General features: G+C 46.1%; 9 protein-coding genes and 1 long non-coding RNA gene across 20 annotated transcripts in view; 5 read left to right on the top strand and 5 right to left on the bottom strand.

The window, feature by feature from the left end:
* The window catches only part of LOC117656352 (uncharacterized), a 13397-nt gene extending 10788 nt beyond the window's left edge, over nt 1-2609 (bottom strand). Inside the window, exons 1-3 of the mRNA XM_087893693.1 lie at nt 2390-2609; nt 1350-1457; nt 173-256 (exon numbers count right to left, since the gene is read on the bottom strand). Of these exons, the coding sequence (XP_087749819.1) occupies nt 173-256; nt 1350-1457; nt 2390-2560 (363 nt within the window). The 5' untranslated portion in view covers nt 2561-2609. The remainder of the gene's footprint in view (nt 1-172; nt 257-1349; nt 1458-2389) is intronic.
* Nucleotides 2610-13533: 10924 nt separating this feature from the next.
* LOC132709807 (cathelicidin-related peptide Oh-Cath-like) lies at nt 13534-18224 on the top strand. The gene is made up of 4 exons (XM_060684664.2): nt 13534-13794; nt 14875-14982; nt 16100-16183; nt 17999-18224. Exons 1-4 carry the CDS (start codon nt 13624-13626, stop codon nt 18077-18079), a joined length of 444 nt encoding a protein of 147 aa, XP_060540647.2. The 5' UTR covers nt 13534-13623; the 3' UTR covers nt 18080-18224.
* A 3744-nt stretch (nt 18225-21968) lies between these two features.
* LOC117656350 (cathelicidin antimicrobial peptide-like) lies at nt 21969-31156 on the top strand. Its single transcript, XM_087893209.1, has 4 exons — nt 21969-22200; nt 22743-22850; nt 29764-29847; nt 30860-31156. Exons 1-4 carry the CDS (start codon nt 22015-22017, stop codon nt 30974-30976), a joined length of 495 nt encoding a protein of 164 aa, XP_087749335.1. The 5' UTR covers nt 21969-22014; the 3' UTR covers nt 30977-31156.
* An 8035-nt stretch (nt 31157-39191) lies between these two features.
* KLHL18 (kelch like family member 18) lies at nt 39192-62950 on the bottom strand. 3 transcript variants are annotated; one of them, XM_060684657.2, is made up of 10 exons: nt 62681-62950; nt 50862-50992; nt 49415-49555; nt 48273-48471; nt 45994-46154; nt 42839-42975; nt 42031-42271; nt 40733-40837; nt 40541-40652; nt 39192-39606 (listed from the first exon to the last, which is right to left on the bottom strand). In XM_060684657.2, exons 1-10 carry the CDS (start codon nt 62819-62821, stop codon nt 39220-39222), a joined length of 1755 nt encoding a protein of 584 aa, XP_060540640.1. In that variant the 5' UTR covers nt 62822-62950; the 3' UTR covers nt 39192-39219. The 3 variants fall into 3 exon arrangements, with proteins under 3 accessions (XP_060540640.1, XP_060540641.1, XP_060540642.1); XM_060684658.2 differs by having other exon boundaries at nt 42031-42268; XM_060684659.2 differs by having other exon boundaries at nt 42031-42253; nt 62681-62948.
* Nucleotides 62951-63001: 51 nt separating this feature from the next.
* Nucleotides 63002-98757, top strand: KIF9 (kinesin family member 9). 2 transcript variants are annotated; one of them, XM_034404498.2, is made up of 21 exons: nt 63002-63237; nt 66567-66673; nt 66771-66936; nt 68142-68248; nt 68756-68980; nt 69676-69759; nt 69898-69990; nt 70479-70626; nt 72670-72734; nt 75468-75545; nt 76326-76394; nt 77436-77540; nt 83036-83091; nt 88425-88515; nt 88698-88828; nt 90195-90395; nt 93049-93257; nt 95744-95923; nt 96075-96190; nt 97963-98067; nt 98508-98757. In XM_034404498.2, exons 2-21 carry the CDS (start codon nt 66578-66580, stop codon nt 98613-98615), a joined length of 2433 nt encoding a protein of 810 aa, XP_034260389.1. In that variant the 5' UTR covers nt 63002-63237; nt 66567-66577; the 3' UTR covers nt 98616-98757. The 2 variants fall into 2 exon arrangements, with proteins under 2 accessions (XP_034260389.1, XP_034260388.2); XM_034404497.3 differs by having other exon boundaries at nt 63018-63232.
* A 13579-nt stretch (nt 98758-112336) lies between these two features.
* SETD2 (SET domain containing 2, histone lysine methyltransferase) lies at nt 112337-181686 on the top strand. Its single transcript, XM_060684656.2, is given in 24 exon segments — nt 112337-112484; nt 115744-115807; nt 115809-115839; nt 115842-115887; nt 126765-126780; nt 127650-132061; nt 133705-133836; nt 135462-135590; nt 138853-138976; nt 139990-140067; nt 141259-141356; nt 144814-144940; nt 148821-148955; nt 158626-158754; nt 161261-161911; nt 172602-172650; nt 173436-173595; nt 174506-175184; nt 175732-175866; nt 177039-177178; nt 177335-177446; nt 179207-179287; nt 179775-179876; nt 180794-181686. Coding segments are annotated over 24 exon segments (7830 nt in total). The 5' UTR covers nt 112337-112446; the 3' UTR covers nt 180956-181686.
* A 4228-nt stretch (nt 181687-185914) lies between these two features.
* On the bottom strand, nt 185915-207949 carry LOC117657341 (tumor necrosis factor receptor superfamily member 16-like). Of its 2 annotated transcripts, none has more exons than XM_087893167.1 (6): nt 207365-207949; nt 199028-199160; nt 196434-196820; nt 190401-190620; nt 189178-189323; nt 185915-188493 (listed from the first exon to the last, which is right to left on the bottom strand). In XM_087893167.1, exons 1-6 carry the CDS (start codon nt 207413-207415, stop codon nt 188186-188188), a joined length of 1245 nt encoding a protein of 414 aa, XP_087749293.1. In that variant the 5' UTR covers nt 207416-207949; the 3' UTR covers nt 185915-188185. The 2 variants fall into 2 exon arrangements, with proteins under 2 accessions (XP_087749293.1, XP_060540451.2); XM_060684468.2 differs by having other exon boundaries at nt 185915-188496; nt 207365-207810.
* Nucleotides 207950-216148: 8199 nt separating this feature from the next.
* LOC117659775 (D-serine dehydratase-like) lies at nt 216149-231157 on the bottom strand. 2 transcript variants are annotated; one of them, XM_087893165.1, is made up of 9 exons: nt 231041-231157; nt 229889-229937; nt 228230-228381; nt 227569-227849; nt 225592-225769; nt 223164-223285; nt 219168-219357; nt 217283-217388; nt 216149-216900 (listed from the first exon to the last, which is right to left on the bottom strand). In XM_087893165.1, exons 3-9 carry the CDS (start codon nt 228376-228378, stop codon nt 216811-216813), a joined length of 1116 nt encoding a protein of 371 aa, XP_087749291.1. In that variant the 5' UTR covers nt 228379-228381; nt 229889-229937; nt 231041-231157; the 3' UTR covers nt 216149-216810. The 2 variants fall into 2 exon arrangements, with proteins under 2 accessions (XP_087749291.1, XP_087749292.1); XM_087893166.1 differs by having other exon boundaries at nt 229885-229937; nt 231041-231129.
* Nucleotides 231063-250081, top strand: LOC148114398 (uncharacterized). Its single transcript, XR_015734146.1, has 3 exons — nt 231063-231136; nt 249736-249846; nt 249952-250081. It is a non-coding gene; the product is annotated as an uncharacterized LOC148114398 (long non-coding RNA).
* NBEAL2 (neurobeachin like 2) overlaps nt 234992-282398 on the bottom strand; it is a 143075-nt gene continuing 95668 nt past the window's right edge. For all 6 annotated transcript variants that reach the window (XM_060684485.2, XM_087893163.1, XM_087893161.1 and 3 more), the window contains 31 exons: nt 280833-280992; nt 278821-278906; nt 277046-277762; nt 275911-276089; nt 273550-273709; nt 271104-271235; nt 268370-268675; nt 266263-266412; nt 264586-264743; nt 263062-263186; nt 262314-262434; nt 260742-260899; nt 259470-259603; nt 258720-258827; nt 256246-256341; nt 255871-255995; nt 255416-255556; nt 255029-255159; nt 254171-254280; nt 253203-253320; nt 252138-252235; nt 250430-250546; nt 249483-249572; nt 248380-248489; nt 248110-248282; nt 246583-246677; nt 246155-246271; nt 245263-245424; nt 243690-243838; nt 241100-241235; nt 234992-238946 (listed from right to left, as the gene is read on the bottom strand). In XM_060684485.2, the coding sequence (XP_060540468.2) occupies nt 238845-238946; nt 241100-241235; nt 243690-243838; nt 245263-245424; nt 246155-246271; nt 246583-246677; nt 248110-248282; nt 248380-248489; nt 249483-249572; nt 250430-250546; nt 252138-252235; nt 253203-253320; nt 254171-254280; nt 255029-255159; nt 255416-255556; nt 255871-255995; nt 256246-256341; nt 258720-258827; nt 259470-259603; nt 260742-260899; nt 262314-262434; nt 263062-263186; nt 264586-264743; nt 266263-266412; nt 268370-268675; nt 271104-271235; nt 273550-273709; nt 275911-276089; nt 277046-277762; nt 278821-278906; nt 280833-280992 (4764 nt within the window). In that variant the 3' untranslated portion in view covers nt 234992-238844. The remainder of the gene's footprint in view (nt 238947-241099; nt 241236-243689; nt 243839-245262; nt 245425-246154; nt 246272-246582; nt 246678-248109; nt 248283-248379; nt 248490-249482; nt 249573-250429; nt 250547-252137; nt 252236-253202; nt 253321-254170; nt 254281-255028; nt 255160-255415; nt 255557-255870; nt 255996-256245; nt 256342-258719; nt 258828-259469; nt 259604-260741; nt 260900-262313; nt 262435-263061; nt 263187-264585; nt 264744-266262; nt 266413-268369; nt 268676-271103; nt 271236-273549; nt 273710-275910; nt 276090-277045; nt 277763-278820; nt 278907-280832; nt 280993-282398) is intronic.

The following is a 282398-nucleotide window of genomic DNA, read 5'->3' as shown; positions in this document are numbered from 1 at the left end:
GATCATACGGCCGTGGGGATGCTGCCACGGTCGTTAAGTGTGAAAAGCGGTCCTAAGTCACTTTTTCAGGGCTGTTGTAACTTTGAATGGTCACTAAGTGAAACGTCCTAAGTCGAGGACTGCCTGGGATGCCTTCCTAATTTAAGGAAAAGGAATTAGAAACAAAAATTACCTGCTGACTAATGTCCTCACACCGGACGTTAGAAATCGGGGGCTGTTGTTGTGCCGAATAGATTCCGGAACAATCTTTATCCAGCTGTCCAAAGAAATAGGAGAAGGGTCAGCCATGGAGAACAGGCAAAGGTTGCACTTCACAGAGAGAGAGAGGAGGGGTCTCTATGGGGGAGCCGCACCCAGAGGGCAGGAAAAGAGGCAAGATGGCCACTGTGGGGATTCCCAGCCCCTAAGAGAAGGCCCTCTTCCTGGTCAGGGGCCACCACACCCCACAAGCAGCAAGGGACCCTACTTGGCAGAGACCCCACCCCACTCACCCAGGGAAGTCAATACAAGAGGGCCTCAGCTGGACCCCCTGCTCCTCCACTCCTGAGGACCTTCAGAAGAGAAGGAGGGAGTTGGGAGGGACCTTGGAGGTCCTCTAGTCCAACCCCCTGCTCAAGCAGGAGACCCTCTACTATGAGATGTCTAATCACTTCCTGAAAGCCTCCACTGATGGAGCAGGAACTCAAGCAGGAGACCCTAGGCCAGGGTTTCTCAACCTTGGTAGCTTGAAGATGGGTGGACTTCAACTCCCAGGGCTGGGGGATTCTGGGAGTTGAAGTCCACCCATCTTCAAGCTTCCACGGTTGAGAAACACTGCCCTCTGCCATTTCAGACGAATGGCTGTCCAGTGTCTTCTTGAAGGCCTCCAATGATGGAGAACCCACAACTTCTGGTGCCAAGTCGTTCCACCGATTAATTGTCCTCCCTGTCAGGGAATTTCTCCTTGGTTCTAGATTAGTTCACATCCACTACTTGTCCTGCCCTTCTGGTGCTTTGGAGAATAGTTGAGGCCCCCTCCTCTTTGTAGGAGGCCCTCAAATATCAGAAGATGCTCTCATGTCACCCCTAGTCCTTCTTTTCACTAAACTAACCATCCCCAATTCCTTCTTCAATGTGTTTTAGCCCCCTAGTCCTCTTTGTTGCTCTTCTCTGCACTCTTTCCAGAGTCTCCGCGTCTTTTTTATACTTTGACAATCACAACTAGATGGACAAGTGCAGACAGGGACCAGGGGTGGTCCAGCTTTGAGACCCCCACGATGTGCTTCGAACTTTGAAGTGGGCAAGACGTCCACCAACCCCGAGGAAAGCAGCCAATGAAAAAAAGCCGAGGATGCCCTAGAGAAGCTCACCCCATCTTCTTTGAAATTGCATTGGGACAGGTTCTGCCCTTGCGAGGAGGGACACACCGTCTCCTTGACGGAGAACTTCAGCACCTGGGCAGTTTTGCTGTTGGGGTCCTGCACGAAGGAAAAGGGAGGCAGAAAAAGGAGACAGAATTAAACCCCAGGGGATTTCCCCAAGCCCCCATTCTTGCTCCACAAAAGCCTCAGCCTTGGGAAATCCCAGCAGCAACTTTAAATCTTCACTCCTTCCTCCCAACAAGCAGCTTTCTCAGCAGAAAGTGGATTTGCCCGGGAAATAAGGCAAATTGTTCCACGCAATGAAAAAAAAGAGTCTTTGCAGCAATTCTGTGATTGCCATTTTTTAATTAAAAGAGCCTGTAGTACAGTGGACTAAAGCACTGTTATTAACATCTGCTGCTTGCAATTACTGCAAGTTCAAATCTCACCAGGCTCAAGGTTGACTCAGCCTTCCATCCTTTCTAAGGTAGGTAAATTGAGGACCCAGATTGTGGGGGCAATAAGCTGACTTTGTATAAAATATACAAAAGGATGAAGGCTATTGCTTAACGCATTGTAAGCCGCCCTGAGTCTCCGGAGAAGGGCGGCATATAAATTAAAAAAGCAAAAGCAAATTGCAATCTCCGGTGTGAATTTGTCCACAATTTTGCATTATAAAAGTCCTTCTATATTGTTTTATATTATTTCTAAACAACATAAATCAATACATTGGTGGCCTTTTGGGTCATTTGGGAGGAAAGGAAAGGGAAGGGAAGGGAAGGGAAGGGAAGGGAAGGAAAGAAGGAAAGGAAAGGAAAGGAAAGGAAAGGAAAGAAGGAAAGGAAAGGAAAGAAGGAAAGGAAAGGAAAGGAAAAGGAAAGGAAAGGAAAGAAGGAAAGGAAAGGAAAAGGAAATTCTGCCCCACTGATGCAAAGACCCCCAGGGCAGGGGAAACCCAATGGCTGGTGGGGAGCAGTAGAAGCCTTGGGATCCCACCACCCCTCCTTCCCATGGGGCCAGGAGCCCCCCCCCAATCCCCCAAGACTTACCCAGTTTGGCTGGGGTTCAGCCTCCAGCAGGCGGAAGACAAACTGCGAGGGTTTCTGCTGGTTGTAGAGGTCAACGGCCAAGGCGATGGCCTGCTCGTAGGTCAGGACCTGTGTTTGGGGGGCTGCGGCAGCCAAGCCCAGGAGCAGCAGGACAGCCCAAGCAGTGGTCATGTTGCTCAGATGTCTTCTCCACGGGGGAAACTGAGTCTTGCTGGAGATGCCACTCGGGGCTGCCCTATTTATAGCCCGTCTCTTCCTCTCCAACAGGTGGCTTCCACCCATCACCACCACCTGCCCCCCCTTACTTCAGGAAATGTGGGTTTGGGGTCCAACCGACCAGGGAGGGGGGAGAAGACGGTTGGAGGGCTGGAGGAGCCCTGTCGAAATCCCTCTTGTGCAACAGAGCATTCGGGGAAGCTCCCGGGGGTCTTTGGGTTAGGAGGGACCGGAGGGATGAGGGGGGTCTCTGTTTTAGGGGGGACCCCACCGGAATGGGGCAGCCAAGCAGCCCATCAGTTGGAAGAAGCTGAGTTGGAGGGTTTAGATCAGGCTTATGGTTTCTGTTGTGCTTGTTTGAAGTTTATTTTCTTTGAATTAACATCTCTCATTCTCTCTCTCTCTCTCTCTCACCTATATCTATCTATCTATCCATTCATCCATCCATCTATTCATCTATCCATCTTTTCTTTATTTGTATCCCATACTTCAACTTCAATAATCCCCCAGCCAGCTATGCTTTTAAGAGGGGGGGACTTCCACTCCCATAATGGCAAACCCCAATAAAGGTGTACAGATAGTCCTTGGCTTATGATCACAATTCAGCGCAAAATTTCTGTTGCTAAGTGAGACATTTGTTAAGTGCGTTTTGCCCCATTTTACAACTTTTCTGGCCACTGTTGTTAAGTGAATCCCTGCAGTTATTAAGTTAGTCAGATGGTTGTTAAGTGAATCCGGCTTCCCCATAGACAAGTTACAAAAGGGGTTCATGTCCGCCCAGGACTTTGCAACCGTCATAACATTGAGTCAGTTGCCATGCGTCTGAATTTTGATCACAAATACCACGGGGATGCTGCAATGGTCGGAAGTGTGAAGAAGGGTCATAAGAACTATTTTTCAATATAAACTTGGATGAATGGAAGACGATATGGAATAGAAACTATAAATTAACAAAAGCGGCAACATACAAAGAAAATCAATATAAGATGCTATATAGATGGCACTTAGCGCCCATGAGATTAGCAAAAATCTATCCAAATGTAAGCCCCAAATATTGGAAGTGTGGATGTCACCAAGGTACCTTCTTTCATATGTGGTGGTCCTGTCCCAAAGCGATGAAGTATTGAAGAAAAATTCAAAATTGGCTACAAGAATCAACTAATGAAAAAATTGAATTGATACCTGAAACATTTCTCCTGGGAGTACTAAAGACGAAATACAGGGGGGAAAAAACGATATTTAATCATACATATTCTCACCGCAGCAAGAATAGCCTATGCCCAATATTGGAAAGGAAAGGACACACCACCAGAGGAATATATTATTCAGAAGGTTCTAGAATGTGCCGAAATGAACAAATTTACGTTAGAATTAAATGAGAAAGAAGACTCAGAATATTATACGGTATGGGATGATTGTACAGGTGGATTGACAATCGAATAAAGAATAGATTAAAGTTAATATAAATTTTAAGAATCATATGTAAATTACATTATATTACGATGAAATGTAAAAGAAGAATCAATCCAACCTGTGTAGAAAAACAACACTGTCTGACTGATTGTATTATATTGTATTATAATAAATTTCAATTAAATTTTTTTTTTTAAAAAAAGAACTATTTTTCAGTGCCCTTGTAACTTTGAACATTCACTAAAGAACTTCTGTTTAGTTTAGTTTATTGTCAACTCACCTCGTACAAGGAAATTAAATGCCATCTTCAGTGTACATTAAACTATAAAAATAAAACACAAACACACATCCTTCGTATTCTATACAATGGAATCGAAAAACCCTGATTTGCATTTAATATTGCACTATATAGTAGAATTCAATATAGTTTTACTGCCCTGGGGTAGAAGCTGTTTTTTCAGCCTATTTGTCCTTGTTTCTATTGTCCTGTACCGACTGCCAGATGGTAATAGTTCAAAAAAAAAAAGGGTGAGATCCAAGATGAGATGGATCTTTAAGGACGTTTTTAACTTTCTTAAGGCAGCGGGAGTTATAAAGCTCTTCCAAAGAGGGGAGGGGGCAATCAATGATCCTCTGGGCAATGGAGTTGACCCTCTGGAGATGTCTTGGAAGGGACCTTGGAGGTCATCTAATCCAACCCTCTGCTCTAATAGGAAGCCCTACGCTATTTCAGTCCAATCTCTTCTTCAAAAGTGGGGTGCCCCAAGGCTCTGTCTTAGGCCCCCTATTCTTCAACACCTTCGTGAAGGATTTACAGGAGGGGGGGAGGCTAGAAGGGGAACTCATCAAACTGGCAGGCCAAACCCACTCACATTGCACGAATGCCGGTGTTGGGTGTGTAAAGAGAATGACCAGGCTGGTCTACACCCGAGCGGTGAATGACACAAGTCTAACAACCTCCACAGCACCTGGAGAGGAAACGGTTTGAGGGTAGGTGGGTTTTTCGGGTGGTGGGATCTGGAGGTCTTTCTCTTTCAGGAAAGAAATTGGGTAAGGCTTCACCACAGGCTCACTCCCCACCGTTGTCTGACTTGACACTTATTTGAGGAACCTCTTCAGATGCCTCCTGGCCGATGTTAGGTCCAACAGTTAGGAAGTGGTTCCTCCAGAAGCTTCAAACTATTGTGGGGGTTGAGAGATGGATGTTTTCAACATTCCAGGGAGATCTCAAGATGCCCCCCTCAAAATTTGGGGGGGTTGAGTAGAGCATGATTGTCCCTAAGGGTCCCTTCCCAAAATATTGTCTAATCCAACCACAGATTCTGCCTGGAGCTGATTAAATCGATGGTTTCGTTATTCTTACCATTCTTCAGGGGTCTGCGAGTGAAAAGGATAAACTGGATTTTCACTTGTGGTCCTCTGAAGAGATCTTATTTCAAGAAAGTCCAGAAGTTACACCCTGAAATTTAAGGGGTGACCTGCCCTTCTTGGAGTTAAATACACTTAAATTTTATTTTATTCGTTATTCTGGAAAGATTTAGAGGTCTCTTCAAATGAAGCTAACTTATACTGGTGTCCAGTCCGATCCCGGTCAATTTGATGTTAAAAATGAATATTGATAATAATGACAAATGAGCTATCTAGCAAATTGGATGAATTCTCCATGCCAGCTGGGGGATTCTGGGAGCCAAAGTCCATCTTAAAATTGCTAAAGCAGAGAAACACTGCCTTGCTGCAAAAGATTAAGGAGTTTTTTTACCAGGTGCAACCAGGCAGGTAAGTCACAAGAGAAATATGAAGAATAAATTAATAAATCTTGAAAAACTGGAAAGGATCGTCGGAATTTTCCTGCAGGGCAGCGAATAGGTTGGAAAACTGATGAAAATCAGGGCTCAGCTTTTTAACTAGTCAACCAATTATTTTTACCTTGCCTGCTTTAAACCATTTAACTCTGTCCAAGGCCCACATTCCTAAATAAGATCAGGAAATAATATTATATGCCTTTGACTTTTTAAATAAGCTTTACTACTCTCAAGCCAAAGGAAAGCAAAGAATTTCAGTCAATAAATGGCTGATTTCTGATGCATTAATAAAAAACAAAAAAGTGAATTTCCCCTTCCCAGATCAGCAAACCTCTTTTTCCGTCCCATTGATTGACGGATACATTCATTGGTTAGGTTTATACAGGCAGTCCTCGACTTATGACCATAATGGTGTCCAATATTTCTGCTGCTGAGTGAGTTTTGTCCCATTGTGCAACCCTTCTGGCCATAACATAGTTGTTAAGTGAATCTTTGCAGTTGTTCGTTAACACGGTTGTTAAGCGAATCTCGCTTCCTCCTTGACTTGGCTTGTCAGAAGGTCGCAAAAGGGGATTGTGTGACCTCCTGGGACATTGCCGTCATAAATGCAAGTCAGTTGCCAAGAGTCTGAATTCTGATCACGTGACTGTAGGGAACATGCAACGGTCGTAAATGTGAAAATCGGTCATAAGTCGCTTCATTCGAATGTCATTGTAACTTCAAACCGTCACTAAATGAACTGTTGTACCTATAACCACCATAGGCAGCTTACAAGAAAACAAATCAAAAAACCATTTCAAGCATATTTATATGTTTCTTTATTTATTGGTTCGATTTATATGCGTCCCTTTTCTGGAGACTTAGGCACAAGGCATTAAGCAATAGCCTTCATACTTTTGTATATACCTGCTTAGTAGGGCTTTCGGGCCCCCCCAAGCGGTGTTCTTTTTTATACAAAATAATCTTATTGCCCCCACAAACCGGGTCCTCATTTTACCTGCCTCGGAAGGATGGAAGGCTGAGTCAACCTTGAGCCTGGTGAGATTTGAACTTGCAGTAATTGCAGGCAGCTGGTGCTACTTAACAGCACTTTAGTCTGCTGCACCACCAAGGCTCTTTTTGTTTCCTAAATATATATGCTCCCAATTGTCTGCTAAGCGACTTTGAATGGCTCACAAGTTAAAATAATCTTCAAACATTAAAACATTCAACATAAAAAGTAAAAAATATTAAAATTAAACAAAGACTAGATAAAATAGGTGGAGATGCCTCCAGGATGAAAACAAGAGGCGGTGAATTCTGGGAGACTTTTGGCCAGGAGACGGTGAGTTCTAGTTCCACGTTAGGCACAAAAGCATGTTGGGGTACTTTGGGCCAATCATCAGGCAATGGTGAGTTCTAGTCCCGCCTGAGGCATGAGAGCTGTTTGGGTAACTTTAGGCCAATCACCAGGAGATAGAGTAGAATAGAGCTGGAAGCAGGGATGAAATCCAGCAGGTTCTGGCGAACCGGTAGCGGAAATTTTGAGCAGTTCGGAGAACCAGCAAATACCACCTCTGGCTGGCCCCAGAGTTGGGTGGGAATGGAAATTTTGCAATATCCTTCCCCCAAGAGTGGGGAGGGAATGGGGATTTTGCAGTATCCTTCCCCTGCCACACCCACCAAGCCACACCCACAGAATTGGTAGTAAAAAAATTTGGATTTCACCACTGGCTGGAAGGGACCTCAGAGGTCTTCTAGTCCAACCCCCTGTTCAAGAAGGAGACTGTATACCATTTCAGTTAAGTGACTGTCCAATCTCTTCGTAAAAACCTGCAGTGTTGGAGCGCCCATGATTTCTGGTGGCAAGCTGTTCCACTGACTAATTGTCCTCACTGTTAGGAAGTTTCTCCTTAATTCCAGGTTGCTTCTCTCTTTGATGAGTTTCCACCTGTTGTTTCTTGTCCTGCCTTCAGGTGCTTTGGAGAATAGCTTGACTCCCTCTTCTTTGGGGCAGCCCCTGAGATACTGGAAGACTGCTATCATGTCACCCCTGGTCCTTCTCTTCATCAAACTAGACAGTTCCTGCAACCGTTCTTCATATGTTTCAGCCTCCAGTCCCCTCATCATCTTGGTTGCTCTTCTCTGAACTTTTTCCAGTCTCAACATCTTTTTTTTTTTTGTATGGTGACCAAAATTAGTTGCAGTACTCCAGTTCAGTGCGATGGCAGGACTTAAAATAAACAAGGAAAAGACCAAGATATTGACAAAGAACCTTACAAATAAACAGAAAAATCAAACTGACGGAAAAGATGGACGTGCAGATAACCAAAGAAGTTAAATACCTGGGAATTTGGCTAACAGCTATTAAAGAAGACAATTATACTGAATTAATACAGCAAATAAAGACTGATCTGGACAAATGGAAAAATTTACTGCTGTCGGAAGGATACCCGCAACAAAAATGAGCATTCTACCGAAAATTCTATTTCTATAAGTAATTCCGATAAAATTAGGAAAAAAGTTTTTTGAGGATTTAAAATAGACTGATATTAAAGTTCATCTGGCAAAAACCAAAAATCAAATTGAAAATGCTACAAGACACCAAAAAAAGAAAAAGAAAAGAAAAGAAAAGAAAAGAAAAGAAAAGAAAAAGGGGGGTGTTTGGGCTACAGGACTGGGAGCTGTATTACCAGGCTTCAGTGCTCAAATAGCTAAAAGAGTGGATAAATTTGAAGAATAAAAAAATACTGACGATAGAAGGGCATGATTTACAATTGGGAGGGCATGCATTCATATGGTACAGGAAAAGCAAACGACATAGATACTTCCAAAGGCACTATATTAGAAATGCTCTGTTGTCAGTATGGGGAAAAATCAAACAGAATAACTATATGAAAATACCCCCTCTGGCTATTCATGATGGAAGCACTAATATACCCTAATGCTTTAGTTCTGGATAAAATAGTAAGGTACAAAGATATACTAAAAGATCAAGGCAGTGGTGCCTTTGGTTCAGATCGGTTCGCAAGAACCGGTAGTAAAACCGGTGGGAGGCCCCGCCCACCACCCCAGATGTCATCATTGGCGATCTGCACATCGGCAGAAGCGAGGTGCGCACACGAGCGTAAAGAGCGAGCGCATGCGATCCTGTTGCAAACTGGTAGTAAAGGTAAGTAGAACCTTTGGAACACGGGGACTTAAAAACTAAACAGGAACTAAAAAAATCAGGGAATTGACTTGGACTGTTAGCCACCTATCCAAATACAAATGAGACATAAGAAAGATATGGAATTATATGGATTTTTATAGAGATCCCCAGGAATTGGACAAGATGCTATTAGGGACAGATGAAAAATTAATAAAGAAATTTTATAAATACCTATTGAATTTTAAAATGGAAGAAGAATCTGTAAAGGAAACCATGATAGTATGGGCCAAAAATTTTGGGTACACTATAGATTTAGATAATTGGCAAAAATTGTGGGAAAGAAATTACAAATTAACAATGTCAACAGCATATAAAGGAAACCTGTACAAAATGTTCTATAGAAGGCACTTGCCATCAGCAAGAATGGCAAAAATGTTCCCAAATATGTCACCAGAGTGCTGGAAATGTAAACAGGCACAGGGAACTTACTATCATATGTGGTGGACCTGTTCATCGGCAAAAAAATATTGGTCAAAGATAAAACGGTGGCTAGAAGAGATGACAGCACAACAAATAGATCTAAAACCAGAATTATTCTTATTAGGTATACTACCAAGGAAATACAATAAAAGAACCATATACTTAATGTTACATGTAATAACAGCAGCTAGAATTACATAAGCACAAAAACGGAAAAACGGAAGTACACCTACAGATGAAATGATAATAAATAAAATATTTGAATGTTAAGGTGACCAATTGTCCTCCTTTAGGGAGGACAGTCCTTCCTTTGTAAGTTCTGTCCTCTCTCGAAAAGTGTCCTCCTACATGTCCTCCCTTTTTGATATTTAAAAACTAATCTGTAAATCTCCATATTTGATCAATGCCGATCCAATCCGTTGCATGTGATGTGACGTATTTGTATTTGACATGACGATTCGGCAAGGCTCGATACAGTGCAGCGAGACGCGATTATGAGACGCATGCGCTCCGCACAGGAGAATTGTTTTGAGAGAGTGCGCCATGCGCACTCTCTTACTTCTTACCGAAACACAACACGGCACACATGCATCTGTTAGACTCACTTCTTTCTCAGTGAATATTCAATCTTACACAGGTGAGCAACATAACTCACGTTTTATTAATTCATTTATTAATTCTGTATTATTGTTGCAATGAATAAAATGTTTCTTTTATTTATAATTTTTTTTCCTTCAATTTATTTGTGTCCTCCTTCTCATTGTAAAAAAGTTGGTCACCTTATGAATGTGCCATTCTGGACAGGTTAATGTTGCAACTCAAAGATAAAGGGGAAACAGAGTATTACTCAACATGGGACTTATTGTACAAATAGTTAGGTAATAGGTGCAGAGATTAGAAACTTAATAACGAAAGAAGATTAACAAATTAGAAATAAATACAGGTATATAGATTTTATAAGAATATATACTTAAGCAATACTATTATCGGACTGTACGTGACTATCAGTGGTGGGTTGCTCCTGGTTCACACCGGTTCGCAAGAACCGGTAGTAAAAATTTGTAGTAGTTCGGAGAACCGGTAATAACATGGGCTGGCCACGCCCCCGAACCGGTCCCCGGCCCGGTCGCCACTCGCTTACCCCGCCCACTTCATCAGAGGCTTTTTTTTTTTTTAACTTTTCAAAGCATTTTTTCTACAACCTCTTTGGCTGAAAAAATGCTTTTAAAAGTAAAAAAAAAAGCCTCTGATGATCGTGCAGCTCAGCTGGGATCGTCATAGGCTTCTAAAAGCATTTTTTCTACAACCTCTTAAGGTTGTAGGGAAAAAAATGCCTTTAAAAGCCTCTGGCGATCCCAGCTGAGTTGCCTGATCGTCAGAGGCTTCTAAAAGCATTTTTTTTCTGCAACCTCTTAAGGTTGTAGAAAAAATGCTTTTAAAAGTTAAAAAAAAAAAAGGTTGGCCACGCCCACACATTCACATTACCCCCCCACCAAGCCACGCCCACAAAATAAGCCACGCCCACAGAACCGGTAGTAAAAAAATTTAGAACCCACCCCTGGTGACTATAGATTAAAACATATAGAGTGATAAATGTATACAGTTCCTGGAATGCTGAGAGTTATGGTACAACTATGAAAATGATGGATATAACTATGAAGTACCTGGTGGCGCAGCAGACTAATAACCTGTTATTATCATTCAGCTGCCTGCAATTACTGCAAGTTCGAATCTCGCCAGGCTCAAGGTCGACTCAGCCTTCCATCCTTTCTAAGGTGGGTGAAATGAGGACCCAGATTGTGGGGGCAATAAGCTGACTTTGTATAAAATATACAAAAGTATGAAGGCTGTTGCTTAACGCATTGTAAACCGCCCTGAGTCTCCGGAGAAGGGCGGCATATAAATAATTTTTTTTTTAAAAAAAAAAGTACAATATCATGTATTTAAAAGGGAGTATATACTATATGACTAAGAGAATAATGGTTACGATCAGGGCGTATAATACTACGTATATTTAAAAAGGACTTGATACAGCCAGAACAGTGTTGTTGCAAAACTGAAATAAAAGAAAATGTATAATAAAAACATTTTTTTAAAAAAATTGGTTGCAGTACTCCAGTATGTATGGTCTTGCTAGGGTTTTATAAAGCAGTACTAATATTTCACGTGATTTTGATTCTATGCCTCTGTTTAGGCAACCCAGGATCGTATTAGCTTTTTTGCTGCTGCAGCACATTGCCTGGCTCACATACAGGTAGCCCTCCACAGGGGTGAAATGTAAAATTTGTTACTACCAGTTCTGTGGGCGTGGCTTGGGGGGGTTAATGTGATTGGGTGGGCGCGGCCAACTTTTTTTTTTTAAAAAAAAACTTTTCAAAGCATTTTTTCTACAACCTCTTCGGCTGAAGAGGTTGCAGAAAAAAATGCTTTGAAAAGCCTCTGACGATCCCAGCTGAGCTGCGCGATCATCAGAGGCTTTTTTTTTTTTTACTGTTTATGTTGTTAAGTGTTTATGTTGTTAACATTTGTTAAGTTACTTTTGACCCCTTTTACGACCTTCCTTGCCAAAGTTGTTAAGCAAATCGCTGCAGTGGATAAATTAGTAACGCGGTTGTTAAACGAATCTGGCTTTCCCATTGACTTTGCTTGTCAGAAGGTCGTAAAATGCAATCACATGACCTTGGGACTCTGCAATGGTCATAAGTTGCCAAGCACTTGAATTTTGATCCCATGTTCATGGGTACCTTTGGTTTTTCCTGCCTAAATGTAAAACTTTGCTTTTCTCCACATTAAACTTCATGTTGTTGGATAAGGCCCATTGTCCAAGTCTGTGAAGATCTTTTTGGATCCTGAGATTATCTTCTGGGGTGTTGGCGATTCCTCCCAGCTTTGTGTCATCTGCAGATTTGATGAGTTCCCCTTCTATTCGCCCATCCAAGTCATTTATGAAGATATTGAAGAGTACTGGACGTAAGACTGAACCTTGTGGTATCCCACTGTTTATTTCCCCCTGTGTCAGGGGTCTCCAACCTTGGCAACTTTAAGCCTGGCAGACTTCAACTCCCAGGTTGGAGACCCCTGCCCTATACAGATGTAGTAGCATTAAGGACAACTCCTTGAGTACAGTTTGTCAGCCAGCTACAAATCTATCAGGCGGTGATGCTGTCTATCCTCCATTTCTTAGCTTACCCAGAAATCGGTTGTGGTCTACTGTGTCAAATGCCTTACTGAAGTCTAAGTAGACGATGTCATAGAATGTCATAGTATACGACACTTTGTCATAGAATGAAATAAGATTGGTTTGGCGTGATCTGTTTTTAACAAACCCATGAAAGCTACTGGTTATAACGTCATTTGATGAGTTCTAGTCCTGCCTTCAGCATGAAGGGCATTTGGGTGACTTTGGGCCGGTCACTAGGAGACTGGGAGTTCTAGTGCCAGCTTAGGCAGGAAAGCCAGCTGGGTGACTTTGGGCCTGTCCCTCTCTGAGAACCTCACAGGGATGTGGAGAAAAATAGGAGGAGGAAAATGAGTTGGATATGTTCACTGTCTTGAGATATTTGTAAAAAATAATAGAGGTCAGATGTGTATAAGAGATAGAGATAGATAGACAGACAGACTGACTGACGGACAGATGGATGATGGATCATAGATGGATGGAGGGATGGATGGAGGGATGATAGATAGATAGATAGATAGATAGATAGATAGATAGATAGATAGATAGATATAGATGAGAGAGAGAGAGAGAGAATGAGAGATGTTAATCCAAAGAAAATAAACTTCAAACAAGCACAACAGAAACCATAAGCCTGATCTAAACCCCCCAACTCAGCTTCTTCCAATTGATGGGCTGCTTGGCTGCCCCATTCTGGTGGGGTCTCCCCCCTAAAACAGAGACCCCCCCTCATCCCTCCGGTCCCTCCTAACCCAGAGACCCCCGGGAGCTTCCCCGAATGCTCTGTTGCACAAGAGGGATTTCGACAGGGCTCCTCCAGCCCTCCAACCGTCTTCTCCCCCCTCCCTGGTCGGTTGGACCCCAAACCCACATTTCCTGAAGTAAGGGGGGGCAGGTGGTGGTGATGGGTGGAAGCCACCTGTTGGAGAGGAAGAGACGGGCTATAAATAGGGCAGCCCCGAGTGGCATCTCCAGCACGACTCAGTTTCCCCCTTGGAGAAGACATCTGAGCAACATGACCACTGCTTGGGCTGTCCTGCTGCTCCTGGGCTTGGCTGCCGCAGCCCCCCAAACACAAGTCCTGACCTACGAGCAGGCCATCGCCTTGGCCGTTGACCTCTACAACCAGCAGAAACCCTCGCAGTTTGTCTTCCGCCTGCTGGAGGCTGAACCCCAGCCAAACTGGGTAAGTCTTGGGGGATTGGGGGGGCTCCTGGCCCCATGGGAGGGAGGGGTGGTGGGATCCCAAGGCTTCTACTGCTCCCCACCAGCCATTGGGTTTCCCCTGCCCTGGGGGTCTTTGCATCCTTTTAATATCAGTGGGGCAGAATTTCCTTTTCCTTTCCTTCTTTCCTTTCCTTTCCTTTCCTTTCCTTTCCTTTCCTTTCCTTTCCTTTCCTTTCCTTTCCTTTCCTTTCCTTTCCTTTCCTTCTTTCCTTTCCTTTCCTTTCCTTTCCTTCATTCCTTCTTTCCTTTCCTTTCCTTTCCTTTCCTTCATTCCTTTCCTTTCCTTTCCTTCCTCTTTCCTTCATTCCTTCTTTCCTTTCCTTTCCTTTCCTTCCCTTCCCTTCCCTTTCCTCCCTCCACCTTTCCTTTCCTCTCTCCATCTTTCCTTCCCTTCCCTTTCCTTTCCTCCCAAATGACCCAAAAGGCCACCACTGTATTGATTTATGTCATTTAGCAATAATATAAAACAATACAGAACGACTTTTATAATGCTACTGTTAAAGGTAGTATTTAGCTTCCAGCTGCCTGCAATTACTGCGAGTTCAATTCTCACCAGGGTCAAGGTCGACTCAGCCTTCCATCCTTTCTAAGGTGGGTAAAATGAGGACCCAGTTTGTGGGGGCAATAAGATGACTTTGTATAAATATACAAAAGGATGAAGGCTATTGCTTAACGCATTGTAAGCCGCCCTGAGTCTCCGGAGAAGGGCGGCATATAAATAAAAAATTAAATTAAATTTTTTTAAAAAATGCAAAATTGTGGAGAAATTCACACCGGAGATTGCAATTTAAAAAAATGGCAGTCACAGAATTGCTGCAAAGACTCTTTTTTTTCATTGCGTGGAACAATTTGCCTTATTTCCCGGGCAAATCCACTTTCTGCTGAGAAAGCTGCTTGTTTGGAGGAAGGAGTGAAGATTTAAAGTTGCTGCTGGGATTTCCCAAGGCTGAGGCTTTTGTGGAGCAAGGATGGGGGCTTGGGGAAATCCCCTGGGGTTTAATTCGGTCTCCTTTTTCTGTCTCTTTTTTCCTTCGTGCAGGACCCCAACAGCAAAACTGCCCAGGTGCTGAAGTTCTCCGTCAAGGAGACGGTGTGTCCCTCCGCGCAAGGGCAGAATCTGTCCCAATGCAATTTCAAAGAAGATGGGGTGAGCTTCTCTAGGGCATCCTCGGCTTGTTTTCATTGGCTGCTTTCCTCGGGGTTGGTTGGTGGACGTCCTGCCCACTTCAAAGTTCGAAGCAGAAAGTTAGAAGTGGGGGTCTCCAGCTGAACCACTCCGGGGTCCCTGTTTGTGATCAGTCTGGACTTGTCCATCTAGTTGTGATTGTCAAAGTATAAAAAAAAAATGCGGAGACTCTGGAAAGAGTGCAGAGAAGAGCAACCAAGAGGATTAGGGGGCTAAAACACATTGAAGAAGGAATTGGGGATGGCTAATTTAGTGAAAAGAAGGACTAGGGGTGACATGAGAGCATCTTCCGATATTTGAGGGCCTCCTACAAAGAGGAGGGGGCCTCAACTATTCTCCAAAGCACCAGGAGGGCAGGACAAGTAGTGGATGTGAACTAATCTAGAACCAAGGAGAAATTCCCTGACAGGGAGGACAATTAATCGGTGGAACGACTTGCCACCAGAAGTTGTGGGTGCTCCATCACTGGAGGCCTTCAAGAAGACACTGGACAGCCATTCGTCTGAAATGGCAGAGGGCAGTGTTTCTCAACCTTGGAAGCTTGAAGATGGGTGGACTTCAACTCCCAGAATCCCCCAGCCCTGGGAGTTGAAGTCCACCCATCTTCAAGCTACCAAGGTTGAGAAACCCTGGCCTAGGGTCTCCTGCTTGAGTTCCTGCTCCATCAGTGGAGGCTTTCAGGAAGTGATTAGACATCTCATAGTAGAGGGTCTCCTTCTTGAGCAGGGGGTTGGACTAGAGGACCTCCAAGGTCCCTCCCAACTCCCTCCTTCTGTTCTGAAGGTCCTCAGGAGTGGAGGAGCTGGGGGTCCAGCTGAGGCCCTCTTGAATTGACTTCCCTGGGTGGGGGTGGGGGGGTCTCTGCCAAGTAGGGTCCCTTGCTGCTTGTGAGGTGTGGTGGCCCCTGACCAGGAAAAGGGCCTTCTCTTGGGGGCTGGGAATCCCCACAGTGGCCATCTTGCCTCTTTTCCTGCCCTCTGGGTGTGGCTCCCCCATAGAGACCCCTCCTCTCTCTCTCTGTGAAGTGCAACCTTTGCCTGTTCTCCATGGCTGACCCTCCTCCTATTTCCTTGGACAGCTGGATAAAGATTGTTCCGGAATCTATTCGGCACAACAACAGCCCCCGATTTTTAGCATCCGGTGTGAGGACATTAATCAAGAGGTAATTTTTGTTTCTAATTCCTTTTCCTTAAATTAGGAAGGCGTCCTCGACTTAGGACGTTTCATTTAGTGACCATTCAAAGTTACGACAGTGCTGAAAAAGTGACTTAGGCCCGCTTTTCACACTTACGACCGTTAGCAGAATCCCCATAGCCATGTGATCAAAATTCAGATACTTGGCAACTGACTCATACTTATGACAGTGTCCCAGGGTCATGCGATCCCCTTTTGCAACCTATTGTCCAGCGAAGTCAATGAGAAAGCCAGATTCAGTTAGCAACCAGGTTATTAATTAATCAGCTTCAGGGATTCACTTAACAACTGTGGCAAGAAAGATAGTAAAATGGAGCAAAACTCACTTAACAATTGTCTCACTTAACAAACAGAAATTTTGGGCTCAATTGTGGTCAAGTTTTACTGGTATATTGCTATATAATTATAATATAATAATGTAATGTAATGTAATAAACATGATATAATGGGAGAATATAATTGTATTGCATTCACCTAAAATCTACTCAAAATCCTTTGTGTGGCAATTAATCAACATTTTTTAACATCTTTACCGCTGAATGCACTAAGTCATCATGTCTTTGTGAAACAATGGTGCGTTCAGGACACTGTCAATCCAGCTCCTGTGCTTTGCAAACCATGATTGATGGCTAGATCAAAGCTTCCCATCAGTGATCAGTCATGGTCTATAACAAACCAACACGTGACCAGAATACAGGCAACTCAGCCCTTCCACCCCAGTTTCCGATTCTATCAAAGCTCTGTTTGAGTCAGGTGTAAATATTATTTATCTTCCAACGATCTTTTTCTCTAAAATTGTTGTTATCCTACATAACCAATCTGGTGTTCTTGGATTAGATTAAATTAAATATGCATTTACCTTGTTTCCCCTAAAATAAGACATCCCCTGATAATAAGCCCAATTGGGCTTTTGAGCGCATGCACTAAAATAAATCTGTCTGGGCCAAATGATTTAATTCGATTTTAGTTCTGTTTTTTAAATTTTGTATGTATTTTATTGTTGGCTGTTCACCGCCCTGAGTCCTTCGGGAGAAGGGCGGTATACAAATTAAATAAAAATAAAAAATAAATAAAAAATAACCCACCCCCCCGAAAATAAGCCCTCCCCAAAAATATTTAAATGCATGCACAGCTGGTCCCCGCCATTTCCTCTGATTTCGTCTACACACCCCAAAATAATAAGACCTCCCCGAAAATAAGGCCAAGCGCTTTTTTCGGGGTTCAAAAAAATATAAGACAGGGTCTTATTTTTGGGGAAACATGGTAATATGTGCCTATATTCAGTCTGGGGGTGTTTAGATCAGTGTTTTTCAAAGCCAAAACACTTGAAGACGGCTGGACTTCCACTCCCAGAATTCCTTAGTCAGCATCCATCTTATGTCCACCCATCTTAAAGTAGCCAAGTTTCCTTTTTTAAAAAAATAATAATTAAAAATTGGTTTAGATAACAAAATCTGTGGTTACTTATCTTAAAGAGAAATGGACTTCAACTCCCAGAATTCCCTAGCCAGCATGAATTCTGGGAGTTGAATTCCACCCGTCTTAAAGTGATGAAGTTTTTTAAAAAATGGCTGTATACTGTACAGCAGGATCTTCAAATCTTGGCCACTTTAAGACAGGTGGACTTCAATTCCCAGAATCCCCCAGCCAGCATGAATTCTGGGAATTGAAGTCCACCTGTCTTAAAGTGGCCGACTTAGGGAAACTCTGCTCTATAGGTATTTTAAGAGAGGGCCTGAATGGAAATTCCCCCAGTTGATTTCATGAAATCTTCTTGATTCAGCTGAACCGGATCACCAGAATTCGCTGGAGGAGAGTCGCAAAGATTGCAGGTCGTGTGGCCCTCGCCCTGATTGGCAGATAGGGGGGTGTTGAGAGGGGATATCCCTTCCATTCCTGAGATCTCTGACAGCTTCAAGACTTTGCTTGCATCTTACTAATTCCATGTGATTTTTTTTTTACCTCTTGTTTTGATACGTTCCGAATTGCATAATAAAATCTCATTTGGACCACAGTCTTTTCATTTTTATTTTTACTTTGGAAGGAAACGCTTTTGATGGTAAAGATGAGAAAGAAAGAGAAAAGGAAGAAAGAAAAGGAGAAGGGGAAAGGGGAAAGGGAGGGAGGAAGGGAGGGAGAGATAGGGGAGAGAGAAAGAAAGGAGAGAAAGAGAGAGAGAGAGAGAGAAAGAAAAAAGAAAGAAAGAAGGAGGAGGGAGGGAGGAAGGAAGGAAAGGTGACTTATAAGCAATAATCATATTATGACTATACTGTAAGAAAATCTCCACGTTCGTGTGATCCAAATTTGGACACTTGGCAAACGGTATGTATTTACGGTCCATATTTGTGATCTTCTCAACTGGCTTCTGACAATTGCAGTCAATAGGGGAAGCTAAATTCACTTAACAATCACCTGATTCCCTTCAAGTAGGTCATAAAATGGAGTACAGTCTTGTGATGACTCACTTAACAACTGCCACACTTAGGGATGGACCTCTCAGTCCAATTGTGGTCATCAGTGGAGGTCTACCTGTATCTCCCTGAACAGTCTCAACATTGGATGGATTCCAGGAGACCAACTGAAACTTCTCTAGAACTTCTTCAGTGGCAGTGTAGACAGATTGACCTACTGTTGCATGGTGTCCAGACATAGGAGGTGAAGAGTTTGCAGGGACCTCTTTCTGATTTGATCCTCAGTGGGAGGGGGGGATCATGGCTTCACCTTGGGTTAGGAACATGGTTTCTTCTAAGCTTATGGAATTTGAGAAGATGGAGAGAAGGTTTCTTGAAGTACCTGGGCCTGTGGGCCAGAGCTTTACCTTCCTGCCTCTTTGACCATCCAGTCATCAGTCATATCAGCCAGTTGGGATGAGTTGATGGTGGCCTGACCCAGGACAAGGTCTTAGGTCTTCTCCTCTGAAGAAAATGTTCTGTTGAAGATCTCCTTTCCATCATATTTGGCCAACTTTTGAACTTCCTTCTTGAGGGGCGCTGTTTGCAAAAGGGATGTGTTGGGCAACCCAGAGTTGGGTTCAGAGATCTGAAGTAGGAAATGATCGGTTTCTCCATCCAGGGTGTGAGGACGTCCCAGGAACTCTGTTTTGGCTGCTCCTGGTGTTGCGTTCTTCACCACTGAGATCTGTTAAGGTCACCTTGGTCTGTTCCAGTTATGAAGCACTGTTGTGGCTCCGTTACCTGAGCCTGTGTCATCGGCAGGAGAGGACTCCGAGAGAGAAGGAGAGCAGTTGGCAAGGCCTCCCTCTCCAGGACCCTCCTCTCTGGCAATGCCTTCGGTGTCCGCTGAAGGGCAAGAGATAGGGCCGGGACCAAGCACGTCCACGCAATCACAGGTGGACAGTGATGAGGGTAATGAGTCTTGGCTGGATCCTCGGCAGCGTCGCAGAGATAAGCGCGCGCAACAGAAGAAAAGGCGTGCCAGAGATTAGGCTGAGTCACTGGACCTCACCCCACAGGGTATAAAAGAGGGTGAGGTGGCCATTCAGACTCTGTGACGGACAAAACTAACTACTATCGAGTCACACTGCATCTTTGGAAACAACATTATCGGCCTTGGATTTATTTTACGAACTGGACAATCCCTGACTGTGTGTATTTTGTTTATTGAGTAAAAGTTCTTGGCAAGCAGCTACTGGGTTGCTGCCAAGCGTCTTATCGGAAGAATTGGTTGTCTGCCAGTTTATTTAACCCCCGGCTGTCTGTTTGTGTGCATGTGTGAGACGGGGACAGAACAAGCACCTTCTGTTCACCCAGCCCAGTTTTTGCCAAGGACATGATTTAAGGAGCTGCACCAGGAATGGAGAAGTTGACCTGACCGAGGATTGGGTCATTCTTGGCCTTGGGGGCTGACCATCAATCACCCTGCCTTGGCCATCAAGAGATGGAGGTGGTGGCAAGAACAGACACCCTGAGCTTCAGTGGACAGTGGGGTCCGGCCAGACTTTAGGGAGCCTTTGACAGTTCTGATATGAGATCCTTACATAAGTCCTCATCTTACGACCACAACTGAGCCCAAGATTTTGGTTGTTAAGTGAGACATTCGTTAACTGTGTTTTGCCCCATTTGATGACATTTGTTGCCAAAGCTGTTAAGCGAATCAAAGCTGTAGTTGTTAAGTGAGTTACAGGGCCGTTAAATGGTTCTGGCTTCCCCCTTGCCTTTGCTTGTCAGATGGTCGCAACAGGGGATCATGTGATGCTGCGACCGTCATAAATATGAGTCAGTGGCTGAGCATCCGGATTCTGATCACGTGACCATGGGAGGCTGCGATGGTCGTAAGTGTGGGAAAACAGTCAGGTCCCCTTTTTTTCAGGGCTGCGGTAGCTTCAGAAATGAACTGTTGTAAGTGGAGGACCCCGTGTGTCTTCAAGGGTGCCGGATCTGTGTTGTGAAATCGTGTTTTGCTGCTAAGATGATTTTCATGTTCTAGTTACATCACAATTAATTTTGCAACAGGGAAGGGAAAGAGAAAGCGAGAGAGGGAGGGAGGGAGGAAGTGAAAAGAAGATAGGAAGGAAGGAAGTGGAAGGAAAGACGGGAGAGAGGGAGGGAGGGAGGGAGGGAGGGAGGGAGGGAGGAAGGAAGGAAGGAAGGAAGGAAGGAAGGAAGGAAGGAAGGAAGGAAGGAGAGAAGAATATAGATGCGTAGGATAGAAGGGACCTTAGAGGTCTTCTAGTCCAACCCCTGGCTCAAGGCAGAGACCTTATAGCATCCTTGTCCTGTCTATTTTTGAAAGGAGGGAGGGAGGGAAAGAAAGAGTGAATGAGAAAGAAACAGAAAGAGAGAGAGAGAGAGGAAAGGAAGAAAAAAGAGAAAGACAATAAGAAAGAAAGAGGGAGGGAGGAAAGGAAGAAAAAGAGAAAGAGAAAGAAGGAGAAAGGGAAGAAGAGAGGAAAGAAGGAAGAAAAAGAAATACAATAAGAAAAAAGTAAGAAAGAGAGAGAGAGGGAGAAAGAGAGGAAAGAAGGAAGAAAAAGAAAGACAATAAGAAAAAAAGAAAGCGAGAGGGAGGGAGGGAGGAAAAAAGGAAGAAAAAGAGAGAAAGGAAGGAAGAAAGAAAAAGAGAAAGAAAGAAAGAAAGAGGGAGAGAGGAAGGGAGAGAGAGAGGGAGAAAGGGAGGAAAGAAGGAAAGAAAAGAGAGCGGAAGGAAGAAAAAGAAAGAAAGAATGAAAAAGAGAAAGAAAATAAGAAAGGAAGGAAGGAAGGAAGGAAGGAAGACAGAGAGAGGAAGGGAGGGAGAGAGGGAGAAAGGAAGGAAGGGAGGAAAGAAAAGAGAAAAAGGAAAGAAAGAAGGAAAGACAGAAAGAAAGAAAGAAAGAAAGAAAGAAAGAAGGAAAGACAGAAAGAAAGAAAGAAAGAAAGAAAGAAAGAAAGAAAGAAAGAAAGAAAGAAAGAAAGAAAGAAAGAATCAGATCTATGACATGGGAACTATATACCTAACCATCCCAGATTCGTCCCCAATGCTGCTTCCTATCCTGCTTATTGCGAGACTTTCTCAGCCTACCCCCACCCAAAAAGCAGAAGTCCGTAACCCCCTTCTCTCCCCCCTCCCCCCCCGCTTCCTTCTCCGGTCCGTGCCCCCTCCTCTGAGCAAACACCCCTTTCTGGAAATCCACCCACCCTGTGGTGTGGGGGTTTTTGTGTGTGTTTTAGCTGAATCAGCCAATGAGAAATCACGAGAGGGTCCAGGGAAGGGCTGGGGAGGGGGGAGGGTATTTATAAAAAGGCAGGGGGAAAGTGGCTGGAGGTCACTTGTGCCACGGCACCCCAAGATCTCCACAGCATGCAGACCAGCTCGGCCAGGCTCCTGCTGATGCTCGGCCTTGCACTGAGCATCACCAGTCGGACTGCGGAGGGAGAGACCCCCAGCGACCAGGATGCCCTTTCCACAGCGGTCGAGCTGTATAATCGGAACTCGGGACTGGATTCTGCCTTCCGGCTGTTGCAAGTCAAATCTCCGCCAGCTGGGGTAAGTTTGAAACCCCCATCCCCATCCCCCTAAATTTGGGACCCCCGTTTTCTAACCCAGATGTTCAGCTAGCCCAAACCAGCCCAGTCCCAAACATCTGCATCGCGGAATGGCTGGAATTTACAGGCAGTCCTCAATTTACGACCATAATGATTTTCAGGGGTGGGAAAGGTCATTAAGTGAGTCGGTTGAGCTGCATTTGTGGGGAAGGTGATTAAGCGGGTTGAGGGCCCCATTTTGCCGGGGGGGGGTGCAGCGGCCGTTAAGCGAATGCCATGGTCCTTAAGTGAATCCAATTTTCCCAGAAACGGGCAGAAAACATCAAAAATTAACAGTCCGGCAATGGTAACCGTCGTAAATGTGAATCAGTTGCCAAGCACCCCCCAGTCTGCAGGGTGTGAGATTTGACAGTCAGAGCTTAGGAGATGCGTTATAAGTAGCTCTGGGGAGATCGGACGTAATTCAGAATGGTCACTAAGCAAGCGGTCGCTAAACAAGGACTACTTGCTTTTTTCCCCTCTGCTGGGGTTGTTTGGCTCCAGGAACCTTCGAATCCAGATCTTCAGGAGCTGGAACTGATCCTGAAGGAGACCACGTGTCCAAATTCCGGGGATTTGAACCTGGACAATTGTGACTTTAAGGAAGGCGGGGTAAGTTTTCTTGTCTTGTTTCTCTCCAAACGGCCAACCGGAAAAAAAATAAACAATTCAACACAAAATTGTCTTGCACAATTCTGTAAGTGACGCTTCCTCTTTCATTGCTGCCCTCTTCGTTTTGGGGGGGAGAACCTCAAGAAAATCACTCTAGGGGTGGAGAAACCCCCCCTCCCTCTCTACAGGCAGTCCTCGACTTACAACCACAGGGTGAGTTTTTCCCCGTTTTTTTCAACCTTTCTAGCCACAGTTGTTAAGTGAACCACTGCAGTTATGAAGTTAGTAACGTCGTTCTTAGTAAATGAATCCCTGCAGTTGTTAAGTTAGTAACGTGGTCGCTAAGTGAATCTGGCTTCCCCCGTTGACTTTGCTGGTCAGAAGGTCGCAAAAGGGGATTGTATGAACCCCCCCCCAGGACACTGCGACTGTCGTAAATATGAGTTGGTTGCCGAGTTCCTGAACTCTGATCACGTGACCCTGGGGATGCTGCGGTGGTCGTAAGTGTGAAAAACGGTCATAAGTCCCTTTTTTCAGCGACGTTGTAACTTTGAACGGTCACTAAATGAACGGTTGTAAGCCGAGGACTGTCTGTACTTCTTTAATTTTTATTTATTATATTTAAGATCTGATACTTTGGACTTGGGAATGGACAGAGAATTAAGTTCCTAAGTTTGGAGCAGATACAGGGAGCCCTTGATTTATGACCATTCGTTTAGTGACCATTCAAACAGCCCTGAAAAAAGTGACTTATTCCTGGTCCTCACACTTATGACCATTACAGCATCCCCACGGTTGACTTGATCAACATTTGCTTGCTTTGCAACTAGCGTGTAAGGTAATCTTTGCCTTATAACCATTCATTTAGTGACCATTCTAAGTTACAACACCACAGAAAAAGAGACTTATTTTTCACAGTTATGACCATTGCAGCATCCCCATGTTCATGTGATCAAAAGTCAGATGCTTGGCAGCTGACTCACATTTATGACCGTCACAGTATGCCGGGGTCATGTGAGCCCCTTTTGCGACCTGACAACTCCATGGGGAAAGCTGGATTCATTTAACAACTAAAAGTTGCAGAGATTCACAACTTGTGGCTAGAAAGGCTGTAAAACAGGGCGAAGCTCCACTTAACAACTGCCTTGCTTAGCAACATGAATTCTTGCTTGAATTATCGTCGTAAGTTGAGGACTGCCTGTATTTACCATGGTGGCAGCGTCCCAGGGTCACGAGATCACCAAACTTCGGGCAAAGTCAATGGCGAGAGCTGGACTCGCTTCATGGCCGTGTGAGTCACTTAATAAATGTGGTGATTCACTTAACAACGGTGGCCCAAAAGATCTTCGTGAAACTGGATTCTACTCACCTTTAGCAACTGCTTTGCTTAGCAATTCTGGCCCCCGTCGTAAGGCAAGGACTACCTGTAATGGCGATCCAAAGTGGATCAACTGACTCCCAAATAAGTAAGTTCTTGTGTGCTGTGATTGTGTGGTGTTGTGGTGAAAAGGAATTGGACGGAGAGTCCCAGAGTCAGGGGTGAAATGCTCCCGGTTCCGACCGGCTCGGGCGAGTAGGTAGTGATGGCGGAGAACAGGTAGCAAAAATCCCTGCCCCCGCCCCCCATGCTCAGCTGAGCCGCGCAATCATCAGAGCCTTTTTTTCCTTTTATTTATTTATTTATTTATTTATTTTATTCGATTTCTATACCGCCCTACTCCCGAAGGACTCAGGGCAGTGCACAGCCAAACAATAAAACACATCCATACAAAATTTAAAAGTAGAATAATTAAATAATTTTGGCCCCGACAAATTTAAAACCCCGAACTATTTAAAACCAATTTTAAAATTGAATGTATAAAATACTAAAAGATATTTAAAAATTAAAAATCTTTTATAAAAGAGGGAGAAAATTAGGCCAGGCCCACTTGGTGAAATAATAAGGTCTTTAAAGCGCGGCGGAAGGTGCGCAGATCCGGGATCCTCCGTATCTCCGGGGGGAGCTCGTTCCAGATAGTAGGTGCCCCCACAGAGAAGGCTCTCCCCCTGGGGGCCGCCAGTCGGCATTGTTTGGCCGACGGCACCCAGAGGAGTCCCTCTCTATGGGAGCGTACCGGCCGGTGGGAGGCTATTGGTGGTAGTAGGCGGTCCCGCAAGTACCCAGGTCCTAAGCCATGGAGCGCTTTAAAGGTGGTAACCAAAACCTGGAAGCGCACCCGGAAGACCACCAGGAGCCAGTGCAGCTCGCGCAGGAGAGGCGTTACATGGGAATGCCACGTCGCTCCCATTACCACCCGCGCAGCCTCACTCTGCGCCAGTTGGAGCCTCCGGGGAGCCCCATGTAGAGAGCGTTGCAATAGTCCAGGCGGGAGGTGACGAGGGCATGAGTGACCGTGCGTAAGGAGTCCCGATCCAGAAAGGGACGCAACTGGCGGATCAGGCGAACCTGATGAAAAATCCTCCCGGTCACGGCCGTCAAGTGCTCTTCTAAAGACAGCTGTGAATCCAGGAGGACGCCCAAGTTACGAGCCCTCTCCGTGGGGGCCAATGATTCGCCCCCAATAGTCAGTGATGGCACCAACTGACTATATCGGGACGTCGGAAACCACAGCCACTCTGTCTTGGATGGGTTGAGCCTGAGCCTGTTTCTCCCCATCCAGATCTGCATGGCCTCCAGACACTGGGACATCACTTCAAGGACCTCGTTGGGGTGGTCCGGGGTGGAGATCTACAGCTGGGTGTCGTCAGCGTACTGGTGGTACTTCACCCCAAAACCACGGATGATCTCGCCCAGCGGCTTCACATAAATGTTGAACAGGAGGGGCGAGAGGACCGACCCTTGCAGCACCCCACATAAGAGGGGCCTCGGGGTTGACCTCTGCCCCCCTGTCAAAACAGACTGCGACCGGTCAGAGAGAAAGGAGGAGAACCACCACAACACAGTGCCTCCCACCCCCAACTCTTCCAACCGGTGCAGCATGATACCATGGTCGATGGTATCAAAAGCCGCTGAGAGATCTAACAGGACCAGGACAGAGGAGCAACCCCTGTCCCGAGCCCTCCAGAGATCATCAACCAACGCGACCAATGCCGTTTCCGTGCTGTACCCAGGCCTGAAGCCCAACTGGAACGGATCCAGATACGTCGTTTCATCCAGGTGCTGGGGGAGCTGTTGCGCGACCACACTCTCAACAACCTTCGCAACAAAGCGAAGGTTGGAGACTGGACGATAATTTGCCAACACTGCCGGGTCCAGGGAAGGCTTCTTGAGGAGAGGCCTCACCACCGCCTCTTTCAAGGCGGCGGGAAAGTCACCCTCACTCAGCGAAGCGTTTATAATCCCCTGGAGCCAGCCTCGTGTCACCTCCCGAGAAGCCAGCACTAACCAGAAGGGACACGGGTCCAATAAACAAGTGGTCACGTTCAGTCTGCCCAGAATCCTGTCCACGTCCTCAGGGGTCACAGGCTCAAACTCATCCCAGATAACATTCTCAAGACCTGCCCCTGTCTCTCCCCCTGAGACTACCCAGTCAGAGTCCAAATCTTCCCGAATCTGAGTGATTTTGTCATACAGATACTGAACAAAATCCTCGGTTCTACCCTCCAAGGGGTCCTCCCGCGCTTCCTGATGGAGCAGGGAGCGGGTCACCCTAAAGAGGGCAGCTGGGCAGTTATCTGATGACGCAATAAGAGCAGCAAAATAGCTACATTTCACTGCTTTTATCGCCACTAGGTAAGTCCTAATGTGGGAACTTACTAGTGTCCGGTCAGATTCAGAAAGACTGGCCCTCCAACTACTCTCTAGGCATCTTTTCCGGCGCTTCAACTCCCTCAGCTCCTCGGTAAACCAAGGAGCCAATTGAGATCAGCGCCAGGTCAGAGGCCGCAAAGGCACGACCCGATCCCAGCCGCCCTATCCCAGGCAGCCATCAGGTCTCCAGTCGAGGCGTGTGCCGGAACCTCAGGAAATGGCCCAAGCTCCATCTGGAATCTGTCAGGTTCCATCAGGCGCCTGGGGCGGAACCATCTTACCGGCTCCACCTCCCTGCGGTGGGGTGCAGCGGTTCGAAAGTCAAGACGAAGGAGAGAGTGATCTGACGATGACTATATCCCCTATCTCAAGATCCCTCAACCACTGTCCAGAGACAAAAACCAGATCCAGCATGTTTCCCCCTGTGTGGGTAGGGCCATGAATTAACTGGGTCAGGTCCATAGCTGTCATGGAAGCCATGAACTCCCGAGCCATCTCAGATGTCGCACCCACAGACGGCAGGTTGAAATCCCCCATGACCATAAGCCGAGGAGTATCAACCGCCACCGCAGCGATGACGTTGAGTAGCTCGGGCAGGGCTGTTGCCATGTGGCAGGGAGCCAGGTACGTGATCAGCAAACCCATCTGAACCCCATGACCCCATTTCACAAAAAGGGATTCACAGCCGGCCGTCTGAGGAACAGTGGCCTCCCTCGGTCTCAGACCTTCTTTAATGATAACCGCTACCCCCCCGCCCCTGCCCTGTGACCTCTGCTGATGGAATGCTTGGAAACCTGGCGGGCACATTTCAACGAGGGGAACCCCTCCCTCCTGGCCCAACCAGGTCTCCGTAATACCTGCCAGGTCCGCACCCCTCTCCTGAACAAGATCACAAATGAGGGGGGCTTTATTTACTACGGACCTGGCATTGCACAGCATCAGCTGAAGGCCTGGGTCCTGAGGGTCTATGCAACCTGAGGAGCGAGTAGAGCCTTGGGGGCCAGAGCACACCACCACTCGTAGACAGCGAGTGCACACTCCCCTAACACGATATGGCCCCCTGCTCCCGCCATAACTACCCCTCTCACCTACAGTACTGATGTTCAAAAAACCATCCGGACAAGCTCTAACCCCCCCCCTCGATCCCGGGTCCCCCACCCCCCACACCGCGCTTCACTGCAAGACCCGACTCTCCCCCTTGTGGGTTATCCCCCATACCCACAGCCCGAATTCCAATCTGACCCTCCCCCTCCCTGGGACCCCTTAAAAATTTGACTAAAAATTTCGATAGAAAACCCCTCAATCCCCTCGTTTTCACATGCCACCTCTCTGGGACCCAAAACCTGTCCTTGAGGTGGGCCCTCGATAGTGAGGAGGGCCACATCTGCAAGAAGGGGGAATCTCGCAGCGCAAGAAGATCTGCAGTCGTATACATCTCCAAAATGCAGCGATGGAGGCCCGAAGCTCAGACAGGGGACTTCACAAAAGATGTAACACAGCCATTTGTTCACCGATGTGCTGTTGGTATCTCTACTGTCCTCCCACAACAACAGGAGGGTCCTAAATTATCTCCTCCAATGGGGGCGACCTCCGGCCCGCCCTCTCATGGCGGAACCCCACGGGGCCGTAGATTGAAAAAGTTCTCCCACAGACAAGAGTCATGATGTAATAGAGGACCCCTCAACAGTTGCATCAGTTTGGCTGACCATGGTCGGAGGAAAGATTTATCAGTCTATCAGTCAGTCTATGAGTCACGCCAGGGGCGAAGATGGAAAATCCTTGGCAAAGTCTTGTACTCAAGGTCACATTCGAGTAAGTCCCGATGAAAAAGGGAAAGAAGGGAAGGGGAAGAAGGAAGAGGGGAAGAAAAGGGAGGGGAGAGAGAAAATTCCCTCAATCAGGGCAAATGATAAGCCCATTTAGGTGGACACAGTACCCGGGAGGGGGAGGAGAAAAAGGGCTGGTATCTATGCGACGGAAAACTCCTCCGTCGCCCCCCAGCCCTACTTTCCTCAGATAGTTCAGTTCTTTCGGGATAACAAATCCGAACCCCAGCCTCCATTGAATGTCACAGGGGGCCTCCAGGTCCTCTACAGCCGCCAAGATATTCCGGGAGGGGGTCTCTCTTCTCCAGTCCTAGACCCGTTTATGCTCCTCTCAGTTTTCACCGTTTTCAAATGGCGATCCAAGCTCTGACGATCCCAGCTGAGTTGCCTGCTAATCAGGCAACTCAGCTTGGATTGTCAGACCCCCCCTGCCCCCACCCCCTCCAGCCTCCAGCTTGCTTACCTTAGCTGCTGGTCCCAACGCCTCCTTGTTTCGCTTGCTGTAATACCTGCAATCCATTGCATCAGCAAGCAACTGAATCTCCCTGCCTGCAATCAAGCTCATCGGTGAGCAGCTCTACCTGCCTGCCTGCCTTGTACCTTCTATTGCAGGGGTCTCCAACCTTGGCAACTTTAAGACTTGTGGACTTCAACTCCCAGCAAAGCTGGCTGAGGAATTCTGGGAGTTGAAGTCCACAAGTCTTAAAGTTGCCAAGATTGGAGACCCCTGTTCTATTGGGTAAGTTTTTTTCCCCCTTTGGGAGCTTTTAAAAAAAATAGTTAATTGGGGTTTTTTTTAGTTGTTCTTTTTTTAGTCCTAGCTATTTAATGTTTAGGAAGTTTTAAATTGAGCTGCTTTTATATAAAAATAAAAATAAAATAAAATAAAATAATATTTGTGCAGCTTTCTGAGATTTAGTGTGTTTCTGTAGTGTTTCACTCTAACTACACAAACACACAAAATCTCACAAAGCTGTATGTGGCATTTTGTGTGTGTAAAGTGTGAAAGCTGTTTTTTTGGGCTTTTTGTGGCTGTGTGAGGTTCCTGCTTGTTGCAGGGGCCATTTTGGGTCTAGCACAGCTGCTTTTACATTGTGGGCGAGCCAGTTGTGTTGTGTTGTGTTGTGTGTGTGTAAAGTGTGAAAGCTCTGCTGGCTGGGGAATTCTGGGAGTTGAAGTCCACACATCGTCCAGTGGCCAAGGTTGAGAAACACTGCTTTAGATGCTAAAAATTACTGCCTGATTTTGAACCCGTCACTGTCGCTGAGCCCAGCCTACCTCACAAGGTTGTGGTTGACCCAAACCCAAATCTTTGTCTTCTATTTCTTGGATACAGGTGGTGAAAGAATGTTCTGGAACTTCCTCAGCCCAGCCCGGATCCCCCATCCTCCAGATCAAGTGTGACACCATCACTCAAGGAGTAAGTTTCTTGGAAAAAGCTTCCTTTTTCAGGCTCACGAATCCCTTCCGTGGCATTAAGGGTAGTCCTTGACTTACAACCATTCGCTTAGTGACTGATCAAAGTTACAACGGCAGAGAGAAAAAAAATGGGGAGGGGTTTGCTTTAGCGCCTATGAAGTCTGGATGCTCGTTGTGGGTGGGTTGCCGTTTTGTAATTGGCGTCTTGATGTAATTGTCAGGAGTCGTGAGCTTTTCCATTGCTGGAGGTTCTCCACCAAAGATTGGACAGCCAGTTGTCTGAAATAGTGAAGGGTCTCTGTTTTGGGCAGGGGATTGGACTAGAAGACCTCTAGGGTCCCTTCCAGTCGTAGGATTCTATGTCCCATCAGCTAAACAATGGAAGGGCCAAGGGGCAGCCGTATTAGGTTGGGCTTTAGAGCATCTGTTGAGGAATATCTGAGTGCGGAGATAGCAGGAAGTCCCCTGTAGAAGATCTGGAGAAGGTTTGCTTGAAGGTCTCAGTTCTTCTCGTGTGGCCTCATCCTCCTTTCCTGCACGTATCCCATCAATAGCCCCCCTAGAGGCAGGGAGTTCTAGTCCCACCTTTGACATAAAACCCAGATGGGTGACTTTGGGCCAATCCCTGGAAGACAGGTGAGTTCTAGAACAGTGAGCTCTAGTCCCTGTGATCCTGTCCATCTCTGGCATCCTTCCTTCCTCCCTTCCCTTCCCTTCCCTTCCCTTCCCTTCCCTTCTCCTCCTCCTCCTCCTCCTCCTCCCTCTTCTTCTTCTTCTTCTTCTTCTTCTTCTTCTTCTTCTTCTTCTTCTTCTTCTTCTTCTTCTTCTTCTTCTTCTTCTCCTCCTCCTCCTCCTCCTCCTCCTCCTCCTCCTCCTCCTCCTCCTCCTCCTCCTCCTCCTCCTCCTCCTCCTCCTCTTGTCAAAACCATCTGAAGGACTCTTAATGAACTTCTGGTCTCTCGGGATTCTTCCAAGGAAGACTCACCCCCCCCCCTCTCTCATCTCCCTTCCAGAACCGTCGGGTCAAACGGAAAGTCCGCAAGTTCTTCAGGAAGCTGAGAAAATTACTCCCCGGAGGCGGGTCGACCATCGCTCACATTAACCCAATCAGAAGATTCCGCATTGCGTGAGAAGTTGCTCCTTCTCGCGTGGCCTGATCTGTCCCAGAGGTTCCCACGCATGCCTGGAAGAAGCCCCCCAGTGAAGATGGTCAGGTGGCCTTCAAAACTGCACCTTCTCCCTGGTCTTTGAGAGGCCCCCTCCATTCCTCCGTCTTCTTCATTCATAATAAAACTCCTAAGTTGTGTTCATCCCTGCGTCATGTTTACTACAGGTAGCCCTCGACGTACGACCCCAATTGAGCCCAAAATTTCTCTTGCTAAGTGAGACATTTCTTAAGTGAGTTTTGCCCCGTTTTACGACCTTTCTAGCCACAGTTGTTAAGTGAATCACTGCAATTGTTCAGCAAGTCACACGGTCGTTAAATGAATCCGGCTTTCCCTGTTGACTTTGTTCGTCACAAAAGTGGATCACGTGGCCCCGGGTACAGCCTCAATTTTGATCACGTGACTGTGGGGATGCTGCAGTGGTCGTAAGTATGAAAAACAGTCATAAACAATGGTCCTATATACATCTCGGAGGTCCCTGAAATTAAGGCGACCAGCTACCCAGTTAGAAGCAAATACAGGAAGTCCTTGATTTATAACCCCAATCAGTCCAAACACTTATGTTGCTAAGAGAGAAGTTTTGTTAACTTGAGTTTTGCCCCCATTTTACAAACTTTTTTGCCGCTGTGGTTTTAAGTGAATCCCCGCCATTGTTCAGTTAGTGACACGGTTGTTAAGTGAACTGTGGGAATGGTGTGATCTTAGTTGTCGGCAAACCGCACTGGGTAAACAATTTTAACACAAAGTCCTAATCTCCTCAGGAATGTAAAAACAGGATGTCTGGCAGAGACCCTATCTCAGATATACAAGGCATGGGGGCCCAGCACGTAGGCAATTGTTTGTCATAGGAAAGAACATGAGGAGAACACGAGGAATTCACGAGCTTTCTTTAGCCAATCAGTATCAGTAAAATGTTAATGTTTTGCCATGATAGTTGTAAAATGACAATAAAAGGAAGCCGTTTGAATGGGGTCAGGGTGCCTTAACCAAGGTGCCTTCACACCAAGGGGCGAACCATCTTCCTGCCTACGCGTCTTTCTTCATCGAAACAACATGAACTTGGCTTCTCCCTTGCTTTTCTTTGTCAGAAGGTCGCAAAAAGAGGACCGCATGAGCCGGGGACATTGCAACCCATCGTAAATTTGAGCCAGTTGCCAAATCTTTGAATTTTGTGTGAGTATGCAGAGTCTCCCAAGGTCATTCGCACATACCCTGAATGCTTTAACAACTACCGTGTTTCTCCAAAAAGACGACCCACCTTGAAAAGAAGCCCTATCACCTTTTTGAGCGCATGCAACCAAATTAAGCCCCACCCACAAAATTAGCCCTAATTAAGACCCCGCCCACCCCGTGGTGCAGGGGGTGGAGTGAGGCACACAGGTAAAAAATAAGCTAAGGGTAGGGATGGAGGGTGGAGCTGCCCTACTTACCAGGCCTCGCGCACCCCGACACCTGCCTCGCCTTCTTCTGCGGCTGCTTGCCGCCACTCGCACGCATCGCCCCGGCCTCCATTTTGTCTTCAGATGCCTGCCGGAAGGCTCTGTTATCGGCTGCAGCTGTCTTCCGGCAGGCATCTGAAGGCGGAACGGAGGCCGGGGCGATGCGTACGAGTGGCAGCAACGGCCGCAGAAGAAGTGGCCAGCAGTGGGCTCCTGCTGGGCGGGGCTGTCGGTGCCCCCGCCGTGAGTCAAGTCAATAATTAGAACCCTCCAAAAAGAAGGCCTAGCCGTATTTTCAGGGGTCAAAAGAAAATAAGACCCGGTAGTCCTGGGATTTATGGCCGCCACAATCGACCGCCAAATTTTAGTTGCTAAGGGAGACAGCATGAATTTTGCTCCATTTTACGATCTTTCTTGCCCGTTAAGGGAATCACTGCAGCTATGTTAGCAATACGGTTGCGGAGTAAGACGATTAGCTCGAAATCCTCGTTGGCGTTGGCGGTCCGAAGATCGCAAAAGGGGATCACATGACTCCGGGACACTGAGACCGTCGTAAATATGAAACAGTTGCCAAATGCCTGAGTTTTGTGTAGGCACGAACACAAATGTATATACATTGGGGATGGGGAGGAACCAAGACGACTTCAAAATAAAAGCCATCCACATGGGCCTGAAGGGATATCGATGATTATCTATGATTATGATTTATCCCTTGTTACAGTACTTGTATGTTGAGAGCTTATGCACCAGAGACAAATTCCTCCAATCACACAGCAGTGGTGTGTCTTATCCGGTACTACAATGAAGAAGAGCACGCGCGGCCCCGTTGCAAACCAGTAGTAAAGTAGAACCCACCCGATACAGATGTAAGAGTGGCTAACAGTATTAAGTATCTAGGGGTGCAGATAACTAACACTCTGAACTGGTCACTCCACATGTCGTCCTTAGTGAAGCGTGCAAACCTGCATCTGCATTTCCTGCGTTGGATGAAGAGAGCATGTCTTTCTCCTTCTGTCCTGGCCAATGTTTAGAGGCACGATGGAGCACGTTTTAACAAATGGCATCACTGTTTGCTTTGGTGGCAGCAGTGCCTCAGATAGAAAGTCCCTACAGAGAGTGGTGAGGACAGTGGAGAAAATTATAGGAAGCTCGTTTCCCGTTGTTCGTGATGCTGCTTACAAGCACTATGTGCTCGAAGTATTGTTAGAGACTCCAACATCCACTTTGTGGTCTGTTTCTGTTGCTCCCCTCTGGGAGGAGGTTTCGAAGTATTTCTAGGACTACCCGATTCTGGAACAACTTTGTTCCTTATGCCATCTGTCTGGTAAACTCTCAAGATTCGTTTCTCTCGCCATGTACATGAATACATCCGAACTAGAGTGTGTTGTTTCTCTGTGTCATATATGTGGGTATATGCATACATTTGTATTTATTTATTTTTTTGTCATGTTTTATGTAGTGTATATTGGAGGTGGGGACCCTTTGACAGCTGCATGCAACGAAATTTCATTTTAATTAAATTTTAATGAATTTAATAATTCATTATGCTGATTAGTGTACATTCAGAGTGACAATAAAGTTATTCTAATTTTTACTGATAAAGAATTTTTTTTTTTTTTAAAGAGGGCCATAAAATGGCCAGGTCCGATCTTAATTTTAAGCATACATTAACTGAATCTTGTGATTTTGATCTTCCTTCCGTCTCCCAAGCTCACTCGCACATACCCTTATGTACAGTGGTCCTCGACTTACAACCACAACCGAGCCCCAGATTTTGTTACTAAATGTGAATTTTCCCCCTTTTTTACCAACTTTCTTACCCCGGTTGTTAACTGAATAGCTCTGCAGTGGTTTTAAGAATACAGTTGTCCAGTGAATCTGTCTTTCCCGTTGACGTCGCTGGTCCGAAGATCGCAAAAGGGGATCACGTGACTCCAGGACGCTACATCCGTCATAAATATGAATCAATGGCCAAGCGTCTGCATTTTGATCGTGTGACCGTGGGAATGCTGTGAAAAAGACTTAAGTCCCTTTTTTTCCCCAGTGCCGTTGTAACTTGGAACGGTCACTAAGTGAATTGTCATAAGTCGAGGACTACTTGTGCAAGTCCTCTGGTTTCTAAAGCGACGTGGCACGTCCGCCTTCAGCCAAATTTAGCGGCCACCGAGAACGCGCTGGAAATAAAGAGACTCACCAGGCTCTTGGGTTTCAAGTTAAATATATTTGCAAGAGGGAGAACAGAGAACAAAGATATGGTCAGCTCCCCCCTTCTCTACACAGAGGCTTGGCCTGCCCCACCCCCACCCCCCCAAGGATCATGGGATGGTTTACATACATGATTTCACATTAACACGTGTCTACGGTTTTACATTCACAGGGAGACACCCGCCGAGGTAGCCTGAGCGGCCTCAGCAATCTGGAACACAGCTCACAATGTTTTAAATGTGTTCGGAGCCAAGATTTTATTCGCGTCTACTTCGGTACGAGGAGCATTTTTTTACAGGGGTGTTCACGTAGGACGGAGACACAGAACACACAGGCGGGAAACGCAGGAGTCCTTCTAGATGCCCTCTAGGAACCCCCTTCCTGGTTTCAACGTTGGCTGGCCTTCGCAAGGAAAAAAAAAAACAAACAAACCCTTCGGGCCGCACGATCTGCCAGTTTTATCCTCCGTTCGCTGGATTTTCACGTCCTCCCCGGAATGGGTCACGAAAGAGCCACATGGGCGGCGACTACAGGAACCATGGTGCTGGGAAAAGGCCTACGAGCTTGGTAGGGCACGACTGTTTCGGGAGCTTCCCATTTGGTAAAAACAAGGATTTCCAAGGCTGTTAACACGGACGTTTTATTGCAAACTAGGTAACATCATCAGTGCTAGAAGGAAGTGGGGTTTGCAGGGAGGACGGTGGGGTCCTTGGCGCACTCTGAGTTGGGTGGTTTTTCTTGCAGGCGTTTCATGACCCAAATAGGCTATATCATCAGTGTAAGGGAGTGTGGGGTTTTATCCTCATCGTCTTGCTCTTTCAGTGTTGGTGGGAGGGTTCTTGGCGTTCCCTTAATTGAGCTGCTGTTTATGGTGTGATGTTAACCTCTTGTTTATCGGGGGAGCTGACTGGTCTTTTGGTCTTATTTCCTTTTTAGGGTTTTAATTAATTTAATTTAATTTAAAATTGTTTAATTTAATTCTCTTTTGAACGGCGTGTAAACGTGGTTCGCCTCTATGTGTCTGTTGATGGCTGGTTTTTCTGAGGGTCAGGCCTCCAGAAATTCCCTGTCCTTTTACAAAGCTAGGAAGGTGGGTGGAAGCTAAACAGATAATACTGTTATAAAACACTGAGCATGTTACCTAGTTGGGTCATGAAACGTCTGCAAGGTCAGAGGGCACTAAGGACCTCACAGTCCTCCTTTCCTCCCTCCCAGCACTGATGATGTTACCAAGTGGGATCGTGAAATGTCTGCAAAAAATACCACCAAGCTCAGAGAGCACCCAGGACCTCCTCCCACAGGCCTTGCTCCTCCTCCCTGCAACCTCCCTCCCCTCTAGCACTGATGATGTTACCTAGTTGGGTCACGAGACGTCTGCAAGGCAAACCCCAAGCTCAGAGAGCACAATTCACCCGGGCTTCGGACCCCTGCCTAAAATGGCCTCTTCGTACATCAACATTTTCAGTGCTTCTAACCAGCCGTAGATTGGAACTGAAAAACCATGCAGGGACACCCCACCCCACTCCAAGGAACAAAAATTGTGATGTTGGTTTCAGCCATGAGGGTATTTAATTGCAAAGAACAAACCAGCATAGAAAAAGAAATTTGGCCTGCTTTTTTTTTTTTTTAAACAGAAACTACAACACCTGGATGGCTCCCCCCCCCGTCCACTCTTTCTTACGCAACCTATTAAACATCAGGGGAAGGATGGTATTTGTGTATGTGAAGATTTGTACATTTCCTCCACCCCCCGCGCCCCCCAACCGGGAAATCTTGTTTATTTTACCCAATTGTTTTGACTTCCCTAGCTCGATTCCTGGCTTCGTTCAAGGACAGCCGTTAACAATTGTGCAGCAAATTGTTAAGTTTGCCTTGTTAGCAGCAAAACTGAAAGGAAAACCCAACGAATGCAAAACATAAAATTTAGAGTTTCAGGAGTTTTTTTTTTTCTCTCCCCCCGTCCCACCCCCCCCACTTCCATCTGCAGTGGATCGAATCAGAAACCAGATACTTGGGTTGAGATAAGTCAACCAGAATTAAATCAGAATTACAGGGACAGGGAATTCATTTCTGTGCCAATCAAACATAGAAGTTTCTGGTTGCAAGTTGTGCGGTTTTGTTAAGAGAACCAGATCCAATGAATTCCTGAGCCTACCACAAAATGATTTCTGATAATATATATATATATATATATATATTATATATATATTTCTTCTAGCCAGGTTTTCCCTACGTAACCAAGGTTTTTATACATATACATATACATATACATATACATATTATATATGTATATGTATATATATATATATAGATATATATATAGATATACATATATATATATATTTTCCCCCTTTCCAAATTCAGGATGGATACTTTAGCTGGCAGACCTGCGTCTGAATGAGACACAGCAAGGCTGAGTAAAATATAGGCAGTCCTTGACTTACAACAGTCTGCTTAGTGACTGTTTGAAGTTACAACGGGGACTGAAAAACTGACTTTCGACCAATATTCACACTTCAGCCTCCCCACAATCACGAAATCAAAATTCAGACTTTGGACAACTGACTCGTATTTATGATGGTTGCAGTGTCCCAGGGTCACCCTTTTGTGATCTTCTGACAAGCAAAGTGAACGGGGAAGCCAGATTCACTTAATGACCATTTCAGTTAATGACCAGATTCACTTAACAACTGCAGCAATCCGCTTAACAAATGTGGCAAGAAAATAGGGCACACTTCAATCAATTCCTCACTTAGCCACATAAAATTCTGGACTCAATGGTAAGTCGAGGACTACCCGTATTGAGTTCGTTCCCAAAATTGCACTGAGATTGCTAACTCTCGGGAAACGAAGCAGTTGCTTTAAAGAGCCACAGTGCTACATTCAGCTTCTGAAGCAGATTAGAGTTAAATTTCAAACCACAACCTTGGTTTTGCAAGATGTTCGGGGAATCGTGATCTTCAGAAGGCTTACTTTTTTGGGATGCAAGCTTCATCTCGGCTTGTTGTTACGCCCGAGCTGAACGCTACCTCCGAAGGTGAACGATGGGGAACCTATCCTGAATTTTGACTGTAAGCAAGGAAGTTGCAAATCAAAACCAATTTTCCAAACTCGGGGTGTTCGTGATAAACCCAGATGGTCCCTACACAGGCCATATCGTTAGGTACTTATGGGAGGTGTGGTCCATCCCGAAGGTTGGGGACCATGTTAGAGAAGGCTGTTTGTCGAACCGTGCCAACTTCCTTGGGAGGTCCTGCCACAAGTGGGTGAGGAAACGGCGGAATGTGCTAGAAATCCATACGTTTATCCCAAACTATGGTATGATATGCTGGTCAGGGTGGCGGGGTACCAGATGCACTTAAACAAAAGTTATTTTGCTTGCCACTGTAGTGTTTTTCACATTCAGAGGGGGAGGAAGGTCCCTCAGCCTTCTCAGGGGGAGGAGGAGGAGGAAAAGAGAAAAAGGAAGGAGAAGGAGGAGGAGGAAGAGAGAAGGGGAAGAAAGAAAAAGGAGAAGGGGAACGAGGGAGGAAGAGGAGGAAAAGAAGGAAGAAGGAGAAAGAGAAGAAAGAGAAGGAGGAGGAAGGAAGAGGAGGAAGAGAGAAGGGGAAGATAGAAAAAAGGGAAGGGGAAGAAGAGGAAGAGGAAAAGTAGAAGGAAGAAGGAAGGAGGAGAAGAAAGCGAAGGAGAAAGAGAATGAGGAGGAGGGAGAGAAGGGGAAGATAGAAAAAGGGGAAGGGGAAGAATAGGAGGAGGAAAAGTAGAAGGAAGGAGAAAGAGAAGAAAGAGAAAGAGGAGGAGGAGGAAGAAAGAAGGAGGGAGGAGGAAGAAGGAAGAAAAGGAGAAGGGGAAGAGGAGGAGGAGGAAGGAAGGAAGAGGAGGAGGAGGAGGAAGAGAGAAGGTGAAGGAAGGAGAAGAAAACGAAGGAGAAAGAGAAGGAGGAGGAGGAGGAGGAAGAAAGAAGGAGGCAGGAAGAAGGAGAAGGAAGAAAAGGAGAAGGGGAAGAGGAGGAGGAGGAAGGAAGGAAGAGGAGGAGGAGGAGGAAGAGAGAAGCTGAAGGAAGGAGAAGAAAGCGAAGGAGAAAGAGAATGAGGAGGAGAAGGGAGAAGAAGGAGGGAAAAGGAGAAGGAGGAGAAAAGACTGAATTGATCAGTACTAACATACTGATTTTTCTTTTGATTTTCTAACTTTTGATTTTTCTCCTCCTCCTCTTCCTCCTCCCCATCTTTTCTCACCCGCCACCCCTCCCTCCTACATAACCACAAAGCCTGAGGCAACAACCACAACATTTGGCCGAGGGGCAGCAGCTTTCCTTTATCACACGCCCCCCCCCCAACTCTTTGTACTGACCCAATTCCGTGGGATCTCAAGAATCCCCACCCCCGTTGACAGCCCATGGAGGGGTGTGTGTGTGTGTGTGTGTGTGTGTGTGTGTGTGTGTGTGTAGGGGGGGTGGGGAAAGGGGGCCACACCTCAAGCACACCTTGAAACAATGTTCCCCCTCAGCTCGGCCCCTCCCACGGTTTTTGCATGCAATGCACGTGGCACCCCCGGCCTGTCCCCTCAAATGGCCATCAGTGGGACGCAGCCCACCCCCACCCCTCCCTCGTGGCACACCATGGGCGCCACGAACGTCCAGCGATTGCTTTCCGGGTCGTACATTTCTACCGAGCTGAGGTTGGACTGTCCGTCGTAGCCGCCCACGGCGTACAAGCGGCCGCCGGTGGTGACCAGGGAGACACGGCTACGCCGGGTGTTCATGGGCACCAGAAGGTACCACTGATCGGAGGCCGAATTGTAGACCTCGGCGACACTGAGGAAGGCTGAGCCGTCGTAGCCGCCACAGACGAAGAGTTTGCTGCCCAGGGAGGCCGCCCCGTGCCGACAACGCTTGTTCGACATGCTGGCCACGCTGTGCCACGAGGCGGTGTGGGGGTTGTAGTATTCCACCTGGAGGCAGGGACAAAACCACGCGTCAGCAGATGGGCAGATGGACGGGGCAGAGGTCAGGGAAGGGGATCGACTTCCAGAAAGGACACGCGGCTATTTGGAGAGGCAACAAGGCCTCAGAGGCAGATTTGAAAGAGAAAGAGAGAGAGAGAGAGAGAGAGAGATCGAATTCTTCAGGCATTTATACCCTGACTTTGTTATTAATAAATAATTGGGAATGGCGAGCATCTTATAATTTATGGAGCCTTTTGTCTCCTATTTTCCCTAAAACAACAACCCTGCGAGTTGACTGGCTGTCTCAGCCCAACCCAGCTAGCTTACGTGTCAAAGGTGGGACTAGAATTCCCAGTCGCCAGGTGATTGGCCCAACTGGATTTCGTGGCTAACGTAGGACTAGAATTCACTTTCTCCTGGGGATTGGCCTGAAGTCACCCAGTGGCTTTTATGCCTAAAGTGGGATTAGAACTCACCGTCTCCCGGTGACTGGCCCAAAGTCACCCAGCCGGCTTTCATACCTAAAACAGGACTAGAACTCACCGTCTCCTGCTGATTGGCCCAAAGTCACTCAGCGGCTTTCGCGCCTAAGGCGAGACTAGAAATCCCCCGTTTATAACTAACCCCTAAATAAACAGTAAATAACAAAATAATAAGTTACACTGCTTGAAAAAAAATAATAATAAGTTAACAGCTTCAGAGTTCTGCTCCAGTTCTTCCTTTGGAGAAATGCTGGTTTTTAACCGAATAACTGAATCGGAAGGGACCTTGGAGGACATCTAGTCCAACCCCCTGCTCAGGCAGGAGACCCTGTCCCATGTCAGACGAACGGTTGTCAAATCTCTTCCTAAAAATCTCCAATGTTGGAGCATCCACAACTTCTGGAGGTTATTAGGGACGGGCCAGAAATAAACTACAGTCCAAAAAAGAACAGACTTACGCTATTGAAGATTTGCAAGCCATCGTGTCCGCCGGAGACGAAGATGCGGCCTTCGAAGACCGTGACGCCGGCCGCGCTGCGATTGGAGCTCATAGGTGTCACCGACGTCCACCTTCACAAGGTCAGCAAAGGAGAGGGGGAAGTTGCGGTAGTGGCACACACATCTCTCAAATGGCATTCAGGGATACTCACTTGTCTGTCTCGGGCGAGTAGGCCTCCACCGAATTCAGGGAGGAGGTTCCGTCGTAACCCCCACAAACATAGATCTGTCCATCCAGGACTACAGTTCCCATCGCACTGAAACGGGGCAGAAACCGGAGATTTCAGAATGACCAACTTTAATAGCACACTTTAAAGAACTGTGGCTCAACCATCGTGTCTTCGAGAGGGGAGCACTACAACTCCCAGAATCCCCCAGCCAGCATGCTTTAAGAGGGGAGCACTACAACTCCCAGAATCCCCCAGCCAGCATGCTTTAAGAGGGGAGCACTACAACTCCCAGAATCCCCCAGCCAGGATGCTTTAAGAGGGGAGCACTACAACTCCCAGAATCCCCCAGCCAGCATGCTTTAAGAGGGGAGCACTACAACTCCCAGAATCCCCCAGCCAGGATGCTTTAAGAGGGGAGCACTACAACTCCCAGAATCCCCCAGCCAGCATGCTTTAAGAGGAGAGCACAACTCCCAGAATCCCCTAGCCAGCATGCTTTAAGAGGGGAGCACTACAACTCCCAGAATCCCCCAGCCAGCATGCTTTAAGAGGAGAGCACAACTCCCAGAATCCCCTAGCCAGCATGCTTTAAGAGGGGAGCACTACAACTCCCAGAATCCCCCAGCCAGCATGCTTCAAGAGGAGAGCACAACTCCCAGAATCCCCTAGCCAGCATGCTTTAAGAGGGGAGCACTACAACTCCCAGAATCCCCCAGCCAGCATGCTTTAAGAGGAGAAAACTACAACTCCCAGAATCCCCTAGCCAGCATGCTTTAAGAGGGGAGCACTACAACTCCCAGAATCCCCCAGCCAGCATGCTTTAAGAGGGGAGCACTACAACTCCCAGAATCCCCCAGCCAGGATGCTTTAAGAGGGGAGCACTACAACTCCCAGAATCCCCCAGCCAGCATGCTTTAAGAGGAGAGCACAACTCCCAGAATCCCCTAGCCAGCATGCTTTAAGAGGGGAGCACTACAACTCCCAGAATCCCCCAGCCAGCATGCTTTAAGAGGAGAGCACAACTCCCAGAATCCCCTAGCCAGCATGCTTTAAGAGGGGAGCACTACAACTCCCAGAATCCCCCAGCCAGCATGCTTTAAGAGGAGAAAACTACAACTCCCAGAATCCCCTAGCCAGCATGCTTTCAGAGGGGAGCACTACAACTCCCAGAATCCCCCAGCCAGCATGCTTTAAGAGGGGAGCACTACAACTCCCAGAATCCCCCAGCCAGCGTGGTTGGGGACCCTTCCTGACCAGTGGGAAGCCCACCCCACACGCACCTCCGTTTGCTGTTCATGCTGCCCGCTCTGGACCACGAATCGGTCTCGGGGTTGTACACCTCCACGGTGCTCAGCCGCCACTGCCCGTCGTATCCGCCAATGGCGTACAAGAGCCCATTCACCACGGCCACGCCCACCCGGCTGCGGGCCGTGGTCATTGGCTGGCACTTCTCCCAGTGGTTGGCTACGGGGTCGAAGACTTCCACCACGTTCAGAGAGTCGCCTGCGTAGAAATTTGCTGCTGACATTTTAAAAAGCGATCGGCAAAACTGACCGTTTGCGTGCGGCCACTCTTAACGCTCTAAACTAAGAATGCGTTACAGGTAGTCCTCGACTTACGACCATAACCGATTCCAAAGATTTTCACTGTTGAGCAAGACAGCTAAGTGAGTTGTCTCATTTTACGAATTTTCTTGCCTTAGTTGTTAAGTGAATCACTGCGGTTGTTAATTTAGTACAGGCATGAAAGCCGGCTGGGTGACTTGGGGCCAATCACCAGGAGACGGTGAGTTCTAGTCCTAAGTTTTTGCCCAAAACCCAACATTTAATTCCAGGTCTTGTCAAAAACACAAAAACGATCCATTAAAGTTTCTTTGATTACTGCAGCATTCACTTCATTACAGCAGATTCACTCAACAGTCATGGTGACTCACTTAGTGACCGCTGCATTTAAAAAAAAAAAAATTATAACAACTCGGATCGATTCAGGGAGGAGCTGCTTTAGGGACGTCATGATAAAAGTTTTTTAATGGTCGTAAATTGAGGATCACCTGTCTGGACCTCGAGTGGTGACGGAATTGAAATTTACCTGCTGAATTGAGCCCTCCCACGGCGTAAATCAAACCCGCGATGGACGTACAGCAACGGGGCCGCGTCTTGAAAGCGAGGAGAGGTCGCCGACGCTCGGGCATGAGGTGGTAGTCTTTGGCTTCATCCACGAGGTCCCTAAAGCAGAATAACAGTTGGAAGGGACCTCGGAGGTCATCTAGTCCAGCCCCCTGCCCAAGCAAAAAGACCCTTACAGAATCATAGAATGTTAGAGATGGAAGGGACCTCAGAGGTCATCTAGTCCAACCCCGCTGCTCGAGCAAGAGACCCTACCCCATTTCAGACAACTGGCTGTCCAATGTTTTTCTTGACAACCTTCAGTGACGGAGCCACTGAAAAAAGCTGAGCCAAACTGAGGAATACAATTCTTGTGCTGCCTTTCACAAAACCTTATACTCAGGGGGAACCCTTGAGATCATCAAGGCCAGCCTTCATTCCGTGCAGAAATAGGATTAAAACACCCACGATTACGGGTGCCTCCTGATTTAAAATCAAGAGATGCCAATTTAGAAAGACCAGCCTTTAATTCGATACGAAATGATTGTCTTTTTTATATTTGCATTTCTGTGTGCGAATATACCATAGACTACGTAGTAAACCTACATACTATGTAGTATATACTATACTGTATAACATATACAAAATGTTTCCGTCTTCCGTATTCTTCGCCTTGAAATAATTTCTTAAAAGCATCCAGATCGTGCTCTGTTTTGCATTTTTAAAGACTGTTGGCTTTATTACGGAGGGATTTTATTTATTTATGGATTTTATTTATTTTGTTGTCAGAAGGAAGCGCGGTGGTGAATAATAATAAGAACCAGATTGCCATAAGGAGCACAGCAGGAGCGAGTGCTGAATACATTAGCTTTTTAAATCAAAGCGACTGAATTATTTATCCCCTGTTAATAATTGCGAGATTTCCAGCAGAGCGCTACAGGGAATTTTCACCGAGAGACCGAAAGGGAAACTGAGGCGCCCGATTCCTGCTGGATGAACCACAGAACCCTCAAAGCAAATGAAAGGCCAAGAGGTTGCAAAACGGAAAGAAATCCGTTCGCGCTCCCATCAGTTTCGTTTTCAGAATTGCACCCGGTTGTAAAAAGCCTAATACTAAATAGATGCAAACCTGGAGTTATTTGTAAAAAATACAGGTTAGTCCTGGACTTACGACCACCATGGAGCCCAAAATTTCCATTGCTAAGCCAGACGGCTGTGAAATGAGTTTTGCCCCCAATATGCAACCTTCCTCGCCACAGTTGTTAAGCGAATTACAACAACCATTAAGTTAGTGACACGGTTGTTAAGTGAATCTGGGTTCCCCTTTGATTTTGCTTGTCAGGTGGTCGCAAAAGGGGATCATGTGACACCCCCGGGACACGGCGACCGTTTGAAGTTACAACAGCCCTAAAAAAAAAGTGATTTATGAACGTTTTGCAGATTTACGACTGTCGCAGCATCCCCGTGGCCACCTGATCAAAACTCAAGACGCTTGGCCACTGACTCGTATTTATGACGGTCGCAGTGTCCCCGGGGGGGGTCACACGATCCCCTTTTGTGACCTTCTGATGAGCAAAGTCATGGGGGGAAACCCAGATTCACTTAACAACCATGTGACTAACTCAACCAACTGCAGGGATTCACTTCACAAGAGTTATGGCCAGAAAGGTCATAAAATGAGGCAAAACTCAAATAGCAACTTTCTCCCTCAGTGACGGAAATTTGTGGTCATAAGTCAAGGACTACTTGTATGCTGTACTTGGCAGAATAGTAGCACAACCATAAGATCTTTCCTTCCCTCCCTCCCCCCCTTTTCTACTTTCTCCTCTCCCTCCCTCCCTTCATCTTCCTGCTCTCCCTCCCTTTAACCCTCCTGCTTTCCTTTCCTTCTTCCCTCTTCTTTTTCCTCCCTCCCTTCCCTCCCTCCGTCATCCCTCTTCCTTCCTATCTTCCTTTCTCCTCTCCCTCCCTCCCTTTTCTTCACCCTCATGCTCTACCTCCCTCTTTCTTTTAACTCTCCTGCTTTCCTTTCCTTCTTCCTCATTTTTGCTCCCTTCCTTCCTTCCCTCCCTCCATTATCCCTTCCTTCCTATCTTCCTTTCTCCTCTCCCTCCCTCCCTCTCTTTCATCACCCTCCTGCTTTCCTCTCCTTCTTCCCTTTTTTCTCCCTTGCTCCCTTCCTTCCCTCCCTCTTCCTTCCTATCTTCCTTTCTCCTCTCCCTCCCTCCCTCTCTTTCATCACCCTCCTGCTTTCCTCTCCTTCTTCCCTTTTTTCTCCCTTGCTCCCTTCCTTCCCTCCCTCTTCCTTCCTATCTTCCTTTCTCCTCTCCCTCCCTCCCTCTCTTTCATCACCCTCCTGCTTTCCTCTCCTTCTTCCCTTTTTTCTCCCTTGCTCCCTTCCTTCCCTCCCTCTTCCTTCCTATCTTCCTTTCTCCTCTCCCTCCCTCCCTCTCTTTCATCACCCTCCTGCTTTCCTCTCCTTCTTCCCTTTTTTCTCCCTTGCTCCCTTCCTTCCCTCCCTCTTCCTTCCTATCTTCCTTTCTCCTCTCCCTCCCTCCCTCTCTTTCATCACCCTCCTGCTTTCCTCTCCTTCTTCCCTTTTTTCTCCCTTGCTCCCTTCCTTCCCTCCCTCTTCCTTCCTATCTTCCTTTCTCCTCTCCCTCCCTCCCTCTCTTTCATCACCCTCCTGCTTTCCTCTCCTTCTTCCCTTTTTTCTCCCTTGCTCCCTTCCTTCCCTCCCTCTTCCTTCCTATCTTCCTTTCTCCTCTCCCTCCCTCCCTCTCTTTCATCACCCTCCTGCTTTCCTCTCCTTCTTCCCTTTTTTCTCCCTTGCTCCCTTCCTTCCCTCCCTCTTCCTTCCTATCTTCCTTTCTCCTCTCCCTCCCTCTTCTTTGCCCTCCTGCTCTCCCTCCCTCCTTTCCTCTCCTCCTTCCCTTTTTCCAGCCTTCCTTCCCTGCCTCCTTTCCTCCCTCCCTCCCTTCACGTAACTGCCCATCTCACATTGTGACCAGTGTACCACAAAACTCGAGGCAAACTCCTGTTTGTGTGAGTGAGTGTGTTGTGTGTTTGTGTGTTCTGAGGCCCTCCAACCAGATCTTTCCTTCTCCTCCTTCCCCCACCTTCTCCCTCTCAGCTCACCTGCACTTGTGGCAGCTGCGGACGAGGTCATCTTGCTGCACGCGGTCAGTCAGGAACTGTGGCCGGCAGAGGGGCAGCCGGATTCTGGACAGGAGCTCCGGCAGGCAGGCCTCCCGCTGTTCACGGTCGTACCTGACCCAGGCCAGGGCGGCTTCATAGACCTGGCAGGAGAGAGAGAGAGAGAGAGAGAGAGAGCAGGGAGATCATCATACAGGTGAGCAGCTTCCCGGACAGGGAATGCTCTGCGCGGGACACTCCGGCCGCCCCCACAGCTTTGATCTCAGCACAGGTAAGTCCTCGTCTTACGACCATGATTCAGACCAAAATTTATGTCGTTCAGGGAAACATGTGTTACGTGAGGTTTTTTTGCCAACTTTCTTGCTGCAGTTGTTAAGTGGATCACGGGGGTTGTTAAGTGAACAGCCTGGTTGTTAAGTGAATCTGGCTTCCCCGTTGACATTGCTTGTCAGGAGGTCGCGAAGGGGGAATCACGTGACCCCAGCACACTGCGGCCGCCGTAAATATGAGCCGGTTGCCGAGTGTCTGAATTTTGGTCACCTGACCATAGCGATGCTGTAATGGTCATAAGTGTGAAAAATGGTCGTAACTTTTTTCAGCGCCGGTGTAACTTTGAATGGCCACTAAATGAACTGTTGTAAATCGAGGACTACCTGTACAGTATGTATGCCTGTCTTGGCACCTCCGTGGTCCCGTCGTAAAACACAGGTAGTCCTCGACTTACAACAGTTCGTTTAGTGGCCATTCAAAGTTACAACAGCACTGAAAAAATTTACAACGGTCGTTTTTTTCACACTTACGATGAGTTTTACCTTTCCTTTCCTGGTGCATATAATTAATTATCGCACAACACCTTGGGTCCTCCTTCTGTTTTCCCACCATCTGGACTTAATCCAAGGTTTATAAAAGCAATTAGGAATCAGTTCCTCTTTGATTTCCTGCTGGCTTTGTTTCTTCTCCTTTCCCTTCTTCTTCTCCAAAATCCAGGTAGTCCTTGACTTACAACCTCAACGCAGCCCGAAATTTCTGTTGCTGAGCAACACACCTGTTCAGTGAGTTTTGCCTCAGTTTACGACCTTTCAGGTCACAGCTGTTAAGGGAATCGCTGTGGTTGTTGAGTTAGTCATGTGGTCACTAAGTGAATTGGGACTCCTGCTTTTCATAAATATGAGTCAGTTCCAAGCGCCTGAATTTTGAGAACGTGACCACGGGGGGTGCAACAACGGTCATAAGTGTGAGAAAGGGTCCTAAGTTACATTTTTTCAGTGCTGCCGCTGTTGTAACTTCGGTCACTAAATGAGGGGTTGTAAGTTGAGGACTAAATGCAAATCTTGTGCCAGGGGCATTCTGATGTCCTCAGGAATCCTGACTTTTCCAGAACCTCTGAAAATGGACTTCAACAGATCCTCCAGATCTGTGTTTGTCAACCGAGGTCCCTTTAAGAAATCAGGACTTCAACTCCCAGGATTCCCCAGCTGGCATCCTTTATACTGAATGTGGAATTCTGGGAGTTGAAGTCCTGACTTCTTAAAGGGACCACGGTCGACAAACACTCATCTAGATCTTTTGTGATCCTGTTGATTCCCAAGATGAGAAGTGAGTTACACTTCTGTCCGGTGCCTATTAGCTTCTGAGGCTTCTTTAACCGACAGGAAGTCCTCGACTTACGACCACAATCGATCCCAGCGCTTCCGTTACAAAGAGAAGACAGTGGTTAAGTGCCTTATTTGACCACCTTTCTCGTCACAGTCGTTGAGTGAATCGCTGCAGTCGTTAAAAGTTAAGTCACACGGTGGTTAAGTGAATCCGGCTCCCTCACTGACTTTGCTTGGTCAAGACGATCGCATGATTCCCTGGGACGCTGCGACGGTCATAAATACGTGTCAGTTTGCCAAGCGTCTGAATTTTAATCACGTGACATCGGGAAATGCCGCATCGGTCATAAGCGTGAAAAAACTGGTCCTAAGTCCCTTTTTCCAGTGCTGTTGTAACTTTGACTGGCCGCTCGAGGAATGGTTGTAAATCAAGGACTGCCTGTAGTTATAGTTAGTTGTGTAGTCCAGGGGTCTCCAACCTTGGCAACTTTAAGCCTGGAGGACTTAAAGGGCTTTGCTGGCTGAGGGATTCTGGGAGTTGAAGTCCTCCAGGCTTAAAGTTGCCAAGGTTGGAGACCCCTGGTGTAGTTGGCTTTAAAAAAAAAAAACAAGTGGTGGGGAGGAACGAAAACCCGAAGCGTATTTCAGGGTCTGGGAGGGTCTCACCTGCTCCTCCAACTTCACGTGGAGTTCATCCCTGGAGGTCAGCTCCAGGACATCGTCGTAAGGCAGAGCCAAGAATTCCTCCGACATGGAGACCTCCACGAAGTGCTGGTGGACGAAGCTGTTGGCCGCGTCGTACAGGACGGCGCACATCATAGTCTCCGCAAACTGGCGCACGCCCAAGCAGTTCTTGGGGTGAAGCCTTCGGACAGCACAGCGAGAAAGAAAGAGAGAGAAAGAGAGAGGGGGGGGGGAGGGAGGGAGAGAAGTGAGCAGGAAACATCTGGCCCAGTCGTGTTTTTGTGTGTATGTGACTGCCAAATCGTCTTGCGCAGTGGGTATCGGCAGATTAATTCTCCTCTAAGCCCTATCTGGGGATTGGCCTATCGTTTATTCCTAAAGGGGCACCGACATTAGTGGGGTCCCGGGTGGAAACGTCACAGCAGCAAAAATATCCTTTTGGTGGGGTGAGATCTCCTCTTGGCCTCCTTTCCCAAAGGAGCTGTCCCTGGGATGAGCTGTTTCCCAGAGGACCAAAGGCTGCCATCTGCTGGGATAATGCAGTGTGACGTGCGAATGGCATTGGGGGAAGGAGGGGAAAAGGATGAGGAAACGATTAGATAAGGGAGGCAGGAGCCCCCCAGTCGCTTAACAGTCAGAAGAAGCAGCTAAATTAGGACAGATCTTAATGGATCAACTAGATAACGGGGGCAGCGGCTCCCAACTCCTGGGAATCTCAAATTCCTCGTTTGATCTCTTCCTGGGCAGAGCAGAGTGGCTGGCACAAATCCCTTCGTCCTAAAGTTGCGTTTGGGGAACACAATTGTGGCAACACTGTTTCGCCAAAAACCATCATTTCCATCCAGTTTTCGGCAAACCGATGATCTGTTTAATAACCACTATGAAAAGGTCGCAAAATCTAACAGGCCTGCTTTACGACCGCCACAACCGTAGACTCTATGAGCGTCGTAACTCGAGGGCCGCCAGCAATGTAAATTCCCTTGATATTTCTGGTCCCAGGAGGTTGGAAATTCAAAAATAAGACTGGACCAAGGTGGTACATATAAATTCTTCTACCTGGACCTCCAAGGTGCCTTACAGCCCTAGAATTCTACCTCCAGATTTTTTTTTCCATCTGCACTCACCTCTCTTTGAGGAAGGAGCAACAGGCGTCCTTAATGTTCTGCAGCTGCAGGAAACTGGCTCCCATCAAGAGGGACTGGACATTTTGCTGGTCTATGGCCAAATGCCCGTTATAGGCAAAGTTGATCAGAGCTTCCAGTGCGCTAAAATGGGGCAAAGAAGAGCCGATAGTTATGTCTACTGATTAATCAGATTCGTTTAAATGACCGCTTCATGGAAAGTGACTCGGAGCAGTGCGCAAATACCCGGTTTTAGTAACCCAAGCCATCTACAATACATCGCTACGTAATTCAGAATTCTTGATTCAAATGGGAGGCCCTTGCAGATTCTAGATCTTCGTCACATCATGCTTCTGGTCCTCAAGAAGGTAAATATAAATTAGAAAACCATCATTTCTCCTATGAAACTGATACCCCAAAAAGGTGGCAGTCAAACATCTTTTCTAATTGCCAGTTGCCTCTTACATAAGAAATTCAGAGAGGAGGAGGAGGAGGAGGAGGAGGAGGAGGAGGAGGAGGAGGAGGAGGAGGAGGAGGAGGAGGAGGAGAGCTTGGGTGTTCTCTTGCGAATAGAATAGAATAGAATAGAATAGGATAGGATAGGATAGGATAGGATAGGATAGGATAGGATAGGATAGGATAGGATAGGATAGGATAGGAATAGGAATAGAATAGTACACTAATCAGCATGCATTAAAATGAAATTTCATTTCATACAGTTCTCAAAGGTCACCACCTTCAATATACACTAAATAAACATGACTAAATAAATAAACAAATACAAAATTTGTTGGCGCAGCGGACTAAAAACTGCTGTTAAAGTAGCACTTAGCTGCCAGCTGTCTGCAATTACTGCAAGTTCAAATCTCACCAGGCTCAAGGTTGACTCAGCCTTCCATCCTTCCGAGGTAGGTAAAATGAGGACCCGGTTTGTGGGGGCAATAAGCTGACTTTGTATAAAAAAAGAACACTGTTTGGGGGGGGGGCGAAAAGCCCTACTAAGCAGGTATATACAAAAGTATGAAGGCTGTTGCTTAACGCATTGTAAGCCGCCCTGAGTCTCCGGAGAAGGGCGGCATCTAAATCGAACTAATAAATAAATTAAATAAATAAATAAAATTATGTACATACCCACTTATATGACACAGAGAAACAACACAGTCTAATTCAGATGTGTACATGGCGAGAAAAACGAATCTTACCAGATGGATGGCGTAGAGAACAAAGACGTTTCATGACCAAATTAGGCAACATCATCCGTGATAGAAGCAAACCATGCTCCCTTCTAGCACTGATGATGTTCCCTAGGTAGGTCATGAAACGTCTGCAAGAAAACCACCCAGCTCGGAGAGCACCAAGCACCCCACAATAAAATAGATTTGGCTCATCCCAAGGGGGTGAGGGGGGGAGAATGGGGGAAATGTCCTCAGCCCCCAACCCACCACTTTACCTTGGATCCATGCCCTGCATGACGATTTCATCCTGCTTGCATTCCATCATGTCATTCGTGAACATGGCGTGGAAGTAAGGGATGGAGGCCGCCAGGACGATGCGGTGGGCGCTGAATTTGTGGTCTCCCACCTAAACAGGAACAGAAGGAGACAGGAATCAATTCTTCGACTCGCAGCTAGGAAGGGGTCTCGTTTCGTCTGCAAGCTCTTCCAGTTTTTCCGTTTCTCTTTAATTATAAAATGAAAGACACTCTCGAATCCAAATCAATTCATGGTGAATGAAAAAACGTTGGCAGGTCCATGTCGTTTTCTCTCTCTTTTTTTGGAAAAAATAAAAGATTGGTTTGCAATTTTGCTTTTTCTTTGTGCCTTCCCCCCCCCCACTTAATTTCTGTCTGGGTTTTTGGGCTGGGCTCTCTTCCAACTGCCGACCACGCCTGACCCAGTTTAGCTTGGGATGATCATCCAAAATGTTGTGGCTCCGTTGCCTGAGCCTGGGCTATCGACAGATGCAGACTCTGAGAGTGAGGGGGAGGAGTTGGCAAGGCCTCCCTCTCCAGGACCCTCCTCTCTGGCAATGCCTCCGGAGGACACCGAAGGCCAAACGATAGGCTCAGAGCCAAGTACGTCCCCGCAGCCACAGGTGGACAGCGACGAAGGAGATAAGTGCTGGCTGGACCCTTGGCAGAGGCGCAGGGAGAAGCGTGCGCAGCAGAGGGGAAGGCGTGCCAGAGATTAGCTGAGTCACTGGACCACACCCCACAGGGTAGAAATGTGGGTGTGGTGGCCGGTTCAGTTTGTGACGAGCAAAAACTGGAAATAATCCATGATCTCTGCGTTACTGGACTTTGCCTGCTTTATCGGACTGCATTTGGATTAATCCTTGTATTGTTGACACTCTGCCTGTTTTATTGGAATGCTTGCAGTCTAATCTTTGTTTTGTGTGAGTAAAGTCTGAATTGGCAGCTAGTCACTGGGTTGCTGCCAGCTTTATCTTCAAAGAGTTTTGTCGTGTGGCTTATTAACTCCGGGCCGTCTGTGGGGGTGCGTGTGGGGTATGGGGACAGAACACAGAATGCCAAGCATCTTCACTTTTGCTGGAGAAAGATCGCTAGCCAGATTAAATCGCTTTCTCTAACCTGCCAGCCTGTATTTGAGCTACATTTGGCTTATTTAACTCCAGTTTATAGGAAGGTAAATACATTAAAAAAAAAAAAAAAAAGCAATAACATTCGAAATGCAAAGGTTTGTAGCCGAGTTTACAATCTGGCTCAGTCACAGATACAAAAACCCTGACATATGTATACAGGTAGTCCCTGAATTGCAACTGTTTCATTTAATGACCATTCGAAGTTACAGAAGCACTGAAAAAAAAATTATCTTATGACCGTTTTGCACACTGACGACCGTTGCAGCCTCCCCGTGGTCACATGATCACAATTTGGACGCTTGGCAACTGGCTCGTATTTATGACGGTCGCAGCGTGCCCAGGGTCACCCGAACCCCCTTTACGACCTTCTGACAAGCGAAGTCAATGCGGAAAGCCAGATTCACTTAACAACCGGGTGACTGGCTTAACGACCGCAGCGATTCACTGAACAACGGAGGCGAGAAAAGGGTGTAAAATGGGTGCGAAAGAAATGTCTCACTTAACAGGATTTTTTGAGCTCAGTTATGGTCGTAACTCGAGGACTATGGATAACTTGCCTTTTTTTTTTTCCCTCCCCTTCCCCAGTCAGTCTGATTGGCTGTACGTGGCTGAAACAATAATTTATTCTGTAATAATTCTGATTTTTGCCTTGCAGGGGATATGTCTGGTTTTATACGCCCGAGAATTGGCTTGTTTGTCACCTCTAGTATACTTTAATTATATTTTATTAAATCTACCCCTGGATTTTTGGCAGAAGCTGCTGCCATTCGTCGCTGCTCCTTCTCTCTTCTCGAGGCTTTTATTATCTCAAGGGCAACACTTTGTACCAACACAAAATCACTTTTTCTAAGAAGGACCCCTTAGAGCTCATCTCAAGCTTTGGGGTTGTTATATTAACGAAAGCAAAATTACATTGCCTGTTATGAGACAGTCACAGGCATCACTGTAGCTGCAGTCGTGGCCATCCCTCTCGGGGGTCCTATGCCCCTGAGTTGCCCTGCACACCTCGTGGTGCAAACCAACACGGAGAAACTGCGATACCGGCTTGCCATGTCCTCTCTCCTTTGGAAGGAGAAAAGGAAGCGAGGCCAAGGGCCCCAGCGAGGCTCAGGCTGCGACACATCGCTTTAGGTTTTTCAACCGTGGGAAAGGGGGCGGGGGGCTCACAGAAAAGACTCGGCAGTATCAACAGAAGAGAATATTTGCAGCTCAGGGTTGAACTGTGGGGTCCTTGGTGCTCTCTGAGCTGGGTGATTTCTTTGCAAACGTCTCACGACCCAACTAGGTAAGATTATCAGTGCTAGAAGTGTGTGGGGGGGGGTTTGCAGAGAGAAGGGCGACTGTGGGTTCTTTGTGCTGTCTGAGCTTGGTGGTTTTCTTGCAGATGTTTCATGACTCAACTAGGTAACATTATCAGTGCTGAGAGGGAGAGGAGGAGGACTGCAGGGACCTTGTTGCTCTCTGAGCTGGATGATTTTCTCGCAGTTTTATGACCCAACTAGGTAACATCATCAGTGTCAGAAAGGAGGAGGAGGAGGAGGAAGAGTTCTTGGGGCTCTCTGATCTTGGTGGTTTTCTTGCAGCCTAATCAAGGAACCACTAAGAACATTGACAGAGCAAGCCACTTGTTCATAAACAGAGAGCAATCCCCACACTCCTTCTAGCACTGATGACGTTCCCTAGTTGGGTCCTGAAACGTCTCCAGCTCCGAGAGCACCCAAGGACTGTCCAATTCAACGCTGACCTACAAACATTCTCCTAATCACGATCAGTCACGTTTCCAGAGCAGCTGGCCTCTTCAGTTTCCTGAACCTAAAATGGGCTTCCGAAATCAGACGAATCTCTCCTGATTTTTATTCCCCCACCCACCCCCACCCCCCGGGATCTACTGTGCCAAGCAGGCAATGCTCACCCAGGTAAAGAGCAAACGGGAATCCACCAGGAGCTATTTATTCCCGGAAAAACAAAAAAAAACAAAAGATGTCTAAAATTGCCTGCTGAATCAGAATTACAGAATGTCCTCTCTCTCTCAAGGAGAAGTGGCCCCATTTAGTTCGGCCGGTCGTGATCTAAATAACAACAAAATGACATGCTGAGTGCACAACACAACCAAGAGCTGGTGTATGTGTGTGGCAGGGGCCTTATTAATGGGCGGGTGTGTGTGTGTGTGTAGGGAAATCTCTTTGGAGCATTGGCTGAAGCATCTGCGAAATGAGGTTGTTCTTCCCAGAAGACTGGATGAGCCTGGATAGCTCAGCAGACTAATGCATTGTAATTTAACTCCAGCTGCCTGCAATTACTGCAGGTTCGAATCTCGCCAGGCTCAAGGTTGACTCAGCCTTCCATCCTTTCTAAGGTAGGTAAATTGAGGACCCAGATTGTGTGGGCAATAAGCTGACTTTGTATAAATATACAAAAGGATGAAGGCTATTGCTTAACGCACTGTAAGCCGCCCTGAGTCTCCGGAGAAGGGTGGCATATAAAAATAAATAAATAATTTTTTTTTAAAAAAGGTGCTCTTTCTTCCAGCTCTACAAAAACGTCCCTTGCTCAGAGGCTGCAGTTCTTGGAGCAATCAGCCAGCCTGGCTGAGTCTTTGGCGAGAGGAGAGATCGTCACAATCTGGAACACTGGACACGGCCCAGCAAGGTTATTTTGTCAAGGCAAAGTATCTGGGCCAGAGGAATCCGTGGGAACGGATGTCCGAAAAGGGGACCACACAAGGAGAGGCAGTTTGGCCTGAGGGGTGCTTGGCCCAGATACTCCCTGAACTCAGCCCATCTCACAGGCCTGTTGTTGTGGGGAAAAGAGAAGAAGGAAGCGTTAGGTATGTTCTCCGCCTTGAGCAGACCAAAATATATAAAAACAGGTGGGATAAACTCGTCAGAGGCAGGAGCAGCAAGGCACCTGAAAAAGAACTGGATGACTCACGAGGAACCAAAAACATTGTGCAACTGCCAAAAAAACTAAGTAGCATCCCTGTTAGCATGAGAAATATAACTCCTCTTCACACCCTGAACATCAGCACCAGTTCTTGGAAATGCGTCTTAGAAAAAAGAGGACATTGAACAAAGAGGTGTCTAGTCAGAAATTAGGTATTTTTAGCCTGGAGAAAAGGGCCGACAGACATGATAATTGAACAGCTGAGACACAGAAGACAGCACCACCTGTCCTGGGTCGTGGCTGAACACAACATACACACACACACACACACAAAAGCCAAGCAACTAGAGGTAGTCCTCAACTTAAGACAACAATTGAGCCCAAACTTTGTCACTAAGCAGTGCTGTGAATTTTTTCCTCATTCTACGAGGACTACCTGTGTGCATTTTTGAAACCAACACAATTGTAAAATTACCTTGGGGTAATACAGGGGGAATATAAATTTTATCAATAGATAAAAGAAAAAAAATCCCTCTGATGTTGTGCTGTTAGAGCAGTGTTTCTCAACCTTGGCCGCTGGACGATGTGTGGACTTTAATTCCCAGAATTCCCCAGCCAGCTCTGCTGGCTGGGGAATTCTGGGAGTTGAAGTCCACACATCGTCCAGCGGCCAAGGTTGAGAAACACTGTGTTAGAGGAATTCGACCTTTACAGGTAGCCATAGCCACAGTTGGGCCCAAATTTTTGGTCGCTAAGTGAAACATTTGTTAAGTGAGTTTTGCCCCACACAAATTGTTTTTAAGTTTATCATCACTGGAGATGGTAAGTCAGTAACCTGGTTGTTAAGTGAATCTGGCTTCCCCCACAGACTCCGCAAAAGGGGATCACGTGATCCCCAGGATAACTGCGACTGTCGTAAAAATGAGTCAGTTGCCAAACGTCTGAATTTTGAGCATGGGGAGGCTGCAACAGACGCTAAGGGTAAGAAACATCGTATTTTTCAGTGCTGCCGCAACTTTGGGTGGTCATTACTTGAGGTGTTATAAGTTGAGGAGTACCTGTAATAAGGTTTAAAATGCAAGGAAGGAGATTTATTTATTTTATTTATTTTATTATATTTTTATACCGCCCTTCTCGGACTCAGGGCGGTGAACAGCCATAATAAAACAATATACAAGACAAATTTAAAAAACATATTAAAATAATTCAATTTTTGGCCGAATTTAAAATTCCCATTCTACAACCCTTATAAAACCATGTTAAAAACCCGTATTTAAAACCCGATTAAAATTATTGTCCCATCAGACCGGCTTGCTGGAATAACAGGATCTTCAGCGCACGACGGAAGGCACGAAGCTGGATATTTCAGCCGGACAACAGGTGAATGACCAGGAAAAGCGGTAAACCACTTGGTATGAGGAATGCTGACAGGAATTGGGGATGCCTAATTTAATGAAGAGAAGGACTAGGGGGGACATGATAGCAGCTTTCCAGTATTTGAGAGGCTGCCCCAAAGAGGAGGGGGTCAAGCTATTCTCCAAAGCACCTGAAGGCAGGTCAAGAAGCAATGGATGGAAACTAATTAAGGAGAGAAACAACCTGGAATTAAGGAGAAACTTCCTGACAGTAAGAATAATAAATCAGTGGAACTCCTTGCCACCAGAAGTTGTGGGTGCTTCGTCACTGTTTTTAAGAAAAGACTGCCTGAAATGGTATAGAGTCTGCTGCCGGAGCAGGGGGTTGGACTAGAAGACCTCCGGAGGTCCCTTCCAGCTCTGGTGGAATCTGTTGCTGGAGGGTTCTAAGCAGAGGCTGGAGGGCTTCGTGGTGGGAATGGGGCTGGCCTAGATGAGCTCTAAGCTCCATTCCAACCCTTTTATTTTCTGATTTTAGGAAAGGGTTTATACCTCCCCTTTTTGGATAGATTGAGGTGGCGGGGGGGAGGCCCATCGGAAACAAAATAATAGTGTAATAGCACCAAAAACATAAAATGCCTCCCCGACCAAGGATAGAAGATTTTTTGGTTCTTACAGACCATAGCGCATTAAGAAGCGGTGATGAGCTACTTATATAAACAATAAATGGATTCCGGAGGCTGAACATAAGAATTGTGGGAAATGATCTCCTCGGAGGCTTCCTAGAAACATTTAGCTGCTAGGAAGAAAATTGTTGGACTTATCCTAAGGCTAATGGGTAATGTCCCCTGGACTTGTGAACAAACTCCCTCCTAGCACTGATGATGTTACCTAGTTGGGTCGTGAAACGTCTGTAGAGAAATAATCAAGCTCATACAACCCCATGGAATACTCCTATTCCTCCTCAAACTGATGATGTTACCAAGTTTGGTCATGAAATGTCTGCAAGAAAACCACCAAGCTCAGAGAGCACCAAGGATCCCCACAGTTCAAGCCTGATCTCCAAATATTCTCTTCTGTCGGAAAAATAATTTTCTACATTTGGAGGATTTTAAAAAACACAATGAAAACCTTTGATAAGCATCCCAAGAGGTGCTTCCCCCCTCCCCAGCCCCTCAAGAGGCAACTGGACTTCCTGGCTTTTCTTTGAAGACGTTTCCCTTCTCCTCCAAGAAGCTTCTTCAGCTCTTCGGTTCTTGGGTGAAAAGCGAAATGTGTCCATAGAAAAACCAGGAAGTCCAGTTTCCTCTTAAAAAAATTAATTAAAAGCACCTTTGGGACAACCATAAGGTGAGCCTGGTGGCGCAGTGGACTAAACTGCTGTTAAAAGTAGCACTTAGCTATCAGCTGCCTGCAATTACTGCGAGTTCAATTCTCACCAGGCTCAAGGTTGACTCAGCCTTCCATCCTTCCGAGGTAGGTAAAATGAGGACCCGGATTGTGGGGGCAATAAGCTGACTTTGTATAAAATATACAAAAGGATGAAGACTATTGCTTAACGCATTGTAAGCCGCCCTGAGTCTCCGGAGAAGGGCGGCATATAAATCAAACTAATAAATAAATAAATAAATAAATAAATAAATAAACAAACAAACAAACAAACAAACCATGACCTGGATGACGGAGGAACTCCACAGGTCTTTGATAGACAATATTGAAAAATCTGAGAATCGGTGCCCACTCTGTCGAACCACCCCTGTTACTCTGGTGCAGTTAATAACCTGACTAACGAAAAGCATTCCTCCTTTCGTGAGTCATTCAATTCTTGGAAGAATATCTTGTGTGCAAAGTTAACATATGCGACTGGAGACAGGGTACCAGAAACTGGGCTGCAATTAAAATCTAATTTTCACAGACTTCTCCCCAAGAATATATAAAAACCAGGCGTAATTATCAGCTGGTGTTTTTTTTTGTGTTTTGTTTTTTTTACAGTCAAGCCTCCGTAAAGTAGCCTGCGACACATTCTTAAGAGATTGTGTGATGCACAATGCACAACGCTATGCCAGAGGGGCTACACCCGATATTTGGGACATTAATCATCTCGAAGGTGACGTCATGCCCAGAATGACATAGGGAAAGAAGATTCTGTCGGAAACAGAATTTTAATTGGCAAAGGCCGAAAAAAGGAAAACTCTTCGAATACGGCTGGTCCTGGATTTACAACGGTTCGTTTAGTAACCGAAGTTACAACGGCACTGAAAGAAATGACATGGTCGTTTTTCACTCTTGTGACCGTTGTAGCATCCCTAGGATCATGTGATCAAAATTCAGACATTCGGCAAATGACTCGTTTTTATGACGGTCGCAGCGTCCTGGGGTTACGTGATCCCTTTTTGCGACCTTCTGACAAGTAAAGTCAATGGGGAAGCCAGATTCACTTAACAACCATGTTACTCACTTAACAACTGCAGTGATTCACTTAACAAGGTGTGGCAAGAAAGGTCGTAAAATGGGGCAAAACCCTCTCAACAAATATCTCACCTAGCAACAGATACTTTGGGCTCAATTGTGGTTGTAAGCCGAAGACTACTTGCACAGGTATTTCTTTTATAATTTTGAGATTTTTACATGTAGTAGCATCCTAGTCACTGTAGGTAGGACGATGTATATATATTTGTTTTCTGAGGTTTTCGCGGGTATTTGTATGTAGGTCTTTGGTTATTCGGTTTTCTCCCGCGTAAAATTGGAAGTGTCTTGGCGACGTTTTGACGAAGTCTCATTCGTCATCTTCAGGCTGGTGTTTTCGGCTTTGTGCTTCTAGGAGCAATGTGAGATCGAAGCAGTTAAAGGAAGAAACAGCTGCGATCTCACATTGCTCCTAGAAGCACGAAGCCGAAAACACCAGCCTGAAGATGACGAATGAGACTTCGTCAAAACGTCGCCAAGACACTTCCAATTTTACGCGGGAGAAAACCTGAATAACCAAAGACCTACACACACACACACACACACACACACACACACACACACACACACATATATATATATATATATATATATATATATATATATATATATATATATAATTTGATTTATATGCCGCCCTTCTCTGGAGACTCAGGGCGGCTTGCAATGCATTAAGCAATAGCCTTCATACTTTTCTATATTTATACAAAGTCAGCTTATTGCCCCCACAAACTGGGTCCTCAATTTACCTATCTTAGAAAGGATGGAAGGCTGAGTCGACCTTGAGCCTGGTGAGATTCGAACTTACAGTAATTGCAGACAGCTGGTGTTAATAACAGTGCTTTAGTCTGCTGCTCCTATTAGTAGGCAATTGTTTAATGACCTACCGGTAATTTGTTTAATGATTGTCTCTGCACTAGAAAGAGTGCAGAAAAGAGCAATAAAGATGATTACGGGACTGGAGGCTAAAACATATAAAGAACGGTTGCAGGAACTGGGAATGGCTAGTTTAATAAAAAGGACTAGGGGGAACATAATAGCAGTCTTCCAGTATTTGAGGGGCTGCTACAGAGAGGAGGGGTCAAGCAGAGCACCAGAAGGCAGGACAAGAAACAACAGATGGAAATTAATCAAGGAGAGAAGCAACCTGGAACTAAGGAGAAATTTCCTAACAGTGAGGACAATTAACCAGTGGAACAGCTTGCCACCAGAAATTGTAAATCCTCCAACGCTGGAAGTTTTTATGAAGAGACTGGATAATCATTTGTTTGAAATGGTGTAGGATTTCCTGCCTAAGCAGGGGGTTGGACTAGAAGACCTCCAAGGTCCCTTCCAACTCTGTTATGCTATGCTATGCTATTCTTTGTGCTATTCTATTCTCTGTTTTGTTCTATTCTTTCTCTATTCCTATTCTATCCTATTCCATTCTCTTTCTCCATTCCATTCCACTCCTATTTTATTCTTTTGTTACTGCCAGATGTTTTCTACTTAAGCTCCTAACGTCATGGTGTAAAAATGATCTTGTTCATCAAGAAATTTTAAGATTTGAAGTTCAATAAATTTAAAAAGCAGCAGGTTTAAGAAATGGGGGGTTCATGTTTTCAGCCCAAAGCCAATTATCCTCTTTATTTTCTATCTGCAATTATGACCTATGACATTTATACTACAGGGAGTCCTCGACTTAAAAACCATAACTGAGGCACAATTTTCCACTGCTAAGCCAGACAGCTTGTAAGTGAGCTGAGGCTCATTTTATGACCTATCTTGCCATGGTTGGTAAATGAATCATGCAGTGGTTAAAGGAATCCAGCTTCCCCACTGACTCTGCTCGTCAGGTGGCAAAAGGGAATCACCTGATCCTAGGACATGCAACGATCCTAAATAGGAGTCAGTTGCTAAGCCTCTGAATTTTGGTCATGTGACCACGGGGCAAGGGTCGTTAAGTGTGAAAAATGGTTCACGAGTCACTTTTTTTCAGTGCCGTCGTAACTTTGGTCACTAAGCAGATGGTTGTAAGTCAAGGACCACCTGTACTCTTCTATTCCTCTGCCTTTACAGACAAAACCTAGCAAGACCTAGGAGCCTTGGTAGTACAGTGGTTTAATGCACCCTGTTATTAACCCAGCTGCCTGCAATTTCTGCAGGTTCGAATCTCGCCAGGCTCAAGGTTGACTCAGCCTTCCATCCTTTCTAAGGTAGGTGAAATGAGGACCCAGTTTGTGGGGGAAATAAGCTGACTTTGTATAAAATATACAAAAGGATGAAGGCTATTGCTTAACGCATTGTAAGCCGCCCTGAGTCTCCGGAGAAGGGCGGCATATAAATCAAAATTAAAAGAAAAAAAAAGAAAAAAAGAAAAGATTGATTGATTTGGTCAATTTGTACTGCTCTCTGTTTCTTCTACGAGAGTCTGAGAGGCAGGACCTGCTGAACACTCAGCCACCATACAAACAACCTGACCCAAAATGTAATCACCAAGACCACACAAAGCCACACAGACCCCCCCCCCCCCACACACACAAAAGCAAGGGGGGGTACCTAATCTGCAATAGAAGGCAATTTTGGCAATCCTCAGCGGCAACAGTACTAAAATGAGGGGGTAGTCCTGCAAGGAATCAGGAAGGCTGCTGGGGGCACGAGCCCTTCCACAGCCTTCTCCGGAGGCTAAAAGGTAACCCAGCGTCTCTCCAGTCACCCTCCATCCCTGGGGGTCTCCTCCACGTCCTCCTCTTCCTCTCCGTAAACCCCCCTCCCTTCTAGCACTGACGATTGTCACCTAGTTGGGTCATGAAACGTCTGCAAGAAAGCAGCTGAGATCAGAAACCACCAAGGACCCCCATAGTCCTCCTCCTCTCCTTCCCCTCCCCCTCTCTTCCCCCTTCCCTTTCTCTTCCTCCCCTTCCATTTCTCCTCCTCCTCTTTTTCCTCTCCTTCTCCCCCTGCCCTCCTTTCCTCTTCTGATCCCCCTCCCCATTTCTCCTCCTTTCCTTCCCCTCTCCTTCTTTTCCTGTCCCCCTCAGTTCTTTTCCTTCCCCTCTGCTCCTTTTCATTTCCTTCCCCTCCCCCTCCATTTCTCTTCCTCCTTCTTTTCCTCTCTTTTTCCTCTCCTTCTCCCCCTGCCCTTCTTTCCTTCCCTCTGCTCCCCTTCCTCTCCCCATTTCTTCTCCTTTCCTTCCCCTCTCCCCCTCCGCTCCTTTTCCTTTCCTTCCCCCTTTTCCTCTCCTTCTCCCCCTGCCCTCCTTTCCTCCCCTTCCTCTCCTTTCCCTCCCCCTCCTGTATTTCTCCTCCTTTCCTTTCCTCTCCCCCTCCCCACTTTTCCTTTCCCTCTGTTCCTCCTTTCCTCCCCCTCCATTTCTGCTCCTCCTCCTCCTCTCCTCCTCCCCCTGCCCTCCTTTCCTCCCCGTTCCCCTTCCTCTCCTTTCCCTCCCCCTCCTCCTCCATTTCTCCTCCCACTCCTTTTCCTCTCCTTCTCCCCCTGCCCTCTTTTCCTCCCCCTCCCCATTTCCCCTCTTTTCCTCCCCCCTCTCCTTCTTTTCCTCTCCCCCCTCCCCTTCACCTCCTTTCCTTCCCTTCCGCTCCTTTCCTTCCTTTCCTTCCTTTCCTTTCCTTTCCCACCCGCCCCCACATTTCTCCCCCTCCCCCTCTCCATAATCCCCCACCCAGCACTGCTGATGTTTCCTGGTTGGGTCATGGAAGCTGAGGGAGCACCCAACGACCCCAAGGGAGGCTCTACTCCCAGATATTGTAAATTGGTCAGGTTCTTGAGCGGGGATGGTGGGTGGGGGGAGCCTAGGAGCGCCCCAAAGGTCATCCAAACGGTCCCCCCTCCCCACTTCTCCCCCCCCTCTTGCTCTCCCCTGATCCCTCCCTACTCAGCCCCTCCTTCTTGCTCTCCTCCCTCCCTCCCTCCCCTCCTCAGGGTCCCCCCGCCTCCTGTCAATCACGCCCCCCCCCCAGGGCCCACCTTGAGGGTCACGTCGCACAGCTTCCCCTGCCTCCTGATCTCTCCCATCACCCCGTAGCCGCGGCTGGGCAGGTCGCCCACCGAGAAGTGCACCAGGTCCTCCGGGTCCAACTCCGGGTCCGGCCCGGCCGCCTCCAGCATCTCGTCGCCTTCCACGCCAAACCCGGCTGTGCCGGGACCAGCCGTCCTTCTCGCTCGCTCGTTCGCCCGACGCGGTTTGGCTCCGCCCGGCCACCGTCGCCTCGCCGCCGGGAGATCGCCAGACCGGAAGCCAGGCAGGCCCCGCCCCCCTCGTTCCGCCCTCCCTCAGCGGAAGCGCCCGTCGCCTCGGCAACAGAGCCTTACGGAAGAAGCCGTCGCCAGGGCGACGGCGTGCTCCGCGCATGCGCCGTTGCCCCTCGCTCCCTTTAGAACCGGTCCTGAGGCGGCGGGCCTCCCTGCGCCGCTGCTGCCGCCACCGCCGCCTGGGAGCGGGTCCTACTAGGTCGCGACGGCGGATGGCGGCTCTCGACGGGAAGGCCCCGAGCCAGGATAGGGTGCAGAGCCGCAGAGGCAAGGTGGACCCTCCGCTCCCTCCCCCCCCTCCCTCCGGGTCCCCCCAAATGAGTCTGGGGGCGCTTCGGGGGGAGAAGAAAGGGCCTCTGAGGGAATCTCTGTTCTGCCTGGTCTTCCCGCTCTTTTTCCTTCTCTCTGAGAGCCTCTGAAAGCCCCTGAGGAGATTTTTTTCCTTTTTCTTTTTTCTTTTGGCAGCCCTTCCCTTTATCTTTATCTTTTAATTTGGGGGGGAGGGGCTTTTAATTGTAAGCAGCCCAGAGTGCGTCTGTCTATCATCTATCTTTATTTATAATTATCTATTTATAATCTATCATCTCTATTTATAATCTATCATCTATCTATCATTTCTATCTATTTATAATCTATCATTTATCATCTATTCTATCATTTCTATTTATAATCTATCATCTATTCTATCCTATCTGTCATCTCTATATAATCTATCTATCTATCATCTATCATCTATTCTATCTATTCTATCATTTCTATCTATTTATAATTATCATCTATTATCTATATAATCTATAATCTATCTATCTAGTCTATTCTATCTATCATTTCTATCTATTTATAATCTATATATTTATAATCTATCATCTATTTATTCTATCTCTATTCTATCATCTCTATAATCTATTTCTATCATCTCTATGATCTATCATCTATCTATATCATCTATCTCTACCTATCTATCATCTTTATTGTATCATCTATCTATCTATCATCTATCGATTATATCCATTATCTAATCTATCCCTTTCTATAATTTCTGTCTGTCTTTATCTCTCTCTCTCTCTCTCCATCCATCCATCCATGCATCATACATACATATTATTTCCATCCATCCATCCACTATATATGTCTATTCTATCTAATAACTATCCATCCATCCCTCACACATATCTATCCTATCTATCCATCATGCCTATTATCTCCATCCATCCATCCACCATATATATCTATTCCATGCGTCTACGGTAATATCCATGTATCTAATATCCATGTATGTAACATATTTTCATCCATTTTACATGCCTATTATCTCATCCATCCATTCCATCCAACCATACGTTTTTTCTTTTATCTTCTATCTATCCTGTACCTACCTACCTACCCATCTACCAATCATTTATCTATCTTTATTAATTATCTATATTCTGTTGTATTGATCTGTCATCTACCCATATTTATTTATGTTGCATCTATTTTCTCTATCACTCCACCTATTGCATCTATCTATCTGTTAGCTATCGAATCTGTCTTTTGCATCTATCATTACTTCTAAATGAGATTGGCGACACATAAATCAAATAAATAAATAAAATTTATTAATTATCAATATTCTGTCATTGGTTGATCTATCATTAACATCTATCCCTACATTGCATCTATCTTTCGCATCTCTATTAATGATTTATATTCTGACTTAATGACCTATCAACTAACATAGCATCTTTTGCCTCTCAATTGCATTCTGTTTTACTGATCTAATCTGTTTATTGCATGGTTTACCTTTTGCATCTGTCATCATCTACCTATCTCTATTATTTATATTTGTCTTACTGATCTATCATCTTTTGCATCTATTATCAGTTTTCTAACCATTCTGGTTAATTATCTATATTCTTGATCTATCATCTATCACATCTTTCTGATTGCATCATTCATATCTATCTGTCATTAGGATCTATCCGTTATTCATCTATATCTATCACATTTAGAAACTGCCCAACTCTCACAGGAGAACTTTGGGCAGTATACAGTTAAAATGTTAAAAACATAAAAGCTGAATATAAAAGTTAAAAGAGAGGCGAGACTAGATAAATTCAACCTTACAAGGCCAAGGAAGGACTTATAGGGCACTCATTGGGAGTTGACTAGCCTATAACTTACATTACTGAATAAATAAAAATATTAAATTTCCCTCCTAATTACTGTATTTTTTGGACTATACGATGCACTGGTGTATAAGACGCACCAAGATTTTGAAGAGGTAAGCAAGAAAAAAAAAGTTTTTGCCCTTCCTGGCTCCCAGAAGCACTCTGTAGGCCTCCCAAACCCTTTGCGTGTCCCGCTTTTCGCAAGAACGGGGTGTGCAAAGGGGTTGGGAGGCCTGCAGAGTGCTCCTGAAGGCTGGGGAGGGCAAAAACGCGAAGCATGGGGGGTTTGGGAGGCTAAAAATGGGGGGGGGGTTTTCCCACCCCAGCCCACAGGAGCACTCTGCAGGCCTCCCAAACCCTCTGCGCACCCCGTTCTTGTGAAAAACAGGCCTGTTTTTTGCCCAATTTTCACACAAACGGTATTTTTGCCCTCCCCAGCCCACAGGAGCACTCTGCAGGCCTCCCAAAGCCTCTGCACACCCTGTTTTTATGAAAAGCAGGCCCGGGTAGGGCTTCGGGAGGCCAAAAATGGCTGTATTCAGTGTATAAGAAGCAGCAACATTTCCACCCTCTTTTGCGGGGGGGGGGGGGGGGAAGTGCCTCTTATACTCCAAAAAGTACAGTAATACAGATGGTCCTCAACTTACCATTTACCCCAAAATTTCCATTGTTAATTGCTGCAGCAATTCACTTAACAACTGCGGCAAGAAAGATCCTAAAATGAGACGAAACTCCTAGTAACAACCATCGTTGCTTAGCAATGGAAATTTGGGGCTCAGTTGCGATCATACGTCAAGGACTACCTGTGTGCATTTTTCAAACCAATATAATTGTAATCCGCCTAGAATTACTTTGAGATAAGATAGGTGACGTATACATTTTATAAATAAAGGAATAAACCCTCCGATACTGTGCAGTTAGAGGAATCCAGGCTTCACAGATAGTCCTTGACTCACAGCCGCAATTGAGCCCAAATTTTTGTTGCTAAGTGAAACATTTGTTAAATCAATTTTGTCCCATGAATGTAATGAAATCCCTGCAGTTGTTAAGTCAATAACACAGTTGTTCAGTGAATCTGGCTTCCCCATTGACTTTGCTTCTCAGGAGATCACAAAAAGGAATCCACATGGCCCTGGGACATTGTGATCATCATTTTGTCTGTCTGTCTGTCTGTCTGTCTGTTTGTCTCTCCTACCCATTATCTGATCTTTCTGTCTGTCTTATCATTTATCTCTGTATGTCTGTCCATCCCTCCATCCATCCGTTTTATGGCCATCATATATATGAACCCATTGCCGAGGATCTGAATTTTGATCACCTGACCGCAGGGATGCTGCAATGGTCGTAAGAGTGAAAAATGGTCATAAGTCACTTAGTCAGTGCCGTCGTCACTTCAAATGGTGACCAAACAAACTCGCAAGTCAAGGACCACCTGTATTTCTTTCCCCCAGACCTCACGACCATGGACATCAATTCGAAGAAAGTGAAGGCCTTCACGCGGGTGAAGCCCACGGCCGACTTTCCTCAAGACGTCATCAAATTCGGAGCCGACAACAAGGTAAAAAAGAGGATCAAAAGTTTCTCCTCTCGGTCCTTTTTTCACTGGTGAAATGGATGCGCCTTAAAAGAGGAACTCACCTGACTTCCCGTTCCAGACGATCGAGGTTCACGTTGAGAGGGATCTTTCCAAAGGCATCGTCAACAACAAGCTGACCGACTGGTCATTTAAGATGGACGGCGTTCTCCACAACGCATCGCAGGACGTGGTTTACGATGCAGTCGCCAAAGAGCTCGTCTCGCAGGCCCTGAATGGCTATAACGGTAAACCATTAATGATCGCCGTTAACAGAATAACAGAGTGGGAAGGGACCTTGGAGGTCTTCTAATCCAACCCCCTGCCATTTCAAACAATTGACTGTCCAGTCTCTTCTTGAAAACCTCCAGTGACGGAGTGCCCACAGCTTCTGGTGGCAAGCTGTTCCACTGGTTAATTGTCTTCACTGTAAGGAAATTTCTCCTTAGTTCTAGGTTGCTTCTCTCCTTGATGAGTTTCCATCCGTTGCTTCTTGTCCTGCCCTCAGGTGCTTTGGAGAACAGCTTGACTCCCTCTTCTTTGTGGCAGCCCCTCAAATATTGGAAGACTGCTCTCATGTCACCCCAGGGGTGGGTTTCAAAACTACCAGTTTGCTTGTAGGCGTCCCATCACCATTATAGGTCATGGTGGGAGTACAGCGGGGCCCCTTATTGTGCACAGAAGTGTCCGTGCGGAGCCTCCCGCTGCCGCCACTAGTAGTTTGCCGATCCGGGGCAAATCTGTAGCAACCCACCACTGTGTCATCCTTAATCCTTCTTTCCACTAAACTAGACATACCCAGTTCCTGCAGCCGTTCTTCACCCTAGGATGGCATTTTTTGGCAGCTATTCCATGTATCAGCATTGATACGGATTCATTGCAAGCTAGAATTAAGGAGAAAATTTCAGGACAGTGGGAACAATTAATCAGTGGAACAGCTTCCCTCCAGAAGTGGCGGGTGCTCCGTTCCTGGAGGTTTTCTTGAAAACTGGACTGGGCAACCATTTTGTTTGAAAAGGGATAGGGGTCTCCTCTTTGACCAGGGGGGTTGGACTAGAGCAGGGGTGTTAAGCTCAAGGCCCGGGGGCTGGATCCGGCCCACGGGGCCACCCTGGAAACAACAAAGAACCAGTCCCCGGTGCCTCTGCCAGTGAAAACGGAGCTTGGGAGGGCTTCCCAAGCTCCGTTTTTGCTGGCAGAGGGTTGCAGGAGGCCATCGCAGCCAAAACGGAGCTCGGGAGCCCGTTTTCACTGGCAGAATGCTCAGGCCACCACTGGCGCCCCCTCAAGGTCAAACACAGCCCTGATGCGGCCCTCAATGAAATCGAGTTTGACACCCCCAGACTAGAGGACCTCCAAGGTCCCTCCCAGCTCTGTTATTATTCGGAACGGAGGTTGCCACCTCTAGGAAAGAGCCAGAACCGTTCTCTGTTGACCCCAAACCATTCCCTAGGGACCGTCATGTGCTACGGGCAAACTGGAGCCGGCAAGACCTTCACCATGACGGGAACCACCGGAAACTTCAAGCACAGGGGGATCATCCCTCGGGCTATCCAGCAGGTGGTTGATAATTATTTATTTATTTGTATATTTGTGAATGAATGCATGAATGAATGAATGAATGAATGAATGAATGAAAATTTGCATGCCCCCCCCCAACTCAGGGACTCCAGGCAACTTGTAACTGTGAATAGAAGTTAAATTAAAAAATCAATAAACTCCCACTCCCTCTCACATCCACCCCACCCCCCCAATGACAACAGTCAAACCCACCATTTGATAGACTCTGTATCACCGTGGGGTCCCACTTAGGCACAAGAGCAACCTGGGAGACTTTGGGCCAATCACCAGGAGACGGTGAATTCTAGTCCTGCCTTAGGCACAAAAACCAGACTTTCCCCCTCTCTCAACCCAGCCCACCTCACAAGGTTGTTGTTGTGGGGAAAATGGGAGGAGGAAGGAGTATTAGGCGTGTTCCCTACCATGAGCTAATCAAAGAACAAAGGCCGGATAGGTACGTAGGTAAGTAGATAGATAAGATTCGAATGAGCTCCCTTTTCCCTCTAGGTGTTCAAGTCCATGGAAAAGCACAGCAGCCAGTTTATCACCGCCCGGATTTCTTACCTGGAGATTCACAACGAGGTCATCTCGGACCTCCTCCCCTCCCTCCCTCTCGGCTCAGAGAGCGACCTCCCGTTGTCCATAGTGGAGAACCCCCAGGGGGTTTCCGTCAAAGGCCTCTCCATCCATCCTGCTCCCAACGAAGAAATTGCCTTAAATTTCTTGTTTGAGGTAAGGGAACCCACTCTCTTTATTCTTGTTATTTGTTTATTAAATTCACGGTTGCTGAGGGCCTGATTTCCGATCATCTGATTCTGGGGACATTGCAACAATTGTTAAGCGGCCGTAACTCGCTTTTCCCAGTGCTGTCATAACGTCCAGCCATCATTAAACTGTCTATCAGGGTTACAAGTAACACCCCCAACGAAACCAAACTCCGAGGCTTGAAATTCCCCAAAGCTAACTTTTCTTGGAGGCCTCATATTGGCACAGCTGGGAAAAGCGGGATTTTCCCCACCCCAAAGACAGTCCGGGCCCCTCCGCCACCTAAGGTCTCCCACACGTCCAATCAGGCCCCGCCCGGAACAGAAGCTCTCTTTCCAATCTCCTCCGCACAGCTGCAGGGCCCCTCGGCCTTGACCTTCTAGGGAGAATTTTGTTTTGGCTACGTGTCTTCTTCCCTCTACACTCTCCCCCCCCCCACTCCCAACTCCCCACGGATGGCTTCTGCCAGGCCTGGAGCCTGATATCTCAAAGGTAGAAAGATGGCTTCCAGGTCTGACACTGTCGTAAATCGAGGACTAGCTGTATTGCATTTTTATGCACTTCAGGGCTATTGGATAGCGAATTCTTTTTAATTCCGCTTTGGAAGCGATCCTGAATAAATGAATCTTCTTGCTGCCTCCATTCTTCCCTTTCTCTTCTAGGGCGACACCAACAGATCAGTGGGTCAGCATGCCCTGAACAAGCATTCCTCTAGGTCTCACTGCATCTTCACCATCTACATCGAGGTCAGTAATGGTGAAACTTGGCTTAATGCCCGTAGCTTCTAAAAACTCAGCAGCCTGTGATTCAAAGTGTCATTTTTGATCTCTCATATTTGATATGACATGATATGATCTCATATCATATTTGATCTCTCGCTTCAGTGTCATTCGAGAATCCTTTCCGACGCCAGATACGTCACTTCTAAAATTAATCTGGTCGATCTCGCGGGCTCGGAGAGGCTGTCGAAGAGCAAAGTAAGACAATAAAAGTCACATTTTGAATTCACGAAGTGGCTTTTAAACCAGGGGCAGTGGGCAATCCTCCGCTTAACGACCAAACCTGAGCCCAACCTTTCCAAGACGGTTGTTAAGTGAGTTTTGTGCCATTTGTCTTACCACCGTGGTTAAGTGAATCACTGCCTTTGTGGAATTAGTGACACGGTTGTTAAACGAATCCGGCTTCCCCATTGACTTTGCTGGTCAGAAGGTCACAAAAGGGGATCACGTGACCTCCCCCCAGAGGACACTGCGACCGTCATAAAAGTGAGTCGGTTGCCAAGCGCCCAAACTTTGATCACGCGACAGTGGGGGTGCTGCAATGGTCCTAAGTCTGGAAAAAGGGTCATAAGTCACCTCTTTCAGTCCCGTTGTAACTTGGAACGGTCACTCGATGAACGGTTGTAAGCCGAGGACCACCTGCACTCTTTCAGATCCATTGACCAATTTTTTTTCTTTTCGAACAGTCGGAAGGGTTTGGGCTGAAGGAAGCGACTTACATCAACAAATCGCTGTCGTTCCTGGAGCAGGTGGTCATCGCCTTGTCGGACTGCAGCCGGGACCACGTCCCCTTTCGACAGAGCAAGCTGACCTACATGTTGAAGGATTCCTTAGGTAGGGATTTAGGATTCAAACCCCTGTGAAGCTCTGATTCCAGGGTCGTAACCAAGCGAGGTTGTCATCTGAAGCCCAGTTTAACGTTAAGCGCAATTGGCCTTATTGGACCTGAGTGCAGCAGCAGCAGTCTGCTCAATAATGCCAGGATGGCAATCAACACCTATAGGAAACAAGGCAGAATGATTAAAAAGGGTTCTTGGTTTCAGGTGCTTCTGATCAGGCGGTAGATTGTAAGGGTGACTCCGAAATAAAATTTCATTGTATTTTATCTGTATCTTAAAATTATTGTATTTTATTCCATTTTCATCTTAGATTGTATCTTATTCCAATTTCATTTAGATTGTATTTTATTCCAATTCCATTTTAAATTGCTTTTATCAAATTTCAGTAATAATTTGTCTCTGGAACTGGGCACTTCGATATGGCCCAAGGGCAATGGTGGGTTTCAAAAATTTTTTGCTACTGGTTCTGTGGGTGTGGCTTGGTGGGCGTGGTCTGGCTTGGTGGGCGTGGCAGGGGAAGGATACTGTAAAATCTCCATTCCCACCCCACTCCAGGTGAAGAATGCTGTAAAATTTTTGTCCCCAATCCAGGGGAAGGATACTGCAAAATCCCCATTCCCTCCCGATTAGCTGGGACTTGGGAGGCAGAGAATAGATGGGGGCGGGGCCAGTCAAAAGTGATATTTACCGGTTCTCTGAACTACTCAACATTTCCACTACCGGTTCTCCAGAACTGGTCAGAATCTGCTGAAACCCACCTCTGCCCAAGGGCTAATCAATCAATCAATCAATATGTAATAAAAGATAGAACAATTAAAAAGTGTTCTTGGTTATAGGTGGTCCTCGACTTAGATCCATGCATTTAGTGACCGTTTGAAATCACAACGGCACTGAGAAAAATGACCTGTGATCTAAACTCAGAGGCTTGGCAACTGATCCATATTTATGACGGTTGCGGTGTCCCAGGGTCGCGTGATCCCCTTTTGCGACCTGCTGACGAGCAAAGTCAGTGGAGAAAGCCAGAGTCACTTAACAACCGTCTGACTGACTTAACTGCAATGGTTCTCTTAACAACCGTAGCAAGAAAGGTCGCAAAATGGGGGCAAAACTCACTTCATAGTTACCTCGCTTAGCAGCAGAAATTTTGGGCCCAATTGCAGTCATAAGTTGAAGGCTACCTGTACTCTACCTGGGGCCACCCTTGAAAAGTATCCAGGGATTCAGCTGGCTCAAATTTCAAAGGTCTGTATGGCCTTCGTGCAAGTTTAGATTTGAACACAGGTCTCTCCCCTCCTGCAGGAGCTGCCCTTCTGCTTCAGTTCAAGGTGCTGGTTGTCACCTTCAAAGCCCTACTTGGGGGAGGGGCAGGTTGTCTGGAAGACCCTCTTTTCCCAGTTTACATCTACCCAACTGAGCAGGGAGGAAGATGATGTTAGAAATCCCCTCTTGAGATCCATCTGGTGGGACTCAGAACAAGGGCCCTCTCTGTGGTGGCTCCTTCCCTGTTATTTGGAGGATCATCTTTCCCCAGTTACATCCACCAGAGCCACCAGAGCGGGGAGGCAGGGGATGTCCAGTCCGCTCCCACAGAGAGGGTCTCCTCAGGGTGCCATCGGCCAAGTTATGTCGGCTGGCGACACCCAGGGGGAGGGCCTTCTCTGTGGGAGCCCCTGCCCTGTGGAATGAACTGCCCCCGGAAATGCGTAAGATCTCCGACCTCCGGGTGTTTCGCTGCGCTCTGAAGACCCTGTTGTTCCGCCAGGCTGGACTATTAACGTTTTAAATTGGGGTATTTTAAATTTCTGGGATTTTAATTGGAGCCTAATTATTTAATGATTTTAAATTTTAATTGTTGTTTTGTTTCTGTGTTTTTAAATAGGCTGTACACCGCCCTGAGTCCTTCGGGAGAAGGGCGGTATAGAAATAAAATTATTATTATTATTATTATTATTATTATTATTATTATTATTATTATTATTATTATTATGTCGTGGGTCTCCCCTCTCTTAAGGAGGTCCCTCTTTTTCTTGTTTCCTAGGTGGGAACTGCAACACTGTCCTTGTGGCTAACATCTGCAGTGAGTCCATTCACATCGTGGAAACGGTAAATGCCAGATCAGGGATGGATGGGTGGGTGGGTGGGTGGATGCATGGATGGAAGAAGGATGGATGGAGTGATGGAGGAATGGAAGAAGAATGAATGAGTGGGTGGGTGCATAGAAGGATGGATGGATGGATGGAAGGAGGGATGGAAGAAGGATGGATGGAGTGATGGAGGAATGGAAGAAGAATGAATGAGTGGGTGGATGCATAGAAGAATGGATGGATGGATGGGTGAATGGATGGATGGAAGGAGAGATGGAAGAAGGATGGATGGAGTGATGGAGGAATGGAAGAAGAATGAATGAGTGGGTGGATGCATAGAAGGATGCATGGATGGATGGATGGAAGAAGGATGAGTGGAAGGATGGAAGAAGAATGGATGCATGGGTGGATGAGTCTTCGGAGAGGGATGGCATATAATTTGAATTGATTTGATTTGATTTGATTTGATTTATATGCCGCCCTTCTCTGGAGACTCAGGGTACCTTACAATGCGTTAAGCAATAGCCTTCATACTTTGGTATATATTTTATACAAAGTCAGTTTATTGCCCCCACAATCTGGGTCCTCATTAAATTAAATTAAATTAAATGGATGGATGGATGGAAGAAGGATGGATGGAGTGATGTAGGAATGGAAGAAAATGAATGGGTGGGTGGATGCATAGAAGGATGGATGGCTGGGTGGGTGAATGGATGGATGAAAGGGATGGAAGAAGGATGGGTGGAGGGAGGGAGGGATGGAGGGATGGAAGAAGGATGGATGGGTAGGTGGATGCATGGATGGATGGATGGAAGAAGGATGGGTGGAGGGATGGAAGAAGGATGAATGGGTGGGCGGGTGGATGCATAGAAGGATGGATGGGTGGGTGTGTGAATGGATGGAGAGATGGAAGAAGTGTGGGTGGGTGAGGGGTGGATGGATAGATGGATGGATGGAGGAATGGAGGGAAGGATGGATGGAAGAAAGATGGGTGGGTGGAGGGAGGGAGAGATGGAAGGATGGAGGGATGGATGGATAAGGAGATAGATGGATAAGATCTATCATTTGGTCGCCACGATGAAAAAAAAATGTTGAGACTTTGGAAAGTGTGCAAGAAGAGCAAGTAGGGGACTGAAACATATGAAGAATGGTTGCAGGAATTGGGTATGCCTATTTTAATGAAAAGAAGGACCAGGGGTGACAGGAACGCAGTCTCCCAATATTTGAGGGGCTCCTACAAAGAGGAGGGGTCAATTTATTTTCCAAAGCACCAGAAGGCAGGACAAGGAACAATGGATGGGAACTAATGAAGCAGAGAAGCAACCTGGAACTAAGGAGAAATTTCTTGACAGTGAGGATGATTAACCAGTGGAACAGCTCACCACCAGAACTTGTGGGTGTTCCAAAACTGGAGGTTTTTAAGAAGAGACTGGACAACCAGTCTCTTCTGAAGTGGTGTAGGGTTTCCTGCCTAAGCAAGGGGTTGGACTAGAAGACCTCCAAGGTCCCTTCCGACTCTGTTATAAACAAAAATTTTTAAAATGATGAATGGAGGGATGAATAAGGTCAGATCTGTCCCCACTTAGACATTTACGAAAAAAAGGACCCACAACTCCATTTGTTTGAGTGAAAGGTTCACTCACTAAAGCGGTTACAGTTGGACCCGACTATTCCTGCACAAAGGTTGCCATTTTCCCCTTCCCCTGGCCCTCCCCCCTCCCTTGACCATCCCTCAGTAGTTCCCAATACTGTCTCCTTCTGATGTTTTGGGAACAGCTTTGAAGGTTGGCGCTTGCCTGGAATAGTTTTGCATGTTCATCCTTGGCGGCTGGCTTATTCCGCTTTGACCTCCCAAGCTTCTTATCAGCTTGCCTCCTCCACTCCCCTGCTTTGTCTTCCCCGTCTCCATGCCTGATCCCCAAATCTTGCGTTTTATGGCAGGGTGCCAGCAAAGCGAAGAAGCTGGAGATGGCAGGCCTGGCATTAAGCCTCGGGCCAGATGAGCCTAGATAAGACCTGGGCATCTTCAGAGATTCAAGCTGCCATTTCAGACTTTTAAGCTACAGTCTCAGAAAAGGTAGAATGTTTGGAAACCTATTTTGGACACAGAACAAAATGCGAATCCTTCCACCACAGGGAGCATGGCGTTTTCCAGTGACTTCCTTTTTAAAAAATATATATTTCGGCTAGAAACCTTGCAAATCGAGTAAATAATGATAGATACTTCCTGGTTTTCAGGAAATCTAAAACCACAATACAAGTAGTTCTCGGTTTACAACAGTTCATTTAGTGACTGAGGTTACAACAGCGGTTAAAAAAAAGGTGACTTATCACCATTTTTCACACTTAACGACTGTTGCAACATCCCCAATGGTCACGTGATCAAAATTCAGACGCTTAGCAACTGACTCATATTTATGACGGTTGCCGTGTCCCGGGGTCACACAATCCCCTTTTCTGACTTTCTGACAAGCAAAGTCAACAAGGAAGCCAGATTCACTTAACAACCAGGTTATCTGCTTCGCAACTTCAATGATTCACTTAACAATTGGCGGCAAGAAAGGTTGCAAAATGAGGCAAGCAAGCTGACAACTGTCTCTTTTAGCAACAGAAATTCTGTGCTGAGTTGCAGTTCGTAAATCGAGGACTACCTGCAAGTAGACTTTTGTATACAGATTATCTTCTAACACAAACTGTCGGGAGCCCCAAATAACTGGTAATAAGCGGGGTGATGCTCATATTTTTTTTCCAGCTGTCCACACTTCGTTTTGCCACCAGAATGAAGTGGGTGACTACTTCAGCGATTGTCAACGAAAAAATCGACTCGGAGGTATGTCCTCTTGAGATCTTTCTGCTGTCTCGAAGGGGTGACCGGGTGTAAGAAAATATCAAGTACAAGGGGTGTTATCATCAATACTAGAAGGGAGTGGGATTTGCAAGGAGGAGGAAGGACTCTGGGGTCCTTGATGCTCTCTGAGCTGGGTAGTTTTCTTGCAGACATTTCATCACCCAACTAGGTAACAATATCAGTGCTGAAAGGGGGGGAGGAGGAGGAGGAAGGACTCTGGGGTCCTTGATGCTCTCTGAGCTGGGTAGTTTTCTTGCAGACGTTTCATCAGCCAACTAGATAACATCATCAATGCTAGCAGGGAGTGGGAGTGTGTGGAGAGGAAGAGCATTTAATTATCCTACTAGGGAACATAATCAGTGCTAGAAGGGAGTGAAGTTTGTGGAGGAGGAGGAGGAAGTGGAGAACGAAGAAGAGTAGTGGGGGATCCTGGGTGCTCTCTGAGGCTGGCGCTTTTCTTGCAGGCATTTCATGACCCTACTCAGGAACATCATCAGTGCTAGTAGGGTTTGAGGAGGAGGAGGGGGATGACGACTATGGGGTCCTGGCGCACTCTGAGCTTGGTTGCTGTCTTGGAGACCTTTCATTAGGCAATGTCATCGGTGCAGTGATGATCAGGGCACAGTCCCTTATCTTGGTTAGAGGAGGAAGGATTCTAATTCTAACAAGCACCTTGTGCTTCCTGGGGTCTGTTAGCATCTTTGGGCAGCCCTTCACTTTGACTTTCCTACCGCTCAGTCCATGCCATTCTTGTCTGCTTAGAGGATGGTGAAGAACTTGGAGAAGGAGGTCCTCTACCTGAAGGAAGAGCTGGCGATGCACAACAGTTTGGTAAGAATCAACCGCCTAGGAAGCTGCCCCCTTCATGGACTGGTGACGTCACGTGGTTCCTCCGTCACTGTCAGAGGGAGACTGGCTGAGCCAGGGGGGAGGAGTCAAGTGGGCACTTAGTCTGGCATCCTTACCTAGGGACAAAGGACCAAGATCTGACCTCTGTGGGATGCCTTTGGACTGTAGTCCCTGATGCAAACTGCCGGACTGGGAAGATTCCTGCAATATACAAACAGTCCTTCACTGCAACACTTCACTTAGTGACTATTCAAAGTTGCAACCGCACTGGAAAAAAAGGGACTTGCGACTGGTTTTGCACGCTTAACGGCCATTGAAGCATCTCCGTGTATCACGTAGTTCAGACTACGTAATTCAGACGCTGGACACGTTTATGACGGTCGCAGCATCCTGGGGGGGTTGACCCCCTTTTGCGACCTTCCGGCAAGCAAACTCGACGGGGAATCCAGGTTCACTTCACGGCCATGTGACTCACTTAACAACTCCAGGGATTCCCTTAACAGCCGTGGTGAGAAAGGTCGCAAAATGGGACAGGGCTCACTTAACGAATGTCTCGCTTAGCGACAAAAACCTTGGGCTTGGTTGTGGTCGTAAGTCGAGGACCACTGGTACACATTAAGCTATACAGTAGCCAACCAAACTCTTCACAGGTAGATCTGTTTTTTTTTTTTTCTTTTTGCGCTTGACCTTAATGTTCCCAGTATGGCAGTTTGCACCTGGGCCAGTCTAGATAAGGCTCAATGGGAAACTGGAAGCTTTGAAGAAGAGACTCGGCCGCCATATTTATTCCGCATAAGTATAGGGTCTCCTGCTTGAGCAGCGGGGTTGGACTAGATGACCTCCGAGGTCCCTTCCAGCTCCATCATTCTATGATTCTTTAAGGGTCTGCTGCCAGAGCAGTGGGGTTGGACTAGATGACCCCCGAGGTCCCCTCCCATCCTATGATCCTGTGTTCTACTTAAGGCAATTAAAGAGAGTCGCCTGGGATCTCCTTGATTGATTCTTTGATCTTCCGTCCTTCAGCTCAATCGCCCTCCGGTGACCTACGAGCCTCTGAATGAAATCCAGATCACAGAAATCAACTCTCAAGTCCGTCGGTTTCTGGAAGGCTCCATTGATGAGCTAGATGTGAGTCGGCGGATGTTTCAGTCCTTCAGAGGGTTTGGATACATGTATATCTCCCCACCACCACACACTTCTGTTCAAGCCTATCCCCTTCTGAGAGACTGCCTGGACCAGCCTCCCAGAAAAGATTTGCCATTCCTTCTTTTCTAGGGCTGAGAGAAGGTGGCTGGCTGAAGGTCACCCATTTGGCTTTGTTCCCTAGGTGGGAGTAGAATTCAGGGTCGCCCAGTTTCTAGCCTCAAATATCCAGTCTGGGAGTTCTGTAGAGGTAGACCTCAACTTACAACAATTCATTTAGTGACTGTTCAAAGTTACTGCAGCACTGAAAAAAGAGACCTACGACCATTTTTCACACTTAACGACCGTTGCAGGATCCTTGTGGTCACGTGATCAAAATTCAGACGCTTGGCAGCTGACTCATATTTATGACGGTTGCAGCATCCTGGGCTCAGCAATCTTCTGACCAATGAAGTTAACGGGGAAGCCAAATTCACTTAACAACCATGTGACTCACTTATGAACTGCAGTGATTCACTTAACGATGGTGGCAAAAAAGGTCGGCCAATGGGCCGAAATTCACTTAATCAATGTCTCGCTAAGCGACAGGAATTTTGGGCTCATTTGTAGTCATAAGTCAAGGACTCCCTGTATCCAGCCTGGCAAATCTATTGCCACTGTGTGAGTAAGCATCCCTGAGAAGAAGGTTGATTGATTAAATGAGTTTTGCCCCTTTACGAACTTTCTTGCCACAGTTGTTAAGTGAATCCTTGCAGTTGTTAAGTTAGTAACACAGTTGTTAGGTGAATCTGGCTTCCGCTTTGACTTTGCTTGTCAGAAGGTCGCAAAAGGGGATTATGTGACCCCAGGACACTGCGACCATCATATCCACCTCTGTCTCCCTATCTATCATTCTGTCTGTCTGTCTGTCTATCTATCTATCTATCTTGCTCTATTTCTATATACCTATTTATCTCTCTATTTCTATCTATATCTATCTGTCTCCCTGTCTGTCTGTCTCTCTATTTATCTGTCTCTCTATATCTATCTATCTCTATCTCTATCTATTTCTATCTATCTGTCTCTCTCTGTCTCTCTCTCTCTATCTCGCTCTCTCTCTTTTTATATATATTATCCCTCTATTTCTATCTATATCTATCTGTCTCTCTGTCTCTCTCTATTTATATGGCATACAGCAAAAAGAGGGTTATGGGGTTTTTTAGGGAAATTTCTTAATAAGATTTTAAGGGATTCTGGGAGGGGGGTAGATTACATGGGTTCAGGGGAAGACCCGCGGGGGAGGGTATCTGGGCCAGCCGTAGGGCATGACATGGGAGGTGTGAACTCTGGGGTCAAGGAGATGATTAGATCTTACGATACAGATGCCCATAACATCGATACTGTAGGTGGGAGGGGCAGATATGGCGGGAGCAGGGGGCCACATCATCCTACGGGAGTGCGTCCTTGCTGTTTACAAGCGGTGGCGCGCTCCGACCCTCAAAGCTCTTCTTGTTCCCCAGGTTGTACGGAACCTCGGGCCCCAGGCCTTCGGCTGATGCTGTGCAATGCCAGGTCCGTGGTAAATAAAGCCCCCCTCATTTGTGATCTTATTCAGGAGGGGGGTGCGGACCTGGCGGGTATTACGGAGACCTGGTTGGGCCAGGAAGGGGGAGCCCCCCTTGTTGATATGTGCCCATCAGGTTTCCGTGCTTTCCATCAGCCAAGGTCTCAGGGGAGGGGCGGAGGGGTGGCGGTTGTTATTAACGAGGGTCTTGGACCAAGGGAGGCCACTGTTCCTCAGACGGCTGGATGTGAGTCCCTTCTTGTGAAGTGGGGTCATAGGGTGCAGTTGGGCTTGCTAGTCACATACCTGGCTCCCTGCCATGTGGCAGCAGCCCTGCCTGAGCTGCTTGATGTTATAGCCGCGGTGGCTGTTGACACCCCCAGGCTATGGTCATGGGGGATTTTAACCTGTCATCAGTTGGCGAGACATCTGAGGTGGCTCGGGAGTTCATGGCTTCCATGACGGCTATGGACCTGACCCAGTTAATTTATGGCTCTACTCACATGGGGGGACACACACTGGACCTTGTTTTTGTCTCTGGACAGTGGTTGAGTGATCTCGAGATAGGGGATATAGTGATTGAACCCTTGTCATGGTCAGATCACTCCCTCCTTCGCCTGGACCTTCGAACCGCCACACCCCGCCGCAGGGAGGCAGAACTGACCAGGTGGTTCCGCCCCAGGCACCTGATGGATCCTGAGAGATTCCAGATGGAGCTTGGGCCATTTCCTGAGGTTCTAGCACACGACTCGGCTGAGGACTTAGTGGCCGCCTGGGATAGGGCGGCGGCTGATGCTTTAGACCGAGTCGTGCCTTTGCGGCCTCTGACCCGGCGCCGGTCTCACCTGGCTCCTTGGTATACTGAGGAGCTGAGGGAGATGAAGCGCCGGAAAAGACGCCTAGAGAGCAGTTGGAGGGCTAGTCGTTCTGAATCCGACCGAACACTGGTAAGATCTCATATTAAGAATTACCTAGTGGCGATAAGAGTAGAGAAGAGTAACTACTTTTCTACTCTTATTGCGTCATCAGATAATCGCCCAGCCGCCCTGTTTAGGGTGACCCGCTCTCTGCTCCATCAAGAGACGCGGGAAGACCCCTTGGAGGGTAGAGCTAGCATTTTGTACAATATCTGTATGACAAAATTGCTCAGATTCGTGAACAGCTAGACTCTGACTGGATTGATCCAGAGGAGATGACAGGGGCAGGTCCTGAGAATATTATTTGGGAAGAGTTTGATCCTGTGACTCCCGAAAGCGTGGACAGGATACTGAACAGACTAAATGCGACCACATGTTTATTGGACCCGTGTCCATCCTGGTTGGTACTGGCCTCCCGGGAGGTGACGCGAGGCTGGCTCCAGGAGATTATAAATGCTTCTTTGAGTGAGGGTGTCTTTCCCACCGTCTTGAAAGAGGCGGTGGTGAGGCCCCTCCTCAAGAAGCCCTCCCTGGATCCAGCTGTATTAGCAAATTATCGTCCTGTCTCCAACCTTCGCTTTGTTGCAAAGGTTGTTGAGAATGTGGTTGCACGACAACTGCCTCAGTACCTGGATGAATCGAATTATCTAGATCCGTTCCAGTCAGGATTCAGGGCCGGGTACAGCACAGAGACAGCATTGGTTGCATTGGTTGATGATCTCTGGAGGGCTCGGGACAGGGGTTGCTCCTCTGTCCTGGTCCTACTAGACCTCTCAGCGGCTTTTGATACCATCGATCATGATATCATGCTGCACCGGTTGGAAGGGTTGGGGGTGGGGGGCACTGTTCTACAGTGGTTCTCCTCCTTTCTCTCTGACCGGTCGCAGTCTGTGTTGACAGGGGGGCAGAGGTCGACCCCGAGGCCCCTTATATGTGGGGTGCCACAAGGATCGGTCCTCTCGCCCCTCCTGTTCAACATTTATGTGAAGCCGCTGGGTGAGATCATCCGTGGTTTTGGGGTGGAGTTCCATCAGTACGCTGATGATACTCAGCTGTACATCTCCACCCCAGACCATCCCAACGATGCCTTGGAAGTGATGTCCCAGTGCCTGGAGGCCGTGCGGATCTGGATGGGGAGGAACAAACTCAGACTCAACCCATCCAAGACCGAGTGGCTGTGGTTTCCGTCGTCCCAATATAGTCAGTTGGCGCCATCTCTGACTATTGGGGGCGAGTCGTTGGCCCCCACAGATGGGGTTCGCAACTTGGGCATCCTCCTGGACTCATGGCTGTCTTTTGAAGAGCATATGACGGCCGTAGCCAGGAGGACTTTTTATCAGGTTCGCCTGATTCGCCAGTTGCGTCCCTTTCTGGATCGGGACTCTTTACGCACGGTCACTCATGCCCTCGTCACCTCCCGTCTGGACTACTGTAACGCTCTCTACATGGGGCTCCCCTTGAGAAGCACCCGAAGGCTCCAACTGGTCCAGAATGCGGCCGCGCGGGTGGTAATGGGAGCGACATGGCGTTCCCATGTAACACCTCTCCTGCGCGAGCTGCACTGGCTCCCGGTGGTCTTCCGGGTGCGCTTCAAGGTTTTGGTTACTATCTTTAGAGCGCTCCATGGCTCAGGACCAGGGTACTTACGAGACCGCCTCCTGCCACCAATAGCCTCTCACCGACCAGTTCGCTCCCATAGAGAGGGACTCCTCAGGGTGCGGTCGGCCAAACAATGTCGACTGACGGCCCCCAGGGGGAGAGCCTTTTCTGTGGGGGCACCTACCATCTGGAACGGGCTTCCCCCGGAGTTACGAAACATCCAAGACTTACGCATCTTCCGCCGTGCCCTGAAAACATTTCTATTCCAACAAGCTGGTCTGGCCTAACTCTCCCTTTTTAATTGGCTTTTAAACTGGCTTTTAAATTGGGTTTTAAACCTCTTTAGATAAATTTGGATGTTTTTAATCTTTGAGCCTAAATTACTTAATCTGTTTCTTAATAGTTTTTAACTTCTATATGTATTTGTATTTATTATGGCTGTTCACTGCCCTGAGTCCTTCGGGAGTAGGGCGGTATACAAATATGAAAAATAAATAAATAAATAAATAAATATTTATCTGTCTCTCTATATCTATCTCTATCTATCTATCTCTCTCTATTTCTACCTGTCTGTCTGTCTCTCTATATATTTCTCTCTCTCTTTTTATATATATAAAAATATATATAAATATATATATAAATATATATATAAAAATATGGGTGTGGCTGGCCGATGAAGTCCAAAAAAGACAGAAATAGTGCTATCCCAGTCTCCCATAAGTCTCAGAACAAACAACACAAAATGTCTGACAAGCCTGAAAGTGATGATTTGAGATATCATCCCACTATGGCCATTTAACAACTTGATCTACATAGGAAAAAAACCCTGACTACAAAAATATCATACATTTGAGCCTATGAATTAAAAAGAATATATATACATACATACATACATACATACATACATACATACATACATATATTTCTATCTATATCTATCTGTCTCTCTGTCTGTCTCTATCTGTCTCTCTCTATCTCTATCTCTCTTGATTTCTATCTGTCTATATATATCTATCTCGCTCTCTCTTTTTATATATTTATCTCTCTATTTCTATCTATATCTATCTGTCTCTCTGTCTGTCTCTATATTTATCTCTGTCTCTATCTCTATCTATCTCTATCTATTTATCTCTCTCTATTTCTATCTATCTGTCTGTCTGTCTCTATCACTATTTATCTCGCTCTCTCTCTTTTTATATATATCTATTTATCTCTCTATTTCTATCAATATCTGGCAACTTTAAGAGGGGTGGGCTTCCACTCCCGGAATCCCTCAGCCGGCATCCTTTAAGAGGGCTGGATTTAAAAGTCAGCTTTGTACAATAAGCTTCATTTTGTGGGTCATTCCTGGCACAAACGTTAAGGGTGATCCTGAGCTCACAATGTCAACCTTTCTCCCTGCTTCTCCTTTCTCCCTACAGATCACGAGCATCCGTCAAATCCAAGAGATCTTTAACCAGTTCAAAATCATCTTAAGGTAAGGGCTTTGGGAATGCAGGTAGTCCTCGCTTAACGACCGGTCGCGTAGCATCTGTTCATGATGGGTGCCCCACACTAGGTACTGAACCCAATCACATGGGCGATTCACATTTAGGGCCATTTGCAAGCCACCTGACATGATTCTGAATGTTTCTAGCTGAAAAATGCCCATTGGGTAGAATGGATTAAGCAAGAAAATGTCCTCTGGAGACATCACCTATCCCTGTACGTCCAAAACTCCTGTAAGTAGAAGGAGCAGAGGGGCTCCCTTGGTCTGGGCTTCCCCTGGTAGACTAGCCTCCAGAGGCAACACCTGACAGCTTCTCCCAGCAGCCCTAAGGCAGGAGCCAAGGCTCGTATCAAAAGGACCACGGCACCAACCTCAGCCTGTCTTTATTTTACTGGACTTTTGAACACAGTAAAAGTATGGAATGTTATTTTAAAACCCTGAAATATAAGCGGAAGAGAGAGAGAGAAAGAGAAGAGAGAGAGAGAGAGAGAGAGAGAGAGAGAGAGAGAGAGAGAGAGAGAATCAATAGATAAATATAAGGTATTTAGATGGTTAATTAAGGTAGATAAAGGATATATGAGATAGATAATAGATAAATGAGAGAGAGAGAGAGAGATAATGATAAATAAGTAGTAGATGAAACTAATGATAGTAATAGGTAAGTGATAGATAATAAGTAGTAGATGAAGCAAATGATAATGCCAGATAGATAATAGATAAATGATAGAGGGATAATAGACATAAAGAGATAGGTAATATAGATAAAGAATACAAGAGATAGTTAATATAGGTAATCCTCGATTTACGATCATAATTGAGCCCAAAATTTCTGGGCTCATCCGTTTAGTGAGCTTTATGATCTTCCTTGCCTCATTTGTTCAGTGAATCCCTGCCGTTGTTAAGTCAGTAACCCGGTCGTTAAGGGAATCTGGTTTTCCCCTTGACTTTGCTTGTCAGAAGGTCCCAAACGGGGGTCACATGAGCCCCCCATCCATCCCCGGGTACACAACAACGGTCATAAATGTGAACCAGTTGCCAAGCACCTGAATTTTGATCATGTGACTATGGGGATGCTGCGAAGGTCATAAATGTGAAAAGTGGTCATAACTCACTTTTTTTCACGCTGTTGTAACTTTGAACACTCAGTAAGTGAACTTGTAAGTTGATGACTACCTGTATATAAATGATAGATTAGTATATAGGGGGATGGATGGATGGATGGAAGGAACGATGGATGGATGGATGGATGGATGGAAGGATGGATGGATGGATGGATGGGGGGATGGATTGATGGGTGGGTGGGTGGATGGAAGTGTGGGTGGGTGAGTGGATGGATGGATGGAAGGAGGGATGGAAAGGTGGATGGATGGAAGGGTGGATGAATGGAAGGGTGGGTGGGTGAGTGGATGGATGAATGGGTAGATGGATGGATAGATGGATGAAAGGGTGGATGGATGGAAGGAGGAATGGAAGAGTGGATAGATGGGTGAGTGGATGGATGGATGGAAGGAGGGATGGAAAGGTGGATGGATGGAAGGGTGGGTGGATGGAAGTGTGGGTGGGTGAGTGGATGGATGAATGGGTAGATGGATGGATAGATGGATGAAAGGGTGGATGGATGGAAGGAGGAATGGAAGAGTGGATAGATGGGTGAGTGGATGGATGGAAGTATGGGTTGGTGAGTGGATGGATGGGAGGGTAGATGGATAGAAGGAAGGAAGGATGGAGGGAGGGAGGGAGGGAGGGAGGGAGGGAAAGAAGGAAGGAAATGGAGTGGGGAGTGTCAATCAGTCCCAGTTCTGGGAACAAAGGCTAAGCCAAGGAATGCCTAGCTGCTACTTGGGGCCCTAGAAGGGCAGGGACCGATGGTTTCCTTCCATTGGTCAGTTCATGAGGTCCTAGTACCTTTGTATTATGACATCAAAGAGGCTCCACAAGTGGGCCATCATTGAAAGCTCCGTCAGAAAGGGGGGGGAACCCTTTGCCTGAGAAGCAGGAGAGGTGGGACTGATCCCAAGACCCTTCCAGCTCCCTCCCTCCCTCCCTCCACTGGCTAAGGGATTCAGTCTACACCGGAGTTAGTACTACAGGCTAGATCAGGCTAAAATCGAGTGAGCAGCTGGAGGTTCTGCGGTGGAAGAAGCCATCTCTTCTGACCGTAGCATATTGTATGAATTTGCCCGTCCTCTCAAGCGGGGGGGAGGGGGGGTCTCCAAACTTTGGCAACTTACTGTGTGGACTTCAGCTCTCAGAGTTCCCTAGCCAACTCAACACTGACCTGATGGCAGCTAAGGAGTGAGAGAAACCAGGGGTGAAATCCAAATTTTTTACTACTGGTTCTGTGGGCGTGGCTTGGTGGGCGCGGCAGGGCTGAAGGATATTCCAAAATCTCCATTCCCACCCCACTCTGGGGCCAGGCAGAGGTGGTATTTGCCGGTTCGCCGAACTACTCAAAATTTCCGCTACCGGTTCTCCAGAACCTGCTGGATTTCACCTCTGAGAGAAGCCCACAGGTGGAGCTTCATGGCATTGACTGCCCCCACGCTCTTTTCTTGGCCACAGTAAATCCTGGGCATAAACTGTTTCAACATCGACCAGAAAGGTCGGCAGTTCGGTTGGTTCGAATCCCTACTACAGGTCTCCTGCGTGAGCAGGGGGTTGGACTAGATGACCTCTAAGGTCCCTTCCAACTCGGTTACTGTATAGATGTCCCCTCAAGATGTAGGGCACTGCACACCAGAACAACTAGACACAAGGACAGTTTTCTGCCCCCCCACCCCCAAAATGCCATCACTCTGCTAAACAACCAATTCCCTCAACGCTGTCGAACTATTTAGTAAGGCTGTATTTAGCTCTTCTTCTTCTCTTCTCTTCTTTCCTATTACCTGCCTCCTGCTCTTCTCACCACTGCAGTCACTTTGTTGCTTGTGTCTTGCGATTTGTATTGTTTTATTTGGTATCCTAATGGTGATTTGTATTGATTGCTTAATTAGTATCCTATAACTATCACTGAGTGTTGTATGCACTGGAGACAAATTCCTTGTATGTCCAATCACATTTGGCCAACAAAGTATTCAATTCTATCCTATCCTATCCTATTCTCTATTCTCCTGTTCTGTTCTGTTCTGTTCTGTTCTGTTCTGTTCTACTCTCTACTCTCTACTCTCTACTCTCTATTCTATTCTATTCTTTTTCTATTCTCTATTCTATTCTATTCCCTATTCCCTATTCCCTATTCCCTATTCCCTATTCTATTCGATTCTTTATTCTTTATTCTTCATTCTTTATTCTTTATTCTTTTTCTATTCTATTCTATTCTATTCTCTATTCTCTATTCTCTTTTCTATTCTATTCTATTCTTCATTCTTTATTCTTTTTCTATTCTCTATTCTATTCTAACCTATTCTATTCTTTCTCTATTCTATTCTATTCTTTTTCTATTCTCTATTCTATTCTATTCCCTATTCCCTATTCCCTATTCCCTATTCCCTATTCTATTCGATTCTTTATTCTTTATTCTTTATTCTTCATTCTTTATTCTTTTTCTATTCTATTCTATTCTATTCTCTATTCTCTATTCTCTTTTCTATTCTATTCTATTCTTCATTCTTTATTCTTTTTCTATTCTCTATTCTATTCTAACCTATTCTATTCTTTCTCTATTCTATTCTATTCTTTTTCTATTCTCTATTCTATTCTATTCTCTATTCCCTATTCCCTATTCCCTATTCTATTCGATTCTTTATTCTTTATTCTTCATTCTTTATTCTTTTTCTATTCTATTCTATTCTATTCTATTCTATTCTATTCTATTCTATTCTATTCTCTATTCTCTATTCCCTATTCCCTATTCCCTATTCCCTATTCTATTCGATTCTTTATTCTTTATTCTTCATTCTTTATTCTTATTCTATTCTATTCTATTCCATTCCATTCCATTCCCTTATTCTATTCTATTCTATTCTATTCTATTCTATTCTATTCTATTCTATTCTATTCTCTATTCTCTTTTCTATTCTATTCTATTCTTCATTCTTTATTCTTTTTCTATTCTCTATTCTATTCTAACCTATTCTATTCTTTCTCTATTCTATTCTATTCTTTTTCTATTCTCTATTCTATTCTATTCTATTCTCTATTCTATTCTCTATTCTATTCTATTCTTTATTCTCTTCTCTCTTCTCTTCTCTTCTCTTCTCTCTCTATTCCTATTCTATTCTATTTTTTTGAGTCCTTCAGGAACTGTTTTCTTGTATCTCCCGGTCTTGCCTTCGGCCCTTAGATTTCCTGGTAGTGTTCCATCCAAGCATCTATCACTGTTGATCTTCCAGGCCTAACTAGGTCTACCTCTTGTTATTTCCTAATATGGCTGACTTTTTAGCGGACCTTGGTGCTCTCTGAGCTCAGCTGCTTTCTTGCAGACGTTTCATGACCCAACTAGGGAACAACTTCAGTGCTAGAAGGGAGGGAGATTCTGGACAGGAAGAGGAGGGTGGGTGGGGAGGAGGAGGAGGTGGACTGGGGAGTCCTTGGTGGTCTCTGAGCTTGGTTGATTTCTTGCAGACCCAGCGAGGGAACATCATTAGTGCTATATAGAGAGCTATATATTGCTCTCTCTGTATAGTATACAGTTATATATAGTAACGGATATATAGACCCTTTTAGCACAGCTGATGCTAGATCTTAACTAGTTGGGTAATCAAAGGTCTGCATGGAAACAACCAAGTTCAGAGAGCAGCACATCGTTTTTCCACTCTTCTCTTCTACTCTTCTTCCTTCTCCTCCCAACACCTACCAATGAGATGTCACCACTTGGTTCATTAAATATCTGCATCAAAACCACCCAGCAGAAAGAGGGAGGATCCTACAGTTCTCCTCCTCCTCTTCTTCATCCCTTCTTCTCCTCCTACTACTTCTTCCCCATTTCCTTCTAGCAGTGGTGATGTTGGGTCATGAAACTTCACCTAGTAAAGAGACAAGCACCAAGGAGACCCCCCGTCCTTCTCCTCCTCCTCCTCCTTCTCTTTCTCCTCCTCCTCCTCCTCCTTCTCCTTCTCCTTCTCCTCCTCCTCCTTCTCCTCTTCCTCTTCCTCATCCCCCCGCCCTTCTATCACTGATGAAGTTCCCTACTTGGGTCATGAAACATCTGCAAAAAAACCACCAGTTCAGAGAGCATTGAGGAGCCCAGCTATCAAGCCTCAGCTACAACTTTTCTCTCCTATCGGTGGCTGCTTTTGTGGATGATAGGCAATGTGGCCGCATTCTGTGTCCTTCGTGGTTTAGTGTCTTGTGTGAACCGGTCCAACGCGTGTTACTTTCAGCCAGCAAGATCAAGAAGTGGAAGCCCGACTGCGGAGCAAATATGCCCTCATTGACAAGAACGACTTTGCGACGCTGTCAGCCGTTCAGAAGGTGAGTGAAGAAGAAACTCTGTGGGGCTTCCTGTCCTAGATGATCTTCTCCCCAGGTTCAAAAATTTTAAGGCAAACCCCGGTTTGGGAAGTGGGAGTTCAGAGCTTAGCCTGAGAGATTTGGTCCAGCAAGGAAGCTGATTCACACCTGGCTCCTGCTCTTCGCTCCCTCCCACCCACCAGGCAGGAATAGTGGACGCTGAGGGACATCTGGTTGGAGAAATGGACGGACAAGGGTTTGGCATCGGCACGGCCCCTTTCTCCTCCAAGCCTGGCAAGAAAATAAAAGCCAAGAAGGGAAAAGAACAGACCAGGTTGGTCTCTATCTCTCCCTCCATCCCTCTTTTCCTTCCTTCCTTCCTTCCTTCCTTCCTTCCTTCCTTCCTTCCTTCCCTCTCTCTCACTCCTTCCTTCCTGTCCTTTCCTCCCTCCCTCTCTCCTTCCCTCTCACTCCTTCCTTCCTTCTCTCTCACTCCCTTCCTTCCCTCCCTCCCTCTCCTTCCTTCCCTCCCTCTCTCTCCTTCCTCTCTTACTCCTTCCTTCCTTCCCTCCCTCTCTTACTCCTTCCTTCCTTCCCTTCCTCTCCTTCCATCCTTCCCTCCCTCTCCTTCCTTCCTTTTCTCTCACTCCCTTCCTTCCCTCCCTCCCTCCCCTTCCATCCTTCCTTCCCTCCCTCCCTTCCTCTTCTTCCTTTTCTCTCCCTTCCTTCCCTCTCCTTCCTTCCTCCCTCTCTCCTTCCTTCCTTCCCTCCCTCTCCTTCCAGTCCTCCTTCCTTCCTTCCCTCCCTTCCTCCCTCTCTCCTCCCTTCTTTCCTGCTCCCTCTCTCTCTCCCTCCCTCCCACCCTCGCTGTAACTCACTCCTTCTCTCCCTCCCTCTCTTTCACTTCTTCCTTCCTCTCTCCCTCCTTCCTTCCTTCCCTCCCTCCCTCTCTCCCTCCCTCTCCTTCCTTCTCTTTCGCTCGTTCCTTCCTTCTTTCCTTCCCTCCCTCCCTCAGGGATGCTGTGATGGGTATAAGCCCAAGGACCTAAGTAACTTTCATGGATGTGTCGGCCCTGGAGGCCATATTTTCTTTTGGATCGTCTGGGTTGCCACACTTAATCTGTGGGAAAGTGGGAGGGGGGTTTGTATGGAGTTGCTAGAAGTTATCTAGCCATAATAAGATTCCTTTCTGTGAGAATCAAGGACATTTGCGCCTGCACCTGGAGTGGCATGACTGGGGGGCATCTCCAGTGGGGACGGTGCTTTGACTGGGCCATGGGATAAACATGTGGGTGCGGGTGGGGTGGGGGGGGAGGGACTTTGATTTTCTGTTGGGTGGGGGAAACCTGGAAGCTTTCAGAGTCGGCTTTTCCCAGCTGTGCCAATATGACATCTCTAATAAAGTGGAACTTTGAGGAACTTCTAGCCTCGGAGGTTTATTTCGTTGGGGGCGTTACTTGGAACCCTGACACAGTGCTGTTGTAATTTTGGTCACTAAATGAATGGTTGTGAGTCGAGGACTGCCTGTCCTCATCTTTCCCCCTAGCTTTTGGCCTGCCTTTGATGAGGTCTGCCAGCCCCTGAGACCCTCAGGCGACCCCGCCCACTTTCCCCAAAGGGCTCACACGGGGCTCCTCAAGTGAGCTCGGCCTGCTCCCCACTCAGCCTGCTGGCCCTCTGAGTTTCTTTTTGCCTTCCAGCCCCATCACTCGCAAGGAAGGCCTGGGGAGCCCTCTTTCCGGAAAGGATCTGGAAACCCTTTCGGGATCTCGCAGCCAAGTGGCGGCCGCCGCCAAGGACCTGGAAGGGAAAGAAGGTCTGTTCCGTGACCAGGAGGTCTCCAGCCTTGACACGCATCGTTCTGACTCGGCCCCGAGGGACGACAGCAGCATCAGACCCAGGTATCCTTTCACAGTGGTCTCCTGTCCTGGGCTGCCAGCCTGCGAGTCCCGGTCCTTCTCTGCAGGGGGCAGCGTTTCTGCCATGAACGAGCTGCAATGTGAGAAAGTCCTTGGGAGACCGAGCGAAGAGAACGGTCAGATAAGAGACTTCAGAGCCCACGGCTGTCTAATGGGCAGAGCAAGAGGCTCAGAAGAGACCAGCCCTAGTTTCTGAGGCTGTAAAGGAGACAGATTTAAGAGTAGGTTTCCCCCCCTTGAGCAACAGGTTGGACTAGGACAGGGGTCTCCAACCTTGGCCACTTTAAGACTTGTGGACTTCAACTCCCAGAATTCTGGGAGGTTGGAGACCTCTGGACTAGAAGACCTCCAAGGTCCCTTCCAACTCATTCTGGTATGTGAGAAAGACCTTGGGAGGCTGAGCAAAGAGATACTGCCCGGGGAACAGTCTGATAAGAGGCTGCAGACGGAGAGAGAGGTGCAGAAGGGCATCTGTCTAAATTTTTTTATCAGTCTTTTAAAAAAAAAAGAGATAGTGGGCGATTCGTTCTTTCAGACAGCAGCGAAAGGTCTCACTGCACCTTCACTATCTACATCAAGGTCAGTACCAGTGTGAAACTTAGCTTAATAGCAGTTAACTGTGAGAGGGAGCCACCCATGTGGTGCAGCTGCCAAAAAGGACAATGCCATCCCTAGGTCGCATTGACAGACGGATAGGCTCAAGATGACATGAAGTGTCATTATCATTTTATAAGGCCTTGTTAAGGCCACCCTTGGAATATTACATCTAGTTTTCATTGCCATGATACAGAAAAAGGATGTGGAGACCCTGGAAAGAGCTCAGAGAAGAGCAACCGAGATGGTTAGGGGGCTGGAGGCTAAAACACATAAAGAACAATTGCAGGAACTGGGTATGTCTAGTTTGTCTGTTTGTTTTATGTTTGTTTTATTAAATTTATATATCGCCCTACTCCCGAAGGACTCAGGGCGGTGAACAGGCACAAAATAAAATACATAAATTCAAAAGTTAGAAACGTAATTAAAACCAAATTAAATAATTTAGCCCAAGACAATCAAAAATACCAATAATTTAAAACAAATTAAAATTTCAATTTAAAAATTTAAAAGAAAGGGGAGAAAATTAGGCCAGGCCGGCTTGCTGGAATAAGAGGGTCTTATTGTCCCATGTCCTTCTTAGTTTAATGAAAAGAAGGACATGGGGTCACACGGTAGAAGTTTTAAAATATCTAAGGGATATTGAGAGGGAAGAGGGGGGTCAAGCTATCCTCCAAAGCCCCTGAAGGCAGGACAAGAAACAGCAGACGGAAACTAACCAAGGAGAGAAGCAACCTGGAATTAGAGGAGAAACTTCCTGACAGTGAGACCAATTAACCAGTGGAACAACTTGCCACCAGAAGTTGTGGGTGTTCCACAGTGGTGAAATGTAAAATTTGTTACTACCGGTTCTGTGGGTGTGGCTTGGTTGGGGGGGGTAATATGACTGACTGGGCGTGGCCAACTTTTTTTTTTTTTTAACTTTTAAAACCATTTTTAAAATGGTTGAAGAGGTTGTAAAAAAATGCTTTTAAAGCCTCTGACGATCCCAACTGACTTGCCTGAGGCTTTTTTTTCCTTTTAAAAACATTTTTTTCTATCATCTCTTTGGCCTAAGAGATTGTAGAAAAAATGCTTTTAAAAGCCTCTGATGATCCCAGCTGAGCCACACGATCATCAGAAGCTTTTTTTTTAACTTTTAAAAGCATTTTTTCGGCCGAAGAGGTTGTAGAAAAAATGCTTTTAAGAATAAAAAAAAACAGCCTCTGATGATCGCGCGGCTCAGCTGGGCATTGGGGGAGGGCAGGGATTTTTGCTACCGGTTCTCCGAACCACCCGCCACCATCGCTACCAGATCAGGCGATCCAATCCGAACCGGGAGCATTTCACCCCTGGTGCTCCATCACTGGCGGTTTTTAAGAAAAGACTGGACAGACATTTGTCTGAAATGGTCTAAGGTCTCCTATCTGAGCAGGGGGTTGGACTAGAAGACCTCCAGGGTCCCTTCAAACTATTATTCTATGTCTTGCAAGATTCCGTCAACGTAGCCTTACCATAAAGTAGAATTCGTTCATCTGGTCCTGTTTCCTGTCTGTCTGCTTGGGAAGACCGACAATAACAGGGCAAATGATGCGCAGATCTTTGGCCAAAAGACCCTTGTTGTAAACTGACACGCGTCACATCGGTCAGATGGGCGGTCTAGAAATCGAACGAATCCATTACAGGTAGTCCTCGCACGACGACCACAGCCGAGTCCAAAATTTGCTAAGCGAGACAGTCATTAAGTGAGTGAGTTTTCCCTCACTTGAAGGCCTGCAGTCATTAAGTGAATCCAGCTTCCCCTTTTGACTTGGCTTGCTTGTCCGAAGGTCGCAAAAGGGGACCCTGCAACTGTCGTAAATACGAGTCAGCTGCTGCCAAGTGTCTGGATTTTGTTGACGTGACCAGGGGGATGCTGCAACGGTCATAAGTCTGTATGAAAAACAGTCACAAGTTCCTTTTTCCCCCCGTGCTGTTGTAACTTCAAACGGTCACTAAACAAACGGTTGTAAGTCGAGGATTATGAGTAACCAATAACCTTCCCTTCTCCTCCTCGGGACAGCTCCCCTCCGGCCAGGACATCGGCCTTCGAGGACTTCAAGAGCGAGCGAGGCAGTGAGATTAACCGCATCTTCAAGGAGAACAAAACCATCCTGAATGATCGCAAGAGGAAACTCGGGGAGGTGAGCCAGAGGATCATCCTGGTCAAGCAGGAGATGGACGCCACCCGCCAGGCCCTCGAGGTCCAGAAATTGGAGCGGGAGCAGCAAGGTGAGCAGGGGGGACTTCGGAAGGAGAGCGGTTTGCTCACTTTCCCGGTTTGGCAGCCGGTGGAACTCCTGGCCACCAGAACTGGCTGAGCTGGGTTTTTGCCCTGGCTCAGAGTGTAGTTTTAATTTTTTAAATTTTTTTTTAAATGCTGCCTTTCTCCTTTACCAGGTGACCCTGGTAAAGCATCAAAAGAGGCCACTCTAGTGGTGATGCATGGGAGGGCTTGAAAAGTACAGTTGGTCCTTGTCTTATAACAGTTCGTTTACTGACCATTCAAAGTTCAGAGAACTGAAAAAGTGACTTATGGACCGTTTTTCACACTTAGGACCATTGCAACATCCCCCGGGGTCTCACAGGGCCAAAATTCTTATGTTTGGCAACTGACTCGTATTTATGACAATTTCAGTGATCCAGACAGTGGTGAAATCCAATTTTTTTTTTACTACCGGTTCTGTGGGCGTGGCTTGGTGGGCATGGTTTGGTAGGCGTGGCAGGGGAAGGATACTGCAAAATCCCCATTCCCACCCCACTCCTAGGGGAAGGATACTGCAAAATCCCCATTCCCACCCCACTCTGGGGCCAGCCAGAGGTGGTATTTGCCAATTCTCCAAACTGCTCAAAATTTCTGCTACCGGTTCTCCAGAACCTGTCAGAACCTGCTGGATTTCACCCCTAGATCCAGGGTCATGCAATCCCCTTTTGCGACCGACTGGGAAGCAAAGTCCATGGGGAAGCTGGATTCACTTAACAACCATATTACTGGCTTAACAGTGGCAGTGATTGGCTTAACAATTGTACCAAGAACGGTCGTAAAAAGGAGCAAAATTGATTTTACCAACTGCCTCGCTTAGCAACAGAAATTTTGGGCTCCATTGTGGTCGTAAGTTTAAGGACTACCCAAGCACTAAATGGGCCTGATGTGATGTTTTGAAATCTCCATTACGGGCATTCTTCAACTTATGACTTGTTCACTTAATCTGTCCGTGACAGCCATATGTCATGACGATCATAAGCCGGGTTCGTTACACGACTGACCTGATTTGAACGACATTTTTGCAGCGGTTGTTAAGCGAAGATGGCAGCTGTAAAGTGAACCCCACACTCCTTAAGCGAATATTGCAGTGAACCATTGAGTCGTGAAAGGTGTAGTTTTGCAAAAAAAGAACCCAGAAGGAATAGGTTCAGGCAAAACCGTCATAAAACATAGTCACAACTACGAATGCTGCAAATGGCGGTAAACATATATGTGTTGCCGAACATCACAGGACTGCAGTCTGGGGAGGGGCCCACCGTCAGAACTTCAGACCAGGATCAGAAGTTCTCTTTTTCGGATCCATGGTAACGTTGAACAATCTCCAAGCGACCGGTCGTAAGTCAAGGACCACCTGTAGATGACTCCATTTAGTTCCTGAATCGCCTTTGGTCTTCTCTGAGCTCAGTAGTTTCCTTGTAGATGTTCCTGATTATATTATCAGGGCTACAGAGAAGTGGGATGTGTGCAAAGGAGGAGGAGGAAGACTGGGGGGTGGGGGGGAATCCTTGGTGGTCTCTGAGCTTGGAGGTTTCCTTGCAGACGTCTCGTGACCCAACTAGGCAACGTCATCAGTGCTGGAAGGGAGTGGATATTATGCTCTCTGTTTATGTTCTAGGCCAGGGGCTCGTCATCGGAGGAACTCATAGAGGCCCTTTGGTTCCTTGGTTAAGAACAGAATAAGAGAGTCGGGAGGGGCCTGGGAGGTCATCTAGTCCGGCGCCTCTGCTCAAGCAGGAGATCCTATACCAGGGGTGTCAAACTCGATTTCATTAAGGCCTGTATTAGGGTTGTGTTTGACCTCGGGGGGCCGGGGGGGCACTTGTGTCAGGGGCGTCTGTGGTGGCCCGAGTTCACTGCCAGCAAAAGTGGGATCCTGAGCTCCATTTTCGGCTGCGATGGCCTCCTGCAACCCTCTGCTAGCCAAAACGGGGTTCCGTTTTCACTGGCAGAGGCACCGCAGGCTGGTCTCTCTCTGTTTCCAGGGTAGCCCTGAGGGCCAGATCTAAACACTCCGCAGGCCGGATCTGGCCCCCAGGCCTTGAGTCTTGACACCCCTGCCCTATCCCATTTGAGACAAGTGGCTGTCCAGTCTCTTCTAAAAAGCCTCCAGTGATGGAGCACCCAAGACTTCTGGTGGCAAGCTGTTCCTCTGTCAGGAAATTTCTCCTTGGTTCTAGGTTGCTTCTCTCCTGGATTAGTTCCCACCTGTTGCTCCTTGTCCTGCCTTCAGGTGCTTCGGAGAATAGCTTGACTCCCTCTTCTTTGTGGGCAGCCCCTGAGAGATTGAGCCCCAGCACCCCCTCCTTTAAACCCTGAGCTGCAGATATTCTCCTTTATTGAATTCTCCCTGTGGGAACAGCGATCTAAGGCCCCAACACGGGGGCCCCATGTTGCTGTGCTTGCGTCTTCTGCTGGGCGCCCCTCCATCTCAGGATGCCTCTTTCTCACCCAGGGGAGTACCTGAACGACGAAGGGCAGATCATCATCGACGAAGAAGAGTTCCTCCTCATTATGAAACTGAAGGATCTCAGGAAGCAATACCGCGATGATTACAGCGAGCTGAGGGATCTCCGCTCCGAGGTCCACTACTGTCAAAACCTGGTGGATCAGTGCCGCAATCGGCTGCTCACAGGTAAGGCCGGGCGCTGGATGTGGAACCAGAGGCTCTGCCACACCTGAAGGAGGGTGGTGGACATGGCGTGCGATGGTCCTGCTTTGTGGGTGGGTGGTTCTCCCAGCCTGCCTGTTGGAGACCTCCATCGTCTCTTCCTCTCCACCCCCAGAGTTCGACATCTGGTATAACGAATCCTTCCTGATCCCCGAAGAGGTCAAGGAAGCCCTGCGGCCAGGAGGATCCATCAGGCTCGGCATGATTCCCATAAACAGGGTCCTCACTCTGGTAAGTCACCTGCCCTCCCCCATGCCGGCATCGGAGCAGCTCTAAACGAACCAAAACCCAGAAGTAAGAGGAGAAGCTTCCTGACGGGGAGAAGAATTAACCGGTGCAATGACTTTGCCTGCAGAAGTTGTGAATGCTCCAACACTGGAGATTTTGAAGAAGAGGTTGGACCCCCATTTGTCTGAAGGGGTAAAGGGCCGTGATGGCAAACCTATGGCACAGGTGCCAGAGGTGGTAGGCAGTGCCCTCTATGATGGCACACCAGCCGTTGCCCCAGTTCACTTCCACTGGACATGCGCGCGTGGCCTTCAGGTCTCTGCCATGCATGCATGGGGGCCACACACATGCGCAGGGGCATGAGGGGGGCACATGCATGGGGGAGGGGTGCATGCGCTGGGGCTGCGCACACATTGCATTTGGGGGGGGTTGGGCGCATGGGCATTCGCCCATTCATGTGCCCACTTTGGGCACTCAGTCCGGAAAAGGTTAGCCGTTGGCTCCTACTGCAGATCTGGTCAGGCAGGAACCAGGCTGGTTTCCCTTTTGGTGTGGGGATTGTGCACGTGTGAACAGTCGCACACTGATGGCTTCTCATGCTTGTTCCTAAATACTTGCTCGTGACTGAGACCCCTTAAAGCAGCGACTCTCAACATCGGCATCTTTAAGGTTTGTGGTCTCCAAATTGGTGTAGCCAATTTATGTTATGCATGTTGACATTTTGGGACAGTCAGAATGTCTTCAGACGGATGGACTTCAACTCCTTCAGTTCCCCAGCCAGCCTGGAATTCCTCCTCCTTTTCCTCTCTGTGAATCCCTCTTCCTTCTACCACTGATGATGTTCCCTGGTTGGGTCATGAAATGTATGCAAGAAAGGTTCACAAAACTCAGAGAGCACCAAAGATCCAAATATTCCTCCTCCTCCTCTTCTCCACAAACCTCACTCCCTTCTCCACAGATGATGTTACCTAGTAGGGTCATGAAATGTCTGTGAGAAAGCTACCAAGCACCGAGAGCAACAAGGACCCTACAGTTGTCCTCCTCCTCCTTCTCCTCTTCCTCCTCCTCTTCCCCTCCTCCTCCTCTTCCTCCTCCTCCTCCCCTCCTCCTCCTCCTCCCCTCCTCCTCCTCCTCTTCCTTCTCTTCCTCCTTCTCCTCCTCCTCCTCTTCCTCCTCCTCTCCTCCTCCCCTCCTTCTCCTCCTCCTCCTCCTTCTCCTCCTCCTCCTCCCCTCCTTTTCCTCCTCCTCCTCCTCTTCTTCCTCCTCCTCCCCTCCTCCCCTCCTTCTCCTCCTCCTTCTTCTCCTCCTCCTTCTCCTCTTCCTCCTTCTCCTCCTCCTCCTCCCCTCCTCCTCCTCTTCCTCCTCCCCCTCTTCCTCCTCCTCCTCTTCCTCCTCCTCCTCCTCTTCTCCACAATGCTCACTCCCTTCTAACACTGATGATGTTACTTAATCGGGTCATGAAATGTCTGTGAAAAAGCCACCAATCACAGAGAGCAACAAGGACCCTACAGTTGTTTTCCTCCTCCTCCTCCTCTTCTTCTCCCCAAACTCTCTCCCTTCTAGCAGTGATGACCTTACCTACTTGGGTTATGAAATGTATGGAAGAAATCCAGCAAGCACCCAGGGGGCACCAAGGACCTTACAGTTGCCCAGCTTCAACCAATCCTCGCAGGATTCCCACACCGCAAGCAGAAATGCCCCCACCCCAAATGTCTGTGCTGTTGCTCCCAGGAAGCCCGCAGCTCGTTCAGCCTGTCCTTCTCTCCTCCGAACAGGATGAAGATGAGCAGGAGAGATTTGACCGAATGCAACAAGAAGTTTTACCTTTCTGCCCAGCTTCTGTTTCCTTCTATAACGCCAAAGCCAAGGTGGACCGTAAGGTAAATTGTACAGGTGGCCCCAAAATTGGCCCTTGTTCAAAGAGCCCTCTGGATAGTCCTCTACTTACAACACCAATGGGCCCCAGTGTTGTGAACGGGATGGTTATTAAGTGAATTTTGCCCCGTCTTAAGACCTTCCTTGCCAAGGTCTTAAAAGTCACTGCTGCTTTTAATTTAGCAGCACGGTTATTAAGTGAATGTAGCTTCCCCGTTGACTTTGCTTGTCAGAAGGTCGCAAAAGGAGAATCACGTGACCTCCGGGAGGCTGAAACCGTCATAAATACCAGCCAGTTGCCAAGCAGTTGTGAAAAATGAGCCTGAATCCCTCCAGTACTGTTGCAACTTCAGTCACTAAACAAATGGTCGTAAATCGAGGACTACCTGTAATATACAAAAATCCCATCTCCCTCTCTCTTTCTCGCTCTTTTCTTCTTTGAAAGCACAAGTATTCTCGAGCCATGAGCGCCTTCGAGCAAATGAGGAAGAAGCCGGGATACGTCCAAGCTGCGGTGAAGAACAAGCCTCCATCCGTCCTGGACATTGTGTAGCCGAGCGAGAAAGACGCCTGTCTCCTTTCTTACGAGTAAAACCACTGGCACAGCTCGCAAGTCACAACTTTACTTTCTGCCCCCCATCCCCACCCCTTCAATGTTCAGAATTTACAGTATAATAAATATTTGAGGATTTTTACGTATGACAAACATTCATAAACACACCAGGGGCCAAGGAGACTTCACCCAGGTGTAGCAGTGATGAACAGTGAGTCGTCAAATTTGCAAACGACCACCAAGCTGGGGAAATTACCAACACTTTTGGAAGTCAGGCTTAAAATTTCAGATTTGACAGATTTGAACACTGGGACATGTTCAAGAAAACGCAGCGGAGTCGGGGGTGAGTTGCTGGGGGTTCGCAGGGGTTCGGGAGAACCTCTAGCTAAGATTCTGTGCAGTTTGGAGAACCCCCAAATCGCACTCCTGGCTGGCCCCGCCCACCCTGCCCCTCCCCTCCCAGGAGTCCCCACACAGCCCTTTTTGGATCCAAGCAGTGGTGGGATTCAGCCAATTCGCACCCCTTCGGGAGAACCGGTTGTTAACCTTCTGAGAAGTTTGGCAAACTGGTTTTTGGAAGAAATCATTAGGGCAGAGAACCGGTTGTTAAATTACTTGAATCCCCCACTGGATGCAGGTAAGTGCAGGGCGCGTGTGGCGGTTCGGGGAGGGCAAAAAAACAGGCCCGTTTCCGCCTCCAGAGGGCCTCTGGAGCCTGGGGAGGCTGCTTTTGCTCTCCCGGAGACTTGAGGAAAGCCTCCGGAGCCTGGGGAGGGCAAAAACGCCACCCCCCACCGTGGTGCAGGAGGCCAACTAGGCCACGCCCACCATGGCCATGCCCACCCCAGCAGCCAAGCAGAGAACCCCTTGCTAAAATTTTTGCAGCCCACCCCTGAGTGCAGTGGTGAGAAAAGTAAGGAGTTACACTTAGGCAGGGAAAACCAAATATACAGGGATAGAATCGGAGGTACCTGACTCAATACAGACAGTCCTTGACTTACAACAGTCCGTTTAGTGACCGTTTAAAAGTTACAGTGGCACTGAAAAATGTGACTTATGACTGTTTCTCACACTTATGACCATTGCGGCATCCCCACCCGTCATGTGATCAGAATTCAGACTTTTGGTCACTGGGATGAACATATGGTGGTCGCAGTGTCCCAGGGTCACGAGATCCCCTTTTGCGACCTTCCGCAAAAGCAAAGTCAACGGGGGAAGCCAGATTCGCTTAACAACCACGTGACTAACTTAGTAACTTCAGCGATCCACTTAACGGCTGCAGCAAGAAAGGTCATCAAATGGGGGCAAAACTGACTTGACAAATGTCTCACTTTAGCAACAGAAATTTTGGGCTCGATTGGGTTCGTAAGTCAAGAACTACCCGCAGTAGCAACGGTGAGTGGGATCTTGGAGTGAGTGAGTCCTGGTGGACAATCCCTTAATTAGGAGCCAGCCGTGTGCTGCAGCTGCCAGAAAAGCCAACACAATCCTGGGCTGCATCAACAGATCACTGGTGCTATTCAGCTGGTTATATCCTGTTCAGGCGAACCGGTAGTGGCGACTGCGGGAGGCTCCGCCCACCTGCCCGGATGTAATCATGTCCCATTTATCCACGTTTTTTGACACTCTGCACATGCGCAGAAGGCCCTGAGCATGGATGTGCGCTCACATTTGCAAACCTGTAGCGAAGGTAAGCGAATACCACCAGTGGTGAAATCTAAAATTTGTTACTACTGGTTCTGTGAACGTGGATTGGTGATGGTGGGGTAATGTGACTGGGTGGGGGTGGCCAAATTTTTATTTATTTATTTTTTTACTTTTAAAACCATTTTTTCTACAACCTCTTTGGTGAAGAGGTTGTAAAAAAAAATGCTTTCAAAAGGCTCTGACGATCCCAGCTGAGTTGCCTGATCGTCAGAGGCTTTTTTTTCTTTTACTTTTAAAAGCATTTTTTCGGTCGAAGAGGTTGTAGAAAAAATGCTTTTAAAAATTAAAAAAAAAAGCTTCTGATGATTGTGCGGCTCAGCTGGGCCGGGGAGGGGGGGGGGCAGGGATTTTTGCTACCGGTTCTCCGAACCACCCGCCTCCATCGCTACCGGATCGGGTGATCCGGTCCGAACCGGGAGCATTTCACCCCTAATACCACCCCTGCAATAGATAGGTAGAATCAAGATCAAGTAAGGTACTATAATACCACGTTATAAGGCCTTGGTAAAGCCACGCTTGGAATATTTGCATCCAGTTTTGGTCACCACGATGTAAAAAAGACTCTAGAAAGAGTGCAGAGAAGAGCAACAAAGAGGATCAGGGGATTGGAGGCCAAAACATATGAAGAATGCTTGCAGGAACTGGGTATGTCTGGTCTCTTAAGGATTAGGAGGGACAAGATAGCAGTCTTCCCATATATATATATATATATATTTTAATTTGATTTATATGCCGCCCTTCTCCGGAGACTCAGGGCGGCTTACAATGCGTTAAGCAATAGCCTTCATACTTTTGTATATTTTATACAAAGTCAGCTTATTGCCCCCACAAACCGGGTCCTCATTTCACCTACCTTAGAAAGGATGGAAGGCTGAGTCAACCTTGACCCTGGTGAGATTCGAACCCTGCAGTAATTGCAGGCAGCTGATCTTAATAAGCTTAATAACAGGGTGCCTTAAACCCCTGTACTACCAAGGCTCTTTTTGAGGGCTGCCCCAAAGAAGAGGGAGTCAAGCTACTTTCTAAAGCACCTGAAAACAGGACAAGAAGCAACGGATGGAAACTCATCAGGGAGAGAAGCAACTTGGAACTAAGGAGAAACTTTCCCGATAGTACCCTGTTGTCCCCAAAATAAGACATTATCCCCTGATAATAAGCCCAATCAGGCTTTTGAGCGCATGGCAATAAGGCCCATCACTTATTTCAGGGTTCAAAAAAATATAAGACAGGGTCTTATTTTCAGGGAAAAATTATTCGGTATGAATAATTACAACAGTTCAATTCAATGACTGTTAAAGCATCACTGAAAAAAGTGACTTATGACCGTTTTCACAGTGGCAGCATCCTCATGGTCATGTGATCAAAATTCAGACGCTTGGCAACTGATTCGCACTTATGACCGTTGCAGAATCTTTGGCGGCCTTCTGGTGGGCAGAGTCAACGGGGAAGCCAGGTTCACTTCACAACCGTGTTACTAATATAACAACGGCAGTGATTCAACTTAACAACTGCAGCAAGAGTCACTTAGCAAATGTCCCACTTTAACAACAGAATGTTTGGGCTCCATCATGGTCGTAAGTCGAGGACTGATTGTAATCAGTGGAACAGCTTGCCTCCAGAAGAGCTGTGGGTGCTTCAAGACTGGAGGTTTTCAAAATTCAGAATGCTTGGCCTTTGGGGTGTATTTATGATGGTTTTGGCATCTCAGGGTCTCCAGTTCCGACCTTCCCCTCTGGCTTCCAAAAAGCGAAGTCAACAGGGGAAGCCAGATTCACTTAAGGACTGCAGTGATCCGCTTAACGACTGCAGTGATTCGCTTTGCACCAATGGCATAAAATCAGGGTTGACTTATTTAACATCCACTTTGCTTTACAACAGAAATTCAGTTCCCAACGGTGTTCGAGGACTCCCTGTGTTAAAAAGCTTAGGTGGCACTTTTCACCCCAAAACCCCTTTTTTTCCAAATAAACTACGGTTAAAGCTCTTGTATGGTGGTTTTATGAAAACCCTAAGCAATCTTTCTGGATATGCTTGGTATTCTTTCCAACTTTTCCATATTTCTTTTTCCTCCTTCAAAGTAAAACTGTTCTTAAAGAAATGAGAAAAAGACCATTTTAATTGTCAGCTCTGGGCTCATGGTCAGTTCCTAAATTCTTGCCTGGAAGCCAAAACCTCTGCCTCGCCCTTCATTCCTGGCTTATCATCGGACAGAAACCTTGTTTCCCACACTCCAGAGAGAGAGAGAGAGAAAAGGAATCCACAGTATCTTCCTTTGAGCTCCACAAAGTCTGAAGATACTAAGGTTTGAGAGATTAAGGAAGTCAAATATTCCCACAAAGAATGTAAAACAAACCGAAGATAAAAAGCGGGAAGAATGAAGCAGGATAAGAGAAAGCAAAAGGGAGATAAGTTCTGAAAAAGAAAAATAACCCCAGGGACACAATTGCACAACCTGTAAAATGAGGCCCTTAACTCGGGTTAGGAGAAATTCAGGTAAAAAAGTGAGGCTGATTTAGAGGTCATGAGAAACTGCAAGTTCTGAGCTCCAAGGTGGGGCAGGTATACCTCTGAAATATCTCAGGTGCCTCTCGAGCAGGGGGTGGGGGGTGGGGGAATGACGTCAGACCTACCTGAAGATGGTATCCTTCAGGAAGAGGAGGAGGAGGAGGAAGGACTGTGGGGTCCTTGGTGCTCGGTGGGGTCAAAATGACCTGCCAGGAGGTTTTTTTTTGCAGACGTCTCATGACCCAACTAGGGATCGCCATCAGTGCTAAGATGGTCGCACACGCTCAAAATTCAGAAGCTTAGCAATTCACCCATTTATTTCAACTAGCTGGGCTGGCTTGAGTTAATTTTAATTTGATTTTAAATTGGGTTGTTTTAATTTACGGCCAAAATATTTAATTATTTTAAATTGCTTTTAAATTTTGTATGTATTGTTTTTTTACTTTGGCTGTTCACCGCCCTGAGTCCTACTTTGGAAAAGGGCGGTATAGAAATTTAAATAATAAATAAATAAATAAATAAATAAATTTAGTGACCGTTCAAAGTTACAACAGCACTGGAAAAGAAAGTGCCCTTATATGACCCTTTTTCACACTTAACGACCATTGCAGCATCCCCCTGGTCACGTGATCAAAATTCAGGCCTTTGGCCACGGACTCATACTTATGACGGTCGCAGTGTTTCCGGGAGTCTTTCTGATGAGCAAAGTCCGCGGGGAAAGTCCAAATTCACTTAACAACTGCAGGGGCTCGCTTAGCAACTCTGGCAAGGTTGCAAAGCGGGGCAAAACCCGTCTGACATCTGTCTTGCCTAGCAACGGAAGCATTTTTGGGCTCGATCTTTGGTCACAAGTCGAGGACTTCCTCTCAATCAAAGAAGCCCCAGAACCTAAGAAGCTTCTAGACAGGACCAATGAATCATTTCTTGGCTTTAGGGAGACACCTTGTGGCCACACCAATTGCAACAGGATCACAAGGGATCTAGAGAAGGATCTACTGAAGTCTGTTTCCAGAGATTTGGAAAGGTCGGGATTCCTCAGGAATGCCTCTGGCAGAAGATTGACAGCCCTCAACTTACAAGCATTCGCTTAACGACTGTTCAAAGTTACAACAGTACTGAAAAACAACTGTTGAGGCATTCCCGCGCCCCCATGAACGAAATTCAAAGGCATGGCACCTGATTTATAGGTATGATGGCTGCTGTAGTACCTTGGGGTCACGGGATCCCCTTTTATGGCCTTCTGAACAAGCAAAATCAATGGGGAAGCCATTGGTTCGCTTTACAACGGAGGAGGAGGAGGAGGAGAAGGAAAAGAGGAGGAGGAAGACGGTGCTGTTTCTGGTGCTCTCTGAGGTTGTTTGCAGACGTTTCATTACCCAGCAGGGTAACATCATCAGTGCTAGAAGGGAGGGCTTTATATACAAGAGGTTTGCACTGTCATTGTTGGTGAGGGAGACTCTTTCCTTCCTTCCTTCCTTCCTTCCTTCCTTCCTTCCTTCCTTCCTTCCTTCCTTTTTCCTTCCTTCCTCCTTCCTGCCTTTCCATCCTATCCCATCCTTCCTGTCTTTCCATCTTGTCCTTCCTTCCTTCCTTCCTCCTTTCTGTCTTTCCATCCTGTCCTTCCTTCCTTCCTTTCTTCCTTCCTTCCTCCTTCCTGTCTTTCCATCCTGTCCTTCCTTCCTTCCTTCCTTCCTTCCTTCCTTTCTCCTTCCTTCCTCCTTCATGTCTTTCCTTCCTTCCTTCCTGTCTTTCCATCCTGTCCTTCCTTCCTTCCTTCCTTCCTTCCTTTCTCCTTCCTTCCTCCTTCATGTCTTTCCTTCCTTCCTGTCTTTCCATCCTGTCCTTCCTTCCTTCCTTCGTCCCTCCCTCCTTCCTCCCTCCCTCCCTCCCTTCCTTCCTCCCTCCCTTCCTCCCTTCCTTCCTCCCTCCCTTCCTCCTTCCTGTCTTTCCATCCTGTCCATCCTTCCATCCTTCCTGCCTGCCTGCCTGCCTGCCTGCCTCCCTCCTTTCCTTCCACATTTCTTGAGGTTGTTCCCTAGTTGGGTCATGAAACATCTGCAAGAAAAACCCCCAAGCTCAGAGAATACCAAGGATCCCCTCAATTGCCCTCTTCCTCCTGCTCCTTCTTCCCATAACCCTCCCTCCCTCCCTTCTAGCACTGATGATGTTCCCTAGTTGGGTCTTGCAACGTCTGCAAGAAAACCATCAAGCTCAGAGAACCCTAAGAATTCCACATTCCCCATCCTCTACTTCTCTTGGCCCTGGTGGAAAACCTGCCAGCCACTCCCCCTCCGGCCAATCTGAAATTATCCTGTAGACATGGACCCCAAAAAACATAAGCATGCACTGAACCTTTCAGGGGCAAAATTACAGCAGTGGCTGAATACTGGACAACCTCTGTCTTATCTCCTGAATCCCCCCCCCCCAAAAATGTGGAGGAATAAGAAGTTCCCCACCACGGGAGCTCACAATGCATCACAAAAGGTTGCCTCTGTTTAGCTGGCGCCCGGCCAGCCCCTCACAAAGAGAGGAGAGGTTGGAGGAACAAAGGCAGCCATCTAGGAAGGGGGGAAAAAAAAGCCCCAAAAACTTTTGTTTTGTTGTGTGCAGCATCTTCCTCAGAAGCACTGCCAGGAAAGGAAATTAAGCATTGATTATCTTTAAGAAGGCGGTGATTGTTATGGAAACACGTTTGGTCATTTCCACTTAAAAGAGTAACAGAATAACGCGGTCATTTAGCAGAATAGCAGAGTGGGAAGGGACCTCGGAGGTCATCCAGTCCAACCCCATGCTCAAACAGGAGACCCTTACAGAATCATAGAATAACAGAGTGGGAAGGGGCCTCCGTGGTCATCTAGTCCAGCCCCCTGCTCAAGCAAGAGAACCTATACCATTTCAAACAAATAGTTGTGCAGTCTCTTCTTAAAAGACCTCCAGTGATGGAGCACCCACAATTTCTGGTGGCAGGGTGTTCCACTGGTTAATTGTTCTCACTAGTTTCTCCTCAGTTCCAGGTTGCTTCTCTCTTGATTAGTTTCCACCCATTTTTTCCTTGTCCTGCCTTCAGGTGCCTTGGAGAATAAGGGGATCCCCCCTCTTCTTTGGGGCAGCCCCTCAAATATTGGAAGATTGCTGTCATGCCACCCCTGGTCCTTCTTTTCATCAAACTAGACACACCCAGTTCCTGCAGCTGTTCTTCCTATGTTTTTGACTCCTGGACTTTAATCATCTTTGTTGCTCTTCTTTGCATTTTTTTCCCAAGAGTCTCAACCTCTTTTTTGTAATGTGGTGACCAAGACTGGATGGAATACTCCAAATATGGTCTTATTAGAGCATTTGAGATTAATACTTCAACAGGAGAAGTAGTATACACAGGACCATATGGCTTGCTAAGTGGGTGACCAGCTCGGTGGGTCATTTAGTCCCTGCTGGTCAGCCTGAGAAATTGAAAATATACTGCAGGGGGACATTTTATGGCAGTCCTAGATATTGAGAAGCAGAGACCTCACCTTGCTGACAAGGATCTGTATAGAGTAGTCGACTTAAAACGGTCCATTTAGAGACTGTTCAAAGTTGCAATGACCGTGGAAAAAAGGGACTTATGACCGTTTTTCACACTTACGACCATTGCAGCCTCCCCCTGACCACGTGGCAACTGACACATATTTATCATGGTTGCAGGGTCCCAGGGTCACGTAATCCCGTCTTGCGACCTTCTGACCCCCCCAAATTCAATGCGGAAGCCAGATTCACTTAACAAACTTGTTCCTGACTTGACAACTACACTAATTCACCTAACAACTATGGCAAGAAAGGTCGTAAAATGGGGCAAAAACCCAGTTTATCTGAGGACCCGGATTGTGGGAGCAATAAGCTGACTTTGTATAAAAAAGAACACCGCTTAGGGGGGCCCAAAAAGCCCTACTAAGCAGGTATAGACAAAAGGATGAAGGCTATTGCTTAACGCATTGTAAGCCGCCCTGAGTCTCCGGAGAAGGGCGGCATATAAATCGAACCAATAAATACAATAAATAAATAAACTGTCTTGCTTGCTTGGTGTCTTTCTTGCAGAGGTTTCATGACCCAGCTAGGTAACTTCATCAGTTCTACTGAAGTATTCTTTGGAAAGACCAATAGTGAAGCTGAAGCTCAAATACTTTGGCCACCAAAGGAGAAGAGAGCTCATCAGAGAAGGCCCTGATGTTGGGAAGGATGGAAGGCAAAAGGAGAAGGGAATGGCAGAGGATGAGATGGGTAGATAGTGTCATTGATGCAATGAACATGATTTTGGGCGAACTTCAGAGACAATCAAGAATCTCTCTCACTCCCCTCCCCTCTCTCTGCCCATCCATCCATCCCACTTATCCCTCCATCCCTCTATCCATCCATCCATCCATCCCTCTATCCATCCATCCATCCATCCCTCTATCCATCCATCCATCCATCCCTCCATCCCTCCATCCTATCTCTCAGGCCTAACATCTCCATCTTCTCGGCTTCGCTAGCCTCCCGCCATGAATTGGGAGGGAGGGAGGGAGGGGGAGAAGGAATTTGGGGCAGTACATCCTGTGGGCCTGGGAATGAGGAGGCGAAGCGCCCAGAGGGGAGGCATGTTGACAAAACAAGCCGCCGCCAAGGACACCTGGCTTGGGAACCGAAGGGGAGGCGTCAGAGGCGCCAAAGAACCCAGAAGTTTCCAAAACATCCCAAAGCCATCCTGATGGACCAGCCAAGTTGTGGGGAGGGCCAGCGGGAGATACTGATATCTAGCTTTACTTTCGCTGTAACCGCATGACTTCAGTGAAATAACCTTTCAGTTCAAACAAATGGAGTCGAGATCTTTCTTTCCTAAACATCTGAGCTGGAACCAGCCGGACATTATCCATCCATCCATCCTTCTTCCTTATCCATCTATCTCTCCCTCCCTTTTATCTCTCCATCCTTACATTATTTATGGGAGCTCATCGGGAGTGGGTTTCAAATCCCATCGCTACCGGTTTGCTCATGGGTGCACTCACGCTTGTCTGGGCAGGTGGGCAGGGCCTCCTGTCCCCGCTACGGGTTTGCCTGATCTGGGGCGAACTGGTAGCAACCGACCACTGGAGTTCATTCTACAAGGCTTGGTTACCTATTTTCATAAACTCCAAATAGTGTCCCCTGAGAGTTTAGATTAAATGAGCCTGGATATCTCAACAGACAGAAGCACTGTAATTTAACACCAGCTGTCTGCAATTACTGTAAGTTCGAATCTCCCCAGGCTCAAGGTTGACTCAGCCTTCCATCCTTTCTAAGGTGGGTAAAATGAGGACCCTGTTTGTGGGGGCAATAAGCTGACTTTGTATAAATATACAAAAGGATGAAGGCTATTGCTTAACGCATTGTAAGCCGCCCTGAGTCTCCGGAGAAGGGTGGCATATAAATCAAATTAAAAAAAAAAATGTGAAAGCTTGAATTTTAAAGAATGATCAGGACCAGAGGCCTTGCACATTTAACAAAATAACAGAGTTGGAAGGGACCTTGCAGGTCATCTAGTCCAAACCCCCAACCAGTGGTGGAATTCAGGCAGTTTGCATCACTTCAGGAGAACCGGTTGTTAACTTTCTGAGCAGTTTGGTGAACTGGTTGTTGGAAGAAATCATTAGGGCAGAGAACCGGTTGTTAAATTATTTGAATCTCACTACTACCCCCAACCTACACCATTTTTGACAGAGGGCATTCCAGTCTCCCCTTGAAAGCCTCCAGTGATGAAGCTCCCACAACTTCTGAAGGCAACTTCCGTTCCATGAGTTGATGGTTCTGTCAGAAAATTCCTCCTTATTTCCAGGTTGAATCTCTCCTTGATCATTTTCATTTTTTTTTCTTCATTTTATTAGATTTATATACCGCCCTACTCCCGAAGGACTCAGGGCGGTGAACAGCCAGAAAGATAAAACACACAAACTACAAAATTTTAAAAGACAATATAAAAACCCATTAAATAATCTGGCCCAAAACCATCTAAAACACCCCTAATGTTTTAAAACCAATTTTAAAAGTTACAATTAAAAGGGAAGTTAGGCCCGGCCAGCCTGTTGGAATAAATAGGTCTTGAGGGCAGGGCGGAAGGTACGTAGATCCGGGATCCTCCGTATCTCTGGGGGGAGCTCATTCCAGATGGCGGGTGTCCCCACAGAGAAGGCTCTCCCCCTGGGGGCCGCCAGTCGACACTGTTTGACCGATGGCACCCGGAGGAGCCCCTCTCTATGGGAGCGTACTGGCCGGTGGGAGGCTATTGGTGGCAGAAGGCGGTCTTGTAGGTACCCCGGTCCTAAGCCATGGAGCGCTCTAAAGGTGGTAACCAAAACCTTGAAGCGCACCTGGAAGACCACCGGGAGCCAGTGCAGCTCGCGCAGGAGGTGTCACATGGGAATGCCTCGTCGCCCCCATAATTACCTGCGCGGCCGCACTCTGCGCCAGTTGGAGCCTCCGGGTGCACCTCAAGGGGAGCCCCATGTAGAGAGCATTGCAGTAGTCCAGGCGGGAAGTGACGAGGGCATGAGTGACCGTACGTAACAAGTCCCGATCCAGAAAGGGACGTATCAGGCGAACTTGATGAAAAATCCTCCCGGTCACGGCCGTCAAATGCTCTTCTAAAGACAGCCGTGAATCCAGGAGGACGCCCAAGTTGCGAGCCCTCTCCGTGGGGACCAACGACACGCCCCCAATAGTCAGTTTCAGTAAAATTAACACACAGCAATGATTGGAAAGCAATATAAGGAGTGAAATATAGAAACACATAAACACAAGACTAGTCTAATTAGATTAACTAGATATTTACTAGGCTATATAATTCTTTATAATTTTGATAAAAACAGGCCAATTGTTTTGTAGATAGTTAAAAGAACTTGATTGCATTGAAATGTTTGGCTAGGATGATATTAGTTAATATTAATTGGAGAGTGAGCTTAACTCTCGGTTAGTCGTGTTTGTTGTTTCGTTTTAGTCTTGTGTTTATGTGTTTCTATATTTCACTCCTTATATTACTTTCCAGTCAGTTTCCATCCATTATTCCTTGTCCTGCCTTCAGGTGCTTTGGGAAATAGTTGGACCCCCTTCCTCCTCTCTGGGGCAGCCCCTCAAATACTGGAAGATGCTCTCCTGTCTCCCTTGGTCCTTCTCTTCCCTAGACTAGCCATGCCCAGTTCCTGCAACCGTTCATCGTATGTTTTAGCTTCCAGTCCCCTCATCATCCTGGTTGCTCTTCTCTGCACTTTTTCTAGAGTCTCAACATCTTTTTTATAGTTTGGTGACCAAAACTGGATGCAATACTCTAAGTGTGGCCTTACTAGGGCTTTATAGGGTGGTATTAGTACCTCCCTTGATCTTGATTGTATCCCTCTGTTAATGCAATTTAGGATTGCATTGGCTTTTTTAGCTACCGCTGCACACAGCTGGCTCCTATTTAGCTGGTTGTCCACTAAGATTCCAAGATCCCTCTCACAGTTACTGATATTAAGCCTGGTTTTCCCCAGTCTGTATGCGTGCTTTTGGTTTTTCTTACATAAGCGTAAGAATTTACTTTTTTCTACACTGAATTCCATTTTGTTAGATAGGGCCCAGTGTTTATTTCTTTATTTGTATCCCTTTATTTCATAAATAATTCAGTGATTTACAGGGTTACCCTGTGGTAAGATGGGAGGCCAATATTTATTTATTTATTTATTAGATTTCTATACCGCCCTTGATAAACCAACTTCAGGGCAGCAATCGTACCCGATCCCCTATTTTTTCACCCAACAACGACTCTGTAAGGTAGGTCAAGCTGAGATTCATTATTTGTGATTATAAATTTATATAAATTTATTTCTGGGGTTGTTAATCACTGTGCAAAAAGCAAAGAAATCGTATTACTAGAACTATGAAATGAGCCAGAGAAAGTTGACACCGATGATCTCCATAACTGTATCAAACAGAATTAAAACACAGATTAATGTGATTATTTTTATACCGCAGGTGCCCAGAAGGCCAGGTAAATATAATTTACCCTTCTTGTTCCTCCAACTGGTAAAAACAGGGAGAAGACCCCGATCCCAACATGGGGGGGGAGTGATGTCACTGCCCATGATGCCATAGGGGCTGATACTGTAGCTGGGTAGGCAGTTGGAAAGTCAAGAGGTCAGCCTCAATTTCCCATCTGTAAAATTGCTTTTCGGGAGTGGGGTCGCACAGAAGGTCAAGGCTGTGGGAGTGGGGAGGACAAAAGAAGATATTGAATCCCACCTACCCAGGCTTCCAAAACTGTTGGAAACCAGTTTTGTTAAACTGGGATTCAACCAGGGGTCCCTTCGGGGCCGTTGCAAGAGCCCCCACGGCGCAGTGCAGCCAAGGATCCCAGCTAGGGCGGGGACTCCAACTCCCATGGGGCGCGTGGGCTGGGGACCACGGGCTGAACAGTGCAACCCCCGCGGTCAAAGGAGCTCTTAAGGCACGGTGCAATCTATGACCCCGGTCGGAATGGGCGAAACTCTCAGTCGGGGACTCTAATTCCCATGGGGCGCGCCGGCTGGGGACGATGGGGTGCAAGCGAGGAGAATCTGTCGATCAGGGACTCCAACTCTCACGGGGGTGGGTGGGAACGATGACCTTAGGGATGCAGAGCCCCACGGCGCGCTGCAATCCACCATCCCCGGCCCGGCGGCGAGAAACTCAATTTAAGTCGGGGACTCCAACTCCCATGGGGCGCGGCCGGCCGGGGATCCTGGGCTAGCAAGGCGTTGCAAGCACCCCGTGGCCAGCCGAGCCTTTCATGGGCACGTTTTGCAAACCGCCCTCCAGGATGGGGCGGGGAGAAACTAACATAGTCGGGGACTCCAAGTCCCATGGGGCACGTCCGCTGGGGAACCATGGGCTCAGCCCCGGAGCCACACCAGCCCCCCACACCCACATCCACACCCATAATGATCCCCCAGGTCGGACAGGGAAAAATCTCTCTATCTCTCTCTCGCTTGCTCGCTCAGGGACTCCAACTCCTATGAGGCGCAGCGGCTGTGGACGATGGGAGGAGGAACACTTCCCACGCACGTGGAATGGGGGGGGAGGAAAAGCCGCGGCCGGCTGGAAAGATCGCTCGCTCGGGGACTCCAGGTCCTATGAGGCGCGGCGGCTGTGGACGATGGGAGGAGGAACACTCCCTACGCACGTGGGGGGGGGAAAGAAGGCACGGCTGTCCAGAGCGATCGCTCGCGGAGGGAGGCAGGGGGCGTGGCCAGGAAGGGTGGGCGTGGCCAGGAAAGGTGAGGAGGCGTGGCTAGGGACGGGGTAAGAAACGCCTCTTGGCCTCTGCTCGCCGGGAGCTCGGCTGAGTTCGAGTCGGCTCGGCCGGGTTAGCTCGACACTCGGCTGAGGTCGGGCGGGGTTCGCTCGACGTTCGGGTGGACTCGGGTGGGGGGTTCGCTCGGCGCTCGGGTGGACTCGGGCGGGCCCGCTCGTGCGCTCGTGCGCCGTCGGGTGTCCTCGGGCGGTCGGTGGAGTTAGAAAAGGATGTGAGCGGGAGGCGGCGGCGCAGAGGGCGCGGAGCATCCCGTCCGTGCGCCCGGCGGCGGACGGATCGGGGCTTCGTTGCGGGGCAGGAGCCGCCGACATGGAGGACTTCTACGATCCGGAGCACCCGACCCCTGAGTAAGTGGGGCTGTGGGGGAGGGGAGGGGGAAAGAGGGGGGGAGGGGGAGATCCTGAGGGGGAAAAAAAAAAGTCTCCTCAGACCTCGCGCGCCGCTTCCCCCCCCCCCGCTAAGACGGCAGCAACGGTCGCCCCCGCCCCTCAGAGCCCCCTCCCGCCCCTCACGACGCCCCCCCCCGGACAGGCCTCTCTGAGGCGGCCGAAGGAGAAGCAGAAGCCGGGCCTGACTAGGCCGCGCATCCCCGGCCTCGCGTGAGAGCCGCGGCCGGCCCCGGGCACCCTAATCCGGGGGCGAACAAAGCGGGCGGGATTTCGCCTTTTTTTGGTCCGCCTCGTCTAGGAAAGCGAGGTTTGCTTTTTTTTTTTCCTCCCTCACCCCCATCCCATTGAGGAGGGCGCCCCTCAACCCACCTCCAGCCCCTCTTCCTCCCCCCCACACCCTGGAAACCATTGGGAGAGGGGAGGGCAGCAGTTTCTTCAGAGAAAGCTTTTGGGGTGGGGGGGGTCTTTTGCTGGAGGGGCTGGAGGGCTTTTGACACACGCCCCCCCCCCCAAAACCCCAGTTCCCCTTCTGCCATGTGGACGAGCCCCTCCAAGCTCCCCTTTTGGGGTGTGGGCGGGGGGGGGGTGAAATATAGTGTGGGAGGGGGAGGCTTTTCTCGAAGAGCTTTTATTTGTCTGCTTTCCTTCCTCCCCCCAACTTTTCTCCCCCCCCCTTAGGCTTTTTTTAAAACTCCTCTGAAGCAGCTTTTTGAGTGGCTTTTTTGGGAGGGGGAACCCAGTGTGGACGAGACCCCTCCCCCCCTCCCCGGAATAAATCCTTGGATTTTGGGCCTTTTGGGACTGGTTTTGGGGGAGGAATGTGGGGAGGGGGGGTCTCTTTCCTTAAGAGAGCGGTTGCTGATTTGTGAACCTGTCTTCCAGAATAACATCCTCCCCTCAATTCTGTATTTTGATAAATTCTGTATTTTGAGCCGTATTTGGGTTGGCTTTCGTGCTCAGAAGATTATAATACTGTTCGGTCAGTTACCTTTTTAGAGTTGCCCTTAGGAAAGACTAAGGTCTCCTGCTCTGGGCAGGAGGTCAGACTAGAAGGCCTCCAAGGTCCCTTAGATGGAGAAGGAAAGGCTGATGTCTCCTGCCATGAAGGGGGGAGGTTGGGGGGGTTGTTGCACTAGAAAGACCTCCAACGTCTCTTAGGCAAAACCAAGGTCTCCTGCTGGAAAAGACCGCCAACATCCCTTAGTCGAAGGAGGCAAGATAAGATTTCCTGCCTTGGGGAGGGTGGGAGTAGAAAACCACCAAGGTCTCTTAGCTGGGGAAGGAAAGATTATATTCTCCTGCTTAGGCACGAGGTTGGATTAGAAGACCTCCAAGGTCCCTTCCATCTCTGTGATTCTAGGTCAGACCTAGTCATTATATTGGCCCCTTGACTCCCTGTCTGGTCCATGTGGATTGCATTTATTTTCTAGGTAACGGCTATTTTTTCCCCCACAGTTTACGTGTGGTGCCTGTACAACTTCACAACCCCATTGGTTTGGCCCTTCACAACAGCCCCAGTTTCTCATGTAGCCCCCCTGGGCAAATAACCCATTAAACTGAAGTTGCTGCATGATGGCTGCAAGTACCCAACATAATAGGTTGAGCCTTGACCTGGATCCAAAGGTCACCATGTGAGTCAGAGCATGGCTAGCACATGTGGGGGAATCTTTTAGAGCACCTGTCTCCTTTCCTGGGCTCTAAGCAAGCCATGATTGTGGCAGAGAGAGAGAGAGAGATTTGGTTGAAAATGTCCCCCACAGGTGTATCTGTGCAAGCTGTAATTCACATTTTCTCTTTAAATCCAGGTGTGTGTGTGGGGGGGTAAGTTTGAAGCAGCAAGCCCCAAACATGGAAGATGGGGAATTGGGGAACTGTCTGTAGCAACAGGCTCTGCAGCTATTTTTTTTAAAAAAATCTTCAGAAACAAACTTGAAAAGAACAAAGGGTTGCTATTGTTTGATAAGAATTTGAATCCAGCTCTAGCGGAGAGCACCTGCTTGGAAGCACTTTTTTTCTATAAGCTTATTAGGAATTTTTCTCTAAAACCTCCTCCTTTTATATATGTAGGGTCTCCCCTACTTTTCCCCCCAAATTAAAAAGAAATAACATCCATAGATCTTTAGTCCCAGAGAACAAGCAAATAAGAAAGGAAAATACAGGTAGTCTTTGACTTACAACCACAATTGAGCTCAAACTTTCTGTTGCTAAGTGAAACATTTGTTAAGTGAATTTTGTCCCATTTTGCGATGTGAATCATTGCAGTTGTTAAATTAGTAACTTTGTAAATTGTTGTAAATTGTAAATAACATGGCTTCCCTTTTGACTTTGCTTGTCAGAAGGTTGCAAAAGGGCAACCTGACCCAGGGCACTGCAACCGCCATAAGTATGAGTCAGTTGCCAAACATCTGAATTTTGATCACGTGGCCATGGGAATGGTTGCAACGGTTGTAAGTGTGAAAAATGGTCATGTTGCTTTTTCATTGCCATACGTTTGAACGTTCACTAAATGAACTGCTTGCTGTAAGTTGAGGACTACCTGTATTCTTGGTAACTTGTACCCACTATTCTTTCATTTTTATTACACAAAGGGATACTTTATATTGTCTGAAGGCATGGTTGAACTAATGGCATTCAGAAATCAGACTTTTATGCATGCCTGTATAAGGGAGAGAGAGTTAGTTGTGAATTTGGGGGGCTTCATCAGTATTATTTATTCAATTTATATGCCACTCCTCACCGATAACGGCAATTCTGGGTGGCTTACAGACAATTTAAAAAGATAAATATCCAGTAGAGGACAGAAGCACCCACATTTTTGTGATACTTAAAAAATGCATTATTGCTAGTCCTTTGGGCCCAGTGCATTAATTCTAATCAAGGAGGGAACCAACCTAGAAATAAAAGAGAAATTTCCCAGCAGTGAGAACAATGAATCAGTTTGCTTCCAGAAGTTGCAGGTTTTCAAGAAGAGATTGGACAGCCACTTGTCTGAAATGGTATAGAGTCTCCTGCTTGAGCAGGAGGTTGGACTAGAGGACCTCCAAAGTCCCTTCCAACTCTTGCTATCCTGTTAATCCCTGCCCTGAGGAGAACTGGGCTGCCGTTTCTGTTTTCTGGCAAAAATGGGTTTCAGCAGCTCAGCCCTTCCTTTCTCCCCTGGCTCACCTGCGCATGTAACCCTCAACTGTCTCTCTTGAACCCTGTTTTGTTTTTATAGCACGGCTTTCACACAGAAGGATCCCAGTGGACACCAAATGGCTAATGCGTCCAGCAGCGCTGAAATTGCAGTCACCTCTGAGGTGGAAAGGGACCACAGGTGCATCTTTGCAAAGAATATGGATGGGTCTGAAGAGGTAGAAAGGTAAAAGCTTGGACCAAGGCAATAGGGCAAACCTCTGTTTTTGCAAATTACTCTCCTTGTTTTTATGGACGCCTGAGCAACATCATGCAATTCCAGAAATTAATTGTACAAAAAAAAAAAAAAAGTGAAATTCAGCTTCTGTTTTGCTAACGTAAATTCAACATTCCCCCCTCCCTTCTCTATGGATGTCTTTGCTTAGCAGATGTCGAAACGGAACATTCAACAATTCTTTGGGATAGAATTACTGGCAGGCAGTTCCCCCCTTCCTTCCCTTCTTCCTTCTTCTCTTGTCTTATTTTCTTCTCCTCTTCTCTAGTCCTTCCTTCCCTTCCTTTCTTCCTTCTCTTCTTCTCCTCTCCCTTCCCTTTTTTCCTTTCTTTTCCTCCTTCCTTCCTTCTTCCCTTCCTTCCTTCTCTTATCTTCTCTTCTTTCCTCCTTCCTGTACTTTAAAACGTTAAGTCTTTTGACTAGATTGGCAGGAAACAAATTTTGCCTTTTAACATATTCCTCCTCCTTATCTTCAGTCAGGGTGGGGTGGTGGGCGCTTAAAATAAATTCCAAAATTGCCAGTAGTGACTTGCAAAGATAGGGCCTCTAAAATGTGTTACATTCGGGGGGGGGATTTCTGCCCCATGTTTTCAGGGATCACCCCTTTCATGGGCTATAAGGTGTCCGCCAGATAATCATAACTTTTTTTTGGCTTATGGAAGCCATTGGAAATGGAGGTAGACATGGTTTGGTGTTTGAATTTTTAGGTTGTTCTCTGAGTTGCACCTTGAGCAATATTTGTTCCCTCCTGGCCTCGCTCTCCAAGTGCCATAAATTTTTTAAGAGGTGCGTGCCTCCAAGAGCTGAGTGTCAAACTTAAGACAGGAAAAGGACAGAGAACAATTTGGAAGTAAAACCTATTATGTCTCGGAGATGCTGTTTGCTTGCTGGGGAAGATGGCTTCCAGCACAGAAGGAACTTAAATAGGGGAAATTGTTAGCGTATGGTTGATCGTTACAGGAAGTTACAGTTAACGGGAAAATTTCAGGTAGTCTTCGACTTACGACCACAGTTGAGCACAAATTTTCCCTTTCTAAACAAGACAGTTGTTAAGTGACTTTTGCCCCATTTTACGACCTTTCTTGCCACCGTTGTTAAGCGAATCGCTTCAGTTGTTAAAAGTTAGCAACCTGGTTGTAAAGTGAATCCGGCTTCCCCATTGACTTTACATGTCAGAAGGTTGCAAAATAATAATAATAAATAATAATTTTATTTCTATACCGCCCTTCTCCCGAAGGACTCAGGGCGGTGTACAGTCAATTTAAAAACACAGGACACAACAATAATTAAAAATTAAAATAATTAAATAGATTTGGCCGATTTAGAACCCCAAAAATTTAAAATACCCCAATTTAAAATTATTATGTCGATAGCCCGGCCTGGTAGAACAACAGGGTCTTCAGTGCACAGCGAAATACCCGGAGGTCGGGAATCTTACGTATTTCCGGGGGCAGTTCATTCCACAGGGCTGGGGCTCCCACAGAGAAGGCCCTCCCCCTGGGTGTCGCCAGCCGACATAACTTGGCTGATGGCACCCTGAGGAGACCCTCTCTGTGGGAGCGGACTGGTCGGTGGGAGGCTATTGGTGGCAGAAGACGGTCTCAAAAGGGGATCACGTGACCCCAGGATGCTGGAACTGTCATAAATATGAGCCAGTTGCCAAGTATCTGAATTTCAATCATGGGGATGCTGCAACACAACCATATGTGTAAGTATGAAAAACGGTCATAAGTCACATTTTTCAATGCCGTTATAATGCCTAATGGTCATTAAATGAATGATACGACAGTTAGTCCTCAAGTTAAAACCATTCCTTCAGTGACTGAAGTTACAGCGTCACTTTAACAACCCTTGCAGTGTCACGTGATCAGAATTTGGGCATTTGGCTTCTGACTCATACTTAACGACGGTTGCAGTGTCCTGGAGTCATGTGATCCTCATTCGCGATCTCCCATCTGACTTCCGTCAAGCAAAAGTCAACGGGGAGAAAATCCCGGATTTGTTTAATGGCTGCACAATTTGCTTAACCCCGGTGAGAAAAATCAGATGCAATTCAACTCAACAGCCACTTAGCTTAGCAACAGAAATCCTGGTCTAAATTATGGTCATAAGTTAAGGAATCCCTGCAGTTACAGATTGACTTTAGATTTTCTTGGCAGGGAGAAAGAGATTCAGTGCTTATTTTCTCCTTTTGCTGAACGTGGATAGATAAAACCCCAAAAGCGTGAAGTGCTCTCTTGCAAATTCAGAAATGGCTATTTGTCTTAATCTTTTTTAGCTGAAACCTGACAAATCTGCCATGCCTGCAGTACAAATAAATATATATATATATATACACACACTTCCCCCTTCTCTGGGATAATTGCTGAGAAAAGCAGTTTTGAATGGTGGCTGGCAGAGGAACTAAAGTGTTCTGAGATCAGCTCCGGTATTTTATAAGTAGACAAGGTCAACTGCATTTAAGGGGTTCATTTTTAAAGGCAGGTGGGAAACAGGTGAAACAGTTCAGTTATTATTGGATGGCTGCTGCGACACGTGCTCCGTTTTCAAATGGAAACGAGCTTATTTCATTTGGTTTCGGTTGTGAATAACACTGTAAGCGAAGAAGCAATATATATGGTGTGTATGTATGTGTATGTGTGTCAGACCTGCCCCAATTTAGACATGTAGGAAAGAAAGACCCTCAAATTTTTACTTCTTTTACTCAAGTTAAGTGCTTGCAGCTAGATGTGAGTATCTCCCCCCACCTTTCCTGGCCCTCCCCCCCCCCGGTTGATCTATCAGAGTGGCTTTGGGATGTTTTGGGAACGTCTGGGTTCTTTGGCGCTTCTGACGGCACTCTCCCCTTCAGTTCCCAAGCCAGGTGTCCTTGGTGGCTGGCTTGTTTTGTCAACATGCTCCCCTCTGCGCGCTTCGCCTCCTCATTCCCAGGCCCACAGGATGTACTGCCCCAAATTCCTTCTCCCCCTCCTTCCCTCCCTCCCAATTCATGGTGTGAAGCTGGAGATGGCAGGCCTGACACTGTGTCTCATGCGTAATATGCACACAGACACACACCATACATCCCAATTTGAGATGAGTTCTAGTCCCACCTTAAGTATGAAAGCTGGATGGGGGACTCTTGGCCAATCACCAGGAGATGATGAGTTCTAGTCCCACTTTAGGCATGAAAAGCAACTGGGTGACTTGGGGTCAGTCCCCAGGTGACAGTGAGATCTACTCTGTCTTAGGCGTGAAAGACAGCTAGGTGACTTTGGGCCAATCATCTGGAAATGGTGAGTTCTAGTCCCACTAGGCATGAAAGCCGATTTGGTGACTTTGGGCCAGTCCCTCCCTTCCTCTCAACCCAGCCCACCTCACATGGTGGTTGTTGTGGTGGAGAAAATTGGAAGAAAATAATTTGGATATGTTTGCTGCCATGGGATACAAATAAATCAAAATAAATTTATTTTTGTTTCATTTATTAGCATCCCACCTGTTAAATAATATTTATAAATTACTCTATAAAAAATAAATCCATTTTTAGCACTGAAAAGCATTTCATTTTGTCCTGCTTTCTCTTTAGAATTGTTAGTTTTTATTTCCACGTCAGGTTCACCAAGCCCTCAGATCAGAAATGTCCTTGGTTAATATTTTACTCCTTAAGCAATAAATCATGGTTCACTTCAGCCAGTTTAACGCCTTGTGCAAACCCAGGCTTGTCTTAATCTGGAATAAATGAAGGCGGGGTCTCCTGCTTGAGCAGGGGTTGGACTAGAAGACCTCCCAGGTCCCTTCCAACCCTGTTATTCTATATTCCAGGGCTGGGCAACTGTGGCCCTTTTACAACCTGTGGACTTCAACTCCCAGAATTCCTGGGCCAGCTTGGCTGTCTCAGGAATTCTGGGAGTTGAAGTCCGCAGGTTGTAAAAGGGGCGCAGTTGCCCACCCCTGCTACATTCTATTTCTCGAATTTATAGGTGCCAACTACCATTTTGCCTTTTGATAAATAGGAACTTTCCGATTTGTAGCCTGGCAACCCCCATGTTGTGAGATGGCTTTCTCGCATAGGCTATTGTGGGTCAAAGACAACACAGTTCAGATTTCTCTCAAGCAGTTTTCATTTTTTCTGGCTGTGGCCTAAACAGAAACGGGTTGTGCGTGTAACATGGTGGTCTTTTGTGTATTGTCCCCTCCCAGCCAGGGATGCAGGAGGCTATGGTGTTGCTTGAAGACATATAGGTAGTCCTCGACTTACAACCATTTATTTAAGGACCATTCAAAGTTACAACGGCACTGAAAAAAATTGACATACAACAGTTTTTCACCTTTACGACCATCGCTGCATGCCCACAGTCACGGGGTCAAACTTTAGGCGCTTGACCACTGGCATGTATTCATGACGGTTGCTGTGTCGTTTCCCCCACCCCCTCCCCCGGTCACGTGATCACCATTTGCAAGCTTCTGCCCAGCAGATTCACTTTAAACAAGCCACATGGTTCACTTAACAACTTCAGTGATTCGTTTAACAACCATGACAAAAAAAGTCATACAGTGACACACATCTCATTTAACAACGGCCTTGCTTAGCGACCGACATTTTGGATGCTGTTGTCATAAATCAAGGACTACTTGTATTTCACGGTTCAGACACGCATCACGATGCTTGCTGGGTTGCCAGAGTTTCATGGTGGTGATTACAGGCACTCCTTGACTTACAACTACAAATGAGCTAGACATTTCTGTTGCTAAGTAAGACAGTCGTTGATTGACTTTCACCCCATTTTACAATCCTTCTTGACACAGTTGTTATGGGAATCCCTGCAGTTGTTAAGATAGTCACATGGTTGTTAGTGAATCCAACTTCCCCGTTGACTTTGCTTGTCAGAACATTGCAAAAGAGAATCGCGTGGCCCCCTCCGGGACACTGGCCGTCATAAATAGGAGTCAGTTGCCAGGCGTCCAAATTTTGGATCACATGACCACGGAGATGCTGCAACGGTCATAAGTGTGGGAAACTCATAACAGTCCCTTTTTTTCTGTGTCAATGTAACTTCGGTCACTAAATGAACTATTGTGAGTCATAATGGGCAAGAGGTTTTTTCAGAGACTGGGTAACATTGAGAGGGCAGCGGAATCGAATGCTGGAAGAATCAGAAATGCGATTTAAATTTTAATTTCCCTGATTAGTTCTATCTTTGCAGCATTTTCTTGTGCCTTCAGCCTTGGGCGTGTGAGCCGGTGGACAAAATTTTGTGTTGTTTCTTTTTCCAGTCCTCCCTTGGCTCTTCTTATCTTTTGCTTCCTTTTCCCCCCCTGGAGGGAGTATTAATTGGTAATTTCAGCTTTCAGCCCAACCGTTTGCTGGTTGCGAAACACAGTTGGCAAAGTGAGCTAAACAGAGCCGAGCCTTTGCTGCAATTATGTGGTGGTGATTATAGTGCATCGGGGAGACTGTTGCGGCCCTAGGAAATAGTTGATTGACATCTGCACTTTTTCATTTTTTTCCCCCCTTCTTAATGACACTGTAGGTACTCCTCGACTTACAACCATTTATTTAGTGGCCATTTGAAGTTACAACATCACTGAAAAAAGTAGAGAGGACCGTTTTTCACACTTACAGTTGCTGCAGCATTCCCTGTGGTCACGTGATCAAGGATTCGGCCGCTTGGCAGCTGATCCGCCTTTGTGACGGTTTCAGTGTGCCAAGGTCAGGTGATCCCCTTCTGAGAAGCCAACAGGGAAGCTAGATTCGCTTAGCGACTGCACAATTCACGGAAGAAATGTGGCCAAAATGTCATAACACGAGGTGCAATTCACTGAGCCCCCTGCCTTGCTTTGAAGCAGAAATTCTGAGCTCCATTGCAGTCGTAAGTCGAGGATTCCCTGTAATCTGCCTTGCATCGCACTCTCTGGCTTGAGCAAAGATTTTGGAAGATGTTTTTGGAACAAAGGGGTAGTAGTAAAATACCCTTAGAGGAGAAAGTTTGGTCAGCCTTATTTTACATGATGGCTCTGGCTTTTATGGGTGAAATGCAACATGGAATTTGGCCCAAGCAATGGAGAAGATGAGCATCATCTCAACCCCTCCATTGTCTACACAGGGACTTGGAGGTACAGGTAGTCCTTGATTTAGGATCACAACTGAGGCCACAATTTCTGTTTCTAAGCAAGACATTTGTTAAGTGAGCTGTGCCCCATTTTACGAACTTTGCTGCCACGGTTGTTAAGTGAATCCCTGCCATTGTTAAGCTAGGAACACGGTTGTTAAGCGAATCTGGCTTCCCCATCAACTTTGCTTGGCAGAAGGTCGTTAAAGGGGATCACGCGACGCCGGGACGTCCCCAACCGTCATAAATAGGTGTCACACGTGTGAATTTTGAACAGGTGGCCATGGGGATGGATGCTGCAGTCATAAGTGTGGAAAAAAATACATCATAAGTCCCTTCTCTCCAGTGCCGTTGTAACTTCAGACTGTCACTGAGTGAACTGTTGTAAATCGAGGACTGCTTGGATATCCTGGTTTTTATTTTTGATTCTAGAAAATCGGAACTTTTCATACAGCCTGCTAATCAGAATTTATTGAGCCTCAGAAGTCTGTATTTTCCTCCACATTCGCTTGTGTCCCAATTCCAATTCCAGGTTTAGTGGCAGTTCTGATCTGCTGGCAAACCGTTCAGCCTCTCCTGGTTACACTGTGGATTTTCTCAAGCAAATAATGCCGTTTGCTGTGTCCACAGCAACCGGCTCGGATGCACCGCAGTGGTGTAGCTGCCCGTCTTTTTATGCTTCCTTTGAGATCTGCTTCCTTGACACACCCATCCACCCAGTGGGGCTCAGAAGCTTCTTTTTAACCCGGGTGATCTATTCAGATCAAGGGAATCTATCTCCCTTTCATAAATCATCTACAGGTCTGGGCGATTTTATTTTAGCTGCCGTTCTCTGATCGGAACGATTCCGTGTTTTGCAGCCGTTTTTTTGGATAACATTTATCCCCCACTCCCTGACTTGGTGCATAAGGAAAAGTCTAAAGATACATTTAGTCCTCCAGTTATGACCACAATTGGTCCAAAAATTTCGGTTGTTGAGCAAGACAGTTGTTAAACGACTAGTATGCTGGATTATTGGTTCTATGCAAAATAAGCAACTTTACAGTGATATCATATTTCCTGTTAAAACTGGGCAATATAAATAAATAGAATGTGTTTTAAAGGACAACTATATTAACAATAGTACATAGCAGGGGTGAAATGCTACCAGTTTGGCCTGGTTCTCCTGAACCGGTAGTAAAAAATGCTACTGGTTTCCTGAACAGATAGTAAAAAAATGTAAAAAAAAGTTCCGACGATCAGCTGAGCGACATGTGATCGTCAGAACTTTTTTTTTTTTTAAGCATTTTTCTACTACCGGTTCTCTAGAACCGGTAGTTAAAAATGCTTTAGAAAGTTTTTTTTTTTAAAGTTCTGACAATTGCGCGTTGCTCAGCTAATCGTCAGAATTTTTTTTTTTTTTTTTTACTTTTTAAGCATTTTTTTACTAGTTCGGGGGAATAGGTAGTAAAAAAATGCTTTAAAAAAGTAAAAAAAAGGGGGGGGGCTCAGATGATCATGCGGCACAGCTGTGATCGCCTGAGCCTTTTTTTACTTTTTAAAAGCATTTTTTTACTACCTATTCCCCTGAACCGGTAGTAAAAAAATGCTTTTAAAAAGTTTTTTAAAAGGTTCCCAAGATCGCGCACCACAGCTGATTTCTCCTCCCCACCCCCCACTGTTCTACTTACTTTCCCACGCCTCCTTTTGGTGCGTACTGTGCATGCATGTGCAGCCTGTGTTTGGTGCAAACTCTGCCTGCGCTTGGCGTGCAGCGCGCATGCATGGCCAGCAAACAGGTAGCAAACCGGTTCAGATTTCACCACTGGTACATAGTATGATTTGTGTAACTTGTCAATTCTCTAAAAACAGTGTTTCTCAAATTTGGCAACTTTTAAGATGTGCGGACTTCAACTCCCAGAATTACCCGGTCAGCCATGGCTAGCTGGGTAATTCTGGGAGTTGAAGCCCTCCCCTCTTAAAGTTGCCAAGTTCAGACAGTATTGTAACAAGGTAGACATGTAGCAAATGTTTTGGAAAAGTTTGTATTTGTGTCAGGAAGAAATTTTACCAACGAAATTGATTTGAGGATGATTTGGAATATTAAAATTAGCAAGTCAGCAGATATCCTCCAAGAAGTAAGAAAAAAAATGGTCCTGAAGACTTGTAATGAGAAGGAATTAGGAGGACGAGAATATGAGCTGATGTTTTTAGTAGCAGTAATGTTTTTTATTCCTCAAAGGAGGTTTCTTTTAAATTCAAAGCAGTTTTTTGCTTATTCAGCTTTTGCCTCAAGCTGATGGAAATGACTTTGGGACTGAGGACATTTCTGGTTTTCGCCATGTTTTTATGGCATAGAGAGAGATTATTTCAGTTGCTTGCATAAAGTGTAGTCTTAAGGCATATCTCCAGAACCTGGAGTTTCATTTTCTCCTCCTAGTGAGGTCATTGGTGCTCTCCGAACTTGGTTGTTTTCTTGCAGACATTTCATGACCCACCTAGGGAACATCATCAGTGCTAGAAGGAAGGGGGGTGGGGTTTGCAGGGGGGAGGAGGGTTTCTTGGTGCTCACTGAGCTTGGTGATTTTTCTTACAGATGTTTCACAACCCCAGTAGGGAACATCATCAGTGCTAGAAGGAGCATTTGCATCAAACCTCTTTCCCTTTTAGCACTCATGATCTTGTCTGGCCAGGTGAGCTGAGCTACTTACCATACGATAAAATATGCAAGTAGTAAAATATCCTAAAACCAGATTAAAATTGCAAACAATTCATACAAACTAAAAACTCCTTGGTCTGTAACCATCTGCAAAAAAAAAAAAAAAAAAAAGATTGGAAACAAATAAGCATACCATTTAACTTAGCAGGTCATTTATCCTTGATGAAAATTCAAAAGCCATTTTCCTTTAAAAAAAATAACACTCCATCAGCAATCAACAGCAGCTATGTAATGACAATGCTGGTTTAAAAACTGGATTTAATGATGGTTGAACAAGTGTATTTTTTGAAACTTGGGGTAATTTTGGGGATGAACAGTTTGGGGCAAAATTCTAGTGGCACAAACCCAACATGACTGAACTCAGCTGAGGTCAGTTTGTTGTGGCCTTCCTGCTGTACAAACATTTCTCGACTTATGACTGCAATTGAGCCGACAATTTAGGTTGCTAAGCAAGACAGTTAAGTGAGTTTCCCCCCATTTTCTGGGCTTTCTTGCCATAGCTGTTAACGTGAATTACTTCAGTTGTTAAGTTAGCCACACAATTGTTAAGCAAATCTGGCTTCCCCATTGCATTTGCTTGTCAGAAGGTTGCAAAAGAGGATGACGTGACCAGGGGTGGGTTCTAAATTTTTTTACTACCGGTTTTGTGGGTGTGGCTTATTTTGTGGGTGTGGCTGGAGGTCATGTGACTAGGTGGGCGTGGCTAGCTGGTCAGAGTCATTTCTGGAAGGTCCTCGCACTTACGACCAGTCCTCGCACTTACGACCCGACTCATTTGTTTGCTTTTAACACTGATCAGCTGTAGGATGGCCCTTTGAAGCCCCGCGGCAAGAGTTTAAACAGTTTTTTTTCCCTCTAGTCATCATCTGGGACACAGGAGGCAGCAATAGATTGGGGGTGGGACCAAATAAAAGGTAAGAATAACGTGGGTGGGTGGGAGAACCGGTTCGGTGACATCATATCGTCACCGCTACTGAACCGGACCGAACCGGGAGGAACCCAACACTGGACGTGACCCCAGGATTCTGTAACCACCATAAATACAAGTTAGTTGCCAAACATTTGAATTTTGATCACGTGACTATGAAGATGCTGCAGTGGTTGTAAGTGTGAAAAACTATCATAAGTCACTTCTTTCAGTGCATTATAACTTCGAATGGACACTAAAGAAATAGCTGTAAGTTGAGGACTACCTGTATATACAACTGCCTTGCTTAGTGATGGAAGTTCCCAGTTGTGGTTGTAAATCAAGGACTGCCTGCACGAGAACACACACCATTCTTTTCCTGTTTTATTTTCCCAAATATTTCCCTTTTCCACTGCTTTCTCTTAGTAAAACTAGAAGCTGATTTTTTTGGATTGCATTGGGATTCCGGAATGAGGAACCGGGAGAAAATTTTTTGCAAAACTTGCATCGCAATTTGCTGTAACAAGGTTTACCCTATCAACACATGTAAAATGGCATTTCCAGACCCTCTTCCTCCTTGGAGGTGGCTCACATTTCTGATATCAGAAGAATTGTAACTGTAGAAGGCCCTCAAAATATTTTGTGCTTTGTTTTTATTCTTTTTATATTAGGTTTTTATTATTTGTAAGCTACCCGGAATCACTGTGAGTGAGTAGGTGGCCATATAAATCCCATAAATAAATAAATAAATAAATAAATAGTTTGGGAAGGAAAGGTGATGCGCTGCTGGACTCTTAATATGACCGCACACATGCTTGAAAATTGACAATTTTGCTGGAAAAAACCAAGGATTTACTGAAGAGAGATGCTAGAGCACTTTTTTTTTTTTTTTTGAGTGACACATAACAGGGCTGGAGAAATAGCTTGTACCACCCATGTGGACCGTTTGTAAGTGAACCAGGTTACTGCCTGTCCTCACTGCAAATTAGCATTCAGCACAAGTGAAAATTGTTTGTTAAATCTGTAAAGCAAGTGGGTTTTCCCCTGCCCCTTTTTAAGTTTTCATGCTTTCTCTGTTTTTTTTCTTCTCCACCCCCAACCCCCCCTTTGCACGGTTTCATCTGGATCGCAACAGGGAAGAAGATAATGAGGTAAGCACTATCTTATTCCACTTCTGTTTTAGGGGAATGTAAGGAAGACCTTGTGAGAGTTTTTTTTTGTTCTGTTTTGTGTGTCTGGAAAGAAAGATTTGACATATGCCAGGAATTGGCCATAGAGGATGAGAAGAGTAAAAAAAAAAAAAAAAACAGATGATTTTTATCCCTCCTTCCATGTCCCTCAACAGGATGCTTCATACAGTAGCCCTCGACATAATGCCCACAATTGAGGCCTTTCCTAAGAGAGGCAGTTGTGAGTTTTTGTGCCATTCTGTGAGATTCCTTGCCACAGTTGTTAAGTTAATCACTCCAGTTCTTAAGTCAGTAACACAGTTATTAATTAAATCTGGCTTCCCATTGACTTTGCTTGTCTGAGGGTCTCCAAAGAGGATCACATGACCATGGGACACTGCAACTGCAAGTAAATATTTTAATATTTGTATTCTATGTTTTTATCTTGGCTGTACACCGCCCTGAGTCCTCAGGGAGAAGGGCGGTATATAAATTGGAAATTAAATTAAATTAAATACGAGTCGGTGTCTGGATTTTGATCACATGACCTCGGGGAATGCTGCAATGGTTGTAAGTGTGAAAACCAGTCATGTCACTCTTCTCAGTGCCGTTGTCAGTTTGAATGATCGCTAAACGAACTGTTGTACATCGGGGACTACCTGTGTTTGCCAAAATAGTATATAGCGTTAAAAGAAAAATCACAGATATGAAAATCTATTATCAGTGAACCAACTTGACCTGCCATCTATCTAGGAGGTTTTGCTTTTCTTTGGGTCACAGTCTTTCTTTTTATTCATTCCTCTTTTTTGGAAACCGAACAGCTCTTAACTGGCTGCCGTTTTGCGTTGCAGGGCAAGAGCGAAAATGTCCAGAAACCCGGCTTTCTCAAAGGCCCCGTCTTCAAAGGAGTGGCATCGAGCCGTTTCTTACCAAAAGGCACCCGGACAAAAGTGAATCTGGAGGAACAAGGGAGGCAGAAAGTGTCCTTCAGCTTCAGCTTTACCAAGAAGACGTTGCCAAACCGGTTTCTGGCCGCGTTGGGGAACGAGAAGTCCAGCGAAAGCCCAGGCACGTCACTTTCACCCCTTCCGAGTGACTTCACTTCTAAGCTGAAAGCAGAACTCGACGATCCCTTGGGAACCCCCGAGGAATTTTCTCCCCCAAAGCCGAAGGCGGAACTGGGCAAGATTCATTTCAAGAAACATTTGCTAAACGTTACCACGAAACCTTTCCCAGTCTCTGCATTGCCACCGGCCCCAGTAGCTTCACTGCCGCTTGCTGCAGCAGAATTGGGGGAGATGCCATCATCCCCTCCTCCCCCTCCTCCCCCTTTCCCCCCACCACCTCCCCCTCCTCCGCAAATAAAACCAGCTCCCACAACAGTGCTGATTCCAGGAGGTGCACCCCAAGTTGCAATACCGGCCCCCGTCGCCCCTCTCTTGACATCCCCTGTAGAAACTGTCATCCGAACAATAAAAGAACCATCACTCAGCCCACCACAGCAGGCTTTGGAACTACAAAACACTGTGCTCGGGGACTCTGAAGAACATCTGGTTCCAGGTGTTTCTGAGGAAGTCGAACCAGCATTGGTGAAAAGGCATTCCCACATTGGGAAGGAAGAAGAAATTGCAGACATCTCCAAGGGTACCCCAAGTTCAAAGAAGCCGAGGAGGAAGTTCTCATTGTCAGAGGGGGCGTTGCCAGGATCTGAGTCGGATGAAGATTCAGTGAGGACCTCCTCAAGTCAGCGGTCCCACGAAATCAAGGCAACAGCCAGCTCGGAGAAGGAAAAGGATTCACGGAAAAGCTCTGTGGCTTCAAAAATGGAAGAGCCGCCAAAGGTCTCTTCGCGGTCTAGATCGGAAAGGGATGACAAGTATTCCAGCTATTCCCGATCGGAGAGAGATTCGAGGTACTCCTCACGGTCCAGATCAGAGAGGGAGAGGAGGCGAAGCCGCTCCCGTTCTAGATCTGAAAGGGGTTCTAGAACCAGCTCGTCTTATTCTAGATCCGAGCGGTCCCATTACTACGATTCTGACCGGAGATACCCCAGAAGCTCACCGTACAGAGAGAAGACGCGGTACTCCCGTTCTTACATGGACAGCCGGGTGCGAGAGAGTTCCGATTCGGAAGAAGAGTATCGGAGGGTGCATTCTAGATTGTCTACAGATTCACGGCATGCGTCTTCTCATTCCTCATCTTACAGAGATTCCAGGACCTCGTCCTCTTATTCAAAGTCAGAGAGGGAAAGCAGCAAGACAGATTCCACTTATCCTGACATGGAGAGAAGAGGAAAGCAGGCCAGGTCAGAAAGAGAAACACGAAGGATTTCCGAAAGTGACATATCAAAAAGGTCCTCACCCGTCAACGAGCCGCGACATCGGCGGGAAGCCTCCCATTCTAAAGCAGAAGGCAGTGGGAATTCGTCCCGATCCAAGTCCACCTCTTCCAAGACATCTGCGCCCAAGTCAGATAAATTTAAGAGTTCTTTCTGTTGTACAGAATCTGAGGACGTCAAAGATCAGTCTAATTGTGTAGACTCAGAGACTTCTGGTGTATCAGGTTGTGAAACGAAAACTGCTCTTACCCAGAAGCCAGAAATGGAGAGGACTGTCTCTCCAATAAGTCAGTTCAGTGACTCACTGACATTCAGAAAGCTAGATGAATCAAAAATGGGTTCTCCTCTTTCTATGGTAAATGAACTTGCAGGAATCGATAGCCATATCAGTATTAAGGACACGGGATCTTTAGATAAAGTAAGACACGAGCAATTAAGGACATCTTCTCCAGTAGAACTGGATATAAATGGGTCCCCAGAAAGGAGGACCCGGAAGAGGTTATCTTCTTCCTTTGAAGTAGACGAGATCGACCTGTCTTCTGATGATAATTTAGATGAAACTGAGCTACACCCTCGAGCCAAAAGTCCTAAGCTATCATCAAACGGTCTCCAAACCCTGTCTCTACCCAAAGGATACAATCCAGATGAGCCTGTCATTTTTTCTGGTGAATCCAACGTCCAGTTGCTGGAAGTAAAAATGGAGGTTTCAAATCCTTCTTCATCTGAATGTGTATCTTCTTTTACCAAGCAGGTCAGTCACTCTAAAACCTTGTCTAAAGAAGGGAGTGATCCAACAGATTCCTCTTGTAAAACCAAAGATCCCGCCCCTTGCTACTTGCCAGATGACACCTCTGTTTCTTTGTCTTATTCAGAAATTGAAATTGAAGTGGAGCCTTCAGACACAGAAGCTGCTCAAGAACCTCCTATGGGCATTCACACAGAGATCCCCACTCAAACATTCACATCGGTTAATGTAGAAGATCAAAATCCATCCGAGTTGGCTCAGGAAAATGAGAAATACGCAGGTTTCAGTTCAGCGGAGCCCACACCAGTCGGAGGTTTTACAACAGAAGAGTATATTGTGGAAGTAGACAATCAGCAACAACCAACTTCTGAAAATGTGCTCCATCTGGAGACACCCATCCAACAGACGGCTAAAGAAGTCTTAAAATGCCCTGAAGTTTTCCTTGAGTTAGATGTCCTGCCTGCAGATTCCATTGTCCAAAAAGCAAAATCTCCTTTGAAAAATGAGCATTGTTATTATTTAGAGATGCCAGTGAAGGAACCCGAGAAGGTTCCTGAGAAGGAAGAACTTGAGGAGAAAGATGAAGTAGTCTTTGATGAAGGGATGACATCCGACTTAGACAAAGCAGCTCCTGGAGTTTTGGTGATGAAAGACAAAGAGGACTCTCTGATGGAATCCGCCTTTTCAGAAGTGTTGTCCCCTTCTTGTCAAATTGTCGTCACCGTAGAGGAAACAGAAACCATAGAAGAAGAGCCCAGATATGGAAGCAGCAGCAATAGTCCAGAAATCTCTTCCGTCCACAACGAAGATTATTCCGATACGGCCGAAAGCGCGAGTGAACATCTGAGCGACGAGAGCGAGAGCGAGGACTCTGATTCGGATGATAGCAGTGTTCCCAGGAATCGCCTTCAATCCGTGGTGGTTATTCCAAAAAATTCCACCCTAACTCTGGAAGAGAGCAGCTCGTGTTCTTCACGGAACAGCCAGAGTAATCGACGTTACATGGACCCTTGGGAAGACAGCCGGCCCGAGTCTACCAAGCCATTCTGTGAAGATGTGCCGGATAGCTTGGAACTGAATAACAACCTGTCAAATGAAACCAGAACTTTGCCTTCTAGAGAGTCAGAGAGAAGCGTAGCAATGTCGACAGAGCTCAAGAGAACCGAGGTGTCCGGGGGCCCTCAGCCGGAGGCCTCCCAGCCTCAGAGCGACGACGTTGACAGCACCAGCCACTCCGAGCCAGCTACTGATTCTTTCCATAAGCCAGATGAGAGAATCATCTACAACGAGACGACCTCGGTCACTCGGTCGGTCGGTGTATCACAAGGAGAAGATTTGCACTACCTTTCTGGTTTTGAAATGACCAACACAATGGCTGGCGTTTCCAAATTGGACCGTAGGCAGGGGAGGTCTGCTTTTGCGGGTCTTTCCCATCCTACCGATTTCTCGCGGGAGGATGGCTTTCATTCGACGGAGGACTTGGGGAGTTTGGGGTGGGATTTCTCCCAACCAGAGAAGCCCAGCAGCACATACCAACAGCCTGATAGTAGCTATGGAGTTTTCCCAGGATATATTTATCCCCCGCCCCCAGTCCCGTACGTGGGATCTCACAGCTACTGGCCTGACAACGGCTACTGGGATCCAAGGCTGACCAACCGACCTTCTGCCATTAGTTACGAGCGTCTCCAAGGACAGGTCCCCGATTCGCTCACTGAGGATCACGAGGAGTACGAAGAAGTGGACCGATGGGTGGACGAATCCCAGCTCTATTTCCCTGACCAGTCGGTGAAGTTCCAGTCACGGGACCCCAGGGAAAAGGGGTCGGTACAGGCCCACGAGATCAGCAGCAACTCGGCTAAAGACTTCCCGATGGCAAGAGAGAGAAAAGAGCAAGGGACTAAGGCAATGGAAAGAAACGACATGAAGGAACGAGGGCCATTAAAGAAAAGGATAACCGACTTGGGGAGCGATTCGGAGAGCGATGGGGGCTCCCAGGAAAGGAAGAAACTGAAAACAGAGAGCGAGCCATTGACCATCCTGCCCCAGGGTTCCCTGACGGATCGTCCATTGTGTTTTATGGAAGACTTCCGGGACCCCCAGCGTTGGAAGGAGTATGCCAAGGAAGGGAAAATGCCCTGCTACTTCGACCTCATTGAAGAAAACGTGTATTTGACGGAAAGGTAATGTTATTTATTTGTATCCCATCTTTATTATTTCTACACATAACTCGTATCCATCACAACTTTCTTCTCCTGTTTTAACAACCTGTGAAGTGGATTGGGCTGAGAAAGAGTACTCAATCCAAAATTACCCAGTCACCTTTTGTGCCTAAGGTGAAACTAGAACTCAGCATCACCTAGTGATCGGCCCAAAGTCACCCAGCCAGCTTTCATGGCTAAGGTGAAACTAAAATACACCATCTCCTGGTGATTAGCCCAAAGTTACCCAGATGGTTTTCATGCCTAAGGCAGGACTACAACTCACTGTCTCCCAGTGATTTGGCCCAAACTCTTCCAGCCAGCTTTCATGCCTAAGGCAGCACTACAACTCCCGATCTGGTGATTGGCTCAAAGTCACCCATCTGGTTTTCATGCCTAAGGTGAGACTAGAACTCACCGTCTCCTGATTTATTGTTAAAAACCTGTCCACAGGAATCTTTTCAACTACCAGGTAGCTCCTGCTAAGAGTTAGATAAGGGTCAGCATAATTCAAGGAGAGTTGGACTTAACTTGCTTGTGGCTACATAAGGGTTCTAGGCTGATGCCACTTTTCACTACGTCCCACAGTTCTGCCACTCTTTCTGTTGCAAGCGGCATGAAATTCAAAAAAGCAGGGGCCTGAGCAGAAAATGCTCTTCTGGATCCCGCCAGCAGAAATTTCTTGGCTGACGGTATCCTGAGCATACCCCTTCTGCTGGACCAAGTGGGGCAGGACTTGGCTATCCCATAGAATCCAAAATGTTGTACCTAAGAGTGTGAGAACGGGGTGGATCATTCCATCCTGTACTTTTGACTTGCTCAGGGATCTCTAGCGGGGGGAAAAAAGGAAGAGCCGAAGAGGTACTCCATTCATATCCAGTGAGGAGAAAATGCTTTGGATCGGGTGTGAATTTACTCAAGTCTGATGGCTCATTAAAGTAGCTACGTCTTTTATGGGGGTTCATGTGGCCACAAAATTCAGCCTGCAATGGATATGTGGGAAGGCCAGCACAACTGTGACATCATAGAGTTGTGAACATAAAGCAGTGTGTTCACCAAGCACAGTTATAAATAAAGAGCTTACGGAGGTTCTGGAACTATTTGGCCTTAACCTTAAAGCAGTGTTTTTCAACCTTGGTAACTTGAAGATGGGTGGACAAGAGCCTGTAGTACAGTGGAATAAAGCACTGTTATTAACATCTGCTGCCTGCAATTACTGCAAATTCGAATCTCACCATGCTCAAGGTTGACTCAGCCTTCCATCCTTTCTAAGGTAGGTGAAATGAGGACCCAGTTTGTGGGGGCAATAAGCTGACTTTGTATTAATATACAAAAGTATGAAGGCTGTTGCTTAACGCATTGTAAGCCGCCCAGAGTCTCCGGAGAAGGGCGGCATATAAATTAAAAGAAAAAAAAAAAACCTCCCAGAATCCCCTAGCCAGCGCTGCTGGCTGGGGGATTCTGGGAGTTGAAGTCCACCCATCTTCAAGCTACCAAGGTTGAGAAATACTGCCTTAAAGACGCTGAGGTTAAGTGGTAGCAAAATAATCAGGCCAGGATTATTTATTCTGTTCAAAAGGAAATTTTCCTAATTTTTTTTGGTCAATGTAACACCATCTCCTTAGAAAAAAGAATAAGTCGCACCGAGACATCAAACGGATGCTGTGTGAATGTCCAACTGTTTCCAAAGAGGAACTAGCCCAGGGAGAGGCGGCGTGCGGAGAGGATTGTCTGAACCGTCTCCTGATGATCGAATGGTAAAAATACTCATCGTTTTTATTTTAATAGTCGGCGTTGGTAGATGAGGAATACACGACTTTTCCCCCTCTTTTTCCTTTGCTAGCGGTCATGAGGTTTATATCATATGACCTAACTAGGTGGCCCAGTGGCCAAGACACTGAGCTTGTCAATCAGAAAGGTCGGCAGTTCGACGGTTTGAATCCCTAGTACAGGTCTCTTGCCTGAGCAGGGGGTTGGACTAGATGACCTCCAAGGTCCCTTCCGACTCTGTACTGCATGTTGCTAATTTTTGCCCAAAGCAAGTGTAGTTCCCTCTTACAAGTAGTCCTCGACTTATGACTGCAATCGAGCCCAAAACTATGGTCATAAGTAATGCTGGAAATTAATCGGGACACCATATGCCCATGCTTGACTTTATGACTTTTTTTTGTGGAGGTCGTTAAGTGAATCCTTTACCTACAATGTTTTTGGGGTTTTTTTTTTTGCCAAAAATGAAAAGTAAATACTGTTTTTTAGGAGGAGAAAAAACCCTATCGTGAATTGTAGTCTTAGTACAAGCAGCTGTAAACGTGGTCCAGTTGTTGAGTGTCATGCAGTCATGTGACCCATAGGAGAGCAGGTGTCAAAGCTTTAAACCAGGGCTGTAAGCAGACCTGGGAGGTCTGTCACTAAGCGATTGGTCATAAATCAAAGACTACCTGTATCGATAGGATTAAACCTTTTCTCCAGTTTTTATTCATTTGGCTCCTGCCTTCCTGTCTCTGTCTTTCTCTCTCTCTCTCCTTTATGTTCAGCGATAACTTCCTAAGAAAAATAGGATCTTGCTGTTGAGAGTGTCAAAATAGAGGCCAGTCTTATCTCTGTAGGGATGATGTTCCACAGGGAAGGAGCCACCACAGAGAAGGCCCTTCTTCTGAGCCCCACCAGATGGACCTCCTTTAGAGAAGGGACCATAACGTCTCCTGCCTCCCCATTCTGGTGGGTCGGGTAGATGTAGCTGGGTAAAAATGGTCCTTCAGATAACATAGAGGGAGCCACCATGGAGAAGATCCTTCTTCTGAGTCCCACCAGATGGACCTCCTTAAGAGACGAGACCCATAACATCTCTTGCCTCCCTTCTCTGGTGGGTCAAATGAATGTAACTGGGGAAAGAGGGTCCTTCAAGCAACAGGGAGGGAGGCACCACAGAGAAGATCCTTCTTCTGGGCCCCACCGGTCTCCTTAAAAGAGGAGACCCATAACATCTCTTGCCTCTCTGCTTTGGCAGGTCAGGTAGGTATAACTGTGGAAAGAGGGCCCTTTAAATGACATGGAAGGAGCCACCATGGAGGAGACCTTTCTGGGCTCCACCACATGGACCTCCTTAAAACAGTAGACCCATAACATCCCCTTCCTTCCTGTTCTGGTGGGTCAAATGAATGTAACTGGGAAAAGACAGTCCTTCAAGCAACAGGGAGGGAGCCACCACGGAGAAGACCCTTCTTCTGAGCCCCACCAGATGGACCTCCTTTAGAAAAGGGATAATAACATCTCCTGCCTCTCTGCTCAGTTGGGTTGGGTAGATACAACTGGGAATAGATGCCATAGAGCCATTCTGCATGTGGGCCCCGTGCGCTTGTGCAACTTGCTCTGTTGTCCTCAGTTCCTCCAGGTGTCCCAACGGAGAGCATTGTTCGAATCGGCGGTTTCAGAGGAAGCAGCACGCAGACGTGGAAGTCATCCTGACGGAGAAGAAGGGCTGGGGGCTCAGAGCAGCCAAGGACCTTCCTTCGTAAGTCTCCACCAACTGCACTCGCTTTTGAGAAGCACAGAAATCTTGCAAAAAAAAAAAGAAAGCCGTCCAGGTCCTGGGGTGGATCCTTAGCCACATGTGTGTCTTTGTGATTCTATGAATCGTGGGGGTTTTTATGCTTTTATGTGTGTTTTGTATCACACCTTTGTTATTTTTACAAATGAGGGTGAACATACACAACACAATTTCCTCTTCCTATTTTCCCCACAACATCAACTCTGTGAAGGGGGTTCGCTGAGAGAAGGGACTGGCCCAAAGTTACCTAAGGTACTAGAACTCGCTGTCACCTGGTCATTGGCCCAAAATCACCCAGCCGGGCTTTCATGCCTAAGGCTGTACTAGAACTCACCATCCCTTGGTGATTGATTCAGTCACCCAATTGACTTAGATGTCTAAGGTGGCACTAGAACTTACCCTCTCCTAATGATTCGCCAGAGTTACCCAACAGGCTTTCATGCGTATGGCAGGTCTCGAAGTCGCCTTCTGCTGATTACTGACCCAAAGTCACCCCGATAGTTTTCATGCCTGAGGCGGGACTAGAACTCACCAACTCTTGCTTTCTAGCCTAGTACCTTCACCACTAGACCAGGGGTATGCAACCTTAAAACACTCAAAGAGCCATTTGGACCCGTTTCTCACAGAAAAGAAAACACTGGGAGTCACAAAACCTAGATGGGTGTGTCCAATTCAAACTCACCCCCACTCAGGTTTTGTGGCTCCTGGTGTTTTCTGTGGGAAACAGGTATCTCTCTCTCTCTTTTTCTCTCTTTCTCTCTCTCCCTCCATCCCCCCCCCCTGTCTCTATCATCTATCCATCCATCCATGCTCTCCTGCCCAGCTTCATGTGTTGTGTGAATCCAGCCACTTGGATTCTGTGGAGGGGGAGTGGTGGCTGGCAGGCAAAGCCAAGCCTTGAAAATCCACACAAAATAAGGCAACTCCAACCCAGATCCTGTCGGGTAGACACCCCACTTCCCTCTCCCTCTCTCCCCCCGCGGTGGGGGCGCGGGTGACCCAAGGGCAGCTTCCTCCTTGGAGACGGTCAGCAAGCAAACAAATCGCTATAATGATCTCGCGAGACCCGGCCACAAATTGGAGCGCGTGTGGTTTAACGTTTTTAAAGTTTTTAATGTTTTTCTTTTTAACATTTTTTATGGGATTGTTCGCATTGTTTTATTCTTTGTTGTAAGCCACCCAGAGTCCCTTGGGAGTTGGGCGGCATAGAAATGCGACTGAATGAATGAATGAATGAATGAATGAATGAATGAATGAATGAATGAATGAGGTACTCCGGCTGGGAGGCGGTGGCACAGAGCCCCACCTCTGGCCAGCAAAAGTGGAGCAGGCAGGGCATGCATCTTCACCGCCACTGCCGCGATGGCCAACCTCTATACACAGGTAGGAGGCAAAGGCGTCGCCGAGGGGCCCCTGTGGCCGCTGCGCGCTCAGCCCCAGGAAGGCTCCTGGGCCGGCGCCACTGCATTCCCTGTCAGCTGGCGAGGTGGTGGTGCAGCACCTCCTGGGCGGAGGGAAACGGAAGGAGGGCGGCAGCAAGAAGCGGGCAGAGGGTGGTGAGTGCCCCTCCTGCTCTAGCAGGGAGGGCTCAGCCATCCAGGTGGAGGCAGGCGCCGCAGCAGGTGGGATGGAGCTGGGGGGGATGCACAAGCCAAACGTTTGGAGCCACACTTGGTGGAGTTTGCAAGCAGGCTTGGCGGGGCTGCTTAGCGGGGAGGGAGATCCCAGCCTGTTTGGTTCACTTCAGCGCGGGGTGGGAACGCAGAAAGCGGAGGAAATCTGGGCCTTCACTCCTGCTCTGGAATACGGAGTCTCCATCCCACGCCGTTGCCCTTACCTTCTCAGGCCAAGCGAGGAGTCACTGGGAGGGGAGGGCGAGGGGTGGGGCCAGCCAGTGGTGGGATCACCCGACGGAGCCACAGCAGTGAGATGAAAGGGCCTCATGTGGCTCCAGAGCCACAGGTTGCTGACACCTGCACTAGACCAAACACGAAGAAAACATGATGAGACTTTTAACCGTCCTCTGCAACTGTTCCAAGGCTGCACAATCTGATAAAGGCTCTCCTCCCCATCCCAATCAATTATTAAAACCAGGCATTAATAAGATTAAAGTGAAAAATGTTCAAACCTTCCTTCTCCTCCAATCTCCTTCTCAAGAAAGAAGGTAGTAAATGGGTACAGATAGTCCTCGACTTACAACCATTCAGTCAGCCATTGTCTGAGGTTACAGCAGCACTGGAAAGAACAACAGGACTGTTTTTCGCACTTAAGGACCGTTGCATGGTCATGTGATCAAAATTCGGACTTTTGGCAACTGACTCATATTTATGACGGTTGCAATGTCCCGGGGTCATGTGATCCCCTTTTGCGATTTTCTGACATGTACAGTCAATAGGGAAGCCAGATTCACTTAACAACCATGTAACTTAATAACTGTAGTGATTCACTTAACAATGGTGGTAAAATGAGGCAAAACAACTGCCTTGCTTAGCAATGGAAGTGTGGGGCTCGATTATTCGTCATAAGGCAAGGACTATCTATACTAGGAGAAACGTGGAGCTGTGATTCACTTGAAGGCAGCAAATTTGCTAGGGAGCACCCCATCACTCCTTAAATTCAGTTGTGGGTCAAAGCCACGGTACTATTATGATAACCTTTATTGTCATGTTTGAATTTGATCATGTGGCCACAGGGATCCTGCCATGGTCGTAAATGTGAAAAATGACCATGTCACTTTTTTGAGTGCTGTTATAAATTCGAGAAGTCACTAAATGGATGGTTGTAATTCATTTAGTTGCATTCATTTACAGGAATATAAATGAGAGAGTCCAGCATATTTGGCCCTTAAATATTGGAAAGGATTTGCAAAGTCCCAGACTTTTTATATAGAGATAGAGATACAGATGCCAGTATATATATCTATAGAGAGAAAGAGATGTAGATAGGTAGGTACTGTGTTTCCCCGAAAATAAGACCCTGTCTTATATTTTTCTGAACCCTGAAATAAGCGCTTGGCCTTATTGCTATGCGCTCAAAAGCCCTATTGGGCTTATTATCAGGGAATGTCTTATTTTGGGGGAAACAGGATAGGTAGGTAGGTAGGTAGGTAGGTAGATAGATAGATCATTGATAGATAGATAGATGCATGCAAACATACTAATATTGCTGTGTTTTAATTGTGCATGTTTACCTTTTTTTCATCTTGACTTCCATTTGTCTTGCTTAGTAACACCTTTGTCCTCGAATACTGTGGAGAAGTCTTGGATCACAAAGAATTTAAAACTCGAGTGAAGGAATATGCCCGAAGCAAGAACATCCATTATTACTTCATGGCCTTGAAAAATGATGAGGTGAGCATTCATCGGAAAAAATTATAGCGGATAATTCGCCATGAGCCACCTTCGACTTAATGACCATACATTTAGTGACTGTCTGAAGTCACAATGGCTCTTGTTTATGTCTTTTACTTTAGTTAATTTGGTACAGGTTATCCTTGCCTTACCACACCTTAGCGACCGTTCGAAGTTACAACAGCTCCCAAAAAAGTGACGTATGACCAGTCCTCGCCCTTACAACCGCCTCCACATTCACACACTGTCATACAATCACAATTTGGGTGCTTGGCAACTGGCTCGTATTTATGACAGTTGCCCCCACGGCACTTGGCACCCGGTGTGTCATCCATGACTTGCTGTGTCTCTGGGTCACTTGATCGCCATTTGCGGCCTTCCCAAAAAGTTTTCCGAGAATTAAATCCGGGAGAAGCGTCTTAACGACTAAATGATTCATTCAACTGCAGTGAATTGCTTAACAGCCGTGGCCTTTAAAAAGGTCATAAAATCAGGCAACTTTGCTTAGCAATGGAAATTGTATTATGGTCGTAAATCGAGGCCTGCACATATAGAAAACCTCTGGACAGTAGCAGTAGCTGCTGTTTTTTTACAATGGAACTGGCAATGGTAGCTCACATACCTGTGTGTGTTTTTGTATGTTTTGTTCATTTTTTTTATCCCCTTTTTTTAAAAGAGGTACAGATAGTCCTTGTTTAACCACAATAATTTGGAGGTACTCCTCACCAAGCGACGCGGTCATAAAAATGTGATGTCATGTGACTCGTGGCAGGTGTTCCAGGACTTCCAGGACTGCCGTTGTTAAACAAAACCTGCATGGTTCTTAAGCGAGGACATCTTGTGACTGAGACATGCGATTTCCCGCTGGCTTTGCTTGAAGGAAACCAGCAGGAAAGGCCACAAACCAGCCATCAGTCCCACTTCTTCGGCTCCGTCGTAACTTTGAACGGTCACGGAACAAGTGGTCGTTAAAATGAGCACTGGCTCTGTAGCGATTTCCTTTCCCTTTTCAGATAATCGACGCCACGCAAAAAGGGAACTGCTCTCGTTTCATGAACCACAGCTGCGAACCAAATTGTGAGACACAGAAGGTGAGTCGTGGAACAGTGATGTGAGCACAAGTTTGCTTCCCCCCCCCTCCGGCAGACCGACATTTTCAAGAGAAGTATTTTTAAATAAAAGTAGATGACTAACCTGGGGGCAACTTACAAGCTGGATTTTAAGTTCCAATGGTTGTGTGTCTTCCTGCTCCCCCCATTTTGGGGTGTGACAGTTCCATAGCTGTATATATGTTCATACTACCTGGATACCCATGCTCCACTATGAAACTATTTGATCGGGTTTGACAAATTGATAAATAGATATGATCGGCCTCTCCTCTCCCCTTCTCTCCCTCAGAATTGCCCCACAGAAGCCTCTCCTCTCCTATCTTTATCCCCTTCTCTCCCTCAGGCTGGCCCCATTGATCCTCTCCTATCTTATCCCCTTCTCTCTAGAGGAGAGGTGGGTTCAGCAGGTTCTGACCAATTCTGGAGAACCGGTAGTGGAAATTTTGAGTAGTTCAGAGAACCGGTAGTAAAAATTCTGACTGGCCCCGCCCCCATCTATTCTCTGCCTCCCAAGTCCCAGCTGATCGGGAGGAAATGGGGATTTTGTAGTAACCTTCCCATGGATTGGGGAAAGAATGGAGATTTTACAGTACCCTTCTCCTGCCACACCCACCAAGCCATGCCACGCCCACTTAGCTACACCCACAAAACCGGTAGCAAAAAATTTTGAAACCCACCACTGCTTCTCTCCCTTTTGGGTGGGGAGTAGAACGTCTAAACTCCCAGCTCCCAGGCTGGATGAGTCATGCACTGGCCACGCCCACACCCAAGTGGCAGTTGGAACAGAGTTCTTTTCAGGTGGGGAGGGGGAGTAGAACGTCTAACTCCTTGGCATCCGAGCGTGTCAATAATAATATAAGAAATACAAATGATGGGATGGTCATTTCAAAAAACCCTTGCTTAGCAAGCCCCTAGAAGCCAAGAGGAACATACGTGCCAAATTTCAAGTTTGTAGGCTTTACAGTTCTCGAGATTTCATGATGATGTGTGAGTGGGATTTCGCTTGTATATATATATAGAAGATAAACATACATCTTTTAGCAGTCTGAAACCAAGTATTTCAAAGTAACCACGATTTCTAGCACACTTAAAAATTAAGATGCCGCAGTTATAAAGTTGCAATTTAATCCTATTGTCATCTTTTGTCCCCATCCCCCCCATCCTCTGTTTTAGTGGACTGTGAATGGTCAGTTGAGGGTGGGTTTTTTCACCACCAAGCTAGTAACTTCCGGCTCGGAGCTAACCTTCGACTACCAGTTCCAGCGATACGGGTAGGTGTTGCTTCCTTGTTTCATCACATTTCTTCGCTGTTTTTCTCTCCTGAGCAGGAAGAGCTAGAGCACTTTCCAGGTCATCTTCTTGAAAATATTCCAATATTCTTGCAGAGAAGAAATTGAACTCTGTAATATATTTGAGAGTGCAGCTGATTAATTTGGAGAATCTGATCTTTCCATCTTCTTGTTAAATCTCTTTTTAATTGAGAGTGGGAAGGGGGTGGGGAGAAGGAAAGAAGGGAGGAGAGAAGAGAGGAGGAAGGAAGTGGGAAGGGGAAGGGAAGGGGTTGGATGAATGGGAGGGAGGAAGGAAAGGGAGATGGGAGGGAGGGAAGGAAGGAGGGAAAGAGGAGAGAGGCAAAAGAAAAGGAGGGAAGGGAGATGGAAGGGGAGGGGAGACTGGAGGAAAAATGAAGGAAGGTGGAAAGTGAGGGAAAAGAAGGGGGAGGGAGGGAAGGAGCCTTGGTAGTACTAGGGTTTAAGGCACCCTGTTATTAAGCTGCTTAAGACCAGCTGCCTGCAATTACTGCAGGGTTCGAATCTCGCCAAGGCTCAAGGTTGACTCAGCCTTCCATCCTTTCTAAGGTAGGTGAAATGAGGACCCAGTTTGTGGGGGCAATAAGCTGACTTTGTATAAATATACAAAAGGATGAAGGCTATTGCTGAGCACATTGTAAGCAGCCCTGAGTCTTCGGAGAAGGGCGGCATATAAATCAAATTAAAAAAAAAAAAAAAAAAGGAGGAAGTCAGTTGTCCTCTTAAAATTTGAGTAGTTGATGTAGCCAGGGTGACTATCTTGAACGCGAGAATAAGAAACTTGTGTAGTACATGGTTTGTCTAAATCAGGGCTCTCCAACCTTTTGGACCTCAGGGACCACCAAATTCATAATTTTAAATCCCGTGGATCCTTGGGGCGGGTAGGGGGGAGGCTCAGCCACCTTTCGGGTCTACCTGTCTGCTTCTGCGAGGCCTTCAGGTGGGAGGCCCAAGAAAAAGTGCCTGGTCCAGACACACAGCCTGGAAACCTCTTTTGTGTTCCTTCTCTCAAGAAGCTTGGTCAATCTGAGTGAAGGAAAATGAAGACGGACAGACTGACAGCTTGATGACGTTGGTGCTGTAATAGTCACAGGACTGGCCCTTTGGTCATCCCGGAGCAGTTCCTCCACCCAGGTGTACCAGCCTGCCGAGGAGCAGGCATCTCCCCTGCAGGCCGGTGCACCCAGGTGGAGGAGCTGCTCCGGGATGACCAAAGGGCCAGTCCTGTGACTACCACAGCTCTGGAATATGGGACCGGGCCGTGGTGGGGGTGGAAATCTCCGCCATAGGGGGTGGTACATGCAATGTGCAACTTTGCAGGTGCTGCAACATGCAAAAATGAGCGCAGCCCTTGTTGGCCGGAACAAGATAATGGTGCTGTTACAGGGTGGGGTGGGGGTGTGGGAGCGAAGTGCTACTTGCATTTGTATGGCATTAGCATTCCGCCTTCGCTGTGGTATATTTGCGCCAGCTGGTAGCACCAAGGCACCCTTGTCTCCTGCCGCTTGGGGCTCGAGAGTGGTAAACCGCATCCAGGAAGCACTACAGCGTTTTTTCCATTTTATCATTTCTTCCCTACATGACAGTACACTGTTCATAACTGTCCTATTTTAAATTTAATCAGCATCAACCTAGAATCCTAACTGTTGCACCATTATTATTTTTTGCACAACATACGGTAATCAAGGCAACGGAGCAAAGAAAGCAAAGCTAACAAATCTCAGTTCCCCCGCTTCATGCTAAATTTCTTTTAAGAATTTCTACTCATTCCCATTTTAAATGTATAGGCACATTCATGCCTGGGATTTATCCACCAATCCAATACAAAGAGAAGTCTTTAAAGCCCCCTGTTTCTAAATCTTTGTTTTTAAATCGCACAGGCAAAAAAAAAAAGCAGGTTGGAAGCAAATGGAAGACTTGGGAAAGTAATGGTTGGGGGGAAAAAATCAATGAGAAAAACAGAGATGTCCGGAAAGGGACAGCCGATGTAAAAAAAAATAATTTTAAAAAATCACAATCAAAAAAAGAATTTGGGAAGCTAACACTGGAAAAGCCAGCTTTGGAAAGTGCCTGCTGGATACAAAAAGAGGAAGGGGTCTTCCCCTCCCCCCCCCAAGGGAAAGAAGGGGAAAGAGCTTTGTGCAGAAAAGTCGGGCAAAGATACCTCTAAGATATCTCTTCTTCCTTTTTTCCCCGGCCGTAGCCATCCAGCCTCTGAAGATCCAGTATTTTCACCTCATCCAAAAGGCTGGCTGGGGGCAGAAGGATGGAAGGGGTGGTGGGGGCTTTGTGCGATCCCCCTGATGGGGGATGGCTTGGAGTAGACAAAGGGCTCGGCTTGGCATACGAGAACTGGCGCTGGGCTCGACCTGCCGGCTGGAGGGAAGCTCCTGTGGGGGACTGATGAGGGGGCCCTTGGGGCTCGGAGCGGTAAACCGCGTTGAGGAAGCACTTACAGCAGAGAGAAGCATCCGGAGTCAACCCTGGCTTTGCTGTCCATTGCAGACGCTAGAACCGCCCCCTGCAAACTCTCATCTCTCTTGAGAAGCCCAGTCAAAGTTTCTCGTGCCGCTTCAGCAAGCACTCCTCAAGAGACGAGAGTTTGCAGGGGGCCGATTTAGCATCTGCAATGGACAGCAAAGCCAGGGTTGGCTCTGGCTGCTTCTCTCCGCTAACAGGCGGCCAAGCTAACTGCCTGAAGGACCCCATCCTGTCTCTGGGAGTCAAAGCGCTGAAGTGCGAGTGGTGCAGAAAACCTCGAGAGAAATGCAACGATTTCTCTGCGGACCACCAAAATTTTCTTGTGGACCACCGGTTGGTGACCACTGGTCTAAATGATGCTGAAAATGTTTTAATTCAGGGTTGATTAGCATTAGTTCTTTGATATTTATATGACAAGCTGTTCTGAACACTTTTCTCCCATGTGATTGTTCCATAAGAAACTTTTTTGAATTGTGTTTTGGTAGCTAAGGCTTGTTTTAATATCTACAAAAACAGACATAGGTTTGATTTTTAGAGTAAGTACAGGGACTCCTCGACTTATAACCATTTATTTAGTGAGTTTTCGAATTTACAACATCACTGAAAAAAGTGACATGACCCTTTTCACATTTATGACCATTGCAGCATCCCTGTGGTCGCGTGCATTTATGATACAAAGTCAGTGGGGAAGCCAGATGCACTTCACAACTTTGTGACTAACTTAACAACTGCAGAGATTCATTTTAACAATTGTGGAGGGAGGGAGGGAGAGAGAGGTGGGTGGGTGGGTGGACAGTCATGCATACACGTTGGATGAATATAGATAGGTAGAATTATATTCATATTGGATGGATGGATGGATGGATGGAAAAATAGAGATAAAGATGAGATGAAGCCTGTTTCAGTCCCTCACTGTTGTGATGTTTGTTTCCAACAGCAAAGAAGCCCAGAAATGTTTCTGTGGCTCCACCAATTGTCGGGGTTACCTGGGCGGAGAGAACCGGGTCAGCATTCGTGCTGCGGGAGGCAAAATGAAAAAAGAGCGATCGCGTAAAAAAGATTCGGTAAGCATTGAAGCAGTGGGTGGAGCAGGGTGGTTCTTTTTAAAAGAACGGGGCGCTCGGGTGATTGGAAGCCCTTGGATCTCCCACAATCCACCAAAGCTGCAAAGGGCATCCTTGTCACCTTCTCTGACCCAAGAGAGGACTGAGCTGTTTGGTATGGTGCTTAAGATCTCAATCCTATTGGGTGGCTTTGGAGTTCTTTTGTGCTACTGCCCTCCATGTGCACGACAGCCCTAAAACCTAATTGTTACATTGGGATAGTGTAGACCCGTTAGATCACTGTGGTGCTTCCTCCCATGCTCTCCCTCATGTAAGTGTAGATCTCTCTTTCTGGCCACTACTGCAGAAAGCAACGTTGTGCAGCTTTAGACCCATGGTTCTCAACCTGGGTCTACCTTTAATAGGGCCAGACTCCAACTGCCAGAATTCCCCAGCCAAGATGCTTTAAGAGGGGTAGATTTCCACCCCCAGAATCCCCCAATTCGCACCCTTTAAGATGGGTGGGCTTCCACTCCCAGAATCCCCCAGCCGGCATGTTTTAAGAGGGGTGGGCTTCAACTCTCAGAATCACCCAAGCTGGCATGCTTTAAGAGATGGACTTCAACTCCCAGAATCCCCCAGCCAGCATGCTTTTTTTTTTTTAAATTTGATTTATATGCCGCCCTTCTCCGGAGACTCAGGGCAGCTTACAATGCATTAAGCAATAGCCTTCATCCTTTTGTATATTTATACAAAGTCAGCTTATTGCCCCCACAAACTGGGTCCTCATTTCACCTACCTTAGAAAGGATGGAAGGCTGAGTCAACCTTGAGCCTGGGGAGATTCGAACCAGCAGTAATTGCAGGCAGCTGGTCTTAATAACAGGGTGCTTAGACCACTGTGCTTTAAGATGGGTGGGCTTCAACTCCCAGAATTCCCCAGTTGGCATGCTTTTTTTTTAAAAAAAAAAGTTTTTTCAGTTTTATTTCTTTTACACATAATATAAAATGTATATTTCCTTATACATAATTAATCATACATATCTATTAGTATTATCATCATAATTGTACGTTTATTCTTATAATCTTCTTTCTTTTTCCCCCTCCCATCCCCCTTTTTCATTTACTCTGGTGTCATCTGGGTTTCTGTTTCTTTTTTATCCTCTCCCTCATTTAACTTTCTATTATCTAAATCATTTATCTATCCTCTTCATGTTTCTTTTCTAACCATATATAAAATCTTCCCCATGTCTTGAAATACACTGATTCCTCTTTATCTCTTATTCTTAAAGTTAATCTATTGATTTCTGCACGGTCTAAAATCTTTTTTATTCCTTCACCTGATGGATTTTTTTCTGTCTTCCAATTTTGTGCAAATACAATTCTTGCTGCTGTTATTATATGTATAATTAGATACATACAGGGGTAAAATGTAAAATCTGATACTATCGGTTCTGTGGGCCTGGCTTGGTTGGGGGGGGGGGGTAATGTGACTGGGTGGGCATGGCCAACTTTAAAAAAAAAACTTTTCAAAGCATTTTTTCTAATGCTTTGAAAAGCCTTTCTGCTGATCAGGAACTCAGCTGGGATTGTCAGAGACTTTTCAAAGCATTTTTTTTACCACCTCTTCGGCCAAGAGGTTGCAGAAAAAAATGCTTTGAAAAGCCTCTGACGATCCCAGGTGAGTCGCGCGATCATCAGAGGCTTTTTTTTTTTACTTTAAAAAGCATTTTTTCATCGGAAGAGGTTGTAGAAAAAATGCTTTTAAAAGTAAAAAAAAAAAAAAAGCCTCTGATGATCGTGAGGCTCAGCTGGGCATGGGGGAGGCCACAAGGATTTTTGCTATCGGTTCTCCGAACCACCCATCGCTATCGGATCGGCTGATCCGGTCCGAACCGGGAGCATTTCACCCCTGGATACACATCTTCTTTACTATATCTCTCTGGGAGAATACCCAATAAAAAAAACCTCTGGTTTTAATTGTATAGATTTATGTAATATTACTTCCAACCATTTCTGTATTCTAGACCAATAATTTTTTGCTTCTAAACATGACCACCACATATGATAGTATGATCCCGACAAATGCAAACATTTCCAACATTTGGCTGATTTATCCTTAAACATCTTTGCTAATCTTTCTGGTGGCATATGCTACCTGTAAAACATTTTATATAGATTTTCTTTATATGCAGTTGCCATTGTCAATTTATAATTCCTTTCCCATAGTTGCTGCCATTTCTCTAATTCTATTGCATATCCAAAAATTTTTGCCCATGTTATTGTCTCTTTTACCTCGTCATTTTCCTATCTAATTTGCAACAAATAATTATACAGTCTTTTAATCATTTTTTCATCCTTTCCAGTCATTATCTGATCCAACTCTGATTCCCCCAAATTAAAGCCATATTGTTTCAAGTCTTTATCATATCTTGATTGTATCGGCAGCTGTGTATACTAGTCAATCTCAATCCCTTGTTTTTCTAAATCTTGTTTCTGTTTTAATTCTCCCTTCTCTGTTAAAATGTCTTTATATCTTAAAATCTTGTCCATGTTAATCATATTTTGCTGTGTCAATGCTTCTATTATTGAAAGCCACATTGGTACTTCCATATAATGTTTTTCTTTTACTCTTTCCCATACTACCAACAAACCATTCATTACACAATGTCTTTGGAAATAGCCGTGGATCCTATTTTTTCCATACCATAAGAAAGCATGCCATCCTAATTGTAAGTCATGTCCTTCCAAAGTCAGTAGTCTTGTATTTCTCAATAAGATCCATTCTTTAATCCAGTTAACATTGCCGCTTGGTGATACAATTCCCAATTTGGTAGACCAAAACCTCCTCTAATTCTGGAATCTTAAATTTAAGGTTAATTCTTGCTTTTTTCCCTTGCCATATATACTTCCACATCATTTTATTCAAACTTTCAAAGTATTTTTTCTCCAACTTTATCAGAATTGTTTGAAAGAAAAACAACAATCTTGGCAATACATTCATTTTGATTAACGCTATTCTCCCCATTAAAGATAATAGTAAATTTTTCCACTTTTTCAAATCTGTTTCAGTTTGGTTTCTTAGTTTATAATAGTTATCTTCCTTCACAGTAATACATCTTGAGGTTAATTGGATACCCAAATATTTCACTTTCTTCACTATTTGAATATCTAAGTTCTCCACTAATTGCTTCTTCTATTTTTCTCTCATATTTTTAACTATAATTTTTGTTTTATCTTTATTTTCAATCCAGCTACTTTTCCATATTCCTCTATTTGTTCAATTAACTTTGGACCCGTTTCTATTGGTTCTTCCATAAGCCAGCATGCTTTAAGAGGGAGGACTTCAACTCCCAGAATCCCCCAGCCGGCATGTTTTAAGATGGATGGACTTTGAATCCTACAATTCCCCGGCCAGTCATGCTTTCAGAGGGGTGGACTTCAACTCCCAGAATCTCTCAGCCAGCATGATTTAAGAGGGGTGGACTTCCACTCCCAGAATCCCCCAGCAGGCATGCTTTAGGAGGGGTGGACTTCAACTCCCAGAATCCCCCAGGCAGCATACTTTAAGATGGATGGCCTTTGAATCCTAGAATTCCCTGGCCAGTCATGCTTTAAGAGGGGAGGACTTCAACTCCCAGAATCCCTCAGCCAGCATGCTTTAAGAGGGGTGGGCTTCAACTTCTCCTCCTCCTCCCCACCCTTATCCTCACCCTCCCTGCAAAGCCCACTCCCTTTTAACACTGATGATGTCACTTAGTTGGGTAATGTAACATCTGCAAGGAAACCACAGAGCTCAGAGAGCGCCAAGGACACCGTCCCCACCCCCCAGCTCAGCCCTGAGCTGCAAGTATTCTGTGGTTGTGTACCTTGCCTAGAATCTCTCCTTTGGCTTTTTGTAGGTGGATGGAGAGTTAGAAGCGCTCCTAGAGAATGGCGAAGGGCTCTCAGATAAGAATCAAGTCCTCAGTTTGTCCCGCCTGATGGTGCGAATTGAGACACCGGAACAAAAGCTCACGTGTCTCAAACTGATCCAGGTGAGTCTTTTGCTGGGTGACTTGGTTAATCAAGGGGTGCTCATTGAAAGTTCGGAGACAAGGAAAAATAAGATTTTCAGTGACCTGGGGGTTGGGAGTTATTGATGTAGGAAGTGTTTGGGATTTTCGTTCTTTATTTAAAACAGAGAAGAGATTTTCCATAAAAATGAATTAGATGTTATCGTCATCCTTTGAAACCAATCAATCAATTTTTACCTGCGTTGTTTAGAACAGGGTTTCCTAACTGTGACTCTTTGAAGATGAGTGGACTTCAACTCCCAGAATCCCCCAACTTTATAAGAGGGGTGGGCTTCATCTCAGTTTGTGGCTGGGGAATTCTGGGAGTTGAAGTCCACACTTCTTCAGAGGGATCAAAGTTGAGAAACACTGAATTTAGAACAAATTCTTATCTGACTAAATGGGGAATTTTGTAATGAAGAAGCATGAAAAAGTTGGCCCTTGCAAAATTACAGCAGTCCTCGGCTTACAACAATTCGTTTAGTAACCATTCAAAGTTAACAACAGCACTAAAAAAAAGTGACTTATGACCATTTTTTCACACTTACGACAACCATTGCAGCATCCCCTTGGTCATGTGATCAAAATTCAGATGCTTGGCAACTGGCTTGTATTTATGATGTGTCCCACGTCACATGATCCCCTTTTGTATGTCCCACGTCACATGATCCCCTTTTGCGACCTGTCAAGCAAAGGCAATGGGCAAGCTGGATTCACGTCAGTGAATCACTGCAGTTGATAAGTTGTTAACAACTGTGGCAAGAAAGGTCATAAAATGGGGCAAAAACTCACTTAACAAATGTCTCACTTAGCCATATAAATTTTGGACTCAATTGTGGTCGTAAGCCGAGGACTACCTGTACTTCCGATAATTTTTCGGGAAGCATCCAAGAATTCGTCGCAGGATTTTGGCTCCTTTCCTAGATCAAATCTCCTGGATTTTGTGCCATTGTGTAAATTCTGCCTTTGGAAAGCCATGGCCGAATTGGGCTAAAGGCATCGCTGCTGTGGCCTAAATACAGGAAGGGCTCCTGTCATTGATTTTCTCACAAGCTGATGCAACATTATTTTAGCAACTGCTCTTCCCTCCCTTCTCAATTATAGTAGGAAAAAAATAATAATAACTTGAACCTCTTCTAAGGCTGTCCCCGTTAAGCAAATACCTCAGATAGCCACCTGTCAACATGTTGGCAATATGGGCGGTCCTCGGCTTCCAACCATTTGTTTCGGAGTTACGAAAGCACTGAAAAAAGTGACCTGAAAAAACACCCCCGGGTACTCTCTCGGTTATGACTCATTGTTGCAGCATCCCCATAATCACCGTGATTAAAGTTTGGGCACTTGGCATGTACATATGGCGGTCGCATCTTCCTGGAATCACATGATCGCCACGTGTGGCCTTCCCAAGCACAATTCGTGGGGGAATCCAGAATTAATGGCCACGTGGCTGATTTAACCATCGCAGTGATTTGCCTAGCAGCATGGCAAAAAAAGGTCATAAAATCGGATGCGGCTCCCTTAAAACAATTGTCTCTCTTAGCAACAGAATTTCTGGTCCCAATTGTGGTCGTAAGTTGAGGACTCCCTGTAAAATAAAATAGCTTTGCGACCAATGCCTGCTTTTATGACCTTTGTAGTATCTCGCTCTCGATCAGGATTAACAGAATAACAGAATTGGAAGGGACCTTGGAGGTCTTCTAGTCCAACCACCCCCTGCTCAAGCAGGAGAACCCTATAAGATTTCAGAATAACAGAGGTGGAGGGGGTCTTGGAGGTCTTCTGGTCCAACCCTGTATCATTCCAGTCCTGAGTTTGTCATTGCAGTTAGTTAAACCGCTCTCGCGTATAACCTGCTCTTCAATTTTCACTTGCTTATTTACTATTTACGCGCCTTTATACCCCATACCAAGAACCCCACTTCAGATGAAGGAAGTAACGGGGAGCAAAGCAAGGCCGTCGATCTCAATTCGAAGATGAAAGACTTCAGTGCCCATGATGCCGGGAAGAAGATGGACACGATAGAAGAAGGAGGAGGAAGAGGTGGGCTGGCCTGTTCCATCATCCCAGCCATGTTGAAGAACAAGAAGAGGATCAGAAAGGAGAATAAAAGAACACCAGGGATGAAGACAATGACAGCAACACAGCAGGAAGGTCTCACTCACACAATTGCACCCCATACCAAGATGTCATCGGAGCCAGAGGACCCCACTTCAAATGAAAGCAGCAGCAAAGAGACCAGAATTGATCTCAGTCAGACAATGACAGCTGCCAATACCCAGGATGCCGAGAAGAAGGTGGATCTGATAGCAGCAGAAAAGGACCTGGCTTGTTCCACCATCTTGGCCAATTTGAAGAATAAGGAAGGGGTCAGAGAAGCCATGAGTAGGTCACCAAGGACAGGAGACCAAAAGGATATCCCCCAAACATCTAGACGCCTTACCAAGGTGCCTTCAAAGCGTAAGACCCTCATTTCAACGGAAGGAGGCAGCAAGAAGAGAAAGAGGTCCATCAGTCTTGAGCTGAAGATGAAGATCATCAAAGCATACCGTGCCAGGAAGAAGAGGAAGATCATAGCGAAAGAGAGAGGTCTGTCCTATTCCACCATCTTAAAAGATAAGAAAAGGATCCAAGGAGCCCTCAGGGTATTACCAGGGACGAGAAAAATTATCACAAAAGCACGGAAACGCCTCCTATGTCCACTCACACCCCACACCAAGACATCTGCAAAGCCAAAGACCCCCAGTTCAGCAGAAGGGTGCAGTGAGACGTCTAGGAAAACTATCAGTCTTGATTTGAAGATGAAGATCATCAAAGCATACAAAGCTGGGACGAAGACGCAGATTATCGCTCAAGAAGAAGGTCTGGCCCGTACCACCATTATCACGATTTTGAAAGATCAGAAAAGGATCAAAGAAGCTATGAAAGAATTACCAGAGACAAGAACAGTTATCACAAAACCACAGGAGAGCCACATCTACCCGCCCACAGCCCACACCAATGTGTCTGCAGATCCAAATCCAGCCCCATCTCCCCTCAAACCAAGATGCCCACAAACCCAAATCTCAACCAATGTGTCTACAAAGCCTACCACCCCCAGTTCAGCTGCTAGAAGTGGCAAGAAGCGTAGGACATCCATCAATATTGATCGGAAGATGAAGATCATTGAAGCCTACGAAGGTGGGAAGAAAGTGACAGCTATAGCCCGAGAAGAAGGCCTGGGACATACCACCATCTTCACAATTTTGAAGGATTCAAAAAGGATCAAAGAAGCTTCGAAGGAATTACCAGGCACAAGAAAAATGATAACGAGACGACAGAAAGCCGTCGACCACCCGGACTCGCCCCCTACCAAGGTGTCTATAAACCCAGAGACCCCCACTTCAGCCAAAGGGAGTATCAAGAAGCAAAGGAGGTCCTTTGATCTCAATTTCAAGATGAAGATCATCAAAGCGAATGAAGCCGGGAAGAAGGCGAATCTTATCGCCGAAGAAGAAGGCCTATCCCGCACCACCGTCTGGACGATTTTGAGGGATAGAAAGAAGATCCGAGAGCTGCTCAAAGGATCCACAGGAATGGACACCACCATAACAAGGAACCGAATGGGCCTCATCCACCAGACGGAACAACTCCTGGTGCTTTGGATCGAGGATCAGATCCGCAAGAGGGACCTGATCAGCTTCCATTGCATTCAGGAGAAGACGCGTGGCATTTTCGCCATGCTGAAGGAGCGAGCCGGCGAGACGTGCACCAAAACCTTTGATGCCAGCCGTGGTTGGTTTCTGCGGTTTCAGCGAAGATTTAATTACCGAAACATACCCACCAAGGGGAAAACCACAGGCCTTGACCAAGAAGCTGCCCAACGGTTCCGGGACGAGCTTGATAATGTCTTGGCAGAAGAGGAATATCTTCCCGAACAGATATTCAGCGTGAACTCAATCAGGTTATCCTGGAAAAAATTGCCAGAAGGCACCTACCTGCACCGAGAAACCCAAGCTATGCCTGGATATAAAACCTTTCATGACCGAATCACCTTGCTGTTGGGTGGAAATGTCGCTGGCTTCAAGCTGAAGCCATTTCTGATACACAAATCGGAGGATCCGTGTGCGTTCCAAAAGGACGCCCTCCCCGTGCATTACCAATCTGATCAGAAGATTTGGATGACTCACATCGTCTTTGAGTACTGGTTGATGACTTATTTTGTACCCCAAGTCAAGGACTATTGCTTGCAAATGAGGATTCCTTTTAAGATTCTCCTGATCTTTGGCAGCGCACCGGGACATCCCTCGCATCTGGACAATCTCCAGGCAGATGTGAAGGTTGTTTACCTGCCCAAAAACACCAGCCCTCTCCTGCATCCGATGGACCAGGGGGCCATTGCGACATTCAAGGCTTATTATTTACGGGAGGTCTTGACTGAAGCGGTAGCCGCGACAGAGAAGAGTAGGGTGAGCTTGAACGAGTTTTGGAGACGGTACGATATCCTCCATTGCATGGACAAAATTGTCACGGCATGGCAGGGTGTTGGTGCAACATGCATGCAAGGCATTTGGGAGAAGTGCTTAAAACGTTTCACGGATCTCGTCAGAAACTTCGAAGGATTTGACCCTGACAAAGATTTGGAGAAAACAAACCAGAACATTTTGACTCTCTCGCAAACCCTCGGTTTACAGGTTGATGCTGAAGCCGTGAAAAAGTGGTTAGCGTCTATGGAGGGAGAGCTTTCTGATGAAGATTTAATTGAACTGAGGGAAAAATTGTCAACTCAGGAGGTTGTGGAGGAAAAGGAAGAAGAAAAAAAGAAAGAAAGAAAGGTAAACATTAAGGCAAAAAAATTCACCATGAGAAGACTGGCTTGTGTTTTCACGGAGGTTGACATAATCTTATCAGAATTAAAAAGCATGGATCCGGACATAGAACGTTTTGAAAGGGTACGTGAGAGAATCTACGAAATTCTGCAGTGTTACCGTGAAATATACGAAAGCAAGAAGAGAAAGCAGAACGCAAACTAAAAATTAGTGAGTCCTTTAAGAAAGTTAGTTCTTCCTTTCCTTTCCGGGGATTGGAATAAAACACCTAGACAATAGTCATCCCTCAGCTATGCCCGTGTATCCGCAATTTTCAAAAACACAGAAAAAAACTTTAATTTGCCTTCATTCAAAAATGATTAATTTTGTGGTTTATTTCTGAACAGTTTGATCTTTGCAGGTCCCGTAACTGCAAAAATCAGATGTTGAACGTTTTATTTTTATAAAGCAACATTATGATGGCCAGTTTTGTACTTGTGTAATAAACCAACTTTTCGTACATTGGGATTCAGTTTAACCCTTTTTGTTTTCTATGTAGGATAGTTGTGTATAAACTTACAGCTACAATTTTAAGCCTTTAAATACGTTGGTGTCTTAGATTGTCATAAAGATATGCAAAGTTTTTGAAAGGTGGTAAATTATTACAGTGTATTTTTTATGGCAAAAGTATGTTGGAATTGAAGAGCTCTTGGAAGTGGAATGTTCAAAAGGTTATTAAAAATGTCCACTTTATGAAAAATAAAAAATATTGAATACAGAAATCTGTAGTCAAGTCGTAAGTACAATGGTTGTGCTTAGGCTGCTGCAATTTTCACTTAGTGACGATTTCACATGAGTTGCACTCAGTAAATGAGAACCTTTATGTTAAACCAGCCTTCAGAGACCTCAATGGAATTAAATATATATTTATATGCTTAGCCCAATTAATTACCCTGTTTCCCCAAAAATAAGACATCCCCTGATAATAAGCCCAATCGGGCTTTTGAGCGCTATGCCCGAAAATAAGCCTCCCCTCGAAAATAAGCCCTCCCTGAAAATATTTAAATGCAGAGCTGAAAATCTGGTAAGACGGCAGGAGGAGCCCCATCTTTCTCCATGCCCCCCAAAATAATAAGACCTTCCCGAAAATAAGGCCAAGCGCTTATTTCGGGGTTTAAAAAAAAATATAAGACGTCTTATTTTCGGAGAAACACAGAATTTTTTAAACCGGCCTTTTACACAATACACAATACTAATGATGGGGTATTTACTAAACGATCCTTTTCTTGGATAAAACTGAACCCTACTCAAAACCTCAGATCCCAGATAGACAGGGTCTCCTGGGATCCGACTAGAAGACCTCCAGGACCCCTTCCAACCCTATTATTCCATGCAGCCCTTAATCACATTTCTAGCTAGCCTTTCGTTCTTAGAAGAAATACAGATATTTATCTGTATCAGTAGTGTTTGCTTACCAACTTCCTCATTCAGTGACCATTTGAAGTTAAGATGTCACTGCAGAATGAGTTTTGGGTCTGGTCTTTGGACTTGCTGCCGTCGGAGTGTCTCTGCAGTCATGTGATTGCCATTTGGGTGGTTAGCACACGTTTACGATGGTCACAGGATCCTTTCATCTCATGATCATCGTTTTGCAATCTCCCCTGCCGGATTCTAATAAGTAATACGATCCGTAGACGATCCAGCAGGAATTTTCAAATCGTAGACATGTGATGTCTTTGCATAACAAACACCGTTAACTGTTATTGTAAATTGGCTGCAGTGACATCACATTTCACTTAATGGCTTGTCTCTCCTTAGTGATGGAGTTGCCAATCCCAGTTGCCATCAGTCAGTGAGTGAGCACTGCCTGTCCTGTAGTTCTGTGTTGCTAAACGTTGGAGATAGTCCCGTTGGTTTCTTAAGAAGTTACAGGAAGTCCTTGTTAAAGGATTGCACTTGGTTTCAGCAATTTAGTCGTTAAAGGAAGCGATCAATAAGTGAAAATCAAAAATTACAATTTTACTTCAACTTCCCTGTAATCTGCAGCAATAGAAGATCGTGACTCCAAATGGCTGGGTGAGCTCAAATGGCAGGGAATGTTTTCAGAGCTCAATTCACAAAAGCAGGTAGAAGGACAAATCTTAACAGCCCCTTCTCTTCTTAGCAAGAAGAGAATTGAAATTTGTACAGGTAGTCCTTGACTTGGGACCACAACTGAGCCCAAAATTCATGTTGCTAAGTGAGACATTTAAGTGAGTTTTAGCCCTATTTTATGGCCTTTCTTCCTACAGTTGTTAAGTTAGTAACACTGTTGTTAATTGAATCTGTCTACCCCATTGACTTTGCTTGTCAGAAGGGGACAAAGGGGGATCATGTGACCCCCAGAACACTGCAACAGCCATAAATATGAGTCAGTTGTCAGGCGTCTGAATTTTGATCAATTGACTATTGGGATGCTGCAACAGACATAAGTATGAAAGATGATCATAAGTCACTTTTTTTCACAACCGTTGTAACTTTGAACAGTCACTAAACTAATGCTTGTAACTTGAGAACTCCCTGTATTTACATTGATTGGAGAGAAAGGGATTATAAGAGACTAAGCAAGCGCTCAATGGGGAATATACATTGAAAGGAATACGCTAAACATTGCCATCCACTGGAAGGATCGCTGTAACTAATTAAGGTCAGAGAACTGACCTTGTCAACCACTGGGTAGCATTTTTAGAGACTCGCTGCAATTATAAAAGCAGCTCAGGAAAATACATTTTTAGGTAACGTTCCCACTGTGGATTGGGAAGAGAGAAAAGCCAAACAGGCACAAGACAATGCCTACTAACTAACTGTAATGGCAAACACACAACAGATGAAGTGATGGTCATAACTCTGAACATTGGTCGCAAAGTGGCTTTTACGTCGGTTGTGGCCACAACCAGTCTCTACCCAAGTCAGAGAACTAAATCCGCTTTCCTAAATGAGGACTATATATTTTAATAACTCTTTTATTTTAATATTTTAATAAATCTTTTTTCTTATGGGGTTCTAAATAAAATACCAGAATAAACTAATCAAAGGGTCTTGCACCATGCCGGAGTCCTGACAATGCAGGATAGAAGGGCAGCACACCTCATCCTGAAGGTTAAAATTCCCCTCCAGCCAAGTAGACAGGTCACTGACTAACAATACCTACCTTCTGTCTGGTTTGACTCTCTCTTGACCTTCACTCAATGCATTGCCCTCTTCAGAACTGAAATGAAACTCTCCTCGGTCCGGTTCCTAAAGCACACCGATTCCTGAACTTGGACGAACAAATCATGGTTACCGTATTCACTTAATAACAATGGTCTGTGTGAAGAAGTGGTTGGTTTCCACCACACCCTTGAACTGCCGACCACATGTTGCATTCAAGTTGAGTTGATTAAGCTGGACATTTCTCCATCTAAATCAAACATAGGTTTCCTTTGGTGGTAATAGCTGATAGAACAGGGCTCTCCAAATGGGGCAACTATAAGACTTGCGGACTTCCAACGGCCAGAATTCCACAATCAGCCATGTCTTAAAGTTGCCGCATTTGGAGATCCCTGTGATAGTACGTCCAAAGAGAACATTGCTTGGCTGCCACCTTCAAAAACTGGATCTGGAGGACAAGGCGAGTTTTAATTTGGATTGGATTCTGAACTCCAAGTAGAAGCAATTCCATCACCCGTTTCAATTGAATTGGATTCTATAAGTCCTTGACTTACAATTACAATTGAGCCCAAAATTTCTGTAGCTAAGCGAGACATTTGTTAAGTGAGTTTTGTCCCATGTTACAGCTTTTCTTGCCACAGTTGTTAAGTGAATTCCTGCAGTTGTTACATTAGGAACATGGTTGTTAAGTGAATCCGTCTTCCCTGTCTTCTCTTTGTTATTCAGAAGATCACAAAAGGAGATCATGTGATCCTGGGACACTGCAACCGTCATAAATATGAGTCAATTGTCAAATGTCTGAGTTTTGATCACACGACTATGGGGATGCTGCCACAGTCATAAGCGTGAAAAATGATCATGTCACTTTTTTCACAACCATTGTAACTTTGAACAGTCACTAAACAAATGCTTGTAAGTTGAGGACTCCCTGTATTTACATTGATTGGAGAGAAAGGGATTATAAGAGAGTAAGCAAGCACTCAATGGGGAATATACATTGAAAGGAATACGCTAAAGATTGCCAGCCACTGGAAGGATCAATGTAACTAATTAAGGTCAGAGAACTAACCTTGTCAACCACTGGATAGCATTTTTAGAGACTCGCTGCAACTATAGAACACGGTTGTTAAGTGAATCCGTCTTCCCCATTGACTTTGATAGTCAGAAGGTCACAAAAGGGGATCACATATCCCCGGGACCCTGCAGTCGTAAATACAAACCAGTACCCATGTTTTTGGAATTTTGACTTTGGGGATTGCCCGAACTGTTGTAAGTCAAATGGTCCCAAGTCACACTTTTCAGTGCCGTTTTTAACTTTGAACAGTCACTAAATGAACTGTTGTAAGTCGAGGACTACCTGTAGTCCACGTAGGAGCGGTTCCATCACACATAACCTCCGTGGCATAATACAGACAGGAATTTTAGAGGTCCACCCTGCCCTTGTCTTCTCCAAGAAGATCAACCCACCAAGGGACCAACATCTCTTCTACAGATCAGTTGAGAAACTGGGTCAGGAGAAGGAAATATATATCTGGCTGGGCCTCAAAAACGATAAATCTAACCCGGCTGATCCACATGATCTCATCCTTGTTTTTTTTTTAACTTGAGGTTCCAAAACATTTCGGTCAACTTCTCCTTCTCCTTCTTCCCTTCCCTTTTTTATTTATTTTTATTTAAAGAACACCCATTCTCAGGCCTATCTGAAGTCCTTCTTGGAGTGCCACGGCCTGTCCCTCCTCTGGATCTGGATGGCAGAACTCGGGGACAGCAGAGGAAACACAGCCAACAGTTTGAAACTGCAGCTGGAGGTCCGTGGCTGGAGTGACGTGGTCGCGTCTTGAAGAACATGTGTTGAGATGAACAAATGAGCCGAAGAGGAGAGACCTGGGTGGTCTCTGAGCTTGGGGGGGGGGTGTTTCCTTACATGCATGACCCAACTGGGGAAGATGACCAGTGCTAGAAGGGAGTTTGCAGAGGAGAGGAGGAAGAGGAAGGGAGGAAGAGGAAGAGAAGGAGGCTTTGCTTACAGACATTTCATGACCCAACTAGGGAACGTCATCAGTGTTAGAAGGAAAAGGGGTTTGCAGAGGGAAGGAGGAGGAGAAAGGAAAGGACTGTTGAGTTCTTTGGTGCTCTCTGAGCTTGGTGATTTTCTTGCAGACATTTCATGACCCAACTACGGAACATCATCAGTGCTGGAACGGGGTGGGTGGGTGGGTTGTGTAGAAGAAGAAGAGGAGGAAAAGGGCTGAATTAGGTAACATCATCAGTGCTAGCTGAAGAGACCAGTGGAGGGAAGCTTTCCTCAGCTTGAGCACGAATCCCTTTCCCACGTTGCATCACGTTCGTTCCATCTGAGCATAGTTTTCTTTGCTCACAATTATGCTGCTGATCACCAAAGCAGTTGGTCCACAACATTTTTAAGGGAGAGGGGAAAAAAAAAAACCACTGCAGAATCCTTTGCATAAATCGGATGCCAATAGCTCTCCTTCCGAGAACATTTTTAAATCCCCCTCTGAGGGCACACGCCCATTCGAACGTGGAAAAATGGTTGGATTTCACACATAAACAGCCTCAAGCTGAAAATTGATATCAGATGAGAGGCTGTGTAGAAGACATTTCCTGATTCTTGATTTGGCTTCATTACACTTAATTTCAAACTACATCACAAATTATATGGGAATAACTGGTGTTAAAGCAGATTATTACTAGATTTTGAGAATTGTAAATCAATTATAGGATGCCTCGCTTCGTTCTCATTGCTTGCTCAGCCTTAGTATATTTTCTATAAGAAGATGCTTAGTCAAGAACTGTCAATCATCTCTGAACTTCATACTTTAGAAACAGTATTTTTCAACATTGGCAACTTTAAAATGAGTGGACTACAGCTCCCAGAATTCCCCAGCCACCATCCTTTAAGAGGGACTTCAACTCCCAGAATCCCCCAGCCAGCATGCTTTAAGAGGGGGGTATCAGCATTCTGAGTAACACATCCAAAGAAATCAGAACCACAAGACAGGAATGTTCCTCAGAGAACATGTTTATTGGACACACATCGGCACAGCCAGTGAAAACCAACTCTATAAACGTTTTGCAGTTCCCATGTAATTAAAAGAGCAAAACTTTCCCTCCCCAGGTGTCACAGGTCATGTCCAATCAAAGCAGTTGGCAGGCTCCCTCTTATCATTTTTGTTCCTCCTATTGCCACCTGTTGGGATGACCTTGGTTCCCACGGGATAATTATTTTGTCCATGAGACGGTCTAGCTATTTTCCCTTCATCCTCCCCCAGAGGTGGGTTTTAGCACCTTCTGACCAGTTCTGGAAAACTGGTAGCAGAAACTTTGAGTAGTTTGGAGAACTGGCAAATACCATCTCTGACTGGCCCCGCCCCCATCTATTCTCTGCCTCCCAAGTCCCAGTTGATCGGGAGGAAAGGGGATTTTGCAGTAACCTACCAAGTCATGCCCACCAAGCCTCACCCACAGAACCGGTAGTAAAATAATTTGAATCCCACCACTGTCCCCCTATAATACATAGCAACTGTGAAGCAGCACAAGATGGCTTCAGCCAGATTCGATTCAGAGTTGACAGCGACTTCAATTCCCAGAATTCCCCAAGCAGCATACTTAAGGGGGGATTCTGGGAGTTGAAGCCTACAAGTCTTAAAGTTGCCAAGGTTGGAGACCCCTGTTCTAGAAGGTCAGTGTTGGAGCTTGTAATTCGAGAGCTCTCAGTTGCCAGAAAACGTGAGTGGTGAGACTTGCTTCTCCGGAAGGGAGAACACTGAACCTCTGATGCACTGCCACTCCTTTTATGTTCTCAGGCATGTTCTAAATCCCCATTGCTGATGTAGACAGCGTCTCTAGTGTCTCCAGTTGTTCCTCTGTAGGAAGCAGCAGGTGGTGGTCTTCTGATGAACCTCATACAGGGGTGACCAACATCTAAAATTGTGGAGGTGCTCTCTGAGCTGGGTGGTTTTCTTGCAGACGTTTCAGGACCCAACTAGGGAACATTTTCAGTGTTAGAAGAGAGGGGGGTTTGTGGAGGAGGGAGAGAAGGAAGAGGACTGTGGGGTCCTTGGCGCCCTCTGAGCTTGGTGGTCTCCTTGCAGACATTTCCTTATCAAACTAGCAGACCTCACCAGTGCCACCAGGCTGAGAGACCACCAAGGACCCCACTATTCAACCCTGAGCTACTAATATTTTCTTGTATCAGAACAACCTGGTGGGGGGGGGGAGAGTTGTGTGACCTGATCTGTAACCCAAGCCCAGTTAACGGAGAACTGACCACCCTCACGTTGTGTCTGGTGACAGATCATCAAGACGTTGGAGCTCCTGCCCATCCCTAACAAGAACATGCTGGAAGAGAGCAAAATCCTTCCGATCATCCAGCGTTGGGCCCGGACCAAATCCGCCATCCCTCAACTGAGCGAAGGAGACGGTTATTCCAGCGAGAACACTTCCCGGGCTCATACGCCCCTCAACACGCCCGATCCATCCTCCAAGCCCATCCTGGAGGGTGAGATGGACACCCCGAAGAAAGTGGCCTTCCGGAGGCTGAAGATCATCAGTGAGAACAGCATGGACAGCGCTCTCTCAGACACGGCCAGCGAGATGGAGCTGAAGGAGAACAAGGAGGACCTTGACCTTCCCGACTACCTGCCGACCGAAGCGGTGGACGAGCCAACCTTGGAGCAGGAGACGACCAAGGAAGCTACCACAGAAGTCTTGATGGACAGCACCAAGGCTCCCGCTGCTGCTGACCAGGAGGCGGAGCCCGAGGGGGAGAGCAAGGAGAGCCACACCCCCAAGCTGGAGGACCCCGTGGCTGCCGAAACCCCTTCTCAAGACGAAGAGGAGGGCGTCTCCGACGTGGAGAGCGAACGGAGCCAAGAACCGACCGACAAGTTGATGGATCTCAGCGACTTGGCTACCAAGCTGCTGGATGGATGGAAAGAACTCAAAGTAAGTTGGATTCTGTGATTAAAGTTTGGGCTTCAGATTTTGAAAGTTTTTTTTTTTTTTTAAAGCCTGTGTATGTGTGTTTGGTTGCGTTCGTACGTGCAAGTTCCCTTTCGAGAGGAGAAGGAACGAACGAGTAACAGAATGGGATAAATTAAGTCATAGACGTGCTTGGAGGCTTAAGGCTTGCCAGCATAGCCACTTCCCATTTTGACTTGTTTTATTTTTATGCTGTGTGATTTTAAGCCACAAAAAAAAGCTTCCACTTGGCTCAGTCGTAGAACAGAAATGAAAGGTCAGATCGCCTCTCCACAGGGGTCTTGCATAGTGTAATTAAATAATTACTAACAGATTAGTGAATTAATAATTCAAATTGGAGTAAACTGGAGTAAGCAGGTTAATTTCCAACAGAATGGAAGCCCTTCTACTACAAAGTGGGTTTTTTTAATGCCAAAGTAGATGTGGATTTTCTGACCAGTGCAGGTATTCCTCGACTTACAGCCATTCATTTAGTGACGGTTCAAAGTTACAACGGCACTGAAAAAAGGGACTTACGGCCGTTTTCCGCGCTTACCTTTGCAGCCTCCCCAGGGTTGCATGATCAAAATTCAGAAGGTTGGCCACTGACTCATATTTATGACGGTCGCAGTCTCCTGAGGAGGGTCCCGTGATCCCCTTTTGCAACCTTCTGACAAGCAGGAAGCCAGATTCACTTAACAGCCAAGTGACTAACTTAACCGCAGTGATTCACTTAACAGCCATGGCGAGAAAGGTCGTAAAATGGGGCAAAGCTGACTTAAAAATTGTCAGGCTTTGCAACACAAATGTTGGGCCTCATTATGGTTGTAAGTCGAGGACTACCTGTAAAGTGAAATTTATCCGTCATGTAATCAAATTCTTGCCCATAGGACATCAAACACGGTCTCCTGCAAAGAATTTGAAGGATGTTAGAAACCTGTTTTGCATTTTCAAGAATAGCAAATAGTTTAGAAAGGTTCGGCCTACCCAGAGGGCTGGAGATGTTATTGTTACTGAGTTATTAGTAACTTAGCACAGAAAAGAAACGGAGTGCTTGAAAAACCAAGAAAGGGAAAACCGCTGTAGAAAGAAAGAAAGATGTAGGGAGATTGGATCCTCTCTTTCGATTTTTATTTTTCAGAAGTTACAAATCTCCATAGCAGTAATTCTAAACCTTAACAAGTTTAAGTGGGGTGGACTTCAGTCCCCAGAATCCCCAACCTGGCATGCTTTAAGAGGGGAGAACTCCCAACTCCCAGAATCCACCAGCCATCATGCTTTAAGATGAGTCAAAATATACTGGATTGGGAATTCTGGGAATTGAACCCCTCTTAAAGGTTGAGCAATGCTGCTCTATATAGTAAGTGAAGAAGGGATACCTTGGTGTAATCCATTATTTCTTATTCTTAGTTGCATTTGTGTATGTGTGTGTGCGGGTATATATAGTATATATGTACCCTGTTTCCCTGAAAATAAGACCTCCCATGATAATAAGCCCAATCGGGGCTTTTGAGCACATGCGCTAAAATAAGCCTCCCTCTGAAAATAAGCCCTCCCCAAAAATATTTAAACGCAGAGCTGGAAATCAGGTAAGATGGCAAGAGGAGCCCCATCTTGCTCCACGTGCCCCGAAAATAAGGCCAAGCGCTTATTTCAGGGTTCAAAAAAAATAAAAGAAAGGATCTTATTTTCGGGGAAACACAGTATGCATATACATACATACATACATATATATTGGGAGGGTACATCTAGAATATTGGTTATTCTGTATTCAGGGATCCCCTGTACCCATCATCCTATCTGGATTGAAGTAGAATTTATTGTGAGTTTGGGACAGGCTGCTTTCTTACATGAAGTGCCTTAGGGAGAAAACCTCGCTGCTTAAAGTATAGTTTTTCGAACGAGAGGGGCTTTGTTTGCGCCTAACGGTCACCCATGCGTGTTTAGTTCGTGTCCCAGTTTTTCATGCGTCAGCCTATGCCCTGATGGCTGGGCCAGGAAGAGGGAAGGGGGGAAAAAGCTAGATCTAAAAGCAGTTTAATGACATTGAAGCTTGAGAATTGACAGTTTAAGTTTGGTATGAAGCCAAGGAGAGAAAAATGCATATATTTGCTAAGATCGTTTTTTTTGTGTGTGTTTTTCATTGCCTTTTCGGGGTACCTCTGGCTCTTGGCTCAAATTTTGGCCAGCTCTGGAATCATTCTCTACCCAAGGTTACCATTTCAGACGTTAAAGCTAAATCCAGTTTACACTTCTGGTGATCCCATAGCTGCATTCAGAAAGGTTTTAAGGGGCTGATTTTGGATATATGGATTAACAAGATCTCCAATGCAGGATCTCCGTGCATTGCCAGCCATGTATCTGAAATCTTATACTCTCATGTTCCCACGTGTGGGAATATCTTATATTGCCACGTGTGGGCGATATCAGGCTTCTCCTATCCGTTGTCATGGCATTAAGAGTTAGCTGCTTCTGTCTGACTTTTCCAAGAATTTGATGTAAGATGATTAAAGAGAAATCCAACCTAGAATTAAAGAGCAATTTCCTAACAGCGAGAACTATTAATCAGTGTGATGAATCAGCTCGCCTCCAGAAATTGTGGGTGCTCCATCACTGGAGGTCTTTAAGAAGAGAATGGACAGCCATTTGTCTGGAATGGAATAGGATCTCCTACCCGAGCAGGGGGTTGGGCTAGATGACCTCCAAGGTCCCTTCCAGCCCTTGATTCCAGGTTCTAAAACATTGGACAGCCATTCATCCTGAATGATATGAGGCAGACCTGGGCATTTCACTGTCCTTGTCCAGCCTGTGTCGATAGCTTTAAATTAAGGGCAACTGCTTTTCGTTTTTGTTTTTTTGTTTGTTTGTTTGGGTTTGTTTAGGTTTTGCTTTGTCTTCTTGTGGTCAGTTTACGTTTGTGCTTGCGTGCATGCCTACGCACCTTCACAGCCCTAGACAAGAGTCGCAGTTTCTCCTGGGGAAAATGAATTGGTGGTGTAAGGACTCCTGCTTTGGCCAAGGGGTTGGATTAGAAGACCTCCAAGATGGTCCCTTGACCCTCAGAAAAACGTCTCTTTTAACTTGATCCGAGGTCGGAAGCACTACTGATAAACCACCTGCTTATCTTTTTCTTTTTCTTTTTTTCTTTTTTGATCAGATGAAAAGCTAGGATATAGGTAGTCCTCAATTTACAACCGTTCACTTAGTGACTATTCAAGAGCCACAACGGCACTGAAAAAAAGGTGACTTGGGACCTCTTTTCACCCGTTATGACCGTCACAGAATCCCTATGATCAGGTGATGGCAAAATATGGACGCTTGGCAACTGGTTCATAATTATGACGGTCGCAGCATCCCGGGTTCAGGTGACCCCTTTTTGCAACCATCTTGACATGCATAGTGAGGGGGGGGGAGCCAGATTCATTTAACAACCGTGTGACTCGCTTAACAACTGCAGTGATTCACTTAATCACGGTGGCACGGAGTGTTTCAAAATGGGGCAAAGCTCACTTCGCAGCTGCCTCGCTTAGCAACGGAAATGTTTGGGCTCCATTCTGGTCGTAAGTCAAGGACTACCTGTACTCATAGGCAGCCTATTTTATTCCTTTTTTTTAATGACCCGACAAAAAGCTATCTGAGGAAAACTCAGTTGGATGACCACAACTGAAAGCGAGAAGGTTCGTAGGGTGGAGTTGTGTATGGAGCTTCTCCATCATCGTCCACCAGGTCATGGCTGTCCTCAAGGGAAGGTGCTTTTTTTCCCAAAACACAACTGGACTTTCTCGCTTTCGTTTTTCTTTTTTCTTGCAAATCTTTGGCTTCTTGTCTAAGAACGGAAGACTCTTCTTGGGTGAGAAGGAAAACATTTTCAAGGAAAACAAAAAACAAGAAATTTCCAAAACTTGCCCTTTGGAAAGAAAGGCACTTCTGGGGACTGGAGGGTTGAGTCTGAGGGTCTTGGAAGCGACGTGTTGTTCATACCCTTCCAAGCCGTCCCTCGGAAGCCTCCTTGTGTGGGTGGGTGGGACTTCAAAGCCACGTCCTCCCCCCCCCCGCAAACCTCTTCATCCTGAGCCCCTCGTAGTAATTGCAACCATTTCCATGCAGCTTCTCAGGGCAGCAAGGAGCTCCTTAACATCCCCAGCTGGCCCACAACTCCCATTTTCAACTCCGTCCTCCCGAAGAATGGAAAAACCCGTGGAAGAGAAAAAAAATCCCAACGAGATGGTTGGCAAGCTGCCTGATGTATGAGGGATAGGCTGAATTCAGGTCGGAAAAATGAAAGCACAGAGGTGGCTAAACTCTTTGAGGCTGACGTAAATTTGGGGGCGTCCGGCAACGACGCTCGGGGAAGCACCCCCTTATCCCTGGCGGGAGAGCCGGATCGTGTGAGCTATTCGTTTTATTTTACACACCACGCGTACTTCTTCACACACAACCATCGCCTTGGCCTTGGCGCCTCGAAGGCTTCGCTGGCGGGAAGGCCTCGAACCCAAGCCAGGGTCCATCCGACACAGAATCCACCTCGCAGACCAGCACAATACACACAGACCCGAAAAACAAAACAAAACTGTACGTTTTCAGCACGGGTTTTATGCACCCTTTTTCCCGCCCGTAATGGAAAAAGGTGCATGGCTCTCCCTGTGCTGAAAACGGACATCATTGCACTAAACAAACCATCATCGCCTTTGTTTACGTGGGCTCGCGGGAAGAACCGGAACTGGGGATGTATGAGTGACAGGTAAGTCTTGCATAAAGACGGACGAAGTTATCCCTGCGGGAAAGCGCCCAACGTCTTTACGGTAGGGTGAGTAATGGTTCCAATGCTGGCCACCTCTCCAAATTGGCAAAACTGACAATGGTGACTTGCCTTGAACATTATCCAGGTTGGAAATTCTTCACCGCCGTCCCACCATCCCAAAGCCCAAGAGCCAGAGGGGCCTCCATAAATATTTGCTTCCATTATCTACAAGGTATCAGTTAAATAAATGTAGATCTATTGAGCAGCCTTTAGCCATTATTTTCAAGCTAGTTTCATGCTGTTTGCATTAGGTTTATTTTGTGGCTGCGACTTGTGAGTTAGTGGTGGACAGTTTTCTTGCGGGTGGGGGGGTGGCATTTGAGAAAGGGTTGGCTATTGTCTGCTTCCTAGGGCTCAGATGAGTGAACTGGCCCAAGATCATCTCTTAATTGGTTTTGTGGATAAGGCAGGACTAGAACTGGGTTGATCCCAGTCTCCTGGTTTCTAGGCAGGTGCCTTAAGCACTGCTTCTCAATCTCCCCCAGCTGGCATGCCTTAAGAGGGAATGGGCTTCAACTCCCATAATCCCCCAGCAGGGATGCCTTAAAAGGAGGAGATTTCAATTCCCATAATCCCCCAGCCAGCATGCCTTAAGAAGGGAGGACTTCAACTCCCATAATCCCCCAGCCAGCATGCCTTAAGAAGGGAGGACTTCAACTCCCATAATCTCCCAGCCAGCGTGCCTTAAGAAGAGAGGACTTCAACTCCCATAATCCCCCAGCCAGCATGCCTTAAGAAGGGAGAACATAATAAAATTTCTCCGTAGCATGCAAATACATGGTCTCATGATTAAGATCTCAACTCTGCTGGTGGAAAAAACTTGGGTCATTTTTTCATTTTCAAGGCGTATTAAACCTCTAAACTTCTAGCATTTTTCCCATAATTGGAAGTTTATATAGATAATAGGTGGTCCTCGACTTACAGCCACAGTTGAGAGTAGAATTTCTGTGGCTAAGCAAAGCGCTTGTTAAATAAGTTGGGGCCGATTTTACACTCTTTTGCGCCATAGTGGTTACGCAAATCTCTACAGTTATTAAGTGAATCACACGGTCTTTAAGCAAATCAAGCTTCCTCCCCCCTTGACTTTCCTTGTCGGAAGACTGCTGGGACGGTCACAAAAGGGAGTCACTGGACCCCAAGGACGCTAGAACCATCGTAAATATACGCCAGTTGCCAGTACATGAATTTTGATCCTATGGTGGAGTGGTTGTAAGTGAGAGGACAAAGCATAAGTCCTGTTTTTGTGTGTGTGCTGTCTTAATTTCAGGCGGTCACTAAATGAATGGTTGTAAGTCAAGGATGATCTTTATTGTTAGGGTGAAGATACTGTCGCCCCAGAACAGAAGTTACGGGAGGGGAGGGAGGGAGCCTAATTACTGATGTTCTTTCTTGATGGCATCAAGGATTAATATATATGGTCTGTCCTATTGACCAACAAGACATAGTCCAGGATGGCACAGAAAAGGGAATTACAGATAGTCCTCGACTTACAATGGTTCATTTAGTGACTGTTTGAAGTTACCACGGTGCTGGAAAGAGTTTTTCACACTTACAACCGTTGCGGTGGCAACTGACTCATATTTATGACAACTACAGTGGTCCCGTGATCAAAATTCAAACACTTGGCAGCTGATTCATATTTACGACGGTCGCAGCATCTCAGGGAGTGGTGGTGGTGGGGGCTTTACGTGATCCCCTTTTGCGATCTCCTGACAAGGGGAGCCGGATTCCCTTGTCACTCCCTTCAGTTGAGAAGCCGGATTGACCTAACAGCTGTGTGGCTAACTTCACAAATGCTGTGCTTCACTTAACAGCTGGGGCAAGAAAGGTGGTAAAATGGGTCCAAACTCAGTCAACCACTGTCTCGCTTAGCAGCAGAAATTTTGGGCTCCGTTGTGGCCATAAGTCAAGGACTGCCCGAATCCCTTACTCTACATTTTGGGTGGCTGAACTGAACTGACCCCTGCTTTCTGCTTCTCACTAAACCTGTTGAAACTTGAACAAGAACAATATATATATAGAAAAATTCAACATCTGGCTTTATGCCACCAATCCAGGCAGTCCTCGATTTACAACCAGTCGCTTACCTACTTGTCAAAAGTTCTGACAGATCTACCTGGGGGTTACTTACACCATTTCCAGTGTGCCACAGCCATGTCTGTTTTAAGATGTTTTTGCATTTTTTTTGGCAAAACTGGCCCATTGTGAACAGATGCTTCACTTAATGACCAACCAAAATAGGCGGGGGGAATTACTTATACCCCAGATTTGAAGTTCCAACAGTTGTGCGCACATACACATCCCATGGTCATGTGGCACTTCAGGTGCTTCTTACCTGGGCTATTTGCAGCATCCCGTGGTCATAGGACTGTCTAACTGGCTGCTGCCTCTAATTTTTGGCAAAACTGGCCTGAGAGCAAACCATGGTTTCACTTAATGACCATGGTGTTCTTTTAACAACTCTCACAAATGGACTCAGAAAATGGAGTTGCTTGCCAGTGACATGGAAGAAAGGAGGAAGGGAGGGAGGGAAAGGAAGGATAGGAAAGAAAGAAGGAAAGGAAAAGAGAGAGAGAGAAAGAAAGAAAAAGAAAGAAAGAAAGAGAGAGAGAGAGAAAGAGAAAAAGAAAGAAAGAAGGAAAAACTTTTTACAACCCTCAACATCTACCATAATGGGAAGCCTCCATTACAATCTTGCAGTCTGAAACCACACCCAATCCACACACTGAGTGTGTGTCTGTAACAGAGGGAAAGAGAAAAGGATGAAAACAAAGGGACATTTTGTGCTCTTTTTGCATCGTCCTTTTTTTTTTAATGCAAGGCAACAGCAAAAAGTTGGGGAATTTATTTATTTTTGTTCTTTTTCCAAAATTGTTCTCATAGACCGTGGGAAGTATTTTTTTTCTTTCCCCAGTTTGGCTGGGTGGCAAGATTTTTGCTCGCAAAGTCTTTCCTTGAAATCTCTTACGTGTCTGAGAATTTCTCTTTTACTTTTCACACTTAGTAAACTTGGTTAAAAACCTTTCCATCCTGTCTCCGTGGAAGGGAGAAAAAATATTATTTGGCCCTTCATTGAGGACAGACGGAATTGATTATCTAGGCCTCCCTGGTGTTCATACTTTCATGCAACTAACTATAATCTCCACTGGATCTTGGGGAACTGATTCATATTAATTATCTATATATATATAAAAGCAAAATCCCACTCACGCATCATCACGAAATCTCCAGAACCGTAAAGCCTACAAACTTGAAATTTGGCACGTATGTTCCTCTTGGCTTCTAGGTGCTCACTAAGAAAGGCTTTTTTGAAAAGACCATCAGATCATAAGTATTTCTTATATTATTATTAACACGCTCTGATGCTAAGGAGTTAAATGTTCTACTCTCCCTCCCCACCTGAAAAGAACTCTGTTCCAACTGCCACTTGGATGTGGACGTGGCCAGCGTGTGACTGGCCTGCAGGGCTGGGAGTTTAGACGTTCTACTCCCCACCTGAAAGGGAGAGAAGGGAATAAGATAGGAGAGGCCTCTGTAAGGCAAGCCTGAGGGAGAGAAGTGGGATACGATAGGAGAGGAGAGGCTTCTGTGGGGCAAGGCTGAGGGAGAGAAGGAGAGAGGAGAGGTTGATTGAAACTACTCATTAATTTTCAAGCTGTAAGTGTCAATTCATCAAGCCCAATCACATAATTTCAGCAGAGTATGGCTATCCAGCTAGTAAATTATAATATTGATATTTTCTACCCTAGCTTGTAATAAATTTTAAGCAGGACTAACAGATTTAACTACTACCAGTAGACCTCAGAGTACGGCCACAATTGAGCCCAAAATTTCCATTGCTAAGCAAGACAGTAGTTAAGTGAATTTTTCCCCATTTTACAACCTTATTTTTGCCACAGTTGTTAAGTGAATCACTTCAGTTGTTTGCTTAGTCACAAGGTTGTTAAGTGAATCCTGCTTCCCCATTGACTTTTGCTTGTCGGAAGGTCGCAAAAGGGGATCGCGTGACCCTTGGGACAGACTGCCCCCGTCATAAGTATGAGTCAGTTGCCAAGCATCTGAATTTGGATCACGTGACTCTGGGGATGCTGCAACGGTCGTAAGTGTGAAAAAGAGTCCTAAGTCCCTTTATTCAGGACTATTGTAACTTTGATCACTAAGCGAATGGTTGTAAGTCAAGGACTGCCTGTATTTGAAAGCAGCATTGCAGTAGGCATATTAGGGAAAGTACGATAGAAGCATTAATGGTTTTGTTTAATAACATGCACACATTAGTTTATGTATTTGTTTAGAAAACGTGAATGGCCACTCAACTCACTCAATGGCCTTACAGAAATAATACTTCAATAAATCCCCAACAACAACGGCGTTGCATATCTCCCTGGGGTCTCCAGGCCTGTTGGGAAAACCATGCTTTCAGAGACCTACAGAAGAATGTCAATGTGGGCACCAGTCTTATCTCTTCAGGGTTGATATCCCACTGGGAGGGAGCCATCAGATGGACCTCCTTAAGAGAAGGGACCTGTGACATCTCCTGCCTCCCCGCTCTGGACGTAACTGTCCCAAAGGTGCTTTTTCAGGAAGCCACTGGGCTTTTCTTCTTCTTTTCTTTGAAGACGTTTCGTTTCTCATCCAAGAACCTTCTTCACCTGAAGAACAGAGCTGAAGAAGCTTCTTGGATGAGAAGCGAAAGGTCTTCAAAGGAAAAAAAACCAAGAAAAGTCCAGTGGCCTCCTGAAAAAGCACCTTTGGGACAACCATCACCTGGATGGCTGAGAATCTCCATAGACTTATGGATGTAACTGGGGAAAGAGGGTCCTTCAAGCCACAGGGAGGGATCCACCACAGAGAAGGCCCTTCTTCTGGGTCCCCCCAGGTGGACCTCCTTAAGAGACGGGGCCCACAAGTGGGGTGATGTTCCTCCCTCATACCTGGGGTTTTAATTCATGACTTCCTGGCTTAATTCAAATCACGCTTTCTTTATCCATGCTGGCTCATAAATATACCCTGTACACGAGGTAGAACTTCCATGTCCTTCAACCAGCATGTCACTTCTGCTGTGGATGACGGCAGGTGGGCTTCACGATCTCTGGTGGGCACCAGGTTGATGAAAGATGAACTAAGAAGAATTAGGGACAAGCTTAGATTTTGAAATGGGGGGTGTGTGAATACAGTATTTTTGACTTTGGCAAGGGTTGTACGTAGAAGAATTCCATTCTTTCTGATTTTGTATAATCATTGACTCTGTTGATGTTTGTTAACTTTTATTATATGTTTTGTTATATTGCATTATATGATAATTGTATTATGACGTGTTATTGTCGTCAGTCCTGGCAGATATCTTTTGCGTTGGGCCGTCAGGCCTGCCACATTTCCTACGGTGGGAAGCTGGGGGGGGGGGGGATTTTATGCAGCATGGGTGAGATATAGTCATAATAACATTCCTGTCTCAGAGAGTCAAGGACCTCTTATCCTGCACCTGCAGGGCTGGAACTGGGAGGCCTCTCCAGTGGGGACGGTGCTCTGATTGGGCCGTGTGATGGACATGTGGCTGCTGGGCAGGGATGTGAACTTTCTGTTGGGTGGGGGAAACCTGGGAGCTTTCAGAGTCGGCTTTTCCCAGCTGTGACAATATGACATCTCTAATAAAGTGGAACTTTGAGGAACTTCTAGCCTTGGAGGTTTATTTCGTTGGGGGCATTACTTGGAACCCTGACACTTCTATTATTTACATTAAATATTATAATATATTATTATATTACATTACAGTATTATATTATATTTCATATATATCGTATTATATCATATCAATAATATTGGATGGCTTAAATGTGCAGCTGATCTTTACTTAGGCTTTGGTGTTTTTAATTGCAGGAGGTCTACCGGATCCCGAAAAAGAGTCAAGTCGAAAAGGAGAGCAGCGGTATGTATGCAAAGACGGTGCTTTTTGAAGCCTTCCAGAGACCAATGTTTCTTAACCTTGGCAGCTTTAAGATGGATGGACTTTAGTTCCCATAACTCTGGGCATTTCAGTCCACCCATCTTCAAGCAGCCAAGATGGTGAAACGCTAATTTATAAACTCACAGCTGAGGCTGGAAGACATATTGTGACCATTGTGGAAGAGAAGGGGAATGGGCCTCTGATTGACTGGTTGATTGGGATGGATGTAGGTAGGTAGGTAGGTAGGTAATGGATGGGTAGGTAAATATGGATGGATGGATGGATGGATAGACAGGCAGATATTTCTGGGTAGGTAGATTATGGATGTATATATAGATAGATAGATAAGAGAAAGAATATAGATGAGAGATAGAGAATGGACAGACAGACAGACAAATAGATGATAGGGGAGAGACAGATGATAGATAGATAGATAGATAGATAGATAGATAGATAGATAGATAGATAGATAGATAGATAGATAGAAGAAAGATAGAAATGTAGGACACAGAGAGAGAGAAATTAGTATTTCTAAACACTATTCTCCTATTTATTGCTATTCTGAACTGTCCAGATAAGAAAAAAATGTGGTTTTATGAAATTTATTTGTTTGTTTGTTTGTTTGTTGTTTTGCCACCCACCTCACCACAAGGTTGGCCAGTTTGATTAATTTTCCTTTTGTTTTGTTTTGTTTTTTTCCTTGTCTTCCAATTCTGGTTAGATCTTTCTAGGCCTCGTAGTTAATGAAATGTCCCTTCTGTTGCCAGATCATGGGAGAGAGGCGGTGGGCCGAGACACTCCGGCCACCCCCAAAAACCAGAGCAGGGAACGGGATCCCGAAAGGCAGAGCAAAGAGAAGAAGAAACGGAGGGAGTCCTTGTCCCCCCCGTCGGCCTATGAACGAGGCACCAAGCGACCGGATGACCGGCAAGTTGGGAAGGGTTCAGTCCACTTTTCCATTAATGTTTTCAGGTAGTCCTCGACTTACGGCCATTTGTTTGGTGGCAGAAATTGTGACCGCGCTGAACGAAGGGATTTGGCAAGCAATGCTCAAAGTTACAACCGTTTGTTTAATGGGAGGGCCAACACCAATCCTGAGCAAGGCGATCACATAGGTGCCTCGCTTAACGGCTGCAACGGACAGCGACTTTGCAGTCATTAAGTGAGGTATGCATGCAACAGCCTCACTCAACGAATAGCCTCATTGCAGTCATAACTCGAGGACTACCTGCAGGGGTGCATATAAAAAAGGTTGAAAAGGTTTTTTACTTCATTTTTAAAACCTTTTTATTTTATGCTGCCCATGCTTCAAAACAGCTGTCCTAAGAAAATATAAAATAATCCTTGTGAAGATTCTTTTTAATACTAAAAACAGCAGATTGAAAAAAAAAGGAATAAAATGGCTAGTACCCAACAGGAATCAATGCTTGTGCTGGGAAGAATCAAAATTTAAAAATGCCTAAAATCAGTGGTGAAATGTAAAATTTGTTACTACCGGTTCTATGGGCGTGGCTTCGTGGGGGATAATGTGACTGGGTGGGCGAATATTCTGGTGAATAGGTTGTAAAAAAATGCTTTTAAAAGGTAAAAAAAGGGCTCTGACGGTCACGCTATTCAGCTGTGATCATCAGAGGCTTCTTTTTTTATTTTAAAAGCATTTGCTTTGAATTAAGGTGTCTCAGAGTCCAAAAGCTGTTTAAACTTTTGAACAGGGTGGTTTGGTCTTGTGGATATGCTGCTGGCTAGGTGCTGGGGAGTTCTAGTCCCACCTGATTCGTTATACATGGCCATCTCACATCGGGACTCTTAGCCCCGTTTTCTCTCTCTCTCTCCGCAGCTACGACACGCTGGCCACGAGTTCGAAGAAGAAGGTACGGCTGAAGGACCGCAGCAAGCTGTCCACCGAGGAACGGAGGAAACTCTTCGAGCAGGAGGTCGCCCAGCGCGAGGCACAGAAGCAGCAGCAGCAGCTGCAGAGCCTGGGCATGGCATCCCCCCTGCCGTACGACTCCCTGGGCTACGGGGCCTCCCACCCCCCGTTTATGGGGTACCCCCCAGGCTACCCCATGCAGGCCTACGTAGATCCCAGCAACCCCAACGCCGGCAAGGTGCTCCTTCCCACCCCCAGCATGGAGTCTATGTGCTCGCCAGCCTCGTACGAGCCCTCGCAGACTCTGGTGGGCCACACTATGGAGCCCAGCCTGGCCACTTCACAGCCTGTGCCTGTGGTCCAGCACGTAGGAACGCCCCTGGAGGTGTCCACGCCCCAGTATGTGGCCCCGAGTGACCCTATGGTTCACCAGGAGCCCGGCGTGGCTGTCTTGCCCGTGGCGGCGCCTGGTCCAGTCCAGGGACAAAGCTACGGCGTCTGGGACTCCAGCCAGACGACCGTGGCGGTGCAGCCCCCCTACTCTCCAGCCCAGTCTCAGCCCACCATCTATTACCAAGGACAGGCCTGCCCGACCGTCTACGGAGTCACCTCGCCTTATTCTCAGACCACGCCGCCGATTGTGCAGGTAATCTCGCCAAGGTGAAGTTACGGCAGAATTGGTCTTCCGCCAGGGCGGTCTTTTTGCGGGAGATGCTCAAAACAGGACTGCCCAAAACTTGTTGAGACCATCTATGGGTTGTCCTCGACTTATGACCACAATTGTGTCCAGAATTTCCATCGCTAAGCAAGGTGGGGGGATTCAGAGAATTGTGCCCAATTTTATATCCTTTTTTTGCCACTGTTGTTAAATGAGTCACTGCCAGTAAGTGAGTCATGTGGTCGTTAAGCAAACCCACCTTACCCCATTGACTGCTTGTCAGGCGGTCACAAAAGGGGATCGTGTGATCCTGGGACACTGCGACCGTCATAAATATGAGTCAGTTGCCAAGCATCTGAATTTTGATCATGTGGCCCTGGAGATGTTGCAGCAGTCATAACTGTGAAAAACGGTCATAAATTTGCTTTTTTCAGTGCCGTTGTAACTCTGAACGGTCACTAAATGAACTTTCGTAAGTGGAGGGCAATATGTACGCAGAGTAATCCTTGGAAATGGCTCTTCTGTTTTGTTGCAGAGTTACGCCCAGCCAAGTCTTCAGTACATCCAAGGACAACAGATTTACACCACCCATCCTCCGAGCGTGGTGGTGCAACCCACAGCCGCCGTCGCCACTATTGTCACAACTGGGCAGCCCCCACCGATCCAACAGGTAGAGACGGGAAGAAGCTTGTTCATTTTATGTCATGGTGCCATCAGACTCGTGAAATTGTTTTGCAGGAGCCTTTCTGTTTCGCACGGGTGGTCCTCGTTTTAACAGTGGTAATTGGGTCTGGAAATTGCGCCGTTCATAAGTTGAAAAACCATGCTAGGAAAGGTACTTTCACCAGTCTCAGTTGCTGTTGTTAAGCAAGGACTTTGTGGGCTGTTAAACGAGGACCTCACGCGACAGGAAGTTCCGATTTCCGGCTTCGACTTTGCTGATTGGAAACCAGCAGGAAATGTCACAAGTGGCCCTGGAGACACCGTGATGTCTGGAAGTATGGAGTCGGGTCGTTAGTATTTGTTCAGCGCTGTGATCAGTTCAAATGGGTGCCGAATGAGTAGTTGTTAAACGAGGACCCTTTTACAATGGTGTTTCTGAACTTGACTGCTTGAAGTTGTGTGGACTTCAACTCCCCGAATTTCGCAGCCAGCCACACATCTTCAAGGGGCCAAGGTTGAAAACACTCCATTAATGGTATGTGTCTCAGATTACACTTCCCAGCAGGGGAAATATTACTAACAAGAATCCTGTCCTATTTACCGTACTTTTCGGAATATAAGACGCAGCTTAGTTTTGGGGGAGGAAAATGGGAGGGTGGGGGAAATTTACCTACCAGGGTATTCATCTGGCTAGCGTCCTTAGTCTGGTCAGCTTCAGCACATTAGTTTGCTGGTTTTTATCCCTTGCTTGCTTGGGGATAAGAAACAGCTTCTAAAGCACACCTGATTGTCAGAGAGAGAAGCAATGAGAAAAGCAGGCAAAGCGCGGAAGATCTCTTCACTCACTAGGGCTGGAAAGAAAAGCTTAGAAAAAGCTACATTCGGAGTATAAGACGCACCCAAATTTCCAGCCTCTTTTAGGGGGGAAAAAGTGCGTCTTATACTCAGAAAATTACATTAAGTATAAAAACAGGGTAGAAATATTGAAGTTTTTGAAGATGATTGCTTTGCAGATTCATTTCTCCTCTCCTCTTATTCTACCCTTTTTTTCCTTTTTTTCCCTTCTCCTCTCCCCCTCCCCCTCCCCTTTCTCTTTTCTCTCTTCCCTTCTCCTTTCCTTTTTTTTACTTTTTTTCCTCCCTCCCTTCCTTCCTTTTTCCTTCCTTCCCTCCCTTTCAGCCAGAATTGGTGGTGGCCAACAATCTCCTGGATCTCCCTCCTCCATCTCCTCCTAAGCCCAAAACCATCGTCCTGCCCCCGAACTGGAAAACAGCCCGCGATCCGGAGGGCAAGATTTACTACTACCACGTGGTCACCAGGTAAGGCAGGCCTCTGGCCTCTGCCCTGGAAAGAAGCGCTGTGGACATTGGCCATATGGCAGGGCCTGTTCCTGAAAACCCCAACCATCCCCAGGGGTGTGGGTTTCAGGTTTTGATTTGGGGTGGGGTCCAGGACTGACACCCCTCTTTGCGCAGGCAAACCCAATGGGACCCCCCCAACTGGGACAGCCCAGAAGATGATGCCAGCCTGGAGCACGAAGCCGAAATGGATCTTGGCACACCGACATACGATGAAAACCCCATGAAAGTGAGTTGGAGGGAAGCTCCCCCTGATAGGCATTGTGTGGATTTTCTAATCCAAGTCGCTCTCAAGTTATGACCAGAACGTTTAGCGACCGTTCGAATGCACAACAGACCCGAAATAGGGAACACATGACCCAGATTCGAAGTTACGCTTGATCAGAAATGGAGAAGCTGCAGATGATGGAGACTTTTTTTAAAAAAATTTTTTTAACAAATTAATACATTTATTGTTTTATATTAATAAATTAAAATACCGGTAATAATTAATGTTTTTAAAAAATAATTAAGCAGGAAAGTACTCGGATTTACAACGGATGCCCCCCAAAAGGTATTTCCAAACCCAATTCTGATACCCTCCCCACCCATTCTGCAATCATGGGACCCATGTTTTATGACGGTTTTTCCCCGAAAACTAGCGGTTACTTCCGACTTCTGGCACAATTGCACTCTTAGCGAGCCCCACCACAAAGAAGTCAGAAAATTGGATTGTCATGTGGCTGACCTGTTTTATATGACCATTGGGACCTACAACTGTAATGGGGAGACTCCATTACGGTCGCAAGTCGAGGACTACCCTGTAGTGGTAGCATCTCTGTGCATTCCATAGCTAGTTATTTGGGTAATATAACCACCTGAGTTATAGCTAGGTAGTTAGCCCAGTCATAAGTTCAAGAAGAGATTCCAGTTGTTGCCATTATAAGTCAAGGCATCACCTGAACACATTCTAAGTTACGATGGGTTTTTATGACGGATGTTAAACAGATGTGGTGGTCATTCAGCGAAACACTGTCATTGTTAAGCAGAGTCTGCATTCGTTAAGCGAATCCGTTTTTCCTAACGGCCATTATTTTTTTACCGGAAACCACTGGCCCAAAAAGATGCAAATCACGGTTTGTGTCTAATTGCAGCACCACTGCAAACTGCTAAGCACTCAAAGTACAGTCATTGTAGGTGTTTGTGTTGAAAAACGAGTCATAAATAGGTCTTGAGAGGTTTTGTCATAACTTTGAGCGGCCGTTAAGCAGACCTATCGTAAACTGAGGATTATGGGTAATCTCCTTGTAGAGAAAATATAATTACAGAACTTCTCAGATAAATCCTGAAAGGTACTCTCTAAACCATGGGTCTCCAGTTTCGGCAGCTTTAAGACTGGTGGGCTTCAACTCCCAGAATTCCCCAGCCCAGTAAGGTTGGCAAGGGAATTCTGGGAATTGAAGTTCACTGATCTTAAAGATGCCAAGGTTGGACAGCTGCTGCTTGCCATTGAACTTCAGCCATCTGATTACCAGAACTTTCTCTTCCTCCTCAACTCTCCCCACCCCCAACTCCCCTTCCAGCACTGATGATGTTACCTAGTTGGGTCACGAAACGTCTCAGCTCAGAGAGCAACCAGGACCCTCACAGTTGAACTACAAATATAATACTCTGTTGTTTTGAGTCACAGAAGCCTTCCCCTGTCTTGCTTCCAGTTACACTTCCTCTGAAGTTGTTGTTGTAACCAGATGCAGAAAAAAAATGGAAAATACAAATAAAAGAATAAGCAATGAAGTAACTCTGACTAAAGAGTCACCTGACAGGGGAGACGGGGAGCATAAAATCAATAAATAATAAATAAATAAATTCCCAAAGCAAACCATCATAAAGTTTCTGGCTTCTCAGTTGCCTTTTCCTCTGGGGGATGGGGGGGGGGACCCTTTCCTTACTTGCAAAATATAACATTTTTTCCCCTATAATAATTCTCTGTTCCTCTCTGCCTTTTTCTAGTCTTCCAAAAAGCCCAAAACTGCTGAAGCAGACACTTCCAGCGAACTGGCTAAGAAGAGCAAAGAAGTCTTCCGTAAAGAGGTGAGTTTGTTTTCGTTTTCAATTTTATTTTCAATATTTTGTTTTCGTTTTTTGCTTTGTTTTGTTTTTTATTTCTTTTATTTTTTTAGTTTATTGTTTTATTTTATTTTATATTTATATCCTGCTGTTAGTATTTTTATCGATAACTGAAGGTGGCGAACGGACCTAATGCACCTTCCTCCTCCTATTTTCCCCACAACAACAACCCTGAGAGGTGGGCTGGGCTGAAAGAGAGTGGCTGGCCCAAAGTCACCCACCTGGCTTCCATGCCTAAGGCAGGACTAGAACTCACTACGTGACTAACTTAATAACCTGCGGTGATTTACTTTACAACTCTAAGCAAGCGAGGTGATAAAATGAGACCAAACAAACGTTTCACTTGGGAACGTAGATTTTGAGCTCAGTTGCGGTCATAACTCCAGGACTGCCTGTGTATTTCCTAACGGACAGGGGTCTCACATCGCCTCTCTTTATTCCCCCCCACCAGATGTCCCAGTTTATCGTGCAATGCCTGAACCCCTATCGCAAACCCGATTGCAAAGTGGGGCGCATCACCACAACGGAGGACTTCAAGCATCTGGCACGAAAGGTGAGCAGTCAGATCTTCAGGACGCCTCCAAGACAAGCAGGCCTAGTGGTCCCACCCTCCACCCCCCACCCCCCTCGGTGTTATATGGGCGAAGGGAGTCAGACCCCAAGCCCAGGTTTTCTCTTTCTCTCTTTTTTTGTTTTTCTTTCTTCCTTTCTTTCTCTTTTCTTTCTTTTTTCTCCTTCTTTCTCTCCTTTCTTGTTTCTTTCTTTCCTTTTCTTTTTTCTCCTCCTTTCTTTTTTCTTCTTTTTTCTTCTTTTTCTTTCCCCTTTTCTTCCTTTTTCCTTCCTTCCTTCCTCCCTCCCTTTTTTCTTTTTCTTCTTTCCTTTTTTCCTTCCTTCCTTCTTTCCTTTCCTTTCCTTTTTTCTTTTTTTCTTTCTTCCTCTCCTCCCTCCCTCTCTCCCTCCCTCAATTTTTGTTTCTTTCTTTCTTCTTTTCCTACTTTCTTTTCTTCCTTCTGTTATTGATAGACTCCTGTGGTTGCAATGAGCAACCCAGGCAGAAGCTTAGAGACAAATCTCAGTGGCCTTCCTGAGTGGGGAAAATGCATCTGCCCCACTACGCTCACAGGGGGGGATCCAAATTCTGCCTGCAAAATCAGGAGGAGAAATGATAATCTCGAGTGTGAAAGGAACCAAGGCTGAGGGAGGGAAGGAAAGGAGAGAGGGAGGGAAGAAGGAAGGAAGGAAGGAAGGAAGGAAGGAAGGAAGGAAGGAAGGAAGGAAGGAAGGAAGGAAGGAGACAGGAGAACAGGTGAGGGAGAACTTCATCTTCCTCTCCGCAATCCCACCCTCCCTTCTATCACTGATGATGTTACCTAGTTGGGTCACGAAACGTCTCAGCTCAGAGAGCATCCAGGACCCCAGAGTTGAGCCACAAATATAATATTCTGTGGGTCTCTTCACTCCCCCTCTCAGCTCACCCACGGTGTGATGAACAAGGAGCTGAAATACTGCAAGACGCCCGAAGACCTCGAATGCAACGAGAACGTCAAACACAAAACGAAGGAATACATCAAGAAATACATGCAGAAATTCGGCACCGTGTACAAACCCAAAGAAGACACCGACATGGAGTAGGAGGGTTTACATATATATATATATTAAAGTTTTTAGGGTCTGGGCAGAGTTCAAACCGTTGTGGGCCCGAATATACAAAACACAGATTTTTGGCCCCAGAAACCTTCTCCTTTTCCCAGCTGAATTTGGAGGCCGGTGTGGCAGAAACGGGGGAGCGCAAAATGTGTTTGCACAACCCCTCTTGCTCACAAGCCACCTCACTTTGCAAGCAGACCCCAAAACTGACCACCCGGTGGTGCTTCCCATGTGTGACACAACGTGTTGAGTCCGTTCCCCTCTCCCCACCGAGATCTGTATAATATTCTTATGTGAATATATTGAATTATTTTTCCCCTCTTTCGTTTGGCCCGGCCTCTATTTTTTTTTTGCAGCCCAACACCTGTTGATATCATGGGAACACTTTGTAAGAATAGTTTTGGAAAAAAACAAAAAAGGAAAAAAAAAAAAGAGGAGGGGTTGCTTCTTCTTTTTTTTCCCCCCTCCCTTCCATTTTTTGGGTTTTTTTCCCCCCCAGTTTTTTGTTTTTTTCCCCATTGTTCTTTGCAAAGGTTTCATCTGTTATCATGTAAATATTTGCAAAGAGGCCAGCTCGTTGTTTGGGGCAGGCCTTGGCTGTCTGTTGATAAGATTGATTTTTCTGCTTTGAAATCATTTTAATTTCTCCAATTTTTACGGAAGTTTCTATGTAAAACGAAAAAAAAAATTAAAAAATTAAAGAAAATGGTAATGAAGGAATGTGGAAAAAATGGATTTTTTTTTTCTCCCCCTCGCGGGAAGTTGAGTAGCCCTGAGGTAAAATGGGCGGCCTGTAAACTTTATTTATAAATAAATAAAGTCAAAACAAAAGTAGGGAAAGAAAATGTCCTACAGGCGGTCCTTTACTTGTGACTGGTTGCCTAGCAACCATCCAAAGTTATGATGGATTACCTGGAGGGCACCCATCCCCTGGATTCGAACTTACAATCGTCAGGGGAACACACACCTTGGGCTCTCAGCAACACGGCCCCATTCGCTTAATGTCCATCACCAAAGTTGTAAAATCAAGTCGGTCATATGTGTGATGCCATTGATGACTGTCACAACTTAACAGCCGTGAAGGGCAGGCTCCGTTCCGTCGTAAGTCGAAGACTCCCTCTAGTCCCTCCCTCTAACAACCTTTGATCTTTCAACATGGGTGGAGTTACATGTAATCATAGGTAGTCCTCGACTTACGACAGCAGTGCTGCCCCAAATTGCTGCTACTAAGTGAGATGATTGTTAAGTGAACTTTGCCCCATTTCATGACCTTTCTTTTCACCATTGTTAAGTGAATCCCTGCAGTTGTTCAGTTAGCAACAGCGTTGTTAAGTGAATCCGGCTCCCTCATTGACTTTGCTTGTCGGAAGGTCGCAAAAGGGGATCACGTGACCCTTGGGACATTGCAACCGTCATAAATACGAGTCAGTTGCCAAGCGTCTGAATTTTGATCACATGACCGGGGGGTGGAATACTGCAGCAGTCGTAAGTGTGAAAAACAGTTGTAAGTCCTTGTGTTCCTAAGTGGGCCGGCCTGCATGCCATGCCCAGCATGGCCTGCAGGTGGCAGAGTTGCACTGCCTTGAATGAGGCTCTTGCCCAGGAAAGCCTCAGACAGAGGGCTGCGTTCTCCAACCTGGCGCCCTCCGGATTGTCCTTCCCATGGTTCCCAGCTGATCAACTACCTCATCAGGGGAGGGGGCTCGCACCCCACTCCCTCCGAAGGGGACGGCAAGGGTTTTGGTTTCCTCTGCTGGAGGCTCCTCAAAGGGTGGTGACCAGGAGGCAGGCTGAAGGACAGAGAGATGGCTTCACTGCCCCCCCTCCCCCCCCCAGCTGATTCGGTTACTCTTGGGGACCCCCCTTGACCAGGAAGGGGAAGCTTTCAAAGCTGAGATCCCAAAGCAGCTTTGCTTTAACCTCTGCAATTCCCAGAATTCCCCAGCCAGTCATGGCGGATGGGAAATTCTGAAAGTTCACTGGTCAAGTGTCCGGGGGATCCCTTGGTTCCTGTGGGGTGCCCTACTGAGTGCTCCACGGGCTGTTGTTCTGGTGCCTTCTTTTGGCCAAATAGCCTTCAGCCTTCACCTTTCTAGCACTGACACAGCTGGGTCATTAAACATCTGCAAACAACCAACCACAGAGAGCACCAAGGAGCCCAGTCCCCTTCCCCTCCTCCTCCTCCTCCTCCTTCTTTCTTCTTCTTCTTCTTCTTCTTCTTCTTCTTCTTCTTCTTCTTCTTCTTCTTCTTCTTTTTTTTTCTTCTCCTTCTTCTTCTCCTTCTTCTCCTTCTCCTTCCTCCTCTTCTTCTTTTTCTTCTTCTCTTCCTCCTCCTCCTCCTTCTTTTTCTTCCTTCTTTTTTCTTCTTCTCCTTCTCCTCCTTCCTCCTCTTCTTCTTCTCCTTTTTCTTCTTCTTTTTTCTTCTTCTCCTTCTCCTTCTCCTTCCTCTTCTCCTTTTTCTTTTTCTTCTTCTCGTCCTCCTCCTCCTCCTTTTTCTTCCTTCTTCTTTTTTCTTCTTCTCCTCCTTCCTCCTCTTCTTCTTCTCCTTTTTCTTCTTCTCTTCCTCCTCCCCCTCCTCCTCCTTCCTCTTCTTCCTCTTCTCCTTTTTCTTCTTCTCTTCCCCTCCTCCTCGCAACCCCTCCCTTCTAGCACTGATGATGTTCCCTAATTAGGTCATGAAACATATGCAAGGAAACCACCTGGCTCTCAGAGAGCACCAAAGAACCCACAATCTTTCTCTTCTCCTCCTCCTCCTCCTCCTCTCCCGTATCTCCTTCCATATCAACAACAGATGCTTCTCCGGCTGTTCCCCTCTTTGATGCTCAAGGCCACGTCCACGGGGCTTTCTAAGCAGCCAGCACCCCAGGAAGGACACGTCTGCACCAGGCCATTAGGTACCAGCCAGCCCTGACGGCTATTGCCACACAATCTGGATTTCCCCTTGAGATTATCAGGGAAGCGCCAGCTCAGCCCAACCGATCGTGTTATCCCAAGGCAATTAAAAGCACTTCAGGAAAGACGTTGCTGGCATCCAAATATCCCTTTGTCCGGTGCTGCAGGATGCCTCCCTTAACAACCATCCCCTCAGTTGGCATCATGCCTGTTCTTGGAGTAACTTGGTGGCCCCTGGATGCCCTGCCTCCCAGAAGAAATCCTGCTAGCACCCTGTTGCAAATCTTTAAAAAAAAAAAAAATTAGGTAGTGGGGACCAGAATTTCCATTGCTAAATAAGGGAGGCTGTTAAGAGAGCTTTACCTGATTTTATGACCTTTTTTTGCATGGCTGTTAAGCGGGTTGTTAAGTGAATCTCCCTTACCCCCCCCCTTTCCTGAAGCCAGCTGGAATAGTTGCGAGAAGGGAGAGAAGGAAGGAAAGAAGGGATTGTGGGACTGAGGGGAGAAGGAGGAGAAAGGAAGGAAAGGAAGAGCAAGAGAAAGAAAGAAGGAAAGAAAAGGAAGAGAGAGAGAGAAAAGGGAGAGAGGGAGGTATTGTGGGATGAAGGAGGAGGGAGGGAAGCAAGAGAAGGGAGGAGAGGAAAGGAGGTAAAGATAAATTAACATCTGTGGAACATCTGGAAAATACTGGCAAGCCTCCCAGAGAGCTCAGTTTAGCAGTTTTAATTTCTTAACAGCCCACCAAAGTTCCCCAGTTGGCATCTGGCTCACCCTGAGGTTTTTCCAAGTCTCCCTCTCAGCTCTTCTGCCTTTCCCGAAATCAAACCAAAAAGCCCATCGCGTCCAATTGCAGTCACAAATTCCGGCACGTTATAGATACAAACAGATCAGAGCTTCCATTGAATAATCCTCTGCTCCATCTTGACTTTTTTGATCTCCTTTGGCTGTGTGAAGTTCCAGCAATTCCGTCAACTCTCAAATTTGGAAATATTCCAGCGAAAAGTTATTTCTTCTACCCCGTTTGGTCAACCTTGTCCTATTATCTAATACTTAGGTAGTCCTCGACTTATGACCAACATTGAGCCCAAACTTTCTCTGGCAATTGGAAGAAGTTCCTTCCTTCCAGTCACTCTTTCTTCTTCCTTCCTGCCTTCCTTCTCCTTTTCCTCCCACCCTCCTTTCCTTCTCCCTCCCATACTTTCTTCCCTTTTCTTTCTTTTCCTTCCTTCCCTCAATCTCTCCTTCCTTCCTTCCTTCACTTTTTTCTCTCCTGCTTTCCTTCCTTCCTTTGTCCAGCCTTCCTTCTTTTTCTCCTTTTTTCATTCTTCCCTCCTTCCCCCCTTCCCTTTTCTTTCATTCTTCCCTCTCCTTCCTTCCTTCCCTTTCATTCTTTGCTCTCCTCCCTCCCTCCCTCGGTGTGCATTCATTTTGTTAAGGCCACACACTTCTACAATGTTCGGGAAACACTCACACACACACACGCTGGATGGCTGGGGGAATCCCGGAAACTGACCTTGCAGGGAAGGGATGAAAGGCGAGACCTCCTATCTCTGCTGCTGGACGTGACTTTAAGATCTTTCCTGCTGGTCAGCCCAGGAGAAGCAGAAGACTTCCAAGATGGCTATTCCGGCCAATGATGAAATCCAATTGTTTTACTACCAGTTCTGTGGGCGTGGTGTGGCTTGGTGGGCGTGGCTTGGTGGGCGTGGCAGGGGAAGGATACTGCAAAATCCCCATTCCTGGAGGAAGGATACTGCAAGATCTTCATTCCCACCCCACTCTGGGGCCAGCCAGAGGTGGTATTTGCCGGTTCTCCAAACTACTCAAAATTTCCGCTACCGGTTCGCCAGAACCTGTCAGAACCTGCTGGATTTCACTCCCGATTCCGGCCCTCCCTTAGAAGATTCTGGCACTTCCTGGAGAGCTTCTGGGGGGAATTCTGGGAGCATCCGGTCAGACGCAGGATAATTTAATTTATTTGGGAAGACACCAAAACCTGCTTTTAAATCCCTCTACCCACCTACCCCCCGGAACGATTTCCTTCTACCTCTTGTACAATGAAAACTTTATTTAAACAGTAGAATTGTGAAAACAACAATAGTTTGCATATTTACAATTCTTCTCTTTCAAAACTCCAGGATTATTTACAGAAGGGAAGTTAATTTTATTAACTCGAAAAAAATACCAGCATCTTTCTTCTCTCGGCAGGCGGTCCTCGGTTTATGACCTGGTCACTTAAAAGTTCAAAGTTACTACAGGATCATTAAGTTACAGGCAGTCCTCAATTTACAACCTTTTTTTTAGTGACCGAACATACGATGGCATGGAAAGAAGTGACTTATGACCATTTTTCACACTTAACAACCGTTGCATGGTCACATGGTCCAAATTCAGACACTTGGCAACTGAGTCATATTTATGACAGTCGCCGTCTCCCCCGGGGGTGCCACGCGATCCTGACGAGCAAAGCCAATGGGGGATGCTGGATTCACTTAACGGCCGTGTGACTAACTTAACAACTCCAGTGACTCACTTAAAAATTGTGGCAAGGAAAGTTGTAATATGGGGCAAAACTCACTTAACGACATCTTAGCAATGGAAATTTTGGGCTCAACTGTGGTCGTAAGTAGAGGACTTCCTGTATTTTACTTTTTTATTAGGTTTGTGTGTGCTCATCTTGAGGCAACCACGTATGACAACCAGCCCTGGGATTGCATTTCACGCATTTGGCAACTGTCTCACATTTATGACCGTTTGCGGCATCCCATGGTCACATGATCACACTTTGCAACATTTTTTTTGGTTTTTCCAGCAAAAAACACCCATTGCGTAAAATGTTTTCCCTTATGAGGGTGGGGTTCACTTAAGGACTGCGGTGACTCACTTAATGACAGTCATAAAATTGTGTCTGGCAGTTGAAATCCACCCATCATGGCTGAGAAACACCATTGTGGAGTGCTGGGTAAACCAAGATAATCCATAATCCGCAATTTAATCTTGGTTTATAAAGTTGGTGATCACAGCCACTCTGATCAGTTAACTATGATTTATGGCTTGCCCAACGCAGCTTGTCTCATTTTGTGGGAATAATAATAAAATTCAAGGGAAAACTCAGTCCTGCGGAAATGTTTTGGCCGGATGAAGCCACAGGAAGCAAATTGTGGCAGCCAGGAGAGGTCAAATAAGTCAAAATGGCAGCCACGACCCTGTGATTGAAGTCCATCCTCTCTGTAAAGTGGATCGTCAGCCGCAGAGCCTCAGCTGGGCTCAGATTCCGTGAAAATAAGTTGGGGGAGATCGAGGGTTCAGCATCTTGTGGGAATGTGGGTCCAATTGTGTGGACAAGCCCAGCCAGCCAACGCTTGAAGCCATCCGGGAGCTTGTTTGGGTAACAAACTGGGTTTGTTAAGCCATGTTCTGCTGGGAGTCAACCTGGGTCCAGCATCTGATGACGGTCACTTCGGGATTCAGCCCTGATTAGGATCCCATCATGAGGTTAGCCAAAAGGGCCACCAGAGACAAAAAGGCAATGCAGAGAATGACCAGTGTGTGTGTGTGTGTGTGTGTGTGTGTGTGTGTGTGTGTGTGTGTGTGTGTGTAAGAGAGAGAGAGGGAGAATGAGAGACAGAAAGAATGAAAGAGGGAGAGAATAAAAGAATGAAAAAGAAAGCAGAGGAAGAAAGAATGAAAGAAAGAGACTGGGAGAGAAAGAGAAGGGAAAAAGAAAAAGAATCAGTGAATGAGAAAGAATGAAAGACAGAGGAAGAGAATAGACAGAAAAGAGGGAGAGAATGAAGAAATGAAAATAAGAACAGGAGAGAAAATGAGGGAAAAAGAATGGGAAAAAGAGAATGAAAGAAAGAAAGAACAGATAGAAAAAGAGAATGAAAGTAAAGTAGAGAATGGGAGAAAAGAAGAGAGAATGAGAGCAAGAGGAAGAGGGAGACTTCGGTTGACCAATCAGGGCCCATTTGACCAAAAACTAAACCAGTGTGGATAGGGCACCACCAGGAAATCCAAAAGAGCTGTTCCAGAGAAGGAACATGCCTGGAGGACTGATAGTAGTTTTTTTTTTCTCTCTCTCTCTCTCCTGCTACGCACCTCGGTAACCTCCATCCAGCCCTCCCTGGTGATTTGTCCAAATTTTCCTTTTTTTCTTCCACCCCCCCCCCCACCCAAAAGCAAAGTCCTATCCCTCATCCACTGCCCTGCTTGTTAAAAATCTTATTTTTTAAAATTATTTTTAAGCAAAAAAAAACTCCAGAACGACAAGAATTAAGGGTTGGATGTTCCAGCAGCAACGGAGGGTGGTGGGGAGCGTTCACACCACCGAGCTGACCTCCAGGGGCGCGTTCAGACGGTCCACCACGTCCCCCCTCTCGATGGCGGTCAGGGCCTGGCACAGGGCCTCCAGCGTGGCCCCCTCCTGCGCCGACCAATCGGAGAGCAGTGTGTGGGCGGGGGCCTCCCCCCAGCCGATGGTCTCGATGGTTTCGTCCGGGTAGCCCAAGTGCTGGGCCAGACTGCGCCAGTCTTTGCCAGAGGGGGTGGGCGCTTCCAGCATCTGCTCTACTTCCTCCTGCAGGGGGTGGGCGAGGTTGCTGTAGAGGCGGGGGTCGGCTCTGGGTCCTGCTTGGGGAAGAAAGGGGGGGAAGGAAATTGATTCAGATTGATGGAGCTGCTCTTTCCTTCTTCTTTTTCCATCTTTCCTTTTTTTCTTCCTTGCTTCCTTTCTTCCTTCCTTCCTTCCTTCGCTGTCCTTTTCATTTTCCTTCCTCACTCTTTCCATTTCTTCCTCCTTCACCTTTTCTGCTTTCTCCTTCCATTTCCTTCCTTTTCTTTCCTTGTTCTCCTTCCTTCCCTTTTTCCTTCCTTCTCTTTTCTATTTCCTTTCCTTCTTTACGTTCTTCTTTTTTTTTCTCCTTCTTCTCTCTCCCTCCCTCCTTCCCTTTTTCCCTTTCTTTTTCTCCTTCCTTCCCTCTTCCCTATTTCCTTTCTTTCTTTATGTTCTTCCTTCCTTCTCTTTTTCTCCTTCCTCACTCTCCCTCCCTCCTTCCCTCTTTCCTTTCCTTTCTTTTTCTCCTTCCTTCCCTCTTTCCTTCCTTCTCTTTTCTATTTCCTTTCCTTCTTTACGTTCTTCCTTCCTTCTCTTTTTCTCCTTCCTGTCTCCCTCCCTCTTCCCCTCCCTCCTCCTAATTTAATTTCCTCCTCCCTTGAAAGAGGGGTTGGACTCTAGCAGCCTGATCAATATCTGAATAGGGAAGCCCCCCAAAAAATCAAGTCCAAACAATTCCCCATCGAAGTCCTCCTTACCCTTATTCAACGGGTGCTGCTCCTGCAGGCTGTGAGTGTCGAGGAAGACTCCGCTGTCTCCGTGAAGTTTCTCGCCTTCCGGGGACGATGCCAACTCCCCCATCCGGGCTTTGGCGAGCTGGTGCTTCTGCTTGCAGGTTGTCCAGCTGCATCAGAGCAGGAGGAGACGGTGATTTGGCGACCCTCCCTCTATTTCCCCCTTCAAGTGGAAATGGCCACTTGCCCCTCCAAATCACAGCCAGATCTTGCTACAGTAGAACTGGCGGCGTGCGAACTTTTAAAAAATTATAACTCGGAGGTTGCTTTTGTTGGCCGACTCTTAAAAAGCACTGCAGGAAAAGAGAGCCTCTCTTAGTGACATCTCCAAACAGATGGCCGGACGGGTGGAAAAGAGGAATGTAGCAGTGAGCAGAAGACGGATGAGTAGGGAGGAAGGGCTGGGGATGGGGGGCGGAATTGAAGAGTGGGGCGGATATGAAAGTCCGGCAGGGAGAGTGGAGAGAACGAGCAAGTTGGAAAGCTTGGGTGGGATTCAAAGGCTAAATACTGAAAGTCCTCGTCTTACGACCACAATTGAGGCAAAAATTTCCTTTGCTAAGTGAGTTTTGTTCCATTTTACAACCGTTCTTGGTGCAGTCGTTAAGCGAATCACTGCAACTGAGGAACGTGGTTGTTAAGCAAATCTGGCTTCCCCACTGACTTTGCTGGTCAGAAGGTCGTAAAAAGGGGATCCTGTGAGCCCCCAGGACGCTACAACCGTCATAAATATGAGTCCCAAAAAAGTCATGTGATCAAAATTCAGACGCTCGGCTACGGACTTGTATTTATGACAGTCCCAGTGCCCTTGGTCACCTTCCAACGAGCAAAGTCAATGGGGCAGCCGGATTCACTTAACAACCGGGTTATTCACTTAACAACCTCAGTGATTTACTCAACAACTGTGGCAAGAAACATCGTAAAATGGGATAAAACTCACATAACAAACGCCTCGCTTAGCAACAGAAATCCTGGGCTCAATTGCGGTCGTAAGTAGAGCTTAATTCTAGCTTTAGCGTGAGGGGTGAGGTTGGGCCAAGGATCTTATTTCCCCAAAAGGAGAAAAGCAGCATCTCAGGGGGGGAAAAAAAGGGATGCTGTATTTTTTAAGATTTTTTTCCTGAGGGGAATTTGAAGACGGCTGGGTGGGTCCCATAAGGATGGGGGTCCCTGCCCCGGAGACTCACCATTTGAACCCCACGTAGGCGAGGAGTCCGACCACCACCGCGGCCAAGATGGAGCAGTAGACAGGGATGATGTTGTTGGGATGGTCGTCCATCAGCGAAGGCACAAACTCCGAGGACGAGTTGTGGGAATCGCTGCCTTCCGCCTCTAGGGGCGCCATCCTTCTCGGATTGTCCTTCTGGGGCGCCCCTTCAGGCCGCTTCAGGATCTGCAGCTCTTTATCTGCCCCAATTAAAATTGAAATTAAACAGAAAGTTAAAACTAGGGGAAAGCAAACCCCAATGACTTGGAAGCACCTTCGGGAGGGGGGGGGTCACAGAGAGAGAGAGAGGGAGAGAAAGAGGGAAAGAGGGAGAGAAAGGGAGGGAGGGAGAGAGGGAAAAAGAAAGGGAGAGGGAGAAAGAAAGGGAAGGAGGGAGAGAGAAAGAGGGAGAGAGGGAAAGAGAGAAAGAGGGAGAGAGAGGGAGAGGGAGAGAGAAAGGGAGGGAGGGAGAGAAAAAGAGAAAGAGGGAAAGAGGGAGAGAAAGGGAGGGAGGGAGAGAGAAAGAAAGGGAGAGAAGGATAGAAAGAGGGAGGGAGGGAGAGAGAGGGAAAAAGAAAGGGAGAGAGGGAGAAAGAGAAAGGGAGAGAGAGGGAGAGAGAAAGAGGGAAAGAGGGAGAGAAAGGGAGAGAAAGGGAGGGAGGGAGGGAGAGAGAAAGAAAGGGAGAGAAGGAGAGAAAGGGAGGGAGGGAGAGAGGGAAAAAGGGAGAGAGGGAGAAAGAGAGAAAGGGAAGGAGGGAGAGAGAGAAAGAGAAAGGGAAGGAGAGAGAGAGAGAGAGGGAGAGGGAGAGAGAAAGAGGGAGGGAGGGAGAGAGACCTCAAGTGGAAGAAAATAACAAGTGTTCCCTGCAAATTATTTTGGAAAACTCAAAAAAAAAAAACAAAAAAAAAACCAAACTACAGGTCGTCCTCAATTTATATCCCCAATGGAGCCCCAAAAGTTCCGCTGCTCAGTGAAACAGTTGTTAAGTGAGTTTTGCTCCATTTGTACGACCTTTCTTGCCATAAGTTGTTTAGTGAATCACTGCAGTTGTTAAGTTAGTAACCCAGCTGATATAATGAATCTGGTTTCCCCACTGACTTTGCATGTCGGAAGGTCGCAAAAAAGAATCACACGACCCCGCGACCGTCATAAATACGAGTCAGTTGCCCATCGTCTGAACGCTGATCACGTGACCATGGGGAGGCTGCCATGGTTGCAAGTGTGAAAAAAACAGTCGTAAGTCCCTTTTTTCAGTACTGTTGCAACTTCGAACAGTTATAAGTCGAGGACCGCCTGTAGAAGCCAAACACACATCCCAAATTATTTCTCCAAACGCAAAAGACCAAAGGGAGGATCGACCCCCTCCTTCCCCATTTGCAAAAAAAACCAGGCTAGATGGTGGCAAGGAAGAAAAACATCAGGAATTCATCATTTTTCCTAATTCCCCCCTCCATCCTCTCCCGCACATCTGGCACACATCTGTCTCTGCACAGAGACACCGGTGAGTTCCTGGCTGGGATGGAAGCCCCAAAAGATTCAGGAATGTGCTTGGGAGCCAGCCGGGAAGCAGAATTCTGCATTGCCCGGATTGCAATTTTCCCTCGCTGCTGGTATCAGATTCTGTAGATCTGGGCACTGAATTAACAAGAATCACAGAGTTGGAGGGGACCTTGGAGGTCTTCTAGTCCAACCCGCTGCTCAGGCAGGAGACTTTACCCCATTTCAGACAAATGGTCGTCTGTTCTCTTCTTAAAAACCTCCGGTGTTTTTAAGCACTTGCAACTTCTGGAGGGAAGCCATTTGACTGTTTCTTTGTCAACAAGATTTATAATGCAATTCTGACAGTGTGAACTTCTCTGTTTGCTCAAATCGGTGTTGCTTGGCGTTGAATCCACAGGGCTGCCTTTGCTTTTAAGTTTTGCAATTTTTCACGATTTTAGGGGTTCCTTTGAGGGCTGCCTGCTGGATGGTCTTTTAAGGCCCACGAAAATCAGGGTTATACAAGTAGTCCTCGACTTACAACTTATTCGTTTAGTGACCGTTCAAACGTTACAACGGCACTGAAAAAGGACTGTTTTTTTCACACGTGCGACCATTGCAGACTTCCCAGGCTCTCGTGATCAAAATTTCGACCCTTGACAGCTGACTTATATTTATGACGGTTTTGCAGTGTCCCAGGGTCACACAGTTCCCCTTTTGCAACCTTCTGACAAGCCAAGTCAGATTCACATAACAACCTTATGTGACTTAACGCAGCAACGGCAGTGATTCGCTTAACAATTTACGGCAGGAAAGGTCGTAAAATGGAGCAAAACTCACTTAAAACAGCTGTCTAGCTTAGCAACGGAACCTTTGGGCTCCACTGGGGTCGTAAGACGAGGACTGCCTGTATCGGATCATTTCACCCTGCTCGTAGCCACGTTAAAATAGGAATAAGCGCCAAAACGTGGATTCTACAAAGCCTCCACCCTGCTCTGCTAGCTTTCGGCTTGCAGGGTTGCCGGAATAAAATAAAACCCAACTCCCCATCGGTAGCTCTCTGAAAAAGCTTCCCTGATTCCACTCAGCCGTCGAGGCAAGAAAGCTGGTGAAAGGCTTAGTTTTTGGAAAAAAGAGAAAAATCTGAATTTTTGTGTGTGTATTTGCACTGGGACATGATGCAATTGAGACATGAAAAATTAACCAGAATTGCAACCTCCCTCTTTTTCTCTGTTTCTCTTTCCCTCTTTCTGTCTCTCTCTGTTTCTCTTTCCCTCTTTCTTTCTCTCTTTCTCTCTTTTTCTCTCTTTCCCTCTTTCTGTCTCTCTCTTTTTCGCTGTTTTTCTTTCTTTTCCCTCTTTCTTTCCCTCTTTCTGTCTCTTTCTGTTTTCCTCTCTTTCCCTCCTTCTTTCTCTTTCTGTCTCTTTCTTTCTTTCACTTTTCTCTCTCTCTCTGTTCTTTTTTCTCTCTCTTTATTCTGTCTCTTTTTCTCCTCCTCTCTTCCTATTTATTTCTTTCCCTCTTCCTTTCTTAATTTTCTCTCTCTTTTCCTCTTTGTCTCTCTCTTTGTCTCCTTTTTTCTTTTCCCACTCACTCTTTCTCTCCCTCCCTCTCTTTCTTTGTCTCTCTCTCTCTATTTCTGTCTCCCTCTCTCTTTCTTTCTCTCCGTTTTTTCTATCTCTTGCATCTGGTTGATCCTGGGGTTGTTTTTTTTTTTAGCACGGCTGAAAACAGACACTTGCCCCATTGTGCGTCTCTCTCCCCCAAAGCAAACACGAAACTCTCATTTCAAGGCTTAAGAGTGCTTCCCTACCACCCTCCATCTCCCCCCATCTCCCCCCACCAGCTGTGCACCCACAGCCGGGAAATAGTTACAGGATGAGGCAGCCCAGAGCTGACAAATAGTGTGAATGTGTCTGTGCAGAGGAGTGTGTGTGTGTGTGTGTGTGTGTGTGTGTGTGGCTGTTGACTCACCACTCTGCCCCACCCTTTCCGGCTCAGTCTATGGGGGAGTCCTTCCCCCACCCCCACCCCACCCCACGTCCCCCCCCCTCCGCCTGCCAGGAGGATTAGAGACACAGACCAGGAACAAAAGGAAGATTATGACGAAGACCAGCAACTGCAGGAGTCTAGCAGGCAGACAAATACACAACACACACACACAGACAGACAGCAGAAAATCCTCCCTAAAATAGCCAAGAGACTCTAGAAACAGGGGAGAGCAAGAAAAGGGCTTTAAGCTTAAGAGGATCCGAATTCAGATCTCTCCACTGGGTCGGAGGATGGCCTCAACATCTTCTAGGAGGCGAACTTGGTCGGGTTGACCGCGAGTTTGGGGCATGTTGCCCCCAGGTTTTTGGGGTGCAAAGGGGCCAAAAGGGAGAGCAAGGCAAGAAGGTCAAGAGTAACCTGACTGGGTAAGTCACTGGTATAGAAAAATAAGAGGGAATCTCACTCCCTTCTAGCACTGATGATGTTCTCTAGTTGGGTCATGAAACGTTTGCAAAAAAATAACTGAATTCAGAGAGGAACGAAGACCCCACAGTCTTCTTCCTCCTCCTCCTCCCTACAAACCCCACTCCCTTCTAGTCCTGATGATGTTGTCTAGAGGAACATCTGCAAGAAACCCACCAAGGACCCTTCCCCCCCCCCCAGTTCAACCCTGAGCTACAATTATTATCTTCTATGGATCAAGATTACGGGGGCTTTTATGGTGAAATACGGAGGAAAAAACCCTCCCAAGGCACATCTAAATAAATAAATAGATCTACTTATGGACCGATAAGTACATAACCCTCTGTAGATGAAAGTAGTCCTCGCCTTACAACCGTTGCAATAGCATGGAAAAAAGGTGACTTATGACCGGTCCTCACATTTACAACTATCGCAGCATTTCCCATGGTCATGTGATCCCAATTTGGGGACTTGGTAAACCGGCATAGATTTAGGACAGCGCTTAGACTTATATACCGCTTCATAGCACTTTCCAGCCCTCTCTAAGCAGCTTACAGAGTCAGCCTATTGGCCCCCAACAATCTGGGTCCTCATTTTACCCACCTCGGGAGGAATGGAAGGCTGAGTCAACCTTGAGCCTGGTGGGATTCGAACTACTGGCAGTCGGCAGTTAGCCTGCAATACTGCATTCTAATCACTGTGCACCATGGAAGGGAGGGAGGGGGGAAGGGGAGGGGAGGGGAGGGGAGGGGAGGGGAGGGAAGGAAGGAAGGAAGGAAGGAAGGAAGGAAGGAAGGAAGGAAGGAAGGAAGGAAGGAAGGGCAATTGCACTTAGACTTATATACTGCTTTACAGTGCTTTTACAGTCTTCTCTAAGCGGTTTACAGAGTCAGCATATTTGCCCCCAACAATCTGGGTCCTCATTTTACCCACCTCGGAAGGACGGAAGGCTGAGTCAACCTTCAGCCTGGTGAGATTTGAACTGCCAAATTGCAGGCAGCCAGTAGTCAGCAGGAATAGCCTGCAGTACTGCGCTCTAACCACTACGCCACTATGGCGCAGTGTCCCTGGGTCACACAATCGGCTTTTCTGACCTTCTCAACCGGCTTCTGACCTGCCAAGGGAAGCCGTATTCGCTGAACGACTTCCTGGTTCTCTTAACGACTACAGTCATGGTTAACAATCGTAGTATAAAGGGCCCTAAATTCAGGCATGATTCACTTTAACAACCACCTGACTTAGCCATGCTGCGACAGTCATAACTACGAGGATCAGTTGTAAGTCACTTTTTTCACTGCCGTTGCAACTTCAAATGGTTTCTCAACGAATCGTTGTAATTCAACTACTATTCACAAGTATCTAAAACTGGAAAAGGGACTGCTTGAAAATGACTCTTTCCAGTTCCGTTGTAAGTTTGAACAATTATTAAACAGACAGTCGTAAGTTGAGGACTACCAGTACATAAAACCTGACAGAATTTCTGCCCAGTTTCCAAATACAGGTAGTCCTTGAGTTACAACAGTTTGCTTAATGACTGTTCAAAAGTTACAACGGCACTGAAAAAAGTCACTCCGGACCGTTTTTCACACTTATGACCATTGCAGCCTCCCCAGGGTAACGGGACCAAAATTCAGACTCTTGGCTACCGACTCGTATTTATGACGGTTGCATTGTCCCGGGGTTACATGATCCCCTTTTGCGACCTTCTGATGAGCAGAGTCAACAGGGAAGCCGGATTGACTTAACAACTGAGTTACTAATTTAAGAACGGCAGTGATTCACTTAACAACTGTGTCAAGAATGGTTGTAAAATGGGGCTGTCAACTATCTCGCTTAGCAACAGAAATTACAGGCTCGACTGTGGTCGTAAGTCGAGAACTACCTGCACGCCACAGCACCCAAATCTTTAGAGACAAGACGGTACAGCTGTGAGAAGATGCAATCGCATCCTTCGGAAGAACAGGTCTGCAGAATCCAGTAGATCCCTGCCGAGCAGCCTGTGTCCTCCACCCACACTGAATTCTCCGGAAGGATCCTGACCCTCCCCCATCCAGCTTTTCCCATGGCGCATCAACGTACCCATGCAGAGAGTGTCCGATAACAGGGTGCACGACTGGATCATAACTTCCTTCGGTCCGCATTCTCGTCGGCAAAGCAGACACGGCTCGTACGGGCTCTTCACCTCCGAGTAGTAACCCTCGGGGCATTTTTGGCACGTTGTGTCACTGCCAGGCTTGCACTCTTGGATCGCCCCGTAGCCTTCCTCGCACACTCGGCAAGGAACGCAGGACCCTCGAGGCCGCGTCCCGTTTCCCGGCGCGAGGTAATGTCCGCGCGGGCAGCTGGTGGCGGCGCAAAGCGTATCACGAGTCGCGGTGCAGGAATCACGGATGGGAAGCTGTCTCGGGCATATGGAACATGGCTGGCAAGGGTCCGTGGCACTCGCGGTGGAGGAGAATGTCACACCTACGATAAGAGGAAACCACAATCTGTGTGAATTATGTCCCCTTCCAAATTTGGGATGGAGACTCAAATCGGTTCCCAGAACTTTTGAAATTGCACGATTAGAGTAAAGGAGCAGAGTAAGAGGTACATGTGTACAACACAGCCAGCAAGACAGTAGAAAGACAAATGAATTCTACAGGTAGTCCCCGACTTATGACCATAATGGAGCCATCCAGTGACAGTGGTGAATTGTGACAGTCCTCATACTGACGACTCATGGTCAGATCATCAAAATTCAGACACTTGGCAATTGGCATGTAATTATGAAGGCTTCAGTGTCCTGGACTCATCTGGTCATCGTTTGCAGCCATTCCACCTGGCTAAACAATTCCCCATAAACAATGGGGTAAGCCAGATTCTTTTAACGACCATGTGATTCGCATAACAACCATGGCAAAGGCCTTCGAAAGGGGCAAAAACTCACTCAGAACTGTCTTGATTAGAGAATGGAAATTCTCCCAGTTGTGGTCGTTAAGTCAAGGATTACCACCAAAACCCCAGGCATGTTGAAGGGGGGAGTACTTATGGTCTTTCTATTAGGGGGATTCCCCCTCCCCCACTGGGGGAGTAATTTGGGCATATCCTAGACCCGTGTTGGCGAACCTATGGCACGCGTGCCACAAGTGGCACGTGGAGCCATATCTGTGGGCACGCAAGTGCTGTCCGAGTTCAGCTCCAGTGCACATGCGCGTACCGGCCAGCTGATTTTCAGGCCTTCTGGGCCCACCGGAAGTTGGGAAATGGGCTATTTCCGGCCTCCAGAGGGCGTCTGGAGGAGTGGGGAAGGCTGTTTTAGCCCTCCCCAGGCTCCAAAAACACCTCTGGAGCCTGGGGAGGGCGAAAAACGAGCCTTCCAGGCCCACCAGTAACCTTTTTGCTATCACGTGCAAAAAGCGGAGGAGCACCGGTGTGGGGGGGTGTCGTGCGCACATGCGTGGGGGGCGGGGGGCATGCGTGCATGACCCCCACATGCTCCTCCCACTTTTGGCAGACGATGGCAAAAAGATTAGCCATCACTGTCCTAGACCCATTTGCAATTTATTTTATATTTATCTCACTTTTATTATCTTTCTAAATAACCGAAGATGGTGAACGCACCTAATTCTACCCTTCTACCTTCCACCTAAAACTACCTTGTCAGGTGGGTTGGGATCAGGGGTGAAATTAAAAAATTTCTGTGGGTGTGGCTTGTTGGGAGGGTGAAGTCATGTGACTGGGTGGGCGTGGCCAACTCGACATCACTCACATCGCGGGGCTCCTCACCAGCCCCTCCCCTCCCAGCCACTCCTTGTTGCGAATGGCAGGAAAATGGGGAGGGGGATATTCCTGCCTACCTTCCTTCTCTCAGTCTGTGCTGAGATTGAGGAATGGATGACAGGCAGGAAAATCCCCTTCCCCATTTTCCTCCCTTTAGGAAAAGAGCTCCATTCCAGCTGCTCCCCCCTGGCCCCCTCCCTCCTGGGGACTACCTTAAAGGGACAGGCTCCGCTCTGAATGGAGGGAGAAAAGTTAGCATTCTCTCTGCTGCATTTAACGTTGAATTCTGTGGGAATATCGAGCAGCTGGAAGAGGTGAGAGGCAACCGGGCGTGGGTGGGGCCAATGAGAGGTGATTACTACCGGTTCGGCGAAGTGATGCCAATAATCCCTAGCGGTTCGCCCGAACCGGTCGGAACCGGTCGGATTTCACCCCTGGTTGGGATGAGACAGAATCACTGATCCAAAGTCATCCAACTAGCTTTCGTGCCTAAGGTGGGACTAGAACTCCCCGCATCCTGGTGATTGGTCCAAATTGAACCAGCTGGCTTTCATTCATAAGGCGGGATTAGAACTAATGGTGATTGGCCCAAAATCTAATGATGATTGGCCCAAAATCACCCAGTCAACGTTCGTGCCTAAGACAGGACTAGAACTCCCAGTCTCCTGGTGATTGGTCCAAAGTCACGCAGCTCACTTTCACACCTAAGGCAGGACTAGAACTCACCATCTTCTGATGATTGGCCCAAAGTCACTGAGCCGGCTTTCATTCATAAGGAAGCACTAGAACTCCCAGCCTCCCAGTCTCTACTACTCTATTATTATCCATCTTTAGAATATGGGACTGATTTTCTTCTACATCTGTAGGGTTCAAACTGGGGGTCACCCCCCCACAAGGAACTGGATACTCACTTTCTTGGCAGGGCTCACAAACAGTGTTGGTGCTCCCACAGGGCACCCGTGCCCCGAAGCCTGGGGGACACAGGGTGCAGCACTCTCCCGATGAAGCCACCTCCCCGTTTTCGCAGCCTTGATGTGCCAGAAGCTGAAATCAGAGTCAGATCGGAGAATCAAACCAGGAGCTTAAAATCAGGGTTTGCAAACTCGTTAGATTTGCAATCTCTTGAGATCCTTTTCTCTCCTTCCCAACCCTTAAAACCGCAGACGGTGAGAAAATTGAACAGGGTGACTTTAAGAGGCATGGACTTCAACTCCCAGAATTCATAGCTGGCTGGGGAATCCTGGGAGTTGAAGTCTACGAGTCTTAAAGCAGCCATGATGGAAAAACCCAGAAATCCTGCTGCACAAAAGGAACTGAAGAAGGAAAAGAAGAAGAATAGACTGGGTGCCTAATGCAAGACTAGAACTCACCACCTCCTGTTCTACACAACTACCCTGTGAGGTGGGTTGGGCTGAGAGAGACTGCTCCAGCTGGCTTTTGTGCCTAAGGGGGAACTAGAACTCCCAGTCTCATGATGATTGGCCCAAAGTCATCCAGCCAACTTTCATATCTAAAGCGGGACTAGAACTCACAGTCACCTGGTAATCGGCTCAGCACCTTCATCCCTACACCAAATCGACGCTCTCTTGCCACATCTTTTGCTAGACATCCCCTCCTAAAAAAAAACCCTGTTCCTCTTTCAACCCTCCCAACACCATTACCCAGCCGCATTGGGAACGATGGGCTTTGTAGTTCTTCCTTCCAGATTGTCCCCCACATGGGACCAGTGAATTTCTGGCATCGCAAAGTCAGGAGGAAAAAAAAAGTGTTTTGAATCCTCCTGAACCAGGAAGCATTTTAGCAGGATACACCCCCCCCCACTCTTCTTCTCTGAAAAACCGAGCAGGGGTGACGTGTGTGGGGGGGGGGGTCCCCCAAGACTTTTGAAGGGCTTTGAATTCCAGCACTAATTTTCTGCATTTTGGGGGGGTAGTTCACAGTTGCGAGGGGCTTTTACTTCCCCAGACACCGCCCTGCGGGGGTCTCTCTTAATAACCTTCGGAATGCACCAGGATCCCCCCCCTCCCCGCCTGCCGAAAAACACGACCGTCGGTCCAGCGAGGAGGAATCTGCCTGGGGCGGAGGCAGCTGGCATTCAGGAATGTCTTTGCACCCCACACCCTGGGCCGAAGGAACAAAAACGCCTTCTGTTCCTTCCAGGGTCCCGTAACCCCCGTTCCCGAAACCCACCCGGCTGCTCCCCCTGCCCCCCCCCTCTCCAGATCCAGGCCCTTCTTCTAATTAAGCCGAAACCTGCCCTGTCACTCCAGGAGGAAAGCAGATCTTATTACACCCCCCCTCCCCAAAAGGATATAACCCATCCTTCTTCCAAATATATAGAGAGAGAAAAAGGGGGGGTTGGGGTCTCCTCTGGAGACTTTCATCTCCCCTTTTGGAAAGGCCTGGCCTTTGAAATAAAGTCCTCGACTTACGACGATTCGTTTAGTGACCGTTCAAAGTTACAACCGCAATGAACTGAGCAGAGATGGCCAAAATTTCGGCGTTATTTGAAGGACCCTTCAAATGAAAGATATATTTTGGAATGGAGAAGGATGGATGGACTATATTCAAAACGAATATGGGGATTAAAAAGTTTCAAATATTTTACGAATGAATAAAGAGTCTTTAGAAAGTATTTAAATTTAGTCATGTAAAAGGGGAGTTAAAAGTACAAGAGGGAGATAGGAGTCTATAGATAGTTAGCATATGTTAGTATATGATTGTTAAATGCTATACCCTGTATTTTGCTCTGGGAAGTCAGGGGGGGGTTGGGGAGGGAGGGGGGAGGGGGGATGGGAAAACATTTGTAAAATTTTTTAAAACTTTTTAATAAAAAAAAAAAAAGTTACAACCGGATTGGAAAAAGTGACTAGGGACCGTTTTTCACACTTACGACCATCCTCATTGGTCATGTGAACAAAACCGATTCACATTTACGACGGTCGGGGTAACGTGATCGTCTTTTGCGACCACCTGCCAAGCAAAGTCCAACGGGGGAAGCCCGATTTGCTCAACTGTGTGACTAACAGAATTGCAGTGATTCGCTTAACAACGCTGGCAAGAATGGTTGTAAAATGGAGCAAAACTCGCAGTTTCACTCAGCAACAAGATTTTTGGGCTCAGTTGTGCTCATAAGTCAAGGACTACTTGTAAACTGTTTCTCTCAGCGGAATTACTATCTCTGGTATTGCCTTTCCGCAGCTGGTTGGAGATAAACTGCTCCTGAATATGGAGGATCAAATTATGGCCTCCTTTTAGAATACTGCTGTTCAAACTTGGTAATGTTAAGATGGGTGAGACCAACTCCCAGAATTCCCCAGCTGTCCACCCCTCTTAAAGCATAGCTGGCTGGGGGATTCTGGGAATTGGAGTCCATCCCTCTTAAAGCATGCTGGCTGGGGGATTCTGGGAATTGGAGTCCATCCCTCTTAAAGCATAGCTGGCTGGGGGATTCTGGGAATTGGAGTCCTCCCCTCTTAAAGCATAGCTGGCTGGGGGATTCTGGGAATTGGAGTCCATCCCTCTTAAAGCATAGCTGGCTGGGGGATTCTGGGAATTGGAGTCCATCCTCTTAAAGCATGCTGCCTGGGGGATTCTGGGAATTGAAGTCCATCCCTCTTAAAGCATGCTGGCTGGGGGATTCTGGGAATTGGAGTCCATCCCTCTAAAGCATGCTGGTTGGGGGATTCTGGGAATTGGAGTCCATCCCTCTTCAAGTCGCTAAGGTTGGAAAATGCTTGAAATCTTGAAAATTAAAAATGCCATCTTCCATCGTTGCTGTCACAGAGAAGAGGGGTACAAGTTATTTTCCAAAGCACTTAGAAGGCAGGACAAGAAGCAACAGATGGAAACTGATCAGGGGAGAGATTTAACCTAGAAATTTTTTGACAGCGAGAACAATTAACCAGTGGAACAGCTTCTCTCCAGAGGTTTTGAGTGCTCCATCACTGGAGGTTTTTAACAAGAGACTAAGTCACTTGTCAGAAATGGCAGGGGGTTGGACTAGAAGACCTCCAAGGTCCCAACTCTGTTATTCTAAGTTAAGGTTTCCTAAGCCCGCGTTGGTGAACCTATGGCACGCGTGCCACAAGTGGCACATGGAGCCATATCTGTGGGCACGCAAGTGCTGTCCGAGTTCAGCTCCAGTGCACATGCGCGTACCGGCCAGCTGATTTTTGGCCCTTCTGGGCCCACCGGAAGTTGGGAAATGGGCTATTTCCGGCCTCCAGAGGGCGTCTGGAGGAGTGGGGAAGGCTGTTTTAGCCCTCCCCAGGCTCCAAAAACACCTCTGGAGCCTGGGGAGGACGAAAAACGGGCCTTCCAGGCCCACCACTAACCTTTTTGCTATCATGTGCAAAAAGCGGAGGAGCACCGATGTGTGGGGGTGTCGTGCGCACATGCATGGGGGGCGGGGGGCATTGAATTATGGGTGTGGGCACTTGCGTGCGTGACCCCCACATGCTCTTCCCACTTTTGGCACATGATGACAAAAAGGTTAGCCATCGCTGTCCTAGGCAATAATCCAAACAGCAAATGTTTTGCTATATCGCTCGCTGTCTTGAGATTTCCTGGTGGTGCCCCGTCCACAAGCCAGCCAATTCTCTCATAAGGACAAGGTCAGCAAGAGCCAGACACCTGACGAGTCAGCCTTTCCGTGAAAACACCTCTAGTATCTTCATTTATTGAAAGGGACAAGGAAAGATCTCTCTTTTCACCAACCGAGAATGTTTTGCCCTGCGGCATTTTGGCAGGAGAAGCTGAAACTCGTGTCTTCTGGATTCCTTCCAATTCTGAACGCACAAATATGTGCACACAAGACCCACATACGCAGCCCAAATTCCCCTGCCGTTTCCTCCAAGCCAGAAATCCCTGCATGCAACACAGCAGCATGTAAAAAATTGAAAATACAGGTAGTCCTCGCCTTACAACGCTTCATTTAGTGACCGATCAATCTTACAACAGCACTGAAAAAAGTAACTTATGACCATTTTTCTCACTTACGACCATTGCGTCTCCATGGTCATGTGATCAAAATTCAAACGATTCAGCAACTGACTTGTATTTATGTCGGTCGCAGTGGCCCGGGGTCACTTTAGCGACCTCCTGACAAGCAAAGTCAATGAGGAAGCCAGATTCACTTAATGACCAAGTGACTCGCTTAACAACTGCAGTGATTCCCTTAATGATGGTAAGGAAGGTTGCAAAATGGGCAAAAGTCGCTTAACCGTCTTGCTTAGCAGCATAATTTTTTGGCTCAGTTGTGGTTATAAGTCGAGGACTACCTATATAAAGCGAGTTTTTGATAGCCCTACCTCATCTCTTTGTGACAGTGATGAGGCAGGCAAAAATGTGAAGAGTGACGCTGGAAAAATGCACTCTCCATTAATCCCAATGTAAAATCTGCTAGAGGAAGGAAGCATAAAATCCTAACGCTGGAAGGAACCCTGGAGGTCATTTAGACCAACCCCCTGCCCAAAACAGATACCTTTATATACTATTCCAGACAAATGGTTGTCAAATCTTTTCTTGAAAAAAAGAAAAGGGGTGGGGAAGAGGCTCAGAATACCCCCTTCTTTCTTGGGGAGGGGGGCTTAATCTGAATGAGCCCCCCTCCCCTGATCCTAGCGAGGGAAGTCCTCTGAACCCCAATACCCTTGACCAAATCCAGCCAGGATGCAGAAAAAGGAACCCAAGTGGACGGTTTTCCTTTCCAACTGTCTTTGGAGTTCCATGCCTCAGTTTTTCCTCTGTAAAATGGGCCTATTGACAAGCATGTTGGGAAGGATCTGCCCTTCACCAGGTCCTGAGTGGCCTTGAAATGAGAGGTTTGCTGGCAGATTGTGTGTGTGGGGGGGGAATGGGGGTTTAGCCCAACTGGAGGAAATCTTGACATCCTGTTGCTGAATCACAGGTGGGTTGTAGAGGAAAGGAGACCACATTGCGTTTTCTTAAAAGGGGGCAGTTTTTTCTTGTTTTTGTTAAAATTCAAGTCATTTAGATGGATGTTTCCTTAACTTTAAGACAGATGGACTTCAACTCCCAGAATTTCCCAAACAGCATGCTGGCTGGGGAATTCTGGGAGTTGAAGTCCACTTTTCTTAAAGTTGCAAACAGACTGACTGGTTTAGACATTTCCAAAAGGTATTTTTTTCAAATACTCCTTTAGGGAAAAGATGCTATTTAGGAAGATAGAAATCCGAAGAATTTATAATCACCAGATTTATAAGAAGTGCAAAATTTAGGACAAATAATTCATACATGCAACAAAAACCAAATCTGTGCTATTAACATTAATATTCCACAATTATAACAACAGTGCAGACAGTCCTTGACTTACAAGAGTTCATTTAGTGACCGTTCGAAGTTACAACGGCAGTGAAAATAGTGACTTGTGATCATTTTTCACACTTATGACCATTGCAACATCCCCATGGTCGCATAATCAAAATTCAGATGCTTGGCAACTGACTCATAGTTATGACGGTCACAGTGTCCCAGGGTCACATGATCCCCTTTTGCGACCTTCTGACAAGCCAAGTCCATGGGGGAGCCAGATTCACTTAATGACTGTGTGACTAGCTTAACAACTGCAGTGATTCACTTAACAACAGTGGCAAGAAAAGTTGTAAAATGAGTCAAAAGTCATTTAGCAAATGTTTCGCTTAGCAACAGAAATTTTGGGCTCCATATGGTCATAAGCCTGTACATGGAAACTTTCCAAAAGTATTTTAATGACTGTAGTTTTACGTCAACCAAACACTTTTAAGCTGTGTGTTGTCTCGAGATTAGGAAAATGGCTCTTAGATAAAATATTACAATCTTCATTTCCAGCTTCAGTGGGAACTTTAATCTTCTTTTTTTTCCATTATTTTTCATTGGCTGGGTTAGAAAGGAAAGCTGGGTGGGAATTAATGGGATGAGAACAATAGATATTTTGAGCTGCTTAACAATATGTTTTGCATTAGGCCAAAATCCTTGCAAGTCACTTTTTAAAAATTCTTTGCAATTCCTGTCCTTTTAACTGGTCTCTGTATCTATTTACACATGATATTTAAATTGCAAACCGTTAGCAGCTCAGCTTTGTCAAAATGACACATTCCCTTTGTCTCAAAATAATTTTGTTTAACTGTGCGTGCAAACTGATGCTTCCCAGTTTTTAAAATTTAAATAAATTAAGTTTATTGTGCCTCCCTTTTCTCTTTTCAGCCTCTTTGTTTAAGAGAAAAAGTCCTTAAGGACCCAAACTTGATGTGGGGATGTTCTACAAAGCACCATTGGTATTGTAGTGTTACAGATATTGTAGTGTTATTGCTAATCACCACAATTAACTTTTGCATTGGAAATTTATTTTTGCATCGGGGTTTTATTTTCCTATTTGGATTTTATTTTTGGAATGGGGTTTTATTTTTGTATTAGAGTTTTATTTTTCCTGAGTTTTAGTTCTGCATTGGGGTTACATTTTTGTACGCAGCCCACAGTCACTGTGAGTGAGTTGGGCAGCCATATACATTGTCTTCATAAATAAATAATAAAAGATGCATTTATAATACCATTTAAATATTTATGCACATGGAAAGAACAAGCCAGAAATGGCTTCTCAAATGCCCACCTTCCTTGTGATCCATTTAATTTGTTGAGGGAAAACAAACCAGCTTGTTGCCTTCACATGACACCCAAACCACAGGAAGATAAAAATCAAAGCATTCACACATTACATCAAAGCTGGGTCCAGGTTAACAGAATTTAGGGTGCAGAGGGTTTTAGGGGAGAGTAGTTGACTTTGTTGGGGGGAGTCCACCCCACCCAACCCCCAAACAAGGTTCTGTGTGAATCAAACAAGCATTTTAATCCATTCATCGGGTTAAGGATGTTGTGGGAATGCAAAACCAAGCTCCTGCTGTCTCATTTGCACCTTTCTTCGTGGAATCTCTATTTTGCTGTATTTTTTTTTTTCCTTTTTGCAATAGCAGAGCTCAACTTAAAAATAAGCTTGAATTAAACCTCTAAAATGGTAGTTTTGCGAACTCCGGAGACCTGCTGTGTATTGACTTCGAAGTTGGGCCAAACTTTGGCCAGGGAGTCCTGAATAAGCCAAAGCAAATTAAATTTAAATTTAAAGGAAACCCAACTCACCAAAGAGGCAGCCTTGCCCCCAAAACAGAGAAGGGACAAGTTTCGAGGGTCATTGCAACCGTTGACTCAGTTTGGGGAAATCCCTGGTGCAAATTCAGCAAGAGTCCCTGGGGAAGAAAAGCTCTTCCCATTTCATAGACTGGGAAACTGAGTCCAAATGGAAATGAGGAAAGGATTGGAGGAGACACCCAAAGGAGACTCAGGAATGTATTTCCCCCCCCCTTTTTTTTTTCAAATTATTCCCCTTCTAAGGGTTCTATCCTCCTCTCCTTCCTTTTTCCTATCTTTCATTTTTCTTCTCCTCGTATTCCTCCTCCTCTTTCCTCTCTTCCTTCTTCCTCTTTTTCCTTCCTTCCGTCCTTCCTTCCTCTTCCTCCCCTTTCTTTCTTCTCCTTCTCCTTCCTCTCCTTCCTTTCTTGCTCCCCCTTCCTTTTCTTTCTCTTTTCCCTCCCTCCCTCATTCTTTTCTTTCTTGACCTATTCCTTTTTCTCTCTTCTTCCTTCCTCCTTTCCTTTTCCTTTTTTCCTTTCTCCCTCCTTCTTTTTTTCCCCTTCTCCTCCTATTCCTCCCTCCCTCCGTCCCTATGACCCCCAGATAGACTGAAAGCAAGTTTAAAGCAGATTGGGATTGAAATGCCCTTCACACACACCTCTGCCAGCTTCATCCATGGAGCTCCCACCCTTTTTTGGGGGTGGGTGGGCAGTGTTCTCACGACCCTCTTACTCCTGCTTTGCAGAGGCAATGGCCCCCTCCCCCAGGTAGACTTTTGCCCAGTTCTGTCGGGCGAGTGTGGAGAGACCCTAACCCTCCGTAGCCCAGAAAAGGGGGCGCACTTAGGACAGGGCTTTTTTTGCCAGTTTGCGAAAGGACCAAAAACTCCCATCTTCCTTCCAACAGCCAGACGCCCCCCCCCGATCCCACGGCGGGGGCTTTTCTCTTGGGGAGGGGGAGGTCTGAAGGGTCCCAAGGAAACCTTTAGCTGCCCTTCTCCAATTTCTGGACCTCCTTTTTGTTTGCACCCCCTTAATGAGGGGCCACCCCGTGCTTGGAATAGGAGGTCTTTTCTCCCTCCCGAGACCCCCCTTCCCCGCAAGCGACCCCCGGGGGCGACCCACCTTGGCGGCCAGCAGCTGCAGCGCCAGGACGAAGCGCCGGATCAGTTTCATCTCGTCGGGACGATCAGCCTGACGGGGGGCGCCGGAGACCCTCTTTCCTGCCCACTCCTCGGAAGATCGCGAGTGGGTGGGTCGGTGCGTGAGAGAAAGAGAAGCAGGCAGACTCCGGGCCGGGGGTCGCAGCAGCAGCAGCAGCCCCGCAGATGCGTCCCCTTCCTCCCGCCCGGTTAGCAAGAGAGAAAAAAAAAAGGAAAGCGACCCTTCCCCAATTTGGCAGCCGAGGGAAGCGGCGCCTTTGAAGTTGCCGGAGTTTTCTGCGCGGCTTACTCAGGGGTCGCGGCTTCCCTCCGGGTTGGGTCGGGGGTCTCTTCTGCTCCGGGTCTGCCTTTGCCGGGACTGCAGGCTGGCCCCGTTCACACGCTCTCCTCGCCCCCTCCCTGCGCCTTGACCTCGCCCCCCGCCCGCCCCTTTCAGCCCCCCCCCGCCCCACTGGGGTGTGGGGGGAGGAAGGAGAGACAAAGAGGGGGCAGAGGCGAAAGAGAGCTCTGGCAAACCAGGTTGCTCTACAGGTAGTCCTCAACTTATGACGAAGCCCGAAACTTCTGTTGCCGCGAGAGATAGTTGTCACCTGGGTTTTGCCCCATTTTACGACCTCTCTTGCCACCGTTGTTAAGCGAATCACTGTGGTTGCTCAGTGAGTAACACAACTGTCACACCATTTGCAGCTTTCCCGCGGTCACAGGATGGCCATTTGCGACTTTCCCACAAGCAAAGTCAATGGGTGAAGCCAGATTTGCTTAACAACCGCCGGATTCACTTAACAACGAGAGTGATTCAGTTAACAGCAGGGCCAAAAAAAAAAAAAAGCTCATAAAATCAGGCGTAAGCCACTTAATAATCAACTTGCTTACCAATGGAGATTTTTTATTATTTATTTTATTTTACTTTATTTTATTATTATTTTTATTTCGTTATCATTTTATTTATTATTTATTTTATTATTTATTTTCTATTTTTTTATTTTATTACTGGTAGTCCTCGACTTACAACCCCAATTGAGCCCAAGGCATTTGTTAAGCGAGTTTTGCTTCATTTTACGTCCTTTCTTGCCACGGTTGTTAAGTGAATTGCTGCAGTTGTTCAGTTAAGTTACGTGGTTGTTAAGTGAATTTGGCTTCCCCTTTAACTTTGCCTGCCAGAAGGTCACAAAAGGATATCACATGACCCTGGGACACCACGACTGTCATAAATATGAGTCAGTTGCCAAGGCTCCAAATTTGGATTACGTCACCATGGGGATGCTGCAACGGTCGTTAAGTGTGAAAAGCAGCCATACATAGGTCACCTTTTCAGTGCTGTTCAGTGGTGGGTTGATCTCAGTTCACCCCAGTTTGGGCAAACCTGTAGCGGCAGCAGCGAGAGGCTCCGCCCACTCATCATCTAAAACCCTCTGCACATGCACAGAAGCACTGCGCGCTCACAAAGCAAGCAGGCACACCCGAACTGGTAGCACCGGGATTTGAAATTGACTACTGGTGCCGTTTTAACTTCGTACGGTCACTAAACGAACGGTTGTAAGTTGAGGACTACCTGTATTTAATTTCATTTTATTCACTTCATTCACTCAGTTTATTTATATTACTTTCTATATAATATATATAAACATATATAATTCTATATAAATGATATAAATTCTATAATATAATTATATTATAGAATATAAATTCTATAAAAGTATTATTATTTACAGAATATTAATCAGCCCATTTATTTAGAGAATTTATAGGGACACCCACTTATATATATATATATTTTTAAACGTTATCTAATTCTGGGTTTTATTTAATTGACCAAACTAAGTAATAATTTTAATTTGCAATTTTATGATGTTTGTGTGTCTATATTTTTCTTGACTGTACACCGCCTTGAGTCCTACGGGAGAAAGGCGGTATAGAAATATAATAAATAAATAAATAAATAAATAAATAAATAAATAAATAAATAAATAAATATTAGTGATTCTAGGGCACTTAACAAAATTCTGAATTCTGCTCTCAATTGCAGCCATTAATTCGAGGACTAGCTGTAAACAGAATCCCTGAATTCAAAGTTGCTCCTGATTTCGGAGTCCAAGGCAGGGGCAGTCCAGCCTCCGCAATTAAAACCAGAGAGGAGGGGTCTTTCCCACCCCCTTCAGCTATTTGGGTTATGGCTGAGACCCTGAAGTGCAGGACATAAACTTGTCCGGTCTCTCCAAGCAGGGGGGCTTTGAGAATTGACCCACAGGCCTTTCTTTTCCCTCCTTTGATCTCTGCAATCTTTGGACCCTCCTGGCCCCCTCCCCAAATTCCAGGAGATGTATTTCCGGTCTCTTGCAGGAGACAAAGCGGGCAGGAGTGTGTGGGAGGGGGCCGACCAGAGAAATCTTCCTTAGAGACGGAGGAAGAGCAAATGTTATTCCAGAGCTCACAAAAGCTCTTGCTTTAAAAATAAAAAATTGAAAAATTGTTATCAAATTCTTGATATATATTTTTTTTTGGCTAGCAAGCGGTAGCTCAGAAAATCATACGCCTTTATATAAAATTTTTATAAAGAAAGAGCTACCACATTCCTTTCGAATGCATCAATTATGATTTTACAAATTCTGATGCCTTTTTATAAAAATTGTTAGCTGGAAAAAGGGCTGCCGGATTTTTTTTTCCTGAAAGCATCAATTATGACTTTACAAACTTTGATGCCTTTTTATAAAAATTGTAAGCTGGAGAAAGGGCTATCACATTCCGTTTGAATGCATAAAGTATATGAAATCATGAGATCCCCAAAATAGTGAAACTGTTTTAAATAAATGCTATCTGCTAATCTGATTGCAATCAGATCACCACAGGAAGACTGCAACACAGGTTTAAATCAATTCAGATAGTAAATTATTCTAACCTCTCCCAGTTCCTGTAGTGGAATAATTATACAGAAAGAAGTCATTGTTAAGAAAAAATAAAAATTGGACACACTTTGTTGAAAAGCTGTTTTATTTTTTTTAACACTTGCTTGCTGAGGTTTTGATCTGAGATGGTGTCGCTAAAGCAGGGGTGAGATGCTTCCGGTTCGGACCGGATCGCCCGATCCGGTAGCGATGGCAGCGGGTGGTTCAGAGAATCAGTAGCAAAAATCCCTGCACCCCCCCCCATGCCCAGCTGAGCTGCGCAATCATCAGAGGCTTTTTTTTCTACTTTTAAAAGCATTTTTTCTTCCGATGAAAAAATGCTTTTAAAAGTAAAAAAAAAAAAAAGCCTCTGACGATCGTGCGGCTCACCTGGGATCGTCAGAGGCTTTTAAAAGCATTTTTTTCTGCAACCTCTTGGCCGAAGAGGTGGTTAAAAAAAATGCTTTGAAAAGTTTTTTTTTTTTAAAGTTGGCCACGCCCACCCAGTCACATTAAGCCCCCACCACCAGGCCACGCCCACATAACCGGTAGTAACAAATTTTACATTTCACACCTGCGCTAAAGACCTATCACCAGTCCTCGACTTACAACCACAATGGAGCCAGGACTAGTCGTAAGTCACGTTTTTCTAAATATTACTATCACATTTGTGTAGTGGAATAAAACAGGAAGAAAGGACGCCCAAAACTTCTGTTGCTAAACGAGACAGCTGCTAAGTGAGTTTTGCTCCAATTTACAAACTGTCCTGCCACAGCTGTTAAGTGAATACCTGCAGTTGTTGAGTGAGTAACACGGTCATTAAGTGGAATCTGGCTTCCTCGTTGATTTTGCTTGCTAAAAGATTGCAAAAGCGGACCACTGCAACCGTCATAAGTATGAGTCAGTTGCCAAGCACCTGAATTTTGATCACATGACCTTGGGGATGCTATGATGGTCATAAGTGTGAAAAATGGTCATAATTACTGGTCCCAACTGCTCCCCCCCACCCCCCACCCCCGAGGTGGTCTTATATCCCAATTCAATGGATCTCCAGTTTTCTACTAGTTTTTTGTCACCCTTGGGAAATTTAGGAACACTTAAATGGTTTATCATCCCCTTTTGGGGGGTGGGTTTTTTCTGTTTTGAAATCGGTTATCCCACACTCAGATCTCCTGGTGGTCTCTCTTCCCACCACAAAACAGGTCAGCTTCTGATTGGCGTTTCCAGCTTCCAAATCAGCTCTGGCTCAGAACCTGTCCCCAATCCTTGCTTTCTGTTATCCGACTGCCTTATTTTATTATTCTTTTTATCCTCATTCTCTTGCCCGCTGGAAAGCGCCAGAACAGATTCTGTATAAATAAATATATATATATATTATTTTATGATATATATAATATAAAATGCCACAAAATAAAAGTCGTGTCAAATAAAAACACTGCAAAGGAGGAAGAAACAGAAACATGCATGCTTGAACTTGCAACTTTGCAAGAAAGGAAACGAAGAGGCAGAAGGGCTACTGGTCAAATTGCAAAAGAGCAGCATCGTTTTTAAGGAAGTACAGTCTTCAAATTGTAATCTGCATAATTTTAATAACTTTAATGATTCGCCTTTTTATCACCTGTAAGACGCCCAGTGTCGTCTTAGAGGGGTTGCAGAAACATTGAATAAAAGAATATTGAATCCTGAAATTAAAAGAATTGATCCCAAACAAGAAAGTCTCGGGAGATTAAAAAACAGGAATTTGCAATTTATTGTCGACAATTTACAAAGGCTTTTTACAGCTAGCCTCTCTCATTTGGCAGTTTGTACCTGCCCGATTTGACAATTCGCAGGGTTGTGTGCTTTTTCTCTGCAGGATGCAAAGGAGGAGCACAAAGGGCCACTTCAAAGGGGTCGTTGGGGAAGATCAGAGAGGTGGGAGGAAGGTGCCATCGGTTCCCCCCACCGAGAAAAGGCCATTGAATTTTATGAGGTCCTCTTTTGAAGTCCTCAGATGGCTCCAGGCACCAAGAATTGATCCACCCATCCGGGCTTCCTTTCTCCTTAATGTGGACTAACAGACTGGGAAGGTGCATGGGAGAGAGAATGCAATTGATTCTGCTTATAACAGAATAACAGAGTTGGAAAGGGACCCTAGAGGTCATCTAGTCCAACCCACTCCTCAAGCAAGAATCTTTATTCTATCCGTGACAAATGGCTGTCCAATCTCTTCTTGAAAACCTCCAATGAGGGAGCATTCACAGCCCTTCTGGAGACAAGTTGTTCCACTGATTAATTGTTCTCGCTATTAGGAAATTTCTCCTTAGTTCTTGGTTTCTTTTCTCCTGATTCTTCCCTGGCTGGAACCTGGTTTAACACGGAAAGACCAATGGCCTAGAGCTATTGGGAATTGTATGCAAGATTGAATTTGATTCTGTGCGTCGAAAAATATAAATTTGTGGTGAAGGACAAGGCGGAGCGTTTGTCAACATCATAAATGTTAAGGTGAGTGGACTTTGAATTCCAGAATCCCCCAGCAGGGATGCTTTAAGAGGGAAAAACTTCAACTCCCAGAATCCCCCAGCCAGGATGTTTTAAGAAGAAAAGACTTCAACTCCCAGAATCCCCCAGCCAGGATGCTTTAAGAGGGAAAAACTTCAACTCCCAGAATCCCCCAGCCAGGATGTTTTAAGAGGAAAAGACTTCCACTCCCAGAATCCCCCAGCCAGGATGCTTTAAGAGGGAAAGACTTCAACTCCCAGAATCCCCCAGCCAGGATGCTTTAAGAGGGAAAGACTTCCACTCCCAGAATCCCCCAGCCAGGATGTTTTAAGAGGAAAAGACTTCAACTCCCAGAATCCCCCAGCCAGGATGCTTTAAGAGGGAAAGACTTCCACTCCCAGAATCCTCCAGCCAGGATGCTTTAAGAGGGAAAGACTTCAACTCCCAGAATCCCCCAGCCAGGATGCTTTAAGAGGAAAAGACTTCAACTCCCAGAATCCCCCAGCCAGGATGCTTTAAGAGGGAAAGACTTCAACTCCCAGAATCCCCCAGCCAGGATGCTTTAAGAGGGAAAGACTTCAACTCCCAGAATCCCCCAGCCAGGATGTTTTAAGAGGAAAAGACTTCAACTCCCAGAATCCCCCAGCCAGGATGCTTTAAGAGGGAAAGACTTCCACTCCCAGAATCCTCCAGCCAGGATGCTTTAAGAGGGAAAGACTTCCACTCCCAGAATCCCCCAGCCAGGATGCTTTAAGAGGGAAGGGCTTTAACTGCCAGAATCCCCCAGCCAGGATGCTTTAAGAGGGAAAGACTTCCACTCCCAGAATCCCCCAGCCAGGATGCTTTAAGAGGGAAAGACTTCCACTCCCAGAATCCTCCAGCCAGGATGCTTTAAGAGGGAAAGACTTCAACTCCCAGAATCCCCCAGCCAGGATGTTTTAAGAGGAAAAGACTTCAACTCCCAGAATCCCCCAGCCAGGATGCTTTAAGAGGGAAAGACTTCCACTCCCAGAATCCTCCAGCCAGGATGTTTTAAGAGGAAAAGACTTCAACTCCCAGAATCCCCCAGCCAGGATGCTTTAAGAGGGAAAGACTTCCACTCCCAGAATCCTCCAGCCAGGATGCTTTAAGAGGGAAAGACTTCAACTCCCAGAATCCCCCAGCCAGGATGTTTTAAGAGGAAAAGACTTCAACTCCCAGAATCCCCCAGCCAGGATGTTTTAAGAGGGAAAGACTTCCACTCCCAGAATCCCCCAGCCAGGATGTTTTAAGAGGAAAAGACTTCAACTCCCAGAATCCCCCAGCCAGGATGCTTTAAGAGGGAAAGACTTCAACTCCCAGAATCCTCCAGCCAGGATGCTTTAAGAGGGAAAGACTTCAACTCCCAGAATCCCCCAGCCAGGATGTTTTAAGAGGAAAAGACTTCCACTCCCAGAATCCCCCAGCCAGGATGCTTTAAGAGGGAAAGACTTCCACTCCCAGAATCCCCCAGCCAGGATGCTTTAAGAGGGAAAGACTTCAACTCCCAGAATCCCCCAGCCAGGATGCTTTAAGAGGGAAAGACTTCCACTCCCAGAATCCTCCAGCCAGGATGCTTTAAGAGGGAAAGACTTCAACTCCCAGAATCCCCCAGCCAGGATGTTTTAAGAGGAAAAGACTTCAACTCCCAGAATCCCCCAGCCAGGATGCTTTAAGAGGGAAAGACTTCCACTCCCAGAATCCTCCAGCCAGGATGCTTTAAGAGGGAAAGACTTCAACTCCCAGAATCCCCCAGCCAGGATGTTTTAAGAGGAAAAGACTTCAACTCCCAGAATCCCCCAGCCAGGATGTTTTAAGAGGGAAAGACTTCCACTCCCAGAATCCCCCAGCCAGGATGTTTTAAGAGGAAAAGACTTCAACTCCCAGAATCCCCCAGCCAGGATGCTTTAAGAGGGAAAGACTTCCACTCCCAGAATCCTCCAGCCAGGATGCTTTAAGAGGGAAAGACTTCAACTCCCAGAATCCCCCAGCCAGGATGTTTTAAGAAGAAAAGACTTCAACTCCCAGAATCCCCCAGCCAGGATGCTTTAAGAGGGAAAGACTTCCACTCCCAGAATCCTCCAGCCAGGATGCTTTAAGAGGGGAGGACTTCAACTCCCAGAATCCCCCAGCCAGGATGCTTTAAGAGGGAAAGACTTCAACTCCCAGAATCCCCCAGCCAGGATGCTTTAAGAGGGAAAGACTTCAACTCCCAGAATCCCCCAGCCAGGATGCTTTAAGAGGGAAAGACTTCAACTTCCAGAATCCTCCAGCCAGGATGCTTTAAGAGGGAAAGACTTCCACTCCCAGAATCCCCCAGCCAGGATGTTTTAAGAGGAAAAGACTTCAACTCCCAGAATCCCCCAGCCAGGATGCTTTAAGAGGGAAAGACTTCCACTCCCAGAATCCTCCAGCCAGGATGCTTTAAGAGGGAAAGACTTCAACTCCCAGAATCCCCCAGCCAGGATGCTTTAAGAGGGAAAGACTTCAACTCCCAGAATCCCCCAGCCAGGATGTTTTAAGAAGAAAAGACTTCAACTCCCAGAATCCCCCAGCCAGGATGCTTTAAGAGGGAAAGACTTCCACTCCCAGAATCCTCCAGCCAGGATGCTTTAAGAGGGGAGGACTTCAACTCCCAGAATCCCCCAGCCAGGATGCTTTAAGAGGGAAAGACTTCAACTCCCAGAATCCCCCAGCCAGGATGCTTTAAGAGGGAAAGACTTCAACTCCCAGAATCCCCCAGCCAGGATGCTTTAAGAGGGAAAGACTTCAACTTCCAGAATCCTCCAGCCAGGATGCTTTAAGAGGGAAAGACTTCCACTCCCAGAATCCCCCAGCCAGCTATGCTTTAAGAGGGGAGGACTTCCACTCCCAGAATCCCCCAGTCAGAATGGACGTCTGGGAATTGAAACTATTTGGAGGCTGGGAATTGTCCTTAGAGATTGTCTTCAGCTTTGGGGGCAGAATCTGAATATTGGGGTCACAGCAGCAACAACAAAAGAGAAGGGATCCTTGGAGGGGTATCAAATCTGCAAGAAGGTGGGTGTGGCCTCATGGCTGAAACTCCACCCCTTTTTGGGACACCTCTTTGCAGCTTTTCACCTTCCCACTAGGGAAGACTGCCTTAACTTCCAATTTGCAGGGTGTCCCCATGTGACACCCGGGAACATGAATGCCAGTTAGATGGTTCTGAAAACTGCAAAGATTTAAACTAGGTTTAGACACTGTGGGATCAGGCCTGGGTCCATCTACCTAGTCTACATCTCAAGGGGGGACTACCCTACCCCTAATCCCCTGCCTGATGTGAAAAGAGCTCCTTCCTCCTTCCTCAAGGGCTTTGCACACATTTAAAAAAAGAACAAAAATGCCATTGATACATCCACTTACAATCATTCATTTGGTGACTGTTCGAAGTCACAATGCCACTGAAAACGGTGACTTTTGACCATTTTTCACACTTAATGACCGTCGCAGACCATTGCCAACTGCTTCATATTTATGATGGTCTCAGTGTCCTGAAAGGGGGGGAGGTCACGAGATCACCTTTTGTGACCTTCTGACAAGCAAAGTCAATGGAGAAGCCAGATTCACTTTACGACTGTGTGATTCACTTAACAACCGTAGGGATTCGCTTAACAACAGTGGTGGCAAAAAATGTTGTAAAATGGAGCAAAACTGACTTAACAATGGTTAAACAATAGTCGTATGTTGAGGACAATCTGTATTTCTGGGGGGGGGATCTCTCTTTTCATAAACAGAATTGTTTCACCGACTTAAGTTGGTCATGCCTTTATAAGCCACCATTCGTGGCTTGATAGGAATTGGACGGTTCAGCAACCAATGGACTCCTGGCTTGACTTGGAATGGACTTTACCTACAGCTACATTGCCAATTCAGACCTTGTGAAGTTGAAACCGGAGATTCCCACGCCACCCAGAAAGTTCAAGCGATTGTGGGAACCAATCACCAAAGGACCCTCAAATGATAACACAGGCCAAGATCTGCGGATCTTCTTCGTCTTGTCTTTTTACCAGCCTCGCACTGGCTTCCACGTCTCCACGACACGGTCCCCGCTATGGACGAAGAAGACGGGGTGCATCGCGGCTGTGGCACACGCCTGCCGTTTGTTTGGGGTGCCCCCAAGGTGCAAAGAGAGAGAGAGAGAAATGAGACAATCAGAAACATGGCTAGCTGCAAACACACTTCCCAGGGTCAAAAAATAATAATAATAATCTGCCCAGCAGATGCATTCATACAACCTGGAAAAAAAAAAACTCTGCTTGGGGTTAACCTGGATTAGAGTTGTTTTGTGGCCGAATGTCATGGGAACGCTGCCAGGTTGGTTAATTTAGGGTTCTGGGCATTCTTCAAAGCGGAAAAAACGGATGATTCAGAATCCAGGTTAAATGGATTGTGTGAATGACATTTCGGGAGCAGTTAGACCAGCAGCAAACCAGCAAGGGTGGGGCAGTCCGTTTCTAGGTCCAAGCCAGACTTACATGATAAGGAATCAGAGCCAAGAGGCTACCCAAAGGGAACTTGGCAAAATCCAGTTTCCCGGTCATGGGTTCGATTTTTCCGTGCTCCTGGGTCATCGCCAGCAATCTGCAAAAGAAGATCAGAAGCCAAATGTCTTTTTCTGAAGACTTGCCCTTTGGTAGAGTCCTAGGGTTGGAAGGGATCTTAGAGGTCATCTAGCCCGACCCCCATGATAGATAGATAGATAGATAGATAGATAGATAGATAGATAGATAGATAGAGATGGATGGATGGATGGATGGATAGATATAGATGATGGATGGATGGATGGATGGATATAGATATAGATGATGGATAGATGAATAGATGATAAGAGATAGATAGATATGGATGGATGGATGGATATACAGTAGATGATAGATGGATGGATAGATGATAGATAGATATAGGTGATGGATGGATGGATGGATAGATAGATATAGATAATAGATGGATGGATAGATATAGATGGATCGATGGATAGATGATAAGTGATAGATAAGATAGATAGATAGATATGGATGGATGGATAGATATACAGTAAATGATAGATGGATGGAGAGATGACAGATAGATAGATATAATGATGGATGGATGGATGGATATAGATGATGGATGGATGGATGGATGGATAGATATAGATATAGATGATGGATAGATGAATAGATGATAAGAGATAGATAGATATGGATGGATGGATGGATATACAGTAGATGATAGATGGATGGATAGATGATAGATAGATATAGATGATGGATGGATGGATGGATAGATAGATATAGATAATAGATGGATGGATAGATATAGATGGATCGATGGATAGATGATAAGTGATAGATAAGATAGATAGATAGATATGGATGGATGGATAGATATACAGTAAATGATAGATGGATGGAGAGATGACAGATAGATAGATATAATGATGGATGGATGGATGGATGGATGGATGGATGGATAGATACCATGTTTCCCCAAAATAAGACCCTGTCTTCTATTTTTTTGAACTCCAAAATAAGCGCTTGGCCTTATTTTCAGAGAGGTCTTATTATTTTGGGGCGCTTGGAGGAAACCAGAGGAAGTGGCGGGGACTGGCTGCACATACTGAAATATTTTCGGGGAGGGCTTATTTTCAGGGTGGAGGTTATTTTAGTGCATGCGCTCAAAAGCCTGATTGGGCTTATTATCAGCGGATGTCTTATTTTGGGGAAACAGGGTATAAATGGATATATGGATGGATGATAGATAGTTAATAGACAAATGATAATAAAAGATAGAAATGATAGAAAATATGATAGGTAATAGATAAATGAATACAAATGACAAACAAATAAATATTGAAGCAGATAACTGAATAAGGTAATCCTCGACTTACAACCATTCACTTAGTGACCGTTCAAAGTTACAACGGCACTGAAAAAGTGACTTTTGACCATTTTTCACACTTACGACCGTTGCAGCATTTCCCTGTGATCCCGTGATCAAAATTCAGACGCTTGGCAACTGGTTCACATTTACGACGGTCGTAGTGCCCCGGGGGTCCCGTGATCCCCTTTTGCGACCGTCTGACGACCAAAATCAATGGGGAAGCCAGATTCACTTAACAACCGTGGCAAGAAAGATCATTAAAATGGAACTAAACTCACTGAATGACTATCTCGCTTAGCGACATAAATTTTGAGCTCAACTGTGGTCATAAGGTCGAGGACTACCTGTGGATAGATAGACAGACAGAGAGAGAGATCTGGGAGATGGATGGATAAAGAGACCGATGAACAGATATCTTGATAAGATGACCGACTCGGGTGCGAAGCAGGGAGGGCTGGGAAGGAAGAACAAGGTGCCTGGGAATTATAGCTCTGTTACTTGAGGTCTGGGTGACCGTCCACCAGGGCGAAGCCGGTCGGCAGGTGACCCAGGCTGTGAAGGCTCAGTCCGGTCCATCCGCAGTCCACCAATAACTGGTTGCGGTGTGGGTAGTGACCGATTACTCGCGTCCAGACTCGCACGGCCACGTCCTCAAGCTGGCAGGAGCCAATCATCATCTGCTGAAGATCTAGAAGGGAAGGAAATCCGTTGGGATACTCGTGGTCTTTCAACCGGCCTACTTCGCAGGGTGGTTGTTGCGGAGGGGCAGGAAGATAGCAAAACAGGTAGCAAGAACAGCAATGCAAGCCCAAGTGATTCTCAACATTTTTGTGAACTTCAATTCCCAGAATTCCCTAGCCTAATGGTTGGACTTCAGCTCCCAGCTAAGCTGGCTGGGGAATTCTGGGAGTTGAAGTCCACCCATCTTCAAGTTGCTAAACTGCGAAACATGACTCTCACTCATAAAAGGAGGGGAAAGGGGGTGAGAAGCAGGAGGACCTGGGTTTAAATGATCCCCCTCCCCCTTGAACGCAGAGCTCAAGGGATGAATTTGGAGCAGGCCCTCCTTCTCGCTTATATGAGGCTACCTGGCAAGAAGGTTGTTTGGGGAATAAATTTACATTGTTTCTTGCTCTCAAGGGAATAGAAGAAATTTATTATTTCACGTCTCCATATTTTACGCATAAATGTATTTTATGTGCATGTGAATATATTTTGAAGATAAATGCATTTAAATATATTTTAAGTGGGAATGTAATTTGCATAGGATATTTTACGTTTGTATATTATTTTATGTAGTTATATTCTATTATCTATTCATCTTTGCCTATCTATGTATCTATATAATTTTATATAATTTTTGATGTCTCTCTGTATACCATCTATCTATCTATCTATCTATCTATCTATCTATCTATCTATCTATCTATCCCTCCCTCCCTCCCTCCATATCTGTTCTCCCCCTCTCTCTCCATATCCATCCCTCCATCTGTCCATCCATCTCTCCATCCCTCCATCGTTCTGTCTCTCTCCCTCTCCATCCATTCCATCCATCCATCCACTGTTATCTCTCCCTCCCTCCCTCCCTCTATCTATCCAATCCTTCTCTCTCTCTCCATATCCATCCATCCATCCACATTTATTTATTTATTTATTTATTTATTTATTTATTTATTTATTTATTTATTTAATTAATTTTTATACCGCCCTTCTCCCGAAGGACTCAGGGCGGTGCATAGCCAAAAATAAAAACTAACACATATAAAATTTAAAGGAGTTTAAAAGGAAATAAATGAATAAATAAATAAATAAATAATCTCTCTCTCTCTCTATATATATATATATACATCCCTTAATCCGTCCCTCCCTCCCTCCATTGTTATCTCTCTCTCCCTCACTCCCTCCATCTCTCTCTCTCTCTCTCTCTTTCTCTCTCTATCCATCCATCCATCCATCCAATACTTCTCTCCCCCCCACTCTCTCCATATCCATCCCTCCCTCCGTCCCTCCGTCCCTCCATTGTTCTCTCTCTCTCCCTCTCCCTCTCCATCCATCCATCTACTGTTATCTCTCTCTCCCTCACTCCCTCCATATTTCTCTCTCTCTCTCTCACTATCCATCCATCCATCCACCCACCCACCCACCTATCCATCCAATACTTCTCTCTTCCCCATTCTCTCCAAATCCATCCCTCCCTCCGTCCCTCCATCCACCCTTATCTCTCTCTCTCTCTCTCTCTCTCCATATCCATCCATCCATCCATCCATCCAATCCTTCTCTCCCTCTCTCTCTCTCTCCATTTCTCCATGCATTATCTACAGTAGATACCTCTATAATTTTATATATTTCATATTTTATACTGTAGGAAAGAGATTCAGTAGAGATGAGCTGGGAAGCCCCCAAACGGCCATTTTGGCTTTAAAAAATACCCCAGCAGGCTCTTCACTGTCATTCCCCCCCCTCCGCCCTCGTTCTTCTGGCGCTGCCTCTCTCCTCCCCTGGTCCCTCTGTGGGAGAAGGCCCGAGGCAGGGGAGCCGACACATGGAAGGCGTTAGGCTGAACACCTGCATCTGCTTAGCCTGGAAATGCCTGCCGAGTCGGCCGAGGGAGCCGGTTTGGACTGGCGGTTAAGGCACCAGGCTAGAAAGTGGGAGACGGGGAGTTCTAGTCCCATTTTAGGGCATGAAAGCCCTCAGTCCCTTTCTCTCCCTTTCAGCTCAGCCCACCTCGCAGGATCGTTGTGGGAAAACGAGGAGGAGGAAGAGGAAGGAGTGTTGGAGGTATTTGCCACCTTGATTTTTAAAAATAAAAGGGATAAAAAGAATAATAATAAAAATAAAAGATAAAAGAAAATAAAAAATAAAAAATGAATAAAAATATAAAAAAATAAAAAATAAATAAAAATAAAATAATAAAAAAAAATAAAAAATAAAAAACAATATAAAAATGGAATAAAAATAAAAAGACAATAAAAAGAAAACCTACTTCCACAGGCATAAAATTAGAGACTCCCTAATACAAACGTGGGTGGGAATTAGGCAGAGATACTATTCAAAAGTCCCAAACTGGCTTTCCACGGCAGAGGCAATGATTTACCCCAACAGGTGGGGAATGGAGAAATTGTGCAGATACAAAGATATTGTCGATGGAGGGGGAAATATTAAATCAAATGAAGCCCTGAGAGATCAAGGTATAATCTTAGATTGGTGGACTTATCTGCAAATAAAATCAAGATACCAGAAAGATAAAGAAGAGTATGGCCTAGAATTAGAATATAAGGGATTAGACAAAATTTTGATGGGACCAGGGAAAAAAGCGTTGGCCAAGCTGTATAACTATTTATTAGAGGAAGACAGAGACGAGGATATAATTAGAAACCAATTGAGAGCATGGGAGAAAAATATTGGACACAGTTTGAACTTTAATGAATGGGAAGAAGCCTGGAATAAAAATTATAAATTAACTAGAGCAGCCACATATAAGGAAAATCACTACAAAATGCTTCATAGGTGGCATTTGGCACCTGCAAGACTAGCAAAGATGTTCCCCAATGCGCAGCCAAATTGTTGGAAATGTGGCCATGGTCATGGCACCTTCTTTCATACATGGTGGACATGCCCCGAAGCAAAAAAGTACTGGAGTAAAATTTGGAGATGGTTGAAAGACATACTTAAAGAAGACATTGATCTGAATCCAGAAATATTTCTCCTGGGATGGTAAAGAAAGGGTACGGAAAGGAAAAGGTCCACCTCCTAATACATATAACTACAGCTGCCAGACTAGCATACGCTCAATACTGGAAAAAGAAAGACCTACCACCAGATGACCTTATAATTAACAAAATATTAGAGTGTGCAGAGATAAGTAAATTAACTCACGAGATAAATGATGATGAAAATTCTGACTATGATACTGTGTGGGGAAGATGGTACAAATGGATAGATGATAGAATTAAGGAATAAATAAAAGGTGCAGAAATCAATTAGAAATGTATAGTACAAATGACACCAGACACTTATTCATGTATATATGTACAAACACTGCGAATCCGATGTTAAACAGAATCGTTATTATATTTTATTTGTGTAAAAAAAATCAATAAAAACTGTATTAAAAAAAATAAAAAAAAATAAAACAATAAAAAAATTAAAAATGAAAATAAATAAATAAATAAATAAAATATAAACAAATGACATAAAATATAAAGTAATATAAAACAAAATAACAAAATAAAAAATAAAAAACACGACACAAAAAATATAAAGTAAAATAAAATTATAAAATAATGGCCAGTCCACACAAGAGGGTAAGAGAGGGCATCTAGAGGGGAAGATCTGTCACCTTGAGGGGCATCACTGGGCATTGTGGGACCCCTTGAGGTCCCCAAGACGGCCCGGCTCGTTTCAGGAAGAAGCTGGTACAATGGGGTGGGGGGTTGGGGGGGGGTGGAGGAGCCAAGAAGGGCTAACCTCGGTTGCTTTCCTTCCACTTACCGTAAAAAATATAATTTCCTGGGTGAACTTCGCTGAGCTTGCCCATGGCGGGCACCGGGTGGCTGCAGGAGGGCGTGGAGCCGATGCTGGATTTCGGACAGGGCACCCCGGCTTCCCGGAGCCTGCGAGAGGGAATCAAGATGGTGCTTCCTGATTTACGACCGCTCATTTAACGGCCGTTCAAAGCTACACTGACTTTATCAGTTTCTATAACCAGTCCTCGACTTACGACTGTTCATTTAGCTTATGTCCCAAGCTGTAGATTCGCCCCGGAGGGAAGCGTCTGCCCCGGAAACATCGGACACAGATTCCCAGTTGCAGAAAACCTGCTTCCGTTTCAACCTTGAGAATGTGGATCGTGGGAGAGAAGTGATGTGAGGAATGGCCCACTGCATCACAGCCGTAGAGAGAGACCCTTCCTTCCTTCCTTCCTTCCTTCCTTCCTTCCTTCCTTCTCTTTCTTTCTTTCTTTCTTTCTTTCTTTCTTTTCTTTCCTTCCTTCCTTCCTCCCTTCCCTTCCTTCCTTCCTTTCCTTCCTTCCTTCCTCCCTTCCCTTCCTTCCTTTCCTTTCCCTTCCTTCCTCCCTTCCCTTCCTTCCTTCCTTTCCTTCCTTCCTTCCTTCCTCCCTTCCCTTCCTTCCTTCCTTTCCTTTCCCTTCCTTCCTTCCCTTCCTTCCTTCCTCCCTTCCCTTCCTTCCCCTTCCTTCCTTCCTTCCTCCCTTCCCTTCCTTTCTTCCTTCCTTTCCCTTCCTTCCTTCCTTCCTCCCTTCCCTTCCTTCCTTCCTTTCCTTCCTTCCTTCCTTCCTCCCTTCCCTTCCTTCCTTTCCTTTCCCTTCCTTCCTCCCTTCCTTCCTTTCCTTCCTTCCTTCCTTCCTCCCTTCCCTTCCTTCCTTCCTTTCCTTTCCCTTCCTTCCTTCCTTTCCTTCCTTCCTTCCTTCCTTCGTTCATTCATTTCTTCCCTCCCTTCTCTCCCCCTTTCTTTCTTCCCCTCCTCCTCTCTCTTTCCTTCTGCCATTCCTCCTTCTCTCCTCCTCCTTCTGTCTTTCTCTCCTTCTTTCCGTTTCCTCCCTTCCTTCCTCCCTCCCTCCCAGTTCACAGGGCTGGGCTGGAGGATCTCAAGGCATCCAAACAGGCCACCTTATTCTCTCCTTGTTTTGAAGGGGGAAAAAAGCTGAGAAAGCCCCCTCCTCACCTATTTTTTGAAGGGGCTTCGCTTTTGGATTCATTGCCAGGATCTGCAAAACTTTCCTTCCCATTTCCCTTTACAGTCTGGCTTTAAAGCCTCTCCCCCCCCCCCTTTTTTTTTCTCTATAGGGTTCAAATGCCCCCTAGTTTTGTCTGAGCCCAGTGGGAGGAGGAGGGGGACCCTGAAAATGCGGGGGAGGGGAGGACAATCGCCGCTAAAGGCCACCTGGACATAGCTGGACCTTTGAAGAGGCAACTTCAAAGGGGCTTCAGTTCACCTGAATTCCTGGGAAGGACTTGGGGGGGGTGGGCTGGGGGGCGAAGGGGGGAGTATATGGAAAAATCCTGCAAATAAACATCTTCCCCCCCCCTTCCCCAATTCAGTTCAAACATTTATACCGGGTAATAAACAAAGATTAGCTTTTACAGCCTTTTAACCGGAATTGGGCATCCTGACCAGACCTTCGCAAAGGATGTTTAGCTGGCTAAGGCAAATTAAGGGGGGGGGGGGGAACTTTTGGGAGTGGGGGAAGGGCGGTCAAGAGACATGCATTTTTCCCAAAACAATAGATACAGGTAGTCCTTGACTTACAAAAGTTCGTTTAGTGACCGTTCAAAGTTGGCAACGGCACTGAAAAATTGACTTATGACCATTTTGCATACTTAATGACCGTTGCAGCATCGTGCATGGTCACGTGATGAAAGTTCAGAGGCATGGCTCATATCTATGACGGTCGCAGTGTCCCGAGGTCCCCTTTTGCAACGAGCAAAGTCAAAGGGGAAGCCAGTTTCACTTAGCGACTTAGCTCAACAACAGTGGCAAGAAAGATCATTCAATGGGGCCACTTCGCAAATGTCTCGCTTAGCCACGGAAATTTTGGGCTCCACTGTGGTCATAAGTTGAGGACTAGCTGTAATGCAGGAACAAAACAAAAAAAAGGGACAAAAATGTTGCAGCCCAAAGACACACAACGGGGAGGAGATGAAAACTGGGCATGAGTTATAATCCTGCAGTGAGTTCTAGTCTTGTCTTAAACAGGAAATCCGGCTGGGGGATTTTGGGCCAATCCCCGGGAGACGGTGAGTTCTAGTCCCTTTGGACAGACCCTTTTCCTTCTGCCCAGTCCACCTCACAGGGTTGTTATGAGGAAAACAGGAAGAGGAAAGTGTGTTTGCCATCTTGAGTTATTTATAAAATAATAAACCAGGGATATAAAGAAACAAATAAGGGAATAAAGACTTACTGCTCCATAAACTTCAGAGTAAACTCCGTGGTTCTCTGGGCAACCGACTGGATCTCCGACAGGCCGTGGCACCCGTACGAGTTGCCGCAATGGGCGTAGATGCCCGCCAGCTCCGTCGCGCCTTCGGAGATGGCCTTGGCCAGCTGCAAGGCGGCGGGCTCCGAGGGTTTCACCCCAGCTGCAAGAAAGCAGAATAAGGGGTCAAATTCCCAATAGTCCTCGCCTTACGACCACCATGGAGCCCAAAATTTCCGTTGCAAAAGCGAGACATTTCTCAAGTGAGTTTTGCCCCTTTCTGTTACAACCTTTCTGGCCACGGTTGTTAAGCGAATCCCTGCCGCTGTAAAGTTAGTCACACAGTTGTTAACACGAATCTTGGCTTCCTCAATGACTTTGCATGCCGGAAGGTCATAAAAGCGGATCACCGTCGTAAGTATGAGTCCGTTGCCAAGCATCCGAATTTTGGTCACGCGACCACGGGGATGCTGCAATGGTCGTAAGTGTGAGAAACGGTCATAAACCCCTTTTTCCCACCCTGTTGTTAACTTCAGTCCTTAAATGAACTGTTGTTATAAGTCGAGGTTCCCCCTGTAATGTTAGCGATGCCCATTCTCTTTTGCAACCTGGCGCCCTCAGGAAAAACACACCGTCACGGGTTCCCATCTGACTGGAGGGAATTAAAGGATCAACCTCAAGTGCCTGAGCTCTTTTGAGAAACCTAAAAACTTGGGTTTGGGCAAACAAAACCTCCAGTCTAGGGAGCAGTCTATCTTAGAATTTCTTAAGATGGGAAAGCAAGAGAGATTGCAAGCAGGCGACTGCAATCAGGGCCTTAAAACAAGTCTGGTGTATAACTAGCACTCTGTCCTGCAAGGAATCCGGTAAATTCGAACTCGTTACTCTGTTGATTATAAGGGGAGACTTGGGGAGACGGAGGGGCTCAGCTTGAGAAGGAAGAGGGAGAAAGCATAAGCTTCCTCAATATGGACTTGCTCCTTATTTATGTGTTTGTTTGTTTGTTTATCAGATTTCTACACTTATGTGCTGATTCAGTTTCCCAGGTTTAAAAATGGGTGGACTTCAATTCCCAGAATCCTTTTCAAAGTCGGTCTTAAGACTTTTTTAGTGACTGTTCGAAGTTGCAACGGCACTGAGAAAACTGACTTGTGACTGTTTTTCACACTTACGACCGATACAGGCAACTGACTCGTACTTATGACGGTCGCAGTTCCCTGGGAATCATGTGATTACCCTTTGCGACAAGGGAAGTTGAGGAGGAAGTCAGATTTACTTAACGACCGCATGATCCATTTAACAACCGCAGTGGTTTGCTTAACCATGTAACCCAAAAGATGATAAAAGGGGGTAAAATTCACTTAACAATGGTCCTGCGCAGCAATAGAAAATTTTGGACTCAATTGCAGTCGTAAGTTGAGGACTGACTGAATTGCCTAAATTTCTGGGTTTTTACCCGTTCTATGTCTTTTATTTTCCCCTGGTTTGTTTTCTAGACCCCGCTGGAAGATTTGGGAGTCGCGTCTAGCAGAAAGGAGGAAGAGGAGGCTGAGGGGACACAGATAGTCCTCAATTTACAACCATTCACTTAATGACCATTTCAACTAATGACCTCATTGAAAAAAGTGACTTATGATGAGTCCTCATACTTATGACCTTTGCATGTGATCACCCTTTGGTCATCTGATCAACACTGGCAACTGGCATGAACTTATGTCGGTTGTAGCATCCGTGATGGGATCACATGATCGCTATTTGCGACCTTCTCGGCTGGCTTCTGATCAGCAAAGTCAATGGGAGGAGCCACATTTGCTTAACAACCATGTGATTCACTTAACGGCCATAGTTTCTAAAATTGGGCACAGCTCAATTAGCAACTGTCTCTCTTAGCGACAAAAGTCCCGGCCCCTATTGCGGTCGTAAGTCGAGGACTACCTGTACGGCCCACGGGAGAGCACGTACCTCGTCCGTTGTCGCAATCAATCTTCAGCCAGACTTTCCAGGGCTGTCCAGTTCGCAGAGGCCTCCCTTTCAGGCGGTCCAAGGCCTCTGGACTGTCCACCATCACCTGGAAGGCGTCCAGTTTCTCGGCCAAGGACGCACAATCTCCCACCTTGTCGAAGGGTAGCGGGTAGGCATAGAGGATGTCATCGAAGCCGCCGTCGGCAAAGTGGCGGGCCTCGGCCAGCGTGGAGACCACGATTCCCCTCAGGGAGCCCCCCGTCATGAGGCACCCACCTTCCCTGCAAGGGATGCAAAGAAAGGAGGATGAGTGTGGGGGGCCCTGGTGACTTCTGAGCTGGGGGGTTTTCTTGCAGACGTCTCATGACCCAACTAAGGAACATCATCAGTGCTAGAAGGGAGGGATGTTTGCAGAGAGGCTGTTCATGCGTCTGAATATCGCCCAGGGAAGATCCCCCTGCAAGCGAGCCAAGCTGCGCATCGCTGATGAGAGACCTCCTACCAGTGGTACTATTGAGCTAGTTCTATCCGGTTCAGGCGAATCCGTAGCGGCGGCTGAGGGAGGCTCCGCCCACCTGCTCGGATGTCATCACGTCCCGTTTTTGATGCTCTGTGAACAGGTAGCGAAGGTAAGTGAATGCCACCCCCGCCTCCCACTCACAGCGTCTTGTGGGTCTTCATGTGGGGCCTCAGGGCCACCCCCAGAGCTTCGCAACGCTCCCGCATGTGCTGCGCATTCCTCGTGGCTACGTCGAGATCCACCGTGAAGGCCGGAGTGGGCAGTTCCTCCACGCGGCGTCCTTCCCACATGCTCTGCAAAGAAACGAAGATGGAAGTCGGGAATCACGGAAGCAGGACGCGCCGGGTTCGAGGAGCTGCTGAAAGGGACCGAGGAGCGAATCCCAACAACCCAGAGATGGGAGGTGACCCTAGAGGTCATCTAGTCCAGCGGTCCCCCAAACTTTCTGGTTTGGCGGATGGGTGGGTGGGGGGGCTCGTGTGGCCCGTCTGGGTTTGCATGAGCCACAGGCCAGGATTGGGGACCCCTGATCTAGTCCAACCCCCTTTTCAACCCCACATGGCCTTTTGGAGACCTTGGGAAATTTCTAAGGGGTCCAAGTAAAAAAAGTGGGGGTTGTGGCATGTGGTGACATGTCCCCAAACAAGCAAAGTGCATTTTGGGTAATCCTCGACTTACAGCCACTCATTCAGTGACCGTTTCAACTCAGAGTGGCACTGAAAAAGAGTTACTTCCGTCGTTTTCCAGTTAAAAGGGCCCTATGGCCAGTTCTCGCACTTATGACCGTTGAGCCGTTCCCGCAGTCACACGATCAAAATTTGTACACTTGGAAAAGGCACGTTTTTACAACGGTTGTCGCATCCCCGGATCACCACTTGTGACCCTACCTGCCGGCTTTCGACATGCAAAGTCAATGGGGAAGCCGGATTCACTTAACGACCGATTCACTGAATGATGGCAATGATCGTGAAATCGAGCGTGATGCACTTAACAACTTCCTTGTTTTGCAAGTCGTAAGTCGAGGTCTACGTGTATACTGCAAATGCCATTGCGGTTGGCAGAAAAAGCACCAGATACCGTCCAATGCCCATGTTCGGTAATCGAACCCTGGTGGGGAGGTGAGGATCAGAGGAGAAAAATGAGGTCAGACGGGGACCCCGGCCAAAAAAACATTGAATTTCCTTCAGTAGAGCCTCTCTAACAAAGGACTCTCTGTTTTAATTTAAATTTCAAATAGTCCTCGACTTATGACTGCAATTGAGCTCAAAATTTCCACTGCTGAGATAGTTGTTAAGTGAGTTTTGCCCCATTTTACAACCTTTCTTGCCCCATTGTTAAGTGAATCACTGCACTTGTTAAGTGAGTCACATGGTTGTTAAGCGAATCTGGCTTCCCCATTGACTTTGCTTGCCAGAAGGTCACATAATACGATCGCAGGACAAAGCAACCGTCATAAATGTGAGTCAGTTGGCAACCGTGTGAATGTTGATCGCGTGTCCACGCGGAGGCTGCAATGGTCGTAACTGTGAAAAAAACCCAGTCGCAATTCCTTTCTGCTGCGCTGTCGTCGTAACTTTGAACGGTCACTAAGCAAACTGTTGTAAGACGAGGACAATACTTGTATTTTAAACGAGGCAACGAAAATGCAAAACCAACAGGTTTTTTTATCACAGTTTAACAATTCTTATTTATTCATCCGCACTATTTTAACATGTTATTAATACTGCGTTATTTCCATAACGTTTCACAACCTCCCTGCGAGGGAGGGCCAAATGTCAGAATCCCAGCTGAGTTACCTACAGCCACAGGTGATCAGATTTCTGAATGGAAGATATCACCAGCTCAATATCTGCGGAGCAAAACGTTGGTGTTAGATTTAAATAATAATAATAATAATAATAATAATAATAATAATAATAATAATAATAATAATAATTTTATTTCTATACCGCCCTTCTCCCGAAGGACTCAGGGCAGTGTACAGCCAATTTAAAAACACAGGACACAACAATGATTAAAAATTAAAATAATTAAATAAATTTGGCCGATTTATCCCACAGTGGTTCTTTTTTTTCCTTTCCTCATAACAACCTTGCGGTGTTGACCAGGTTGAGAGGGATCCAAAGTCCTGTAGACTTCAACTCCCAGAATTCCCCAAGGAGCCGGTGTGAATTTCAACTCCCAGAATTCCTCTTTATTAAAACTACAAACTTCAGCCCCCACAATTCCCCAACAAAAACAAGTGGATTTTCCCCACCCAGAATTCCCCAGCCAGTAAATGTGGACTTCAAATCCCAGAATTCCCCAGCCAGCATGTGTGAATTAACATGTCCCAGAATTCCTCTGCAAGGAAGCCGAGATTGGAAAAAAATGACTGTTTTCCCAAAGACTTTGCCACCCTCCCACTGTTTCTGTTGTATTATATTATATATATATGCAAAAAATTAAAATCTCGGGTGTTTTCCCGCATCATGTTAAATAAGTTAGTTAAAATGTTTAAAATTCTGGATTTTAATAAGAATTTTAAACATTTTAACTAACTTATTTAACATGACGCGGGAAAACACCCGAGATTTTAATTTTTTGCATATACACACCCGCGAAAACTTAAGAAGACAAATATATATATATATATATATATATATATACATACATACATACATACATATATATATATATATATTATATACAATATATATTACGTATTATGTTATATAATAAAATTATAAATAAGGAAATAGAGATGCATATATATATATATATACATATATATGAATGAATGCATCATTATTATATTTCCAAAGCTGATTTCTGATTTGCCAGCTTGGGGGCGGTCTGTTGCAGAACCTGCATTCAGCAAACTTCTTGCAAACTTTGCAAACTCGCAATCGCAGAGTCAAAGCAACGTTTGGAGGCGTCCCAGGGAAACGCGCAAGTTTGCACCCTCCATACCTCTGGGGCCGCTTGGAAAAACGGGGTGCACCGAGAATCCCTCCGTACCGGCCCTTCGGACCTGGGCAAAGTCCAGCTGGGAGGAGCGTCACGTGAGTAAGTGGGCCGGTTCACCCCTTTTGCAAGGCTCATGGACTACAAGTTCCAGAGTGCTCAGCCAAGCAAGCGCGAGGCCTTATGGTTCTTGTAGTTTATTGCATGAGAAAGTTGTAGGCTGGAGAGAGCCGCTCGAAGCGGCTCTGTCGGGATCACGTTTTTTGCAAGATAGAATAAAAGATGCCAAATATATATACATACATACATATATATAAATATCTGCGCAACTATAATTGTAACAAAGTTATAAATAAGGAAAAAGAGAGAGTTGCGATTGTAGATGTGAATGCATGCACAAATATAATAAAATGATAAATAAGGAAAAATGGACGCAAGTATAGATATGAATGTATGTATTATTATAATAATAAAATTATATTATAGAACATGCAGATGTATATATAATGTGTAAAAATATATGATTGTCATAAAAATCAAAGGTTAGATATATACTGTATAATGAGAGAAAGAGCATAAAACTATATTATACAGAGCCTTTAGTACAGTTGACTAAAGCACTGTTATTAACATCAGCTGCCTGCAATTACTGCAAGTGCGAATCTCGCCAAGGCTCAAGGTCGACTCAGCCTTCCATCCTTTCTAAGGTGGGTAAATTGAGGACCCAGTTTGTGGGGGCAATAAGCTGACTTTGTATAAAATATACAAAAAGGATGAAGGCTATTGCTTAACGCATTGTAAGCCGCCCTGAGTCTCCGGAGAAGGGCGGCATATAAATCAAATTAAAAAAAAAATTATCAATGTATGCATAAATGTAATAATAAAAATAATGTTATATATATTATGTATCATATGGAGAAGTGATACGCGTATATATTAATGTGTGCACAAATATAATTATAGTAAAGTTATAAAGAAATAGAGGTGCAATTACGTATACTGAATGCACAATTATAATAAAAATGATGTTACCTATATTGTATACCATGAGAGACAGGGAAGGAGACGTAAGCATAGACATGTTAATGTAGGCACAAATATTATAGTAAAAATTATATATACTATATACTGTATATATAGAGATGGGCAAGTATATATATATGTATGCATGCATTATAATAATTGTAATAAAAATATATGTAATATGTGTATGCACACACGCAGACTTATTTGCAAAGGTTGTAAATATAAACGTGTAAAAATATTGTAGAAGAAAAGCAAATTTAAACGCCCTCGGACACGAAAGAGTTAACAAAGCGAACTTGCGGGCCGGGAAGGCGGAGGAGGAGCATTTCAAGGTTGCTGGGTTTTTTTTGCCCGCTCGCTCTATTTTCTCGTCTCACCGGGACTGAAGAACCACAAAGCTACTCTGAAGGGCAGGGAGGGGGAAAGTGCGCCTGCGCATTGCTAATAGATGCCGCGTTGGCTCTGACACACGCTCCGATTCTACCCGTGGTGTGTTAATGTTTGCCAACAGCGCCACCTGCCGATGAGCAAAGCTTTTAGCGGGCGATGCGAGGGATGAATTGCGTGGGAAGGGGCGGTTTTGACCTGCTTTCTTGCGGGTTTGGTGCAATCGAGCTGCTTTTGCGTCGGCCTCCGGTGGAGGGCAGGCGGGGAGCCCGCAAGCCCCGTAGGATGAGGGGCAGGGAGCCAGGCAGGGAGCCCAAACTGCAGCTAGTTTGGAGTTGCAAAAGTACATTTGCAAAGGCTTAAAAAGCTGGCAAGCCTATAATGATTAGCCCCAGCTTTCTCGAAAGAGCTCAAAACGGTGTGCCTAACCCCTTCCTCTGATTTCCCCACACCCCTAAACAGCCCTGCTAGGAAGGCATGAGAGAGGTGGGGCAGAGAATAACAGAATCACAGAGCGGGAAGGGACCCTGGAGGTCTTCTAGTCCAACCCCCTGCTCAGAAAGGAGACTTTATATACCATTTCAGATAAATGGTTTCCCAGCCTCTTCTTGAAGACCTGCAGTGTTGGAGCACCACAACTTCTGGTCTCAAGCTGTTCCACCGGTTAATTGTTCTCACTGTTAGGAAGTATCTCCTTAATTCCAGGTTGCTTCTCTCCTTGATGAGTTGCCATCCATTGCTTCTTCTTCTTCCTTTGAAAAATGGGCTGAACCCCTGTTCTTTGTGGCAGCCCCTCAAATACTGGAAGACTGCTATCATGTCTCCCCTAGTCCTCCTTTTCATTAAACGAGACATACCTAGTTCCTGCAATTGTTCTTCCTATGTTTTAGCCTCCAGTCCCCTAATCATCATGGTTGCTCTTCTCTGCACTCTTTCTAGAGTCTCAGCATCTTTTTTTATATTGCGGTGACCAAAACTGGATGCAGGATTCCATTGCAGAGAAGGAAGCAAGAAAGGGAGGGAGGGAGAAGACGGACAAGACAGGAAAGAAGGAAGGATAAAGGAAAGAAAAAAAAGAAAAGATAGGAAAGGAAGAGAAAAGAAAGAAAGAAAAAAGAAAGGAAAATAGGAAAGGAAGAGAAAGGAAAGAAAAAGAAAGGAAGGAAGGAAGAAAAAGAAAGAAAATGCTTATTATGGGATTCCCAGTGCTGCCTGGGGAATTCTGGGAGTTGAAATCCACTCATCTTAAAATTGATTAGCTTGAGGAAACTGAATGATGAGTTCAAGAGCATCCCATAATAAGCATATTTTTCTCTGTGTGGGGAAGTCCTTGATTCTTTTGACTTCTATTTTTTGCAGTCATTACAGGAATGTTAAGGAAAACCTGTTCTCGGTAATCATTTAGCTCGAGAGACTAAATCTTTGGCATTGATTTTTTCAGTTACGATTCCACGTAAGAACTATTTGCTATTAACTGAGAAATGTTTGGTTTGTGGTGATTTTGTGTGTGAGTGTGAACACATGCATTCCATGTATAACAAGTACCGCTTTCCAACTCAGTTTTGTCTATATTCCTTCCAGTTCTGTTTTACAGGTAGTCCTTGACTTAAGGCAATTTGTAATAAATTGGTTACGACGATACTCAAAAAAGTCTGATCCTCGCATTTATGACCAGACCTCACCTTAAAGCCATTGCAGTGTCCCCAGTCCAATGATCAAAATTCACTGAACTTTCATCCAGCGTGTATTTATGATCATTACAGCGTCCTGTGTTCATGTAATTGCCGACTGTGACCTAAGCTTGCTTAGTGACCAGGTGATTCACTTAATAACCATCGGGATTTGCTTAACCATCACAACAAAAGTTGTAAAATCAGGCCCAACTCACTTAGCAACCTCCTCGTTTAGTTACAAAAGTTCGGGTTTTAATTACATTGAGGACTAACAACTTGACTTACACAGTTGAGCCCAAAATTTCTGTTGCTAAATGAGACATCTGTTAAGTGAGTTTCCCCCCATTTTACGAGCTTTCTTGCCACAGTTGTTAAGTGAGCCACCAAAGTTAAGTTAGTACACAATTATTAAGTGAATCTTGCTCATCAGAAGGTCGCAAATGTGGATCACGTGACCTCAGAACGTTGCAACCGTCATAAATATGAGTCAGTTGCCAAGCATCTGAATTTTGATCCTGTCACCACAGGGATGGTGCAATGTTTGTAAAATAATAATAAATCCCATTTTTTCAGTGCCATTGTAACTTTAGTCATTAAATAAACTCTTGTAAATTGAGGACTACCTGTATAGATAATGTTATATGCTTGAGTTATTTATTATTTATTTATATTTTGTACTTCTTAATCATCATTTCCCTCAGAGAGAGGCACAACATAATATTTAAAAAATTAACATTAAAACGACTTACCTAACTCAACGTTGGGTGGCATGCCCTGATTTCGTAATTTCCTTGCTCTTGTGTTTATACTCCTAGCTGGAACTACAACCAAAGTGTCTCACACACACAACAGCAAAACAAACCACACAACGTTGCTTTTTTTATCTGTTTATTTAAACTCGGGGGAACAAGAATATCCTCCTTCGGCGAGGCAAAAACCAGTAAAATTCAAGGCAAGCAGTCCCATTCAAGTTTAAGGCATATTTTTTACTTTTCTAAATTTAAAAATTCAGATTGTGCTTTTAAATTTTCTGGAAGGAAAAGAAGACGCAAGGTAGTGCAGTCTAAGTGGATTTGTTCTGTCCCAGAGGCCTTTTAAAACCAGACACTGTTTTTCCACATCACAGAGAACGCCGGCAAGGTCCAAAAAATTTGCAATCCCTTATGGGTACCTCGATTTGCAAGGGGAGCTTTTAAATGCCCCGTGGTTGCTGAGGATCTGTGCCTCCTTTAAAATCTATTTATTGCAAAATACAGAGTTCCCCTTGGACAACCAATGGCCCTACTTAAAATCGAGAAGGCTGGGCTGGTACAATGGCTCAGATCGAAGTGGAGGATGGATCTTTTTCCTCTTTGGGAGTCTCGGTTCTGGATCGGGACAAAATGGAAGTTTTAGGGGTGTTGGGGGACAAATAAGGCACCCCTGTCCCTATATCGATCCTTAAAGCAATGTTTCTCAACCTTGGACTTTTGAAGACGGGTGGACTTCAATTCCCAGAATTCCCCAGCCAGCCTGCTGGCTGGGGAATTCTGGAAGTTGAAATCCAACCTTCTTCAAGCAGTCAGTGAGAAACATTGCCTTAAAAGCATTTTTCGCAATCCAGTTTTGCTCGTTTACAAATCCAAAATAATGTTGAATTCCAGAGCGTGCTTCTATCTCTTTAATCTTAAAAACATTCACTTTTTTTTTTTAAAGTCTTTGCAACATTAGGAGGCTGCAAAGAATCATTAAAGCCTCTTTCTTTTCTCTTTCTTCACTTCCCATGGGTCAAAAATGATGGCGTACCACCACAATACAGACTGTACAAAATATGCACGTGGAAAAAGCACACCGTGGTACATCACCCCGTACCAACAGACACGAGCCCCCCCTTTTTTTTCTTTGCAAATCCCCCCCAAACATTCAGCCTGGTGTCTGCAGCCTAAACCTGCCCCAAATCAATCCAACTGACTCAGATTCTCTCAAACAAACCAGGGCAACAATCTTAGGAACTTCAGAACCGTAGTCAATGTAAGTCTCAACCAACAGCCACCGTGGATGAATAGTCAGTGTTAAATTTCATGCTGGTCACAGGACAGTTATCCATCGGTAGTTTTCTTTCGGAAAACTCTGAAAATTAACATCTTTACCCCCTTTAGACAAATAATAAAAAAAGGGGGGTACGAAAGTTTTGGAACGCTGATATTGCACTTGGTGGAAACTGGTCTCTGTTCCAGAATTATTATTATTATGTTCTTTCAGAGAAAAGACCTGGAATGAATAAGAGATTAGAAGAAAAAGATTTAAGAACGGTTTCAACCTTGTAGACAATTGTGGAGCAATTGAGGATCTTGTTTCTGGGTTTGGGGAGACACAGGGATGATTGGGTTTGTAGTCTCCTAGAGAATGCTTACCTGGGGAAGAAAAAGGCAAAACAAGAGAGGTGGAAGGAATATGATAAAACATTCGTAGTCTGGACTCAGTTTGCCTCTACGTAAGTAAGAGCAGATGTGTTAGTGGGCCAGAAAAGGTAAAAAAAAAACACACCACCATCTTAAACTTCTATTGAACTGTTTCTCAATCTTGGGAACTTAAAGAGGGGTGGCCTTCAACTCCCAGAATCCCCCATCAATTATGCTTTAAGATGGGTGGACTTCAACTCCCAGAATTCCTAACTAGTATGCTTTAAAAGGGGTGGCCGAACTCCTAGAATCCTCCAGCCAGCATGCTTTAAGAATTCTGGGAGTTGAAGTTCACACATCTTCAAGTTGCGAAGGTTGAGAAACATTGTTCTAACGCATCACATTTGGAGTGCAGTAACATCCCATAAAGTATCTGAGCCAGCTTCTGGAAATTTGCAAATTTCTCATCTGCAAATAAGCAGAAGAACAGCTTCCCTCTTCTCCATGTTCCTAACAGGAAGATGAACCAACCAACGAACAGTAGAATAATTAAAGAGTAGGATAAAAATCACAGAAGCTGAAATCTGAAACAATGGAGTTGCTTTCTAGGGGTAACTGAAGACAGAAGATCTTCAGAAGTGCTCCTGGAGGATGAAGTATGTTCTCCCTTAGGAAGAAGACAGCAACAATAGACAATGTAATTCAGGAAGGAAGCCATGTGGGGATGGAGACAGGTACCTGTTCTTCTCTAGGACATTCAACCATCAACGTGCTTGTACAGCCACAGAAGCAGGACACAAAGAGGTAACTCAGACACGAGTAGATGAAGGATCACCTTATTTTAAGTGAACAGGTTTTAGGTGCGAAGCGAGAGGTGCTTTCCTTCAGGAGCGCAGTTTTCTTCAATCATGTGGGCGAAGAGATAGAATGACCTCTCCAAGAAGGCTGGTAGTTGGACAACTGTGGAGTAAGTTGAGGACTTCGTCTTAGTTTGGAGAGAACTTCAGACAACTGCAGCAAGGAACAAGAAGGTAGGACAAAGCTCACATCCAGTGTAGAATCTGCTCTGATTTGTCTTCGTGATGAAACATGCGTGTGATTTCTCAGCACATCCTCCATCTTCTCCGTGAAGAAAGCCAGAAGTATGGATATCAGCAGGGGCTTAAGAGGAAGATGATGTCCATTCCATAAAACATGTAAAAGATGGAGCAGAGAGTCCATTGTTTCCACCAGGAGGTCCTTGGATAAGACGTCTCAGGGAGTTGAATGGATTTTTTTGAAAGTGAGGAACGAAGAGGACAACTGGTTGAGGGTACCATTGTCCACTCATGTTCCCCTCGTCTTGGGACACAGAGAAACATAAGGCCTTGAGGCAGGGTTGGGTATAACCCGTGGGCACCAAGATTGTCTTTTATTGCTCGTGAAGGTACGCAGGACATGGTGTTGCAAACAGTTGGCCCCCAATGAATGAATGTCTGGGTCTCCCACATCCCTAACAATCAACTGTCCCCTGGACGTTTTTCAGGACCAAGCCACCAGACGGCACCAGAACTGTGGGAAAAGCTCACTTTTTTCATACCGTAGGAGATTTGAGGATTCGCCTCCTGCCCCATCTCTGGCATAACGCTTATGGGTTTCCCCGCCCTGTCCAACTTTCTTGGTTTCCAACTTGAGGATCAAGAGCTCCTGACCTTCCTGACTTCCCTTTAAAGCTTTCTTCGGAGTTTAAGTGAACTTCTCACCCTTCTCAGGACACGGAGTGCAACGGGTGTCCACTTCGGGCACAGTATTCCACGTAGTGCAACTAATGTCTCCTTAAGGCCACCACCAAGAGATCACCCGCAGTCTTGAGGTTGGGGTGTCTATTGCTTCACTCGTGACCCCCAGACTCTGGCACATGGTGGGAGGGGGAGAAGAAAACTCCAGCAGCCTTACCCCGTCCTCTCTCGCTCACGCTCTCCAGTATAAGACAACGAATACAAACATTTGCCGTTTCAAGCTCTGCAGGAATCAACAGTAGTATAGCATTGATCGGTGGGGAACAGCTGAATGGACTCAGGGAAACCACACACGCACACACACACACACACACACAGGCACACACACACAAAACCCCCCAGATTGTTCTGCTGCACAAACTGCATTCAGGAGCCTGCTCCAGATGTGTGCAGGTTCTCGCTTCTGGGGAATTGCCGCAGGTTATCCCTGCAGCCGCAAAGATCCGTCGGCCGCGCAACGAGAGAATCAGACAGCAGCAGTGATGGGCCTTCTCTTAGGAGAACCTGGGGACCACTGTGGCAGAGAGGTAACTACAAGGCAACAGGAAAGTTAAAAATGAGGCCTCTATTTGGATTCCGTCGGATGATATTCTGTCTCGCCCGAAGACACTTGGGAGATACGCCGCGTCGAACGCCACAGCCGCCGATGGAACTGGCCCGTCCGCACCTGGAGAAGGAGAAGAGAGGTGGCAAAGGAGGATGCAGAAGGACCCTGAGGAGAACCTCAGAGCTTCTCGGGGTCTGCTCGGCCAAGACAAGGTCATAGCAAACCAGTAGAAGTTTGACCATCATATGGACTTCTAAGCTTGTGTGGACAGCAGTACCTGTCAGCACTTCAACCTGCATTTACTCTAGTGCTGACATAAGAAGGAGAAAAGGGAGCAGCTGGCAAGAGGACGCTTGACTTCTCACCTACTTATTTTCCCTGGAGATAATGTTTCCGAGGAGATGAGATGGGAGGGGGGACATTCCTGGGAGCTGAAGTGAGAGATATGGGGAGAGTGATTTGGGAAGAGGGCTAATGAGACACAGAGAATTGGGGAACGGAAAGGGAAGGTTTTGGGGTCAGGAAGTCAGTGTTGGCTACGCCACGATCTGGGACAGGTTGTCGTGCTTAATAAAATGAAAGATTTCTTCAAAGACTATTTGTTTGGAAATGCAATTTATTTTAATTGAAACCTGACAGATAGCCAACACTGACTTCCTGACCCCAAAACCTTCCCTTTCCGTTCCCCAATTCTCTGCGTCATTAGCCCTCTTCCCAAATCACTCTCCCCATATCTCTCACTTCAGCTCCCAGGAATGTCCCCCCTCCCATCTCATCTCCTCGGAAAAATTATCTCCAGGGAAAATAAGTAGGTGAGAAGTCAAGCGTCCTCTTGCCAGCTGCCCCCTCTTCTCCTTCTTATGTCAGCACTGGAGTAAATGCAGGTTGAAGTGCTGACAGTACCCTTCATGTCCAGCCGTTAAGGCGGTTCCTCAACTAGGAGGCCGATTTAGGAGGAGGAGGAGTTAGGATTGAAGACTGTGGTTGAATAATAGGGTTGGAAGCGTACCTTGGGAGTTTTCTAGTCCAACCCCCTGCTCAAACAGGAGACTGTATACCTGTTTTCCAGAAAATAAGACCTAGCATGTTTTTACACATGCACCTAAAATAAGCCCTACCCCCCAAATAAGCCCTACTTAAGAGCCTGTGCAGCCAGCAGTCCACCCATTCCATCTGGTTGTCATGGCAATGAGGTGAGACAGGATGGCGGTGGAGCTGTCCACATGCCCTGCACCGGCTTACTTCAGGGTCCCTGCAGCCACGTCATCCACGCCCTGACGGCTGCCTTGTGGTGGCAGTACCAGCAGCTATGTACAGCAGGAGCCTACGTGGCCACCAGCTGATTTCTGGTCGTGGCCGCAACAGAGTAGGGGCCGAGTGGTGTGTTGGTGCTGCGGCCATAAATTGAGGCATGTGTCGGGATGGCCTAGCTGTGGAGGCCCTGAGGTAAGGCGGTGTGGGGCACCTGGAGTAGCTCCACCACCTCGCCTTGTGGCTGCAGCACCGGTGCACCGTGCAGCCTCCTGCCCCGCTATGAGCAAGTAGAAGAACTGGGTCTCCCACATACGGTTAAAAAAAAACAAAAGACTCCTCCTGAAAATAAGCCCTAGTGCTTATTTTGGGGCCTAAAAGAAGATAAGACCCGGTCTTATTTTCGGGGAAATGGAGTACCCACACTGATAACGAGATGGGACGACTCACGGGGAGCTGGTAATGTGCACTTACGCGCCCCAATTCCTGTCCTCTAGAGAAATTAAGCTGAAGGTGTTGGTGACCACCTTTAAAGCGCTCCATGGCTTAGGGCCGGGGTACTTACGAGACCGCCTTCTGCCACCAATAGCCTCCCACCGGCCAGTACGCTCGCACAGAGTGGGCCTCCTCAGGGTGCCATCCACCAGACAGTGTCGGCTGGCGACCCCCAGGGGGAGAGCCTTCTCCGTGGCGGCGCCCACCCTCTGGAACAACCTCCCCCCAGAGATACGTACAATATCAGACCTCCGTATTTTTCATCGGGCCCTGAAAACTTATTTATTTCAACTAGCCGGGCTGGCTTGATCCCACAGTTTTGGGTTAAATTTTAATTGATTTTAAATTGGGTTTGTTTTAAATCGCGGCCAAAGATATTTAATCATTTTAAACTGTTTTTAAATTTTGTATGTTCTGTTTTTATTTCGGCTGTTCACCGCCCTGAGTCCTGTTGGAGAAGGGCGGTATATAAATTGAAACAAATAAATAAATAAAATAAATAAGGAGGAAGAGGGGCTGACACTCACCTCCGAAGGCTGCCCTGCGCCGACCACGATCAACTTGCCGTCTTCCAGACCCACCAAGATGTGGCTTTTCTCTTTCGTCATGGAGACGCTGTGGATGGGGACCTTCATGATCAAAGAGGGAATTGCCGGCTGCAGCCTGGAAGGAGGGAAAATGGAGTGGAATAATCGAGGCCCCCGAGAGCAGAAATTTCCCAGCCTGCTGCCTTTCAGATCATGGAAACTACGCTACATATCCTGCCCATCCTCTCTGAACTCTCCCTGATGGAAAGGGACAGTACTCCTCGACTTACGACCACAATGGAGCCCTGTTGCTAAGTGAGACAGTTAAGTGAGCTGTGCCCCATTTTACGACCTTTCTTGCCGCAGTTGTTAAGCGAATCCCTGCAGCTGTTAAGTTAGTGACCTGGTTGTTAAGTGAATCTGTCTTCCCCCATTGACTTTGCTTGTCAGAAGGTCGCAAAAGGGGATCATGTAACTCTGGGAAACAGCAACCGTCATAAATATGAACCAGTGGCCAAGCGTCTGAATCTTGATAACATGGCCACAGGGATTACGGCTACGGTGTTTCCCCTGAAAATAAGACCCTGTCTTATATTTTTCTGAACCCTGAAATAAGCCTTATTGCCATGCGCTCAAAAGCCCGATTGGGCTTATTATCAGGGGATAAAGTCTTATTTTGGGGAAAACAGGGTATCTGTCTGTCTGTCTGTCGGTCGGTCGGTCGGTCTATCTATCTATCTATCTATCTATCTATCTATCTATCTATCTATCTATCTATCTACCGTGTTTCCCTGAAAATAAGACCCTGTCTTATATTTTTCTGAACCCTGAAATAAGCCTTATTGCCATGTGCTCAAAAGCCCGATTGGGCTTATTATCAGGGGGTCTTATTTTTGGGGAAACAGGGTGTCTGTCTGTCTGTCTGTCTGTCTGTCTGTCTGTCTGTCTATCTATCTATCTATCTATCTATCTATCTATCTATCTATCTATCTTTATCTATCTATCTATCTATCTATCTATCTATCTATCTATCTATCTATCTATCTATCTCTATCTACCGTGTTTCCCCGAAAATAAGACCCTGTCTTATATTTTTCTGAACCCTGAAATAAGCGCTTGGCCTTATTGCCATGTGCTCAAAAGCCCGATTGGGCTTATTATCAGAGGAATGTCTTATTTTGGGGAAAACAGGGTATCTATCATAAGTGTGAAAAACGGTCATAAGATTTTTTTTCAGTGCCGTTGTAACTTCGGTCACTATATGAACGGTTGTAAGTCAAGGACTACTTGTGTTGCTGATACCTTGGTCAGATCAAATCAGGAATAAGGTCTCTGAAGAGAAGAATGGCTTTGGATAAGACGGTGGGAAGGGAGTTTTTGTGATAAGCTGTTCCCACGGCAGGGGAAGTGGTGTGATGGACTACAATGAAGAGTCAGTTTCACAGATCTGAGCGAGCCCCAGGAGGGGCGGCGTGTGGCAAGAGGCAGCACAGCTCAGAATTGGATCGTGAGAGGTAAAAAAAGAATTAGGATAGCCACTCCCTAGAACTGTGATGGCGAACCTGTGGCCCTCTCCGCGGGCACGCGAGCCATTGCCCAGCTCAGCTTCACCATGCATGTGTGCATGCCTCCCACCCGCCAGCTGATTTTTGGGTCTCTGGTGTGGGGGAAGTGCACATGTGGGAGATGTGCGCGCATACATGGGAGTCTTATGTGCATGCATGGGGCAGGAGGGGGGTCGTGCGTATGTGCGGGGTGGGGTGAGTGCCGAGTGTTGTACATGTATGTGCGGGGAGCACGGGGAGGTTGCACACATATGTACGGGGGGGTGGGAGGAGTATGGAAGTTGCTCGTGTGGGGGAGCATAGGGGGGGTCGTGCGTGCATGCGTGGGGGCAGGATGTGCGGGGGATATTGCATTATGGGTGTGGGCACGCATGCGCGAGACCCCCCTGTGCTCTCCCCACTTTTGGCATGTGACGGCAAAAAGGTTAGTCATCACTGCCCTAGAATCTCCCAGGATACATCCGTTAGGGTGAGAGTAGCAAAAGTTTAGTCTGGCAAGATTCTGTCTGTTGACTGTGAGCAAACAAAGAACTGGACCTTGAGTGGATTGTGGGCTCCTTGGTGCTCGCTGAGCTTGGTTGTTTACTTGCAGATGTTTGATGATCAAACTGAAATGGCTGCAAGGAAACTAGCAAGCTCAGGGAGCACCAAGGAGCCCACAGAAAGAGAAACCCAGATAAGCGTGGATTAACGCCAGACAAACAATCAAGCAAAAAGCAATACTCTTAAATTCAGGAACTACCAAAGGGGGGAAAAAAACCCTACACTTCCACCAATACTGCTAAAGTCTGATTCTTCCTTGAATGTCTTTGAGTCTTATCTGGTCTTTCCCAGGTAAATCTGCCAGTCTGGAAAGATTCCTGTAAATAGGCATTCGACAATAAAGTAGCAAGTTTGAACTCTACCCGTGCGGATCTGTTTGTTCGCGCCTGGCAATATCTAAGCATCGATACCGTAAGTCCCACCGAGAGAATAGAGTAGCCATATGTCAAAAAAGAGAAACTGAGGAAGGAGAAGAAGGTTACCTCTGAAGGTCCCTGATCTGCAACGAACACTGAAGAGTGCCCAACACGACGAAGTCCTCCGTGACGCACATCGAGGTAACCTGCTCATCCAGAGGGACATAAGACAGGTGCTTGCCGTTGACGGAGTAAAGGTGGAGGGCGAACTTGTCCTTTAGTGAAGAAGGAGAAGAAGAAGAAGGAGAAGCTGAGCAGGCCTGTACGAAGTAGAGAGAGTCCTCGACTTCTAATCATTCATTTAGTGACCGTTCTAAGTTATGGTGGCACTGAAAAAAGTGATTTATGACTGGTTTTTCCTCCCCTTCCCCCTTCTCCCCCCTTTCTGCAAACTCCACTCCACGAAGCTCAGAAAGCACCAAGGACCCCACCGTCCTCCTCTTCCCCACACTTCCTCTTCCTCATCCCCACAATCCCCACTCCCTTCCAGCACTGATGATGTTACCTAGTTGGGTCATGAAATGTTTACAAGGGAACCAACGCAGAGAGCACAAGGATCCCACCCTCCTCCTCCTCCTTGCAAACTCCACTCCTTCCTAGCACTGATGGTGTTACTTAGCTTGGTAATGAAACGTCTTCAAGGAAACCACCAAGCTCACCAAAGACTCCACAGTCCTTTCTTCCTTCCTTCCCTCCCTCCTCCTTTCCTTCTTTCTTCTTTCCTTTTTTCCCCTTCCTTCCTTCTTCCTTCTTTCCTTTTCTTCCTTCCTTCCCTCATGTTTCCTTCTTTTTTTCCTTCTTTCTTCTTTCCTTCCTTTCTTCCCTCCTTCTTTCTTTTTTCCTTCTCCTTTCCTTTTTTCTTCTTTCCTTCTCCTTTCCTTTTTTCTTCCTTCCTTCCTTCCCTCCCTCCTTCTTTCCTTCTTTTTTTCCTTTCTTCTCTCCTTCTTTCTTCTTTCCTTCCTTCCCTCCTTCTTTCTCCTTTCCTTCTTTCCTTTTCCTTCTTTCCTTCCTTCCCTCTAGCACTGCTGGTGTTCCCTAGTTGGGTCATGAAACGTCTTCAAGGAAACCACCCAGCTCAGAGAGACCCCAGTACCCCACAGTCCTTTCTTCCTTCCCTCCCTCCTTCTTTCCTTCTTTCTTCTTTCCTTTTTTCTTCCTTCCTTCCCTCCCTCCTTTCCTTTTTTCTTTCTTCCTTCCCTCCCTCCTTTCCTTTTTTCCTTCTTTCCTTTTTTCTTCCTTGCTTCCCTCCCTCCTTCTTTCCTTCTTTTTCCCTTCCTACTTCTCTCCTTCTTTCTTCTTTCCTTCCTTCCTTCCCTCCTTCTTCCTTCTTTCCTTCTCCTTTCCTTCTTTCCTTCCTTCCTTCCTTCCAGCACTGCTGGTGTTCCCTAGTTGGGTCATGAAATGTCTTCAAGGAAACCACCCAGCTCAGAGAGACCCCAGTACCCTACAGTCCTTCCTTCCTCTTCCTTCTCTCCCTCCTCCTCTTCTCCACAAACCCCTTGGCACTGATGAAGTTACCTAGTTTGCTAATAAAACATCTGCATGAAAACCACACCAAACTCATTGTTCAACCCTGAGTTTAATCCCCCATTGATTCCTGCCTCCTTCCCTCCCTCCCTCCCTCCCTCCCAGATTGTACCTTGGGAGAGGCTCTTCCCCCCAAGATCGTCTGGACCACGATCTGCCCCTCGTGACCTACAACCAGGTTGGAGATGGTGACCGGCAGGGAACTCTCCCATGGGGGCTTCAGCGACTTCATGAACTGCCCTCTGCGGATGGTGTGAACGAGGATGGTGCCATCCTGACAGAGGGCGGGAAGGAAGAAAACATGTTTTTAATTAAGGTTTTGCCCAGCGAGGACGCCCACGGGATGATCAGGGAAAAGAGTGCGGCAAGAATAAATAAATAAATAAATATTCTAGATATTGGTCTAGATTTCTAGATAACAGTCATAAAACGAAACAATGACATGTCCATCCTGATTTTACAACATTGTTTGCAGCTGTCGTTAAGCGAATCACCGTGGTGGTGAGTGCAAATGCCTGGTCTTTAAATGAACGTGGCAGGAATAAGTGCGAATTCATTGCTCGCTATGGGTGTGGTTTTACTGAAAACTGGGTTGTTTTCCAGGTTATAAGTAGCTTCTAAGCAGGCCTGTCATAACTCTGAGCAGTTGCTAAGTGACCAGTCATAAATCAAGGACTACCTGCAAAAGAGGCAGAAGACTGTTGTGTAAATAGTTTTGTTACCTTTCTCCAAAATTAATGAAAATACGATCTTCGGTATAAGATGCTTGAAAGAACATAGAAAGAAAACTTTCGTCTCAACAAATCTCGTTAAAGAAAACTTTCGTCCCAATAAAGCTCCTTAAAGAGAACTGCAAAAATCATGCCACAAAAAGGAATCGCTTTCCCTTGAAACTTATGCCAAACACCTGAAACAGGGATTTTTGACTTCCTGGGGTCACCTGCCAAGCAATACTTCTATCAGGGCTCCCAAACCAGGTGAAGTGAAGGATGCGAACTCTTTACCTTGGACCCTGACACCGCCATGTCCAGCTCTGTGCTGATGCCAACACACGTGACTTCATCTTCGTGTCCGTAGAGGACCTGGACTGGCTTGGAAGCCAAGCCATAAGACAGTCCACCCTGGTGGATAAGGGAAGAAGATAGAACCATAGAGTCGGAAGGGGCTTAAGAGGTCATCTAGTCTAACCCTGTGCGTGCTGCAGGGTTCATTGCACCATCCCTGATAGATATAATGGGAAGAAGGAATGACCTTGAGGAACGCAGATAAGAGAAATATGAGTCTGGGCCAGAATTGTACCCTAAGAAAGGGTCTCACTCTTCCTGGACACACCAAAGGGGATCCTGGGAGTGGAAAGTGGAGAAAGAGAACACCAAAACCCTGGGATCATCTCAGCCGTGACGGAAGGGAATCGAAGAGGGGAATCTCTTACCTGCTGAAGGACTTGCCACACCAGACAGGTGGTGTCTCGCGATCCAGAAATGAGGTAGATTCCGCACAGATCTAAGGCCAGGCAGGTGACGACATCTGTTGCGAAGACAAAGAAGATTTCATACAAAGCCAAACAGAAATGCAAGTTCTAGTCACACCTTATGTGTGAAGGTCAGCTAGGTGACTTTGGGCCAATCACTAGGAGACAGTGAGTTCTAGTCCCAGCTTAAGCACAAAAGCTGACTGGGTGAGTTTGGGCCAATCACCAGGAGACAGTGAGTTCTAGTCCCATTTTGGGCATGAAAGCTGGTTGGGTGGCTTTGGGTCAATCACCAGGAGATGGTGAGTTCTAGTCCCAGCTTAAGCACAAAAGCTGACTGGGTGAGTTTGGGCCAATCACCAGGAGACGGTGAGTTCTAGTCCCGCCTTGGGCACGAAAGCTGACTGGGTGACTTTGGGCCAATCACCAGAGACGGTGTTCTAGTCCCATTTTAAGCATCAAAGCTGACTGGGTGACTTTGGGCCAATCACCAGGAGACGGTGAGTTCTAGTCCCGTCCTGAGCATGAAAGCTGGCTGGGTGGCTTTGGGCCAATCACCAGGAGACAGTGAGTTCTAATCCTGCCTTACGCACAAAAACCATCTGAGTGAATTTGGGTCAATCACCAGGAGATGGTGAGCTCTAGTTTTATCTTAGGCACAAAACTGGCTGGGTGACTTTAGGTCAGTCACCAGGAGACGGTGAATTCTAGTCCCGCCTTAGATATGAAAGCCAGTTGGGGGACTGTAGGGCAAATTGCCAGGAGACGGTCAAAGGTACATGGCACCTCCCAAAAGCTACTTAAGTCCTAGTTCCAACATTATGGTCACTGCAATATCCCACGAGCCGTTTACTCATATGACTGACCACAAGGATACTGCAGCCTCCCCCCGCATATCTCCCCCCCACCTACCCCACCTACCCCATCAGGTTCCTGCAAGATTTCAGCCTGCTTCCACCCCACCCCACCCTCCACACCTTCCTCCTCACCCCTTGTTACCTATCAGGCATGCCCCTTCATTCCTGAGCATGGCACATGGCATGATCCCAGGAGTGTCTGCCACCCAGAGGAGGGGCAGAAAAAAATGCCCAGATTTTTGGGGTCTCCAAAGGATGGGAAACAAAGCATGGGGTGCATCAGGACGGAGAAGACCTTGAGATCTTGGCCAGCTGGTCAGTCTGTCCTAAGCGTCCCAGGGCATCTCCCACCACTATGGTGTCCCGTGCTCTGCCTAACGACCGCATTGGTGAAGGGATTGAGACTGCTAAGCGAGGTGCTCATGTGGTCGCCAGGTTTAAGTACTGCCCTAACTTGCGACTATAATGGGCACACTCCATTACAGTCGTACCTCAAGGACTTCCTGAAATAGCTCAGGATAATGAAACTCATTTAAGCTGGACCTACTAACAGTCCTCATTTGTTCATCCACACCCAAGTTCCACCAACTAGATTTTCCAGGAAAAAGTTGGAAGAAACTCGGATTCCTACCTATGTGACGATTGATGTGTCCCACCACCTTTCCTTTACTCAACGAGGTGACCCGCAAGCTGTTGTCCCAGTGACCTCCACTGAAGAGGAGCTTGCCGTCATGAGAGACCACCAATGTTTTGGAGGACAACTCTGCCCCCGGAGCAAAGGGTCCGTACAGGTAGCGCTGCGTCCTGGCAGGAGAAAGCAAGAATAAGGTTGGAAGACGTGGAGGAAGATGAAGGAACTTCTCAGAATGTCCTTGTGGCCCGAGAAGAAGCTGGGACTCACTTTGGGTTGGAGACGGTGGAGTCTTTGGTGAAGCTGAAGTAATTGGAGATGTTTTTATCGTACGGCAACCAGCTGTGAGTTCCTAGCAGCCCGTTGGCACTGACTGTGACCTGGACAGAGGGTAAGGAACATCAACTAAGAATGAAGGAGAAGAAGCAATGGGGTGGGGTGGGAGGATATTAGAAGGGCTGTGTTGGTCCAGCCAAGGTCCAACATTTTGTTTCTCTTGGTGGCCATCTAGATGGGTCTGAGCAGGATGGAGAACTATCATCTTCTATGGTTGTTTCTCCATAACTGATCTTCAACACAGAGGTAACATGGGGTCTTCAAGATGCGCAGACCCCAACAGACCTCCAGGAATTTATCCAACCCCTTCTGACGGCCAGCCAAGTTAGTGGTAACCACCATGTCCATGACAATGAATTCCAGAAGTTCATTAGCTCTGCATGAACAACTACTTCTTTTGGATTGTTCTACATCTCCTTCCTAGAAAAACATGATGGACCATGCCAAGGACCTCTTAGTCCTGCATTCTGCTCCTTGTGGTGGCCAACTTGAGCTTCTAGGAGATGGACACATTCTTTTCTTTTTCTTCTGCAACTCAGATTGAGAGGCAGGTGGCTCCTAATTTGGAGGTAACATGGTGTCTTCAAGACTCACAATCCTCAGCAAACTTCTCTCCCACCAATTTGTGTATCCTCTTCTGGAGCCTCTTGATGCTCCTGCCCATGCTTATCATTCCCAGTGATTTTATTATATTATATTAATTTATTTGATTTTTTAAAATTAGTTTTATTGTTTTAAATGAGTTTTCTATTCTGAGTTGCCGTGTGTGAAAAGGCGGCAATATAAATTCAATAAATAATAATAATAATAATAATAATAATCCCCTCTTGTGGCAATGAGTTCCACAGGTGAACTCTGTGCTAGGTGTGGAGGATCTGTTCTAGATCTTGTCCCAATCAACCAAAGGGGTAAAGGCAGACTCTGAGAATGATTTATTTTGGGTTTTCTAGTTCTCCTACATCAATTGTCCACCATGTCAACTTTCTAAAAAATTTCTGGAAGAGGTCAAGGATTCTCTCCCCCTCCCCCACTCTTACCATCATGTCCGGAGATCCCTGAGTCATGAAAGAATGAGACTGACTCTTGGGCACGATCACCTGGACGAGTGGGATCCGGTCGCTGATGCCCTAAATAAAGAAGAAGAGAAGACAAAGCGTTGTGTTTTTAATGATCTGGTGTATCTTTGTAAGTTGGTCCTAAAGGTGATTTTCCAAAAAGGTAACTCAAATTTCTTGGCTTTTATTTTCCTTGAAAAAGTTTTGCATCTCGCTTCTTCGTTTCCTTCTACAGCACCTGTATGTGGTTGTTAAGTGAATCCAGCTCCCCTCCCCATTGACTGCCGGGGGGGGGAAAGGTCACAAACGGCGGATCACGTGATCCCAGGATGCTGCAACTGTACAGGTAATCCTCGACTTACGACCACAATTGGGTGCCCAAAGTTTCTGTTGCTAAGTGAGAGATTTGTTGAGTGAACTTTGTCTCATTTTACGACCTTTCTTGCCACAGTGGTTGAATGAATCACTGCCGTTGCTGAAATGGGAAAAACCGTTGTTCAGCGAATTGGGCTTTCCCATTGATTCTGCTTGTCGGAAGGTAGCCAAAGGAAGGATGACGTCACCCTCCAGGACACTTCAACGGTCGTAAATGTGAGTCAGCTCCCAAGCATCTGAATTTTGATCACGTGACCATGCAGCGGTCGTAAGTGTGAAAAAAGGTCACTTTCTTTAGTGTTGCTATAACTCCGAATGGTCACTAAGTGAGCTTTTGTAAGTGGGGGACTATCTCTACGTGCTGGTTGCCAAGAACCTGAATTCTGATCATGTGACCGTGGGGAATACTGAGACGGTCACAAGTGCGAGGACCACTTTTTCTCAGCCCCGTTGTCACTAGACGAATGGTCCTAAGTTGAGGACTACCTGTATCGGTGGCAAGATGAGAAGCAATCAAAATGAACTCTTTTGTCTCAATATGGGAAAAGACTTACTTCAACGAAGAACGATTTGAGTTGATCCAGGTTTTCAAAAATGTTGGGAGAATATGTATCCAGGCGAGAAAGTCTCTTAGCTGCATTTTCAGCTGAGAAACGGGCCGGATGTGGTTCCTGTGGAGAAGAAAAACACTCTTAATTTTACAAGAACTTTTCGTTTTTCCATTTCCCTGAAGATATAGGTAGTCCTCGACTTACGACCACGATGTCTGTTGCTAAGCAAGACCGTTGTTAAGTGAGTTTGGGCCCATTTCCCGACCTTTCCTGCCACAGTTGTTAAGTGAATCACGGCAGTTGTTAAGGAACGTGGTGAAGTGAATCTGGCTACCGACTTTGCTGGTCGAACGGTCGCAAGAAGGGATCACATGATCCCGGGGATGCTGCAATGGTCGTAAATAGGAGCCAGCTGCCAAGCATCCAAATGTTGATCACGTGCCCCAATGGTTGTAAGCGTGAAAAGTCATCATATAACTCACTATTTTCAGTGCCGTAGTAAATTTGAATGGTCACCGAGCAACTATCTCGCTTAGCAATGGACATTTTGGCTTCTGTGGCTCTTAAGGATATTCTTGGCTCATAACCGATGTTATGGGTTATTGAGCAGAGTACCCCTTGAGTATGCACATGAAAGCGGCTGAAAGTGAATAACCACAGTTAATATATTGACACACTGAGTTGTGGTAGTCTTTTACTTTTTAGAAAAAAGTAAAGCAAAGTCCAATAACAATCCAAGTCATACACAGATAAGGCGATAGTTAAAATATCAATTCAGGGATATTCCAAGTACAAAGTCTTCTTACCAGTTGTTGTCATTACACAATAAAACAGTTCTTCTTGAGTTTCAAACAGGAACAAATTCAGTATTAAAACATTCACAAATAGTAGAAAGCAACAAGTAGCAATGATCAAACAGTGATCATGCAGAGAGAACAGGTAGAGAGTAACAGCAAATAAGCAGATAAAATGGTGTAGTGTTCTACAAGCCATGATTTAGGCTTCCCTTTAAGTACATTGGCTACAGAGCTTAGCCAATCAGGATGCAGGATGATGCAATACAGTCTTAAAGCAATATAATACCTTTTGACAAACATGTATTGATAGTTTATATATTGCCTGACCAACTAGTTAGACAATAGCCATTTCCTAACAGTGGCGGTTGTAAGTTGAGAACTACCTGTAAAACAAAAGCTTAAATGTTTAAAATGACCATTCCTCAATATTTAAGGAAGGTCTTATTCCTCAACCATTTATATTCCTTGTCTAATCCTCGTCCATCTTCAAGATTTGGTAGCTCACTACTGGTAGTCCTTGACTTATGACCACAATTGATCCAGCGATGGTCATAACAGTGGTGGGTTGCTCCCGGTTTGCCCCAGTTCGGGCAAATCGGTAGTGGTGCCGGCGGGAGGCTCCGCCCACCCATCAAAAATGCTCTGTGTATGCGCAGAAGCGCTGTGCACTACCGATAGCAAACCGGTAGCCCCGGTATTTGAATCCCACTACTGGGTTGTAAGTGTTAAAACCAGTCAAAACTCACTGCTTTCAGTGCCATTGTGACTTCGAATGGCCACTAAATGAACGGTTTTAAGCCAAGGACGGCCTGTACTTCTTTACTGCTCATTCTGGCTAGGTCCTGAACCCTAGAAGGAAATCGCCTCTCTATCCACTACAGAAACACAACCACTGCAATTATTAACCCCTGTACCTTCAACAGCTGGCAGGGTGTCTGCCCAAAGTTACTGATGATGCCTTCCAAAGCCTTGCGTTGCGTTTCGTCTGCGATCGCGTCCAAATCGACTGCCCCTAAGTGAAAACAGCAGGTGTAACACCGAAACGGCGGACTGTACTGCTTACAGCACAGTACAGTACAGTACTGCAGTAGAGAGTTGAAACAAGTTGTTTTGACATCTCTTTGGATGCAGAACTGAACAATAATCAAAGGATTGTAGTATCTACCCCGACCCGCTTCTCCTGGTGGTTCTAGGACTGTGGTGGCGAACCTGTGGCACCGCAGAGTCCTCTCTGTGGGCACGCGAGCCGTCGCCCAGCTTAGCTTCACCGTGTATGCCTCCCGCTAGCCAGCTGGTCTTTCGGTCTCTGCCGCGCATGCGGAGGGCCCACAGGTGCATTCATGGGAACAGGGTGCATGCAGAGGCCCCTCACAAGTATGTGGGGGCCTGCACACGCTTGCACAGGGAATGGACGCATGTGTGTGGGTTGCGTGCATTGCATTTTGGGGGTTCGTGCGCGCTTTGGGCACTCGGTCTGGGAAAGGTTAGCCATCACTGTTCTAGGACAACTCATCCCTGCTGACTCACCGCGGCTGACTCGCTACGACCGATTCACTCTGGCTGACTTTCCCCAGCACAACTCAACCGCGGCTAATGTGCCGTGGGAAAATTTGCCGCAGAAAAAATTCAACACGGGATAACTGTACTGTTACCTGCCACTGTTTCTTCGACATCATTTTAATTTTTGTCAACGTGGTCCACATTTTGTCATTTTTGTGAATGACAAAAATTAATGTCGGAGAAATAGTAGCGGATAATGGAACAGTTGAATGGTCCTGCGGTGAGTCGGTTCTGTGAATTGGCCAGGGCAAGTCAGCTGGGGCGAGTTGTCCCATTCTGGGTTCTGGTAGCTCCTCACCCAATTGTCGCTGTGTTTTTTTTGCAAAGAAGTTGAGAGGGTTCCTAATTCATATCGAATGCTTGTACGGTAGCTGGGAAGGGAGCATCCCTGACTTAAAATCCCAGTTTTGTCCTCCTACCTTCATAAGTGCAATAGTAGAATACATTCAGAGCTTCCACAGCTGCTGGCCCCCTCTGCTTATAGCCAAAGATCAAGTCGATCCATTCATGCAGATGGGCTGAGACATACTCGGATTCCTGTGGAGGATGCAACACAGAGATGGGAAGTCAAACAGGGTGTTCTTTCCACAGGAAAAGAACCCAATTCAATTCACCGTGGGGGTATGAAAACCGTTCCCAAATGAGGACTTCCACAGGTGTATTTAAAACCCTGAAATGTAGAAATAACTAGACAACTCATATCCTGTTAGGTCATCATTTCAGAGATACTTTGCTATCCAAAGAAAAAACATAAGGAAAAATGGCTTTTGACTTCCTGCAGGCTTCCCCATTAACTTTCGTTGTAGGAGGTTGGCCGGGATGTTGGAATGTTGGATGTTGGATGTTGGAAATGGCAATTGTGTGACCATGGCAGCACAACAGTGTAGCAACATGGCAGTCATAACTTTGCCAAATTTCCATCCTATGGGACTCAAGAATCCTGGACTTTAGATGCATTCTGTAAGTTAACCTATTTGAGATACACCGATTCAAAAATTATTGCGCTATGACACCCCGTTTTGCCCAACTGAAGGTTACAAACAGACACCAGAGTTTTAGTAGTATATAGGTAGAAGAGAATTTTTATAGCTGAGATGCACTTGGTGATGTTCCATATTTGAGTTATAAAATGTCTACAAGAAAACAATGTTCAGAGAGTTCCAAGGATCCCACAGTTCTCCTCCTTCTCCTCTTCCTCCTCCTCTCCACCCTCCCTTGTAGCACTGATGATGTTACCTACTTGGGTCATGAAACAATTGCAAGAAAATCACCCAAGTCAGAGAGCACCCACAATTCTACAACTGCCCGGATTTTTTAGAGGTGTTTTGCAAAGCTTTAGATGGGACGACCTTTCTAGCAACCCCATTGTTAACTTCATTTCACATACTAGTGCTTGCCGGTGTTTGTGGATAAAATCTTCTGGGGATTTGGCCCATTTGGGAAGGACCACGTCCCCCACTTTCTCATTCGATATCTGAAGAGAGCCGAGATCGAAACCTGCCAAAGAGAAGAAAGAGGAAGGTTGCAATGTTTTCAAGACAGGACACAGAGCTTTCTGGCTGAAATTGAAAGAGGATAAACTCCAAATATAGATAAGATAAGATATATAAATAATCGAGTAACATATTATCGTGTAATATAAAGATATGTATTGTAAACACATGTCGGCAGTCCTTGACCTGCCACAACTGAGCCCAAAATTTAGGTTGCTAAGTGAGATAGTTGTTGAGTGAATTCTGCCCCATTTTACGACCTTTTTTGCCACAGTTGTTAAGGGAGTTACTGCAGCCATTAAGTTAGTCACACGGTTGTTAAGTGAATCTGGCTTCCCTCATTGAGTTTGTCAGAAGGCCACAAAAGTTGATCACATGACACTGCAACCGTCATAAATATGAGCCAGTTGCCAAGCGTCTGAATTTTGATCACAAGACCCCAGGGAATGTTGCAATGGTTGTTAAGTGGTCATAAATTACATTTATTTATTTATTCATTCATTCATTCATTCATTCATTCATTCATTCATTCATTCATTCATTCATTCATTCATTTTGTATGCCGTCCCTCTCCGAAGACTCAGGGCAGCTTTTCTCAGTGCTGTTATAACTTTGAACAGTCACTAAACAAACTGTTGTAAGTGGAAGACTACTTATAATGCTTTAGACTGCAAATTTTGATATCTCCCTTCCAATTTCTCATTGACACTGTTGGAAACGCGAACGGCCCACTGGCTGGGGACGCTCCTTACCATTCTGGTTGTCCAGAAAATCGGCAAAGTAGAAGAATTCCGGGATCAATTCCTTCACATCCACCGGATTCTCCAAACGAGCCTGCCAAGCGGCAGGAACCGAGTGGAACTGGCGATCAGAACAATCAAATCTGTGACAGGAGGAACAGAAGATGGAATAATAAGCATTCCCGCCAAGGACTGGGCGTGCAAATGCGATGTTAGGCTGATCTCATGACGTCGGTTCGACAGCAAAACCCAACCAAATTTATCGTGGGACCTTCACGCCATTGCCAAACCAAACTTTTGCTAGACTGGGGAAATCTGGATATTATCGGGGTTTGGAGTGAAACGAGGACGCTATCACAGCCAGGATCAATGGTGGTCCAGGATCGCGTTCCAGCTCACCTCCCGCTCTGCAGCTGGATATGCAGCGTGGTGAAAGGCTCCGTACGGATCAGGTAGTGCATGACACCGGCTGCGTTGGAGTAGTGGGTGCCGTAGTGGAATTTGTCAATCATCCCCGTGGGGTCCTCGAAGCTCTCGTACCTGAAGTGATAAGAGTGAGGACACAACCAGGTTAGGAGAAGCTGACGCGAAGGATGAAGTGAGCAGGATCTCTCGATCGGATCTGAGGATCTGCTCCGCAAATCTATTTGTGGATCCCTGTCTTATGAGATGGAATGAAGACTCAAAGAACCACCCAGGAGACACAACTTGTTCCAAAATCACATCACTTTTTTTCAGTGCCGCTATAACTTCAAACGATCTCTAAATGAATGGTCATAAGTCAAGGTCTACCTGAAGCTCCTCCCACCTTACTTTGTGCAGGAAATGCTCACAAACGAGACCTCGCAACTCACTTCTCTTTGACATCCTTGGCGTGTTTCTCATTGGCCACGCCGATGGGCTTGGACAGATCCCGGAAAACAGCCGGGTTGTTGAGATCCAGGGTCTCTGAGACGTAATCTTGCAGGATCCAGGGGAACTGAACGAGAGGGAGAAAGAAAAAGATGCTTGAACTCCATCTTGGCACTGTAGAGAGGTCATCTATGGCAGGGGTCTCCAACCTTGGCAACTTTGCTGGCTGAGGAATTCTGGGAGTTGAAGTCCACAAGTCACATAGTTGCCAAGGTTGGAGACCTCTGATCCATGGGATCCAAATGGGCGAGGGGGGGGGCTCCAGAAGACCCTTTCCCTTATCTACACCCCAACCCCCGTTTATTCCGGGGTCTTACCACGGGATATTGAGAAAGATCATTGTAGGTGCGTCCTGCAATTGTGTTCAGCTGCATGAGGTATTCAAAGTTGGAGATCTCCCTGTAGACCCATTTCTGGAGGAAGGAAAAAAAGGGATCCACTGAGATATACTGCACCGTGGGTGGACACAGGAACAGGGAAAAGATAAGGAGGGGGCAGATAGACTCTCTAGACTTTTCAATCTTGGAATTGTCTGTCCTGCTGCATGCAAGAGAAAAAGAAAGCGAAGGTTCTAAAGATGATAAATCTATCTCAGCATCTACTTCTGTCCTACTATTGCAGCACCATTGAGAGTGTCCTGACATACGGCATTCTTGCATGGTATGGGAGCAGCTCTATAGAGGACAAAAAAGCTCTACAGAGAATCATTAAAACTGCCCAGAATATCATCGGGCTCCAGCTACCAGCCCTGGATGACATCTTTGAATCTCGCTGTTTGAGGAAGTTGTGTAACATTCTCAGAGACTCTTCCCATCCTGCTTACAATCTTTTTGGACTGTTGCCTTCTGGCAGAAGAGACAGAACAATTAAAACCTGGACTGCACATCTTCTGAATAGTTTTTATCCCAGAGCTATAATTGCACTCAACAATGAGCTAAAGGGCCACCATCAGTGAGCTGTTGGGCAGCATTACTTGGTCTGTTGTGTGGATGTTTAGGTGGTTTAGAGGTGGGGAATTTGTGGTGGGTGGGGGTGTGTTTGGGGATTGTTATATGTGTTGGACCTGGTCTTTGGATGTTAAGTGAATTTGGTTGTATGGGTATACTGTGTATACACGTACAATGATAATAAAATAGTAGTTGTTATTATTATTATTATTATTACTATTACTATTATTATTAGTAGTAGTAGTAGTTAATCTTTAGTGAGATTCACAGCCTTTGAAGCAGGTTAATACCTCAGCAGCTCGAGTCCTAACCAAGGACCTAGGAACTGTTAAGGTATCGTCGGAGGATGTAAGCTGTTCCAAGTAAGGTAGTTTTTTGGAGAGTCAAAATGTTCAAAGTCGGTAAATTTAGAATTTCTAAATAGCAGGGTAGCCCTTTGGGTATTGCTCCAAGGGCTCCAATTACAATCGGGACAACACACGATTTCTTTTTCCACAGTCGCTCAACTTCAATTTGCAAGTCCCGGAACTTTGTGATTTTTTCTTGCTGCTTATCTTCAATCCGTGCATCACCAGCTATTGCAATGTCAATGAACCATCCTTTTTTCTTGTCAACTATTGTTATGTCAGGTGTGTTGTGGACCAAGTGCCTGTCACAACACACCTGACATAACAATAGTTGTATATAGTTGTAATAATAGTAGTAGTAGTAGTATTTGTTGTTTGTTGTTGTTGTTGTTGTTGTATTATTATTATTATCCAACAGGAAAGCAAGAGAATAGAAACACTTTGTCCCATTATTGAAGCTGAAAGTGGTAGCTAGGCCCAGAGACTGTTCTCCAGAGTTTTACAGATAATCCTCAACATACCATCTCAACGATGGTGATCGTTCAAAGTTACAACGACACTGAAAAAAGGGAGTTACGACCGTTTTCACTTTTAAGACAGTCATGTGATCAAAATTAGGATGCTTGGAAACTGGCATGGACTTATGACAGTTGCAGTGTCCCGGGGTCCCTTTTGTGATCTTCTGACAAGCAAAGTCAATGGGGAAGCTGGATTCGCTTAACAACCATGTTACTAATTTTAACAACTGCAGTGATGCGCTTAACAACTGTGGAAGGAAAAGTCCCAAATTGGGGCAAAGGTTACTTTACAAATGTCTTGTTTAGGAAAATTAATTTCCTGTGGTCGTATGTTGAGGACTATCTGTACACTGGGGAAAGGGAGAGGACTGCAGGCCAAGTACATCGGTGGACAACGTCCCATGATATCGGCGACTTTTAACACAGTCCTTGACATACGACCACAACTGAGAACAGAATTTCCACTGCGAAGCAAAGCGGCTGTTATACGAGTCACGCCTACTTTTACGCCCCTTTTTGGTTAAGTTTGCTAAGTGAATCCTTGCAGTTGTTGAGTGAGCTTTGCAGTCGTTCAGCAAATCTGGCTTCCCACTGATTTAACTGGTCAGAAAAATCACCAACGGCGACCGACTGATCGTGTGATCCCGAGGACATTGCAATTGTTAGAAAATGACACGCCTGAATTTGGTCAAAGGCCTAAATTTTGACCGCTTGACCGTGGGATGCAGCGATGGTCGCAAGTGCGAGGACTGGTCTTAAGTGACTTTTTTTCCAGTGCCGTCGTAACTTCGGTCGCTGAACGAATGGTCCAAAGTCGAGGACTCCCTGTGTAGAGGGGATGAAACGGATTCGTGTGGCAATGCAACGGTTCCTGGATCAGGCCAGGGATTTCCTGCTCTCCCAGAACAGGGGTTGACATGCACTCAAAAGGAATGTTCTAGAAAAGTGGGGTTTCTTTGTCCACGGAACGGAAGGGTACCTGAGTCAGTCCGGAGGCCTTGAGCAAGTCTTGCGGGGAGCGGCTGCCTTGATAAATCTGGTTAGGAAGCTGCAAGCTGAGGATGGTGGAATAGACCTTGTTCCTCACCTGTGGGAGCAGAAGGAAGTCAGTGGGGGATTAGGCAGCGTCCAGGAAGATTTAAAATTATTTAATTTAATTATTATTTAGTAATTTAATTTAATTTTTACTTCACTTTAATAATTTTTATTTTATCATTTTAATTTCATTATTTCTTTGTGGCTTGTTTCTATCCTGCCTGCCTTATTTTTCTAAATAACTCAAGGCGATGAATGTATCCTCCTATTTCCCCCACGAAAACAACCTGCAACAGATGGCAAGCGCTGAGAAGGAGGGAATCTCCCAGCCGGCTTTCATGCCTAAGGGGGGACTAGAATTCTCCATCTCCTGGTGATCGGTCCAAAGTCACCCAGCTGGCTTTCATGCCTAAGGCAGGACTAGAACTCACCGTCGCCTGGTGATTGGCCCAAAGTCATCCAGTTGGCTTTCATGTCTAAGGGGAGACTAGAATTCCCTGTCTCCTGGTAATTGGCCCAAAGTTGCCCAGCTGGCTTTCATGCCTAAGGGAAGACTAGAACTCACTGCCTCTTGTTTTCTACCCCGGTGCCTTAACACTAGACCAAAGGGCCTTTCTCTGTTTCCAAGATGGCACCTGCCCCAAGTTGTCCCTTCTCCTGTGCACTTTTCATGAGGGAAAGAACTTTCCGTTACCATTTTCTTGAAGTTGAGGAAATAATTCGCCTGGTCGATGAAGAAGAACTCCAGAGCCGAACGTCGCAGGTTGTAACGTCGCAGGTGCAGCTCCCGGAGCTGACCGAGTGGACGCTTGAAGTCGTGTCCGATACCTAGGAGTAGGGATGGAAGGGACTCTGTGTTAGGAAATGATTATTACCTAACTTGTTGGATTGGCAATATATAAACCCCCAATATAGCTTTAAAACTGCTGTATTGCATCATACTGTGTCCTGATTGGTTAGCTCTGTAGCCAATGTCCTTAAGAGGGAGCTAAAAACATGGTTTGTTCTCTTTGGTGTTCTTGCTCTTTGATATCTCCATATGCTACTGTTTGCAAATCCAGAAGAACTGTTTATTGTGAATGACTACAACGACTGGTAAGAAGACTTTGTTATTGGATTATCTCTGGACTGTCGTTTTGCTATCTCCTGCTTTATATGTGTATGACCTGGACTGTGCCTTACTATTTCCTGAAAGTAAACACAACTCAGTGTATCTGTGTGTTGGCTGTGTTTATTCGTAACTACTCTCACTTGCTTTCATGTGCACACCCTTGCTACTCAAGGGTTACTCTGCGAATTCCTTAACACTCTGCACCCAGGGACAATGGGGAAGCTGCTGCTACCATCCCATATACAGGTAGCCCTTGATTTATGACCGCAATTGAACCCCAAGTTTTAGCTGCTAAGCAAGACAATTGTTTCGCCTCATTTAATGACTTTTCTTGCTACGAGTGAACCGCTGCAGTTCATAAGTTAGTCACACGGTTGTTAAGTGAATCCGGCTTCCCTCATGGACTCTGCTCGGCAGAAAGTCGTCAAAGGGGGAAATCGCATGACTTCCGGGACGCTGCAACTGTCACAAGTATGAGCCAGTTGCCAAGGGTCTCAATTGGTGATCATGGAATAGGATACAATGGTTGTAAGTGTGAAAAACGGTCATGGCGTTGTAAATTTGATTGGTCATTAAATGAATGGCCTCTACACTGCATGCCGCAGGGAAGAAACTCCCTTCCTTGACACCTGTGTTCATTTTCAAGTCATTGTTTGCATCAATACAGGTAGTTCTTGACATGCAATTATTCACTTAGCGACCGCTTGAAGTTACAACGGCACTGAAAAGTGGGGCTTGCAATTGGGTTTCACCCTTACGACACTGGGCCCAACGGTGTTCATAAGTCAAGGACTATTAGTCCTCTTCCTTCTCTCTCCCCCAAGGCCGTTCTCGCATCCCGCTGCAGTCACTCACCATCCTCAGTCTCCTCTTTCTCGCTGTTGCTGTCGTAAAAATAGATCTGTTGAGTGGTGACCTCCAGGCGTCCCGGGATCACAGCAACAATGGTGATGAGTTCGCAATCCTCCGAGATCAGCAGTTTCTCTCGCTGGCTTTGCTCTTTGCGTTCTAGGCTGAAAGAGACGGACCGTGAGAACCCGTCTGGTGACTTCTGCGGCCTCAGGATTCCCGCCGAGCTTCATCGGGAACCATCAGCAGGCCCAGGAAAGGTCGGGGAATGGTGAAATCCCAATGTGGGCTGGGAAGGGTTAAAAAATGAAGGATCCCCCTATTGCTAGGTGGAAAGGAACCCAGGAGAGGACTTCGCCGAAGATCTATGGAGAGTGCAGAGTCTGGTGCTCTCTGAGCTTGGTGGTTTCCTTGCAGACCTCACGTGACCCAACTAGGGAACGTTATCAGTTTTGGGAGGAAGTGGGAGGAGAAGGAGGTGGAGGAGGAGAGGAGGAGGTGGAGGAGGAGAGGAGAAGAAGAGGAGAAGGAGGAGGAGAAGAAGGAGGAGGAGGAGAAGGAGGAGGAGAAGAAGAAGAGGAGGAGGAGGAAGGGGAGGAGGAGGAGGAGGAGGAGGAGGAGAAGGAGAAGAGAAGAGAAGAAGAAGGAGGAAGAGAGGAGGAGGAGGAGGTGGAGGAGGAGAGGAGAAGAAGAGGAGAAGGAGAAGGAGGAGGAGGAGGAGAAGAAGAAGGAGGAGAAGGAGAAGGAGGAGGAGGAGGAGAAGGAGGAGAAGAGAAGAGAAGAAGAAGGAGGAGGAGGAGAGGAGGAGGAGGAGGTGGAGGAGGAGAGAAGAAGAAGAGAAGGAGAAGGAGGAGGAGGAGGAGAAGAAGGAGGAGGAGGAGAAGAGGAGGAGGAGGAATGGGAGGAGGAGGAGAGGAGGAGAAGAGAAGAGAAGAAGAAGGAGGAGGAGGAGAGGAGGAGGAGGAGGTGGAGGTGGAGAGGAGAAGAAGAGGAGAAGGAGAAGGAGGAGGAGGAGGAGAAGAAGGAGGAGAAGGAGGAGGAGAAGAAGGAGGAGGAGGAGAAGAGGAGGAGGGGGAGAGGAGAAGAGGAGGAAGAGGAGGAGGAGGAGGAGGAGAAGAAGAACAGGAGGAGGATTGTGTGGTCCTTGATTCTCTCTGACCTTTATGACTTTCCTGCAGACATTTCATGACCCTACTAGGGAACATCATCTGTGCTAGAAAATAGTGGGGCTTGTTGGGAGGAGGAGGAGGAGGAGGAGGAGGAGAAGGAGAAGGAGAAGGAGAAGGAGAAGGAGAAGGAGAAGAAGAAGAAGAAGAAGAAGAAGAAGAAGAAGAAGAAGAAGAAGAAGAAGAAGAAGAAGAAGAAGAAGAAGAAGAAGAAGAAGAAAAGGATTGTGTAGTCCTTGGTTCTCTCTGAGCTTTGTGACTTTCCTGCAGACATCTCACGACCCAACTAGGAAACATCATCAGTGGTAGGATTAGGGTGTGCAGAGTAGAGGAGGAGGAGAAAAAAGAGGAGGACTGTAGGATCCTTGAGACTACCCCTTCCTGGGAGAGGGATGGGCATGACAAAACTCACTGATTGTCCAAGAATGAGACTTCTTCTTCTGCTAGTTGATCGTCCTGCATCTCACTGACTTTGGCTTCTTTGGCCACTGCTAAAGGTAGGGATTCCGCTGGGTTGTGTAAGCCATCAGCACCTGGAAGGACGTGGGATGGAATGGTTAAATGGTCTACTTTCTTCTTCTGCCCATTCTCCATATTTAAGCAAGGAATTCCATCAACAGCTGGTGGACCTTCCTTAGTTGGGAAGGATGTTCTCAATGGTAGCCATGTTCTTCTGGATCCCATGAAGGCAACGAATCTGATGGGGATGATGGGAGCTGTGCTTCCAAAATACCCGGTGGACATCTGGGTTGGGAAGATAGCCACTTTCTTCACTAAACCTCACCAACTTCTACCGAAGCTTCTAGTGATGGATCAAAACTTGTTCCTTCCCAATGCTACAAAATCTAACTTGATATTACTAATCTTGACCGTTTGAAGTTGTGTGGACTTTTAACTCCCAGAATTCCCCAGCCAGCTGAGTCCACACAACTTCAAGTGGTCGAGATGGAGAAATATCACCTTAATCATCCTTTGACACGGAGAGCCAATTTCACGTCGAGAACTTCAGGACCGGACAACTTAACAACTTGGGGATCTCTTCTGAGGTTTTTGATCCCGACTAGCGAGGACCTACCATGTCCATCCTAGAAGGGATTAAGGCCCCTGCTTCCTCAATGCTTTTGACCTACAAGTTTGCATTCTCACAACCCCTTCCTCACCAAGGTTGTCCCGCAAGGCACTAGCTTCTGCGTGGCGGTCGTAATGGTGATTGTGAACCAACTTCAGTCTCATTCGGGAGTAGGTCTCCACGTTGGATAGCTTCCAGTAGATCTCAGGTGGATTCCTGGACGGAGACAAAGCGAACGGACGGGTTTTTTTCGGGCAGAAAACGTGTTGAAGAAAGCATGAAGAAAGAGTCCCATCATAGAAGCCTTTCAACATTTTAAGCTGGCGAAAATACCTTTTTATCCATCTAACTAACATCTCTCCAGCTAACTAACATTCTCTCAGCCCCCAGGCACTGGTAACTTTGCTTTCCAAAGAATTGTTCCATTCCTAACCTGCAATTTTGGCATGGAAAGCCAGACGTGTGAATGCAAATTCATTAATCTGTGGCAGGAAGTTCCTTAGCCAGAACAGGTAGTCCTCGTCTTACAAGAGTTTGTTTAGCGACTGCCCCAAGTTAGAACAGCACTGAAAAAAGTGACTTATGCAGTTGTTCATACTTTTGCCCGTTGCACCAACGCCATGATCAAGTGGTCAAAATTCAGACATTTGGCAACTGGCTCATATTTATGACGGTAGCAGTGTCCCAGGTCCCATGATCCCCTTTCTGACAAGCAGGAAGTCAGATTCACTTAACAACCACATTACTAACTCAGGAACTACAGCAATTCACTTAACAAGCACCTCGCTTAGCGATGGAAATGTTGAGCTCAGTTGTGATTGTATGTCAAGGACTACCTGTACATTAAATAAATCTACAATATAAATACAATTAACATTAAAATCAGAATAATTTCAGATTAAAAGATATTAAAAATTTATTTATTTATTTATTTTAAAATTAATTTAAATTTTAAAAAAATTAATTTTTTAAAAATTAATTTATTTTTTTTAAAAATAATTTAAATTTTTACAAAATTAACAGTTTTTTAAAAATTAATTTTTAATTAATTCTATTAGTTTTATGAAAAAATAATTTAAATCTTAAATTAATTTTAATTAATGAATTTTGATTAATTTAAATTAATAATTTAAGATTTAAATTAATTTTTCATAAAATTAATAGAGTTCATTAGTTTCCCCTAAAAGTAATTTGATAGATTAGTTTTTAATTATAGAATTATAAAAACATTTTTTACTAATTTTACACAAAAATTAATTTTTATAAAAGTTAATTTAACAAATTAATTTTAATTATCAAATTATTAAAAAATATTTTATAAAAAAATCATCCTCCTCGTGATTAATTTTTATCATGAGGAGGATTTTTTCATAAAATATTTTTTCATTAATTTTAATGAAATTTTAATTAAAGTAAAATTTAATTTTTAGAATTTTTTTTTAAAAAAACCAACCTTACAAATCTTGTATTGGACTAACCGGCAAATAAAAATGAATTCAAGAAAAGGCCAAGTTTTTTTTAAAAAAGGAGAATCCACCCTTTCCGAAGCCCATATAACCCCAAGATTTAAGGGTTAGGGGGCTGTAAAGGGGACCCCCCCCCCACCATCACTTACTGGTCAGCCCACACTGAGCGCTGAGAAGTCAGTAGCCGCTGTATCGCCTGCCACTGTTGCAAGACCGTATTGTGATGATGGTTGATTTGCTTCAGCATATTTGTGTGCCGGATATTTTCATATTTCGCCCGTTTCATTACAGGCTCCCGGATCAGCTCCTGAGAAAAAGCAAGACAGGACGGGTGGAAATACAGATACGGATAGTCCTCGACTTACGACGGTTCATTTAGTGACCGCCCAAAGTATCGACAACACTGAAAAAAGTGACTTATCACCATTTTCACTCTGATGACCGTCACAGCATCCCCGGTGGTCATGGGATCAAGATTCGGACACTCGGCATCTGACTCATATTTATGACGGTTGCAGTGTCCCATGATTCCCCTTTGGCGACCTTCGGACAAGCGAAGTCAACGGGGGAGCAAGATTCACTTAATGACCGTGTGACTAACTGAACCACGATGGTGATTCACTTAACAGCGGCAGCAAGAAAGGTCGTAAAATGGGGCAAAATTTACTTGACTACTGTCTCGCTTAGCAACAGAAATTTGGGGCTCGGTAGTCATAAGTCGAGGACTGCCTATAGTCTGGGACCAGCCTTTCCCTGGAGGGTTTATCCCCTAGTGGTTGTTCGCAGTTACAACACCCCTGAAAAAAAGTGATGTGTGATCAGTCCTCGCACTTATGACCGTCACAGCATTCCCATGACCACATGATCAAAATTTCAACCCTTGGTAGCCAGCGTGTATGGGATCTTCCCAGCTGACTTCAAACCAGTAGAATCCATGGAGGAAGCCAGATTCATCTAACACCTGGGCCTACCTGTCCGCCTACTTACATACCTGCACGCCTAACCATCCATCTGTTCACCTACCTACACATCTGCCTATCTAACCAGCCACCTGCCCACCTACCTACATACCTGCCCACTACCTGCACACCTGTCCGCCTAATTACCTACCTGCCCACCTACCTATGTACAAACCCACCCACCTACCTACCTACCCACCTGCCCATCTACTTACACACCTGTCTGCCTAGCCATCCACTTGCCCACCTGCCTATCCATCTGCCCACCTACTAGAATAGAATAGAATAGAATTTTTTTATTGGCCAAACGTGATTGGACACACAAGGAATTTGTCTTTGGTACAGATGCTCTCAGTATACATAAAAGAAAAGATACGTTCACCAAGAATCATAAGGTACAACACTTAATGATAGTCATAGGGAGCAAATAAGCAATCAGGAAACAACCTGCAACATACGCGACCACCTAATACTTACCTGATCATGTATTTATACACCTTCTTCCTTAATCACCCATCTATTCATCTACCTATACACTCACCCACCTACCTGCCCACCTACCTACTCAGCTGGCCCCAACTACCCCCCTATCCACATACCTATGCACCAGCCCTCCTAACAACCTTCCTGCCTCCTACTACACCCCTGCCAGTCTAATCACCCATTGTCCTTCCACACCTGGCTACAACCACCTACCTGTTCACTTCCTTTGCACCTGCCCTCCTCACAACCCATCTATCCCTATTGCACCCCTACCTGTCTAATCACTCACCTCCCATTGACCTAAAAACCTGCCCGTCTAACCATCCACCCGCCCACCTTCCTACACACCTGTCTGCCTAATCACCCACCTGCCTGTCTGCTTACCTGGAACTTCCTCCGGCTCTCAGCTTTCTCCTTCTCCCTCCTCTGATTGCTGCTCATCAAGGCATCGTAGCAGGAGTTCCAGAAGTTGGACATGTGATCGTGGCTCTTGGCAAACGTGTCCATTTCAAACTGGGCCATAGTGGGTTGTACCTGCCAGGGAGACCCCGCCGGGAAAGTCACTAAGAAGGACAGCGAGAGAGGACACGAAGGGCGGGCAAAACTTTTAAGGTTCTGGAGAACTGCCAAAGGTTGCTAAATGAATGATCATCATTTGAGAGATACCTGTACACAGGTCCGCACACGTATTGATTGTCCTAGAGTGTAGGACAGGAGGGAGAACCAGGTGTCCTACAGGTATTTTGGAAGCACTGGTCCCATAGAGAGGAGGGAGAAGGGAGGGGGGGAGGAGGGGGAGGGGGAGGAAGAGGGAGGACGGTGGAGTCCGTGGCACTCCCTGAGCTTGGCGGTTTTTGTGTAGACATTTCATGTCCCAACTAGGGAACATTATCAGGAGGGAGGGAGGGTTTAAAGGGAGGAGGAGGAGGAAAAGGAGAAGAAAGGAAGGAAGGAAGGAAGGAAGGAAGGAAGAAAAAGAAAGAAAGAAAGAAAGAAAGAAAAGAAAAGAAAAGAAAAGAAAAGAAAAGAAAAGAAAAGAAAAGAAAAGCAGGAGGAGGAGAACTGGAGGTGGGATCCTTTGTGTTCTCTGAGCTTGGTGATTTTCTTGCAGATATTTTATGACCAAACTAGGAAACATTATCAGTGCTAGAAGGGAGGGAGGAAGGGTTTAAAGGGAGGAAGAGGAGGAGGAAGAGGAAAAGAAAGAAAGAAATAGAAAGAAAGAAAGGAAGGAAGGAAGGAAAGAAGGAGGGAAGGAAGGAAGGAAGGAAGGAAGGAAAGAAGGAGGGAAGGAAGGAAGGAAGGAAAAGAAAGAAAGAAAGAAAGAAAGAAAGAAAGAAGGAAAGAAAGAAAGAAAGAAAGAAAGAAAGAAAGAAAGAAAGAAAGGTAGTAGGAGGAGAACTGGAGGTGGGATCCTTTGTGCTCTCTGAGCTTGGTGATTTTCTTGCAGATATTTTATGACCAAACTAGGGAACATTATCAGTTCTAGAAGGGAGGGAGGAAGGGTTTAAAGGGAGGAAGAGGAGGAGGAAGAGGAAAAGAAAGAAAGAAAAAAAGAAAGAAAGAAAGAAAAAAAGAAAGAAAGGAAGGAAGGAAGGAAGGAGGAAAGGAAAGGAAGGAGGGAAGGAAGAAAGAAAGAGAAAGAAAGAGAGAAAGAAAGAAAGATGGAAGGAAGGAAGGAAGAAAGAGAAAGAAAGAAAGATGGAAGAAAGGAAGGAAGAAAGAAAGAAAGAAAAAGAAAGAAAGAAAGAAAAGCAGGAGGAGGAGAACTGGAGGTGGGATCCTTAGTGCTCTCTGAGCTTGGTGATTTTCTTGCAGATATTTTATGACCAAACTAGGGAACATCATCAGTGTTAGGGAGGATTGCAGGGAGGAGGAGAAGGACTCTGGGGTCCTTGGTGCTCCCTGACTTTGGTGATTTTCTTGCAGATGTTTCATGACCGAACTAGGGAACGTCATCAGTGCTAGAAGGGAGGGGGAGGAGGAGGGGTGGGGTTTGAAGAGAGGAGGAGGTGGGGGAAAGACTCCATGCTTGAGCAAGGGGTTGGACTAGAACAGACTTCCCCAATTTTTTTCGCTTTGTGGACCCGCGAGGGAGGAGAGGAGGTAGTTCCACGGGAGCAGCAGGATAGCGCGTGCATACACCTGCAGCTCCATTTGCACAAGTGACGGGGACGCTTGCACAAATGGAGCACGCGTGCACACGCTTGCCTACTGTTGGTGTAAGTGGGGATGCATGCACGCGAACACGCTCGCCTGCCACTTCCGCAGCCCGGTTTCCGAAAAAGCTCAAAGCCCAGAGTTGGGCTGCAGCTTGGAGACTGGCGACCTCTGGACTAGAAGACCTCCAAGGTCCCTTCCGGTTCTGTTATTCCGAAAAGTGTAAAAAAAAAAAAAGAAAGAAAGAGAGAGAACGGAGCAAAGGGAGAGCGAGGATTATCCCGAATATTCTTCTCCCGTTTGCTTTAGGATCTCGGACAAGTAGACTTACGTGCTTCTCGATGAAGGTGAGCCACTCCTGGTGGGTGCAGAAGATCTGAAAGTCTTCGTAAAAGGTGGGGCTGCCGTTGGTGGGTGGCAGAGACGGCAGGAAGTGCTGGAGCTGCAAAGTATTGTAACACTGGTCCATCAGCGTCCGGATGATGGGCACCAGCCAGGAGAAGGTCTCCGACTTGGTGTGCAGAGAAGCTCGGAGTGGGGTCTCCAGTTTGCCCAGCAGGTAACAGGCTTGTTCCTTCCTGGGGGCTGAGCCTGTCTGGAGGAGACCGTGAAGCTTGACGTAGGCCAAGGACTGCAGCTGGAAGGAGAAAGGAAGAAGACAACAGGTGAGGAAGGAGACTCTAGACCCGTGATGGCGAACCTATGGCACAGGTGCCACAGGTGGCACACACGAGCGTTGCCCTACCTCAGTCCAGCACGCATGTGCGCTCTGGCCAACTGATTTTCGGGCCTTCCGGGTCCACCGGAACTCGGGAAACGGGCTGTTTCCGGGCCTCCGGAGGGCCTCCAGGGGAGTGGGAAAGGCTGTTTTCACCCTCCCCAGGCTCCTAGAAAGGCTCTGGAGCCTGGGGAGGGCAAAAAAAAAAATGGGCCTACCAAGCCCACCATGCCATCGCGTGCCAAAAGCAGGGGGAAGTGGGGGGGGTCACACGCGTAGGTGTGGGGGAACGGAGCGCATTGAATTATGGGTGTGGGCACGCGCGCGCGCAATCCCCCCCCCATTACCCCCGCTTTTGGCACACGACGGCAAAAAGGTTACCCCATCACTGCTCTAGACCAAAGAACTAAAAGCAGGGGTGAAATGCTACCGGTTCGCACAGGTTCAGGCAAACCGGTAGAAATAAAAACTACCAGTTCAAGCTAACCGGTAGTAAAAAAAAATGCTACTGATTTGTTCGAACCGGTGGGGTATTTCCGATGATCAGCTGTGTCATGCGATTTATATTCGCTAGAAAACAGGAATCGTAGAATCACAGAATGACAGACCTGGAAGGGACCTCAGGGGTCATCTAGTCCAACCCCACTGCTCGAGCAGACCCTTACAGAATCATAGAATGACAGAGCTGGGAGGGACCTCAGAGGTAAAATCCTGCTTTCTAGCAAATCTAAATTGCGCGGCACAGCTGTTCCCCCCCCCTGTTCTACTTACCTTCTTAAGCCTCCCTTTTCCATGTGCAATGTGTGTTTGGTGCGCAGTGCATGTGTGCACACAATGTGCATTTGGCGCGCACTGCATATGGATTTCATTGCTAACTAAAAGCACAGAAGGCGGAATCTGTCCTGCATTGTGGAAAGTATAAAAGCCAGAAAGGAGGCAGAACAGGACTCTCCCCAGCCACCTGCACCTATACCTACACACAGCTGGGCTTGGTGATCTGCAAACATTTTGGAACTACCAAATCTAGCAGATTTTGGGCATCAGGGCATGCTTTGGAGTCAGCAAAGTACTCTGCACTTGCTCTTGAGCAACCTGGCAGTCGAGAGGAAGGCTCAAGCAGGAATTAGCTTAGACTCACTACATAAATATCAGTAACTATATTGAATTCTACTGTATGGTGCAATAGTAATGCAGTATCAGGGGTTTTCAAATCAACTGTATAGAATGCGAAGGATGTGTGTTTGTGTTTTATTTTTATAGTTATAATGTACACGGAAGATGGCATTTAATTTCCTTGTACGAGGGACTATACACAAGAAAGATACGTATCGGAATGGAGAAGATGGATTGATTATATTCAAAATAAGTATCAGACAAGAAAATATCAAATAGCTAATGAATGAACGTTAAGTATTAGAAGTATTATGTTATCTATAGTGGAGTTAAGGTTTCGGGGGGGGAGTTAGTAGCCTGAGGATAAGTAGGTTAATCTAGTTTATGATTGTTAAATGAAATACCTTGTATTTTGCTCTGGGAAGTCTGGGGGGGAGGGTGGGATGAGGGGAGGGAAAGGGTGGGGGGAACATGGGGGGGAAGAAAATTCTTGTTTTTCTGTAAAACTTTTCAATTAAAAAAAAATTCCTTGTACGAGGTACAATGACTTTAAACTAAACTAAACTAAACTAAACTAAACTAAACTAAACTAAACTAAACTAAACTAAACTAAACTAAACTAAACTAAACTAAACTAAACTAAACTAAACTAAACAAAACAGGACAGGGTTGCAGCCTCTAAATCAAGGGTCTCCAAACTTGGCAACTTTAAGACTTGTGGACTTCAACTCCCAGAATTCCTCAGCTAGGGAATTCTGGGAGTTGAAGTCCACAAGTTGCGAAGTCTGGAGTTCCCTGCCCTAAATGCCTGCGAGGCTTACCAAGCCTCGTTGTTCCCAGGCAAAAACTGCCAGCTGGGAAGATTCCTGTATTGTAGGCTGAAAACAATAAAGTAGCTAGTTTGAATTCTATGCATGTAAGTCTGCGCAAAGCGCCTGGCAGCCCTGCTGGATTTGCTGATTCCAAAACACGCAGATGTCCAGTAATCTGGAGGAACTGCTTACCCTAAAATGTTCCCTCCCATGTGTCTGTGCATCCATGGACCGCAGTGACTCAAGGGAGACCATGGGTGCCCCTGGACAGAGCTAGGTTGGCATCAGATCATCCTGGAAAAGGTGTATCTGTGCAGTCATTAACTGCTGGCATTAAATTCGCGGTGCATAATCAACGTGGAAAGACAAACTAGGGATTATCTATATGTGGGAATAGACCACATAGAAGCTCAGGGACTCACCTGCACGTCTTCCAACATGATGTATCCAATCAACACCCGCAGGCCAATTTGTGCCATCTCCTTCAACTCCGAAGTGCCCAAGTGGTTCCAGACCCCCAGCTTGTCTAGCAGGCTGTTGGCACCCTCATAAATCTAGGGTTCAAAGATGAGAAGACCAGTGAGTCAAAGGAAAGAGCCCTTGTTCTGTCTCTCCCGTCCCATGCACAATCCACGTTTCTCTTTTGCACAGGAGAATCAATTGAGACCATGGCAGGGACTTCAGTCTATGTTCTGCATTCAGTCTCTCTCTTTCTCCCTCTCTCTTTCTCCCTCTCTCTCTCTCTTCTTTTTTCTCTCTCTTCCTCACTCCCTCTCTCCCTTTTTCTCTCTTCTTTACTCTCTCTCTTCCTCTCTTTGTCTCTCTCTTTTTCTCCCTCTCTTCCTCACTCCCTCTCCCTTTTTCTCTCTTCTTCACTCTCTCTCTTCCTCTTTGTCTCTCTTTTTCTCCCTCTCTCTCTTCCTCACTCTCTCTCTTTCTGTCTCTCTCTTCCTTTTTCTCTCTCTTCCTCACTCCCTCTCTCCTCTTTTCTCTCTTCTTCACTCTCTCTCTTCCTCTCTTTGTCTCTCTTTTTCTCTCTCCCTCTTTTTCTCTTCCTCACTCTCTCTCTTTTTCTCTCTTCCTCTCTCCTCACTCTCTTTCTCTCTTTCTTTCCCTTTTTCTCTCTTCTTCACTCACTCTCTCTTTTTCTCTTCCTCTCTTTCTGTCTGTCTTTCTTTCTTCCTCTCTCTTTTTCTCTCTTCATCACTCTCTCTTTCTTTTTCTCTCTTCTTCTCTCTATGTTTCTCTGTTCCTCTCTCCCTTTTTCTCTCTCTTCCTCACTCTCACTCTCTCTTTTTCTCTCTTCCTCTCTTTCTCTATCTTTTTCTCTTCCTCTCTCCCTTCCTCTCCTCACTCTCTCTCTTCCTCTCTTCCTTTCCCTTTTTCTCTCTTCTTCACTCACTCTCTCTTTTTCTCTCTTCCTCTCTTTCTGTCTCTGTCTGTTTTTCTTTCTTTCTTCCTCTCTCCCTTTTTCTCTCTTCCTTACTCTCTCTTTCTCTTTTTCTCTCTTCCTCTCTCTTTCTGTCTCTCTGTTTCTCTCTCCCTCACTCTTTTTTCCTCACTCTTTTTCTCTTTTCCTCTTTTTCTTCCTCTCTCCTTTTTTCTCTCCCTCTCCCCCCTTCTTTTTTCTGGGAGGGGGGTCCCTCTCTCTAAAGGGGGACTCTAAAGTCGAACTCCTAAACCTCACCGCAGAATCCTGGATGCAGGAATCACACACAGTTTAATTACAGCTAGTCCTCGACTTATGACCATAATGGAACCCAACTTTTCTGTTGCTAAACGAGACAGTTGTTAAGTGAGCTTTGCCCCATTTTATAACCTTTCTTGTCACAGCTGTGAAGCGAATAACTGCATTTAGTAACATGGTTATGGCTTTTCCACCGAGTTTGTTTGTTAGAAGAACGCAAAAGGGGATCACATGATCCCAGGTTACTGAAACTGTCACAAATACAAGCAAATTGCCAAATTTTGATCCCGTGACCACAGAGATACTGTGATGGATAAGTGTGAAAAATGGTTCTAAGTCACTTTTTTTCAACGTCACTGTAACTTTAAATGGTCACTAAATGAATGGTTGTAAGCCAAGGACTATCTGTAGTTGAATGCCAAGAATTAGGAATTCCTAGCCAGAATTTTGAGGAAGGAGGTAGAGACCCTCCATTTCTCTTTAATTAGGGGGTTTGTTAAAGCAAGATCTCTTTAAAGCTTTTAAATCTTTTTTTTCCTGGAATGTTTGCAAGACGGACTACTTTGCTATGCCCGTAACCATCTTCCCCATCCGTTCAATGTTTGAAATTACTTTTCTCTCCGATTGAATAGAATATTTGTAGTTCAAGGGTAGTGTGGAATTTGCTCCCTGTTTATTTATGAGTCGCTTGTCCTGCCAGTATTGGTGGAAAGAGGTTTTCCCCTCGATAATTCCTTGATCAGGGCATTGATTTCTGCTTGGTTATTTGTCTGGTGCCAATGCCTGCTTATCTAGAGAGGGTGTGTCCTTTTAAAGTTTCCCTTCTTTGCCTTTTTTGTTGTCTTTTTTTTTTAATGGAAGCAATAGTGATAAACCAGATTTACACACAGTTCAGTTTTGCCAAAATCTATGAGAAAATCTATGAGACAATAATAAAACAGGTAACTGATGATGTTACCTATTTGGGTAAAGAAAACAATCTTTACCCAAAGGTAAATCAGCCTCCTCCTCCTCCTATTTTCTTCCTTTTCCTCTCTACAAACCCCTTCCTTCTAGCACTGATGACGTTACCTAGTTGGGCCATGAAACGTCTGCGAGCAAACCACCAGGCATAGAGGTCTCCAAAGTTTTCCTTCTCAGCCTTAGCACTATCCCTCCCACCGAGGGTCACAACCACCTACCTTCTCACTCCAGAGGACCTGGTTGTTGTGACCTTCTGAGAACAAGAAATCCTGTAGGAGATGGAGCAGTTTCAAGGCATTCTGGGTGAGGCTCGGCAGCAGAGCTGGGGTGGTCTCCTTTAGGTCTGTCAAGGCCGATTCCATCATCATCTCCAGAAGGCTGGGGAGGGGGAGGCAGCAGAAATGAGAGGTGGGAGAGGGGAGCAGGATGCTTCAATTGATATTGAGAGAAGAGACAGGCTGAAAATGGGTGCCGGGCAGAGATCAGTCGGAAGGCAACTTCCCGTTCCATTTATGTTCTAGTGACTATGTCTTAAAATACAGCCAAGCGAGATACTCATATGTGAAAATGAAGCCATCAAACACAGATCAGTCACACGTCCCAGAAATGAGCTCTTGGCCATCTCTTATCAACCTCTTGGTCTTCTAAGATCATTGATCCCTTTCTCTCCAATCTCACCCTAATCTCTAGTCTAAAGTCCTCTCCTTCTTCAAAATCCATCTCTTCAGCAGAGGGGTGGGCAAATAATTTGGGAGGGGGCGGGCTGAGCTTCTTTTAAAAATATGAATTGGCTACCAAAGCCCCCCCCCATCACCCAGAGGGGGTGGAGCCAAGGCTTTCAGTGGGAAGGGCTGAGAGAAGGGTCTTAAAGAGCAAAATGGGACCCACAGTCGTGGTTTTGGGTCCTTCAAGAGTAAGTCCTTCACCCCAATGTGTGGATCTGCTGGGGGGAGGGGTCTGCCAAGGGGGCACGAGAAGGAAGCTGGGGGGCCACAAGCTCTCTACTCTTCTTTGATATAACATTCTCAATTGCAGTGTCTATAGAAGGTCCAACCTTCTGAAGCCCTCCTTGCCTTGTAGATAAGGCCTACTGAAGTGTATCCCACTGGGGGTTTTTCTTGCAGACATTTCATGACCCAACTAGGGAACATCATCAGTGCTAGAAGGGAGAGTGGGGTTTGCTCTCTGTTTGTACACTATTTCTTCCAGCCCTGATGATGCTGTCTAGCCGGCTTACAAAATGTTTGCAAGAAAACGACGAAGCTCAAAGAAAACTAAACACCCCATAATCCTCCTCCTCCTCCTCCTCTCCACAAACCTTACTCTGTTTTAGCCATGATAATATTACATAGTTTGGTAATGAAACATCTGCAAGGAAACCACCAAGCTGAGACAGCACCAAGGACCCCGACACTCCCCTTCCTCTTCCTCCCTTCCCCCTCCTCGCCACAACCCCCCCTCCCTTCTAGAGCCAATACCTTTCCTAGTTCGATAATGAAAATATCTGCAAGAAAACCACCAACCTTAGAGAGTATCGAGGACCCTACAAGTAGGAAATCCTCAGGAAAGGTTTTCTCCACAGCACAGATATCACACCAGCTGACATGAAAAGATTGTGGATCCAGCCAGGGTTATCTAAAGAAGAACCTGGTGGTTTCCATTGGCAGTTCTCCACGGTGGTGGGAGAAGTTCCTTCCTTCCTTCCCACACTCTTTCTCTTTCCTTCCTCCCTCCTCCTCCTTTCTGCAACCTTCTTTTCTTTCTTCCTTCTCTCCTCCTCTCTGCAACCTTCCTTCCTCCTTTCTGCAACCTTCCTTCCTTCTTTTCCTCCTCCTCTGCAACCTTCCTTCCTTCTTTCCTTTCTTTCCTTCCTGCCTGCTTTTGTTCCTCCTTTCTTTCCTTCCACCCTTTACTCCTCCTTTCTGCAACCTTCCTTCCTTCTTTCCTTCCTTTCCTCCTCCTTTCTGCAACCTCCTTTTCGCCCTTCCCTTCCCTCCTCCTCTTTGCAACCTTCCTTCCTTCCTTTCCTTTCTTCCACCCTATCCTTCCTCTGTTCCTTTTTTCCTTTCTTCCTTCCTTTCATCCTCCTTTCTGCAACCTTCCTTCCTTCCTTTCCTTCCTGCCTGCTTTTGTTCCTCCTTTCCTTCCTTCTACCCTTTCCTCCTCCTTTCTGCAACCTTCCTTCCTTCTTTCCTTCCTTTCCTCCTCCGTTCTGCAACCTCCTTTCCTTCCTTCCTTCCTCCTCTTTGCAACCCCTTCCTTTCCTTTCTTCCACCCTTTCCTTCCTCTGTTCCTTTCTTTCCTTCCTTCCCTTCCTTCCCTTCCTTCCTTTGTTCCTTTCCTTTCCTTTCCTTTCCTTTCCTTTCCTTTCCTTTCCTTTCCGTTCCGTTCCGTTCCGTTCCTCTCCTCTCCTCTCCTCTCTGCAGCCTTACTCCCTTCTAGCACTGAAGATGTTACCTACGTGGGTCATGAAACGCCTGCGAGGAAACCATCAACCTCAGAGAGCAGATTGCATCCGACCACTACTGACCCCTGACGGCTTCCACTGGCAACTCTGCACCGCGGCCCCCTCCCCTTACCTGCGCTTGATCTCGTCAGGTGGGCGGACCAGCTCACAGGCCGAGCCCAGCTTGGTGAGGACGGAGAAGACCTGTCCTCGCTCTTTCCACGCCACGTCGTCCCAGCCCTCCACGCCCCGCCAGGTGACTGAGAAGATGATGTTGGTGAGTAGGTTGCACAGTTCTTCCTCCGGGGTTTGCTAGGGGGCGGGAAGGAATGAGATGGCGGGATTGTATTCCCCAAAACCGCTCCAGGACAGGTGGAGGCACAAAGGTTGCACCTGTCTCTACCTGTCTCATGCAGAAGAAAAGCGCCCCTTTGCAACACAACCCTAACTTCCCTGCATTTTTCTCCCGTCTGTCTGTCTATCTATCATCTATCTCTCTATCTCTCTATCTCTCTATCTCTCTATCTCTCTATCTCTCTATCTCTCTATCTATCTATCTATCTATCTATCTATCTATCTATCTAATCATCTACCTACCTACCTACCTAGCTTACCTACCTTACCTACCTACCTACCTGATTTATTAGCTGCCCACAGAGTACAGATAGTCCTCGACTTACAACACTTCATTTAAGTGACCTTTCGAAGTTTACAACGGCACTGAAAATAAAATGACACAGGACCGATTTTTCACACTTAAAACTCACGCGGGAGAAAACATGATCACGTGACTACAATTGTGCCCAAAATGCCTGTTGCTAAGTGAGGGCGTTGGTTAAGTGAGTTTTGCCCCCATTTTATGACCTTTCTCGCCAGGGCCGTTATGCAGATCACGGCAGAGGTTAAGCTAGTAACGCTGTCGTTCAGTGAATCTGGCTTTCCCATCAGCTTCGGAAGGTTTGAAAAGGTGATCTACGGGACATTGCAACCGTCGTAACTATGAGTCCGTTGCCAAGCGTCTGAATTTTGATCACCTGACCGTGGGAATGCCGCAAAGACCGTGTGTGAAAAACGGCCATAAGTCGCTTCTTTCAGTGCCATTGTCACTAAGTGGACTGTTGTAAGTCGAGGACCGCCTTCATGAAAACGAGGACCATGCACTGGCAAAAGAGGAGCCCATGGCAAGGAAAATCCAGAAAATCCTGGATCGAAATCGAGACCATCCGCTGAGGGGGAAGACATCCAAGGAAGATGGTCTCCAAACTCACCTGAGGGTTGCTTGTGTTGGAAATGCTGTCGCTTGGCAGAGTTTCTTGATAGCTCGTCTCGTCCAGCACGTTGGATAAGCTGGAACTCTTCCGAGCTCTTGACCCCGGGAATGGCTTGAAGTTCTCCAGAGGAGATGGCGTCCCGGGAAGGCTGAGTGGGGTATGGTTGCCACTTTCCAAGGTAGCCGCGGAGCTACTGCTGCCCAAATCCAATCCGAGGTCAAAGGGAGAATTGGAGAAAGGCGAGAGCGGGTGGTAGACACGATCAGCTGGGCCTCCTGGGTGGACTTCTCCCTGCCCGGGAAGGTCCATGATGTTAGAGGATGAAGAATGGCTGGCGAGCTCTAAGGAGTCGAAGGATTTGAAGGCGTAAGACTGGAAGATCTTGTTCTTCTGGCTGGTGGGAGACATGGACAGATCCGAGAAACCTTCTGACAGCTCGTGGTCAGAAGCTTCGTAGCCCAGGGGGAGGAACACATCCAAGTCTGGCAGTTCAGAGGTCAAGGGACTCGTGGAGCCCACCAGCTCTTTCCCTCTTTCCATGCTGGACTGCTCCGAGAGCTTCAAGAAGTCCACCCCGTTGGCCGAGCTCGACAGGCTGTGTTGGCGAGACTCGTAGGACTCCTTGACGTAGAGCTTAGTGAGGGTGTCCTGCCAGCCCGCCAGCTTGGCCAGGTGCTTCACCATGTCGTGCTGCGAGTAAATTAGGTGGAAGAGCTAGAGGGAGAGAAACAGGGAGGCAATGCCAGGCACGGACAACCAGATCCACCTGCCTAGATTTCAAGATGTCTACTTTATTGTTTTCTGCCTATTGTACAGGAATCTGCCCAAATGTTTGCCTGGAAACAACCAGACAAGGCTTAAAGGTATTTAGGGGAGGCTGGAACTTACACCTTATGTTTTTTGCAGGGAATCTAAGCTAATTCATCACTAGGAGGAGGAATGGGGTGGGTGGGAATTGTGCAGTCCTTGAGGCTCTCTGAGCTTCGGGGACTGGAGACTAAAACATACGAAGAACGGTTGCAGGAACTGAGCCTGGCTAGTCTAGGGAAGAGAAGGACTTAAGGGTGATATGACGGCAGTCTTCCAATATTTGAGGGGCTGCCACAAAGAGGAGGAAGGGGGTCAAGCTGTTTTCCAAAGCCCCCGAAGGCCAGACAAGGAATAATGGATGGAAACTCAACAAGGAGAGATTCAACCTAGAAACAAGGAGAAATTTTCTAACAGTGAGAACAATCAACCCGTGGAACAGAAGTTGCCTTCAGAAGTTGTGGGAGTTTCATCCCTGGAAACTTTTTCAGAAGAGATTGGACTGCCATTTGTCAGAAATGGTGTAGGGTCTCCTGCTTGGGCAGGGGGTTGGACTAGATGACCTCCAAGGCCCCTTCCAACTCTGTTAATCTAATCCATAAAGCTTGCTGGTTTTCATGTGGACGTTTTATGATCCAACTAGGTGACATCAATGCAAGGAATAGGCTTTGCAGGGGGGAGGAGGAGGAAGAGGAGGAGGAGGACTATGGGATCCTTGGTGCTCTCAGAGATAGTAGTTTCCTTGCAGATATTTCATGACCCAACTAGGGAACATCATCAGTGCTAGAAGGAGTGTGGGGTTTGCTCTCTGTTTATATACAATCCCTTAAAGCACTGATGATGTTCCCTAGTTGGGTCATGAAACGTCTGCAGGAAAACAACTAAACTCAGAGAGCACCAAGGACCTCTCAAAACCACTTCCCGTTTCTCTCTCGTTGGACCAAGGGGTTCCAACTCCTACATACCTTCCTGCAGATGTCCAGTCTGACCGTCAGATCTGCCCGGTGGGAGAGGTAAACGACGGCCATCAAATCCTTGTAGTTTGGGGAATCTGAGAATAAGAGAACAAAGACCAAAATGGCTTCTCACTTACGTCAAAACTAAGTTAAAGCACGAAAAGTTTGATGGGTTTTCATAAATGCAAAGAGCAGTTAGAATTACTACAGTGAACTCAAAAATTCTCAAGTTGATGTTACACTCTCTACATGGGGCTCCCCTTGAGGAGCACCCGGAGGCTCCAGCTGGTCCAGAATGCGGCCGCGCGGGTAATTATGGGAGCTGCATGGCGCTCCCACGTAACACCGCTCCTGCGAGAGCTGCACTGGCTCCCAGTGGTCTTCCGGGTGCGCTTCAAGGTGTTGGTTACCATCTTTAAAGCGCTCCATGGCATAGGACCTAGTTATCTTCGAGACCGCCCGCTGCTACCGACAACCTCCCATCGACCCGTGCGCTCCCACAGAGAGGGCCTCCTCGGGGTGCCATCAGCCAAGCAATGCAGGCTGGTGACCCCCAGGGGGAGGGCCTTCTCTGTGGGGGCTCCCACCCTCTGGAATCAACTGCCCCCAGAGATAAGGAGAATCCAAGACCTCCATGCCTTCCGCTGTGCCCTTAAAACTTACTTTTTCCAACAAGCCGGGCTGGCTTAACAAATCCTTTAAATGATTTTAAATTTGTTTGTCTTTTTAAATTTTGGGCCAAATTGAGATATTTCCTTTTAATCTGTTCTTAATGTATTTATTATGTGTTTTTATTTGGCTGTACACCGCCCTGAGTCCCTAGGGAGAAGGGCGGTATATAAATTTGAAGTAAATTTAAAAAAAAAAAAAGAAACTCTACACATAACAGTCATATTCAGGTAGTTTCTTGCAAATTCATCAATCCACAGGTGCAGATGTGAAGCAGCTGGTTCATACAATATCTAAGCTCTAAGCCCACTGTGTTTAATATTTGATGAATACAATATATCAGTGTTTTTTTTCAGCCTTGGCCACTTGAAGATGGGTGGACTTCAACTCCCAGAATTCCCCAGTCAGCATGGCTGGCTGGGGAATTCTGGGAATCGAAGTCCACCCATCTTCAAGCAGCCAAGATTGAGAAATACTAATTTACAGACCCTCTTAAAAATAAGCATTACTCACAGGGCAGTCAAACCTTACTGTCCAGAAGATCTCAAATATTGAAATTTTGTAAAAGACCTTCTCCCTTCATTCTAAACCTGTTAAAACTCTTGGAAGCCCTCCCTTATCTTGGATATGACTTCCTAGCTAGAATTTTTTTCAGACTCACATCGCACAGCTGGCTGGGGAATTCTGGCAATTGAAGTCCACCCTGTCTTCAAGTTGCTAAGTTGAGAACTACTGCAAGACGCTGAGCCACTGGCTCGGCTACCAACCCATGTTTGAACCAGGAAGAAGTTTGGTGTAGTCTAACATATGGTGGGAACCTAGACACACTTGGTTGAGTGTGTAGCTATCACACTTGGGTTGATAGATTTCTGCTGTAGGTGGTCTCTACACATTTGAGAACATTTTGGTTGAGAACCATGGGCTTCAGCTGTTTTTCCTTCTGGCTCACTCTTCTCCAGAGAAGCAAAGGGTCACACATTCTAACAACCACAGTCCTCTCAAACCAAGTTAAGATAAGTTAAGTTAAGATAGTTTTCAACTATCTTCAGTTAGCTACTACAAAGCAGGTTTAGAACTCAGTCAAGGTCCTGCCCACTTTCTTTCTAGATCCATGGTCCAAAACTCATCTGAAACTGACCAGCAATTTAGGAGAAAGCTATTCAGCTCCAAAATTTGGACCAAGAATGATCCATGATGTTCATAATTAAGTGGGCAGGATGAGCGGTAGGATTACAATGAAGAGTGGTGTTTTGATGGACATGGGCCTTCTCGTGATGGTTCTCCTGAAGTTCTACTGAACTTTCCAGACACAGAAGCCAGCAGAGAAACTAGGAGAAGCCCTGGGTAGGTACCTGCTCCAAGGACTTGTTCCAGAAGGCACCGGAAGAACAGTATGGAAACTGGGATGTCGTTCAGGTACGAGATGAAGCCATGGTAGCCGACGTCCTTCAGCTTCAAGCGATGCTTGTACCGTTCGTGGATCTTCTCGTATTTCAGCAACTTGTACAAAATCTGTGGGGAAAAAAACAAAAATAACAACACGGTTTGCAGTGGATGGGGACCGGAGATAATCAGTTGTAATGCTCTTGAGAGGATGAATCACAACACCCTCGACTTAGTCCTCGACTTACAACCACAACTGAGCTCCAAATTTCTGTTGCTAAGCGAGACAGTTGTGAAAGGAGCCTTGCCCCATTTTATGAGGTTTCTTGCCACAGTTGTTAAGTGAATCACTGCAGGTTAAGTTAGTTACATGGTTGTTAAGTGAATCTGGCTTCCCCATTGACTTTGGTCATCAGAAGGTCGCAAAAGGGGATCACGGGATCCTTGTCATAAGTATGAACCAGTTGCCAAGCATCCAAATTTTGATCATGTGACCAAGGGGAGGCTGCAATGGTCATAAGTGTGAAAAACGATTGTTAGGGAATGGCTATTGCCTAACTGGTTGGGTTGACAATATATATAAACCATCAATGCATGTTTGCAGTCAAAATGTAATGTATAGCTTTAAGACTGTAATGCTGTATTGCATCATACTGTATTCTGATTGGCTAGCTCTGTAGCCAATGTACTTAAGAGGAAGCTTGAATCATGGCTTGTTTTTCTTATTACATTATTATTGCTACCTCTGCTCCTCTCTGCCTGTTCTCTCTGCATGATCACTGCTTGATCATTGCTACTTGTTGTTTTCTACTGTTTTACTGATTGTTTTACTGCTGTTCTTGTTCCTGTTTGCAATTCCAAAAAGAACTGTTTTATTGCATATGACTACAACAACTGGTAAGAAGACTTTGTTCTTGATATATACCTGGATTGACAATTTAACTATCTTTATCTGTGTATGACATGGATTGTTTATTGGACTTTGCTTTGCTTTTTCCTAAAAGTAAAAGAATATCACAACTCAGTGTGTCTGTGTATTGACAGTGCTTATTCACAATCACCCTCAGCCATTTCTCATGTGCGCAACCTTGCTACTCAAGGGTTACTCTGTGCATATTCCTTAACAACGATTATATGTTCCTTTTTTCGGTGCCGTTGTAACTTCAAACAGTCACTAAGTGAATGGTTGTAAGTCAAGGACTACCTGTATTAAGAAGGAAGCCCAATGAGGCTATTTTTAGCAGGAGAGGTGTAACTTTCTGTAGAGCTTGGAGATATTCCTGCCCAGAGCTGAGGATGAAGAGCCTTCTGCACAATTGACTGGTTTTATGATTATCTCACACCCCTGTGCCTACACAGGAGCTCCACACACAAACAAAACCTTGAAGTGTATGAGAGGTTTCAACTCTCCTTGGCCATCAACTGAGAAGATCCAGCTGGATCTAACCTCATTTCCATCACTGGTTGAAGAACTCCAGGGAGATATGCTTGAGCAGGAGGTTGGACTAGAAGACCTCCAAACCCCTTATAACTCA

The sequence above is a fragment of the Pantherophis guttatus genome, chromosome 4 (assembly GCF_059756535.1).
Source record: "Pantherophis guttatus breed Tessera chromosome 4, ASM5975653v1, whole genome shotgun sequence".
Taxonomy (NCBI): domain Eukaryota; kingdom Metazoa; phylum Chordata; class Lepidosauria; order Squamata; family Colubridae; genus Pantherophis; species Pantherophis guttatus.
Note: the sequence above shows the minus strand (reverse complement) of the source record. Positions and strands in the feature narration are given on the sequence as shown.

What these genes read in the sequence shown, in the direction of transcription:
- LOC132709807 (XM_060684664.2), top strand. Translation starts at nt 13,624, where the DNA reads ATGACCACTGCTTGGGCTGTCCTGCTGCTCCTGGGCTTGGCTGCCGCA. An exon ending in GCAATTTCAAAGAAGATGGG is followed by an intron (nt 14,983 to 16,099) that starts GTGAGCTTCTCT and finishes TTCCTTGGACAG; the next exon opens with CTGGATAAAGATTGTTCCGG. An exon ending in GTGAGGACATTAATCAAGAG is followed by an intron (nt 16,184 to 17,998) that starts GTAATTTTTGTT and finishes TTCTTGATTCAG; the next exon opens with CTGAACCGGATCACCAGAAT.
- LOC117656350 (XM_087893209.1), top strand. Translation starts at nt 22,015, where the DNA reads ATGCAGACCAGCTCGGCCAGGCTCCTGCTGATGCTCGGCCTTGCACTG. An exon ending in TCAAATCTCCGCCAGCTGGG is followed by an intron (nt 22,201 to 22,742) that starts GTAAGTTTGAAA and finishes GTTTGGCTCCAG; the next exon opens with GAACCTTCGAATCCAGATCT. An exon ending in GTGACACCATCACTCAAGGA is followed by an intron (nt 29,848 to 30,859) that starts GTAAGTTTCTTG and finishes TCTCCCTTCCAG; the next exon opens with AACCGTCGGGTCAAACGGAA.
- KLHL18 (XM_060684657.2), bottom strand. Translation starts at nt 62,821, where the DNA reads ATGCTGGAGGCGGCCGGGCCGGACCCGGAGTTGGACCCGGAGGACCTG. An exon ending in ACGTGAAGTTGGAGGAGCAG is followed by an intron (nt 46,155 to 48,272) that starts GTGAGACCCTCC and finishes CTCTCCTGCCAG; the next exon opens with GTCTATGAAGCCGCCCTGGC. An exon ending in CGCAGCTGCCACAAGTGCAG is followed by an intron (nt 42,976 to 45,993) that starts GTGAGCTGAGAG and finishes ATTCTGCTTTAG; the next exon opens with GGACCTCGTGGATGAAGCCA.
- KIF9 (XM_034404497.3), top strand. Translation starts at nt 63,064, where the DNA reads ATGCGCCGTTGCCCCTCGCTCCCTTTAGAACCGGTCCTGAGGCGGCGG. An exon ending in AATTCGGAGCCGACAACAAG is followed by an intron (nt 66,674 to 66,770) that starts GTAAAAAAGAGG and finishes TTCCCGTTCCAG; the next exon opens with ACGATCGAGGTTCACGTTGA. An exon ending in AAGGGAAAAGAACAGACCAG is followed by an intron (nt 88,829 to 90,194) that starts GTTGGTCTCTAT and finishes TTTGCCTTCCAG; the next exon opens with CCCCATCACTCGCAAGGAAG.
- LOC117657341 (XM_060684468.2), bottom strand. Translation starts at nt 207,415, where the DNA reads ATGAAACTGATCCGGCGCTTCGTCCTGGCGCTGCAGCTGCTGGCCGCC. An exon ending in TTGTGAGCCCTGCCAAGAAA is followed by an intron (nt 196,821 to 199,027) that starts GTGAGTATCCAG and finishes CTCTTATCGTAG; the next exon opens with GTGTGACATTCTCCTCCACC. An exon ending in GCAGCACCCGTTGAATAAGG is followed by an intron (nt 188,497 to 189,177) that starts GTAAGGAGGACT and finishes TTCTTCCCCAAG; the next exon opens with CAGGACCCAGAGCCGACCCC.
- LOC117659775 (XM_087893165.1), bottom strand. Translation starts at nt 228,378, where the DNA reads ATGTGGGAAGGACGCCGCGTGGAGGAACTGCCCACTCCGGCCTTCACG. An exon ending in ACTCTGAAGTTTATGGAGCA is followed by an intron (nt 223,286 to 225,591) that starts GTAAGTCTTTAT and finishes TCCCTCTCGCAG; the next exon opens with GCTCCGGGAAGCCGGGGTGC. An exon ending in AGGAAATTATATTTTTTACG is followed by an intron (nt 219,358 to 223,163) that starts GTAAGTGGAAGG and finishes CTTCCCTTCTAG; the next exon opens with ATCTTCAGCAGATGATGATT.